At 40.5% G+C, this 288,358-nt stretch overlaps 10 protein-coding genes, 2 long non-coding RNA genes and 5 pseudogenes across 32 annotated transcripts; 11 read left to right on the top strand and 6 right to left on the bottom strand.

The window, feature by feature from the left end:
- The first annotated feature begins 53,644 nt into the window (after positions 1-53,644).
- IFNE (interferon epsilon) lies at positions 53,645-85,369 on the top strand. Its single transcript, XM_060155169.1, is given in 8 exon segments — positions 53,645-53,840; positions 53,843-54,181; positions 54,184-54,267; positions 64,354-64,839; positions 66,009-66,040; positions 73,517-73,618; positions 80,956-83,592; positions 83,812-85,369. Coding segments are annotated over 3 exon segments (576 nt in total). The 3' UTR covers positions 54,225-54,267; positions 64,354-64,839; positions 66,009-66,040; positions 73,517-73,618; positions 80,956-83,592; positions 83,812-85,369.
- LOC132523693 (interferon omega-1-like) lies at positions 80,827-81,501 on the bottom strand. The gene has a single exon (XM_060155173.1). It carries the CDS (start codon positions 81,412-81,414, stop codon positions 80,827-80,829), a length of 588 nt encoding a protein of 195 aa, XP_060011156.1. The 5' UTR covers positions 81,415-81,501.
- An 8,132-nt stretch (positions 85,370-93,501) lies between the features above and the next one.
- Positions 93,502-94,071, bottom strand: LOC132523686 (interferon alpha-1-like). Its single transcript, XM_060155170.1, has one exon. It carries the CDS (start codon positions 94,069-94,071, stop codon positions 93,502-93,504), a length of 570 nt encoding a protein of 189 aa, XP_060011153.1.
- Positions 94,072-98,963: 4,892 nt separating this feature from the next.
- On the bottom strand, positions 98,964-99,458 carry LOC132522931 (interferon alpha-13-like; annotated as a pseudogene).
- Positions 99,459-99,708: 250 nt separating this feature from the next.
- LOC132523695 (uncharacterized) lies at positions 99,709-164,091 on the top strand. 3 transcript variants are annotated; one of them, XR_009541612.1, is made up of 4 exons: positions 99,709-100,110; positions 148,426-148,511; positions 155,192-155,268; positions 163,022-164,091. It is a non-coding gene; the product is annotated as an uncharacterized LOC132523695 (long non-coding RNA). The 3 variants fall into 3 exon arrangements; XR_009541614.1 differs by lacking the exon at positions 99,709-100,110 and adding an exon at positions 135,893-136,257; XR_009541613.1 differs by lacking the exon at positions 99,709-100,110 and adding an exon at positions 140,781-140,961.
- LOC132522930 (interferon alpha-1-like) lies at positions 126,551-127,096 on the bottom strand. Its single transcript, XM_060153494.1, has one exon. The coding sequence runs from the start codon at positions 127,094-127,096 to the stop codon at positions 126,551-126,553; it is 546 nt and encodes a 181-aa protein (XP_060009477.1).
- LOC132523690 (NADH dehydrogenase [ubiquinone] 1 alpha subcomplex subunit 1-like) lies at positions 129,289-129,983 on the top strand (annotated as a pseudogene).
- On the bottom strand, positions 135,171-135,681 carry LOC132523094 (interferon alpha-H-like; annotated as a pseudogene).
- A 552-nt stretch (positions 164,092-164,643) lies between the features above and the next one.
- Positions 164,644-218,203, top strand: KLHL9 (kelch like family member 9). 19 transcript variants are annotated; one of them, XR_009541610.1, is made up of 7 exons: positions 164,644-164,947; positions 170,216-170,300; positions 171,634-171,765; positions 177,036-177,081; positions 179,300-179,346; positions 180,751-180,840; positions 193,882-195,092. XR_009541610.1 is itself a non-coding variant. In XM_060155163.1 (7 exons), the coding sequence occupies exon 1, from the start codon at positions 165,182-165,184 to the stop codon at positions 167,033-167,035; it is 1,854 nt and encodes a 617-aa protein (XP_060011146.1). In that variant the 5' UTR covers positions 164,956-165,181; the 3' UTR covers positions 167,036-167,137; positions 170,216-170,300; positions 177,036-177,081; positions 177,932-177,978; positions 179,300-179,346; positions 180,751-180,840; positions 193,882-195,092. The 19 variants fall into 19 exon arrangements, 15 of the variants coding, with proteins under 15 accessions (XP_060011146.1, XP_060011148.1, XP_060011145.1 ...); XM_060155163.1 differs by lacking the exons at positions 164,644-164,947; positions 171,634-171,765 and adding exons at positions 164,956-167,137; positions 177,932-177,978; XM_060155165.1 differs by lacking the exon at positions 164,644-164,947 and adding an exon at positions 164,956-167,137.
- LOC132523694 (uncharacterized) lies at positions 169,619-196,153 on the bottom strand. Its single transcript, XR_009541611.1, has 4 exons — positions 196,059-196,153; positions 193,569-194,438; positions 190,581-190,677; positions 169,619-170,120 (listed from the first exon to the last, which is right to left on the bottom strand). It is a non-coding gene; the product is annotated as an uncharacterized LOC132523694 (long non-coding RNA).
- LOC132522645 (interferon alpha-3-like) lies at positions 196,574-198,007 on the top strand (annotated as a pseudogene).
- Positions 206,762-220,655, top strand: LOC132522644 (uncharacterized). Its single transcript, XM_060153210.1, is given in 5 exon segments — positions 206,762-206,882; positions 209,631-209,864; positions 218,715-219,025; positions 219,187-219,676; positions 219,679-220,655. Coding segments are annotated over 5 exon segments (1,440 nt in total). The 3' UTR covers positions 219,963-220,655.
- Positions 220,656-239,869: 19,214 nt separating this feature from the next.
- On the top strand, positions 239,870-241,298 carry LOC132523689 (interferon alpha-3-like; annotated as a pseudogene).
- Positions 241,299-249,276: 7,978 nt separating this feature from the next.
- On the top strand, positions 249,277-249,843 carry LOC132523687 (interferon alpha-1-like). Its single transcript, XM_060155171.1, has one exon. The coding sequence runs from the start codon at positions 249,277-249,279 to the stop codon at positions 249,841-249,843; it is 567 nt and encodes a 188-aa protein (XP_060011154.1).
- Positions 249,844-259,650: 9,807 nt separating this feature from the next.
- Positions 259,651-260,334, top strand: LOC132523684 (interferon omega-1-like). Its single transcript, XM_060155167.1, has one exon. The coding sequence runs from the start codon at positions 259,651-259,653 to the stop codon at positions 260,332-260,334; it is 684 nt and encodes a 227-aa protein (XP_060011150.1).
- A 16,193-nt stretch (positions 260,335-276,527) lies between these two features.
- Positions 276,528-277,073, top strand: LOC132523688 (interferon alpha-3-like). The gene has a single exon (XM_060155172.1). The coding sequence runs from the start codon at positions 276,528-276,530 to the stop codon at positions 277,071-277,073; it is 546 nt and encodes a 181-aa protein (XP_060011155.1).
- Positions 277,074-287,334: 10,261 nt separating this feature from the next.
- LOC132523680 (interferon omega-1-like) lies at positions 287,335-288,018 on the top strand. The gene has a single exon (XM_060155149.1). It carries the CDS (start codon positions 287,335-287,337, stop codon positions 288,016-288,018), a length of 684 nt encoding a protein of 227 aa, XP_060011132.1.
- Positions 288,019-288,358: the final 340 nt, after the last annotated feature.

Genomic DNA, 288,358 nt, shown 5'->3' with positions numbered 1-288,358 from the left:
ACTTTTCTTTATTATCACACCTGACCTTTTGTGTTGGTACAAAGCCTATTGGCTTGTGAGGATTGAAGAAAATCTGTCAGAGCCAGCCATAATTAAGGCATGAGTTGAGATGAGAGTTCGTGTAACTGAACCCACTAGAGGAAAAATAAAGGAATGAGGTGAAAATGGGGCTTTGCTGGTTCTGGAGTAAAGGTCTGAGCCCAGGCAGAGAGCAGCAGAGGAAGGGACCTGTGTTCCAGTGCTGAATCTTTAGTGTTGACTTGTGGCTTTAGACAAGTCACCTGGGCTGTCAGTGTGTAAACTGAGGGCACACTTCAGGCTGCCTAAGAGTCTCTAAAGTGTGGCTCGCGCGCTCTCTCTCTCTCTCTCTCTCTCTCTCTCTCTCTCTCTTTCTCTCTTTCTCTCTCTCTCTCTCTCTCTCTCTCTCCCTCTCCCCCTCTCCCTCCCCCTCCCTCCCTCCCCTCTGCTTCCATATCCAGGTTAGCACTACTTGGACCTCAGCTTTTCCTTTAGCACTATTCTCCATTCCCCTCAGCCTCTTCCATTGTTCTGTATGACGGTAAAGGAGGTAGGGGCTTGTTAGTATTTATTTTGTAGAGGTTAAAGATCCTGCACTCCTGAACAGGATAATTGCAGAGGCCCCTTTTCAGTCTAACATTTTGCAGTGTCTGAAATTCAACACAGGGACACAGGAAAAGAGCTAAAGGAGAGGGCTAAAGAGTGGACTGAGTCAGTTTGCAGGCTGAACAAAACAGGGATTAAAACACAGAGAAACAAAGGGAACTTTAATAGCAAAAAAAAGATTTGTCAAAATGAGCTCAGAGGTCAAAACAGAAATGTTAAGGACAAAGTCAGACGAATTAAATTTACGTGAGAAGAAAGTAAAAATGTAAAAAACAAATTTGATGATGGAAAAATGACTTGTAAATAGTAAAAGCAATTAAAACTCTTTTTTTCATCAGAATTCCTCTTTTGAGACCCATTGGAGCAGAGTGGTTATATTCCAGAAAAGCAAACCTTTTATGTGCATGGGGAAAGAGGTTAAGAGGAGGATGATGTAAAACAACATTCTGAGACACCACCAAATCCAAATCCAAGCATTTTGAAAGGGGTTTTTGACAAAAGAAATTCTAAAGCAGTTTGAAAGTACGAAGTCATTTTCTTTTTGTGTCTGAAATGGAAAACAGGAACTACACAAGTTGATAGTCACCCGAAATTTAAAGCATTTACAGAAAAAGCCAAAACAGACAAGTTTATCATAAGAAATATTTCAAAAAATCTTTGGAATCCAAAAGCTAGAAACAATATGACAAACACAAAAGAACTTACAAAAATAATAGCAAATGCTGAATTCTGTTTGTGTCAGAGAAAACCAATATAGTTGCTGGAACCTGTGGCATTCTAGAAAATGACACTAGTTTATGCATAATCATGTATGAGAGTGAACTGCGAGGAAATGAGTGAATGTTGCTGATCAGTTACCTACTCAATCTAGCAGTAACTTTGTTAAGTAGGTTGCTGTGGATAGAAGAGTCTTAACATAAGTTTTTGTTTTAAGTTTCCCTCCCCCACCCCAACATTATAGATACCACCCAGGAGGAATGGACTGGGTTTGGAATGTTGGGAACCCTGTGTTTGAGTCCCAGCTCAGCATTTAACTTCTGGCTGTGTGATTTGGACAGGTCTTTTAAAAGCTCTCTGCCTCACTTTCCACATTTGTTAAATGGGGTTAATGCTAGTCTAATACCTTCTTCACAGGGCTCTGATGAGAATCAAATGAGCTCATGTATTTTGTAAGTATACCTGGATGATTTACTGTAACAGAGAGAGATCTTTTTGAAATTACTTCCAGTGAGAAGAAGAAATTAATGTGATGAGTTACTTTTTTGTTCTTTTCTATCACCAAAGTTCTTGAGACTTCAGGATATCACCCAAATGTAGGGCTTCTTAACCTGGAGTCCATGGATCACAAGAGGGCCCATAGATAGAATTCAGGGGATTGTGAGCTTGGATGCAAAAATGTTTTTATTTGTTTGCATTTTATTTGCATTAACCTCTAATCAAAACTTAGCATTTCTATCAGTTATGAATGGAGGCAAAAAATTACAGTAGTATTTTAGCAGGACCTGTGACTTTATCACCAGTAGAAATCACAGATACTTTTGTATCACACTACAGTTGTTGCCGACATCTAGAAATACTGTTTGTGTATGACACAGCTTTAACATAATGGTAGTTACTAGATACATTGCTAGATCTTGTTATTAATATGTTAATAAAGAATCACATATATATTATTGTATTAAAATGTGTGTTTTAATATTTAGCTATTTCACTATACTTGGTTTCCTTTGTAGTCTGGTTTATTTTTATGCATTTCATCTGAGAAGGGATCCATAGATGCAAAAAAAAGATAGGGATTTTTGAGGTTATTATTCTGCCAGAGGGCCTATGGGTTTCACCAGATGCTGGTATTGAGAAGGATTACCTGTACACTGGCTGCTTAGATAGGCATGGCTGAAAGTGAGAAATTCTAGTTATGCAAATTAAAGTAGCTTAAAGTTATAATATAATGACACAGTGCCCTGGACAATACAAAGCACAGATCTCTTCTCCCAGTGCCACCTCTGTCATGCATGGCGGATTCAGGCCAGACCATACAAATGCACTCAGAGGGGTGAAGATCACAGGGAATGACAAGCTGCATTCATATCCTCCAGCTTAGTTACCTTCCTGACAGCTGTAGATGATACCCAAACAGCAGGCAGTAAGAATGTTCATCTGGAAACCCAAACAAGAAAATAGATGTTTATATTTCTTTTTTAAGGTTTATCTTGTGTTTTTGCCATTGTGCATTTGACTTACCAAAAAATAGCAATAAGTAAGATTACTCTTCTTTGTGGGTCTTTGTTTAAACCTCTGTCAGAGCCCTCACTGGATTCCTGATATATGTGCATCTTTCTCCCCAAATAGAGTTTTAGTTCCTTGAGGTAGCAATCCTGTCTTGTCATGTTCTCTGCCAATTTTATTTAGCGCCTAACAAGAAGTAACTGAGTAGATTATACTGGTGTGCATTTTGCGTAGTTGAGACTCTTTTTTTTGGTCTCCATATTCTTCTCTGCTAGCCCCACTTTCTGCTTAAAACGTAGGCTGCATTTGCAGAAACAACAGCGATACATAAGCTAGCATTTATTGTGACATCATACTCATCTTGATTTCCCAACATTGAATATTTGAGCTTCTTTAATAATAGGAATTTGGCAAACATTATTGTCCTGAGTTTTGTCACAGCTCTTGATTTTGCTTGACCATGCTGTCCTTGTTATCTGATAATGCACGACTTTGAGGTCTGCTAGAGATATTCAATATGCAGGAGAGTCAGAGCCTTTCAGAACTGGAAGGGCCCAAATTCTCTTTTTCATTGGTGATCCCTGAGGCCAAGAAAGGTCAAGGGACTTATCGAGGCTTCAGAGTGGGTAAGTGGTAGACTCAAGAGCTGAATCCTGTCTGTAGATTCTCAATTCACTATCCTTTCACCACTCAAGCCTTTCCTTAAAATGTGTTCAATATTGCAAGATTCTGCATAGGATTCTTTATTCAGATCAGTTGTGAAAATTCTGCATGCCATATATTTTGGTTTATTAAAGATTCTGAGAAATTCTGTAATATAGAGACTTGTCCGATTTTAAGCCACCATTTTCCAGCTTTATTTGATCATAGAATCCTTTTTTTGCCCCCAGAATCCACCTAATAAGGTGTCGTACTTTGGGGAATCCTGCCCTGCACAGTGATGAGTTTTGATGATAGTGAAGATGGCCACGGTGGTGGTGGTGGTGATAACAACATTTGCTGAGTACTTACTGTGCCACAGGCACTGTTCTAAATGCTTTGCATAGTAAGACTCTAATCCTCACAACAACCCCATGAAACTACAACTCCATTTTACAGATGAGGAGACTGAGGCCAGAGAGACAGCTGGAGTATAGTATCAATAGTTGTGTTGCTCAGATAACAGTGTCACCTGTAAACCAGGGTTTCTCAACCTTGGCACTGTTGACATTTTGACCATATTATCTGTTGTTGTGGGAGGCTGTCCTGTGCACTGTAGAATGTTTAGCAGCATCCTTGGCCTTTTCCCAGATGTGTCAACCAAAAATGTTTCCAGACATTGCCAAATGTCCCCTAAATTGCTTCTGGTTAGGAACCACTGTTGTAAACTTATAGCAGAAATTACTTTTTCAAACGACCTTCTTGGTAACTTTTACAGTGACTCATGATCATGATTGGGCAAATTACATATTGTAGATTTTGTGACTATATCAAGCTGTGTACACTTGTTTGGGGGTGGGTGTGAGTTAAACTTGACCCATGCTGCTCTCTTCTACTCCGTTTCCTTACACAGCTTCTGGTGAGAACCTAAAGGCTAAAATTGTGATTCTGCCTGTAACTTCTTTTAACTGCCCTACACACCCCCAAATCATATATTGTTTCCATTTTATACTTCCCCTTGGACTTGACCCACAGAAACACACACACACACACACATGCACACATGCACACACACACACATACACACACACACAGAGTCTTGTTTTTCCTCTGTGTAATAGAGGACTTAACACATTTGAATTACTCTGCAGTAAGAATTTATGTCTGAGCCAAGATTAACAGCTGCCAAGAAAAACATACCCAGCAGTGAAACACTCACAAAGATTTGGTGAAGAAAAAATAATGTTATATGCTGAAGTACATTACTAAGGTATTGGGTTTTATTTTTGCAGTGTGATAACCTGTTAAATTCACACACTTCAAATGGATTCAAGGCTTCTGGTCATTGTTTCTTTGTAACTTAGTATGCCGTTTTCACGAGTAGCTGAGGTATAATAAAAAGAGCAGTGACATTAATCATCAGAGAAATGCAAGTCAAAACTACAATGAGAGGGCTTCCCTGGTGGCGCAATGGTTGAGAGTCCGCCTGCCAATGCAGGGGACACGGGTTCGTGCCCCGGTATGGGAGGATCCCACATGCCGCGGAGCAGCTAGGCCCGTGAGCCATGGCCGCTGAGCCTGCGCATCCGGAGCCTGTGCTCCGCAATGGGAGAGGCCACAGCAGTGAGAGGCCCACGTACCGGAAAAAAAAAAAAAAAAAAACTACAATGAGATATCATCTCACACCCAGAATGGCCATCATCAAAAAATCTAGAAACAATAAATGCTGGAGAGGGTGTGGAGAAAAGGAAACAGTCTTGCACTGTTGGTGGGAATGTAAATTGATACAGCCACGATGGAGAACAGTATGGAGGTTCCTTAAAGAACTACAAATAGAACTACCATATGACCCAGCAATCCCACTACTGGGCATATACCCTGAGAAAACCATAATTCAAAAAGAGTCATGTACCAGTATGTTCATTGCAGCTCTATTTACAATAGCCAGGACACAGAAGCAACCTAAGTGTCCATCAACAGATGAATGGATAAAGAAGATGTGGTACATATATACAATGGAATATTACTCAGCCATAAAAAGAAACAAAATTGAGTTATTTGTAGTGACGTGGATGGACCTAGAGTCTGTCATACAGAGTGAAGTAAGTCAGAAAGAGAAAAACAAATACTGTATGCTAACACATATATATGGAATCTAAGAAAAAAAAAAAGGTCATGAAGAACCTAGGGGTAAGATGGGAATAAAGACACAGACCTACTAGAGAATGGACTTGAGGATATGGGGAGGGGGAAGGGTAAGCTGTGACAAAGTAAGAGAGTGGCATGGACATATATACACTACCAAACGTAAAATAGATAGCTAGTGGGAAGCAGCCGCATAGCACAGGGAGATCAGCTCAGTGGTTTGTGACCATCTAGGGGGTGGGAGGGAGGGAGACGCAAGAGGGAAGAGATATGGGAACATATGTATATGTATAACTGATTCACTTTGTTATAAAGCAGAAACTAACACACCATTGTAAAGCAATTATACTCCAGTAAAGATGTTAAAAAAAAAAAAAAAGCAGTGAAATACCTAGATTTAAATACTGTCTTTACCAAACACTTACTGTGTGACCTCACCTCTTTTTTTAAGGGTTTTTTAAGGGTTTTGTTCTCCACCATTAAGATGGGGTAAAGCTATGAAACTGCTCATATTATTGAAAGGTTGAAGTGAGAGCATAGATACACCGATATCCAGCCCAGGTCCAGGTGTGTCGGTTTTTCTTCTTCCTTCCAGGACCAGTTTATCAAGGAACTCTACCATGGTTTTCAACTTCATAATCCTTTTTGGTAATTCTTTCAATGTAAACCAATTGTTTTTGAAGGTAATAGAGATAACATCAAGTAGCCTAGTGCACTTTCATTACAGGATGGGGTTTGGAAAGAAGGGAGAGTACGTACAGTAGTTAAGCCATTGAATCATGGAAACTTCACATTTAAAGATATAACAAGGTAGCCAAGAGAAGGAGAGAAAGGATTCACAGAGGAAGTTTCAGAGCCAAAGCTTACCCTCTAATCCTAGTGACTGTTTACTGATTCATCTTTGTAATGGATATTTGAGTACCTACTGTGTGCCAGACAAAAGGAAGCACTAGGGATATAAAGAGAGCAAATAACAAAAAGAGCTATTCTACCTCTGTACCCTGTCCCCTTGGAAATAAGATAGTGACCGTCCTAATTCCAGTTGATATTTGCTGCCTAGAACACCAGTTTGGAAAGAGTCCTGAGGCTTGACTGAACTCATTGGAATGAATGCTGTGATCCATTAATATTGTCTGCCTTGGACAAAATAAAGACAGTGGCAGCACAGAATTTGACAGTCCTCTGGCAGAGGGGTTTTTAAAGTGTGGGTCTGACCCATTAGCGTATCATGAAATCAATTATGTGCGTCACCATAAGCATTATTTAAGAAAGGAAATAGTGAAATAACAAAGTCATTGCACATAGTGATTATAAGTATTGCTTTGTAAAACTTTTGTTTTTGTTATATATGTATTGTGTAACAGGTCATGACGTAAAATGCATTTCCTACAATGGGTCTCATAAAAATGTGATTCTAGTGGTTTCATGAACACCTACTCCTTTTTCTCTATGTTCATACTGGTTTTATTTTTCTGAAATTACATAATCTGTTTGATAATTTATGCCTGATTAATCAAAAACAGAACAACTCATACGTTCTAGGAGTCGTTCTTCAACGCATGGTATGTTTCCCTTTGAGTGTACTTGTTAGACTCTTTGTATTTTGTCTGAGGTGGTTAATAATTTTACTTGTAGGGCTTCCCTGGTGGCGCAGTGGTTGAGAGTCCGCCTGCCGATGCAGGGGACACGGGTTCGTGCCCCAGTCCGGGAAGATCCCACATGCCACGGAGCGGCTGGGCCCATGAGCCATGGCCACTGGGCCTGCGCGTCCGGAGCCTGTGCTCTGCAATGGGAAAGGCCACAACATTGGGAGGCCCGCGTACCACAAAAAAAAAAAAAAAAAAAAAAAAAAAAATTCTACTTGTAGTCAGTTCTGGTGGGAAGCAAAATAGCCAAGTAGTTAGAAGCATAGGCCCTCCTAGAGTGAAGCTTCCTTTGTAATGTAGATCATGCCGCTTCAGAGCTGTGTGACCTGGAGAAGCTACTTAAAACTTGAATTCTGTGACTATCACACATCATATTTATTTTTTACACACGTGCAGAAGATGTTTCAGAATTCTTTGGTTACTACTTAGGGCAACGCAGATATCTGCTCTCCTATATTGCACGGCCATATCATCATATCGCATGGCAAGAATTTGTAGAAACAGCATCAGAATTAAACAGGAAAAGTAAAAATGCTGCTACATATCATATATTGGGAACGTGTCCACCATGAATGATAATGAGCTACCAACACCATTATAGTACTTCAACCACCATCTGTTGGTTCTATTTAATTTCAGAAGTGTAGGGAGAAAAGTGAAAGTCTGTAATAACGATAAGAGTATGTAGAAGGAGAGTATTTGGAAACCATGAAGGAAAAGGGTGGGGAACAAGGGGGTAAGAAGCAGGCTAATCTGTGAAAGACCACACTTTGCCCCGATTCCAATACTGGTTTCAAGCATAAAATCATCACTTGAAAGCCCCACAGTGATTCTTTTATAATAAGGGAAAACCCCACTGCATGGCTTGCCTGACTACTCCTTGGACAAGAATTAGATATTTTAAACGTGCTTTTAAAATAATTTAATTGGAAGCACCTTGAGTTTGGAGCAAGACAGGTTTGAATCCTGTTTTTGCCATTCTCCAGCTCTTTGGCTCTCGGCAGATCACTTCACCCTCTGGAACCTCAATTCTATTTCATATGAAATGGATGTAATACCATATTTCATAGGGTGATGATCAAGATTAACTGAGAGCGACTATGTAAAATCCCTAGCACATGGTGAGTAGCCAAAAAAAGTTCTCCCCAACCTCCTACCCTTTCAGAAAAAGTCAGATTTGGGTGTATTTTTATAGCATAAGCAATTTCCATGTGAATACATAGAAATTACAGACAAGAACAATGTTTGAGAACATAAAGCAAAATGTTCCAAAAGAACCTTTAGTTGCAAAGTAATTAAGCCTTTGACACCCTACTTCTGTACCTGTGACTGCCTTCTTTGTCATGAAGCCAGGAACAGGAAAAAGAGTGCACCGAGGCCATCCCCTCCATAGCCTGGCTTACTCTCTGTTGCATCTCATACCACACATTAGATGAGCAAATTATGTATCATGCACATTTAATGTGAATTTGTTATTTCTTGTAGGTTAAGAGGTCTCACAGATGACTTGTTTTTACTTCTGTGAATTGGTTAAATAAGGCAATTAGACTATCCAGTCTAGTCCAATAAAGGTTCCATCCAAGCTTTCACATCCTAAGATTCTATGGTTCTTCCTTTAATTGAATCATATAGTCTGCAATATCCCTGTTAACTTTTCTTCTAGTCTATATCTTCAAGACTTTTCAGCTTCCAGTTGGCTTGAATGGTAACTATACCTATGATTAGAACGTTAGCAAAAGTAGCTATGCTGTCCTTGACTCTTCAATCCCCACCTCCTAAAAACCCTTTTTTTAATATCTCAGTAATTTCTGACAGGAGCACTTCCTTTTCAAGAAGTAATCTACCAAGCGACAAGCCATACGTGCCTTTGAGCACAAAGAGATGATATATTTGTCAAAACAAGCACTGTTATGCTTGCATTGTATAAAACCTCCTGTGAATGGGCACTTTAAAAAGTGAGCGTTCATTCAGCTTCCTGGGAAGGACCAACCTAGAGCTGACTTTGTTTGCCAGCGCAAAATATGCTACACCATGATTTTTCTCACCATTCCAAGAGTTTTCTGCCCTCCATCCATGAATGACTTTGGTGTGTATTTTATTTTCTGCTGGCTCCTCTGTAGATTGGTATTAACTTGTCAAACCTTTCATAGCTTTACTGGATTTTTTATATGAAAATGTTCTGCTTGGTTAGTTACTAGCTTAAAAAACATGGGGATCTAACTTCATGAGAAGGTTTTGAAATTACCACCCTGCATATTGTGGAACACTTCATCACCACAGGTGACATTCTAATAGCTACCAATGGAGGAAGAAAACAAATGTTATTCCAGTAACACACAAGACAGCTATTTTATTGTCTTCCTGGACTTGGGAATATTTTTATTAATTAATTTCAAATCTGCAATGTTTTATACTATTGAAATTTATAAATTAGTTTAATTTTACTTTTTATGAGTTGCTAATTCAGAAGCATGATGATATGAAATTTTTACAGATTTCTTGGCAGAATACTACAATTATGAGTCCTAAAGGAGTAAATGCTTTTTAAAATTTTATTCACTTCACCAGCTTCTCTCAGATCGTTACAGGCAATGTGCTTTTCTTTCAATTTTGGTTATAATTTTAGGAAATGCCTGCTAGGTACAGATAAAAGCTAAATAAAAGCTAATAAATGCTAATATGCAAAAACAACATTATTTTCTAAATAGACCTAAGAATTTAAAATGTTTTAAGTTTCTTGAAACCTGTTGACCATCCTTTAAAATCTTTTTATTTATTTATTTATTTATTTATGGCTGTGTTGGGTCTTGGTTGCTGTGCACAGGCTTTCCCCAGTTGCGGCGAGCAGGGGCTACTCCTTGTTGCGGTGCATGGGTTTCTCATTGCGGTGGCCTCCCCCGTTGAGGAGCATGGGCTCTAGGCGCGCAGGCTTCAGTAGTTGTGGCATGTGGGCTCAGTAGTTGTGGCTCGCAGTCTCTAGAGCGCAGGCTCAGTAGTTGTGGCACACGGGCTTAGTTGCTCTGCGGCATGTGGGATCCTCCCGGACCAGGGCTCGAACCTGTGGCCCCTGCATTTTCAGGCAGATTCTTAACCACTGTGCCACCAGGGAAGTCCCCATCCTTTAAAATCTTTAAAAAAAAAATGTTTGACACTCACCATCAAAGTGAGAGAAAATTTAAACAATTCAGTTTTTGCTTTTGCCAGTGGTCATTTTATACTAATCAAGTTAGTAAGTTGGAAGGCTCTCATGGATTTGACATGCTGAATGCAGTGAGCCATTTTCTCTAGAAGCCAAGCCTCCTAAGTAATTTTCTATAGACTGGCTGATGTGCTCAGTCTCAACAGTGCTTCCCACTTCCTCTGTCAAGTGCCCCCGGCCTCCATAAACCACCACCATGTACTCAACTTGATAAATGTAGTGTGTACAGACACACACACACAGACACAGGTTGTATGAAGGCCACACTGTGCAAAGGCTTCATAAGCAGAGGTACTGGCGGGAGGGCAGGCATCTAATCTCAGCCTCACCACAGTTTATAACTTCCTACAAGGAAATCAATGGGTTCTTCTAGATTCTTAGATTTAGGTTCCCACTATTGGATCCACTAGAGTTTGTCTTTTGAGAGATCATCCTTTTTAAAGTCTATTTAAAGTGTTAAAAATTTAATTATATCATTTATCAAATTTCCATGCCAGTCTGAATCATGGTATTTGATGTAATACATAGAGAAAATAGGCTGAATTCTAATACTTGGTTATTTGGGGTAACACAGATGTAATGCTAAGGCTAGGTGGAGGGGTCTGCATGGAAGATATAGTGGTGTGCGGACTTCTCATTGCGGTGGCTTCTCTTGTTGCAGAGCACGGGCTCTAGGCATGTGGGCTTCAGTAGTTGTGGCTCGCAGGCTCTAGAGCATAGGCTCAGTCAGTAGTTGTGGTGCACGGGCTTAGTTACTCCGCAGCATGTGAGATCTTCTTGGACCAGGGATCAAACCCGTGTCTCTTGCATTGGCAGGTGGATTCTTAACCACTGTGCCAGCAGGGAAGTCCCCAGAATAGTGCTTTTAAATGTGCTTTGTGCCTAAAAGTTGTGGAGAGCAAAATGTGGTATGGAAAGTGCATTTTTTTTGGCCTGACTTTGAATTTACTTGAAAGAAAATACAGGCTACATGCTTATATCTGCACCGCCTCCTCACTTCGAGGGATATTGAAGCATGGATTAAAAAAAAATAATAAAGATGCACCAAAAAATTATAGAATGGTAGCTCCCTGTGATTTTATTTTTAAAAATAATTATTACTCTTGACACACTTTATCTTCAAAGTGCTTGGCGAATATTAATTAACTTTCTCAAAGTTTAAAGGGACTCAAGTCAGCTTGCTTTTTTGTAGAATATCCCATTGAAGTCAGGTGGTATAAGGTTGAGCTATAATAGAATTAAAAGGTTCTTAATTGGATGCCTGGGCTTCAAAGACCAGAGATCTAAGTGGAGTAAAGCAACAAACATCTAAGAAAGTAATTTGGTTTGTGCTGAAGAAAAACTGAATTTACTGTCTTGGCCAAATAAATTTATGCCCAAATGAAATCCCTTAATGGCGAGAGATGGACTGGGCTTAACTTGATTTCTTGATTTCTGTAGAGTGACGCTTGACCTGATATCTACATTAAACATTTGTAGATTTTGGCCCACATAGGCATATTATTAAATAATTACTTTTTGCATACTTAGGAAGTAGCAAAAATTAATAACCCCAGAATTAACCCATTCTAATAAAAATAAGTGGCCTAAAATAGTTAATATTGGAAAATATTTTCAAAACGACAAATACAAGTATTTATCAATAGTTTTGAGAAATTCTACCAGATCCAGAGCCCAGAACATCCTGTAATTTTAAAAGAATTTAATTCCTATGTTGAATTCCTTAAAGATTTGCTTTCATTGAAGGTTTCACGTTTAAGGTGATTATTCCAGCATGGCACATGTTATTTTCTGATTACTTGCTCCCTAAACTGCTTACATTTATGACATGTCCCATTTGAACTTGCCCCCTACACACACACACACACACACACACACACACACACACACACACACACTCTATGGACAGGTATCAGCAGTGAATTAATTCTTGTTACGATGAGGAAGTGCTCTGGTGGGTAAATCCAAAACCCTGGACACCATAAATTCATCTTAATCCTTTGCATGTAATGAGAGCAAGTGATAGAATACAATATAAAAACAAGGGAAAAAAGATTGCATATAAACATAAGAATAATATAAAGAAAGTAACTACCCGTGAAGGTGTAATTCCAGAGATGTCTAAAATAGCCCTTACTTCTGTGGGCCTTAGTTTTCTTATTTGTAATATGGTCTCAGTTTGGGGGGAAAAAAAAAACAGAACTAGCCTAATCCTTGATATATAGTATGTTTTTCATAAATGCTTACTCCATGCCCCTCAAAGTCAAGATCCTTACAAGTTTCTATTTTAGGAGAAAGAGAGCAGAACTAATTCCATTTAGTTGCTGGCTGTTTCATGCCTGAGATCATTTGCATGGACTGTTCTCTCCTAGGAAAGTTCCATCCTGCCTTATCTGCTTTTTGAACCATTGTTAGTCTTCACAGTCCTGCTCAGTCATTAGTTCCTCTGTGAAACTCTTCATGACCTCCTTCCAAACAAAAGTCATCTCTTTCCCTGTATTTTAAAATCTTTAGCTGTTTCTGTTCTTGCCTGTGTTAGAGTGATGTGTTATTTTTCAGTCTGTCCACCTTCTCCACTTGGTTGTTAGCTCACCGGTGCCGAACTGCGTCAGTTCTTTAATCTGGTCTACAAAGCTTAAGCAATAAGTCTTAACTGAGAGGGGATGAAGTGAAAATGCTCACCAAAATCTCCAAAAGGGCTTTACGATTCAGTTTAAAATGTATTGTAGCAACTTCTTTTTTTTACTGTACTCCGTTTTTTCTTTAAGTTTTTCTGTTTGTTTCCTATCATAAATCATTCTGCAATGAACAGCATTATATACAGGATTCACTAACCTTCAGCTGGTTTGGCTATACTTGCTAAAATACTGGAATATTTACATACTGACTGGAAAGTAGTCACTACCCCAACGATCCTGAGTCCCCTCTCTCTACCCCTCCTAGACTCCTCATGATCTAATTTAATGCCTGGTGTGGCACAGTAGCAGGCCTCTAGGACACAAGTGACACTCATTCTGATCAGTCCTGACTCTGGTATATCTCTTCAAAATAGTTAATGATACCCCTGAATCTTTGCATACATCTCTCATTATTTCTTGAAAAATCTAAAAGTGAAAATCTTTGGCCAACAAATATGTCAGGAGCCTATCAGGAAACAGATCACTCAAATTAGGATAATTCTTTTTGGGTTCAATAAAGGAACTATTTAAAACAGAGGGGGCAGAGTAAGAAGGGCTTCTAAGAACAGAGATGGTTTGCACTCCTAGACAAGAAGGTGAGGGGTGGGAATAACTGGAACCTGCAAGAGGGCCACTTTGAGTGGACCTATGACTTTGGGCTGAGGGGCACAGCCCCACAGGGAGCAAGCCCAGGGAATTTATATTCCAGTTTCCCTCTCTTTCCTCTGATCTCCTATCAGGACTCCTCAGTGCTGTCACCAGCAGGAAGTCAGAGGACTGGGGAATTGTTTATATAGTCTGTCACAGGTCTGCCTCCCAGGGCAGAGAGCAGGGTGGAGAGCTGATTTGGAGAGGTAAACCCAGAAGACAGCTGGAACACGTATAGTCTCTTTATTCCACAGTGAAAATTTGTCTCCAGAAAAAGTGATGTTTTAGGGCCTCAAATGTAGGCTATAATCTGGGCATGAGTTGATTACATTTACTTTACAGATAATCTGAATTGACTCATAAAAGAGTGCAATCTGGTGCAATGGTGGGAGGGGAAAATCACAGAGATATTGTGTACCTGGGAGATGCTGGGAGAGGGAAGGCCAGTGAGGCTGGGGGAGCATCTTGGATAAACTCCTCCTGCCCACAGAGTTGATCTGTGGGGAAGAGTGGGTGTAGGACCACAGAGAATAGAAGCATCACTGTGACTATCTTAAATTCTTTTTTATTCTTAACTTATGCTGGGCCAGTAAGCCAATTCCTCGTATTTATGTTACCCGGGATGTTGTAAAATTACCTCAGAAGAGACCTTAGAGGACATGTGGATCAGCCGTGTTCATGCTGTTCTTAGCCACAGAATCCTGCAGAAGCAAAACATAGAAAACAGACAAAACAGCTGTGGTAAGACTGGTGAATCTTCCACTCTGCCTTCTCCTCCAATTCTGCACTCCAGGGGACTTAGAGGATTTGCCTAAAGTCACACAGCTTGCCCAGGACTTAACAATCTCTGGCTATTGGCTCCATCCTCATGTACCTACAGATAGAGCTTTCTCTGGTCATTATCAATTCATCATGGAGGCTTCCCCTCATTTTTTCTCCACTCAACATTATTGGTTCACCAGCTTGTTAAGCTGACCATGATGTAACCATCCATCTGTCTTAAAGCCTTCTATCTGTGGTTCTCTACCCTGCTTGCACATGATAATCATGTGGGGAGCTTTTATAAACATGCCAATGCTCAGGCCCCATTTCTAGAGATTCTGATTTATTCACTGTGCTGTGAGGTCCAGGAGTAAGTAAAAGGATTCTAGTGAACTTCAAGGGCTTGAGAACCCTGTTGTGCTGGAAACTCTGAAAGCACTAGAATTCCCAGAAAGGAGAAGAGTTTGCTTAGCTCCAACCCCAGGCTGTAGTTTGTACCCTCAAGAGTTTCACCTTAACCCCCAGGTGATCATGAAATGTGGAGGAAGTGAAAAGTTAGTTTCTTATCTGGAAGAAGATTGGAATCTGACCTTCTGATGTGGAAGTTGGGACAAAATTGCTCATCATTATGCTGCTTTTAAGACATTTTGTAAGTCAAAAATAAACTGAGTAGAAAAACTCGATAGAGAAGCAAATATCTGTGCTTTCAAAATGTGATTGCAGATAAAGAGTTGTACTTTCCCAGGATTTATCCATTGATATTCCATTATACACTTTTAACTGGTTACCATATATGAAAAATAAATGTAGTTCTTAACATTTAAGTTTACTGGGGAAAATATACATTTTAATTAGAGTGCTTGTGTTTTTAATGTTTCTGAAATGGATCAGTAGAATCACCTTAAGTTACAGAGTAAATTTTTTATTTTTACATCTTTATTGGAGTATAATTGCTTTACAATGGTGTGTTAGTTTCTGCTTTATAACAGAGTGACTCAGTTATACATATACATATGTTCCCATATCTCCTCCCTCTTGCGTCTCCCTCCCTCCCATCCTCCCTATCCCACCCCTCTAGGTGGTCACAAAGCACCAAGCTGATCTCCCTGTGCTATGCGGCTGCTTCCCAATAGATATCTATTTTACGTTTGGTAGTGTATATATGTCCATGCCACTCTCTTACTTTGTCACAGCTTACCCTTCCCACTCCCTGTATCCTCAAGTCCATTCTCTAGTAGGTCTGTGTCTTTATTCCCGTCTTACCCCTAGGTTCTTCATGACCTTTTTTTTTCTTAGATTCCATATATATGTGTTAGCATACGGTATTTGTTTTTCTCTTTCTGACTTGCTTCACTCTGTATGACAGACTCTGGGTCCATCCACGTCACTACAAATAACTCAATGTTGTTTCTTTTTATGGCTGAGTAATATTCCATTGTATATATGTGCCACATCTTCTTTATCCATTCATCCGATGATGGACACTTAGGTTGCTTCCATCTCCTGGCTATTGTAAATAGTGCTGCAATGAACATTTTGGTACATGACTCTTTTTGAATTATGGTTTTCTCAGGGTATATGCCCAGTAGTGGGATTGCTGGGTCATATGGTAGTTCTATTTGTAGTTTTTTAAGGAACCTCCATACTGTTCTCCATAGTGGCTGTACCAATTCATATTTCCACCAGCATTGCAAGAGTGTTCCCTTTTTCCACACCCTCTCCAGCATTTATTGTTTCTAGATTTTTTGATGATGGCCATTCTGACTGGTGTGAGATGATATCTCATTGTAGTTTTGATTTACATTTCTCATGATTAATGATGTTGAGCATTCTTTCATGTGTTTGTTGGAAGTCTGTATATCTTCTTTGGAGAAGTGTCTATTTAGGTCTTCTGCCCATTTTTGGATTGGGTTGTTTGTTTTTTTGTTATTGAGCTGCATGAGCTGCTTATAAATTTTGGAGATTAATCCTTTGTCAGTCGCTTCATTTGCAAATGTTTTCTCCCATTCTGAGGGTTGTCTTTTGGTCTTGTTTATGGTTTCCTTTGCTGTGCAAAAGCTTTGAAGTTTCATTAGGTCCCATTTGTTTATTTTTGTTTTTATTTCCATTTATCTCAGAGGTGGGTCAAAAAGGATCTTGCTGTGATGTATGTCATAGAGTGTTCTACCTATGTTTTCCTCTAAGAGTTTGATAGTTTCTGGCCTTACGTTTAGCTCTTTAATCCATTTTGAGCTTATTTTTGTGTATGGTGTTAGGGAGTGATCTAATCTCATACTTTTACATGTACCTGTCCAGTTTTCCCAGCACCACTTATTGAAGAGGCTGTCCTTTCTCCACTGTACATTCTTGCCTCCTTTATCAAAGATAAGGTGACCATATGTGCGTGGGTTTATCTCTGGGCTTTCTGTCCTGTTCCATTGATCTATATTTCTGTTTTTGTGCCAGTACCATACTGTCTTGATTACTGTCGCTTTATATTATAGTCTGAAGTCAGGGAGCCTGATTCCTCCAGCTCCGTTTTTCATTCTCAAGATTGCTTTGGCTATTCGGGGTCTTTTGGGTTTCCATACAAATTGTGAAATTTTTTGTTCTAGTTCTGTGAAAAATGCCATTGGTAGTTTGATAGGGACTGCACTGAATCTGTAAGATTGCTTTGGGTAGTAGAGTGATTTATACAATGTTGATTCTTCCAATCCAAGAACATGGTATATCTCTCCATCTATTTGTATCATCTTTAATTTCTTTCATCAGTGTCTTATAATTTTCTGCATATAGGTCTTTTGTCTCCTTCGGTAGGTTTATTCCTAGATATTTTATTCTTTTTGTTGCAGTTGTAAATGGGAGTGTTTCCTTAATTTCACTTTCAGATTTTCCATCATTAGTGATAGGAATGCCAGAGATTTCTGTGCATTAATTTTGTATCCTGCTACTTTACCAAATTCATTGATTAGCTCTAGTAGTTTTCTGGTAGCATCTTTAGGATTCTCTATGTATAGTATCATGTCACCTGCAAACAGTGACAGCTTTACTTCTTCTTTTCTGATTTGGATTCCTTTTATTTCCTTTTCTTCTCTGATTGCTGTGGCTAAAACTTCCAAAACTGTGTTGAATAAGAGTGGTGAGAGTGGGCAACCTTGTCTTGTTCCTGATCTTAGTGGGAATGATTTCAGTTTTTCACCATTGAGGACGATGTTGGCTGTGGGTTTGTCATATATGGCCTTTATTATGTTGAGGAAAGTTCCCTCTATGCCTACTTTCTGCAGGGTTTTTATCATAAATGGGTGTTGAATTTTGTCAAAAGCTTTCTCTGCATCTATTGAGATGATCATAAGGTTTTTCTCCTTCAATTTGTTAATATGGTGTATCACATTGATTGACTTGCATATATTGAAGAATCCTTGCATTCTTGGAATAAAGCCCACTTGATCATGGTGTATGATCCTTTTAATGTGCTGTTGGATTCTGTTTGCTAGTATTTTGTTGAGGATTTTTGCATCTATGTTCATCAGGGATATTGGCCTGTAGTTTTCTTTCTTTGTGACATCCTTGTCTGGTTTTGGTATCAGGGTGATGGTGGCCTCGTAGAATGAGTTTGGGAGTGTTCCTCCCTCTGCTATATTTTGGAAGAGTTTGAGAAGGATAGATGTTAGCTCTTCTCTAAATGTTTGATAGAATTCGCCTGTGAAACTCTGTGGTCCTGGGCTTTTGTTTGTTGGAAGATTTTTAATCACAGTTTCAATTTCAGTGCTTGTGATTGGTCTGTTCATATTTTCTATTTCTTCCTGATTCAGTCTTGGCAGGTTGTGCCTTTCTAAGAATTTGTCCATTTCTTCCAGGTTGTCCATTTTATTGTCATAGAATTGCTTGTAGTAATGTCTCATGATCTTTTGTATTTCTGCAGTGTCAGTTGTTACTTCTTCTTTTTCATTTCTAATTCTATTGATTTGAGTCTTCTCCCTTTTTTTCTTGATGAGTCTGGCTAATGGTTTATCAATTTTGTTTATCTTCTCAAAGAACCAGCTTTTAGTTTTATTGATCTTTGCTATCGCTCCTTCATTTCTTTTTAGTTTTTTTCTGATCTGATCTTTATGGTTTCTTTCCTTCTGCTAACTTTGGGGTTTCAGAGTAAATTTTTAGTAGGATTTCTAAGGCATAATTTAAATAGAATAGTATTTCTAGAAATATACATTTCTCTCTTTCAATAAATATGAAGTTTAAATGTGAAACTCTATAATTTATTATATGAAGACATTTTCATTATTCACTACATAATATTTTAAATGAAGCATAATGAGTTGTGTTTTTTTGTTTTACATTTTCTTTTTACTAACTTTCTTTTGAAATCCATGTGTCCCTGGGTCTGTTCTAACCATCCCATTGTGTTTGAAAAGTGCCTTGTCTCCTATTTGCTTCTTCTCAGAACAATCCAGCCTAATTCTTTGTTTCAGGTCTTTAAAATGTCATCGTCCTTGCAGTAGCAGATACTTTGCAATAAGTAAATGGAATAGTTTGCATTTTCTTCTGGATATCAAACATGATAGAACCAAAGTTGAAATTATCTAGTTAAAGCATTCTCCATTCCTTTTTAAGTATTTTATCTTGCTAAAATCCCAGCACAAGTTATGTCTGTAGGAGAGAAAGCTAATTGTAAATTAATAAGGCAAAGACTCTTCTTATAATTGTCTTAAAAGTGTAACGTGTTTATTTGCCTTAGAACGCTACATACTAATTAATGACTGTCATCAGGAAATAAAATTTTGATTTTGTGTTTCTTGCATTTTTGAGTGAATTTTCTCAGGTTGACGTCAGTAATCAAGACGTAGGTCTTTTAGTGAAATATAATTCCTGTCAATATTAGCAGAAACATAATTAGGAATATGTAAATGGATCTTCATTGTAATAAAAGATAAACATATTTGTAGTAATATATACCCAGTCCTATGAAAAACAAAAATCTCAAGGGCAGGGGCTTCCTCACTATCTGGGGGGATAAGCACTTTTTCCTGTGGTTGTATCAGATTACCAAAAGCTGGCAGGAAGAGTAGCATAAAAGGCTAGTGATGACAGTTTAAGTATGATGTTGCTTCTGTGGCCCAGAGGGCAGCCTCTTCATTGCACTGCCAAGTTCATTACTGTTTGGACTTGCCTCCTCCTCACTGAAGCTGGTCTTGTGTCTTTGGTTCTCCCGGTTTTCTTTTGTTCTCCATTTTTTCTCTTTTTTTCCTTGAGCTTATTTGAGTTTTTTGTAAGCATTTACTAGGAAGATGATTTATACACTTTAATAAGTATTTCCAGAGCAGCTCGAGTTGTTTAGAGGAAATATCTAAAAATACACACATTTACTCTGATTCTTGTTTAACATCTATTAATATTTATCTTCCCTTGGCAGGTATTAAAATGAAAATTTTAGCCCTAGACAAGAACTTGGAGATATATTTAGTGAAAGGGTAGCACAGCTGGAAAAGGTACAAAGGAAAAGCTGGTATTTTGTTCTTAAACAAAGAAGAACTCCTTTTCATGAATCAGAGTTGTGTTATAAAGCATCAATTTTGCACATTCTCTATAAAGAGAATAAAATAGAAATGATGGTGTGACCTTGCAGGACTTTTGGGAGGATTGGAAATAGTCCAGTAACGTATATGAAAGCCTAGCATGGTATCCGCACAGAGTAGAAACAAATGGTAAGCATTGTTGTTGCTGTCACTGCTTTTCTCTCCTACAGGCCATCCACCTCGCCACCTCCTACCCCAGGTTACTTGCGGCCTGTGCACTGTGACCTTTACTCCAGTCTCCTTGACGTAGTCAGGCCATATTCCTTCCTAAAGTCCCCTTCTGGAATCCAGCTCTTCTTGGAGCCTTGGTAATCTCTGGGTCTGAAAACTGCCCCATCATCATTAGCGGTTTAGGGCATTGGATTTTAATTTGAGCAAAAGTATACACGGATTGGGCCCAGTTTGTCAATGTGCCTTCCAGTAGCACCAAAATTACCTGCAAGGGACAATTAAAAAACAAAATAAAACAAAAAAACAACCTCCAGTAAATATAACTTAGCATTCCTCAGTCTGTTCCTTTGTTAGAATAGGGCATTTAACAGCAGCAGCAGCAGCAGCAGCAACAGCAGCAAGACACTACCTGAGCGGTCTTGAAGATGAATTCTGGTTTTCTAGGGAGACCAAGGGGCGTGTTAGGAGGGGGTTAATAGGCTTTAGGGAACAACACTTGCAAAGGGCTGGAGACTTAGCATTCTAAGGCTAAGCATTCTCCACCACTTACAGGTGATGGAGATATTTGAGAGCCTTTGGTTTTTGGATTACTTGGACGATTCCCCTGTAATGTGTTCTTTATGTCTGAATTTGGTGCTAGTTGGCTCACAGGTAAACATCTAGCATGTTTTATATTTTTATTATGTTTAGACGGTGTCCAAAAGATTACTGATAAAGAAGAAGATTGAGTCCTTTATAGGTTTGCTGTGAATCAACTTGGTGGATAATTTTTTGAGTTCAGAATGCTTCCTTTTGGATGGATCCTTTTGGAATCATGAAGCAGAAAAATCATTTAGAAGAATATTTCAGGGACAGAAGAAATGGTGTGAACACAGTGGATCTGGGGGTGGATCTGGCATGCTATGGAGATGGTGAGATGAATCTAGCTGCAAAGGGAGAGCCATGTTGTTAAGTAGGAAATAAAGCTGGTGAAGCTAGAATTCAGTATGCGAGCACAGATAAAGTGTATGGGGGAAGACATGCTGATTCTGCCTGTAACATTTACTAGCAATGTGATTATTAACTAGTTACTTAACCTTTCTGAGGTTTAGTTTCCTCATGCACAAAATGGAGATAATTTTCCTCAACAACTCTTCAGTTTGGAGTTGGGATTTAATCACAGAATAGATGTAAAGTGTTTGACACTTAATAAATTCTAAATTCATCCTCCCTTTGGTTAAGGCTTTGGAGGATCTAGGATATGAATTTAATGGGAAACTCAACCATTATAAAGATTTTTTATTGAAGTATAGTTGATTTACAATAGTATATTAGTTTCAGGTGTACAGCATAGTGATTCAATATTTTTATAAGATTTTGTTTTTTAAGGTATGCACTATACCAGATCTTCAAGGGTGATGGCTATCCAGTGGTTAAAGGGTCCCCTTGGCTGGGCTTTCAGAGGTATCATATATTACTGGTAAGTCACTCACGTCATGTGTGACTCACAACAGCTCTACCTTCTCTACATTTTCACACATGAAAATATTGCTCACCCACCATCAGAATGCTCTGGTCTCTTTCTAGAAGTGTTGATAGGTTTGCATCGTTCTATCCCCAGTCTCTCATAACCCCTTTAAGGCCAACAGCACACAATCTTAGGTAACTAGCTAGGATTGGGGTGGCAGTCCATGGCCATGAAATCAAGAGAAAATAGAATGACTCATACTCAAATGAAGTAATGACCCTATTGTAAAATAAACATTTTAATTTAATAAAGGACATGTTTTAAGGGCTTGATTAAGAACTAAAATCTTTAGGAAAAGATGCCAGTTACCAAATCAAGCCAATGCTTTTACACTGGTATAGACCACAGTATGGTGGCAATAGCAGTATTCAAAAGGATAATTGAATCATGACCTTAAACAATTAGATTTTTTAAAATAATTGCATTAAATGAAATTCTAGGAATATGGAGTTTAAGATGAATGAAAGGGAGCAAAGTAAGAGTGCATACTTTGTGTTTATGGAGCGCTGTAAAGTCTAGTTCAATTTTTAGGTCCATGGAAAGTTAGTTAAGCAGGAAAGGATTCACCCTTAGTCTCTAAAACTGATTTCAAATGTGTCACATACACTCTTTTCTTCCTTAAGCTTAATTTCCTTTAAAGGTTTAATATAGTTCAAGAAGTTTCCACAGCAGGGTTGTATTTTGTCCTCTAACCAAGACCCAGCATGGCTTTCCTTCAGATCACTTTGGCCACATAAGGCAGATGAACTTTTCTAGTGCAACAGGTTACAATTTACTGTTCAAGGAACATCAATCTTGAAGTAAATTGATACCACAGATTCTTTAAATTGAATTTCCAGATGGTGGCTTTATACTGGGATTAACTCAAGATCTCTCTAATTAGGAGTCTACATTTTTAAAATATTTGTCCTCTTTCAGAGTTCCCTATTTCAGTGAAAGTCACCGCTGCCCATCCAGGAGCACAGACCAGAAAACTGGGTTTTTTTCTTGGTTCTTCTATTTCCTTAAGCCCTCAAGCAAGTTTTTTCTATTGTGCCTCCCAAATATATCTAGAATCTGTGTTCTTTTTTCTTCTAATCCAAGCTGACACCATCTCTGACTGGACAACCTTCGTGGCTGCCAGCTGGTCTCTGTTAATCCGTTCTGGCCCCTTTGTCCATTCTACTACTAAAGAGCAGCCAGAGTCATCTTGCCACATCACAAGTCTTAAAAATAAAGAGATAAAAAGTGTTGAAACTTAGGAAAAAAATTGTGTTTTTAAAAACACAAAGCTTCTCATGTTGCTTCCTTACAGCTCTTTGACAGCTTCCCATTGATTTGATAAAATAACCCAAATCCTTACTATTCTCTTATTCAACAAATACTGACTGACCTTTCTGCTGAAGGCCTTGTATCACGTTGTGTCCTGGGGATGCAGAGATAAATGAGACTTGCCTCCTATCCTCAAGGAACCCACCATCTAGCAAAACAGTAGTTGATCAAAGTTTACTCATTTATTAATATTCACTGAAATCCTACAATTTACCAGCAGAGTGCTGGAAGGAACTTGGGTGTCTGTTGACTTCGCTATGACTTTAGTGAAATGGATGGCTTGAACAAACATGGCCTACACTGCTCTCAGGATAATTTTGACCCTGTCCGCCTAAATCCAGAGCACATAGTCTTAATCATTATTTATGTCACTTATTGTCAAGTAATAATGCTGCATAGCAAACAACCAGAAAAAAAATCCAAAGGAGTTCGGTGAAAGTGTTTATTTGCTTACACGTTGGGGTGGTCAGCTAAGCAGCTCTGTTCATCTTGGTTAGGCATGCTCATGTGTCAGGGCAGGCTATTGACTGATCTAGGCTGGCCTTGGCTAGGACGACCGGGGAGACTTTGCACTATGTGTCTTATTTTTCAGTAGAGTAGTCTAGGTGTGTTCTCATAGTGATGGCTAAGGCTCAGGAAAGAGCAGGCAAGCACAGTCTCACAGTGCTTTTTAAGCTCTGCTTGTATCCTGTCTTGCTAACGTAACAAGTTGACTAAAGTGAATTACACAGCTAATAACTCCAGAGTCAGAATGGGTACTGCAAAGTTACATGGCCAGAATGCAAATACAGGGAGAATTGAGACCGTAAATTGTAATCCATCACAATGCTATGTTTTCTCTTAATACACTTTGTGCATAACTGATCATAGGACTTACCAAAGTAAGTTGAGACATATAATGTGTTAAGGGTTTACCCCTCCCCCAACTTGGGTAACTCACTATGGACGGAGACCTGTCTTCAGCACAATGTTTGGCATATAATAGATGCCAACAAATGTTAAAGTAATGGAATTATTGGTAGGTTAACTTTCGTCTGTTTACTTGAGATAATTAAGAGGGTAATAATACCCACTGCAACCACCTTTCTGAGGGTTAAAAAGGGGAAAAAATGTAGAAGTACATACCATTTTCTCAAGAGAATTGGTTCTTCCCACCCACCTTCCTTTCTCACTGGCTTTACATGAATTTGGGAAAATGATTTAATCTTGGCCTATTTTATGCAGGAAGTTGTAGGATAGTGATCCCCCTATTAAAACCATCTTCTGTATCTTCTCATTAAAAATTAATTTTGTATAATACTCATCTCCTAAAGAAGTCAGGTCCCCTTGAAGGCTTAAGCCTTTGAACCATTTGCAGTTTGTCTTAAATTCCTATAATGAAGGGATAGATTTCTTCTTTCTCATTCCCACAGAGAACTTATGCAAAGAGGAAAGGCAGTTTAGAATGGATAGAGGACTGTAATTTGGGGGAATGGAGTTCTTTGAGGGAGAACAAGCCTGGTAGGTGCCACAGTATATGTGTGTGTGGGGAGGTGGACATTGGACCGGCAGAGGGGAGTATGAGATATTCCAACAGGAAAGCCAGGGGCTAATGGGGAGGGCAAGGAATAAAAACCCAACCCTTTCTGCCAGTTTATCTTTAATTTTGTGGTTGCAGCATGGGGGTTGTTTTTGATGCCTGATACAGATAGTTGTGTTTTATTAATATTTCTAAATTAAAATGTATAATATATATTTATATAGTCTTATTTTTTCCATATGGTTTATATAATTATATATAATTAAATATATATAACTCTATAAATAAATATATATATATAATTATATATATGTATAACTATACCCCTTTCTTTCTTGCAGTCCCCCAGATGCAGGGCAGACACACATCTGGCTTCTATCAGTTGGGGAGTAGCTTTAAGCACATCCTGTCAAATTGTCTGTTCCCAAAAGCAATACCAACACATTCAGTGAATGTTATTTTTTCCCCACAGTTATGTTCTTGATTGGACCACAAATTTTTCCATAATACTGTACTTGAAAAATAGGACATTCTAGCTCTTTATACATAATCAGCCCCCTACCTCCAGCCACTTTTAGAAAACTTGTCTTTTAATGAAGTGTTAAGTAGATTGTATTCCAGCTCTGAAAAAAAAGTAGATTGTATTCCAGCTCTAGTTACACCATTTTTCTTTTTTTCTGTGATTGAGTTGTTCTCATTCTTTATATCTGTGTACTAACTGGGGCTGGTATAGCTAACTGCCTCCTGTCCCACTCATGTCTGGGACATGCTGGATTTGCTGCCAGAATGGTTATAAATCAGTTATTCACAAAATGAAATCAGATTATTCATTTTAAATGAATTTAAAGTTAGTTAAAATAGTTTGAAAGTTCTATAATTTAAACTTTATTTTGTTAATTTTACTACAAAAAGGTTTAGTAGGTTTGAGATGTTTTTAAAAATTATTTTTAGGGCTTCCCTGGTCACACAGGGGTTGAGAGTCTGCCTGCCAATGCAGGGGACACGGGTTCGTGCCCCGGCCCGGGAAGATCCCACATGCCGCGGAGCAGCTGGGCCCGTGAGCCATGGCCGCTGAGCCTGCGTGTCCGGAGCCTGTGCTCTGCAACAGGAGAGGCCACAACAGTGAGAGGCCCACGTACCGCAAAAAAGAAGAAAAAAAAATATTTTTATTCTTCTTTTAGGAAAAAATTATAAATAGGCGTTGCATTCTCTCCAGGGCATTTCATTGACAGTATTTTTCAAAGTTTAACCTTACTGCCAAAGGCTATAATCAGGTACCCATAATATTTTTTTGCTTTCCAGTTGTAACATAATTCATGGTTAGGCCGTATTTTTGCAAGAAATTTGTCTGAGGTGTATGTGGTGAGGAGGTGCATTTTACCAGTGTCTGATGGAAGCCATCTTCCCTGAATACATCAGAGAAATTAACAAAAGGACCCAAGTTTTAACAGCAACAACTTCTTTAATAGGGGAAGGGCATGATCTTGTTCTAGACTTTTAATTTATAAATTGAACAATTATTTGATAACTTACAAAAGTAAGTTTCATCTTATTTTTTAAAAATGCAAGTAAATAAGGAAGAGGAACATGGGGCAGGTTATTGCATTATCCTAGCTTTTCCCTTTAAGTGATCTTCATTTAAAATAGCCTGTATGACTTCTCAGGTATCTGCTGTATCTACTGCATCTGACTGGTAAATCAGATAGTTGCTAGCATTCAGTTTTCTTTTGCTTATGCAAAATGGATCTGAAAAAGTCACAAGGAATTATTGTTTTCAAATATGTAGTCTCTTCCTTCCAGAATGATGGCAATCTACATCTTCCTCTCAATTATGAATATTAGGAATATTTTAAAAAGACTAAACTTTTGGAAGAAATTTGATTTAATTAAATCTTCTTAATTCAGTGGTGCATTTTGTAACCTAAGCTGTATTGTATTTACCATTAATTTTGAACTAATGTTCTGTACTTGATGAACCAAAAATGAACCAAAAATTCCTAAATACCTTTACATTAATAGATCTTGATCAAGTTGAATTGTACTCTAGGAAGTCAATTAGTACCTCTTCCACCAGTTCTCTAGCTCCAGGACAATGTTTACAGGGTCTTGTGCAATAGAACCCTCATTACCTCCTGTCCTCCCACTAGAAATGTGTGCCGCATAGTGCACATGTATAAGTGAATGTGTCTGTATATGCCTAGCTCCAGGCTTAGGGAACAGTGAACTTTTGTTTCTGGCAAATGCAATTGATATTAGTCAAGTTTAAGTGAAAGTGATTCTTTCTTATCTGTACCTTGGTAGCACTATGCAGGGAAATGTTTTATGTTTATGTGGGTATATCTTAGGTTCATTTTTTTGTAAGTAATATTTGTTAGTATTTTTATTAGAAATGTATATAAAGAGGAAAACAAAAATAATTTATAATCCTGTCATCCAATTACTTTTAAAATAATAAACCATTATTTAAAATAATAAATCACTCATGTACCCTTCAAGAAAAAATTTATATGTGCACCCCAGGATATGTGTATGATTATACATACTTTTTCACTGACACAAAAGTTCTCATACACCGTGTCATTATTCTTATGCCATAATACTTTGTAAGAATGACAAAGTACTTTATTGTGAGACTATATCATAACTTATAATCATAATTTAGCCAATATCAATCATACTGATGGACATTCAGGTTGTTTCTAGTTCTTTGGCTATTACAAACAGTGTTTCAGTGAACATCTTTGGACATGATACTGGTGCTTTTGCAAATGTTCTTGTGGATTAAGTTCCCAGCTGGGAGTTAACTGGCTCAAAGGGGCACTATTTTTAAGAGCACATAAAGCAGTGAACTACACATTGCAGGGTGACAGTTCGTTATTGTTTGAGTACATCTGAGTGGCAGAAATTGACCAAGAGAGTTATTAGAGTAAAAATAAAACTGTACTGAGAGTCACTGGGATGTACCGTGGACTGTGAATATAGTGCTAATAACCTATAATTAACTGTCATCAACTTCAGACTTTACTGACTTAAAATTTTTGTCAGCATTTTCCCTCCGTCGTTTCACAAGCAGTCAGTAAACATTCTCAGGACTCATTTTAGATCAAAGGCCATGAAAAAAAGAAACTAGCCACAACCTTCCTGTGCCTAACTACATCTTCAGAATTGGATGCTCTAAGAAGATTGTGTTGTAATGTTCAGAAACCAGTTTGCATTTTCAATTAATGAGTGTGTTTTCCCTCCCTCAGGTGGAAGGGAAGATTCTGGAAAAGTAAAACATCGAAGAGGCATGGTGCTGCCCCTGTAACTTGGAACTGGAGAGGAGGCAAGATGCTGGCATAGCTGTTGAACTGAGAGCCTGCTATGCCAGCATACTGCCACCTCTCTTGTCTGACAGCAGCCATCGCCACCTGCGTGCCGCTCCTCCACGCACTGCTCCGGATGTGTACCCTTTCTTGGATGTGGGTTTCCATTACATGGCACCTCTCACCTCCCTGACCTCTCCTGCCATACTCTGAGTCACTTCATTTTAGCCGCACTGCCTTTCTGGCTGATCCTTGAACACATCCAGGATGTTCCTGCCTCTTTCTCTTCATTTGGGTCTTAGCAAGAACATCACCTCCTCAGGGAAGCCTTCCTTGACCACTCTTTAAAACAGCTGTCACATACCATAGTCACCCTTCATGCCTGTACCCTGCCATATGTTTTCAAAACATTGGTCACCATCTGAAACACATGTGTTGGCTTGTTGAGTATCTTGATCTCCCTCGTTAGAATGTAAGCCCCTTGGAAGGTAGGGACCTTGTGTCTTGATCAACCACAGTATCCCCAGAGCCTGACACATAGTAGTCCCTTAGTGCATATTTTTGAGACTCCACCCTGATTTTATTATGCTGGAGAGATGTCAGTCTCTTCCCATTTTGAATGGTTTTGGTAAAACCGTTCTGGGCCTGCAAACCTAACTCTTTAAAACAGTCCCAACATACAGTCAGTCCTCTGTATTCAGACTGAAATTTGATCCAAAGTTTGGTGAGCATGCAGATGCAGAGAGCCAGCTATACTACACCATTTTATATAAGGGACTTGAGCATCCGTGGATTTTGGTATCCATGGGGACTCTTGGAATCAATCCCCCACATATACCAAGGGATGACTATATAGATCATTGGGTCCGCAGACTCATGGAGCTCAGCAAATCATGGTGAGAAAAGCATGGGTTTCAGAATAAAACTTATGTTCGAATCTCACCACCGGTATTACCTATGGTGTGTTCTCGGACAGTCATTTAACCTTTGAGCTACAGTTTTCTCAAGTGCAAAATGAGGATACTACTACTAAACCCTCAGGATTCTTGAGACTAAGAAATGAGATATTTTAGCCAGATAATTCTTACTTTGTGTCTAAGTTAGTGTCTTAAATTTCTGAGGTATGTGTAGTAGTAGTAGACACCCAACAAATTTTATTTTACTACCAAGGAAAAAAAGTTAACTTTTCTTTAGCTAGAAACAGGTAATCAGCCATGGAATGTGTGGAACTGCGTTGCCAGAACTATAGCACATGTGGAATTCTTTGTTAAGACACAGAGATCTCAAAAGGCCAAGGAATTAATTGTCCAATATCTCAAATTCTTCTCTCTGGGTTAGTTCTTACTCCTCTGTCTTCTTTTATTTCTAGAGTTGCTCGTTGTCTGTAGATCTCTTTTAAAAGCAACTTTTACAGATTCACTTTACAGAATCAAAATATTTAACAAATACTGTTTGCTGATCATGTTTTTTAAGCATTGAAGTTTTAGTGAAACGTTTTGCTTTTAATAAACTAAATTTTATTTTAATTTTGATGCTTTTCCAAGAAATAACAGTCACTACTCATGACTTATTTATTTTTTTATAAATTTATTTATTTTTGGCTGCGTTGGGTCTTCATTGCTGTGCGTGGGCTTTCTCTAGTTGTGGCGAGCAGGGGCTACTCTTCTTTGTGGTGTGTGGCCTTTTTGTTGCAATGGCTTTTCTTGTGGAGCATGGGCTCTAGGCACGCTGGCTTCAGTAGTTGTGGTACGTGGGCTCAGTAGTTGTGGCTCGCGGGCTCTAGAGCACAGGCTCGGTAGTTGTGGCGCACGGACTTAGTTGCTCTGTGGCTTGTGGGGTCTTCCGGGACCAGGGCTTGAGCCTGTGTCCCCTGCACTGGCAGGTGGATTCTTAACCACTGCGCCACCAGGAAAGCCCATGACCCATTTATTGTTGCTCATGGTATTATAACATCCAGAAACTGTGTATTATACATTTTTGTCTTGCCTCAGAGTATTATTAATCTGAACTGTGAATTTAACAAAAATACATAGCACAAAGTATGGCAGTTTTAGTCTACAAGTCTTATAAAAGTTCCATTGATACCTGAGGATGATTAGTTTAGAGACATCATTTAAAATTCAGTATGGTAAGTACCTTAAGCAATATTATGCTGCTTTCCTAATCTGAAGTTCTACAGATTTATCATCTCAATCTTGATGGTTTGTGTATTCATCACCTTGTTTTATTCTTTGAATTCTTGAAGTTATCAGCCAGAAATAAATGCATAGAACACCAGCCCTGAAGGGTCATTATGTAAGCTATTATTGCCCATGAAAACTTCTAAGAACCCACACAATAGCTGTAGCTAAAAACAGAGATCCACATCACCTTATTCATTCTTTATCTTGCTAGTAAAGAAAATCTGTGCAGAGTCAATAGGCTGGGACATTCAGTCTATTCTAGGAACTGCTGTTATTTAATACTTTTTTAACCTATAACTTTGTTCTAAAAACTTGTTTCGTGAGTTTGTTTGGGCTGCTTCTGCCTTTTTCAGACTTCCATTTTATCCTCATCTACATCCATTGAGAGAGATATCCACTGCCCCTTGACCTCAGTACCACTGATGGCTGGATCCATAATGGAAATGAACCCTGAGGTCACTTCAATCAATCCTCCACATCTTAATGCGTTTTACAGTAATTTGCTAAACACCTGAACCTTCTTTTTTATTTTAAGTGATCATGGGGGCAAAAACAAAACTTGGCATATAGAAACATCAAAATGAGAGGCTAAGAAATTAGTATTCTAAAGTATCCAATAACTCCTCTAAGTCAGTGGTTTTTAAACTTTAGTGTTGCATTATCAGTCAACTGGAGAGCTTGTTAAAAATGAAGATCCGAAACCATCCCCTAGACATTTTTATTTAATAAGTCTTGATTGAGACTCAGGAATCTTCATTTTTAACAAGCACCTTATTTTGATGCAGTTTAATAATGCACTTTGAGAACACTTGTCTTATATCCTAAGTCACAGGGCAGATTTTTAAAAATCATATACAATACCCAATATGGAACTTGGGCATGGTTTTGAAAGCAGCCTGCTTTCCCACTGCATCTGTGCTTATGGAAAACTGGAACAGTGTTTTGTAATTGTGCTTCATATTCTGAGGTTTCTTATATAAACAGGCTATATAACTACACACAGGAGCACCATGGGCTGCTGATGTGCTTCTGCGGAGTTGTTTTTAACTTCAATTATCTTTTCTCCACTGGTTCACATTACAGTTTCCAAGATGTTTTCTTTTCTTTTCTGATTGACTTGATATTGACCAAAATCCTTTACCTCTAAATATACATTCTTCTGTAAGATTTCTGTTAAATTGCAAATGATATATGAGCTCCTCAAGGCTAGAGACTAAGTCTGATTGTGCAGAAGGGGAATTTTCAACATTTATAGGACTCCTACAGTGATAAATCTTTCTATAAACTAAAGGGTTACATCTTAATTGATCTATTTCTTAAGTTTAGACTTTTGTGGATTTTTTTTTTAATTGGGACATCTTTTCCTCTCTGAGACAGTATGGGGTAATAGAAAGAGCTTCAGAATGAAATGCAAAAAGACCTACGTTCTAGTCCGAGTCCTGTCATTTTCTAACTGTGTACATGAATTCGGACAGATCATTTAATCTGTTACCTTATTTGTAAATTGGGGGTAATAGTAGGAGAGACTATATGATATATTAGAAAATAGGAAAACACAGCTGTGAAAATTAAGCATGTAGGCAAACTGGAAGGCAATCTACAGAAAGAAAATAGTTGGACATTTTCAGTAGTAATTTAAACTTCTTTCAGTGTTTTGTTGCTTTATGTTGTTATTGTCTAATTTTAAAATTATTTAAAAATTATGACTCCCGGGTAAAAGGCAGAACTTTGTTCTCATTTAGCCTCAATCACTTATTTCCTAACTAACTCCAGTCAAAAGAGAAGGAAGGTGATATTTTAGTTAGTTTTATCTTGAAGAAAGGTCCAGCTTCTCTTATCCTATTTTAAGCCTAGAAATAGCTTATAGGACTTAAAATAATGATAATTCTGTGAACCATATACCTTTCTCTATCTCATTGGCTTATTATGAGGTTCAAATTATGAAACTGCTTCAAAAATGGTAAGAAGTTATATGAAGTCCTAAGATACTGTTTATAAATTCTTTCCAACCCACCCTTTCTCCCTTTATCCCTACAAAAGTTTGCCTTTGAAGTGATTGAAATTTTAACAAAAATGAAACATGTTATTCTAAAGCTGGCTATAAAGTTTTAATTCGTAGGGTTCTCATTATTTATCAGTATACCTGTAGCAGCTAAACTGACTACAGAGGATTGTATGTTAGGCCCATCTTCTTTCAGTTCTGCTCATCTGGGAATGCGGAGGCAAAAAAGTGAGAAGCTTAGAGCATCCACTACAATGAATTTCCTGTTCCATCCACACGTGTGACGAAACAAGCCAAAGTACTACTTTTAGTTTCACTGAAACTTAGATGATGTTTTTATTCCCATATAAATATTTTACATGTTTATTTAATATATATTAGAAAAACTACACAGAGTTTCCTTTTGAAAGTAAATTTGTTTTAAAAGTTAATTAAATAAAATGTTACATTTATGGTAAGTGCATATGACAAATGTTGTGGAATTGCTGCCCAGGTAGTGGGAAACGGGAGTTTGGGTGAGCAAGAGCCTGCTCTGGGAGCAACAGGTGAGAACTTTATGGATCTGGTGAGATGTTTCCTAAAGTCTCTTCAATGGATAGTCCAAACAGAGAAGTTCATGTATTATTCATAAATGAAGAAAATTTTAGTTTTGAGTGTTAATGGACTTTGCCTGTGCATTGCATATATGGTCATATACTTAGTTGCTGTCAGAAACTACTAATACTTCCCTGATGTAAAGATAATATATCTTATGTCTTTGAAAGCAAAGCCCAGTTGGTAAATGATAAGAAAGTCCATTTAAGTTGATTTGCCAGTTGAGCAAGTATTTGAGGCTAGGTGTGTGTTCTGTTTTTGGAGATAAGAGGGTCCTCAGTGCCCAAAAGTGGCAGTTTCCATTGACAGAGCAGGCACATCACCTGCGTATATGCAATAAAGCCAGATGCCCTTTCTAATAGCCTAGAGAGCTTTCAGAGTCTCAGATCAGAAAATAGCACTGAGAGATTTGCCTTACAATGCCTATGTAATGCCATGAGAACTGCAAATTAGAAAATGTCAGCAAAGATAATTTGCTAAGTTTGGAATTAAAAATCTAGAAGTCCAAAAAGATGTGTACTGAGGAGATCATCAAGCATGTATGAGGAAACAGAACCGGGATGGCATTACAGGACGATGATGTAGTTACTGGGAAGCAGGCCACCTTCATAGTTTGCATATTTTGGAAATATGTTCTATCTAATTGTGTAACTTTGCTGAAAAATGAGTGACTTGACTTGCTGATTCTGAATTAATTACCTGGCTGTTAAAAGAATTTCTAGAAGAGCACTCAAAATTTCTGTAACCAATAATGGTATCTGCCCATGTTTTCTCATCTGCCTTTTCACTTGCAAATCTTTCCTGATTTCTAAAACTGTGTAAGGGACCCATATACTGGACTTTAGAGACTGGTCATAAAAAATAGGTTGACTCCATTGCTGGATTGTGGGGAGAGAGGGAGGAGAGAGGAGGTTATTTGGGAAGATCAAGGTCTAATCTTAGAAGAATCAGCACTTGAGAATGAAAAAGAGGTAAAAACAAAGGTAAAAATGTAACTGGTGACAAGGCCACAAACTGAAAAATTAGGGGAAAACCCACCTTTTTTTAAACCATTTTTTAAATTGAAGTATAGTTAATTTACAATGTTGTGTTAGTTTCAGGTGTACAGCAAAGTGATTCAGTTATATGTGTGTGTATATATACATATATATGTATATATATCAGTTTCATATACATATATCTCTATTCTTTTTCAGATTCTTTTCCATCATAGGTTATTATAAGATATTGAATACAGTTTCCTGTGCTATACAGTAGGTCCTTGTTGTTTATCTATTTTATATATAGTGGTGTGTATCTGATAATCCCAAACTCCTCATTGATCTCTCACCCACCCCCCACTATCCCCTTTGGTAACCAAATTTGTTTTCTGTGTCTGTGAGTATTTCTGGAAAACCCTTTAACCTTTTAAAATTAAAATGATTAGAGTCTGTAGATGAATACTTACCCTAAATTTAATGACTCTGCATCACTACCTTCACTGAATATAAAAGCTCTATCAGTTTTTTTGAGAATTACAGAAGTCTTCTACCCAACTTTCTGTGTCATGGCCTCGATTTTTTCAGTTATTTATTCACCATTTAGTATTTATTAAGCACACACCATGTACCAGATACATAGTCAGTCCTGTCCCATGGCTTGGAGTATTAAGGAAAGAGATAAGCCATTGCAAGTTTGATTATGATAGGGAAGTACTTTTTTGCATATGGAAACATAACAAGGGAACCTAATTTAGACAGGAAATGGTGAAGTAATCTCATTCCAATGAAGAGGTGTTTTAAGTTTGGTTAGATCCTCCTAAGAGTGCTTTGTGAGGGGAGAGTGCATGTCTTCTTACTTCTTCATGGTACCTAGTGCAAAACCTTATGCATATAATACATTTGATGAATCTCTGTCATGATGGTTATCAATTGTTGTATAATGTACAAAGTACTTGCAACGGATCAGCTTTTATTAATTCATAAAACACACACAAAACGCTGCAGTTGCTGCGGTCCCTTTGCTCAGTGAGAGCTCATTTCCTTGCTCAGGCATTCCAGTAGTGCTTTATTATATAAGCTACTGCTGTGGTTAAACTCTAATGATTTCAAGGATCCAGTTACCTCAAACAGGAGGGGTCCAGTGTAAGAATTCATGACTGGAACTAGAAGATGTCAAGAATCAAAGCAGCTATAACGGAATACTCTTTTCTCCACCCATCATTTCCTATATATCTATTGCTCACTGCTTCCCTGCTCCCTCTGAGAGTACTCCATTTTCTTTTTCAGTACACTTTTCTATTCTTACTCATTTTTCTCTTTCTCATAGCTTTGGCTTAGGAGGGGCTCTTATATGAGTGCCACCACCTGCTTTTATGGACTGTCTGCATCACAACCTTTCAGCTTCACTTCCCACTGTTAATTGTAACAGACTCTCCATGTGTCCCAGTTCTGATTCCCAGGAGTGAGAAGCTGACAGGCTCAGTTCTCCTTTTGTACCAGACCATGTCATAGGGTTCTGGCAGAGACAGTCCTTGGGTCATGTACCACCTCTGGCCCAGTCACCTCTAAACAAACAAACGTGGCTACCTAGGTCATAGAAATTGTAGGCAGGGCTCTATTCATAAGGGGTGTAAGGAGTATCTGCTTATACTCACCAGGTGCCATCACTGAATATCATTAATATATTTACATATGCTTAAAAGTTTAGAATTATTTTCCTACTATCGTATATCCTAATCATACTTCCAGAAACACTAAAATAATTTTGATTATAAAACATCATAACCCCAATTTTTGGTTTTCCTTTCTTCTGTTTCTCCTCTATATCATAATGAACTTTGTCCTTTGAACCATTCATTTATAGGACTTTCTCATACACTTGCAAGATTTAAGTATGCTGATATTTCAGAAAGTCCTAAACCTTAGAGATTTCTTGTCTCTCCTCTTCCTCATCTTTTCATAATATAGCCCACATAAATTCCCAAGTTTTGGTGTTTGCCTTCCCTTTTACCATCCTTTATCACTGCTTTCAAGAATTTTAGATAAACACTGGAGTACGTGTGAGACTGGGTCTCTTCATGTTCTACTTTAGACCAGTTCTTTTAACACTTAACTAAAAAATGAATTTAATGTTCAGTGATTGGCTGAGTGAATGAGTTAGAGAAATCATGAGAAAAAAGAAGGCCTTTCTAGATTAAAGAAATCAAGTCTAATATCTTGTGAAATTTCCAAAACCTTTCAACCTTGATTTAATTCTGAGGTTATATAATACCGAGTATCTCAGTGACATGCCTATAGCATAAATAGCCCGTTTCTTCTTTAATCTCATCTATACATTTCTTGATGTACTGAAAACATCCTTTTATTGTTGTAGCCAGAATCAGAGTTAAGCATTCCTTTAATTTTTTAAAACATTAATGGACTGAGTTTTTTTAAATAGTAATCAAGCAATGTGCTGATATGCAAAGTCTTCTATGGTATTTCTCTTGCCTTTAGCTAATATTTGTAATTCCTTGTTAATGTGTTTTAGTATGAGGGTTTATTCTCTAGTTCCTCTTAAAAGATGGCAAAATTACAAGAGAATCTAAATGCTAACAACTTACTCTTTCTCTCGGGAAGGCCAAGAGGAGTGATAATTTAGAAAAACAGTGATGTAGAAATCAAAACCAATCTCTAAGGAATCAAATGAGGAGTATCTAGATTTCACTGTTATTATTGATAGGCACTCAGTAAATATTTGTTAAGATGACTGACAGTTTTCATTGTTTAAATAAATAAATTTTATGGTTATTTCAAACCCTTACTGTCCAGGTTTTAAAGGAGTAACAAGTACTTAAAAATCAAGTTCCCTTTAGGAGGAATATAAAGAGTAATTAATGACAGCACTGCCTTCCGGAAAGTCTCAAAATTAACTGTGTAGCACTTGCTGAAACTTCATCCTTTGAAAAGACTGCCAGAGATATCGATGTTGCCTTATGTGCAGTGCCCTTCTTTTTCACAGACCACAGCCAGTGTCCTCATTTTTGTCTGAGTCACAGAAGGATGCCCAGGCTCCTTTCTCTTTATTTATTTAAGCTTAAATTTACTTACCTGCCAATAGATCAGTGGTCTTAGTCTATTGTTTTCTGATGTCTTTAAAGGGAAAGAACATGTAGGAGTCATGGTGTTATTAAAAGAACACCATGAATTATTGCTATGGCAACCTTAATTATATATTATGGACAAATCAGAAGCTACCTTGAGAAGTCAAGATAAATCATTGCCCACATTAATGGTTTAAGACCAAATTATGAGGAAAATGCTTACAATTTAGAAAGCTCTGTCCATTAACTTACTCTATATGCATTGGGAAATGCTTGCCATTATTTGAGTTTAGCAGTAGATCATCCAGCTTCAACTTGCAAAATCTTGGTTCCATTCCATCCGAGAACCAGTGGTCTTAGTTATTTACCTCTTGATAATTTAAAAAATAATAAATCAGCCTAATATGAAGGCTAATTTAAAATGTTTAGACTTTCAGAAAATTGACTGCTTTTCTTGTTTAGAAAAGTGGTGGTGCCTGTACTGATCTCAATAAATTACAAACTGCTTTGTACCTATTGCCCATCTTAATGCCCTTGGTTTCCTACCTCACTCCTCTCCCACCATACATATCTGTACTTTTTCTTTTCACATCAGTGTGATTAGTGTGATTACTAATAGTGTGATTTGCTAATTATGGCTGAATAGACTTGAATTAGGGATGTAAAAGTTCAATTTTACTAAAATCTAAAATGAAGCACTATAATGTTTAGGCTCATACCCTCCTTTAAAATAAAGCACTGTCCTTAAACTGTTTTGGATGGTAACGTGAAAGTACAAAGAATGTGGCCATGAGCTGTGAGGCAAAATTATACATCTTTTTAAAGGCCCATGTGATGAATATAAAATGATGGGTCTCCTTGGTCTCTGAAATTCTCACAAATAACCTTAAAGTCTTGTAGTAGTACAATACTTTGTATTCAACACTCAATCCCAAATAACAGCTGACTGGCAACATTTCATAGTGTCCATTTTCCCCCTTCTGTGATACAAGGTGTTTTCTTTTAAAATGCTATTTTCTGCCTTGTACGTAAATATTATGCATACTGATGGATAAAGAAAAACAATTCTGAGGTCCTCAGAAACTGATGTAACTAAACCTTCTTGAAAGTATCAGTACACCACCAGCAGGGGAGTCAGTTCATTTCAGGGTGATCTTAATCTTGTTCTGACCTTCAGGATAGGTGAGATGAGTAGGAAGAAGCTCCATTTATATTCCCAAAGCTAGTGAATGGTTTCATTATATGACCTGACTGTATTCGCTACCCAGTCACAGTGACAAAGAGGACATTTGTTTCTGCATCTAAGGACTTTTTACAAAACCTTTATTTCTGCCCCAAAGAGGAGAACTGCCACCACAAAGGATGCTTATCAAAGACACTGTCATTATTCCAGCTTGCTCCACCCATGCCCCAGTTGCTACCTGCTGTTGGGTATGTGTTACCATTTCTAAGCCATCTTCTCTTGAATTTCCAGAGGGCCCACTCTGGGCATCAGTCTCCCTGTTTTACATCTTTAGAATGACCTTCCTCATCTTGCATTCACACATGACCCAAGGCAGCACAGATTAGGCTTCCTGACTTCCTAGGTTAGTCGGAGTGAAGTTCGACACTGATAGATGGGGTCAAACTTAGGTGCCTACAGAAAGTTAATCATGAAGATAAATGGACCCAATGTTAATATTTATTAAGCCCGGAAAAATTGAAATTGAATTTAAGTAAATCTGTTCAGTGCTTCTCCCTCCGTGTTCCAGGCATAGATTTTCAGCCTTCATAAAGAACTTTGCAAATCTACTACTACACCTTTAATAAGATTTTTAAGCAGCAGTATTTTGTCTTCATTTTTAGTTCATTTATTTAGAAGAGCACATTGTTTGAGACAACACATCTTAGCCCACAAAGAATATTTGTACCTGGAATTCAAGTGAACTTGGGTTCTTGGCATGGCAGCCTGTAGAGATCACTTGGATACCCTCCCGGCTCACTGGGCTTTTGATAATACTCTCACCAATGTGAGAATTTCCTGGCACCACGTTAGGCCACAGCCTCTGTACTAGTCATCCTTCCAGTCCTATGCCAGGAGAAATGTGTGACTAGGTAGTCAGACTATGTTTTTCAGCAAACTCATTAATCTCTGGGCCAGGTCAGGCACCGGTCTTCATATCTGCTTTCTGGTGGTTATACAAGGTAGCAGTATTGATTTTAGACAACTCTGTCTCTTGATAGTTGCTTAGAGCCTTGAAAAATGTAGGCTAGGTTAAGAAGGCAAAGGGCAAAGTTTCCAGCTCTTTAATATTTTATAGTCTCCTGGTTTATTTTTCTCTTTGCTCTACCAAGAAGTGAAGCCAACCAAGTTCTTCTCAAAACTCAGAGATTAATGAACCCCAAATGTGACAAAGCTCTGTGAGGTTACAATGACTTCTCTTGTGTTTGTCTCTTTTAATCCCTCAAATGTTGATTCAGGAAAGGAAGAAGTGATAAGCCTAAACTGAGAGAGTTGACATCAGAGGCCAGTGGTATGGAATCTTAGTTCAATTTCCATCTGAGGAGGATTTCATAATATCAGATAAAATAAATAGGAATTGAAGGGAAAAAAGGACTCCCGAAGGGCAAGAAACAAATAAATATTAAATTACTAATACTAGGCAATTTATATATGTTACCTTATTTAACCGTTATAACTACAAGGTTATTATTAGCATGCCAGTTTTACAAAAATGGAGACTTAGTAAGGTTAACTAACTCTCTAAGTACTGTACATCTAGTATGCTGGGTTCCAGAGCCAGTACTATCTGAGGGTAAAACAGACTCTGAAATACGTCATTTTGTTCCAAGGGAAAATGAGAACATTCATTACAATGTGAAGTTGACTGGCACATTTCCTAAAATATGTATTTTGGCAGATCCTTTTCAATGATGATTTCCATCTAGAATTCCTGTAAACTTTTTTTTAGGTCAAAAGAGTAATATCCATTAAGGCTTTGTATGCTATTCTGGGAGAAATATGTTCACGCACATCATCTGGCCCACTAGCTTTAAAAGTGGCTAGAAGCCTGGTGCAGAATCCTTGGCATCCAGGACCACCCCCTTCCACACACACAGATAGACACATACGTGCACACACATCTATAGCTTTTCCTGAGCCTGATGCAGGCCTTCTAGTCATTGATATTTAGTTTCTTGAGCCCATGTAAGAATTTCAGCGTTCTCCCCTACCAGCTATTGAAAAAGTTATATGCCTATGTGCCAAGTGGAGTGATAAGTATCCTCTCACTTTATCTTAATTGTTGCTATATATTGCTGTGTATTGGTCCTTTCTTTCCCAAATTTACAAATGAGTCAGTGAATTCAGTGTTCATGGATTTGTTCATGGATTTGAGTTCACCTAGCTCAATAACAGAGGTAGAATTTGAGCCTATGTCTGTCTTGTTTCTAAAATTCTTTTCTTCATTATGCGAACTTTACATTTGTCCCTCTAATCACAATCCCTCTGCATGAATGATATTCCTGCCTTTGTTGTTATCTGTGGCTTTTTATAGGGCACTATAAAATGAGAAGCACCATGAGAAAATCATAATACCTTGGAGTCATGTGGAAGTGACTTTGAGTTCTATTTATGACCTGACCGTCTCTGTTGTGTCTTTGTTGTTTGGTTGTGAATCCCATAGTGGCATATTCAGATAAGTGTATTTTTCAAATCTTGACTTTCTCTTTGGCTTATTTGTTTATTTTGTTTTCCATTTCTCTTCTCATTGTGTTTATGTTTGTTTTCCTCTATGTCCTTAAGCATATGGAGCATAATGTTAATATCTTTGCTAGTTCCATTATTTCTCAGTCTAATTCATTAACTCATTCTCCTAAGTATGGGTCACATTTTCCTATTTCCTCATATGTGCAGTAGTTTTTAATTGAATGCCAGACATTGTGATTTTATGTTTCATTGTGCTGGATTTTGATGTATTTCTTTTAAGAGTTTTGTATTTTGCTCTGCCAGGCAGTCATATATATATATATATTTTTTTGGCAGTCATATTGATTGTGGATTAGTTTGGTTTTTTCCAATCTTGTTCTTAAGCACTTTTGACAGGTCTAGAGCAGTCTTTACTTTAGGACTAATTTAGTTCCACATTTAAGAGTGGCTCTTTAAGGGCTCTTTATGGAATGCCCTATGTATTCTCCCATGTGCCTGATGGGAACCTGAATGACTGCTATATATTGCTATGTATTGGGCCTTTCTTTCCCAAATTTACAAATGAGTCAATGAATTCAGTGTTCATGGAATTCAGTGTTCATCAGCTCTGTGCTCTTTAACCTAAAAGTCCATGATACTTACTTTCTTCTTCTGAAGATTATACTTGTTGTGCCTTGTAGGATTTCACCTAACATGTACACACATTAGTATCCACCAAAGGCTCAAGAGTACACCTCTGAAATTCTAGATAGTTCCACCCTTTTGGGTTCTCTTCCCTGCAAATTCTAGCTGTGTCAGCTCTACAAACTCTGATCTCTCTTTCTTTAACTCAGATTGTCCAGGGAGGTTTCTTCTCCCGGCAGCCTAGTCTAGAAATTGCCTCCAAGCAGAAAGCCTCATTTGTTTCCCATCTCTCAGGGATCACAGTCTTCCACTGCCTATTATCCAGTGACTAAAAATCGTTGTTGCCTGTATTCTGTCTTGTTTTCTAGTTGTTTACAGTGGGAGGGTAATTCTTGACCCTGTTACTCCCTTATAAGCTGAAGTATAAGTCCATGTAGTTGGAAATGTTATTTAATTCTCTAAATCAAAGGTGTTTTTTTCTTTTCATTTTTTAAGTGGAGATAATAAGACCTACCTCTCAAGCGTATTATAAACATTAGAATTTTATCTTTTAAAAATATATATGTTCTTTTTCAGATATTTTCCATTATATGTTATTACAGGATATTGAGTATAGAGTTCCCTGTGCTATACATTAGGTCCTTGTTGTTTACCTATTTTATATATAGTACTGTGTATGTATTAATCCCAAACTCCTAAAAAAAGATTAGAAATAATATTAATGTATTTTCTTAACAATGTACAACATTTGTATTTAATATGTCTTCATCTAAGCTTCCTTGTTTATACAGTGGGGTTAATAATAATACTTCATAGAGTAATTGTGTGGATTAAATGAATTAATATGATATTTGCAGTTTGCCTAGAACAATGCCTTGCACAAAGTAAGAGGTATAAGTGTTAGTTAAATAAATAATTTTGGACAGTTGTGGAGGTGTTGTTTACTACCAGAAAGGAAGTAATCTTACCATTAATCAACAGTGAACACACTTGGCATTCAGAGAAAATACAAACCATTTCTTAACCTTTCCCATTGAAATACTTTTCAGTCTGTAGCAACCATCTCAGATGGTTGTCCAGGGTGCCATCTCTTTCATTGGCCCCTTCATCTTCCCTTTGTCTAAACCTCTCTTCCCTACCCTGCCTAATTTCCTGGCTCACTCCTAGCCACATGATGAAATATCCTCAAGATCATGCCTCATACTTGCCTTTTTAAAACTTTCATCTTTGAAGAGCTTTGGATACCTTTTACTGTTCATCTTAGAAAAGCTTAGGTCTTTTAATTTGTCAGAACATATATAAGACAAATTTTTCTCTTGTTATGTAGACCACTTCTCATAATTTTGATGTGTTATATAATGCTAAGAGACTCTCTGTTACTTTACACTATTTTACCAAGAATCCTGCTGAGAGGGAGAGGAAGGAGGTAAAGCTTTGTGAAAAGTGTCTCATAGATAGTATATATTCAGTAAGCAGTGGCTATTATTTGGATATTTCCATGTGAATGGATACACAAGTAACATTGTTATCTAACCAGGTATTCAAACTAGAGAAAATATGATCAGAGGGGTTTAGGAGGACTATACTGCTCCTGAACTTGATCATTTAGGTATAATCCAGACTCACCTGTTACCAATTCCAGGGTCCAATACTTCTACTACTCTCTTACTAATATCTTGGAATTATTTCATTGTCATTCAGTTGAATACCACCTGGCAAAGCCCCAACCCTGGGTGGACTGTGGACCTTCTCTGCTTCTGCTCAAAGCAAGGTAAATTGATGCCATTATTAACTTAGGTTCACCAATGTACCCAACAAGGTGTAATAGTCAACTAATAGGATGTGTGTATGTACACAGAGGCATAAGGAGGCTGGCAGATCCAAAATCTGCAGAGTGGGCTGACAGTCATGAGACCTGGAGACAAGCTGATGATACATATCGAGTCACTGTGGAATTCCTTCTTGCTTGGAGGGGGGTCAATCTTTTGTTTTATTTTGTTTTATTCAGACCTCCAACTGATTGGATAAGGCCCATCCACAGTATGGAGGACAGTCTGCTTTACTCAGAGTCCTTTGATTTAAATGTAAATATCATCCAGAAACACCCTCATAGAAACATCCAGGATAATGTTTGACCAAATATCTGAATACTGTGGCCTAGCCAAGTTGACACACAAAATTTATTATCACACCAGGTCAATATTACTCTCCTACCTGATCAGCCATCTCTTCCTCACATTTTTTGCTATCACAACCCTAAATCTTGTCCCTTCTCTTCAAACCTAGGACACTTCTCCCTCTTCTGTTGAATTAAAAACACTTATTCATCCAATTTTTATTGAATCCCTACTATTCCAAGCTAGGAATATAATGTGCTAGGCTGTGTGATTTCAATGTGAGCAAAACAAAGACTTGGCTACTGTCTTCTTAGGAGAGAGAGAAATTAATAGTCACAAATCTTATAGACTATGATGAAAACAATGAATGGGGATATAAGAGGATGCAGAGAGGCACGTCAGTAGGTGAAGAGGGGTTGGAGACAAGAAGGGCTTTGAGGGCAGAGGAAACAGCATGTGCCAAGGCAAATGCTGATCTCAAAGATGGCTCTTCAGGTGATCTAACCTCCTACTTCACCAAGAAAATAAATAGAAACCATCAGAATGAAACTCTCAACTTCCTCATCCACACCTGCACACCAACCAGCATCAATGCCTATTCTTTCCTCTTTCCTTCCTGCTAAAGACCAAGCCTGCCATGAATTTTCTCTCTCTCTCTCTCTCTCTCTCTCTCTCTGTCTCTCTCTCTCTCTGTCTCTGTCTCTGTCTCTCTCTCTCTCTCTCTCTCTTCTGGCTTCTTGCAGCCAATGGGTAGTCTTTCTCACCTTAAATCAAAATTTATAAACTAACAGGACCTTTCAAGATTGAACATCCTACTCCTGCTTCCACTCTATTTTTCTCCTCCCTGGAGTGATCAAATTTTTGTTGGCATTGCCTACATTGTTTTTCCATTTCTTCTTAAAAGCGTTGAAATCTGGCTTCTACCGAGACTACCCTATTGAAAATTCTGTTTATCAGAGTCACTAATGACTTCCATGGCATTAACTCCAACATATGCTTTCAAGTACTTTATTTTGCTTATCCAGTCAGCAGCACTGGACACTGTTAGACTACCCTTTTTTCCTGAAAAATGGTTTTCCTTCTACTGATCTAGGCGCTCTTTATTTCCCTTGTGGTGTCCTCTTCTACTCATTCCTTAAGTACTGGTGATCCTCAGGGTTGATCTTCAGGCTGCTTGCTCTTCTCATTCTGTATACAGAAGTTGTATAACAAAGAGGTGAATAAATGGAAAGAAAAGATGCTCCCAACTGATCTTATTCTGATGTACTTCTGTTTTACGTTGTGCTACATAATTTGATTATATTTCACTGTTTCTCCCTTCTCACCCTTCCTAATCAATCCAATTAAACCACATTCCAGTAATCTTTATCTCTGGCTCAGTGAACAGGTCTAAAGCAGTAATAAGAAGATAATAAGCAATCAATAAAAATGTGTTGAATGAATTAGTATCATGAGGACCAGTAAATGTTGTATAAGTGCTTCTAGAGCATGCACCCACTCGGTCCTTCTTTCTTTGGATTAATCAACATTTACTGAAAAACCATTGATGGAAGATAGGCTTCATCTTATTTCCAGCTGTGATTGATTAATAGGGGTCTGCTTGGAGAGCTATGTTGAGAGCCAGTTACCTAGGGATCAGTGTGAAAGAGTGCTGTAATCTATTGATATTAATACTGTTGTGCCTAATACAAATAACATACTACTATTAATTGAGCACAGACCATGTGATAAGCACATTAATTGGATTATCTCAGTTAGATCTCACAACAGCTCCATGGGATACCATGACTTTACATTAATGTAACTGAGACACAGAAATGTTAAAACTTGCTCAAGACCAACCAGCAAACAAATGATAGAGTTGGGATTTAAATCTAATATATCACACTTTAGATTCCATGGGCTTAAGCATCATGCTATATATATTCATAATGGGGAATGGTGGCCTTTTTTTCCCTGAATTTTTGCCATTCTTGGCCTAAATTAAACTATGAAGAGGGGAAGAAAGAATAGTATAGGTGATGATAGTATGTAAAAAGAAGGATACTCTGCCCTATGAGGCCTCAGTTACCACATCTCAAAAATGGGTTATTGCACTTAAAAAAATACAAACAACACAAACTTTTTTTTTCCTTTTGATATCTCAAAAGTTACCAATACAGAGGAGAGAACCTTAGTTTTGGAATTATTTCAGAGTAAGTTGCCAATCTGATGCTCTAATACTCTCAAATACTTTAATGTGTACTTCCTACAAACAAGAACATTTCTCCCATATAACCACAATACCATCATCAAAACTGAGAAATCAACATTGTTACATTAGTACCATATAATACTCAGCCTTCATATTTAGATTTGTACAGATGTACTAATAATATTGTTAATTGCAAATGGACAGTGTTCAGAATCACACTATGTATTGAGTTGGCATATCCTTTAGTCTCACTGAGCATCCAGCAACTCACCAATTCAGGTTTTCCCACCCAGCACTGCTTCCCACAGTGGTTTCCTCTTCTGAGTCTCTGCTCCAGTAAACTCTTACTCCCTGTATTCTCCTCTCTCTCTCTCTCTCTGAATTGTGGGACAGAAGTTTGCCCTGTGTCTTCCCCTCTTTTATGGATCCTAAAAGAGTTATTGATTTCTTGGTCTGTTCAACTTTTTACTTGTTAAGACAGAGTGACTACTTCCATGCTCCTTACACACAGAACTGGAAACTGGAAGTCCCTTTAGTCTCTTTTATTCTGAAACAGTTCTTTGGTCTTTTGTTGACTTTCACAACCTTGAAATATTCAGGGCAGTTGTTTTGTAGAATGTTCCTCAGTTGGGTTTAAGTAATGGTGCTTCATGATTAAAGTTATTTACACTTGGCAGTAAGAGCACAAAAGAGATGGTTGTGTTTTTAGAGTTGCATCTTATCTGGTCATCCATGATTTCAGTTTGTCCCATTTTGAGGTTCACTTTGATCCCTTGAATGAGGTTATGGCTGCTGGGCTTTTCCACTGTAAAGTTACTCTTTCACTCTTTAAAACTAATTAAGTTATTTAGGTAATTATGTGAGGTAATAGATATATTAATTAGCTTGACTATAGTAGTCATTTCATGATGCACATGTATATCAAAACATCACATTGTATACCTTAAATATATACAACCTGTACAAATAAATAACAAAATTTTACTTTGAAACTTTGTCCATAAGAAACTTTGCTCTCCTCACCCAACTCAGGCTGTGACTCTTCACAGCAGCTGCCCATCCCACCCACTGCAGATACTCTACTCATTCTTCTCAGGCTCCAACGTCTCATGCCAGGTTATCTCTTCATGTGGGTGCCTGACCCATCCTCTTTGAACTCTGGCATCCTACCATGGGATCTGGACCACCATGAGTCCCTGCCCCTTCCAGCACAATGCTTACTTTTTCCTACCCATCTTTTGGCTTTAGAACTAGTTTTTCAGGAAGGGAAAGGGAAGCAGAGATTACATACTATTTAAGATCACTTCCAACTCCAGCATTCTGTGATAGATAAATTAGTATGGTTAATTTAATTTGCAAGTTTATGCTTAGAAAATGGGGATAGAGGTTTGTTGAAATCATTGGGACAAATGACCATGCCTGAAATAATCACTGAGGCCGGGTCACAGTGGGGCACTGAGTATTTTGGACTAGGGCTGGATGTATCACACTGAGGAGTCTGGCCAGAAGCACAAGATCCAAGAGTAGGCAGAGAAGTCAGGATATGTTTACCTATAATCCCCAGAGAAGAGAGCAGTGATGACAGTGGATATCCAGAAAGCAGTAAGTGTCCATCAGAGTAATCAAAGCAAAAAAAGAAAAATATTTAACACTAACCAGTAAGTATCTTAGTATGAGTTAGAGTGATTAGTAAGCTTATGCATTATGGGAACAATTCAGTTGGTCAAAGCAATAACATGTTGACTACACATTATTAGACTACTAGATGCCATGAACCTTTTGATTTCTTTTGCTAATGGTGCAAGCTGATTCCAGGCTATAAGTAATTGATCTTATACTGCCATCCTTTGGTTGAGTTTTAAATGCCTTCCATACTAACAAACTATTTTGGCATATTTTTAGCACACAGAGGTAATCAGGATTCTAATTACAGCACTAATTTTTTTAGATTAATAGTAAATAAATTATGGGAAAAGTGAATAAATAGAAATATACTTTCAGCTAATAAACTTAGAAGTCACTGACAAAGCCCATTTTTGTCACAACTAAACTTGCCAATTATAGCATGAAAGTGTCATATGCAATACATAATTGAATGGGCACAGTTGTGTTCCAGTAAAACTTTATTTATGAAAACGGGTAGTGAACTGGATTTGGCTCATGGGTTGTAGTTTGCTAACTTCCGATTTAGATCATTAATGTTGAGAGAACTTTCACTTCCAGACATGTTGAGAGACTAGATTCACCCTCCCACTTTAAACAACTAAAATATGAAAGAAAACGTATTAAACAATAGGTTTCAGACATTGGGTAACAGGAAGCATAGGATAATGATCCTTGAGAAAAAGAAAATAAATATAGTTAGCCCTATTACTGCTCCTGCTTACTGTGTGGAGAAAATTTCTAGGAGCACAAGGAGGAGGAGGAAACCCAAACAGATCAGTGATCTCACTGAGTTGATAGTCAAAGTTTGGAGTTCAGAGAGGTAGTTAGATATTGCAGGGCAAAATATTAGAGAGAAAAGAGATAGAGACAAATACTGAGATATAAAGATACAGAGATCTGTAGAAGGGACTGCTGGAGTCTGTAGCTAATTTGTGATGTGTGAATTAACCAAGACTGGGGAAAAAGACCCAGAAAGGAACAGGCCAGCTATCCCCAGGGCTGACACAGGGCTGGGAATATTTCATTTTCTACTGACCAAATTGCAAAGACTTCCTAATACAGGGAACATTGAGGAGAGTCCTTACAAGGGTATTCTCTTGGTAGTGGAATAACATTGCCCTAGACTATAAAGTCTGATCCATCCACCCTAGCAAAGCTTAAAAGCAAGGCCCCAAGAAATCAAACAGATTCCAAGTAAATTAACTATGTCTTAAACAAAGCCCAACCATATATATAGGACTTAGCAAATTCAGTACCCAGTAAAGTAAAACTTAGAATGTTCAGAATCCAACCAAAAGCTACCAGGCATGCAAAGAAGCAAGAAAATAGGACCCATAAGCAGTAGAAAAAATAATCAAGAAACCAGACCCAGAAATGACACAGATAGAATTAGCAGACAAGGAGGTTAAAAGGCCTATTATAAAAATACCCCATAAGCTCAAGAAGGTAGAAGAAAAGATGAACATAATGAAGGAAGAAATGAAAGATGTCAGAAAGGAACAAATTGAACTTCTAGAGATGAAAAATGTAATACCTAGAATGATAAATATATTGGGTGGGATTAACATTAGATAAGATATTAGGATATAAGATAAGATATAAGATATTATTCAATCAACTTGAAGATATAGCCGTAGAACTATCAAAAATAAAAGAGAAAAAGACTAAAATAAATGAACAAAACATCAGTGGCCTGTGTGAAAATATTGAATGGTCCTGACATATCTACAATAGAGTCCCAGAAAAAGATGAAAAATGTTGGAAAAAATGTCTGAAACTTTTCTGATTCTGATGAAAATTATAAAAACACAGATTCAAGAAACTCCTAGTAGAAGATACAGGAAGAAAATCACACCAAGGCATATCATAATCAAATTGCTGAAAAATGATGATAGAGAGAAAAATTTTAAAAGCTGTCAGAGAAAAAGGAGACACATTATGCACAAGGGGATAAAATTAAGAATGACAGCAGTCTTCCCTTCAGAAATCATGTAAGCCAAAAGACAGGAGGAAAATAACACCAGACAGAAATTTAGATCTACAAAAAAAGAATGAAGATCACCAGTAGCTATGTGGTAAATATATGATGATGGTAGATATGGTTGGTTAAATGGTAACTATGTGAATAAATATAGAAGACAGATTTCCAGAATCTCTTTACAATATAATTGACTATTTAAAAGACAAATATAATATCAATGCATTAGAGGTTTAAAATATGTGAAAATGTCTGACAACAATAGTACAAGGATGAAAGGGAAAAGATAGAAATATGTTGTTGTAATATCCTTACAATATACTTTGTGTTATATAATATTGTTTGAAAGTAAACTGTAATATGCTAAATAAAAATATATACTTTAAACCCTGGAGAAGCTATTATAAAAATAAAACAAAATGGTGTAGCTAATAAACTCATGGTAGAAATAAAGTGGAATTACTTTTTAAAAATAAATCTAAAAGAAGGAAAAAAGGAAAAAGAACATGCAGGCAATTAGAAAACAAATAGCAAAATGGTAGATGTAAACCCAGACATATTGATAATCACATTAAATGGAAATGGCCCAAACACTCTAATAAAAAGCAAAGATTGTTAGATTGGATAAAAAGCAAGGTCCAACTATATGCCATATGGAAGAAACTCACTTTCAATATGAAAAAACCATGTATAGGTTAAAAGTAAAAAGATACAACAAGATACACCTTGCAAACACTAATCAAAAGAAAGCATGAGTATATAATATGAGACAAAGTTGATTTCAGAATAAGGAATATTACCAGGGACAAAGAGGGACATTTCAAAATAAAATTCATCAAGTGGACAGTGATGTGATGTACCTAACAGCAGAGTTTAAAGATATATGAAGCAAAAACTGATAGAACTGAAAAGGAGATAGACAAATCCAAAATTATAGTTGGAGATTTCAAGGCATCTCTCTTGATAGTTGATAGAACAAATGATAGAAAGAGCATAGAAAATGTCAACAACGCTATCAACCAAGTTGACCTAATTACAATTTATAGAGCAGTTCAGCCAACAAAAGCAGAAAATAATTCTTTTGAGTTCACATGGTACAAGTCACCAAGATAGAACATATTCTGAGCCATAAAATAAGTCTCAATAAATTTAAATTTCTTTGACTACAACAGATTCAAATTAGAAATCAATAACAATGATATCTGGAAAATCCTCCAGCATTTGGAAATCAACACAATTTTACATTATTATAGTCAATTGGATGAAAATGATGTGAAAGTCTTGATTGCAGATTAGAGATTGTTCTCATTTATCCTTACAGTGTTTTCCTGAAGTTCTGCATTAAAGATTTATAGATATATGTTGAGATCAGGTCAAAAATCTGTTGTCTAGATAGAGAATCAGAATGTTATCAAAACAGATGTTATTCCTTTTGTATATTATAAATAACCATAGGTCTTTGTTGAGAGAGAGAGAGAAACAGAGACACAGATAGAGAAAGAAGGGGCAGAGAAGGAAGAGGAGAAGAAGGAGGAGAAAGAGGAGAAGAGGGAGAAGAAGAAATTTCAAAAACACTAGTGGAGTTGCTGCCACATTAAAAATTATTCAGATATAGTGAGATCAGACCCTTCCAGATACCCAGAGCAACTCAGCTTATCTTCAAAAGAGCCACAAGAAGATAAAAATGTTGAACTTTTAATTCCTATCTTCTGTTCTATCTGTAAAAATATTTTACCATAACTATCTGTGAATCCCCAGGAAGAATGTGACTGATGAAGTCATTTGTTAAGTGGAAGTAAAATAATATGTATTAGTTATTTATCATAGTTTAGACACCATACTAGATTTTTATTTATAATCTTATTATCTGCTGATCCTCAAAAATGTTTATAAATTAGAGATGAAAACACTGAGTGAGAAAGGAATTAAGTAACTTGCACAAAGTCACACAGCCAGCAGATGGTAGAGAGAATATTCCATTCCAGGTCTTTGTGATCAAAATCCAAATTCCGTAATTCCGATGATAATATATAACAGATTTCCTTCTTTTTCCCTAGCCTTTTCTTAAGCAATTGGCTTCTCTAGCAGCCAGTGGGAAAGAACAGAGCCCTTAGTTCACTGAATCACTTTATAAAGTTACTGGTTGCCCTAGGAGATGTGAAAACATGAAAGAAGTATTTGTCATTCTGATGGACACCATGGTCCCAAGCAGAGGAACACTATGTACAGATGTCAAATAACCAGTAAGTCTAGTGGAATTACTAGGTAATTTTTGATCCTGTGAAAAGTTTAAAAACTTTTCAAAGAGGACATGCTTTACAGAACAATATCCAATACAAGCTGTGCATAGCTTAGATGTTATGTTTGTAGTCATGGGCCCCAGGTTTAACATGACATAACCTACCTTTGAACAGAGTTAATACTCTGTCCAATTTGGTGTGAAGTTTTCTTTTCTTTCCAACTCCCACTCCCTGACATCAGTTTAAAGCCTATTTACCTTGTTAGCTCAGATAAGAGATTTCTGTAATTTGACTCTCATGGACCTGGATCTGAAAGTTCAAATTCCACAGCACCCAAAATGTTAGAAATCTTTTGATCGATGTAGTTGAACTTTTGTACAGGAAAAGATTCCTCCATGGAGCATGTTGACTCAGTTTATTTCAGCTTATTAATACCAGACCGACTAAGTGACACCAGCATATAGCTGAGCTGGTAGATAATGAGACCACACATGTTTACAGTCTCTTTTCAACACTTGTGATCTCACCCAACTACCTGCAGAGAAATGGTCAAATATAAGTTGTAACATCTTGTATTACTTTGTGGTAGAGCGCATCGTCACTCCAAGTCAACACAGGTTTATTAAGCTCCTATTATAGTTGTATAGACAGTAAAAAAGATGAGTGTTTATTCCACTCTATTAAGAGGTTTTAATGTTGGAAGGTTGTAAGACAGGTAAATAAATAACCATATATAAGGCAGACCAAGAAAAGTGGCTTAAAAGGTGCAAAGTGCTGTGAGGATCCAGAGAAGAGATTAAAGCTCCTTGGGGAGAGATCTAGGCCCTAAAGGAGAAGTTGTCCTTAGTCCTTGGACAGACAGGTACTGGGAGTGAAGGAGGCAACAAGTGATGTTTCAGAGAGAGAAAATATCATTAATACACACACACATACACACAAGTCTAGCTATATTAAGGGAATAGTGCATCATTAACTTTATTTGGAATTCAGGTTCCCTCATACTACATTTTGAGCAATCTTATCTAAGATCGGAAAGGTTGATTGGGGGTTTATTCTGGAGGACTTAGATATGGAACTGGGAATTTGTAATTCAAGAAGCATTACTGATGTAAACTAGTCACATTGATTTACCATAGTTATTGGTACCCTAGGGAATATAGACTAACCAACTGCTCCCAAACTCTTTTCATGTATAATTTTTATCATTTATAATGGTTACATAGCATTTCATTATGTGGACTTACCAACATTTATTTAACCATTCCCCTATTGTTGGACCTATAGGCTGTCTCTAATATTCTGCAATTGCAATAATTTTTTAATGACCTTCTTTTGCTAATATTTTCCCTTTTATATTACTTCCATAGGCTAGAATCTTAGATGTTAAACCGCTTGGATGAGACACAAAACAATTTAAGATTGCTGATACATAATCTTAAGATTAATTTGCTCAAGGATTTGTGCAAATTTACAGTTCTACTTGAGGTTTTAAATTTAGTAGTGTTAAAAAGGTCTCCTTTTTAACACTACTAAAAGGTCTCCTTTTTAACACTACTAAAATGTGTTTAAAATGGAGTTACTTGTGCCAAGCCCCATGTCAGTAAACCAAGACTTAATATTTAATTTAATTGCTGTTTCAACAGCCCAGGAATGTAACCTTTAACCAGTCAACCTAGAATTACCTGGTTAGCGCTAGTGAGGTAATCTGCCATATAGGCCCCTCCATTCCCCTTAGGAAGGCAACCTTGCCTGAGACAATACATTTTTTGCTAATAATTTTCTTTTTTCTGCCCCCTTTCTACCTTTAAAAACCTTTCCTTTTCTACAGCTTGGTGGAGCCAGTTTGACCTTTAATTTTACTCAAATTTTTGTTATTTAATTTTTGCCCCTGAGTGCCTTACAGGTGCTTCTAAGCCTCTGATACATATAACTCCATGAAACACTACTACTTTAAGAAGAAACATTTACTCTCAATAAAAGAACTTTAATAAGCTTGATCAAATGACTAAATATTTAGAAAGCATATTGTGTTGAGTGAAACTTTGTGTGTAATAATGAGAGTAATAGAAGATCATTTTGGATGACTGGTCTGTGATTGCCTCAAGGAACACATACAAAGAAAACAAATTCTTCTGATTACTTCCTCAAACAGCCAACACAATGGGGAGGAAATGTCCCATGAACAGTATGAAAAGGGAACCAGAAAGCCTAACATGTAAACTTTGAGAAATGACAGCATTAGAAACAAAACTGCAAAAGAGATCCCCTTCCAGAATAATCTGAGATGCATGAAAGACATATAGTCACTAGAGTTGGAGCCTTATCAAGTCTGTACAGAGGTGAGTGGAGTATTTGACCTTCACCATGATTAACAAGCCTTTCTTTGACATTGTGCTGGTGCTGTTGGCTTCTTCCTCTGTCTGCTCCCGAGAGCTGAAACTGGTTCTTTTCCAACAAAAGAGAGTGAACAGAGAGAGTTTAAAACTCTTGAATAAATTGCAGACCTCTTCAATTCAGCAGTGTCTACCACACAGGAAAAACTTCCTGCTTCCCCAGAAGTCTATAATCCTCACCAGTACCAGAAAGGACAAGCACTGACCATTCTTCATGAGATGCTTCAGCAGATCTTCAACCTCTTCAGGGCAATTATTGCTCTGAATGGTTGGGAGGAAAGCCACATGGAGAAGCTCCTCATTGAACTTCATCAACAGCTGAAATACCTAGAAGCGCTCATGAGACGGCAAGCAGAGCAGAAAAGAGACACCTTGGGCAGTGAGAACCTTAGATTACAGGTTAAAATATATTTCCAAAGGATACGTGATTACCTGGAAAACCAGGACTATAGCACCTGTACCTGGACCATTGTCCAAGTAGAAATCAACCGATGTCTGTTCTTTGTGTTCCAATCACAGGAAAGCTGAGCAAACAAGGAATGGAAACTTGAACCATGTGGAGGAAGAGCCAACGGCAGGCTTTAAAAGCATAGGGTAGGTGGAGGGGTGGTAGGATTTCTCCAGACACTATTATTTCTTTTTGTTTTAAAATGGTAGTATTGCTTTGGTTTTGTGTGTATATATATATATTGTTTAATTTTGTTTTATATTTTTATATATAAATATATATATTGTTTAATTTTATTTATATATATATATATTGGTCTGTGCTTTAAGATGATGCACATTGACTACAAGTGTTTTTATTTTGTAATGTCACTTTGTATTTTCTATCCATCTGAAATTTTTATGAGTTGAAATGAGCCATTAATATTTCATAATTGTTCTTCAAATGGGTATATTTTCATAAAAGTTGGCCAAGTAGATATAATGATATATGTCTCCACTATAATACTTTCCTTATCATAGAATATCCATCCTAGTGATTTCTTTATTTGCCGGAAATTGGTAGGAGCAATGAGAAATACTAGGAATAATTTGTATTGCAAGATCTGAAAATATCATCACACACTGAATATTTGTTACAGGTGACACAGTAGAAGTAAAGCCAAAGGACATGAGCAAGCAGTTTGCAGAGGAAAACATAAATGCATGAAAAGAGGTTCAACCTCATGCACAATAATAAAAAATAGAAATTAAAAGTGACTAACGTGCCATTTATAACCTATCAGATAGATGAAACTGCCGAGTTCGGTTTTAAAAACACTCTTATGGAGACTTTGGGGAGGGATGCTCTTATAATTTGCCAGAGTCCTGGAAATTGACATGATCACTGTGGAGGCAAGTTGGTGAAATCTATTAAAATTACAGATGCATATAGTCTTTTATCTATCAAGTGCAGGTCTGAAATGTGTCCTATAAAAATACTTGCATCCATGTGAAATGACTTACATACAGTATTATTCATTGCAATGTTATATATAATATCAAAAGACAGAAAATCACCCAGATCCTTCGATTAGAGATAGTTAAGTCATATTCACACAAAGGAAAACTATTCAGCTGGAGGAAAGAATTGGGTGCTCTTCCTATACTGAAAAAAAAAAAAAAAAGCAAGATGCAGACTGTATATATAAAATGCTACATTTGAGATTAAAATGTAAAACACATTTTATATTTGACCTTACTTAGGTATGACTAAATAAAGAATATACAAGGAATAAATTACAGTGATGATAACCTGTATTTGGTGGAGTGGGGTAGGGAGAGAAACTAAGGGAGGAGAACAGGGTGGAAGAGGATTTACAGCATATTTTTGTATTTTAATTTTTAGCCATTTGAATGTTACAAATTAAAATGATAAAATATATCTAACAAGTCGCAGTAATCAGAAATATACATGGAGGAGTCTTGTTGGTGAAAGGAAGTGTTTGGTGAAGGTTAGAAGAAACAGGACTGAGCCAGCCTGCCCTTGGGGTGGCCCGGGGGAGGGCTAGACGGGAGGAGAGCTGGATAGAAGGGTGCTCATGCCAAACAAGAGGAGATGCTGGTGATGAAGGGATTCCAGCTCTTCCACCCAGGAGCTCCCCAAAATCGTCATGGAACAAATGTGAGGCCAGAGAAACTGAAGGTCACTGAGGCTTGTTAACTTTCCCACAGTCACAGCAACTTTTGCCCAACGTGAGAAGCATAGCTGTGGCCCCAAAATCTGGTGCTCATTCTACTACTTTATGTCATGTTCTGCTTCAGATTCATTGTATAATTCTAGTTAAAAGTTATCACTGGCTGTAAAAGCTTGCTGAGGAACATATTCCATTTCAGTTTAATTAATGTAAGTATATTAACTATTGGCCAGTGCTTCCAGATTTGGGTTGAAAGGAACGAGGAGGAACCGAATAGGATCCTGAGACTGAGGCAGGGTCAGCTGCAGTAGTGGAAGAGAGTGAGGAAGCAGAGGCTGGGCAGTCAGGAGGAAGTCTTTGTTGGCTTCACATTTTCAGCCCACGGGTTTGACCTGCTTACCTTCACGTTCACGCAGAGGTAGGGAAGTGGAGAAAGGAGAAGTATTTATCACACTCAGCTGTGTTTACAGGTTATTTGCTTCTCATGTCTTCAATTTTTGTTGTTTTCTTTAAACCAGGAACCTTTCAGAACCAAATCCATCATTTAGCATGTTATTCAGTTCTCTAGTTAATCTCGCAAGGTAATTTCTGTTATTCTTTCCTCAGGTGAGGAGAACAAGACTTTAAAAGTCAAGTACGTAACTTGCTCAAAGTAACGCAGCAAGCCACAGAGCTAGCAAATGCCAGAGCAAAATTTCCTCCCAAGTCTGCGCGCCTTGAAAGCCTGCGTTGTATTCTAGTCACCACAAACCTGAACAGCATTGTGCAATATCACTGGGAAATATAATGATGACAGTCATGATAATAATTTGCTCCTGGCTTTCCTTATTCAAGTTCGCGTACTCTCACAGTCTTGAATTACAGAAAGGATATTTTCTCTCCCGGACGTTTTTTTCTTCAGAACTAAGGTAAACAGAATGGAGAAGCTGCCAAGTGGAAACTTACAGCAGATGATAATCATATTTAGACGCTAGAACCAATACTTTACATGCTAATGTTTCCCCAAACATTTAGCTTAAGTTGACATCCTGCTTGTATAACTGTTTTAACTGCATAATACAGACTAAAACTTGCTTGCTTTTAAATATATGTACCCTTTTAAAACTTTAAAACCAGAGTTCTAAGCTTGGAGATATTGAGGAAGAGAAATACTTGAAAAGACTAGATGCCCTGCTAGTAATGCATGGGTGAGCTCAGAGTAAAGGCAAGTTCATTTGTACTCGCAGGCTGAGTTATCTGAATTATCATTGTTACATCTACATGTCCTGAGCTAAATAGATTACTAAATCAAAAAAACGAGTTACTAAATAACAAGTACAGTATCGTATTTTTTCCAAATAAAATATGCATGAAAAATGTCTGAAAAGAAATGCATTGAAATGTTCACAGCGGTGCCATCTGGGTGATAGAATTTCCATTCTCTTATACTTTTCAGATTAAATACTTCTGTTATGAATATGGATTCATTTTGGAACCAGGAAAAATAAAATAATTTTATTTTTGAAATTTAAGAAAAGAACAAATAGGGAATTCCCTGTCCGTCCAGTGGTAAGGACTCCACACTTCCACTGCAGGGGGCATGGGTTCAATCCCTGGTCTAAGATCCCACATGCCGCATGGGGTGGCCAGAATATAAATAAATACATAAATACAAATATTTTTCAAAAGAACAAATATGGCCTCTTGTAGACATTTGGCTTAGTATGCTTATCATGTGCAGTAAATTAAGCCCCACCTCCAGCACATCAGGGTCATCTGGAGGGCTTGTTAAAGCACAGATCACATGACTCCACCCCCACTGTTTCTGATCTAATAGGTCTGTGGTGGGGACTAAGTCCCGCATTTGTAACAATTCCTAGATGAAGTTGATGCTGTTGGTCTTGTGACTACACAGTATTAACCACATCCCTATTTCTTGATAACCAAGGTAGACTTTTAACAGATGAAAGCATGGTCTCCTTGAGGTTACTGATCTCATATTTTCCCACAGTACCTGGAGAGAAATGGGCATCCTATAGATAAGAGGTAGTTGGTAAGGATAGTTTTTTCTGTCACTGCCTTTTCACAGCAGCAGATTAAATGGCTTTTCTCCCTCTTAAAGAAGCTGTAATATCCCAGTTACACCCCATAACAATAACTGCCTTTTAAGGAAAATGATCCAAACCAAGTTTCTTTCTGTAAGAGTTTCTGTTTCTCATGCCTGTGGTTAAGTGAAATCAAAACTACAACTCTAGGGGCTTCCCTGGTGGCGCAGTGGTTGAGAGTCCGTCTGCCGATGCAGGGGACGCGGGTTCGTGCCCCGGTCCAGGAGGATCCCACATGCCGCAGAGTGGCTGGGCCCGTGAGCCATGGCCACTGAGCCTGCGCATCCAGAGCCTGTGCTCCGCAGCGGGAGAGGCCACAACAGTGAGAGGCCCGCGTACTGCAAAAAAACTACAACTATATAATTGATTGGAAAAAGAATATGTTGTGGACACAAAGGAAACCACACTTCTGAAAGATAGAGGATTCCCGGGTGAAAGATGACAGGTGATTCAATAATCTCTATTGAGACGTATAGATGTTTGGTAAATAAAGAGATTTGGGGTTCATTCCTGGAATTACTTTTGGCATTTAGCCCAAGTTTTCTCCCCTTTCCTGGGGTCTGCCTGTATTCAATGACTGGTCGATGTAGAGGTATAAAGACTCATACCCCTCACTCCACCTCAGAAGGGTCATCCCAGCTTCAGAGCTCCTCACTGTAATTGGCCAAGGCCACTTTGTGACTGCACTGCAACTCAACATTCTCTGTCTCAATCCTCCTGGCTTCTCTTCCCTTAAGTGTTGATCCCATAGTACTCCCTAGTAAACTTCTTGTATGGTAATTTTTGTCTCAAAGTCTGCTTTCTCAGCACCTGAACTCCAATGCATAGCATATAGAACTTCCCTTTAGGGCCATAGAAAACCCAAACTCACATTCTGTTTCTTTGGCCTGGTACATATCCTTTTTCTAATATGTGTTAATAGCTCATTCTTGCTATTTATGACTCACTTAAAAATTTTCCCTTCACTGAAAGCCCTTACAGTCAGATTTCTCTGAATCTATTTGTGCCCCTGCAGATCACAACTCTTACCATGTCACAAACTACATTGTACTATAATCAATTACTTCTCTTTCTTTCAGCTAAAGTGTGAACTACTTCACGGTAGGCAAATGACTTCTTAAGTCTTTACCTGAGCACATAACAGGGACAATCTAAATATTGAATGAATGAAGAAATTTTAAATGTATTTAAAAAAAAAGAAGGGATATGTCAGTACCATATTGTCACGGACAGCTGTATATGTGAGGAGACTGTCTAGAGATGAGAAGGTCTTGTTTACCTGTGTCTGCCAAGGGGTAAGGTTTTTTTTGTTTTTCAGTTTCTCTACTTTTCCTGGATGGGATATTTGGATAAGCTATTTCTTGGAGTAAAAAGTGAAGTATCTATCTTTCTCTGATGAAAGAGTGGTTTTTAACCTTGTATATTAAGGGCATAATAAAATAATGTCATGGTATGTAGGGCCGGAGCCTCTCTTCTGATTGTTCTGGTCTTCTTAGACAGTCCTTTTCTGAATTCACCCTTCCTGGGCCTTTGATCCCTGTCAGCCTGGTGATGGTTAGTTGTGCTTTCAACTGCCAAGTAGTATAGAAACCACTGGTACCAACTTAAAATTTTTGTTCAGTTTATAGAAAGCTTAATATGTTGGAAAAATTATGAAGACAATACATGGAAATGGTGTAAATGGCTTAATTTTTCTTCACTGAAGGTGGAGATGTGTACCTCTTAGCAACAGTGGAGCAAGTTTGAATAGAACAAAAGGCAGGTTCCCTTGACCCATAAATCATGTAACTTTTTCTGTGTAAGAGAGCTAAGTGCACATTGTTTTAGTGAAATTTATTCCAAGTTAAGTTTCAGTATAAGCCTTGTACTAAATAAGGTATAGATCCCTGGGGGAAATTTAATTATTCTAAATAACAGAGATTCATTTGGGTTCATGTTAGATGAACAAGGTTGTTATCAATCTGATCAAAACAGAGTTAATTTGAGAGCATTAAGAACTGAATTCTAGCTGGTGTATTATTCAATATAACAGACATTTTTAAAGTAACATCTCCTAATCTGTTATCACTCCTTGGGAGGGAGGGACAAGTGGAGGAGAAAAAGGCTGGATGGAGCTGGGAAGGAAATAAGCATATTTCCAGAGCAGATTGTGCTATTACAGGAAAAATACCTTGAAGTCCCCACTTTTGTCTAGTAGAGGGGTAGGGGAAAGAGGACACACTTTCTGTGGCTGGGATAGTGTTCAGGAGCTGAAATAAATAAAATAACAGAAATGTCCCCCAAATGCCTCTAGCTAAGTGGATTTCTACCATGGATTGAAATTAGAAGGGCAAAGAGATGAGTTTGGACATATCAGGGATTCCGTTGTAGCATTCTACAGGGAAATTGTCTCAGAAGATACCAGATCAAGGGTCCCGGGGAAAAAGGATGTTAGAATTTCCATCAGTAGGTTCATGCTGTAAGTTCTAGGCACGAAGTTCCCTGGAGCACTTGGGGTCATATCTGAGGCCTTGAACATCAAAAACCACATGTGGCATTATATACACATGGGGTAGAGTGTAAGATTCCAGAGGAAAGATTTCTTTCCCAAAGCATTTCTCTCAGATTGTCATGTGGTGTCTTGTGCAACTAATGCCTGACATATTAAAAATAAACAAAAAGTCAAATGAAAACAAAAAACACTAACTGTCCTTCTCTTTCACAGCATTCAGGGGTGTGGTTATAAGGGTTGGGCCACCGGAGATCCTAGTGTCAAACCCCATGGCTTTGTCAAAGCTGACCTTCTACTCCCAAGCAGAATTAGTGTGATTGGACCAGGTTGTGGTCCTCAGGATGTGTTCTTCTTAGAAGCTCCCTTGTCATCTCATGCAAATGGAACCCTGTGAGCCCACTCTAAGACCCCTGACACAAGCCACACTGGTATGAATCCAAGGACAACACTAGTTAAGCTCAAGCTAGGCATCTTCAGTACATAAGGAAAAAATGTAAAATATAGTACATTTATTATATAAATATATTTAGGCAATTCAGATGATCATATCATATCCTGAATAAACATTGAGTAAACTGTGAAACCCATACCTAGTAACGTATTTTTGAAGAAATAGATACACCCCTACCAGAGTACTAGCTCTGCTTGAGCCTCAGCTCTCCCTGAGCTGGGCTCAGACTCGGGGGTATAATAATCTACGCAAGAAGGAGACCTCACAGCTTCTGCACCAAAAGAGAATCTTGCTTCTCTTATGCCTGGAGAATAGGAAGGACCATATTCCCTCAGGAGCTGATGGAAGATAGTCAGCCATGGACAAAAGACCAGGCCACTGTGTCCTCTGTGAGTAGCACCAGCAGATATTCAGCCTTGAGGCACAGCAGATCTCATGCTATTTGGGATAAGACCTGGATGGAAAAATTCCTCACTGGACTTCACCAGCAGGTGGACAGCTGGAGATGTATCAGGGGCAGGAGAGAGAGGAAGGAGGGGCTCCTCCTGAGCAGTGAGGAGCCAAGATTGGAAGGTTAGAGGGCCTTCCAAGGAGTAAGCCTCTAAATGAAAGTAAGTGAATATAGCCTCTGGGAGGATATCAGGGTGGAAATCAGGAGGGGCTTCCTATCCATTAAAAAACTTGCTAAAAAATTAAGGAAATAAGGAAAATAAAAGAATAAAGGAGACCCTGGGTCTCTCCATATGGGGGTGAATGTTGACTCTTTCTGGTACCTACACAAGCAATATGGTTTGGTACCCCAGGGTTAAGAAGGGTAACTTACTGTTGCAATGCTATTGAGGATAACAGGGATCTGTTCTCAAGAGTAGAGATCAGGCCATAGAAACTGGGGTCCATGCCATGTCCTCTGAAGAGAAGGGGACCAGGATCCCACCTTCCACGATGACTGCCAGAATTACCTTAAGCACCCTGAGCAGTGCCATTCAATGGAAGCTGTGAGTGAGAATCATCTGTAGACCTCCTTGCCCTTCTCCCTCATCAGCTCCAAGTCCTCATTTTATTTATTTATTTAAATGTATGATACAAGCTATATACAAATTCATATACATTGAAATGTTAACAAGAGCAAAGTAAAAAACAAATGAGTATTTACAACCTCTCTCCCTCAGGTACCCTCTAAGAAAGATTGTACATCTCCTTGCTTGGTTTTTGGTCTTTTGCTCTGCTGCGTTATGTGTATTTATAAAGTATAGAAAGGGATGCAGAAATTGTCCCAGAAAAAATATAGAGCAATTTTCATAATATAAAGGAAGAAAACAATTGGGAGACAGATAGAAGAATGGATCCAGAAAAGCAGTGGCAGGAATCAAAAAATGGGCAAATTTCCATGTAGTCAGAGAAGATTTGAAGAGAGGGTCTCCAGGGATTTAGAAAGAGAGGAAAAGGGAAAATATCTTAAGGGTTCTGCAGTGCAGGGGCTGGAGAAATAGGGTACAGAATGCGGTAAGCAGAATCCAGAAGGAAGAGCCTGGAAAAGATGGATTTTAAGAAGTTTTGTTCTGGGTTTTGAGTCCCAAAACGATCTGAATTGCATTTTCATATGACTTTGCAAAAAACATATTTTTTTGTTGAGACGTATGTAACTTTTTATTTAAAGAGAAAGAAAATGTTTTTAATTGGAATTTTTAAAGTTGGTACTGGCACAAAAATAAACAAAACTGCTTAAGATTCCTTGCATACTCATGTATGTATGAGAACTGATAATTGAATAATGGTTGTTTTTAAACTAAATGGGGAAAGCTTGACTGATGCAATAAATATTGTTGGGAAAATAGGATATCTGGGAAAAAAATTAGATTCCAAATCTCCCACAGTACACAAAATGAAATTTGATGTATACAGAATAAGAGGCAAGAAGAGGGTTGGCTCTGAAGGCAGATCACCTGGGTTTCAATACCAGCTTTGCCATACACTGCTTTATGGCCATGAGCATGTTACTCTGCATCTCTGTGTCTCAGGTCATCCAGCTGTTAAGTTAGTATAATAAATCGCTGAATGGTTATGGTTATAAATATATGAAACAAAAACAAACCTATTAAATACTAAAAGAAATGTGTATATAAAAAGTTTTTAAATTTTCAGATAGGAAAGCTCTTCCTGAGTGATGTGAAACACAAGGCTAAAAGGAAATGAGCAACGCATTTTAATACATGAATTAAAAACAAAAGTCTCTCCAATACAGAACTATCAAGAAAATTTAAAGACGTGAAAAAAATCTTAAAACATGCAATAGAATAATAATATTTTCAATATAAAAAGAGCTCAAAAAAGTTTAACCCAATAGCAACATGAGCAAGAAATATTGAGGTAATTTTCAAAAGCAGTAATAGCTACAAGTAGATAATATACATGTGCCAAATAATCAGCCTTCCTAGTGATCATGGATTTTTCATATAAATGAAAAATATAATAAAGAACAAGATAGCTTGGTGATGGTTGTGGTAAGAGCCCACACCTATACACAGTAGAAACATAAAATTTTTAAAAAATCAGTAATTTAGTAAAAATTACCAAAATTTTTGAACCATTGGACTCACCAAATGCGGTTCTAGGTACTTATATTACAGAAATATTCTGTCCATACCCCTGCCCAAATATGAATACGAATTTATTTATAGCAGCCCTATTTATATAAAAGGGAATTGTAGTCAAATTAATGTGCTATTATAGAGGATTGGTTAAGTAAACATTGATCCCCTCATATTATGGAATACTAGTTACACAGCAATTAAATTCATTTAGGTAAAGAACAGTCACCTAAATCCAAACTTGTTCATAACATATTGAATGATGTTGAATGAAAAAGCTAATTAAGGAATAAGAATGATTACACTGGGGAAAACTGATGTCTCATTATTCCTAGAGAGGGATTTGATGGAATGGAGGGTAGAAATGAGATCTTTAAACTCCATTTTAACTTTTGGGACCTAGGTATCTTTCCCTTTTTTTTTTTTTTCTTAGCTATGTGTTTAAAATTGACTCTTTTAAATTGTGTCCAGTATTTCTGTTTTTCTGAAAAGAAGGGGGCTTATCTTAGCTCAGTATCCCAAAGTTGGTACTGGAAGATGACTCCTGACTTTGTATCACCAGGGACAGTATGGAGGAACCACTTCACTGGACTCTGTTAAAAGGTGAAGGTGGAACAGACAGAATTTGGATAAAAATGTTTTCCTGATAATGTATAAATAAGAAAATTTTAATATGTTTCTCATTTAATGAATAAAACCATTGATATAGCTTTAAATAAGAGTAAGTAACTGACTCCTGAATGCTGATTTTTTTCTTTACTATATGGTTTTTCATAGTTTATGGATGAATAAAGTATATCCTGATTGTTTCCTCCAGCACTATTCTAGATCTTGGATCTATGTTTCTGCACCTCTTGGTATTAACTTATTTTCTCTTTAGAGCAAATATTTTCACTAAAAAGGATGTCTCTAACTCAATATCTTGCTTCAAACTTACCTTTAGCACTTCCAGCAATTGTTGAATAAGTTCCAGAAGAAATTTCTCTACATGTATCTATTCCAATCAGAAGGGATGCTCTTGGATGAAATTAACACGAAGGAAGAACTTCTGGGATGCAAGTTAGGGAAGAAAGACATTGAGAAAAGGACTTCTGGTAAAGAATTAGCCAAGATCTCTTACCTGCAGGAAGTATGAACCTACAACAAAACTCTACAAACTCAGAAGGATCCTGCAGCAATCCAAAAGACCATTGTGATGTTGCCAGACTAACCAGATTTAAAAAAACTCAGAAGATTATGAACTTACTTGCATCTCTAGCTTATTTACATCTGTAGCTTTCTTGCAAATTTTTAAAAGACGTGTTTCAGTATCAACAAGAAAATGAGAAAGTATCTTCACACTTTGTGAAACTGTACTTCACAGAGGAAGATATCCAAACCATCGATAAACTTGAAAAAAAGTGATCAACATCGTGACTGCTCATGGGAGGTAAGTTAAAGCCAGAATCTCACCACAACACACACACCAGAACAGCTAAAACTAAAAATATTAAATTAAAAAATTTAAAATACTGACATGACAATTGTTGACGGGAGTATAAATTATTAAAACTTGTGAAAAGTGTTTGGTAGATTCTATAAAGATAAGAATGTATGTACCCTGTGAAAAAGCCACTCCACTACTGGGCATATATCCAATAGAAATTATTGCTTAGATCCACCAAAAGAAATGTCCAAGTATGCTCACAGAAGCCGTAATCATAGTAGCCCCTACACATGCCAAAGAAAGCAAAAGTACATTAATACTAAAGTGACACATATATTTTGATCTATTCAAAAAACATAGTACATAACAATGAAAACAATGAATTATTGATACACAAAACCAATATGGATGATTTCACAGACATAGCATTGAGTGAAAAAGCTAGATATAAATAAAGTACCTGAAGTGTATTTTCATTTATAAGAAGTTCAGAAATTGGCAAAACCAATCCATGGTGATAGAGGACTCAGAGTGGTTAGACTTATGGTGGAGTGTTCATTAATAGGGCTCAAAGGTAGTCTTACTTTTACCTTAAGGAACTGTATTTTCTACTTACTATAATAATTTTGCTTCCTTTTGTTTGCTTCATATTTATCGTTATTATTCCACCACAATATTAAATATTATTAATATTAAATTAAAGGGAGGTAGGCATTGTTGTCTTTTACCTAATTTTTAGGAAGAATACAGGCATATCTTCTTTATTGTGCTTTGTAGATACTGCGTTTTTTACAAATGGAAGATTTGTGACAACCCAGTGTTGAGCAAGTCTATCAGCACCATTTTTCCAACTTTGTGTCTCTGTGTCACATTTTGGTAATTCTCACAATATTTCAAACTTTTTCATTATTATTATATTTGTTATGGTGATTCATGATCAGTGATCTTTGATGTTACTATTGCACAAATTATGACTCACTGAAGGCTCAGATGATGATTAGCATTTTTAGCAATAAAGTATTTTTTAATTTAGGTATGTGCATCATTTTTTTAGACATAAAATGTTATTGTACACTTAATAGACTACAGTATAATATAAACATAACTTAGATGCACTGGGAAAGCAAAAAATTTGTGTGACTCACTTTATTGCAATATTGGCTTTATTGCAGTGGTCTGAAACTGAACCTGCAAGATCTCTGAGGTATGCCTGTATTCCAGTTTATCATTTCTCCTGTTTATAAAGAAAGCTGCTTGATACTATTCTCATGTTTCTGTTTATTTCTCATCAGTTTGGAATTTTTAAAGATGATGCATATAATTTCTTTTTCTTACAAATATCACATCAAAATATTTGAGATGAAAGTTTATTTTTCTCATCATACTGATGAATAGATTGTTTTGAATTGTTCCCAGGAGTTGGATCAAAAATCCATGTTAGTGGTTGCCTTATCAATTATGGTAACCAACTTAGAAAAACATTGTACAAAAATCTTCCAAGTGCCATTGTATTAAAAAATTAAATATATTTACAAAAATCTAGAATAAGTAAATAATGTAAAAATGAAGAGGAAGAGGTAAGCTTTAAAATGGCTATGTCAGCCTGTGTTGTTATATACTACGTAATCTGGCCATATCAGGCATCCAATATAATTTAAGGGAAGTTCTGGAATTTTTTCCATTCTGATTTTAATAACATATCTTTGTCCTCTGGTTTCTCTTTGCTAAGAAGTATATTTGAATGGCTGAGTACTGTTAAAAAAAATAAGTCTTGTGTTCATTAAGGATGAACATAATATGGTGTTACGTTAACTAACCAAATGCACTAAGACATATGAATACCTGGACTTAATTTATTTGCTTACTGTTGACACGGTAAGCAAGTGCCTTCTGTGACTAATGTTATTCTGCCCTCTACTGGTTCAAATTGAAATCCCCAATTTAGATACATTCCAGGAAAACAGCTTTAAGGTAGAATTTTAATGAAATTTTCCACTTAACAAGAAAACAAACAAAGGAGATTGGTTCAAGATGGCGGAGTAGAAGGGTGTGCGCTCACCTTCTCTTGTAAGAGCACCAAAATCACAGCTAACGGCTGAACAACCATCAACAGGAAGATACCCCACATCCAAAGACAAAGGAGAAGCTGCAATGAGACAGTAGGAGGGGCACAGTCACTATAAAATCAAATCCCATACCCGATGGGTGGGTGACCCACAAATTGGAGAACAATTATACCACAGAAGTTCTCCCACTGGAGTGAAGGTTCTGAGCCCCTCATCAGGATTCCCAACTTGGGAGTCTGGCAAGGGGACTAGGAGTCCCCAGGGAATCTGACTTTGAAGGTCAGTGGGATTTGACTGCAGAACTTCCACAGGACTTGGGGAAACAGAGACTCCACTCTTGGAGGGCACACACAAAGTTTTGTGTGCACCAGGACCAAGGGAAAGGAACAGTGACCCCATAGGAGACTGAATCAAACCTACCTGCTAGTGTTGGAGGGTCTCCTGCAGAGGCAGCAGGCGGCTGTGGCTCATTGCAGGGACAAGGACACTGGCAGCAGCAGTTCTGGGAAGTACCCATTGGCATGAGCCCTCCCAGAGGCCACCACTAGCTCCACCATATAGCCTGTAGGCTCCAGTGATGGGTCACCTCAGGCCAAAGAACTAACAGGGAGGGAAAACAGCCCCACCCATCAGCAGACAAGTGGATTAAAGTTTTACTGAGCATAGCCCTGCCCACCAGAGCAAGACCCAGCTATACCCACCACCAGTCCCTCCCATAAGGAAGCTTGCACAAGCCTCTTGGATAGTCTCAACCACCAGAGGGCAGACAGCAGAAGCAAGAAGAACTACAATCCTGCAACCTGTAGAACAAAAACAACAATCACAGAAAGTTAGAAAAAATGAAAAGGCAAAGGATTATGTCCCAGATGAAGGAACAAGGTAAAACCCCAGAAAAACAACTAAATGAAGTGGAGATGGGCAACTATCCAGAAAAGGAATTCAGAAGAATGATAGTGAAGATAATCCAGCATTTTGGAAAAAGAATGGAGGCAGTGATTGAGAAGAGGCAGGAAATGTTTAACAGAGACCTAGAAGAACTAAAGAACAGAGATGAACTGAAATGAAAAATACACTAGAAGGAATCAATAGCAGAATACCTGAGGCAGAAGAAAGGGTAAATGACCTGGAAGACAGAATGGTGGAAATCACTGCCATGGAACAGAGTAAAGAAAAAAGAATGAAAAGAAATGAAGACAGCCTAAGAGACCTCTAGGACAACATTAAATGCAACAACATTCTCATTGTAGGAGTCCCAGAAGGAGAAGAGAGAAAGGACCTGAGAAAATATTTGAAGAGATAATAGCTGAACTCCTCCCTAACATGGGAAAGGAAACAGTCAACCAAGTCCGGGAAGTGCAGAGATTCCCAGGCATGATAAACCCAAGGAAGAACATGCCAAGACACACAGTAATCAAACTGATAAAAATTAAAGACAAAAAATACTGAAAGCAGCAAGGGAAGAACAACAAATAACATACAAGGGAACTCCCATAAGGTTATCAGTTAATTTCTCAGCAAAAACTCTGCAAACCATAAAGGAGTGGCACCATATATTTAAAGTGATGAAAGGGAAGAACCTACAACCAAGAATACTCTACCCAGCAAGGCTCTCATTCAGATTTGATGGAGAAATCTAAAGCTTTACAGACAAGCAAAAGCTAAGAGAATTCAGTACCACCAGACCAGCTTTGCAACAAATAGTAAAGGAACTTCTCAAGGCAGGAAACACAAGAGAAGAAAAAGACCTATGAGAACAAACCCAAAACAATTAGAAAATGGTAATAGGAACATATGTATCAATAATTACCTTAAATGTAGATGGATTAAATGCTCCAACCAAAAGACATAGACTGGCTGAGTGGATACACAAAGAAAATCTGTATATATGCTGTCTACAAGAGACCCACCTCAGACCTAGAGACACAAACAGACTGAAAGTGAGGAGGTGGAAGAAGGCATTCCATGCAAATGGAAATCAAAGGAAAGGTGGAGTAGCTATGCTCATTTCAGACGAAATAGACTTTAAAATAAAGACTGCTATAAGAGACAAAGAAGGACACTACATAATGATCAAGGGATCAATCCAAGAAGACGATATAACAATTGTAAATATATATGCATCCAGCATAGGAACACCTCAATATATAAGGCAAGTACTAACATCTATAAAGGGAGAAATCGGCAGTAGCACAATAATAGTGGGGGACTGTAACACCCCACTTTCATCAATGGACAAATCATCCAGACAGAAAATCAAAAGGAAACACAGGCCTTAAATGACACATTAGACCAGATGGACTTAATTGATATTTATAGAGCATTCCATCCAAAAGCAGCAGAATACACATTCTTCTCAAGTGCACATGGAACACTCTCCACATGCTGGGCCACAAGGTGAGCCTCAGTAAATTTAAGAAAATTGAAATCATGTCAAGCATCTTTTCTGATCACAACACTATGAGGTTAGAAATAAACTACAAGAAAAAAAACTATAAAAAACACAAACACATGGAGGCTAAACAATATGCTACTAAACAACCAATGGATCACTGAAGAAATTGAAGAGGAAATCATAAATACCTAGAGATGAATGAAAATGGAAGCACAATGATCCAAAACCTATGGGATGCAGCAAAAGCGTTCTAAGAAGGAAGTTTATAGCAATACAGGCTTACTTCAGGAAATAAGAAGAATCTCAAATAACAACCTCAACTTACACCTAAAGCAACTAGAGAAAGAAGAACAAACAAAACCTAAAGTTAGTAGAAGGAAAGAAATCATAAAGATCAGAACAGAAATAAATGAAATAGAGACAAAGAAAACAATAACACAGATCAATGAAATGAAAAGCTGGTTCTTTGAAAAAATAAACAAAATTGATAAACCTTTAACCAGACTCATCAAGAAAAAAAGGGAGAGGACTAAAATCAATAAAATTAGAAATGAAAAAGGAGAAGTTACAACTGATACCACAGAAATACAAAGGATCATAAGAGAATAATACAAGCAATTGTATACCAATAAAATGGACAACCTGGAAGAAATGGACAAATTTTTAGAAAGGTACAGTCTCCCAAGACTGAACCAGGAAGAAATAAAAACTATGAACAGACCAATCACAAGCACTGAAATTGAACCTGTGATTTTGGGGTTTTTTTTTTTTTTTTTTTTTTGCAGTATGCGGGCCTCTCACTGTTGTGGCCTCTCCCGTTGCAGAGCACAGGCTCCGGACGCACAGGCTCAGCAGCCATGGCTCACGGGCCCAGCCGCTCCGCGGCATGTGGGATCTTCCCGGACCGGGGCAGGAACCCGTGTCCCCTGCATCGGCAGGCGGACTCTCAACCACTGCGCCACCAGGGAAGCCCTGAACCTGTGATTTTAAAACTCCCCGCAAACAGAAGTACCGGACCTGATGGCTTCACAGGCAAATTCTATCAAACATTTAGAGGAGAACTAACACCTACCCTTCTGAAACTGTTCCAAAAATTTGCAGAGGAAGGAAAACTCCCAAACTCATTCTATGAGGCCACCATCATCCTGATACCAAAACCAGACAAAGATACCACAAAAAAAAGAAAATTACAGGGCAATATCACTGATTGACATAGATGCAAAACCCCTCAACAAAATACTAGCAGTCTGAATCCAATAATACATTAAAAGGATCATACACCATGATCAAGTGGGATTTATCCCAGGGATGCAAGGATTCTTCAATATTCTCAAATCAATAAGTGTGATACCCCACATCAACAAATTGAAGAATAAAAACCATGTGATCATCTCAATAGATGCAGGAAAATCTTTTGACAAAATTCAGCACCAATTTATGATAAGAACTCTCCAGAAAGTGGGCATAGAGGGAATCTACCTCAACATAATAAAGGCCATATATGACAAACCTACAGCCAACATCATACTCAATGGTGAAAAGCTGAAAGCATTTCCTGTAAGATCAGGAGCAAAACAAGGATGTCCACTCTCGCCACTTTTATTCAACATAGTTTTGAAAGTCCTAGCTGTGGCAGTCAGAGAAGAAAGAGAAATAAAAAGAAAGAGAAATAAAACTCTTAATATTCTAAGTGCTTTGTATACACTATTTCCTTTAGACACTAGGCTTTTTGCTGCTGTAGCCGAATAGCTTTCAACACACACACAAGAACAAAGGCACATGCGTGAACCACCCCCCTACCCTCTGACACACACACACATGTACAGGCACCCATGTGTGAATTATACAGACTGGCTTCTAGACCAGCTAACCCAAATTCTCCAGATACTCATGCCTGTTTCTGCCCAGGTTACTTGTTGACCATCTGAATAGTCAGGTGGCACTGACTGCATTCCCCCACTCTCCAGCCATTATCTCTGCAGGATGTTCTCCTGTACTAAGCATTTTCCACTTGGGATGGATGTGGCTATAAACACATGTACTTTTCTATGGTGCTTTCTAAACTGCAGCTTGCCTGCACATATTTTCATCTTTCTTTTATAGATATAACCAAAGGCATAAGTTTGGATAAGAGGCAATATCAGAACAGAATCAATATACCGTGGATGAGAGCTCCCCAGGTCTGTGACTCAAGCACTGCTGTTTTATTTTTGCAGTCTCCATTCCTAGTTCTTGTCTATAAAAGCATGTCCAGCTCTTTATTGGTCCATATCCTCAAATTTGTTATGATAAAAGTATGGACTTAGCATTCTTTGACTATGTCAGGTGCCTGCAGATTCTCCCTCATCCCAAGAACTTAATATGTCCATTGGTCCTGAACAAAGATGCTTCACTGAGATTCAGCCCCAAAATCAGCCTGGGAAGTATAGGTATTCTTGTTTCCAGTGTAGGTCTCACATAGGAAAACATCAACTCCATTGCAGTTTCTGTGTGCATTGATTTAGATTTAAAAATTGAACACATGAGCACATAACTTTTGAGAAATTGCATGTATGTTTACAAAATAAAGTTTTATACATTGTAATGAGAACATTTTGTTCTATAAATAACATGTAGAAAATAAGTATGTGATAAATTTAAAGCTGTCAGCCTTATGATCATTGAATATAATTCATATTTCTCTGCTTTTAAGGTCACCATTGTTGATTCTAGGCTTCAGTTTTCAGTTGGTAAAGGAACTTCTAAAATGCATGAAAACCTGAACTTTGTAAGGATCATTTTGTCACCGTTTTGTGAAAGCTTAGTTTTCTTCCTTTTTTTCTTTAATTTCTTTTACAAGTTCGTTAATGAAGAGAAAGCACCTGTTGATTCCTACTGCGACAGTTTGTTAAACATGGGGTCTGTATTCTTCCCCCTTTAGGGAAAGGTTCATTCCTTGAAAGTAACTCTTCTTATCCAGTCTTGAATCCTCACTTCTAGCAAGTTCTCTTCTAAATCTCTCTCTTGTCCCAAACACATCTCCAGCTGTTCTGCTGCTGCTGATGTCCAATGTGGAATTTCTCCAAGAGAGTCTCATCCCAAACATCCTGGGCCCTTTGTACTGAAGATGCTACAGAGAAATCTCAGGGAAGACAGCATGATGTGGACTCCTTGAAACTGCCCAGCATCCCCTGGATCTCAGAGATCAGTCAGATGTGTTTTCCAGAAATAACAGATGGGAAGCACTTGCTTTTTGTTGGAGAAACACTAAGATGTGCCTCTTGTCCAGACCATGACCTGAGTCACCTCACAACTTGAGCAAAATTGGGGGCAGAAGAATGGAAGTTCTTTAAATTCTTTAAATTTTTTTCTGTAAAGTATTTTGCACTGATTTGATAGACTTTTACAGGCAGGTTCCCAAGGAAAATGTGCATGTGTAAATGTCAAATAAAGATGTGAAAAGATGCTCAACATTATTAGTCACCAGGGAGATACAAATTAAAAGCACAATTAAATACCGCTTCCTATTTATGGAAGTGGCTAAAATTAAAAAGATTGTCCATAACTGGTACAGAGGATGTGACATCACTGGAATTCTCCATTGCTGGTGGAAATATCAAATGGTACAACCACTTTGGAAAATGGTTTGGCAGTTTCCTAAAATGTAAAACCTATACCTTTCATATGATACAGCTGTTCTACTCTTAGATATTTACCTGAGAGAAATGAAAGTACATGTCCTCATAAAGACTTATACATGAATGTTCTGAGCAGCTTTATTCCTATTTAAAAACCCTGGGGAAAAAAATGTCCATCAACAAGTGAAACAATGAATTATCATAGATCCATAAAATGGAAGATTATTCAGCAATAAAAACAATCAGCTATTGAAACATGGTAAAATATGGATGAATCTTAAAATGTTGAAGCCGAATGAAAAGAAAAAGAGCACATACTGTGTTATTCCATTTACATGAACTTGTAGGAAATGCAAACTTGTCTTTAGGGACAGAAAGGGCTGACTGGCAGGGTGAGAGGTGAGGTTGGAAAGGGAAAGGGATTACAAAGGTACATGAAGAAACCTTTGGAGGGTGACTGGCATCTTCATTATCTTAATTGTGATGGCTTTATGGATGTATATATAAATATCAAAACATGATTTAGATTTATATTCTCTGCAGGTAGGAGATCTTTGCTATGTCTGTACCAGAAGACCTTGTTCAATGTTTTTTTCTTCCATAAGGCACGTTCCAGCAGACCCTCCCTGCTATTTTCTGCCAAGAGTGTACCTAAGGATTGGAATAGAGACCCATGAAGGATTTCTCAGCTGATGGAACAGCTAAAGGTAAATTTGGAGCAGGATACTGAATCAAAAGAGTCCTTTTGGTGCAAGCTCTGGCTCTATAGAGGAAACAAACCACTACCAAGAGGAGCAGAAACATAGCTCTAAGACCTAGAAGAGTCTGGAGAAAAAAGCCAAGAGGTGCTTTTTATTCATTCATACTAAGAAAACTCAAATGTTGAAGAAATAAACTTCCAAGATTGAAAACATTACCTTTGTATAAAATTATCTCAAAGTTTTTATTAAATGAGAAACATCACTAGCATTCTCTTCTTTCTGTATTGGTAGACAACTCTGACTGCTATCTAAAGTTTTAAGTGGTCAATGCTGTCTGCTCTACTTCTGCCTTTTAAAGAGTCCAGTCAACCATTTTCCCCCATGTTTTCTCCTGGTGATACAAAGACAGTGCTCTTTTTTCAGTATCAAACGTGTGGGATACTAAGCTAAGATGGACACCCCTTGCTTCAGTCTAATAGAAATGTTGGAAACAATATTAAAAAATCAATTCTAAGTATATAGCTTATTTTTTTAAGTAAACAAAAAGCAATCTATAGGTTCCAGAAAACAAAAGGAAGTCAAATGATCTTATCTCTACCCTTTATTTCCTAAAATCCTAATCTTTAAGAATAACTAGATATCAATTTTCACCAATGTGTTTACTCTTATCCCTTAACTTGCTTTTTCACTCGAGAAGACACTCAGAATATCATGAACATCCTTGGATGCTGGTGAGTATTGGTCCACCTTAGTTAAGTTAATGTGGCTGCACAGTATTCTGTGAAGGAATCCTGATTTACTTAACCATTCATCTGTACTGTCACACATTAAGTTGATTTCAATTACCGTTCATATAAATAATGCTACACAATGAGCAAATTTGAGTATTCACTTAGTATTTCTGTAAGATAGACACATACTGCTATATTTGCTGGGTCTGATGCTTTAGAATTTTTGATAGATGTTACTAAACTAATGATCAATAGTGTTTGAAATTTTTACACTTCTACCAACTCTGTGTAACTGCACTTTTACCCCAGCTACCACCAAGCAATCTTTTTGTTGTTGCTGTTCATCAAATTTTTCATTTGAAATTTCATTTACAAAATCTGTGATCACTAGGAGACTGATTATTTAGCATATGTATGTTACCCACTCAGTTATTTCTGCTTCTGTAAATCGCCTCTTTATATTCTTTTGCCCAGATTTTTTTTGGATTCCTAAACTTTCTTGAGCTCTTCCTATTAGTAAAAATGTTAATGCTCTATTATACGTTATAAGGTTTTTCAATACCATGTGTTTTAAATTTTTATGATGCTTTGCTGAACAGACTTTTTAAAAATTAATGTGTTAAAATGCATTGCTCTATTCCTTTACGTTGCTGTATCTCAAACCTTTGCATCTGTTAACAAAACAGGCTGATGTAGTTTCTTTCATTATTCTGATTTTTATAGAGAAGAAAACAGAGCCATGGAGAGATTAATAACGTTCCCAAGGTCCTGGCCTCATTTTAGAATCCAGGCCCTCTGAATGCACAGCTTGAGCTCTTTACCAATTTTGGGAATATCCAAGTCCACAAGGATGAGAAAGACAGCCGGGAATCTGAGCATTCTTTCTCCAGGACAATCTTAAATAGATAAATAATGATAAGTTCTTTCTCCCCAATTCCCATTTGTCCCAGTCATAATAGGCACCATTCCCTTGTGACAGACTTTTTATGGTACCATTAATTTGGTCATCACTTTCCTTATACCTGTTACAAACCAGCCTTGTCATCCTCAGAACATTTCTGTGTTTGACTAGCAGAGTTATCTAAAAACTGAATTTGGGTGATGTATACATGTTGTGTTATATGAAGTATTAATTTTCTGCCTTTATTGAATTTCCAATCAGGCTCTGATTTCCAGGCTCTGATTGCCTCCTTCCACAGCCAGCCATTCTGCAACTTGTCTGAAAATACAGCTGGAGGCAGAAAACCATAAATGTAGACAGAAAACCATAAACCAGTCCATGGCCTGGGGGTTGCGGACCCCTGCTCTAGATCTATCCATGTTGTTGCAAATGGCAGGAATTGTTTTTCTTTTTATGACTAATATTCCATCATGTGTGTATACCGTATTTTCTTTTTTCAAATATGAATGGACACTTAGGTTGCTTCCATATCTTGACTATTATAAATAATACTGCAGTGAACATTGAAGTGCATAGATCTTTCCAAATTAGGGTTTTTCTTTCCTTCTGGTAAATACCCAGGAGTGAAATTGCTGGATCATATGGCAGTTATATTTTTAATGTTTTGGAAAACATCCAGACTGTTTTCCATAGTGGCTGCACCAATTTACAATCCCATCAACAGTGCACAAGGGTCCCCTTTTCTCAATATCCTCGCCAACACTTGTTATGTGTTGTCCTTTTAATAGTAGCCATTCTGACAGGTGTAAGGTGGTGTCTAATTGTGTTTTTCAACTGCATTTCCCTGATGATTAATGGTGTTGAAGATCTTTTCATGTGTCTGTTAGCCATCTGTATATTTTCATTAGAAAAATGTCTATTCATATCCTTTGCCTATTTTTAATCAGGTTGTTTGTTTTATTGATGTTGAGTTGTATATGTCCTTTGTATATTTTGCATTTTTTTCCTGTTGAATATATTGTTTGCAAGTATTTTCTCCCATTCAGCCGATGGCCTTTTCATTTTGTTGATAGTTTCCTTCACTGTGCAAAAGCTTTTTAGGTTGATGTAGTCCCATTTGTTTATTTTTGCTTTTATTTCCCTTGCCTGGGAGACGGATCCAAAAAAAATATTGCTGTGTCAAAGAGCATACTGCTTATGTTTTCTTCTAGGAGTTTTATTGTTTCAGGTCTTACACTTAAGTCTATAATCCATTTGAAGTTTATTTTTGTATATAGTGTGAGGAAATAGTTGTTTCATTCTTTTACATATAGCTGTGTAGTTCTCCCAACCATTTATTGAAGAGACTGTGTTTTCCCCATTGTAATATTCGTGTGTTTTTTTGTCATAGATTAGTTGATCATGTAAGTGTGGCCTCTTAAACTATCCTTTTTTTTTTTTTTTGCGGTACACGGGCCTCTCACTGTTGTGGCCTCTCCCGTTTTGGGGCACAGGCTCCGGACGCGCATGCCCAGCGGCATGTGGGATCTTCCTGGACCGGGGCACGAACCCGTGTCCCCTGCATCGGCAGGCGGACTCTTAACCACTGTGCCACCAGGGAAGCCCTATCCTCATTTTTTAAAATTCTTTTTTCTGTTTAGCTTGGGTGATTTCCACTGCTCTGGGTTCCAGTTCACAGATCCATTCCTCTGTATCATCTGATCTACTGTTGATTCTTTCTAGTGTATTTTTTATTTCATTTATTGTATATTTCAGCTCTGTTTGGTTCTTCTTTATATTTTCTAAGCCTTTGTTAAAATTCTCACTGTGTTGATGTTTCCTTCTCCTGAGTTTGCTGAGCATCTTTATGATCATTACTTTGAACTCTTATTGGGTAGATTCCTTATCTCCACTTCAGTTCTTTTTCTGAGGTTTTGGCTCGTTCTTTTGTTTGGAATATGTTCCTCTGTCTCCTCATTTTACCTAATTCTCTGTGTTTATTTCTACATATTAGGTAGATCAGCTATAGTTCTGGATATTAGAGAAGTGATCTTATGCAGGAGATGTCCTAGGGGGCCCAGCAGCATACTCTCCTCTGATCACCAGGCTCTGTGCTCTAGGGGTGCCCCCTGTGTGGGCTGTGTGGGCCCTTCTGTTTTGGTGGGGCTGACTACTGTGGACACACTGGTAAGTGGCTGGCCCCTGGCCCAGTTGGCTGCCAGGCCCTGCCTTGTGTGGTGGCTGCTGGCCCGCTGGTAGGTGGGGCCTGGTCCCAGGGCAGCTGGTTGTGGGGCGGGGAGTGGCAGTTCAAATTCTTGAGGGGCTGCTGGCTCCTACAAGTATTTCATAGTTCTTGATGCTTTGTTTATTGAGCAATTGAGCATTACATGACTGGTGCATTATTCTTCTAGTGGAATCAGAACTTAAACGCACCTAAACATTGATGCAGTGAGCTCCTGGGTTCTTGACCAGCTTGTTTCATGTAGACATGTGGGCAGTGTTGGTGCTTGCACCTACTTCTATTTACTGCATTTCTGTGCATTCCTGGATATCAGGAGCACCTTGACCTCTGCAGAGGAGGGCTTGGCAGATGGAGAGGGTTGAGTCGTGGCCATGTTCCTACTCTCACTCCAGCAGCCAGCAAATCTCAGCTACCTCTCACTGACAATGCACTGTGATCCCCTGCAGAAGCTCATGGCCACCATAGCTGCAACCCTGTCTTCCCTCATCCTTTCCCCAGTTGACCACATGTGTCTTGAACTGCTAAAGTCCAGAGCCTGGGCAGGACCTGTGCGCGGTTGGCTGGCAGCACAGTGCTGGCAGCAGCTCAGTCATCCCTAGCTCTGCTTTGCCAACCCAGCTTCTTGTTTCTCCAATAATTTGGAACGTACAAGTTACTAACTTCTGAATATTAAACAGGATATGACTGCAAGAGATTTTCAGGGCAAGGTGATAGTACAGAACTAGCTAGGACAAGTTTTTCACATTAAATATAACAATGTAACAAAATGAACAAAAAGTAAAATTATACGTATATATGTATACCAACTGGCCAAATGGGTGGGTCAACACTACATCCTATATTGTGAGGTATGTATGACTCCTTAAGTTTCATACTATGGATTTCTGTCATCATTTCTTAAATTTGAATTTATTCAATCCTTAAACTCTCTCTTGCTCTCTGTTCTTTTTTTCCTGGCTAATGTTATAACTCTTCCCATATATTACTTAGTAATTGTTCTTAGCCTTAAGTTTTGGGACAAAGATTCTCTGATACCATTTCTTTCATTCATTTTTATTGGATGTCTCTTCTTTGTTATAATTAGCCATTTGGGGATCCACAAATGTTTGTGATTCTCATTAAGCCAATGCGCTTAACCTTAGAACAATTCTAAAACTAGTCAGGAAATACTGCAAGCAATAATATTTAAAAGCCGAAAGGAATTCTTGACCTTGGTTTGCTACCTCAACCAGAAGTATTAAATGAGTTTTAAAGTAGCTGTAGTAAAACAAGTGTAGCAATGAGTAAAGTTCAGTAATCATATTAATAAAGCAAAGAAAATCTCAAAAATAGTTGTATTATCAGAATTAATTAGATTTATGCTAAAGATGTACCTATTGTTAATAAGGAAAGAAATAATATTTCAATAAAATGTTCTAGAAAAATTGCCTTGCACTCTAACAGAAAGCAATTTAGATTCTCATATCATAGATCAAAAAAGGAAAAAAACTGCCAATGAAATACTGAATTTAATGTAAAAACAGGTGGACAAGAAAGGGCACTGAATACATGTAAACTCAAAAGAGGAATGAATGTGACTAGGGAGAGCCTTGGTTCTATGTCCTAAACAGCCCTTGGAGAAATATACAAGGAACTGTCCAGGTCTTTGTACACAGGAAAAATTAAAAACAAGTGTCCATCAAAAGAATATGGCTATAATTTATAGAAAATGTATGTGTCAATGATTAGAGATATAAAATGATAAATAATGTAAATTACCAATATAAAATTAAAGGAAGTGGCAGATAAAAGAAAATGACGCTTGATTGTAAAAGTTGATTGAAAAAAGAAATTAAATTAGCAAGCAAATGAGTTACCATTGAAATTCACTACAAAGTGATATGAATTAGAACAATGCTAAATTATTTTTTAGCCAAATAAGCAATGTATTAAATATCTAAGCAATTGTTTAAATCAAATAAGTTAGATATTAAAAATGTTCTTCTGTTTTGTGGCAATTCACCCATTCTTTGAAAATGATTCTCGAAAAACATGAAGAAAAATGTGCATGGGCATGTTAAGCCACAGTCTCCTCCACGTACTATCTTATTTTACTTCTCCACTTCACAAACAAAATTGTGAAGGTAATTGTCTATACACAATGCCCCTAATTCTCTTTCTTGTGTTTGCTTTAACCTACTCCCATCGAGTTTCTGTCTCATTAATTCTACTAAACCAGATCCTGCTAAGATCGCAGTAGCCTTTGTTTACAGGTCTGCTGGGATAGTTCAGTCCTCACCTGCCCTACAAGCGCCCCTCCTTCTTTTAAACACACTTCTTCCCTTCAGTTTTCTCTCCCCTGTTCATCCTTGTGTCCTTCTAACTGCACTGCCACTCTGCCTTAGTGCCTGTTGCAGACTCTCCTCTGTTCAACCTTTAATGCTGAGGGTCTGCAGGATTAGGTTTAGGTCCTCTTCTCGTTGTCCATTCTGTTTATAAGTGACCACATCCATCCCCATGCCCTTATTACCAGATACACAATAACTTCAAATTAATACCTCCCCCTTGGCATTTTTTTTTGACTCAAGACCCATATTTCCAGCTGTCAATAAGACTCTGCACTTATATGTCTTCCAGGCAGCTTAGAAAGGATATACTGTATAATATTATTTTTCCTTTCCAGGATCATTTGTACCTAAAACTTCCAGTGTGAGAAAATTATTTTTCTTTACTTCTCTTTGCAGTGTTCAATATACTTGAAATAAAATGAACAATAATACTGTTTTATGTCCTCTTCCCTGTAAGACTGAGAGTTTCAACACAGTAAAAACTGCATGTGCTTTATTCGCTTGTATTTCTTGATAGCAATTACACTCTGTCATTTAGGTACTCAATTTATATGTATAATCTGAATGGAATGAAGAGTAAATGTTACCATCCATTCTTCAATATCATTTACCAAATGAGTGTTTGAATTTAGAGTAAACAAACTCAAATTTTCTTTGTTAAGAGTTTAATAAATAAAACAAAGTGCAAACTTAATAACATGAAATGAAAAACATGTTTTAAAATTTTTATTACAATGTACAGATGAAATGTAATTTTATAAATTCTAAATATTATAAATATGAGAGATGCAAGAAGGAATAGATAAATAAACAATAAATAAATAAATAATATCAGGGCAGTCATCACTTAGGGACTGATGACCCTGTAGCTGAATACTTTTATATATACTTGCTTATTACTTGCTTATTACTACTGACAAGTAATGGCTGAATTAATGCAATAAATTTTGTGGCTAAAGCAGAAATAAGTCTTTTGAAATGACCAAAGATGAATGTGCAAGGGTGATGTGGCATCTTAGTCAATGAGAATCATTTCAAGGTGACCCCAGGTCTCCATCCATAATTCTTATCCTTTCTTGCAAGTTGGTTGATGAAGACAAGGATCTCATGATTTCCACTCTGACATTTTCCCAGGCACAGTCACTGTATTTCTTCTCTTTCAGGTAGAGATGGATTCCCTGGAAGTACCTCTTCACGGCCAGTGTAGGGCCCGTCACTCCCAGGGCAGTTTCTTCATCTCCCATCACCTGCACCAAGCAGGCGTCCAGGTCCTCCAGCTGCTGATGGAGTCCAGTGCGGAGTTTGTCCAGGAGGGAGGTGTCCCAGGCGGCAGGGGAGCGCTCTGTGTGGAAGAGGCGGAAGACCTGCTGGAGCATCTCGTGGAGGACAGAGGTGGCCTGGGCCTTCGGGAGCTGGCTGCCATCCACCATGTCCTGGGGGAAACCGAAGTCTTTTCTGTCCTTCAGACAGAAGCGAGGGGAGATTCTCCGCATCTGGCCCAGAAGCATGAAGTTCTTCCTGCTAATCCGCACGTGGTTCTGAGACAGGTCGCAGCCCAGAGATCCACCAGGGCCATAGCTGAACATCACCAGGGCGGTCAGTAGAGAGAGCACGAAGGCCATGGGGCAAATGAGGCTGCTGCTGGCCTGGCTGAGACGGGTGTCTGGGGGAGCCTTGGGGGTAGGTTCTCTGATGACATTCTTTCTAAGTATGGCTTTTAAATAGGGAAGACAGTTTCCATTTTCTGAAAATTTCTCTCTACTTTCACTTCCAATTTGTGTTTTCATTTAGATATTTTCTTTTGACCTAAGACGATGTAATCAATCTAAACTCTTAATTTACAATAGAAGTTTAAGTTTCCCAGTAAACTTTGGATGTGTCAATCCAAAAGAATATCAATTAAATGAGAAACTAATTAAAGGCTGAAGTATATGTAGGTATGTAAAGATTCATGCACATACTTATGTACACATTTTATTTTATTATTTTTTTCTTTGTACAATTTATTTTTTTATTTTGGCTGCGTTGGGTCTTCGTTGCTGTGCATGGGCTTTCTCTAGTTGCAGCGAGGGGGGCTACTTTTCATTGTAGTACATGGGCTTCTCACTGCAGTATCTTCTCTTGTTGCAGAGCACGGGCTCTTGGCATGTGGGCTTCAGTAGTTGTGGCATGCTGGCCCAGTAGTTGTGGCTCGTGGGCTTAGTTGCTCCATGGCATGTGGGATCTTCCTGGACCAGGGCTCGAACCCGTGTCCCCTGCATTGGCAGGCAGGTTCTTAACCACTGTGTCACCAGGGAAGTCCCTGTACACATTTCAGTATGTATAAATATTGCTCTTCTCTGTGTTAGGAACAAAATTTGTCCTTGACTCTGGACTACATTTTTACCATCCTTACTTTATACATAGGAAGTTGGAGTCCCTCATCCCTATAGGTTTCTGTATTTTGTTAAGTAATTACCAGACCATGCATGGTAAAATAAGCTGTTTAGAACCAAAGACTGGTTTTGTTTTCTGTTTTATTCAGAGCAGAGGCTTATGATTACTAGTGAATGAGCTTCTCAGGTGTTTCTCTTCTTCCTAGAATGCATTCATTCAAGTTCCGGAGGGTATTCTTCACTGGGGCCACAAGGTCAGGACTAATATACTAGATATCGCCCTTTCTTTCCACCATTTTCTTACAGCAGACCTATAGTGCTCCACAGGCTGGGCCAATACCCTCAGCAGGAATCCTGGTTCTTTTCTGGTGAATGTAGGTATGCAGATTTTAATTCCAAGATAATTAGTTGTATTTTCCAGCACCGCCTCACTCACAAGGTAGTTATCACATCTAGTAGCACTTTCCTGGAATGACAGAGTATCCTCAACCCAGACTCTCTGGGGCTGACTCCCTGAGGGCAGGCTCACCACATCCCGAGGAGTTCAGAATTCTACTGTGGAGGGGCTTGTTTCTTTGTTTGCAAAATAATTCATCTTCCAGGACCTGCACCCTTGTCCCTGGAGTGTTCGTGTTAAGGACCCTCTTTCTCAGTGGGGACCTCCTCCTCTCCTTACCTGTGTCCCCAGGTATCAAAAGTATGACCAGCCCGCAGATGCTGAAAGCAAAAGTTTGTTTTGTCTAAGTAGGTGGAGGAATTATTCAATTGCAATTGTTTCACCTTTAGTAGACAAGTTTTATTTTGCCAGTACAGCTTTTGTTGTTCAACTCTTTTAAACTGTTGAACTTTGTTACGCTCAGAATTTCTGAGTTGGCTATAGGGAATTCAGTGATGATGCTGTCTCTCATTAGAAGTTTATGTCATAGAAACTAGTGACCTTCAGTTGTTCATTCAGTCTGCGTATTTCTACTGGGCTTATTTGTTTGTCCATCTCTGCCTCGTGCTCAGAACGTAGAGCAGTGAGGCCCAGATTATGTCAGAGAGAAATAGCCTGGTTTCCTTTACTTATTCACAATGTTTTGTTTTAAATTTAAATAACAACCAAAAAAATTTAGGAACTTATTTTTTACATAGTGATTTACTGGCCATAGTTACTTTCCATTTCATCCTGAGGTTAATAAAATGGGAAGTAAAAGAATGGCAAAGGGGTTTCACCTTATTTTCTATGATTTTCAAGACTTGAGATTTTTTTGTTTCTCATTTCAACTTTCCTAGAGAGCAAAACTTGAGAGCTGTTTGTGGGCAAAAATAAAACAAAGGTAATTCTGAATGTCATAAAAGTGAAAAAAGAGAAGTGACGTTTCTGCTGACAAAATGGCAAAGTGTAAGTTAAACCTAAAAAAAGCATCAACCAGGGCTTCCCTGGTGGTGCAGTGGTTGAGAGTCCACCTGCCAATGCAGGGGACACGGGTTTGTGGCCCAGTCTGGGAAGATCCCACATGCCGCGGAGCGGCTGGGCCCGTGAGCCATGGCCGCTGAGCCTGCGCGTCCAGAGCCTGTGCTCCACAACGGGAGAGGCCACAGCAGTGAGAGGCCCGCGTACCGCAAAAAAAAAAAAAAAAAGCATCAACCAAAGAATAGAAGGAATCATCGTATTTGCAAGATGTTAAGCAGCCACAAAGAGCCAAGTGAGTCCAAAAAATGTCCATGTTGTCCTGCCCTGAAATGGGCTCCCAAAGTGGTGAAGGAAGATAGAAAGACAAAGGACGAAAATTATTTAACATGTAAATTAGAGAGCCCTCTCATCGGTCAATTGGTTACGAAGTCTGTAACCTAAAGCAGAGATTTGAGAGATCTAGGCTAAATTGAAGCCCTTCCCTGCTACCTGAGCAATTCACACACACACATACACACACACATGCATGCACGCATGCTCACTTCCTGGTTAACTTTGCCAATTACAATATTGGATTACCTTAATAGTTCTCAATTCTATGCAAATAGACTGTCAGTTGGCAACAGTTGTATTCTCTGAAATTCCTTTATGTATGTCTGTGTTCACTCTTACTACTGAGTCAATGTGGAAGGGATGCAAGTGCAGTCATTATTCAAAGGGACATTGAGAATTTTCTCCCAACTGTAAAGTCAAGCAACACGATCTCATACTGGGAATGGATTTGAAAAACTGACAACATACTCTTAAGAAAGAGTTAATGCACCTTCAAACAGGAGCTATTTCCTCTGATTCCCCTTGCATTTCCACACCCAGAATGGCAGGCTCTAAGCCTCCAAGAGTCCTACAGTATGTAAAGCGAATAATGATTCAGGAGGCTTGGCCAGCTGAGCAGCCTGGAGGCAAGGAACACATTCTGACCCTTCTCTCCACACAGCTGCCTTAGCCCAAAGACATGTCCTGCCTGAAGCTGGGAGTATTTTCCCTCTCTAAGATGCAAAGCTAAGGAAGCAGGCTTAGCCAAGTTATTGGTGTCAGTTCTTTCCAGGAAAGAGCCTCTTTTAGCTCCGAAGAAAATGCTAGTGGAAGAAGACAGACTTCTGCCTAGAACAGAAAGAATCCTGCTCTGCAGACTTGGTCAATGTCCTAGTCCATCTTGGCCAGTAAGTGGCACTCTTCTTCCATAAGTGTTTTAACAGCCTCCAGAGTAAAATGGATCCTGCTTTCCAGTTCATTTTTGCTACAGCTGCTGTCACAATATTGTAACAAGAACATCCCCTCATTCCCAAAAATATTCATCAGAAGAAAAACAATAACCTCTTATATAGGAGTTTCTGAAAAGTCCAGAACTTTCACTCAACTTTTGCTTTGTACTCTTAAGGGGAAATTGGTGGCCAGAACCACAAAGGAACAGGACACAGCTGTATGAATGGCTGGTGCAGGAAAAGGAGGAGTGAATGAGGGGAGCATACTGCGAATTTCTACATTGGAGAGGAAGTACAGGCATACTTTGCTTTATCGCACTTCACAGATAATTGCACTTTTTACTAATTGACAGTTTATGACAGCCCTACGTCAAGCAAGTCTATCGGTGCCATTTTCTAACAGCTTTTGCATACTCCATGTCTCTGTGTCACATCACCTTAATTTTCAGGAGTGTTCAAACCTTCACCGGCAGAAAAATTCTGACTTGCTGAAGGCCCAGATGACCATTAGTAGTTTATAACAATAAAGTATTTTTAAAATTAACGTATGTATGTATGTGTGGTCAGGCCACTCAAGATGGCTGCTCTCTTGCTCTCTGTACATCCCCTGCCCCACCAGTGCCTGCGTCTTCACCTACACCCTATGCACATGACTGACCTCCTTCTGTACTTGCACCAGGCCCCAGCTAGTTAGTTATCTTATCAAAGGGGCGGTGAGGGGCGTGCCCCTCTAATGGTTTCCCTGGTAACTAATGAGCCCACCTGATGTCAATTCCCCTAGAACTGGCAATCTCCCCTTTGTTAGGGGAACCACTGACCAAAACTGCCCACCCTGGCCAGGCAAGACAGTAGCCACCTGCATAAGTTATCTTACAACAGCAGGTCCTGGTAAGGAACGTGGAACTAACAAGCTACCACCAACCAGAAGATTTCCGGAAAGGTCAAAAAGAGAGAGGAAACGCCAGTCCATATGTCCTACCGACCTCCCAGAATCCTTCTTACTGGAATCCCTCTTGGCTGAACGATAGGTGCGCCACCAGGAAGGACCCTGAGTCAGAATGATTGCTCAGAGACAACCCGGAAACTAACCCCATTACCATAAAACCTGAGACTGTGAGCCACGTGGCAGTTCTCCTGGGTTCCCTTACCCTGCTGCTCTCCTTCCGAGCACCCCTCCCCAATAAAGTCTCTTGCTTTGTCAGCACATGTGTCTCCTTGGACAATTCACTTACAAGTGTTAGACAAGAGCCCACTCTCAGGCCCTGGAAGGGGTCCCCCTTCCTGCAACACCTTCCCCCCCCAGGATCGAAGACTGCCACCAAGTCTGGCCCACTGCGCACCGCACACGGTGGGGTGTCACTCCAGGACCTTGCTTCAGACGTGTAAGCTCCCCCGTCCATTAAACCATTGATGTCTCTGTTGCTGACTCTGGGCTCTTCAATCTTGAAGCTGGGCAAGCACAGGACTTGCAGGCCTGTGAGGTGCAGTCCAACAATTGGCGGAGCAGCCAGGAGCCCGAGGAAACTGCCATGAGCACAGAGATGTTGGAAAATACAGGAAGGGTAATGGAAAGTTGCAGAGGCTGTCCACTAGCATGCAGGGCCCGAAAATTGCAGGGGTAATCGTGTGGTGGCTCTCTACTAGTTTGTGGTGGCTGTCCTTGGTTAATGGGGGCTGCCAAGAGATATGGAGAACAATGGTCTCTAATGGCTCCGCTATTGTATCAAAGTGAGCCTTTTGTAATTGGTTAAGCCAGATTTCTAGAAGGAATTGGTATTTCTCTTATGCCTTTGAGATGTAAATGATCTACCTGGGCTCTCTGGAACTTAATCTTATGTGATCTCTAAGAGTAAAGGAGAAAGAAGAGCTTTTAGGTAAACTCTGTAGAAACAAACTATGTTTGGGGAATGTCTATATAAAATAGTCTCTCCAGATTTTGGTAACTTGAAACTAAACGAAGTTAAATGAAGAGAATTCATTGACTATCTGGGTCATTTCAAATAGGATAAAATATTGAAACATTAATTGCTGGGCAGGCCTAAGATTATCTACCCTTGCCTTCTTAGGAGAGAAAGACTAAAGTGTAAGTTTCCAATCAGGAAATGTACAATTACTTGCTTCTTGGTTTTTGCGAGAGATTAAGGTTTTTAAGGGTTAAGATTATAATCGGTTATAATTCTAGTTATTGTAACCAAGTTTATTTATGGATTACATTGTAATCAGGTCCTTAACCATGGCTTTTTAAGTCTTCTGTCATTTATAGACAGTGTTTGTTGTACTCTGATGTGTTTGCAAAAGTGCTTCATCTTCAAGAAGATTCATAGGAAGGACTTTTTGACAATAACAGGTCTCTGATAAATGTCAGATTATACCGCTGAACAGGGTAAGAAATTAAGGTATCCTAATGGAAAACCTGATGGCTTCATAAAAAGAAAACAAAAAGATTGGTTGCTGAGTGAACTGGTGAATATGGTTATAATTTTTATGGGTTTTGTCTGGAAAGTTACTGGTATTTATCTGTGTTTTCCAGATAGAAGGAAGCCCTTTCCCTCAAGTTGGTTATGATTTACAGCAATTTTGGTAAACTACACCTGTGGGTAGAATTAAAACATTTTTCTTTTCTCTCTGCCTGGTCCCTCCAGAAATTGGAGACTCGGGTTCTGAGCAGACTTATCAGGTGAATGGGAAAGACTGTCTCCGGGCATGTGCAAGAATCTCAATATTTTGGGGACTAAGAAATCCACTGAGGCAGAGCCTGATGGCAGGCCTTGGGCATGACTTTCCTGGCCTTGAGAAGCCTGTTGGGAATTCAGTCTGAGACTCCTTCTGAGGAGTTCTACCTCAGCCAGTTTGGAGGAGCCTATATGATCAATTGACCAGACTTGTTTTGCAGACAAATTAGTCTTGATTTGTGGAGATGAGGGTAATTTTAGAGAGAAAAATATATGTTTCAGTGGATGTTAAATTCTAGTTTTGCTAATTGAGGTCTAGATTTATTGTGGTGGTCTGGAACTGAACCTACAATACTCTGAGCTACGCCTGTAAGTAACTGTGGTATGTATGAAAATAAAAGAATGTGATTCAGAAAAGCAAGGAGGGGAGGGCAAAAGGAGCCAGATATCAAAATCTGCAAATTAATACTATACATATTTCACTTCAGTTTAGAAAACTAACTTCTCTTCCAGATGTTTATGCAGGCCGCCATTTTGGAACTGAAAATACACATCAGTTACCTTTGATGTGAAGAGTGACTATATTTCAGTCTTCTCCAGAACACTTCACAGAATTCCATTTCTCAGACTGTCATGTTTTTGCAGGTGTTGAGAAAGAGGTGGGAGACTTCACTATTCTGATAGATATCTATATGAAAAAATAAGAAAATAGTTACCATATTTAAGCCCTAACTCTGTGGAAAATAGCCTACTAAGTGTTTTAAAATGTGTTAGTTTAGTACAGTAATTCGTAGAATATTTTCACCTTATTGTACCTTTGATAAAACTGAGGCTCAGAGAAGTTAGGTGAATTTTCTAGGATCACACATAATTGCTGGCAGAGTCAAGAGTCACTACAGAACCCTATATTGCATATTATAGGCAATTGAAAAAGTTTCATGTTTTAGAATTCTATTCAGTTTTAAAATATACTTTGATCCCAAAATTAAATAAACGTCTTGCTCCCTTGTTCTCTTTTTATTGGTGCATACTATTTTATTTCTTTTTTGCTGGTTTCCACCTATTCTTTACCTTAGATATTGTGGAAGAGAACTTCCTTGATCCAGTTTCAGTCTTCCATCTTATGAAGGAATTGTCCCAGGCTATTATACTCATTGCAATTTGGTTATCTGTGCATCCCCAGGAGCCTGTGATTTTCATAAAATTGATGCTCCACATTGAGGAGGAAATATAAATTTAATCAGGAAGAATGCAAATAATGTTAAAGAATAGAAGAATTCTTAGCATACCTATCTCTTCTAGAAAATGAAATGAGATTATAGTAGTAATACTAAAAACTGTGATAAAGGGAGAAATTAGGTAAACAGATTATTAAATTTCAATTCTGAAATTGAATTATCAGTATTAATTAGATTTAAGGTAAAAGATATATCTGATGTTAACATGATGGAAAAACATTTCAATAAATGCTTCTAGGGTGATTAGTTAGCAATCTAGGAAGAAATCAAAATAAAATCTCATCTCATACCATATGTGATAGTAAAATCTTGATGGAATGGAGAATTGACAGTAAGATTAGATTTAAAAAGGAGAGAGGAGGCCCACAGTAACCTTGTAAGCTCATGAGAAATAGCTAACCTATTAAAAAAAGTTGGTTATTTTTTAATATATACAAAATTTTAACTTCAGATGAAACAGGACATGGCTACAGAGACTTGCCTGGCAAGATGCCTGAATGAAGCCTGATCTCAGAATTTCCTCACCCAGAAACCAACAAAATAAGGAAAATTAAGTAAAATGTACAAAATACATAAGCAGCCATCAAAGAATGGAAGAGGAATAATATTTGAAAAGTGTTAAGACATGAATTAGGGAGGAACAATGGAATAGCTCATTTTATATGTCAGCTTGGCTAGACCATGGTACCCAGATACTTGGTCAAACACTATTCTAGATGTTTCTGTGAAGGTAGGTTTTACATGAGATTATAGGAATTTGACATTTAAGTCAGTAGACTTTAAGTAAAACATATTACCTTCCATATTACAGGTGGGCCTCATCCAATCAATTGAAGGCCTTAATAGAAAAAGACTGACCCTCCCAGGAATAAGAAGGAATTCTGCCAGATACTGCCTTTGGACTTGAACAGCAACTCTTCCCTGGGTTTCCAGCTTGCAGCCTACCCTGCAGATTTTGGACTTGCCAAGCCTCTACAATCACCTAAGCAAATTCCTTAAAATATCAATCTCTCTCTTTCTCTGGTTCCCGCTGGTTCTGTTTCTGGAAAACCCTGACCAATACAGGCTGGGAAGCCAAATGTTTCCAAGCCTTCTCCATCTGCTGAATGTTTCCATCTGCCCCTCCTCCAGAGGGGAGAACAAGATAGCAAAGGACAAAAGTCTGTTGAAATTTTACTAAGGCCCTGGCCAACGCCAAGTTGGAGAACAGCAAATCCAAATGTTGAGTGAGTAACCTCAGGAAAAGATTGGAGACACACACACAGTTGCAGGCCCTCCCTGCTACCTTAGCAATTTACACATACTCCCCAGTGAAATACCTCAGTGAAGATATTGATTACAGAAATTCCTCTCAACTTATACCAAAATTGATACATTTGAATTTTAAAAAATGTCACTAAGCTCTCAGATACTATTCATTCACACTTCTTAGTTTCTCTCTTTTGCTACCTAGGCAGAATTTTTACTACTGAGTACAATAGATGTCAAGATTGTTATTCAAAGTGGCAATGAGAATAGTTTTCTATTTAATAATAGTTGAAGTCTCATATTTGGAATAAATCTGTGAAACTAAAATTTTATTTTTGACAGTTGTTTAATGCATTATAAACCTGAGGTTTTCCTCGTTATCATTGAATTCCATGTCCAGGTTGGCAGCTCTGCCTGTTTTGTTGTATGTGGAAGGAGTAATTCAAAGGGAGGCTCTGGTCTGCATAGTGGGCTGTAGGAAGGGAACACATTTTTGTCCCTTTGCCTGATCCCAAAGAGTCCATGCCCTGCCTGAAGCCAGAGACTGGAGGCTCTTTCTCTTTGTAACAGAGAGTAAAGAAACAAGTTTATGACAGCATTAGAATTAACTGGTGCCAAGAAGAAGCCTTTTTGTAGCATGAAGGGACATCCCCAGTAAGTGGTAGGATTTCTGCATAGATCAGAGGCCTGCCCTCCAGTCTTGGTCGCTGCACTTAGCGACCTGAGGGCTGTCTTCCCTGAGAGGAGCTTCATCTTCCCACCCATAAGCTGGATCTTGCTTTGTTTCCTTTTAGCTACAGCTACCATTACATCATAACTCAGCTGAAATTAAGGAAAGCCTCTCTTGCAGATGTTTCTGCAAAACCTAGAAGTTTTATTTAACTTTTGCTTTCTACTTGTGTTGTTCTGCTTTTTAGGAAACCATTAAGCTGAAAAAACAGCAGAAGGGAGTTGTGTGAATGGTGAAGAGTTTAAGTGAATAAGAAGGATGGTGTGGGAATTTCTACCTTGGAGGGAAAGGAAATATTGTGATATGGGAGTGTATCCTGGAAGGATGAGAGGGAGGGAATGTGCCAGGTGCCAGAACCATTAGATAGATAGCATGTTCTTCTGCCATTTATCTAAATATTTATTCCCGTCTCTCAGATATCAATACAAGCCACCATTTCATCTCTGAATGTAAACAAGACACTTCTTTGAAATGAGGGACGAAATGACAATTTTTCAACCTTCTCTAAAATTCACGACAGAATTCTGTTTTTTTAGGCTGCCTTCTTTGGAGGTCAGTTACTGAAAAGTAGGTCACAGTTCCTGAGAATTTTATAGAAAGAGACATATAATATTCTCATATACAACTGTCTGAAGGAAAACGGGAAAAAACCTAGTATATTTTAATTCCTTACTCTAATATATGATGCTAAATGCTTTAAAAAGCATGAGTTCATTTAATATGCATAAAAAATCTATAAATATTTTGAACCCATTTTATTTATAGAAAAACTGAGGCTTAGGTTAAGTGGGTTTCGCGACATAACACGTGTACAAGCAGAATGGAATTTCAATGAAAAATTTTTTATTGTGAGTTATGGGTGATTTTTTGAGCTTTGTATTCTGGATTTCTGTTATCATTGTTAAATCTGTTTTTTACTCCTGAATTATACACAACACTCTCTTGCTCTATGGATTTCCATGGTTCATGTTATATTTTCAGATGGTTTTGACTATTTTTTTTCCTTTACCTTAAGTATTGAGAAAGAGGTTGCCTGATCCAGTTTCCCACTTTCCTTTTTTGAAGGAAGTCTGTCAGTCTTTATGTTCAGTATAATCTTTGTTATTTTGGAATCCACAGAAGATTGTGATATTCATAAAATTAGGAAAAATTACCAAGTAGTAATATAAAAGAATTCTTTTCGTATCTAGCTCTAATATAAAATGAAATGTGTGTAAAGTTGCTGTAGTAACCAGTGTCACAATGATGAAAGTTAAGTAATGTAACTAATAAAGCCAATAATTCCAGGAAACATTACATTATCAGTAGTAATTAGATTTTTTGATGAGGGATTGAATTAGTTATCGATTCCTGCCTAATGAATTTTTTTAAATGATGAGCAGCTTACTGATATACAAAGTAGTATTAACTTAGATAAATTATCATTGTAAGTAATTAAGTCATGATTTAAAGTAAATACAATATTAAACACATTAATATGATTTGCCAGTACATCGATTACATAAAATCATATAGAAAAAAGATATACTACGTAAAAAGGAAAACTCTGCACAGAAAAACTAACCAACATTATTTACCAGATCCCATACTATTTCCTTCTCTACCTCAGAGTCACTAACGTCTCTGATTTACGCTTCTACCTACTCCATTGTGGTTTCCACTTATTCACTCCACCAAGCCAAATCTCATTAAGGTTGCCAATGCCATCTATATTCCTGATGTGGTATGTAGTTTCAATCCACATCTTCCATGAATCCACTGATTTCTTCTAAGCACCTCATTTTCTTAAATACACTCTTACCACTGTTCTGTTATTGTCCTTGTAATGTATGGCCATTCCACCTCTGTTTCCTTTGTGGCTCTTCTCTCCCCTCCCTTTAAAGGTGAAAGATCCTCAGAATCAATTTTAAGTCTTTTTCTCACTCTTCACTATCTCCCCACACAACTGCCTCCATTTCCGGCTTTCATTTGCCAGATAAGGTATCTCCAGCTACAGCATTCCTTTTAAATTATAAACTCACATATCCAACTTACAAATGACATTTGCACTTAAATGTCTTCCAGTCAACTAGAGAGGGTATCTACTGCTTTTATTTTTATTTCCTGACATTCTCCACTCTTGCTTCTGGTGAGAGAATTCATTTGTTTTTTCTTCTTCTCATTATAGCATTAAGTATGATTATTATTTTTAGATTTCTTTCCCTTCAAAAATCAAAGAAACAAGAGGGCAGGAGCTGTATTTGTTGTGTTCACCTTTATATCCTGAGGGCAACATCCAACCTGGCTTACAGAAAGTCAGTTGTTACTTTTAATTTGAATATAATGTTATGGGTAAATGAATTGTGACATCCATTTCTTTAATCAAGTTGCACAATCAGGCTTGGGGTTTCTTTTTAAAGAATAAACAAATACAAGAAGTTTTCTATAATAAAAATTTAATAAACAAGACAAAATAAACTAATTATAAAGAACATATTTTATTATATTACACAATTTAAGGTACACAAAATATTATAAAAATAATTTAAATCTTATAAATAGTTAAATAAATAAATATTAAAATAGATAAATATTTAAGTACATAAATAAATATATCAGCATGGGCATCTGTGAGGGACTAGTACCTGTAGAGTAGAACATCATGTTGCTTAATATTCCTGAAAACATTTGACAAATTAATTTAATTCAGGGCATGATGAGAGCAGAAATGAAAGTCTTTGACATGGCAGCACAGGTGGAAGTGTGGTCTCATTAGTGAGAATCATTTCCGTGTTGAACCAGGTGTGTGTCATTCCTTCCTCCTGAGTCTTTCTTGCAAGTTTGTTGATGAAGAGAAGGATCTCATGACTTCTGCTCTGACAATCTCCCAGGCACAAGGGCTGTACTTCTTCTCTTGCAGATAGACAGTGATTCTGTGGAAGTATTTCCTCACAGCCAGGATGGAGTCCTCCTTCAGCAGGGGAGTCCCTCCCAGCCCCGCCTCCTGCATCAGACAGGCTTGCAGGTCAGTGAGCTGCTGATAAAGTGCAGTGCAGAACTTGTCCAGGAGGGTCTCATCCCAAGCGGCAGCCGAGCCCTCTGTGCTGAAGAGCTGGAAGGTCTGCTGGATCATCTCATGGACGACAGCGATGGCTTGAGCCTTCTGGAACTGGTTGCCTCCAAACGCCTCCTGGGGGAATCCAAAGTCATTTCTGTCCTTCAGGCAGGAGAAGGGGGAGATTCTCCTCATCTGTCGCAGGAGCATCAGGGCCCTGGTGTTAGCCAGGCTGTGGGTCTGAGGCAGGTCGCAGCCCAGAGAGCAGTTGGAGTTGCAGCTGAGCAGCACCAGGGCCAGGAGTAAGTACAAGGTTGGGGCCATCGGGGACCCTGCAGATGCTGCTGGCCTGGCTGAGGTGGGGACTCTGTGAACCCTGCTCTCTAGGTTCTCTGAAGACCTTCCTTCAGGCCTGGGTCTTAAATGGGAGCGAATTGGTTTCCATTTTCTGAATGTTCCCTCTTACTTTCTACTTCTGTTTTTGCTTTTCATTTTGCACTCTCCAAATGGGTTAGGACAACATTTCTCAACCTTTTTTTCATTATTGCCTCTCTTTCCTCTGCCCACAGAGCCTTTTTAGATAGTTTTTTCCTAATTGCCCCCAGCATGAAATTTTGATACCACAGATATACTGTGTATCTATTTTTGTACTCCATGTGTATCTTTACTTTATACATAGAAAAAGAAAGTGAAAATCTTACTCTTTCTATTCAGTGCAGGGTTAAGAATATGTAAAATTTTAAGCTGTAATTTAAATTAAAAGCTATTGAATTTTAATTTAACTTTATAACTAAGTTTTCAAAGTGATTTTAATGTAATATATTTACTTATATAAGTAGGAATGTATCAAATTATATATTCAAATAAAATTTAGATACCTTATAATAATACCAGTGTACAGACATACTTAAAAATCATTCAAAGCTGCTCAAAATCATAGCAAAACTAAATTATTTCTTTAATATTTATTTTTAGGTACTTAACTTTTAATTTTGCTTCATATCAGAAAATAATTTTTAATTACACTGACTGCTAGATATTCATCTAGGTATTGTGAACATTTTTTTCTGTTTATCACTTGTCATAATTATGGATGTGTTGAACAACTTTAGTAGAATTAAATAATAAAATATCATATTTTTTGTATTTTACTTACAAATACAATTTACGACTTATATTTAATTTCCCGATCCCAAATCACGCTGACCCTCAAACATAAGCAACATCCACAAGACAGCCAGTGGCTGCTCATAAGTATGTAAAGGCCACCTCTCACAATATGACTTTGAGATCAAGAAAATGATGGCGAGAAAGTCCTCCAATGAACCATCAAGTCACCTTAGGTCGTAACACTGATTTGTATACAGTGTGTTTACCTTCCCTGAAGTCAATGTCAATACTTCTCTTATGTATGATACACACAAAAATATCCCAAAGACAAAAATGAATACAAAGGAATAAGGTTTTGTAGTATCTGGTTGAGTTTTGGAGTGCCACAAACCATTGTAATAGCAAGATTTTCATACTCCTAAAAACTATGTTTGCACCCATGGAAACAGTATCATCCCCAGTGAGAAAGCATGATTTAGCAATCATCACCAATTTGAATCTTTCTCTGTATTTTTGCATTAAATTTCAAATTTCCCAAAGACTGTCAAAGGTTCCAATCCAAGTCTATTCAAACAAAAGGAAACCATCTCTGTAATTAATTGAGAACTGGATAAATGTTGATTGGGATCATGGAAATAATTCACTTTCAACTCTGATCATGAATTCTTTTATTTTGCAGTGGATGTTCTGTGGCCTCAGCCCTCTCCAATTCTGATCTTTCAATAAATAATAGGTATGTGACCATCTTTGGCAAATCAGCTCTGTAGGAACTGAACTCTGTCATATTCTCTGTGGTATTCTCGGCACCAGGCCCAGTGTAATCACGCAACAGGTACTTTTAACTAAAGCAGTTTCTCAGATGTTCTCCTCCCACTGGAAGGCAGTTACGAATGACCAAGCTATTTTCCTTTATCACAGTCGTATTTGCTGGGCTTATAATAGACAGTGGCTAGTATTCCCACTCTACTCCTACTGGTATCAGTCATGCCTACTGAGTTTGTTGCTAAAAGCACTAGGATTCTCTTTCCTTCAAGGTGCCTATGGCTCTGGGGATTCAAGTTGTAAGAGCAGCACAATTTTCAGCCTTTGCCCGGCACTCTTTTAAACTCAGGAGGTTGGCCTTGTCGCTAATTTGTCCTCTACTAGGTCATGACAGAAAATAACCAGCTTGATGTCACATACAGAGCCATGTATCTGAACTCAAAGTCTCCCTGATTCACACAGGTCACAGCAACCAGACAATTAACCACGTTACTCTTCGGTGGATCTTTACGGATGTGGCAATGACTACCTATATCCTGAGATTCTTTGGAAACTCCTCACAAAGACTGATGAATGATCCTTTTCCTCCTGTGTCTTCATTCCCTTTCAAGGGACGATGGGGTCCATTTCAGTTTGATTTCCAAATTTTGACACATAATAATTAAAGCATTACTGCAGGTTGGAAATCAAGAGTTTGGATTCTGAGTCCTTGGCCTACACTTTTGGCCAGATAAATTGCTCATTCTTCTTTATTTACTCAGCATGAATATATTCTCTCTTCTAGATACCAAGCATGTAGCTTTCAATGACCTTTCTGGTTTGAATATTTCAGTCCCCACAAAATTATTAGTTTGAAGTCCTAACCCCAAAGTGATTGTATCAGGTGGCGGACCCTTTGGGACTTTATTAGGGTGTGGGGATGGAGGCCTCACAAATGGAATTATAGAAGAGGTCTTGATAAATGCCTCCCTCTCCTGCCCTGTGATGAAACAAGGAGAACTCTGCAGTGTGAGACCTGAAGCAGGCTCTCACCAGAACTGGACCACGTGGGCACCCAGATCTTAGATTTCCAAACTCTAGAACTGTGAGCAGTACATTTCTGCTCTTTAGAAACTACCCAGTCTATACTATTTTGTTGAAGAAGCCCAAATATTAATACATGACCTGATCTAGTATCCTCGGAATACCTCCCAGAAGTCTTTAAAATACCTAAATGGAGAGACACCATCTTACCCAACCCCATTTCCTAGACAGCTAGTCCAGTCCCTGTCATTTCAGGAGCTCGATCCATACTCATGATGATAATAATAATAGGAGAAGAAATAATACCAACATATATTAGATAGGTATGATGTGAGAGGACAATAATCTACAGAGAATTTGTAAATTCTTTATGGTTCTACAAGGGAAGTGATAATGGAATATTGTGTGAGATATTTTTTGAAGATCGTCTGCAGGAATGTTTTCTTCAAGTTTGTATTTCCAGTATTTAGAAGATCAGGATGAGAATCACAGGCTTGGACACAAATGGAAGACTCGTTCTCCACTTTTTCTTCAGTTATCCTCAAGTACTTGCAAGGAGCTGCCTGATCATACTTTTCTTGTCTCCCTCAGGAAATAAGGAAACAACTTGTAATGTGTCTACACTTGTGGATATTTTCCTTGTAGGCTATGCCTTTGGGCATCAACTTGAATGCTTCTTTCAAATAGTCTATGATGCTGTGAACTCTGAGTGACATCCGTGTTATCTTCTCCAAGCTGAACTTGTGGAATAAGAATTTGAGTCTGATTGCAGTTTTTTTTTCCTTCTCTTTATTCCAGCCAATGAACAATAAAAATACATGAAATCATAATATCACTAAGTCTGAGAATAAACATCAAAACTTGACTGTTTTATTTCTTTTAAGGCAGAACTAGGGGATGAGATTTTTTATTTTTTTATTTATTTAAAAAAACTTTTTATTTTATATGGGAGTATATTTGATTAACAATGCTGTGCTAGCCTCAGGTGTACAGCAAAGTGATTCAGCCACACACATACATGCGTCCATTCTTTCTCAAACTCTCCTCCCATCTAGGTTGCCACATAATATTGAGCAGAGTACATACACAGTATGTTCCTGTTGGCCTCCATCCCAAATATGGCAGTGTGTACATGTCAATCCCAAACTCCCCAACTATCCCTCCCCCTCCCTCTTCCCCCCAGGTAACCATAAGTTTGTCTCTAAGTCTGTGAGTCTGTTTCTGTTTTGTAAGTAAGTTCATTTGTATATCATTCTTGTTTAGATTCCCCATACAAGAGATATCATATATTTCTCTTTCTCTGAGGGTCAGATTTTTTTTATACATCTTTATTGGAGTATAATTGCTTTACAATGTTGTGTTAGTTTATGCTGTACAACAAAGTGAATCAGCTATATGTATACATATATCCCCATATCCCCTCCCTCTTGTGCTTCCCTCCCACCCAGATTGTTTCTTAATGAAGTGTGTGCAAGCAAGAACATTACTTGTTCCCCTCCACCCCACCCAGAACTTCATTAGGACAAATAGTATAAAGATGAAAAGTGGACTTATGCACTGAACTTGTTTCCTTGACCATTAATCATCCAGTAGTTTCCCAACTTCTTTGCAATTAGTTTCCCACGAGGATAAATCCAGGCCATGTAATATGAGCAGAAGAAGTGCTCTTGCCTTGTATAGCCCTGGCCCTTGAAAACATCCCATGTGATCCACCAGACTTTTTACCTTTACCACCGAGTGGAGTAGACTCAAGTACTACAGGCAAATTTGGAGTCACCTGTTGATGATGGAAAAATCCTCAAAACAGGGGGTACCCATGTCTCCGAATCACTCTTTGGAGGAGAGCAAACCAGAACATCCATGTGATCAGGAATGCCTGCATTGTGCTCTTATACCAGGGAAACATAACATTCTATTATGATCAAATTCCTGACAGCTTTCTGTTTACCTGTTACAGCAGCCAGCATTAAGTTAACTGACAAATATCTCTAACACCACACCATCTGAAAAACCTTTCTATAAAAAAAGAAACTTCATATGTTGAAAATAGCAAATACCAGCCCAAAACTTAAAGTGATCTTTTAAATTACATTATGAAATTATACAAGAAATAATGTGTATAATGTACAATTATTTATACAAGAAAAAATGTCTACACATTTTTTTAAAATCAAGTTTTTCATTTCAGACATTTTTCAACTTGTGGAGAAACGTAAGTTGAGATTGCTTTGGAGCACTCAGCAAACACTAATGTAATTGAATTAAAAAGCGTCACAAGTATAAAAAATATTCTGTATTTGTTGACATTTCTTTGAGGATTCTTACATGAGGGAAAGGCACTTTTCAATTTCCACTCTGACAACCTCCCGGGCACAGGGGCTGTATTCCTTTGCCTTCAGGTAGACATGGATTCCATGGAAATACTTCCGGGCAGCAAGTCCCAAATCAGGACAATCTAGATTGTCTTCTTCCATCTGCTTTAGTCAGTCCAGCCTCTCTGATCAAGGCTAGGGAAGGGTTTATCGAGGAGGGTGTTGTTCCAAGCAGCACGGCTGTCCTCTGTGTTTAAGAGTTGGAGGATCTGCTTGAGCATCAGATAGTGGTAACAGGAGCCTTGAATCATCTGGATTTGAGTGATACTCTCTTTAAACTTTTTAAATTCGCCAAGCAAATTTGAAGTCGGCTCTGTCCTTTAGGGACCACTGAGAGGGGATCCTTTGCATCTGTTCCAACTGTTGGAAGACTTCCTTGTTGTCCTGACTATGGCTCCTAGGCAAGTTCCAGCCAAGAGGGCAAGCAGGGATGGAGCAGAGCATCACCCTGCTACTAGCAAAAGAACTGGGCCATTGAGAATTTGAGTGATTCACTAGACGGCCGCCAGGGGGCGCGCGGGAACCTCTAAACAATTAGCTGGAAGATTCCTTCCCGCTAAACAATTAGCTGGAAGGTTCCTTCCCTGGAACTGTGGACAGCGTCCTTCCCTAGGCGGCCGGTAGAGGGCGCAGGGTTTATTTGGGAAACGCCGACTATTGAGTTTGCTGTCTGCAGCTGTCTACTGCAGCTCGAGAGCCAGGGCGAAACGTAGTCACTGAGGCTACTTTAATAATCAGCATAGTGCGCGAAAAACCTTCGTTTTCTCGGTGCTGAGTGTTGAAGAGGAAGCCTTGTCGCGGCCTCGCCAGAGACATTTTTGTCTGGTTGAGAACCGGAACCTTGCATTTTCGGGGCTTCCCCTGAGTTTTGCGCTTTATTTTCTCACAGAAACTTGAGCGAGGCAATTTTGGGGGAAAGAAGCCGTTTTCCGAGCGGTCTGAGGCGGGGAATCAGAGCGATTCCCAGCCTCAGAGAAAGGGGAGCCGATTTTTCAGATTGGGGCTCGTTTCTGGCGCGAGACAGCGAAGGCCCAGAGAAAGGGGAACGCGGCGGCGGCGATGGGACGACAGGACGGTGTTGGGGACGCCCTGAAGGGTGAGTCGGAGCGCGGCCACCACCGGGGCCGAGGACGCGGGAGCTGAGCGACCCTGTAGATGGCTCTGAGACTTTCAAGGGTCTTTCAAGGATACAGCGTTAAAGTGAGGGAGAAAGTATTGAATATCTGAAAAGTAGGAATATTAAAAAACACAGCATTTTACTTTTTATATTTTAAAATTAATGTTATATTTAAATTAATTCATATTATATTTAATTTAAATTAAATATTTTAAATGTTTCATGCTTTTACAATATATTTATATTAAAATATTTTAAATAGTAAGTATAGAATATTAAAATATATTTTAATATTAAAACGTGGGTTATTAAACTTTATTTAAACTATATTTTCGTTATACTAAAACAAGTATTTAATATAGTTTTAGTTTTCTATATTTAATGGAAGCAAAATCAGTGATATTTTCAAGATTACTTCTTCACTTGTTTGTAATTGAGGGAATTACCATGTTTGACAATTTCTAATGACCCCGTGATAGTCTTAACTGATTTGTTGGTTTTTTTTTAAAGAAAATGTTGGGGGTAGGAGTTTATTAATTAATTTATTTATTTTTGCTGTGTTGCGTCTTCGTTTCTGTGCGAGGGCTTTCTCTAGTTGTGGCAAGCGGGGGCCACTCTTCGTCGCGGTGCGCGGGCCTCTCACTGTCGCGGCCTCTCTTGTTGCGGAGCACAGGCTCCAGATGCGCAGGCTCAGTGGCCATGGCTCACGGGACTAGTTGCTCCACGGCATGTGGGATCCTCCTAGACCAGGGCTCAAACCCGTGTCTCCTGCATTGGCAGGCAGATTCTTAACCACTGCGCCACCAGGCAAGCCCCTTAACTGATTTTTAACTCATGTTCCTGAAATGTCTTTCCCAAGAGCTCACTTTGACTATATGGTTAGAAAGAAGAGTTGCTGTGTACAAGCAACTGAGGACATTTAGCAGGTCAGACTTTTTCATTTTCTTTAGTAAGAATTTTATAAACTAAATGGAATTTGCCCAAATTTCAGTTGCATCATGAAGGCTTACTTTGTAAGACTTTCAGGGAACTGCAAATGAAGGGTGATTTCATTTGTTTATTTAAATTTAAAATTTTGGTATTTTGTTCCTCGTGCATGTTTTGGTATTAATTTTCATTTTAAAATATTACATTGAAACATTCTTTATCTTGATGACTTAGATTTGGTGCCTCTTTAACATTCCGTGTTTAAGGGAAGTACTAGCTTACTTTACCCTAACACTGACCCAGGAAATAGCTTTTGAATTAGAGTATTGTGCTGTTCCATGGCTGAAAATCTAGGACTGTTTCATTTCTCATCACCCTCTCATCCATAAATATATTTCTTACCATTTTCCTGGTCTCTACAATATTTTAATGTCTTTTTTTTAAGGAAGAAAAAAACCCTTTTACTGCCTTCATCTGATTTCCTCTCCCCCCACCCCCTTGCTTATGGTAACCACAAATCTGATCTCTTTTTTTAATAGGGTTTTTTTAAAAACATCTTTATTGGAGTATAATTGCTTTACAATGGTGTGTTAGTTTCTGCTTTATAACAAAGTGAATCAGCTATACATAGACATATATCCCCATATCTCCTCCCTCTTGCATCTCCCTCCCACCCTCCCTATCCCACCCCTTTAGGTGGTCACAAAGCACCGACCTGATCTCCCTGTGCTATGTGGCTGCTTCCCACTAGCTATCTATTTTACATTTGGTAGTGTATATATGTCCATGCCACTCTCTCGCTTTGTCACAGCTTACCCTTCCCCCTCCCCATGTCCTCAAGTCCATTCTCTACGTCTGCGTCTTTATTCCTGTTCTGCCCCTAGGTTCTTCAGAAGCATTTTTTTTTTTTTTTAGATTCCATATATATGTGTTAACATACAATATTTGTTTTTCTCTTTCTGACTTACTTCACTCTGTATGACAGACGCTAGGTCCATCCACCTCACTACAAATAACTCAATTTCGTTTCTTTTATGGCTGAGTAATATTCCACTGTATATATGTGCCACATCTTCTTTATCCATTCATCTGTCGATGGACACTTAGGTTGCTTCCATGTCCTGGCTATTGTAAACAGTGCTGCAGTGAACATTGTGGTACATGACTCTTTTTGAATTATGGTTTTCTCAGGGTATATGCCCAGTAGTGGGATTGCTGGGTCATATGGTAGTTCTATTTTTACTTTTTTAAGGAATCTCCATAGTGACTGTATCAATTTACATTCCCACCAACAGTGCAAGAGGGTTCCCTTTTCTCCACACCCTCTCCAGAATTTATTGTTTGTAGATTTTTTGATGCTGTCCATTCTGACCCATGTGAGGTGATACCTCATTGTAGTTTTGACTTACATTTCTCTAATAATTAGTGATGTTGAGCATCCTTTCATGTATTTGTTGGCAATCTGTATATCTGCTTTGGAGAAATGTCTATTTAGGTCTTCTGCCCATTTTTGGATTCGGTTGTTTGCTTTTTTGATACTGAGCTGCATGAGCTGATTGTATATTTTGTAGATTAATCCTTTGTCAGTTGCTTCATTTGCAAATATTTTCTCCCATTCTGAGGGTTGTCCTTTTGTCTTGTTTATGATTTCCTTTGCTGTGCAAAAGCTTTTAAGTTTCATTAGGTCCCATTTGTTTATTTTTGATGTTATTTCCCTTTCTCTAGGAGATGGGTCAAAAGCATCTTGCTGTGATTTATGTCATAGAGTGTTCTGCCTATGTTTTCCTCTAAGAGTTTGATAGTGTCTGGCCTTACATTTAGGTCTTTAATCCATTTTGAGTTTATTTTTGTGTATGGTGTTACGGAGTGTTCTAATTTCATTCTTTTGCATGTTGCTGTCCAGTTTTCCCAGCACCACTTATTAAAGTGGCTGTCTTTTCTCCATTGTATATTCTTGCCTTCTTTATCAAAGATAAGGTGACCATATGTGTGTGGGTTTATTTCCGGGCTTTCTATCCTGTTCCATTGATCTATATTTCTGTTTTTGTGCCAGTACCATACTGTCTTGATTACTGTAGCTTTGTAGTATAGTCTGAAATCAGGGAGCCTGATTCCTCCAGCTCCATTTTTCTTTCTCAAGATTGCTTTGGCTCTTCGGGGTCTTTTGTGTTTCCATACAAATTGTGAAATTTTTTGTTCTAGTTTTGTGAAAAATGCCATTGGTAGTTTGATAGGGGTTGCATTGAATCTGTACATTGCTTTGGGTAGTATAGTCATTTTCACAATGTTGATTCTTCCAATCCAAGAACATGGTATATCTTTCCATATGTTTGTATCATCTTTAATTTCTTTCATCAGTGTCTGATAGTTTTCTGCATACAGGTCTTTTGTCTCCTTAGAAAGGTTTATTCCTAGGTATTTTATTCTTTTTGTTCCAGTGGAAAATGGGAGTGTTTCCTTAATTTCTCTTTCAGATTTTTCACCATTAGTGTATAGGATTGCAAGAGATTTCTGTGCATTAATTTTGTATCCTGCAACTTTACCAAATTCATTAATTAGCTCTAGTACTTTTCTGGTAGCATCTTTAGGATTCTCTCTATATAGTATCACGTCATCTGCAAACAGTGACAGTTTTACTTCTTCTTTTCCGAATTGGATTCCTTTTCTTTCTTTTTCTTCTCTGATTTCTGTGGCTAAAACTTCCAAAGCTATGTTGAATAATAGTGGTGAGAGTGGGCAACCTTGTCTTGTTCCTGATATTAGAGGATATGGTTTCAGTTTTTCACCATTGAGTACGACGTTGTCTGTGGGTTTGTCATCTATGGCCTTTATTATGTTGAGGTAAGTTCCCTCTATGCCTACTTTTTTGGAGTGTTTTCATCATAATTGGGTGTTGAATTTTGTCGAAAGCTTTTTCTGCATCTGTTGAGATGATCATGTAGTTTTTATCCTTCAATTTGTTAATATGGTTTATTGCAATTGATTGATTTGCATGTATTGAAGAATCCTTGCATTCCTGGGGTAAATCCCACTTGGTCATGGTGTATGATCCTTTTAATGTGCTGTTGGATTCTCTTTGCTAGTATTTTGTTGAGAATATTTGCGTCTATGTTCATCAGTGATATTAGCCTGTAGTTTTCTTTTTTTGTGACATCTTTGTCTGGTTTTGGTATCAGGGAGATGGTGGCCTTGTAGAATGAGTTTGGGAGTGTTCCTCCCTCTGCTATGTTTTGGAAGAGTTTGAGAAGGATAGGTGTTAGCTCTTCTCTAAATGTTTGATAGAATTCGCCTGTGAAACTCTCTGGTACTGGGCTTTTGTTTGTTGGAAGATTTTAAATCACAGTTTCAATTTCAGTGCTTGTGATTGGTCTGTTCATATTTTCTATTTTTTCCTGGTTCAGTCTCGGAAGGTTGTGCTTTTCTAAGAATTTGTCCATTTCTTCCAGGTTGTCCATTTTTTGGGCATATAGTTGCTTGTAGTAATCAATCATGATCTTTTGTATTTCTGCAGTGTCAGTTGTTACGTCTCCTTTTTCATTTCTAATTCTATTGATTTGAGTCTTTTCCCTTTTTTTTCTTGATGAGTCTGGCTAATGGTTTATCAATTTTGTTTATCTTCTCAAAGAACCAGCTTTTAGTTTTATTTACCTTTGCTATTATTTTCTTCATTTCTTTTTCATTTATTTCTGAACTGATCTTTGTGATTTCTTTCCTTCTGCTAACTTTGGGGTTTTTTTTTGCTCTTCCTTCTCTAATTGCTTTAGGTGTAAGGTTAGGTTGTTTATTTGAGATTTTTCTTGTTCCTTGAGGTAGGATTGTATTGCTGTAATTTCCCTTTTTGAACTGCTTTTGCTGCATCCCATTGGTTTTGGGTCATCATGTTTTCATTGTCATTTGTTTCTAGGTATTTTTTGATTTCCTCTTTGATTTCTTCAGTGATCTCTTGGTTATTTAGTAGTGTATTGTTTAGCCTCTTTGTGTTTGTATATTTTACAGTTTTTTTCCTGTAATTGATATCTAGTCTTATGCTGTTGTGGTCGGAAAAGATACTTGATGTGATTTCAATTTTTTAAAATTTACCAAGGCTTGATTTGTGACCGAAGATATGACCTATCCTGGAGAATGTTCCATGAGCAATTGAGAAGAAAGTGTATTCTGTTTTTCTGGGTTGCAATGTCCTGTAAATATCAACTAAGTTCATCTTGTTTAATGTGTCATTTAAACCTTGTGTTTCCTTATTTATTTCATTTTACATGATCTGTCCATTGGTGAAAGTGGGGTGTTAAAGTCTCCTACTATGATTGTGTTACTGTTGATTTCCCCTTTTATGGCTGTTAACATTTGCCTTATGTATTGAGGTGCTCCTATGTTGGGTGCATTAATATTTACAATTGTTATATCTTCTTGAATCGATCCCTTGATCATTATGTAGTGTCCTTCTTTGTCTCTTCTAATAGTCTTTTTTTAAACTAAAGTCTGTTTTGTCTGATATGAGAATTGCTACTCCAGCTTTCTTTTGATTTCCATTTACATGGAATATCTTTTTCCATCCCCTCACTTTCAGTCTGTATGTGTCCCTAGGTCTGAAGTGGGTCTCTTGTAGACAGCATATATATGGGTCTTGTTCTTATATCCATTCAGCCTGTCTATGTGTTTTGGTTGGAGCATTTAATCCATTTACATTTAAGGTAATTATCGATATGTATGTTCTTACTACCATTTTTAAAATTGTTTTTGATTTGTTATTGTGGTCTTTTCCTTCTCTGTGTTTCCTGCCTAAAGAAGTTCCTTTAGCATTTGTTGTAAAGCTGGTTTGGTGGTGCTGAATTCTCTCAGCTTTTGCTTGTCTGTAAAGGTTTTAATTTCTACGTCGAATCTGAATGAGATCCTTGCTGGGTGGAGTAATCTTCGTTGTAGGTTTTTCCTTTTCATCACTTTAAATATGTCCTGCCACACCCTTCTGGCTTGCAGAGTTTCTGAAAGATCAGCTGTTAACCTTATGGGGATTCCCTTATATGTTATTTGTTGCTTTTCCTTTGCTGCTTTTAATATTTTTTCTTTAATATTTAATTTTTGATAGTTTGATTAATATGTGTCTTGGCGTGTTTCTCCTTGGATTTATCCTGTATGGGACTCTCTGTGCCTCCTGGGCCTGATTGACTATTTTCTTTCTCCTATTAGGGAAGTTTTCAACTATAATCTTTTCAAATATTTTCTCAGTACCTTTCTTTTACTCTTCTTCTTCTGGGACCCCTATAATTCTAATGTTGGTGCATTTAATGTTGTCCCAGCAGTCTCTGAGACTGTCCTCAATTCTTTTCATTCTTTTTTCTTTATTCTGCTCTGCGGTAGTTATTTCCATTATTTTGTCTTCCAGGTCACTTATCCGTTCTTCTGTCTCAGTTATTCTGCTATTGAGTCCTTGTAGAAAATTTTAAATTTCATTTATTGTGTTGTTCATCATTGTTTGTTTGCTCTTTAGTTCTTCTAGCTCTTATTAAACGTTTCTTGTGTTTTCTCCATTCTATTTCCAAGATTTTGGATCATCTTTACTATCATTATCTGAATTCTTTTTCAGGTAGACTGCCTATTTCCTTTTCATTTGTTTGATCTGGTGGATTTTTACCTTTCTCCTTCATCTGCTGTGTATTTCTCTGTCTTCTCATTTTGCTTAACTTACTGTGTTTGTGGTCTCCTTTTCACAGGCTGCAGGTTTGTAGTTCCAGTTGTTTTGGGGGTCTGCCCCCAGTGGGTGAGGTTGGTTCAGTATGTTGTTTAGGTTTCCTGGTGGAGGGGACTAGTGCCTGTGTTCTGGTGCATGAGGTTGGATCTCGTGTTTCTTGTAGGCAGGACTGCATCCGGTGGTGTGTTTTGGGTATCTGTGAACTTATTATGATTTTAGGCAGCCTCTCTGCTAAGGGGTGTGGTTGTGTTCCTGTCTTGCTAGTTGTTTAGCATGGGGTGTCCTTCACTGGAGCTTGCTGGTCATTGAGTGGAGCTGGGTCTTAGCGTTGAGACGGAGATCTCTCGGAGAGCTCTCGCTGACTGATATTACATGTGGCCAGGAGGTCTCTAGTGGTCCAATGTCCTGAATTCGGCTCTCCCACCTCAGAGACTCAGGCCTGACACCCGGCCAGAGCGCCAAGACCCTGTCAGCCACTGCTCAGAAGAAAAGGGAGAAAAGAAAAAGAAAGAAAGAAAAAATAATAAAATAAATAAAGTTATTAAAATAAACAAATTTTAAAAAGTAATAAAATAAAAGAAGAGAGCAACTAAACCAATAAACAAATCCACCAATGATAATAAGCGCTAAAAACTATGCTAAAAAATAATTGACAGACAGAACCCTAGGACAAATGTTAAAAGCAAATGTATACAGACAAAATCACACAAAGAAGTATACACATTCACAAAAAGAGAAAAAGGAAAAAAAAAAATATATATATTAAAAAAAGGAAGAGCACAACTAAATCAATAAGCAAATCTACCAATGATAATAAGCTGTAAATACTAAACTAAGATAAACATTAAAGTAGAAACAAATTAGACACAGAAAGGAAACCCCATTTCTACAGTTGCTCCCAAAGTCTACCACCTCAGTTTTGGGGTGATTTGTTGTTTATTCAGGTATTCCACAGATGCAGGGTACATCAAGTTGATTGTGTAGATTTAATCCACTGCTCCTGAGGCTGCTGGGAAAAAATTTCCCTTTCCCTTCTTTGTTCACACAGCTCCTGGGGTTCAGCTTTGGATTTGGCCCCACCTCTGTGTGTAGGTTGCCCTCTGGCATCTGTTCTTTACCCGGACAGGAGGGGGTTAAAGGAACAGCTGATTTGGGGGCTCTGGCTCACTCAGGCCAGGGGGAGGGAGAGGTACGGAATGTGGGGCAAACCTGTAGCAGCAGAGGCCAGTGTGACGTTGCAACAGCCTGAGGTGCACCATGTCTCCTCCTGGGGAAGTTGTCCCTGGACCCCAGGACCCTGGCAGTGGTGGGCTACACAGGCTCCCGGGAGGGGAGGTGTGGATAGTGACCTGTGCTCGCACACAGGCTTCTTGGGGGCTGCAGCAGCAGCATTAGCATTTCATGCCCGTCTCTGGTGTCCACGCTGATAGCCGCAGCTCATGCCCATCTCTGGAGCTTGTTTAGGCAGTGTGCTGAATCCCCTGTCCTCACGCACCCTGAAACAGTTGTCTCTTGACTCTTAGGCAGATCCAGACTTTTTCCTGGACTCCCTCCTGGCTAGCTGTGGCACACTAGCCCCCTTCAGTCTGTGTTCACGCAGCCAACCCCAGTCCTCTCCCTGGGATCCCATCTCCGTACCCTGAGCCTCAGCTCCCAGCCCCCACCTGCCCCGGCGGTTGTGCAGACAAGCCTCTCAGGCTGGTGAGTGCTGGTCAGCACCAATCCTTTGTGCGGGAATCTCTCCACTTTGCCCTCTGCACCCCTGTTGCTGCGCTGTCCTCTGTGGCTCCAAAGCTTCCCCTCTGCCCACCCGCGCCCCCCGGCTCCGCCAGTGAAGCGACTTCCTAGTGTGTGGAAACTTTTCCTCCTCCACAGCTCCCTCCCAGAGGTGCAGGTGCTGTCCTTATTCTTTTTTCTCTGTTTTTACATTTTTCTTTTGCCCTACCCAGGTACGTGGGGAGTTTCTTGCCTTTTGGGAAGTCTGAGGTCTTCTGCCAGCGTTCAGTAGGTGTTCTGTAGGAGTTGTTCCACATGTAGATGTATTTTTTGATATATTCGTGGGGAGGAAGGTGATCTTACTCCTCTGACATCTTGAAGGTCCTCTCTCTATTTGTTTGTTTTTAAAGTATAACTTAATCTGTTTCTTTCTTTTTTTTTTGTGGTACGCGGGCTTCTCACTGTTGTGGCCTCTCCCGTTGCGGAGCACAGGTTCCAGACGCACAGGCTCAGCGGCCATGGCTCACGGGCCCAGTCAGTCCGCAGCACGTGGGATCTTCCCGGACTGGGGCACGAACCCATGTCCCCTGCATCGGCAGGCGGACTCTCAACCACTGTGCCACCAGGGAAGCCCTAATCTGTTTCTTAAACATTAACATCAAAGGTGGTCTGAAACAAAATCAAGATGAGGAAAAGGACTGTTTATCTCATTTATACTATTCACAGAGCAGTGAATAGTATTTTTTGGTCAGAAAACTTTCTTAGATGCTGGTTGTCTCCAAAGAGCTTCAGGTGCTGTAGGGTTTCTCTTCTTAATGTACCAGGTACTGCTCTAAGGGTGGAAACGTGGGCTCTGCTCCTTTACAGTTCCACAGGCAATCCCTCAACTACAGTTTGCATTTGGGGGTCTCAAGATGCAGACCCCTGACAGTGTTAAGGGACCTGTAGTCAGAGCTTCTCTTGGCTGGGCCAAGGGTGGACTATACAGGTTACTATTTGTTATATTAATACAAAAGGCTGCTATCATTCAGTCTGTTCAAATTCTCAGCCTGTAATTTGCAGGTTATATCAGCTGGAGCTTTTCTCTTTAACTTATGCTTTCTCAGAGAAAGCATGTCTAATGGTTTTTTTAATTCAGCTTCAGCATTTGCAGGCTCGAGAAACTAAAGTGAAATATATTGTAGAATCATGGAATTTAAACTTCAACAAATAAGTAGTGAATATGTCTTCCATTTGTTGGTACTGTGGTGGGTGCCAGGTACAATGAAAAGAGTAGATGCGTTGCCTGCTGTCACAGAGCTTGCAGTCTGGTGGGGATATGGGTAACTAGGCATTCAATTAAAGCAATGCTAATGCTGTGACAGGGAAAGTACAGGTTCTTGGGAGCATGTGGACTTGCATGGATCAGGGAAAGCTTCTGCAAGAGCAGTTGGTAAGCTGGCATCCCAGGGGTCTGCAGGAGTTTGCCAGGTAATTGCATCATGGTCAATTTTGGACATGTTGTGGAGAGATAGTCTAGGGAAGCAGGTAGATATAAGGGTTTGGAGCTAATGACATTTGTTTGGAGATGTGACCCTAGGGAAAGACATGCATATGGAGGTCACAATCATAGAGAGGACATTTGGAACTATTTGGGAGGTTGAGAGTGTATGTGCAGAGAGGATGAAGTGTGGGACTAGCACAGAATTTTGAGGAACACCAATTCCCTAAGATGAGAGGGAGCAGTCAACAAAGGAAGGAGAGGAGGAGGGGCAGAAAAGCAGAGGGTGGTGGTGACATGGAGACTGGATGAGCATCAGACCTTAAGATGGAGGGCGTGGTAACAAGTGTCCGATGCTTCTGAGATGTCAGCTGAGGCTGCCTGACAGCGATCTCTGATCTCAGTAACATGTATTGATAGTTTATTATAAACTTTGGCTGAGCAGTTTTATTAGAACAGGGAGGTTGAAGCCAAATTATGGCAATTGGAGGAAGGAGGTGCATGTGAAGAAGTAGAGGCAAATATTGCAGAGAACTTTTGTGTATGAACAGAATGACAGAAGCAAGATAATACTTACAGGTGGTCATGTTTAGGATGAAGAAGATGAAAATTAAGCACATTTAATGTTGATCAAAACTAGCCTTTGGGCTTCCCTGGTGGCGCAGTGGTTGAAAGTCTGCCTGCCGATGCAGGGGACACGGGTTTGTGCCCCGGTCCAGGAAGATCCCACATGCCGCGGAATGGCTGGGCCCGTGAGCCATGGCCGCTGAGCCTGTGCGTCCGGAGCCTGTGCTCCGCAACGGGAGAGGCCACAACAGTGAGAGGCCCGCGTACCGCAAAAAAAAACAAAACTAGTCTTTGAAAAGGAAGATGTTGATACAGCAGAGAGAGGAAGTAACTGATAAAGCATAAGCATCTTATTGTACTAAGGCCTTCTCTGCTTTGCATCAAGGGAATCTCTCCCAAAAGCTAAACCTCCTGAAATTATCCCTCTGTGTGGTGTCACAGAGTTTTTTCATCCCGGGGCAGTGAACGATGGGGAGGCTTGGGATGAGTAAGAGATACTTTCTTTTATTAAGATATAAGTTCCAAATGTGAGAATGGAAGTGGAAAGGGAGATGCACCAAACGTACATCTCTCTTCTCAGGCAGATGTATTTTATGCAGCATGGTTGTCAGTCTTGACAGTGTTAAAAATCTGCTTAATGAAAAATGTAAATAGACTTTGATAACTTTTTAAATGAATTAACTTCCAAATGATTAAAAAATACAACTATTTGGCTTAGGAGAAATGGAATTTACCTAATCTTATCTGTAAGAACTTACACATAATTGGGGGACAGGATTTAATATTAGCGTCATGTAATAGTAAACTCACACAACAAATTAAGAGAGATTTTTTCTTTGATACCTGTGACAGTTACATATAGATTAAATCTTTATATGGTTGAACATTTATATTAATTTTAATCATATTCAGAAATATATTGTACTAAGAAACAGATCTTCAGTTCAATATATTACAAAGTATAAACTTTTTTTAACGTTTAAATGTTAATGAGTCTGCATTCATCAGGATATCCTTTCTTTATTAATATGCATAGTACATATTACACATCCACTTTTGTTTTTTGGGTTTTTGTAAATGTATTTATTTACTTTTGGCTGTGTTGGGTCTTTGCTGCTGCGTGCGGGCTTTCTCTAGTTGCGGCGAGCGGGGGCTACTCTTAGTTGTGATATGTGGGCTTCTCATTGTGGTGGCTTCTCTTGTTGCAGAGCATGGGCTCTAGGTGTGCAGGCTTCAGTAGTTGTGGCATGCGGGCTCAGTAGTTGTGGCTCACAGGCTCTACAGCACAGGCTTAGTAGTTGTGGCTCATGGGCTTGGTTGCTCCATGGCATCTGGGATCTTTCCGGACCAGGGATTGAACATGTGTCCCCTGCATTGTCAGACGGACTCTTAACCACTGTGCCACCAGGGAAGTCCCTACACACCCACTTTTGGATTAAAGTGTATGTGGGTTTACTAGTAAAAGAGGTAAATTGCCAACTGCCTTAAGAATATTTTTCCCTGAGTGTATTAAATGTAAATGTGATAATGCCTTCTTACTGGCCTATTAAAGAATAACAGGAAAATAGATGAAGATAAGTTAGGTCCTAGAATCAAGTAGGTTAATTTTCTTTACAACAAGTTGAGAGGGGGATCAAGATGGTGGAGGAGTAGGAAGCAGAGTTCAACGTCCTCCACAGGAACATTAAAAATACATCTACAAGTGGAACAATTCACACAAAACAGCTACTGAGCGCTGACAGAAGACCTCAGATATCTGAAAAGACCGGGTAGGACAAGAGGAAAAAGCAAAAGAAAGAATCAGGATGGGGCCTGCGCCCCGGGGAGGGAGCTGTGAAGGAGGAAAGATTCCTGAACCTTGGGAAGGCTCCTCATCAGCGGAGAAACTAGACTGGATGGAGGGGGGAGTTTTGGAGCCTAAAAAGGGTAGAGCAGCAACTGGTTTGTGGAAGGCAAAACAGAGAGTAACCTCCTCAGAGAGTCGGCACCGCCACCCTGTGCTCCCCAACCTGAGATACTCCTCTGTTGGTGAGGGTGGGAGTCGGGTGCTGAAGCTCACACTACAAAGCTCAGTCTCAGGGAGAGGACCAGGATTAGGTGCGGAAACAGCCTGAACAGTTCAGGCTGTGGCAACTGAGGGTGTATTAGGAAGAAGCCTGGGCCCTCCAGAGAGGCAAGGCACCATTATTGGGAGAGGCATGAGGAGAGGGGCAGGACCACCATAAAATCTCCTTTCCCTGTGAGCACTCCCAGGCAACAGGACTCCACCTACAGGAGCTCTGGGAATGGGAGCGAATTTCTGCCACCATCTTGGGCTGCAGAGGCTGGCACTGGCTGCCTCTTCCAGGCCCTGCCCCTGCTGACCTGGAAGGGCGCAGACAGTTCCCCAAACTAGAAATTCTGCCAGTGGGTCGCAGGGCCCTCTCCACTGACCCAGAATGGTGCAGACAGATTCCCCTACTGGGAGTTTTGCCAGCGGGCCACAGAACCTGTCCCCACTGACAGACAGATCCAGCCACTGGGAATTCTGCCAGTGGGCCCAGGACCTGCCTGCTGTCCTGGAAGGGCACGGATAGTTTTCGTGACCGGGAAATCTATCAGTGGGTGCCAGAACCCACCTAACTGTCCTGGGAGGGGACAGATAGCTTTCCCTGCTAGGAGAGCTGTCAGTGGGCGCCCGGACCTGCCCCACTGTCCCAGCAAGGTGTAGAAAGCTTCCACAACTGGGAAATCCATCAGTGGGTGCTGGAACCCACCCTGCTGTCCCAGGAGGGCATGGAGAGCTCTCCCTACTAGGAAATCTGTCAGTGGGTGCTGGGACCTGCCCCACTGCCCTGGGAGGGTGCAGATAACTCCCCCCACTAGGAAATTCATCAGCAGGTGCCAGGATCTGTCCTGCCATCCCGGGAGCACGCAGAAACCTCTCACTACTAGGAAATCTGCCAGTGGGTGCCGGGACTCACCCTGCTGTCCCAGGAGGGCATAGATAGCTCCTCTCACTAGGAAATTAGCCCAGAGGAGGGACTGAAACCACAGCTGAGCCCCAGGGCTATGTGACTAATGAATAAGAGCTGAAATCTCTCCTCGTGGCTGTGTGAACTGCAGAGTTACACTTCCACTACCAGCTTCCTAAATTCAGCGCCTGCAAAACAGCTGAAAGGACAAGTGCTCCTACAGCTGGGATAGGTCTGGAGTTAGCAGCTGTGGGCTCTGTGGGCATGTACACGTTGGGGGTAGGAGCAGACCAGAGTTCAAGCTGCCTCCATAGCTCCCACAGCGGGTCCAGGTGCATGACCACTATAGTACTGGGACCTAACCTCAGTGGACCTGCTCCAGTGGACAGGTGAAACCAATGCCTAAGAGTCACCAGGGCCAAGTTCTGGCATACTCACGGTTAAGGCGGGACCGAGAGCGGTGCCAACAACAATATACTTTGTGAGCCTGCACAACAGGCAAAAGGGGACACAACAGAGCACATTCACAGATAAACAGCTCCAAAGGAGGAAAACTCAGTGGCTTCCCTCCAAGTGGGAGTACTCCAGTCCCACCTACCTCATACCACAGATCAGAATCACAGCTAAGAAACAGATCTGGGGACCTCTACTACAACAACTAGGGAGCAGACCTCACCCCTGACAAGGCAGTGACAACCACAAAGCAAAGAGGAGGCCTGCTCCATATCTAGGGCAGGATCTGATCACCACAACACCAATCAAACCCCCATCAAGGGGATAACAGCACAAGCCTCTGGACCAAACTCACCCACCAGGGGGCAGACTCCAGAAGCAAGAGGAACTGCAGTCCTGCAACCTGTGGAAAGGGGACCACAACACAGTAAGTTTGACAGAATGAGGCGACAAAGAAATATGTTGCAGATGAAGGAGCAAGATAAAAACAAGAACAACTAAATGAAGAAGAGATAAGCAATCTATCTGAAAAAGAATTCAGAGTCATGATAGTAAAGATGATCCAAAATCTCTGAAACAGAATGGAGGCACGGATCAAGAACATAAAAGAAAAGTTTAACAAAGACATAGAAGAACTAAATAACATACAAACAGAGATGAACAAGACAATTACCAAAATGAAAAATACACTAGAAGGAATCAATAGCAGAATAATTGAGGCAGAAGAACAGATAAGTGACCTGGAAGAAAGAATGGTGGTAATCTCTGCCACAGAGCAGAAGATATTCCATGCTAATGGAAATCAAAAGAAAGCTGGAGTAGCAATACTCATGTCAGATAGAATAGACTTTAAAATAAAGACTCTTACAAGAGACAAGGAAGGACACTACATAATGATCAATGGATCAATCCAAGAAGAAGATATAACAATTATAAGTATTTATGCACCCAACATAGGAGCACCTCAATACATAAGGCAAATGTTAACAGCCAAAAAAGGGGAAGTTGACAGTAACACAATAATGGTGGGGGACTTTAACACCCCCCTTCACCAATGGAAAGATCATCCAGACAGAAAATTAGTAAGGAAACACAAGCCTTAAGTAACACATTAGACCAGATAGAATTAATTTTTATTGGACATTCCATCTGAAAGCAGCAGAATACACTTTCTTCTCAAGTGCTCATGGACCATTCTCCAGGATAGACCACATCTTGGGTCATAAATCAAGCCTTGGTAAATTTAAGAAAATTGAAATCATATCAAGCATCTTTTCTGACCACAATGCTATGAGATTAGAAATAAATTACAGGGGGAACCCTCCTACACTGCTGGTGGGAATGTAAATTGATACAACCACTGTGGAAAACAGTATGTAGGTTCCTAAAAAAACTAAAAATAGAACTACCATATGAGCCAGCAATCCCACTACTGGGCATATACCCTGAGAAAACCATAATTCAAAAAGAGACATGCACCACAATGTTCATTGCAGCACTGTTTACACTAGCCAGGACATGGAACCAACCTAAATGTCCATCGACAGATGAATGGATAAAGAAGATGTGGCACATATATACAATGGAATATTACTCAGCTATAAAAAGAAATGAAATTGAGTTATTTGTAGTGAGGTGGAGGGACCTAGAGTCTGTCATACAGAGTGAAGTAAGTCAGAAAGAGAAAAACAAATACTGTATGCTAACGCATATATATGGAATCTAAAAAAGAAAAATGGTACTGATGAACCTAGTTGCAGGGCAGGAATAGAGGTAGACATAGAGAATGGACTTGATGACACAGGGTGGGAGGGTGAAGCTGGGGCGAAGTGAGAGTAGCATCAACGTATATACACTACTGAATATAAAATAGGTGGCTGGTGGGAAACAGCAGCATAGCACAGGGAGATTGGCTTGGTGCTTTGCTATGACCTAGAGGGGTAGGATAGGGAGGATGGGAGGGAGGCTCAAGAGGGAGGGGATATGGGGACATGTGTATGCATATGGCTGAAATGCTTTGTTGTGCAACAGAAACTAACATGGTATTGTGAAGCAATTATACTCCAATAAAGATGTATTTAAAAAAAGAAAGAAAAATCAGTTACAGGAAAAAAGCAGTAAAAAACACGAACACATGGAGGCTAAACAATACACTACTAAATAACCGATGGATCATTTCTTTTCCTCTTTGAAGAAATCAAAGAGGAAATCAAAAAATACCTAGAAACAAATGATAATGAAAACATGATGACCCAAAACCAATGGGATGAAGCAAAAGCAGTTCTAAGAGGGAAGTTTATAGCAATACAGTCCCACATCAAGAAATAAGAAATATCTCACATAAACAACCTAACCTTACACCTAAAGCAACTAGAGAAAGAAGAACAAACAAAACCCAAAGCTAGTAGAAGGAAAGATCAGAACAGAAATAAATGAAATAGAAATGAAGGAAACAATAGCAAAGATCAATGAAACTAAAAGCTGGTTCTTAGAGAAGATAAACAAAATTGATAAACCTTTAGCAAGACTCATCAAGAAAAAAAGGGAGAGGACTCAAATCAGTAAAATTAGAAATGAAAAAGAAGTTGCAACTGACACTGCAGGAAGACAAAGGATCATAAGAGAATACTACAAACAGCTATATGCCAATAATATGGACAACCTGGAAGAAATGGATAAATTCTTAGAAAGGTACAACCTTCTAAGACTGAACCAGGAAGAAATAGAAAATGTGAACAGACCAATCACAAGTAATGAAATTGAAACTGTGATTAAAAATCTTTCAACAGGGACTTTCCTGGCGGCACAGTGGTTAAGGATCAGCCTGCCAATGCAGAGGACATGAGTTTGATCCCTGGTCCTGGCAGATTCCACATGCTGTGGAACAACTAAGCTGGTGTGCCACAACTACTGAGCCCGTGCACCATGACTGCTGAAGACCGCACACCCTAGAGCTCGTGTGCTGCAACTACTGAAGCCTGCGTACTCTACAGCCTGCATGCTGCAACTACTGAAGCCTGCGTGCCTAGAGCCTGTGCTCTGTAACAGGAGAAACCACTGCAATGAGAAGCCCGCGTACCTCAAGGCAGAGGAGCCCCCACTTGCTGCAACTAGAGAAAGCCCATGCACAGCAACAAAGACCCAATGCAGCCAAAAAAAATAAACAAACAAACAAAAAAATCTTCCAACAAACAAAAGTCTAAGACCAGATGGCTTCACAGGTGAATTCTATCAAACATTTAGAGAAGAGCTAACGCCTATCCTTCTCAAACTCTCCCAAAAAATCACAGAGGAAGGAACACTCCCAAGCTCATTCTATGAGGCCATTATCACCTTGATACCAAAACCAGACAAAGATATCACAAAAAAAGAAACTTACAGGCCAATATCACTGATGAACATAGACACAAAAATCCTCAACAAAATACTAGCAAACAGAACCCAACAACAAATTTAAAGGTTCATACACCATGATCAAGTGGGATTTATCCCAGGGATGCAAAAAGATTCTTCAGTATACACAAATCAATCAATGTGATATATCATATTAACAAATTAAAGAATAAAAACCATATGATCATCTAAAGAGATGAAGAAAAAGCTTTTGGCAAAATTCAACACCCATTTATGATAAAACTCTCCAGAAAGTGGGCATAGAGGGAACCTACCTCAACATAATAAAGGCCATATATGACAAACCCACAGCAAACATCATTCTCAATGGTGAAAAACTGAAAGCATTTCCTTTCAGATCAGGAATAAGGCAAGGATATCCACTCTTGCCACTGTTATTCCACATAGTTTTAGAAGTCCTAGCCACAGCAATCAGAGAAGAAAAAGAAATAAAAGGAATACAAATTGGAAAAGAAGAACCATATTCCCCAACACCATACACAAAAGTAAACTCAAAATTGATCAAAGACCTAAATGTAAGGCCAGACACTGTAGAACTCTGAGGAAAACATAGGCAGAATACTCTTCAACATAAATCGCAGCAAGATCTTTTTTGATCCACCTCCTAGAGTAATGAAAATTAAAACAAAAATAAGCAAATGGGATCTAAGTAAACTTAAAAGCTTTTGCATAGCAAAGGAAAACATAAACAAAACAAAAACCCCTCAGAGTGGGAGAAAATATTTGCAAACGAAGCAACCAACAAGGGATTAATCTCCAAAATATACAAACAGCTCATGCAGCTCAGTGTATCAAAAACAAAAAACAAAACAACCCAATCAAAAAGTGGGAGGAAGATCTAAATAGACATTTCTCCAAAAAACACATACAGATGCCCAACAAACACATGAAAAGATGCTCAACATCATTAATTATTGGAGAAATGCAAATCAAAACTACAATGAGGTATCACATCACACTGGTCACAATGGCCATCATCAAAACATCTACAAACAATAAATGCTGGAGAGGATATGGAGAAAAGGGAACCCTCCTACACTGTTGGTAGGAATGTAAATTGGTACAGCCACTATGGAGAACAGTATGGAGGTTCCATAAAAAACTAAAAATATAACTACCATACATATGACCCAGCAATCCCACTCCTAGGCATATACCCAGAGAAAACCATAATTCCAAAAGATACATGCACCCCAATGTTCATTGCATCACTATTTACAATAACCAGGACATGGAAGCAACCTAAATGTCCATCAACAGAGGAATGGGTAAAGGAGATGTGGTACACATATACAATGGAATATTTACTCAGCCATAAAAAGGAACAAAATAGTGTCATTTGCAGAGGCGTGGATAGACCTAGAGACTGTCATACCGAGTGAAGTAAGTCAGGAGAAAAATATCGTATAATATTGCTTATACGTGGAATCTAGAAAAATGGTACAGATGAACTTATTTGCAAAGCCGAAATAGAGACACAAACTTATGGATACCCAGGGGGGAAGGGGAAGGGGTAAATTGGGAGATTGGGATCGACATATACACACTACTATGTGTAAAATAGATAACTAATGAGAACCTACTGTATAGTACAGGAAACTCTACTCAATGCTCTGTGGTGACCTTAATGGGAAGGAAATCTAAAAAAGAGGGGATATAATGTATACATATAAATGATTCCCTTTGCTGTACAGCAGAAACTAACAAAACATTGTAAAGCAACTATACTCCAATAAAAATTAATTTAAAAAAACAAGTTGAGAACTTCCCTGGTGGTGCTGTGGTTAAGAATCTGCCTGCCAATGCAGGGGACACGGGTTCAATCCCTGGTCTGGGAAGATCCCTCATGCCATGGAGTAACTAAGTCCATGCACCACAACTACTGAGCCTGTGCTCTAGAGCCTGCAAGCCACAACTCCTGAGCCCACATGCCACAACTACTGAAGCCTGCGCTCCTAGAGCCCGTGCTCCACAACGAGAGAAGCCACCAAAGACCCAATGCAGCCAAAAATAAATAATAAATAAATAAATAAATAAATTTATTTCTAAAAAGTTGAAAGGAAAACTGAGATTATGAAAAATATTTTGACTCTCAAGGTATTGAGCATCACTGACTTTCACTGGTAAATGAAGTTCAGCAAATTGGCAAATTTCATTGCCCCTTTTTCTGACTGTTTACTGATTAAAGGAATGGTTGCTGCAAATATTTACACCAAGACATAGTTAGGGAACAGTTGGTTAAGTGGCCTCCAAAATATTTTCAAAAACTAGAATAAGAATAATTTTACAAATTTATTTGGGATTATGCCTTGGAAGGAACCAAACACCAGTGTACTCTTTCTTGTAGCCTCAGTGTACTTCTTGCCATTTCCTTTCTCTCATTAATACTCATATCTTTTAGATGGGCCATGGTTCCTGTCTCTCTTTGATTAACCTTCTATGATTTTTAACCTGTGAGCACAGATATCAGTTCTTCTTTTCAAGAAAGGGATTGAGAATAACTGTACGTGACAATTTCATCTCAGTCATGTATGATTTAAACTTGAACTATTTAGGCACAACCTCAGCTAGTGTATTCTAGGAGCTAACTGAATGATGCTGTGTGTCTTAGTTCAGGCTGTTCTAACAAGGTACCAGAGACTGGGTGGCTTATAAAGGGCAGAAATTTATTTTCACAGTTCCAGAGCCTGGAAGTCTGAGATCAGCATGCCAGCAAGGTTGAGTTCTGATGAGAGTCCTCTTCTGGGTTGCACACTGCCAGCTTCTCTTTGTATCCTCACATGTTGGAGAGCAGAGAGAGGAAGCAAGCTGTCTTGTGAGTCTCATGAAGGCATTAATTCCATTCATGAGGGCTCCAGCCTCCTAACTTCATCTAACCCTAATGACCTCCCAAACACCCCCACTTCCTAATACCATCACATTGAGGGTTAGAGTTTCCATGTATGAATTTTGGGTACATACAAACATTCAGTCTGGTGATAAGATCCCAAGGTATTGTGGTTATGGCAGGTATTGTGGTCATTAGAATATTTTTCATTCCCAACATTTATTTGAGGATAAAGAACACATTCCTTGTTGCTGCCTTCATTTACTATGGCACATTCATCCTGAATTGATTACTAATTAAGTGTTACAATGCTACTGTGAACAAGATCACCAAGGACCTACCAGACAGATTCCACGGACTTTAGTCTTTATCAAAAATGATGATGATACCAGCTACAAATTCCTTTGCTTTTTCTGAGGGATTCATTTAATCCTTCCAACATAGTTGAAACTGACTTGTTAATATTCTCATTTCCAAAGAGCCACCTGCTAAGGGTTTATATAAATAAAACAATCTAATAAGTAAATGGCAAATCCAGGTTTCAAAACCTAATATGTCAGATTCCAAACTCCACCTCCCTATCGTGCAAATCACATGTATTGAACCATCACTTATTTTCTGGAAAGCCCTATACTTTACTTCTAACACACTAATGTTCACTTGTCTCAAACCTCGCTGTTACAAATTCTCTATGTTTTCAGTAATTTATCATCCACTTCCAATGTGGAGATGAGTTGGCCAAATAACAAATATTCTGATTATTTTATACAACAAATAAAATGAAATTATCAACTGGCAATTACTTCTGAGATCCTAGTGATCAATAAAATTAATAATTCTAATAATTATAAAATAAACACATTTAATTATCCCCGGTGATTCATGTAGATTGCTCCATTATTTCTCACCATAAATTTATGAGATGCGTGATAGACAAGACCCTTGAGAGTTATGGCCCCTGCACCAGATAGTGATTGAATTACAAACATTTCAGGGAGTCCTCTGTGGAAAACACAGAGCTAATGGCTCTGTGGATTCAAGGTAACAAAAACCTATCTTATGCTACCAACTTACATGAATATGGGAAATGATTGGAGGAAGAAATTAAGATGACATTCACTAATGGGTAAAATGTGGGGGAACAGAGCAGAGCATCACCAGTGCCATCAGCAGAGAGACCAGAAGTCCAGAAGTTCAGCACTTCACCTGGACCACAGTGAAACTAAGTGCATGCCCTCAACTCAGCAATGTGCTCAGAGCTCCAAAAGATGGGTTTTATTTACTGCCTGATTCACAGCACAGGCTGATTACTATGAGTCCATGAGCTTCTCCCATGTTTCCTTTCCTTCTAGAACATGTTCCTTCATGTCTATGTGGTTATGCTGCAGGGGTACCACAAGGTCAGGACTATTATAGACCTTGCCCTTTCTTTCTGCCATTTTCTTACTGGAGACCTATAGTCCTCCACAGGCTGGTCCAGCATCCCCAGGAATACTGGTTCTTTTCAGGAGAATATGGGTGTGGAGGTCCTAATTCCAAGAGAATTGTATTTTCTCAGCAACACCTCACTCACAAGGGAGAGATCACATCTAGTCACACCCTCTCCTCTAGAGTGACAGAGTCCCCTTCCTAACCTGGACTCCCTGCCTGAGGGCACGCTCACCACATCCCTGCCCCTCAAGAAAAGCTGAAGTCACAGCCCTCCTGCTGTGTGTTATTTTCAGTGGACAGCTTTGGCGAACAAGGAAGGGACCCAGAACAGACTTCTTTCCTTCACCTCAACTCTATGAGGATATGGAGCATTGGTACCAGTAGCGCCTCTTGTGCCCATCCACCTTCCTGGAGAGTCCAGATGAATCTGGGTGAGTGTCTCCTGGTTCTTGAATCTCCCAATTCTTGGTTGATGATCCTGAGTTTTATTTGGCAGTATATACCAGATACCTGCCCCTCAATTGAAGGATCCTCGGGGGGAGTGCCCCCAACTGAAAGAAACTTCAGAGCCTGTTTGAAAGACACTGGGAATAAAGTGCCCCCCTCCCCATTTGAAAGATACTGAGATAGCCCAGGTGAAAGATACCAGGATTTGCTCAGTTGAAAGACACAGAGCCTTCTGGGCTGACTGGTTAGGTAGGAGGCTGACCTGACATCTTTCCTCAATTCAGCTACCCTAACAGAATTGGTCAGGATAAGAGTGAAGATATCACATAATAGCTTTGCTCCTAAGAAGAGGGACTTCTTCTTCAATGCTTTCTGAAGATCGTTCTTCCCTGGTTGACTCCTAAGTGCACTGACTGCTCCATCTCTGTGCCCTTTCCAGGCTTTTCTTCTCTGTCTCAGTCATAAAAGTTGAAGGTTTTCAGAAGCTTTAGGTCATCTTCTCATTCTACCCGTCTACTCCTAAGGAAGGACATCTGTTACCATGTCCTGATTTCCAAATAGGCAACAAACAGTTGCAAATTAATATATCCAGGATGTACATTGTTGTAGTTTCCAGATCCACATGTTCATCTATCAATGGGAAGTCTGCTTTTAGATGTTTCTTGGGCACTTTATAGACTACATCTGTTTTTCCCCTTCTTGACATCCCTCCCTTCTGTTTCTGGTGAGAGAATCCCTTGTCCTCTACTTATCGTTGTAACATGAGACATAATTGAAATTCATTGATTATGATTACTATTTTTTCATCTCTTTCTTTTCCAAACTGAAAGCTCCAAAGGAAGAGGCTTTTTATTTTTTCAACTTTTGTATTCAACTTTGTATTCTCAGAACGATCACATAATCTGACATAGAAATATGAAGTTTTAAAACATAACTGACTGGAAAAAATGAATGAGCTAGGTGAATTCATCATAGTTTTTCAATATTGGTTGCATATTTAAGCTATTTCTTTTTTAAGAATAAACAAATCCAAGATGTCTTCTGGGGAAGAATTTCATCAACTAAAGAAGAAAGTAATTTGAGAAAAGATGAAGTTGAATATACTTTGTTACATTTGAGTATATTATGAATGTGAACATGGTATCATATGAACAAAACTATTTTAAACACCATACATAGTATGACTGAGATAAAGTAGATAACTACTACATGAATACATTAGACACCTTAGCATATTAATCACTGTCACTTTAAATTCCTGTCCTGATAATTCCAAAATCTACTATATCTGAGTCTAGGTCTGATGCTTGCTCCTTCTCTTCAAACTGTGTTATTCACCTTTTGGTAAGACTTGTAAATTTCAATTGAAAGTTGGACGTGATGTACTAGGTAAAAGTAACTGATGTAATCTGGCCTTTAGAATGAGGTTTTATATTTATCTTGCTAGGAGTTGGGATGTGTTTACCGTTTGCCATAGCTGTAGAAGTCAGAAGCGAAAACTTCCTCTTTTGTCGATGATTTTTTTTCTCCCCTGTTGTCATGTGGTTTCCCTAGAGAATTCTTATATAAAATCATACACGTGCAGTTCTTTTCTGTTGTAATCCCCTGTTATACAGGGATCCTGTTGATGTGATGGTAGGTATGGGGAGGGGAAGTGTTCTATAATCCTATGATTAGGTCTCAGTCTTTTAGTGAGCCTGTGCCCCTGGGCTGTGACTGTCAAAATTTCAGATGTTTCAAAAAGTGGATTCAGTTCTTTCAAATGAGGAAAGTCTTTTTGTTAAAGTCAAACTTAATGTAAATAATGTTCTTTCTAAGAATGGCATTTTAATTATGACCTGGTCTCTGTTTTTGCCCTCTTTGTTTTATACGTCAGCCACGCTGCCTTATCCTTCTGGATTGGTCTTCTTGAAAATCATTCCTTAGACCTACTCAATAAGTAACCACCATGGGAGAAAGGTCTACGTCTTGTTCACTATTGTATCATCATTAGCACAGAGTACATAATAATTACAAAAGGTATAAATAGTAACAAATAATATTTTCAGATATTCCATTAGACCTCTCTTCAGAAGCTTCTGCTGACCTCCCAAAAGAACCTTATATTAAAGCAATTAATAGGCATCATTAGATTATTTAGTACATTTCTACTGAGCCTCTTGGTTCATTACTCTCCATCTCACAGTGAAGATGCCAAGCAGTGAAGATGTATGGCATATGATGCTAGGTAAAATTAGACTTCTTTGCTTTCCTGATTTGAGTCTTTATAATTGTATAAATTCTTTCTCATTTAGTATTATTCTGGGCAATGGTTGTCTTGCTGCTTCTGAATTATTTTGTTTCATCTTGAAACAGAAACCAAAATAGAGAAGTAAAAATAGAAACATAAAGGGGCCATACCATTATTTTCCATAATTTTCGTTACACATTTTTGATTTTCTTTCTCCATTCACCTTTCATAGAAAGCTGTCATTGCATTGGATGCACTGAGGCAAAAGGAAAACAAATGCAACTCTGACTATGATGAGAGTGAAAGAAGTAAAGTGACTCCCCAGGTGAAACAATGACAATGGGAGTTCTTCTCTTCTCTTATTACCCTCCACCTACTCCAGTATGGGTTCTGCTGATTAATCCCACCAAATCAGCTCTCAGTAAGGTCAGTGCCATCTGTTTCCCATGTAGTGGATGATTTCAATCTACAGAGCAGCTTAGTGACATTCAACATCCTATTAATCAAACTGATGGTAAATCATTGTAAGTAATTAAATATGTCATGATTTATAGTATATCAAATATTAAACATGTTGATGTGAGTTGTCAATACATCAAATCCATGGAGTCTCTTCAGAGACAAAAATATTTCAAAAAAGGGAAAACCACGCCAAGAAAAAATAAACCACTTCCATTCTAGGTCCCACCCTATTTCTCTCCTCCACTTCCTAAGGAAAACCTCTCAAACCAATTTTCTATACAAACTGTCATTCCCTTCTCTTATTCATCCTTCCACCTTCTCCATGATGGTTTCTGCTGATTAATTCTACCAAACAGGCTCTCACTAAGGTCGCCAGTGCCACCTATTTTCCAATGTAAGGGACAACTTCCATCCATACTTTTTACAAACGCATTGAGTCTTCTAAGCAGTCTCAGTTTGTAAACATGGTCTTATCACCGTCCTCTCTCCTCTGTTATCATATGGCCACTCCACCTCTGCTTCCTTTGTGGTGTTCCCTCCCTTTTAAGGTTGGAAGTCATAGGACTCATTTTATTTCTTTTTAAAAATTTATTTATTTAGGCTGCATTGGGTCTTTGTTGCTGCGTGCAGGCTTTTCTCTAGTTGCGGCGAGGGGGGGCTACTCTTTGTTGCGGTGCGCAGGCTTCTCACTGCTGTGGCTTCTCATTGCAGAGCACGGACTCTAGGCATGCAGGCTTCAGTAGTTGTGGCTCATGGGCTCTAGAGTGCAGGCTCAGTAGTTGTGGCGCATGGGCTTAGTTGCTCTGCAGCATGTGGGATCTTCCCGGACCAGGGCTTGAACCTGTGTCCCTTGTGTTGGCAGACAGATTCTTAACTACTGCACCACCAGGGAAGCCCCATAGGACTCAATTTAAGTCCTTTTCTCATTCTATACTCTCTTCTCATTTGACCTCTTCTGTTCCTATGCCTTCCAATTAATGGAATTGCTTGTAAATTGCAAACTCAAATATCCAACAGACATTTGTAGTTAGATGTCTACCAGCCAACTACAGAGAATATGTACAACTTTTGTGTTTATATCCTCACATGGACTGATGTACCTTCTGCAGAGAGAAGTCAATTTTTTACCTTCTCATTATAGCAGTAAATCTAACTGATATTAATTTCTAACATTAATTAGTATTAATTTTAAATATAATAAATATTATTTATACTGTCTTTAGGTTATTTTCCCTACAAAAATCAAAGATACAAGAGAGCATGAGCTGTATTTGTTGTGTTTACCTCTATATCTGGAGGGATACAACCTGGCTTAGGGGAAGTCTATTTTACTTCTAACTTGAATATAATACTGATGGGTAAATGAATTGTACCATCAATTGTTTAATCAGATTGCACATTCAGCCTTGGTTTTCTTTTTTAAAGATGAAACTAATACCAGAAGTTTTCTATAGAAAGAATTTAATGAACAAAGAAAATAATAAATTGACTAAATACAAAGAATGTATTTTTTCTCTGAAACTACAGTGTAAATGTGCACATAATATTATATGAACAAAAATAATTGTAATCTTTATAAATAGTTAAATAAATAAATATTTAAATAGATAGATCAGCATGGGCATCTGTGAGGAACAAGTGCCTGTAGAGTAGAACATCATGTTGCTTAATATTCCTGAAAACATTTGACAAATTAATTCAATTCAGGGCATGATGAGAGCAGAAATGAGTCTTTGACATGGCAGCACAGGTGGAAGTGTGGTCTCATTAGTGAGAATCATTTCCGTGTTGAACCAGGTGTGTGTCGTTCCTTCCTCCTGAATCTTTCTTACAAGTTTGTTGATGAAGAGAAGGATCTCATGACTTCTGCTCTGACAATCTCCCAGGCACAAGGGCTGTACTTCTTCTCTTGCAGATAGACAGTGATTCTGTGGAAGTATTTCCTCACAGCCAGGATGGAGTCCTCCTTCAGCAGGGGAGTCCCTCCCAGCCCCGCCTCCTGCATCACACAGGCTTGCAGGTCAGTGAGCTGCTGATAAAGTGCAGTGCAGAACTTGTCCAGGAGGGTCTCATCCCAAGCGGCAGCCGAGCCCTCTGTGCTGAAGAGCTGGAAGGTCTGCTGGATCATCTCATGGACGACAGCGATGGCTTGAGCCTTCTGGAACTGGTTGCCTCCAAACGCCTCCTGGGGGAATCCAAAGTCATTTCTGTCCTTCAGGCAGGAGAAGGGGGAGATTCTCCTCATCTGTTGCAGGAGCATCAGGGCCCTGGTGTTAGCCAGGCTGTGGGTCTGAGGCAGGTCGCAGCCCAGAGAGCAGTTGGAGTTGCAGCTGAGCAGCACCAGGGCCAGGAGTAAGTACAAGGTTGGGGCCATCGGGGACCCTGCAGATGCTGCTGGCCTGGCTGAGGTGGGGACTCTGTGAACCTTGCTCTCTAGGTTCTCTGAAGACCTTCCTTCAGGCCTGGGTCTTAAATGGGAACCCATTCGTTTCCATTTTCTAAACGTTAATTTCTACTTCTGTTTTTGATTTTCACTTTGCACTCTCCAAATGGGTTATGGCAACATTTCTCAACCATTATTTTTTCCATTATTGCCTCCTCTTCCCCTGCCCACAGAGCCTTCTTAGATAGCTTTTTCCTAATTGCCCCCCCATGAAAGTTTGAAAACACATAGGTACTGAGTATTTATATACTCCATGAATATCTGCATACATAGAAAAAGAAAGTGAAAATTTTACTGGTTTTATTCAATGCAGGGTTAAGAATGAAAAAAATTTGAGCTAAACATTATATTTAAAAGTTGAGAACTAGGGACTTCCCTGGTGGTCCAGTGGTTAAGAATCCACGCTTCCACTGCAGGGGGCACGGATTTGATCCCTGGTCGGGGAACTAAGATCCCACATGCTACGCAGTGTGGCCAAAAAGAAAAAATAAAAAGTTATTGACTACTAATTTAACTTTATAACTAAGTTTGCAGAGTAACTTTTTTTTAGTCAAAAGATATATTTGAAGAAGCTTACTGATTTTCTAAATTAAGCTCTATATTATAAACATTTTCTCATGCCATTAAAAATTACTCAGGGACTTCTCCGGTGGCGCAGTGGTTAAGAATCTGCCTGCCAATGCAGGGACACGGGTTCGAGCCCTGGTCTGAGAATATCGCACATGCCGCGGAGCAGCTAAGCCTGTGTGCCACAACTACTGAGCCTGTGGTCTGGAGCCCATGAACCACAACTGCTGAACCCCGTGCGCCTAGAACCCATACTCCGCAACAAGAGAAACCACTGCAATGAGAAGCTTGGGCACCGCAACAAAGAGTAGCCCCCGCTCGCCGCAACTAGAGAAAGCCCAGACGCAGCAACAAAGACTCAATGCAGCCAAAAATAAATAAATAAATTTATTTTTTTAAAAAAAGACAGATTTAGATAAAAGACAACTTAAAAAAAAAAAAAAAAGGAATCCGCCTGCCAATTCAGGGGACACGAGTTCAAGCCCTGGTCCAGGAAGATCCCACATGCTGCAGAACAACTAAGCCCGTGCACCACAACTACTGAGCCTGTGTGCCACAACTACTGAAGCCCGTGCGCCTGGAGCCCGTGCTCCACAACAAGAGAAGCCACCACACCACAACGAAAAGTAGCCCCCGCTCGCCGCAACTAGAGAAAGCCCGTGCATAGCAACGAAGACCCAATGCAGCCAAAAATAAATAAATAAATAAACTTAAAAATATTACTCAAATAGAACATCTACAATGACTGTATAATGTTCTAGTGTATGGATGTAGCCTTGCTTAACATTTTACTTTTTTTAGATGAAGAATATTTCAAAATTTCATAATTACCAATCATGTTGGGAGAATGTCGTTGGGTATAAAATTGTACCCGATTTGACAAAGTATAATTACGAAATCAAAAGACATCACCTTTTTTAAAGTTCTTGAGACCTAAAACTAATTTGTTTTCCAAGGAGTTGCTGAAATTTATGCTAGGACTGTGGTAATGTCCATTTTATTGCTCACTTGCTAATCTTTTTTCCAGTTAAATAAAAATTTGATACTGGTTTTACTTTGAATTTGTATAGGGTATTTGATATAGAGTGAAATTTACCTAATTATGCAGAGTAACTTTTAATGTAATATATTTCCTTATATAAATAGTAATATATCAAATTATAATTTCAAATAAAAATTTATATAAATATTTCATAATAGTACCAATGTATAGATATATTTTAAATAAAATCATCAGAACTGCTAAAACCACTGAAAATTTAAATTATTTACTTAGCATTTATTTTTAGGTAATTAACTATTAATTTTGATTCATATCGTAAAATTTTTAACTTCACTAGCTGCTAGGTATTCATCTAGATATTGTCAACAGTTTTCTGTTTAGAAATAGGCATAATTAGTGATGTGCTAAATAACTTTAGTAGAATTAAATAATAAAATATAACCTATTCGTGCTTAATTCCCAAAGCCCAAATTACACCAAGGCTCAAACATAAGCAGCATCCGCAAGACAGCCAATGGCAGCTCATAAGTAAGTAAAGGACACTTCTCACATTATGACTCTGAGATCAAGCAAATGATGGCGAGAAAGTCCTGTAATGAACAGTTAAGTCACCATAGGTTGTAGCACTGATCCTGCGTGACATTTGTTTATATTTCATGAACTCAGTGTCAATGCTTCTCACATCATATACAAGAAAACCTGAAGAGCAAAATGAATACAAAGGAATAAGACTTTGTTGGATAAGGTTGACCTTTGAACACCAAAGCCATTATAATGGCTGAGATTTGTTCATACCCCAGAAAACTAATGTTTGCACCCATGGGAGCATCCCCAATGAGAATGCGTAATTTAGGCAACATGAAAAATTGAATGAAATTGAATGAAAAATTGTCGTGATGTGGTTCGAGATTCTCCCCAGAATCGCAGTCATGGCTGCGTGCTTGTTCATCCCGGGAATGGCCACTGCACGCATCCACAGGTTCACTAACGGGGGCAAGGAAAAAAGGGTTGCCCATTATTCATAACAGTGGAATTTGATGGAAAGAAATAGGCGCATCTCTGCAGTTAATCGTTACTATGTGTCAAAGGGTTTGGAGAACATTGATTAAGGAAGCATTTTCCTGATTGATGAAAAATAACTCAGTTATGCTTGTCTACCCCTGCTAGAAGGTTATGCAGTGTATTGTGTAGCATGCAGTGTATCTTGTAGTGTGTAATAAAAATAAAACAAAAAAGTAAAAAAAAAAATTGAATCATTCTCCATATTTTTTCATTAATGTTCAAATTTCCCTAAGGACCTCCAGAAGTTCCAATCCAAGTCTGTTCTTTTAAACGGAATGAATACATCTTTGTATTTGACTCATAACTGGATAAATATTATTATCATGGAAAGAATTAACTTTCATCTCCCATCTTGAATTCTTTTATTTTGCATAGGAAGTCATGTGGCCTCAGCCCTCTATATTCCTGCTCTTTACATGGTAGTATGTGATAATCTTTGGCAAATTAGCTCATTAGTAACTGGACTCTATCCATTCCCTGTATTATCCCTGGCAGCAAGCCCAGTGTAATCATGCAAGTAATTTTTTTTTAATAGACTCATCTATGTATTTTATTTTATTTTCATTGAAGTATAGTTGATTCCAATGTTTGTTAGTTTTTCTGGTGTATAGCAAAGCGATTCAGATATATATATATTCTTTTTCAGATTCTTTTCCATTATAGTTTACTAGAAGATATTGAACATAATTTCCTGTGTTATACAGTAGGACCTTATTGTTTTTCTATTTTATATATAGTAGTTTGTACCTGCTAATCTCAAACTCCATTTATCCGTCTCCCCCATTTCCTTTTGGTAACCATAAGTTTGTTTTCTATGTCTGTGAATCAGTATCTGTTTTGTAAATAAGTTCATTTGTATCATTTTTTGATTCCACATATAAGTGATATCATGTGATATTTGTCTTTGTCTTACTTCACTTAGTATGATAATCTCTAGGTCCATCCATGTTGTTGCAAATGGCATTATTTCATCCTTTTATATGGCTGAGTAGTATTCCATTGTATATTTATATACCACATCTTCTCTTTCCATTCATCTGTCGATGAACATTCAGGTTCTTTCCATGTCTTGGCTATTGTGAATAGTTCTGCTATAAACATTGAAGTGCATGTATCTTTTCGAAATAGAGTTTTCTCCAGATATATGCCCAGGAGTGGGATTGCTGGATCATATGGTAACGCTAGTTTTCTTTTTTTAAGGAACATCCATCCTGTTTTCCATAGTGGCTGCACCAATTTACATTCCCATCAACAGTGTAGGAGGATTCCCTTTTCTCCAAATCCTCTCCAACATTTATTGTTTGTAGACTTTTTGATGATGGCCATTGTGACTGGTGTGAGGTGATACTTCATTGTAGTTTTGATTTGCATTTCTCTAATAATGAGCAATGTTGACATCTTTTCATGAGCTTATTGACCATCTGTATGTCTTCTTTGGAGAAATGTCTATTCAGGTCTTCAGCCCATATTTTGATTGGGTTGTTTATTTCTATGTTATTGAGTTGTATAAGTTGTTTGTATATTTTTGTTTGTATAATTAAGGCCTTGTCAGTTGCATAGCTAGCAAATATTTCCTGCCACTCCATAGCTTGTCTTTTCATTTTGTTAATGGTTTCCTTTGCTATGCAGAAGCTTATAGTTTGATTAGGTCCCATTTGTTTATCTTTGCTTTTATTTCTATGCCTTGGGAAACTGACTTAAGAAAATATGGCTATAATTTATGTCAGAGAATATTTTGCCTATATTTTCTTCTAGGAGTTTTATGGTGTCACGTCTTGTATTTAAGTCTTTAAGCCATTTTGAGTTTATGTTTGTGTATGGTGTGAGGAAGTATTCTAACTTAATTGATTTAATTATGGCTGTCCAGCTTCCCCAAAACCACTTGCTGAAGAGACTGTCTTTTCTCCATTGTACATTCTTGCCCCCTTTGTCAAAGATTCATTGACTGTAGGTGTGTGGGTTTATTTCTGGGCTCTGTATTCTGTTCCACTGATCCATATGTCTGGTTTTGTGCCAATACCATGCCGTTTTGACTTCTCTAGCTTTGTAGCATTGTCTGAAGTCTGGAAGGGTTATACCTCCAGCTTTGTTCTTTCTCCTAAGGATTGCTTTGGCAATTCTGGGTCTTTTGTGGTTCCGTATAGATTTTAGGATTATTTGTTCTAGTTCTGTGAAAGATGTCATGGGTAATTTGATAGGGATCGCACTGAATTTGTAGATTGCTTTGTGTAGTATGGCCATTAATTCTTCCCATCCAGGCCCATAGGATAACTATCCATTCCTTTGAATCATCTTCAGTTTCCTTTATCAATGTTGTATAGTTCTTGGTTATAAGTCTTTCACCTCCTTGGTCAGGTTTATTCTTAAGTATTTTATTATTTTTTTGATGAGATTTTAAAAGGGATTGTATTTTTACTTTTTCCTTTGATATTTCATCATTAGTGTAAAGAAATGCAACAGATTTCTGTATGTTAATCTTGTATTCTGTTACCTTGCTTAATTAATTCATAAGTTCTAGTAGTTTTTGACTCAAGTAATTTTACTAAAACACTTTCTGAGATTTTCTCCTCCTCCTGGCAGACATTTATGAATGACCAATCTATTTTGCATCCTCACAGCCATATTTACTGGGATTATAACAGACAATGGCTAACATTTTCACTCTACTCCTGCTGATATCAATAATGCCTACTGAGTTTATTGCTAAAATCACTTGGATTCTCTTTCCTTTAAGGTGCATGTGGCTGGGGATTCAAGTTGCAAGATCAGCACAATTTTCAGCCTGTGCCCAGAACTATATTAAACATACAAGGATGGCCTTGTCTCTAATTTGTCCACTAGTATGTCACAATAGAAAATAACTAGACTGGTGTCATATACAGAGCCAAGGATCTAAACTCAAACTCTCTCTGATCCTCATAGCTCACAGCAACCAGACATTTACCACATTACTCTTTCGTGGATCTTTACTAATGTGATAATTACTACCTTTATCCTGAGATTTTTTGGAGACTCCTTACAAAAAATGATGAATATTTTCATCCTGTGTTTTCATTCCATCCCATGAGACAGTGGGCTCCTTTTCAGTTTGATTTCCAATATTTGACATATAATAATTAAAGCATTATGGCAGGTTGTAAATCAAGAGTTTGGATTCTGAGTCCTTCGTCTACTCTTTTTGCCTGCTAACCTGCTCATTCTGCTCAGTATGACTATATTCTTATTTCTAGATGCGTGTAACCTTTAAAGACCTTTAAATTCATATATTGATGTCCTAACCACCAAAGTGGTGATATCAGGTGGCGGACCCTTTGGGACATGATTATGCTGTGAAGATGGAGACCTCACAAATGGAATTAGGGCCGTTATAAAACAGGTCAAGATAAATCCCTCCCTCTTCTGCCCTGTGCTGATACAAGGAGAACTCTGCAGTGTGAGACCTGAAGCAGCCTCTCACCAGAACTGGACCACACTGACACCCAGATCTTGGATTTCCAGACTCTAGAACTGTGAGCAGTACATTTCTGCTCTTTACAAACTACCCAGTCTATGCTCTTTTGTTGAAGAAGTCCAAATAGTAAGACATGACCTGACCTATTGTATCCTCAGAATACCTCCCAGAAGTCTATAAAATACTTAAAGGGAGAGACACCATCTTACCCAACCCCGTTTCCTAGACAGCTAGTCCAGTCCCTGTCATTTCAGGAGCTCAATCAATATTCATGTAACATCAATCCACAATAATGGTAATGATAGGAGAAATAATTATACCAACATATATTAGATAGATATGATGTGAGAAGACAATAATCTAAAGATACTTTAAAAGTTCTTCATGGTTCTACAGAGGAAGTGATAATGGAATATTGTGTGAGTTTTTTTTTGTTTTTTGGGGTTTTTTTTTTTGGCTGTGTTGGGTCTTCGTTGCTGCGTGCGGGCTTTCTCTAGTTGCGGCGAGTGGGAGCTACTCCTCATTGCAGTGCACAGGCTTCTCATTGCAGTGGCTTCTCTTGTTGCAGAGCACGGGCTCTAGGTGCGCGGGCTTCAGTAGTTGTGGCACGTGGGCTCAGTAGTTGTGGCTCGTGGGCTCTAGAGCACAGGCTCAGTAGTTGTGGCGCACAGGCTTAGTTGCTCCATGGCACGTGGGATCTTCCCGGACCAGGGCTTGAGCCCGTGTCCCCTGCATTGGCAGACGGATTCTTAACAACTGTGCCACCAGGAAAGCTTGTGTGAGGTATTTTTTTAAAGATTGTTTGCAGGAATATTTTCTTCAAGTTTGCATTTCTAATATTTGGAAGATCTGGTGAGTGGAAGACTCACTCTTCACTCAGTGATTCTCAAGTACTTGCAAGGAGCTGACTGATCATTCTTTTCTTGTCTCCCTCAGGAAATAAGGAAACAACTTGTAATGTGTCTACACTTGTGGATATTTTCCTCATAGGCCATGCCTTTGGGCATCAACTTGAATGTTTCTTTCAAATAGTCTATGATGCTGTGAACTCTGAGTCACATCCATATCATCTTCCCCAAGCTGAAACTGTGGAATAAGAATTTTTTGTCAGATTGTTTTTAATGAAGTGTGTGCAAGCAAGAACATTAGTTGTTCCCCTCCACCCCACCCAGAACTTCACTAGGACAAATAGTGTAAAGATGAAAAGTGGTCTCATGCCCTGAACTTGTCTCCTCATCCATTAGTCATCCAATAATTTCCCAACTTCTTTGCAATTAGATTACCATGAGGATAAATCCAGGCCACACAATATGAGCAGAAGTGCTCTTGCCCTGTATAGTGCTGGCCCTTGAAAACATCCACGCGGTCCGCCAGACTTTTTCCCTTTACCACTGAGTGGAATAGATTCAAGTACTACAGACAAATTTGGAGTCACCTGTTGATGGAAAAATCCACACAACAGTGGGTACCCATGTCCTCGAATCACTCTTTGGAGCAGAGCCAACCAGAATATTCACCTGATCAGGAAGGCCTGCATTGTGCCCTTAAAAGAAGAAAAGATACATTTCTATTATGATCAAATTCCTGACAGTTTGCTGTTTACCTGTTACAGCAGCCAGCATTAAGTTAACTGACAAATACCTTTAACAACATACTATCCCAAAAACTTTACACAAAAAGAAAATAAACTTCATAGGTTGAAAATAGCAATACCCCCAAAAAACCTAAACAGGCCTTTTATTATTATGAAATTGTTTATTTAAGAAAAGAGATTGTGTTCTTCTGTCTAAATATATTTTTGTAAAAGTATGATTTTCATTTCAGACATTTATCAGCTTGTGAGGAAATATGAGTCAAGATTGCTTTGGAACACTAAGCAAACACTAATCTGATTAGAGAGTGTCACAAATATAATTTTCATTTTATTTGTTGACATTTCTTTGAGGATTCTTACATGAAGGAAAGGACCTTTCAGTTTCCACTCTGACAACCTCCCAGGCACAGGGGCTGTATTCCTTTGCCTTCAGGTAGAGATGGATTCCGTGGAAATACTCCTGGGCAGCAAGTCCCAAACCGAGACAATCTAGATTGCCTTTTTTCAGCTGCTCCAGTCGGTCCAGCCTCTGATCAAGGTTAGAGAGAAGTTTATCGAGGAGGGTGTTGTTCCAAGCAGCATGGCTGCCCTCCGTGGTGAAGAGGTTGAAGTTCTGTTGGAGCATCAGTTGACAATAAACGGGTGCCTTGAGTCGTCTGGATTTGGGTGATACTCTCTCTTTTCCAAGGAACTTTGAAGTCGGTTCTGTCCTCTAGGCACGACTGAAAGGGGATCCTCTTCATCTGTCTTAAATATATGAAGATTTCTTTGTTGCCAAGAGAGCAAGCAGGGATGGAGCAGAGCATCACTCCTGTCACTAGCAAATAGATCTGGGCCATTGAGAATTTCAGTGAGCCACAGGGCAGCGGGCGGGCACTGCTAAACAATCAGCAAAAGGTTCCTTCCCTGGGTCCTGGGACAGCGCGCTTCTCTAGGCGGCCGCAAGAGGGCGCAGGATGTCTTTTTTAAATCGATTTTGTTAGGGAAACGCCGATTTCTGAGAGTCTGCAGTTTTCAGCGGGTCTGGCAGCTCGAGAGAAAAGGCGTTGAAGCCTCAGAGACCAACTTTGTGCTGCTTTAATAGTGAGAGAAAAACATTCATTTCGGAAGCCCAGAGGGCTGAGGAAGGAACTTTGTCGCGGCCGCGCCAGCGACATTTTTGTCTGGTTGGAAGCTGGAACCTTGTATTTTCGGGGCTGCCCCTGAGTTTTGTGCTTTATTTTCGCACAGAAACTTGAGCGAGTCCATTTTGAAGAAAGAAGCCGTTTTCTGAGGTTTGAAGCTGGGAATCAGAGCGAGCTGGGGCCGATTTTACAGATTCGGGCTCGTTTCTGGCGCTGTGCTGCGACGGCCCAGAGAAAGGGGAACGCGGCGGCGGCGATGGGACGCCCGGACAGGGTGGGGACGCCCTGGGGGTGAGTCGGAGCGCGGGCACCACCGGGGCCGAGGACGCGGGAGCTGAGCGCCTCTGTAGATGCTCTGGGACTTCATGGTGTCTTTCAAGGATACAGCGTTAACGTGGGGGAGGAAGTACTGAATAACTAAAAAGTGGAAATATTTTAAAACTCACAGCATTTTATTTTGAAAATTTTAAATTTAATTTATATTTAATTTATATTATGTGTAACTTAAATATTTTTTAATTTTTTATATTTTGAAATATTTAATGAAAATATTTTAAATATTAGATATAGGATATTAAAATATATATGAGTATCAAAACACAGCATTTTATTAAACTCTATTTAAACTATAATTTATACTAAAACAAGAATATAATTTTACTCTCTTAGCAAATGGAAGCAAACTCATTAATATATTCAAGGTCACTTCTATACTTGACAATTTCTCGTGACTCTGTGACAGTCTTAAATAATTTTTATTTAACCCGGGTTTCTGAAACACCTCTCCCAGGAACCCATCTTGATTGCATTGTAGAAAGAAAAGGGCAGTGGTTAAGACTCTGTGCTTCTAATGCAAGGCATGTGGGTTCGATCCCTGGTGGGGGAACTAAGATCCCGCATGGAGTGTGGCGCACCCAAAAAAGAAGAAAGAAAGAGAGAGAAAAAAAAGAAAGAAAGAAAGAAGGAAGGAAGGAAAGAAAGAAAGAAGGAAGGAAAGAGGGAGGAAGGAAGGAAGGAAGGAACAAAGAAGAGTTAGTGTGCTGTACAAAGCATTGAGGACATTTACCAGGTCTGATCTTTTCATTTTCTTTGGTAAGAATTTCATAGATTAAAGGAAAATTGCCCAGATTTCATTGGCAACGTGAAACCTTCCTTTGTAAGACACTCACAGTCATGCAAATGCAGGGTCATTTCTTGTCTTTATTTAAAATTTTGATATTTTGTTCAGCAGGCATGTTTTGTCATTTTCATTTTTAAATATTGAATTAAAATATTATTTATCTTGACATCTTAGATTTGGTGCCTTCCTACATTCCATGCTTAAAGAAAGTCCTTTTCACTTAACCCTAAAACTAACCTAGGAAATAGCTTTTGAAGTACTGTTGAGAAAGTACTTCCCTGGATGAAAGTATAGGTGAAAGTCCTGTCACCCTCTCCCCCATCTACATTTTATAACCAATTTCCTGGTCTCTTTAAGGTTTAAAACAATCTTTGTCTTAAAATAATATCACCAGAGGTGGTCTGAGACTAACTAAGGATGAGGTACTATTCATTTATACTATTCACAGAGCAGTCATTTTTCGTGTGTGTGTGAGACAATTTTCCTAGATGCTGGTTCTCTGCAAAATTATTCAAGGGCTGTTAAGATTTCTTTCCATAATGTACCAGGCACCTCTCTAAGACTGCTTCACAGTCCTGTGGGCAATCCCTCTCCTAGAGTTTGCATTTGGGGGACTCAACATGCAGACCATATATATACATTTTAACCATTTTCCTTCTCTCTAAATCTTCTTTTTAAAAATCTGTGTCTCTTTACTTTTTAAGAAAAAAAATACTTCAGACTGCCTTCATCTGATTTCCTATCTCCCCAACCCCTGCCCTTTGGTAACCACAAATCTGATTTCTTTTTCTATGAGTTTGTTTTTGAAGTATAATTTAATCTGTGTCTTAAAAATTAGCATCAGAGGTGGTCTGAAACTAACTCAGAATGAGGAAAGGGACTGCTTATCTCATTTACAGTATTCACAGAGCAGCTATATTTTATCAGACAACTTTCATAGATGCTGGTTCTCTGCAAAGAGCTTCAATTACTGTAAGATTTCTCTCCATAATGTACTAGGTACTGCTCTAAGGGTGGAAACTTGGGCTCTGCTCCTTCATGGTCCTGCAGGCAATCCTCCTAGAGTTTGCACTTGGGGCCTCAACGTGCAGACCCCTGACAGTGTTAAGGGACCTGCAGTCAGAGCTTCTCTTGGCTGGGCCGAGGGTGGACTATACAGGTTACTATTTGATGTATTAATACAAAAGGCTGCTATCATTCACTCTGTTTGGATTCTCAGCCTGTAACTTGCAGACTTTATTTTATTTGATCTATGCAATGTCCTGTGTGACCACTACTAAAGTTTACTCAATTTTTTAAAAGAGGAAGTGAAAGTCTGATGTCATTTAAATTCAGGAGCCACAGACCTTTGACAGAGTGGAGCCTTCTGCTGCTCCCAGGCCCTCCTCTTCATCAGCTCTGAGCACTGGCCCTCAGCTGCACTGAGCACGTGCTGCTTTCTGCATCCTAATCCTGCCTCTAAAGTCTGTCCTCCCTGCTCCCTGGAGGGCAGTCACCATCCCTGCCTTACTTTCCTGGAATCCACATTGCCAAGCACATTGTCACATATATGTGCAGTCAGAACATTTTTGGTGACAGAATAAAGAGGTCTGTATGAATTAACCCTTGTTGTTCAGTATTATGCCACCATTATCTGCAGACTATGTCAGAAAACGAGAGCTATAGTTCTGTAAATAATTGTGGAAGAATTCAAATCTTATGTATTAGACCCTTAAAAAAGAAATGCAGAGAGGTGTGGCTAGATATATTTTGGTACAATTTAAGAAATGTCAAAATAGAGTACAGGGTCAAACGTCTAAGTTCTCTTATTAGACTTAAAAAACGGAGTTAGACTGAGCCTCAGGTTTTTATTTCAACCTGAGTTGACTCACTTAGATGACTACATCCTGTTGGATTGAGTCTTCTGTCATTTTCCATGAATATATTTAATTTCCAGTGTAATAATACAAAAAAAGCATTGAAGATATGACATTCTCTGATGCCCAAAATAGAAGAGAATTTTTTTTAAAGTGAGGAAACAAAATTGAGATAAGTACAGAAAATGACAATTCTGGCCTAATTAAGAATCTAATTTGTGGGAAGATTTTCAGCACAGCTGGATAAAGGCCGCCACAGCCAGACATCTGCAGCATCACCAAGCTCACCAGAGGCCTGCCAGCCTCTTCACTGATGACACCGAGGATGATGTTCTCCAGCCCTGTAAAATGTGATGGATGGAGCTGATCATCACCATTGCCATCCTCTGAGAGACCAAGAATCCGCAAATTCAGCGTTTCAGTGAAACAGCGCCAGGGCTACAGCTCAACAACGCGCAAAGCTCTTTTCCCTGCGCCGCAGCGGCCAGGAGCGGCGCCCGAACTCGCCGTAAGGGACCGACCGACACCGCCCACCCAGTGGGACCCGCCTCCCAGTCCAGTACCGCGGACTCGGGCGCTGCATACACGGGGAGAACACGGCCGTTGCCGTGGGCAGGAGCCCAGGCCCGGGCGAGGCTCCGCCGGGGCGCAGGGAGCGAGTGGGGCCGCGAGAGCAGTGAGTAAACTTTCCTTGATGCTGCCCTCACTCTTTACGACACATTAATCCTGAATTGATTACTAATTAAATGTTACTGTGAACATAATTACCAAGGACCTACCAGACAAATCACACAGACTTTTAGTCTTTTTCAAAAATGATGATGACAGAAACTACAAATTCCGTAGCTCTTATAAGGGACTCACTTAATCTTTCCAACATAGTTGGTGAGTGTTAATATTCTCATTTCCAAAGAGCCACCTGCTAAGGCTTTATGTGAATAAAACAATCTGATAAGTAAATGGCAAATCCAGGTTTCAAAACCTAATATGTCAGATTCCAAACTCCACTTCCCTATCCACACCAAAGACACCTGTGCAAACTGCATGTGTTGAACCATCCCTTATTTTCTGGAAAGCCCTATACTTTTCTTGTAACATATTGATATTCCTTTGTTGTCTCATACCTCGCTGTTACAAATTTCCTATATTTTCATTAATTTTTGTCCACCTACAAATTTCTAGATGAGTTGAACAAATTGCAAAGTATCCTGATTATTTTACATAATAAGCAAAGTAAAACTTTCAACTGGTAATTATTTCTGAGAGTCTAAATGTGATCAACAAAATTAATAATTCTAATAATTATAAAATAATCATATTTAATTGTCCAAGATGATTCATATATATTGTTAAATTAATTCTCACCATAAATTTATGAGCTGCATGTAGACAAGACCCTTGAGAGTTTTGACCCCTGCACCAGATTGGATTACAAACATTTCAAGGAGTCCTCTGTAGACGCCACCAAAGCTCTGGTGGATTCAGGCAACAAATACTTAACTCTACCAACTTACATGGATATGGGAAATGATTGGAAGAATATAAGACGATGTATACTAACGGGTAAAATGTGAGGGATGGAGCAGAGCATCCCCACGGCCATCAGCAGCGAGATCAGGAGTCCAGAAATTCAGCGCTTCACCTGGACCACCGTGAAAGGGAGCTCAGGTCCTCCGCGAGGCAAAGCCCTCAAAGCTGCCTTCGCTGCGCCGGAGCGGCCGGGAGGGGGCGCCCGAACTCGCCCCAAAGGACCGACGGGCACCGCCCACCCAGCGGGACCAGCCTCCGGGTCTAGCTCCGCGAACTCCCGCGCAGTGCGCACGGGAAGAACCCGGGCGTCGACGTCTGCAGGAGCCCCGGCCCAGGAAAGACGCCGCCGGGGCCCAGGGAGCTCGTGGGGCCGCGAGAGCAGAGAGGAAACTTCCTTTTCGGGCCTGACTGCGGAGGGGAGCTTTGCCGCGGCTTCGCACAGAGCCTTTCATTTCTGCGCCTGCCCCTGCGTCCATCCTTCCCTTCCTGGTAGGAGCTTTTAGCCAGACCGGTTGACGCCGGTGCCCATTTATGCAGGGATTGACGGCTCGAAATCAGAGCATGTCGTGGTATGTTTTCAGATTTCAGTACTGTTTCTGGGAAGAAAGTCGAATTCAGGGAAAGGAGAAACGCATCTACAATCTGGACACGAATTTTATTACAATGATTTAATTAAATTCTAATGGTTCATTCCTTTTTTTTTTCATTTTAACATCTTTATTGGAGTATAATTGCTTTACAATGGTATGTTAGTTTCAGCTTCACAACAAAATGAATCAGTTATATATATACATATGTTCCCATATCTCTTCCCGCTTACGTCTCCCTCCCTCCCACCCTCCCTATCCCACCCCTCCAGGCGGTCACAAAGCACCGAGCTGATCTCCCTGTGCTATGCGGCTGCTTCCCACTAGCTATCTACCTTACGTTTGGTAGTGTATATATGTCCATGCCTCTCTCTCGCTTTGTCACAGTTTACCCTTCCCCATCCCCATAGCCTCAAGTCCATTCTCTAGTAAGTCTGTGTCTTTATTCCTGTTTCACCCCTAGGTTTTTCATGACATTTTTTTCCTTAAATTCCATATATATATGTTAGCGTACGGTATTTGTCTCTCTCTTTCTGACTTACTTCACTCTGTATGACAGACTCTTGGTCTATCCACCTCATTACAAATAGCTCAATTTTGTTTCTTTTTATGGCTGAGTAATATTCCATTGTATATATGTGCCACATCTTCTTTATCCATTCATCTGATGATGGACACTTAGGTTGTTTCCATCTCTGGGCTATTGTAAATAGAGCTGCAATGAACATTTTGGTACATGACTCTTTTTGAATTATGGTTTTCTCAGGGTATATGCCCAGTAGTGGGATTGCTGGGTCATATGGTAGTTCTATTTGTAGTTTTTTAAGGAACCTCCATACTGTTCTCCACAGTGGGGGTATCAATTTACATTCCCACCAACAGTGTAAGAGGGTTCCCTTTTCTCCACACCCTCTCCAGCATTTATTGTTTCTAGATTTTTTGATGATGGCCATTCTGACTGGTGTGAGATGATATCTCATTGTAGTTTTGATTTGCTTTTCTCTAATGATTAGTGATGTTGAGCATTCTTTCATGTGTTTGTTGGAAGTCTGTATATCTTCTTTGGAGAAATGTCTATTTAGGTCTTCTGCCCATTTTTGGATTGGGTTGTTTGTTTTTTTGTTATTAAGCTGCATGAGCTGCTTATAAATTTTGGAGAGTAATCCTTTGTCATTTGCTTCATTTGCAAATATTTTCTCCCATTCTGAGGGTTGTCTTTTGGTCTTCTTTATGGTTTCCTTTGCTGCACAAAAGCTTTTAAGTTTCATTAGGTCCCATTTGTTTGTTTTTATTTCCATTTCTCTAGGAGGTGGGTCAAAAAGGACCTTGCTGTGATTTATGTCATAGAGTGTCCTGCCTATGTTTTCCTCTAAGAGTTTGATAGTTTCTGGCCTTACGTTTAGGTCTTTAATCCATTTTGAGCTTATTTTTGTGTATGGTGTTAGGGAGTGATCTAATCTCATATTTTTACATGTACCTGTCCAGTTTTCCCAGCACCACTTATTGAAGAGGCTGTCCTTTCTCCACTGTACATTCCTGCCTCCTTTATCAAAGATAAGGTGACCATAGGTGCGTGGGTTTATCTCTGGGCTTTCTATCCTGTTCCATTGATCTATATTTCTGTTTTTGTGCCAGTACCATACTGTCTTGATTACTGTAGCTTTGTAGTATAGTCTGAAGTCAGGCAGCCTGATTCCTCCAGCTCCGTTTTTCATTCTCAAGATTGCTTTGGCTCTTCGGGGTCTTTTGGGTTTCCATACAAATTGTGTAATTTTTTGTTCTAGTTCTGTGAAAAATGCCAGTGGTAGTTTGATAGGGATTGCATTGAATCTGTAGATTGCTTTGGGTAGTATAGTCATTTTCACAATGTTGATTCTTCCAATCCAAGAACATGGTATATCTCTCCATCTATTTGTATCATCTTTAATTTCTTTCATCAGTGTCTTATAATTTTCTGCATACAGGTCTTTTGTCTGCTTAGGTAGGTTTATTCCTAGATATTTTATTCTTTTTGTTGCAATGGTAAATGGGAGTGTTTTCTTGATTTCACTTTCAGATTTTTCATCCTTAGTGTATAGGAATGCCAGAGATTTCTGTGCATTAATTTTGTATCCTGCTACTTTACCAAATTCATTGATTAGCTCTAGTAGTTTTCTGGTAGCATCTTTAGGATTCTGTATGTATAGTATCATGTCATCTGCAAAAAGTGACAGCTTTACTTCTTCTTTTCCGATTTGGATTCCTTTTATTTCCTTTTCTTCTCTGATTGCTGTGGCTAAAACTTCCAAAACTATGTTGAATAAGAGTGGTGAGAGTGGGCAACCTTGTCTTGTTCCTGATCTTAGTGGAAATGCTTTCAGTTTTTCACCATTGAGTATGATGTTGGCTGTGGGTTTGTCATATATGGCCTTTATTATGTTGAGGAAAGTTCCCTCTATGCCTACTTTCTGCAGGGTTTTTATCATAAATGGGTGTTGAATTTTGTCAAAAGCTTTCTCTGCATCTATTGAGATGATCATAAGGTTTTTCTCCTTCAATTTGTTAATATGGTGTATCACGTTGATTGATTTGCGTATATTGAAGAATCCTTGCATTCCTGGCATAAACCCCACTTGATCATGGTGTATGATCCATTTAATGTGCTGTTGGATTCTGTTTGCTAGTATTTTGTTGAGGATTTTTGCATCTATGTTCATCAGTGATATTGGCCTGTAGTTTTCTTTCTTCGTGACATCCTTGTCTGGTTTTGGTATCAGGGTGATGGTGGCCTTGTAGAATGAGTTTGGGAGTGTTCCTCCCTCTGCTATATTTTGGAAGAGTTTGAGAAGGATAGGTGATAGCTCTTCTCTAAATGTTTGACAGAATTCGCCTGTGAAGCCATCTGGTCCTGGGCTTTTGCTTGTTGGAAGATTTTTAATCACAGTTTCAATTTCAGTGCTTGTGATTGGTCTGTTCATATTTTCTATTTCTTCCTGATTCAGTCTTGGCAGGTTGTGCCTTTCTAAGAATTTGTCCATTTCTTCCAGGTTGTCCATTTTATTGGCATAGAGTTGCTTGTAGTAATCTCTCATGATCTTTTGTATTTCTGCAGTGTCAGTTGTTACTTCTCCTTTTTCATTTCTAATTCTATTGATTTGAGTCTTCTCCCTTTCTTCCTTGATGAGTCTGGCTAATGGTTTATCAATTTTGTTTATCCTTTCAAAGAACCAGCTTTTAGTTTTATTGATCTTTGCTATCGTTTCCTTCAGTTCTTTTTCATTTATTTCTGATCTGATTTTTATGATTTCTTTCCTTCTGCTAACTTTGGGGTTTTTTTGTTCTTCTTTCTCTAATTGCTTTAGGTGCAAAGTTAGGTTGTTTATTCAAGATGTTTCCTGTTTCTTAAGGTAGGATTGTATTGCTATAGACTTCCCTCTTAAAACTGCTTTTGCTGCATCCCATAGATTTTGAGTCGTTGTGTCTCCATTGTCATTTGTTTCTAGGTATTTTTTGATTTCCTCTTTGATTTCTTCAGTGATCACTTCGTTATTAAGTAGTGTATTGTTTAGCCTCCATGTGTTTGTATTTTTTATAGATCTTTTCCTGTAATTGATATCTAGTCTCATAGCGTTGTGGTCGGAAAAGATACTTGATACAATTTCAATTTTCTTAAATTTACCAAGGCTTGATTTGTGACCCAAGATATGATCTATCCTGGAGAATGTTCCATGAGCACTTGAGAAAAATGTGTATTCTGTTGTTTTTGGATGGAATGTCCTATAAATATCAATGAAGTCCATCTTGTTTAATGTATCATTTAAAGCTTGTGTTTCCTTATTTATTTTCATTTTGGATGATCTGTCCATTGGTGAAAGTGGGGTGTTAAAGTCCCCTACTATGAATGTGTTACTGTCAATTTCCCCTTTTATGGCTGTTAGTATTTGCCTTATGTATTGAGGTGCTCCTATGTTGGGTGCATAAATATTTACAATTGTTATATCTTCTTGGATCGATCCCTTGATCATTATGTAGTGTCCTTCTTTGTCTCTTCTAATAATCTTTATTTTAAAGTCTATTTTGTCTGATATGAGAATTGCTACTCCAGCTTTCTTTTGGTTTCCATTTGCATGAAATACCTTTTTCCATCCCCTTACTTTCAGTCTGTATGTGTCTCTAGGTCTGAAGTGGGTCTCTTGTAGACAGCAAATATATGCATCTTGTTTTTGTATCCATTCAGCTAATCTGTGTCTTTTGGTGGGAGCATTTAGTCCATTTACATTTAAGGTAATTATCGATATGTGTGTTCCCATTCCCATTTTCTTAATTGTTTTGGGTTCGTTATTGTAGGTGTTTTCCTTCTTTTGTGTTTCTTGCCTAGAGAAGTTCCTTTAGCAGTTGTTGTAGAGCTGGTTTGGTGATGCTGAACTCTCAGCTTTTGCTTGTCTGTAAAGGTTTTAATTTCTCCATCAAATCTGAATGAGATCCTTGCTGGGTAGAGTAATCTTGGTTGCAGGTTTTTCTCCTTCAACACTTTCAATATGTCCTGCCACTCCCTTCTGGCTTGCAGAGTTTCTGCTGAAAGATCAGCTGTTAACCTTATGGGGATTCCCTTGTGTTATTTGTTGTTTTTCCCTTGCTGCTTTTAATATGCTTTCTTTGTATTTAATTTTTGACAGTTTGATTAATATGTGTCTTGGTGTATTTCTCCTTGGATTTATCCTGTATGGGACTCTCTGGGCTTCCTGGACTTGATTAACTATTTCCTTTCCCATATTAGGGAAGTTTTCAATTATAATCTCTTCAAATATTTTCTCAGTCCCTTTCTTTTTCTTTTCTTCTTCTGGAACTCCTATAATTCTAATGTTGGTGCGTTTAATGTTGTCCCAGAGGTCTCTGAGACTGTCCTCAGTTCTTTTCATTCTTTTTTCTTTATTCTGCTCTGCATTAGTTATTTCCACTATTTTATCTTCTAGGTCACTTATCCGTTCTTCTGCCTCAGTTATTCTGCTATTGATCCCATCTAGAGTATTTTTCATTTCATTTATTGTGTTGTTCATCATTGTTTGTTTCATCTTTAGTTCTTCTAGGTCCTTGTTAACTGTTTCTTGCATTTTGTCTATTCTATTTCCAAGATTTTGGATCATCTTTACTATCATTATTCTGAATTCTTTTTCAGGTAGACTGCCTATTTCCTCTTCATTTGTTAGGTCCGGTGGGTTTTTATCTTGCTCCTTCATCTGCTGTGTGTTTTTCTGTCTTTTCATTTTGCTAGATAAGCAAAATGTGTTTGGGGTCTCCTTTTTGCAGGCTGCAGGTTTGTAGTTCCCGTTGTTTTTGGTGTCTGTCCCCAGTGGCTAAGGTTGGTTCAGTGGGTTGTGTAGGCTTCCTGGTGGAGGGAACTACTGCCTGTGTTCTGGTGGATGAGGCTGGATCTTGTCTTTCTGGTGGGCAGGTCCACGTCTGGTAGTGTGTTTTGGGGTGTCTGTGAACTTATTATGATTTTAGGTAGCCTCTCTGCTAATGGGTGGGGTTGTGTTCCTGTCTTGCTAGTTGTTTGGCATAGGATGTCCAGCACTGTAGCTTGCTGGTGGTTGAGTGAAGCTGGGTGCTGGTGTTGAGATGGAGATCTCTGGGAGATTTTCGTCATTTGATATTATGTGCAGCTGGGAGGTCTCTTGTGGACTAGTGTCCTGAAGTTGGCTCTCCCACCTCAGAGGCACAGCACTAACTCCTGGCTGCAGCACCAAGAGCCTTTCATCCACACGGCTCCTTAATTTGGGATGATTCGTTGTTTATTCATGTATTCCACAGATGCAGGGTACATCAAGTTGATTGTGGAGCTTTAATCCGCTGCTTCTGAGGCTGCTGGGAGAGATTTCCCTTTCTCTTCTTTGTTCTCACAGCTCCCAGGGGCTCAGCTTTGGATTTGGCCCCACCTCTGCGTGTAGGTCGCCGGAGGGCGTCTGTTCTTTGTTCAGACAGGACAGGGTTAAAGGAGCCGCTGATTCGGAGGCTCTGGCTCACTCAGGCCGGGGGTAGGGAGGATCACGGAGTGTGGGGCGGGCCTGCGGCGGCAGAGGCCGGCGTGACGTTGCCAGCCTGAGGTGTGCTGTGCGTTCTCCCGGGGGAGTTGTTCCTGGATCCCGGGACCCTGGCAGTGGCGGGCTGCACAGGCTCCCTGGAAGGAGGGTGTGGATAGTGACCTGTGTTCGCACACAGGCTTCTTGGTGGCGGCAGCAGCGGCCTTAGCGTCTCATGTCTGTCTCTGGGGTCCGCACTTCTAGCCGCGGCTCGCGCCCGTCTCTGGAGCTCCCTTAAGCAGCGCTCTTAATCCCCTCTCCTCGCACACCAGGAAACAAAGAGGGAAGAAAAAGTCTCTTGCCTCTTCGGCAGGTCCAGACTTTTCCCCGGACTCCCTCCCGGCTAGCCGCGGTGCACTAACGCCCTGCAGGCTGTGTTCACGCTGCCAACCCCAGTCCTCTCCCGGCGCTCCGACCAAGCCGGAGCCTCAGCTCCCAGCCCCGCCCGCCCCGGCGGGCGAGCAGACAAGCTTCTCGGTTGGTGAGTGCCGGTCGGCCCCGATCCTCTGCGCTGGAATCTCTCCGCTTTGCCCTCCGCACCCCTGTTGCTGTGCTCTCCCCCGCGGCTCCGAAGTTCCCCCACTCCGCCACCCGCAGTCTCCGCCCGCGAAGGGGCTTCCTAGTGTGTGGACACTTTTCCTCCTTCACAGCTCCCTCCCGCTGGTGCAGGACCCGTCCCTATCCTTTTGTCTCTGTTTATTTTTTTTCTTTTGCCCTAACCAGGTACGTGGGGGGTTCCTTGCCTTTTGGGAGGTCTGAGGTCTTCTGCCAGCGTTCAGTAGGTGCTCCGCAGGAGTTGTTCTACGCGTAGATGTATTTCTGGTGTATCTGTGGGGAGGAAGGTGATCTCCGCCAATGGTTCATTTCTTATACAACGTTATAGTAGTTTAAAAGTATTGAAAAGTGGGTGTATTAAAACTCAGATTACTGTAGCTGTAAACATTTTACTTATACCAAAACCACAATTTGTTAAAATGTACTGGGCTTTTGAAAGCAAATTCAACAATAATTTTGTCAGAATTACTTCTTATCTCATTTTCAATTGAGAGAATTACCATCTTAATTTAATTTTAGCTTACTGAAACAGTTATTGAGAAACAGCATATAAATTTCTGATTTATATTAATTATTTTCTCCATCTCATCCCTAATGCATTTCCAAATTATAGGGGATATTCTTCCTGTCCCACAGTTTGAAAATAAGATTCTGTGGCAGGCCAATATTTTGATATTTCTTCTTTGATTGACAACAATGATAACCACCTTGTTGGCACATTTTTATGGGGCTACCTCTTTCTCTTTTGACAGAGTCAAAATTTTCATCAAGTGCTTCTGTATGTATTGAGACTGAAAAGTGACCAAAACTTTTCACTATAAAAGCTTCAGTATCACAGGTAAGCACATCACACCCTGTTTTAGCAGTGTTGTCTGAAAGGTGTCCAGATATTTAGCAAGTAAGTACATTTAGGTTTCTTTGGTCACAAATGTATAGAATGCATGGCATTTGTCAAACTTTAACTTTGTGCTAGAAGCCCTCCTCCCTCCCCCACTTGTACAACTCTTAAGCTTTTGTAATTGTGGTGCCAGATTTTGTCTTCATTTATAATTTTTGTATGTTCATCAAGGGTTTTTTATCATTAATTCTAATTTTTTAAAACATTGCAATAATATATTACTTTTCCATATTACTAAGTCACTTGGCACCCCTTCTCTATTTGTATCTGAGGCAAGTTTCAAGCTTGCGTAAATCTAATCCCTACACTGGAAAGAGTTTTTGAAATGAAGTGTTGTGATTTTCCTTGGGTGAAAATTATGTCTGAAAATCAGGGAACATCCCTTTCCCCATCCCTCACTTTATTGTTTTTTTTACAAGTTATCTTTGTCTTTATAACATTGTTTTACCTATACCTTAAACACTGTCACCAGAGGTAGTCTGAAACTAAGTGAAATGAGAGTCGCGATTATTTATATCATTTATTTATACATTTCACAGAGTAGCTATGATCTGCCAAACAACTTGCTAAGATTCAGGTGCTCTAGAGAGAGCTTCAGGTGTGCTGTGTGATTTCTCCTCTGTGCTAGGGACAGACTTAGCAACGTAGCCTGGGCTCTGCTCCTTCGCATTTCTGCAGACAACCCTTTGTCCGGGAGTTCCCATTTGGGAGGTGCTAACTTCTCTGATCCTTAAGTTTAAAAACACCTGAAAAAATTGTCAAGTAGTCAGTTAAACTATGTCACACCCCAAATACAAAATTAGGTCAGTCTATGTTAACTGCCCTGGAAAGATTTCCATGATAAATATTATATAGAAATAAACTGTACAGTGATGTCTTTGATATAATTATATAAAAGCATATCCAAAAAGAGCATTGGTCCTGTAGAGAGTTTGAGATACCAACCCCTCAACTTTAGTGAAAAGGGGCCACTTTGAGGTCTCACTGAGGCAGTCTTGATATTTCTAAGGCACTGGGACTCTGGGGGGCTCTGGACAGTGTTATTTGCCAAGTCCATGTGGCAACTCTAACAAGGCCAGGCCTTAAATTTGTATAAAGTGCTTACCTGTTTGTTCTGTTCTTCATGACTATGTTATTAAAATATATGAATATTCTCCAGTTAGTAGATGAGATTTGGGGATTAAATATGCAGTTTTCTGTATTAAATATCATAATCGTTACTACCACTGTTATCTTCATGGAGCTGCAGCAGAGAAGGGAGGTCCTGACTCCAGCAGGCCCAGACCACGAGCAGCCCTTGGAAGACATTCTGAGGCCGAGGCTGTGCCTAGGGGATCTGAGGTTCCAAGCTTCTCCTGGCTGGAGCAGCCTCAGAGGCCCCCAGAGCTGAGGCCTGCCCGCTGAACACTGATAGAGGAGCTGGCAGAAGAGTCCCTTTGGCAGGGGCACTGCAGGGTTCCCAACATGTCCAGAAAGCTGTGCTAGAACCTCACATGTGAGGCTAAATCTCCAGCTCTTGTCTTCCAGAAGCCACAGGGGCAGAGCAAGTTTCCTGAGGTGAAACCTGTGGTGGCTCCCAATAGACAGCCTAAGCGGGGCATCCCTCAGACTCCTGTCCTTTCTGGTGGCTCTGTCCTAGGACATGCTGTGGGTGCCCTCTCTCCAGCTAGCTCTCTCATTTCTCATTCATTTCCCAAATGGCTCTTGAGTACCAACTAAATCCTAAGCCCCTAAGGCTAGTGATAGAGCAGCGAATACCTGTTCTGGAAGAAAATAGATAATTAAGCCAAAAGTCACAACATAGACTAAAATGTATGCCTGGGGGAGTAAAGGCACCTTTCCCAACTGTAAAAGTCCAAGAAGGATTATCCCCTGGGAAACTTTTTTCACTATAACAGGAAGGAAGGAGGAAGGGTGGCAAATGTTTTAGAGTTTGGTAACAAAAAGTTCTCTTCTAATGGCTTTTATGTCCTCTGTGAAGTGGCATCCAGCACATCTGCTGAGGTTGGGGGACAGAATTAAGCCCATAACATCTATGGGGAGAGAGAGAGAGAGAGAGAGAGAGAGAGAGAGAGAGAGAGAGAGAGAGATAAGACCAGAGGCTGTTGAGGGAGAAGGAGAAACCGTCAGGACCAATGAACTGTAATTCCTTGACAAATTGGCCAGTGGAGGACAATTTGGAAACTGAAGGTGGAGGTCAGAGGGTGGAATGCTAGACTGTATTGCTTTATTACTTCAGAGTGCAGAGCAGCTCCTAGTGAAAAGCGAAGATCTGTGAATCAGGTGTAACTTGTCATATGACCCATGGCCAGTCATTGGCACTTCTGAGCCACTACCTCTCTGGATGAGTAGTCTTTGTCTATGGGAGCATAAGGAAGGTCACCGTCTTTAGAGTCACCTTCTAACTCTACAGAAATAGAGTTCTCTGGTCCTGGACTTTCTACTTGTGTGGTTACTCATCCTATCTGAACTTCAAGTTAGGAGAATCACATTTTTTAAATGAGTGAGCAGTGTTATTAATTATATAATAAAAAGCAGATAGTAATTTTCCCCAGGCTTTACTTGCTCTGTAAGTGTGGACTTATCTGTAGGAGATAAAGGTTGATTCTCAGGGCCTGGATATGGGAGCCAAGGCAGCTGAAAAACTGGTGTGGCTACATTGACCCCAACCTCCTCTCTCCTCCAGGTGCAAATGGCAAAACAGGTGGCTCAGTGGCTCCTTTCTCTATTTCATGGGGACTCCTCCTTTTGCGTGACTCCACTTCTTTGTGGCTCTTCTTTTTCAGCCATCACTCCACTCTGCCCTTTATTTATTTTTAAAATTTATTTATTTATTTTTGGCTGTGTTGGGTCTTTGTTGCTGCTCACGGGCTTTCTCTAGTTGTGGAGAGCTGGAACTACTCTTCGTTGCGGTGCACGGGCTTCTCTTGTTGCGGAGCACAGGCTCTAGTTACGTGCGCTTCAGTAGTTGTGGCATGCGGGCTCAGTAGTTGTGGCTCACGGGCTCTAGAGCGCAGGCTCAGTAGTTGTGGTACACGGTATTAGTTGCTCTACAGCACGTGGGATCTTCCTGGACCAGGACTCGAACCCGTGTTCCCTGCATCGGCAGGCAGATTCTTAACCACCGTGCCACGAGGGAAGCACCACAGGGAAGCCCCACTCTGCCCTTTAATGGCATTAACCAAAGCCATTTGGATGTGGAGGGATACGGAAAGTCTTTAGAGTGTTTGGCCACCTTGGCTTCAATGGGCTGAGTAGTGGTCCAAAGTGAGCCCAGAAAAACTGCACCCTTGTCATAAATTGCAGAACCACCTGTGGTGCATGCACTTTGTGTATCCTGAAGAAGATATCCCATGACTGTAACTAACGACCACAGAGGACACCTCAACCCTGATAGGCCACCTGCTTGCATTGAGTACAAGATCCTGCACAATGTCAGAAAGAATGGCTGAAAGGAAGGCCAAAAAGGAGTTTGGCAGGCCTCAGAACATCCCTGAAGGCATCATTGTTTTCGTGCTCAAAGACAAGCTCTCCCTCTCCACTACTTGTCCCAAGGACACACATACACACACTCTTGCCAGGATGGCACCAAGTCCATCTTACTTTGTCAGTGTTCTAGTAAGTCACCAGCAGGTGGCGCTCGAGTCAAGTAGTTGGGGAGTGAGGCAGGGAGTGGGAGTAGCTTGATTAGTGATTAGTGATAGACACTCCTGTGCCTTCCCACCCACTGGGTCATTCTTTCCTCTCTGTTAGTTTCCCTCCTTTCCACACATTCAATCCTGATCTTTTCCTCATTGTCTCCTCATTCTTCCGCAGGCCCTGTGTGGCCGCACTGTGAACAGTCCCATCATTGAGGGCCATTTGACCCACATGCCTTGCACTGATGTCATTGAGTCAGGCAACATGCAGTCTCAGTGAGGAGTTAAATCCCTGTGCAGGGTGACCAGCCAGCAGGGAGAATTTATTTATTTTTAGTTCAACCTTTGTTTCAAAACAGATGAATATCACAGCTATAGCAGATGTTTAAGTAGCACCTACCGTAGTATTAGGCCTTAGCATGTCCATCTCAGTATCCAAGCACAGCAACATCCCTGTCCTCCACCCAGTTCTGCATCCACTGTACAATGGATACTTTTCTAATATCTAAAAAAGCCACTTTTAAGAGGGAACTTATCCTATTTCTGAACCCCTTCAGAGCTGGACTGCCTGGAGGGCAGAAGGTGGGGTGACCCAGCTCACGGGTCCATTTTCAGGTCCCTAGCTTTGAATCCAGTTCCCCTCCAGTGGCTAGAGAGTGATGGGAGTGTTACTTGAACGTACATGGAGATTTCCTCCCCAAGCCTGGACACAGTGTATTCTCCTTCCCCTCCAGCTCTGCTGAGGCCTTTCACGGCTCTCCCTTCCCTTTAGCCACCTCCTGTCGGGAGGGGCAAGAGCAGAGGACTCATCTTGCTTTAGCAGCACCAACAGACCCTGGGTCCACAGTGCCCCACAGTCAGAGAGTTGTGGTGACTACACACATCCGTGCCCTTGTACCACCCACTCAGGGCTTCCTACCGCCCCTCTGGGATGGAGGTAGGAAAGAAAGGCAGGTAATCTGTGAACACTTTTCACAGGAGCAGGGAGGTGAGCCAACACCCACGGCAGCCTTGAGAGCTCCAATCCCTGCCAACACCACTTCCCAAAACACAGAGCCAGGGGTTCTGTGTCCCCTACTGGCATGTCCTCCTACATTCCATCCAGCGCAGGTCACATGGGGAGAGGAGAGGAGTTGTGGTGTGATCAGCTGTATGTTTTCCTTAAGGTTGAGAAGGGAGTAAGGGCGCCCAGCACTGCAGCTTTCATCAGGAAGGGTGTAGGATCTTTGGTGCAGATGGAATCTATGGCCCACCATAGATTCATGGTCATAGATTTTTTTTTTTCCTCACACTTCTGAACTCAGGGGCTCACTGCTCCAAAATCTTGAGTTCCACTTTCGGGATTTGTGAAGTTTATTTTCTCTTACTATTCCTAGATGCTTAGTGGGGAATCTTTGGCCCCGTGAGGCATGTATAACCTGATTCCCTCCATGCCATTACTACATAATGCTCAGGGTAATGAGGAAGCAAAGGAGAGGACTGACGGGTCCAGATACTGTGCTGTGGTCTTTGTTACAATTTCTCACTTTTATAAGCATTGAATAATTGCTGAGTAGTTACTTGTTTTTCCAATAAGAGTATTATGGAAAAAGTAATGAATTTTTAAAGTGGGTCATCTTCACAAATACAAATGAAGGAAACCAGGATGGTGGTGTGTCAGCAACGCCATCATCAACTTCTCTCCCTAACCTTTGTCTCATTTTATAAGCCAAAGCCCGCTCTCAAAAGCTGAAGGGACCCCTTCCTTTCCCTAAATCCAAGCTCATAGCATATTCTATTTCCCTCTGAACACAACAGAGACAGATGGCACCATCCTCCTTTAGGAAAAAAACAAGCATATATGGGGGAATAATAATTATCCTTGCTGACGAGAAATAGAGACCATCCTTACCAGAGGATGTGATATAGGAGCTAACTGATGTTCTCTAAATGTAATAAAACATCTTTGGGAGGGTAAGTTTCCTCTAAGGAGATTATTGAAGAGCAATATCGGGCTAATTGGAAGTGTCACCCCCCCTCCCCCCATAGACAAAGCCTAGGGCAGAGTTAAGGACATCCAGGGACCTGGCATCCTGGCCCAGGCCAGGGGATACAGACTCCCTGGGAAGCATTCAAATGCAGATCAGTTAGAGGGGGTGAAGCGTAGTACTCGCTTCCACATAGCGCTTTGCAGGTGGTTTCACAGTATTCTTTGAGTTTTATCCACTTTCTTGTAGCTCAGAAAGGTGTGGAGAGGCATGAGGGTCAAGAAGGGAGGGGACTTGCTCAAGGGCCACAGCTGGTAAGGAGCAGAGTCAGATGTGAGCACAAGACAGATTGGGGACCATTATTTTCTTCTCCATTTCACAGACAGCAGGAGATAACTGAGGCTGGGTGGGTTGTATAAGTTAGAGTCCCTTCCCTCCAGTGGGTCCTGCTCACCCCTTTGCAGGTGGTTGGCGCTAAACCTGTATGAAGTCCTAGACTGGCCTTGACTCGGCACTGAATATTTAGAGGCTACTTGAACCCTGAGACTCCTCAAGGGAACCTGAGATCTTACTGTACTCATGCTGGTGATAGATTAGCTACTTACCCAGGCAGATAATGTAATAGGATGAGAGGAGAATTAGAAGTGAGACTTAGGGTGATCAGGGCAGGGGCTGTCTGTGAACCCAGGTTCTAGAAGGGGTGACTTGCTGTTTCTGTGACCCAAACAAAACTCAACTTTCAACAAATATGTGGAATCCCAGAGACTGTCCACCCATATTTTTAAGTGGAGTCCCCAGGATTATGGAGATAGAAGCCCTCGGTATTTCACCTTCCACCCCGCTTGGAAAAAATGTTGAGCACACACCTCCAATGTATTTATTTTATTGATAATATACCTAGGTGTTACAGTTATAAAATACTGTGCATATTATACAGTATACATTTGTAATAGAAAAATTTAAATGGATAATCTATGCTAAAACATTTTAAAATTGTATCTTTTTATTATTAAAGGGACATCATGACGTCCTCAAAAAGTACACACACACTTCTAAGAAGATGTGACAATCTGCACTGATATGAGCTGCAAGGTAATTATTCCAGGAATACTGTGATAGCTCACAGAATTCAAGTAGAAGTTAAACAATAAAGCCTGAGAAGAGGTAAGAACTGTATAAACTCCAGCAACCTTAGAACATTCTCATTCATGTGACTCCGCTCCTGAGTCTCAGGTTCTGGCTTTCTTTAGTCAGATTCTTAAGATTAGCTTTCTGATTGGCTCACACTGGCTTTATCATTCATAGCTTCTAGGTCCGGATATCAGGGCTGGAGGGCAGTTCTTAGGGAAGGGCTGTGAAGACAGATAACGTGTCCTCCTACATTCCATCCTTGGTTTCCCAGTATCTACATGTTTCCCATTCACAGGGAAGGTGCCCAATCCAGTTACCCCATCTGCTACTATAATGCCCTCAGGTAGAGACAACAAATATCACATCCATAAACTGCTTATAATAAACATCAGAGGGCCACTGTTTTCAGAGTATACTTTGTCCATCACACTCTTGTTAGACATTTTTGCAAATTATGGACCCAGCTGAAAGTTTGAGTATGACCATACAAAAGAAGAAAAAGGAAGAGAGAAAACAACAAAGCAAACAAACAAAAAAAACCCCAAAACTTCTTTTTAAAAAAGACATTTATAATAGACATCTGATGCACCATTCACAGCTCCCTTTAAGACCTGAGAACTTACTCCCTTTAGCTGCTGATAGAGCTTCATGCTGACAGCATGCAGGTCTTCTCTGGAAACTGCTCTTGGCTAAAGTGACTCATTTAGCCCAAAGTTATTTCCCCCTCCTGGGTCAGGCTGCATCCAATTACCTGTCAATGTGGGGATATAAAGGCCTGGCCCCTTCTCTCTACCTCCACAGGGTCATCCCAGAGTCAGAGCTCCCTTGGGATTGGCTAAAGCCCTGCTGTGACTGCACTGCAGCTCAACTTCTGCTCAGATTCTCTTTGCCACAATGACTGATCCACGAATTCTCCAGTAAACTCCTTGCATGCTTATCTCTGTCTCAGAGTCTGCTTTCCCAGGTATCTGACCTACAATAGCATAATATATGAGATCTTCTATTTTAACCCCCCAGACATTAAAAATAATGAATGAACCCTGCTCATATGGCTCTGCTAAGAAATTAAGCTATTTTTTAAATTTTTTAGCCTTTCCACTCTTCTCAGATGGACCATTTGGATCAGCTACTTCTTGGAGTAAAAAATGAAGTATTTCTCTTTCTCTGATGAAAAGTTAGTTTATATCATTAGACAGTAAGGGCACAATAACATAATGATCAGATATATAGGGCAGAAGACCAGGTGGGGTTTCTCTTCTGATTGATTGTTCTGGTCTACTTAGACAACCATTTCTGAATACACCCTTTTTTTTTGACTTTGGTCCCAGTCAAGTTTGTGGGGCTGCTTGTGTCTTCAACTCACGGATAATATAGGCACCACTGGCACTACCTTAAGTGGCTACAATGGGACACATTTTAACTTATTAAAAACAGAATCTTTTGAAAAGTATACAAAAGAAATACATGTATAAGGTGTATATGATTCAATTTATGGTCTTATAAAGTGTAGCACTCTTTCCACTGGTCTAATCCAAGATCACTTGTCTTTTCATTGGGTAGCATGGAAGCTCACTGGACTAGTCTTTCTATGATGAACAGTATTAAATTTTTGTAGCAGTTTTCCTCATTTTTTTTGTATTGTGTACTTGAAACATTGCAGGTTGGCAGAAGACAGCCAGCATGTAGCAAGTGTATTTAAGGTTAAATATAACCAGTATGCGGGGAATCAGCCAAAAGGCAAAAACAGTTCACGAGTCTACCTTCAGTACAAGAAGAATCCAGTTTCTTAGACATGTGGAAGTTTTTAGGCAGCAAAGGTAAAAGTGTGTACCTCTTGGAAAGCATGTAGTGAAGTTTGGGTAGAACAAATGGCATGGATGGTCGGTGTACTTGGGCCCTCACACCTGCTTGAAGGCTGCAGGATGTGACACTCAGCCCTTACCTTTCTTTGGGGGAGGAGGGAAATTCCATCACAGGAATTTCTATCTTTGGACTCTGTTGGTCCTTGAGTTCCTCCATGGGTGGACTGTCTTTTGTTTCCTTAATTCATGCATAAGCCTCAGTTTCTTCTCTAGGATCTGACCAGTATCTGACTTGTTCTTCTGAGTTTCACTACCCACTTGATCCATAAACACTGCTCTAATTTCTAGTAGGTTTAGGCTGTCAGCAGAGGCTGACATCACTATGGATTTGTGCTGTGGATCTTCCTGTACCTTCTCAGTTTTCTGTGGATGAAGCATCTGACACAAACATTTCATCCGGTTTTTAAAGTTATTCTTTCATGGAACCTGTAGCACAAACTGAGGAGACCTGCTCACAGGGATCTCTGCTAATTCCCTGTCCTGGGCAAGGTAACTAATCTGTAATGTGGAAGGACCCAAATTCCTGCATGCCCTCTTTAATACTGTCCTTCTAAGAGTCTCCTAGGGTATTCTCCATCCTCAGTAGATTATAGATTCTTGTCCTATTTGCGATCCTTCCCACTCTGAGGGACTAATTCTGCAAGCCTATGAGAAGAATTAGAGCAGGCCCCTCTCATGGTCATCTGGCCTTCCTTTGCCACAGGTGAGGGGGAAGGGAAAGAGCTATCCAGGCTGGCGACTGAATTTCTTTTCCCTAATCTGCTTGAGGGTTTCTTCCGAGGAGCTTTGCAACCTTGGCCATGGAGTTAGTCTTTGAAACATGGGTGACGGAAGAGGGAAAGATGGACTTGGGAAGTGTAAAATGATCCTTGAGTATTGTGGCATCCAGTGATAAAAAGGGATTTGGAGGCTGGCATGGAGCAGGACTGCGACCTTTTACTACTGTGTCAGGAGTAGAAGGGGCTGTTGCAGTCCTTATGCAAAGTTACAATGAACGTATTTTTCTAATGATAAAGTTAAAAGGTCCGTTATAAAAAATGAATTTGTGAAACTGGGAATTTACTGTTAATAGAGAAATTTAGTGCACCCTCAAATATGAGATTGTACTCAGATATACTGTTGTGGTTTTTACCCTGAGATTTTCAGGGCCTACCCACCTGCCAGTGTCAGTATGTGGATCAGATCATTAATCAGGAGCCCTGGGTCTGCCCAGCAGGTTGGAGGAAGGAACCTCCTTTTGGCTCCTTTTTCTCTCACCATACCTGCTCCTAGATCAAAGGAGCCATGCCCTGTCTGAAGTTGAAGACTTGTTCTCTTCGTAACAAAGACTATGGCAAGAGGCTTATTCCAATATTAGGGTCAGTTCCTGCCAGGAAAGAACCTCTGATCAGCTCTGGAGGAAAATTCCCTAAAAGGAGCACATCTGCACAGGCCAGAAGACTGCCAGACTTGGTCTCTGGCCCTGTTACACTTGACCAGCAGGGGCTTCTTTTCCTGGGAGGCCTTTGTAGCCCACCCAGTTACTGGACCCTGCTTTCTGCTTCCTTTGAACTATGTGGGCCCTCATGTTTCAAAAGTATTCAACATAAAAAAGGAAGACTTCTCTTATATGTGTTCCTATAAAATCTGAAAATATCATTCAACTTTTACTTTCTATTTGTGTTCCTCTGGGAAAACTTAAACCAGAAATCACAACAGAACCGGAGGTAGCTGTGCAAGTAGGAGAGGGCAGTGCAAGGAAAGGGAGTGAAGGAGGAGGGCTCCCTGGAAATTTCAGCCCTGAAGGAGAAGGAAAGTACTGTGAAATGGAAGCCAAAGAATAGATCCAGGAAAGCAGGGAGAGGTGCCAGGCGCCAGAATCAGCAAAAGAATACAGTATATTTTTCCCATTCCAGCCTAGGAGATTCCCTTCAATTTCAGATATTGATTTAAGCCATTGTGCTGACTGAATATAAATCAAACATGTCTTTGATATGATCATACCTATCTTTCACTCTTCTAGGTTCTCACCAATTCAGTTGACTTTGTCAGTCAGCTATCAAGAGTGAGATGGTATAGTTTCAAACCAGTTTATAGAAAAAGACACGTAATATTCTCATTTAGGTTTATATGGAGAAAATGAAGAAAAGAGTTACCACTTATGGTTAACCCCGAGGAAGGAGCCATTCTAAAGAGCTTTTTATTTTCGGTTGCACTGCCTCGGCATGTGGGATCTTGGGATCCAACCTGCGCCCGCTACAGTAGAAGCTCAGAGTCTTAACCACTGGACCGCCAGGGAAGTCCCTCTAAGAGCTTTAAAATGTATTTACATCAGCTCTACAAATATTTTTCATTCCATTTTCCATTTGAGAAAACCGAGACTCAGGGAAGTTGAGTTGCCTCCGAGCAGAATAAGGGTTCCATGCAGAACCTCACATAGTACATTGTGAGTTATGAGTGATTCTTTAAGCAATATGTTGGATTTCTGTGCGTTTTTTTAAATCTAATTATTTTTACTTGCAGAATTATTCTTTTTCTTTTTCCCTGAGCTTCTCTTTTTGGTGGCTACATTTTTACTTTCTGATGATTTTAATCTATTTTTTGTTCTTTACCTTAGATTTTTGTGGAAGAGAAATTCTCCTATCCAGTTTCATTTTTCCATCTGATGAAGAAAATTCCTCAGAATTTTATATCCACTGCAATGTGGTTATTATTTTTTAAAAATAAATTTATTTATTTATTTAGGGCTGCATTGGGTCTTCGTTGCTGCGTGCGGGCTTTCTCTAGTTGCGGCGAGCGGGGGCTACTCTTCGTTGCGGTGTGCGGGCTTCTCCTTGAGGTGGCTTCTCTTATTGCAGAGCGCAGGTTCTAGGCACATGGGCTTCAGTAGTTGTGGCACACGGGCTCTAGAGTGCAGGCTCAGTAGTTGTGGCGCACGGACGGGCTTAGTTGGTCCACGGCATGCGGGATCTTCCCGGACCAGGGATCGAACCCGTGTCCCCTGCATTGGCAGGCAGATTCTTAAGTATGGTTATTTTTGAGTCCACAAAATTTCATGATTTTTATAAACCCAATGCTGACTTCTGTAGAACAATTCAAAAGTTAATTAAGAAAGATCACCAAGCAAAAATATCAAAGTGTAGAAGAGGAAAAATTCTTACATATATAGCTTTACCAGAAAATGAACTGTATTATAAAGCAGCAACAGTATAAATACAGTGATAGTAAGGAGTTAGGTGAGCAGAGTAATAAAGAAAATAAATCCCAGGAGAGTTACCTGGTGGTCCAGTGGTTAGGACTCCAAGCTTTCACTCCTGTGGCCCGGGTTCAATCCCTGGTCAGGGAACTAAGATCCTGCAAGCCACATTGGTGCAGCAAAAAAAAAAAAAAGAAATCCCAAAAATTGTTATATAATCTGTAGTAATTAAGTAAAGGCTATCTTAGACGTTAATATGGAAGAAAAAAAGTTTCAGTAAATGGTAACAGGATAAATGCCTGGCAACGTAGACAGAAATCAATTTAGATTCTCATCTCGTATTATAGATGAAAAAAAAATCCTAATATACTATAAAAAATAAATGTGAAAGATTTAAAACATAAAAGGGAATTGATAATCCATACGATCAATAGAGGAATGAAAATGGGAGAGGATTGGTTCTACATGTTCAACATTCTGGCATTAGCAGAAAATATAAATAAAATAAGCTATTATTTGTAAACATAAAATTGACAAATAGTTGCATCATAGGAATATAGCTACCATCTGCATAAATGGTTTATATGTACTTTTAAGACTTAAGGATACATAAAGACAATTCACAAGGACAGTACGAAACTAGTTAATGTCGTAAACTGAAACACAAATAAAAGAACTAAAAATAGCAAACAAAGCATATGAAAAGGCATTCCAGCCTACTAGTATTTAGAAATGATTTAACAATGATGCTTGACATTTTAGGCTGTTATGTAAGCAGTTATTTAAAAAAATAAAATACTGATTTTTATGTGCTTTGTGCTACTACATACATTTCTTGAAATCTGTCCCCAAAAAATGTTTGTAAAAATTTTTTTAAATTATATCCAGTAATATAAACACACACTTTTATTCTCCAGGCGCTACCCTAGTTCTCTTCTTCTTTTCACAGATAAACTTCTCAAAAGAAGTTTCTATTCATTCTGTCTCCAAAACCTTTTCTCTTATTTAACCTTAGTCAGTATATTCCAGTCCGGATTCTGTGGAATTAACTTTGCCAAACCAGCCCTCATTTTCCCTGAATATAAGATATCATGTTTTAAATGTATTTCTTCCTTGAAACGTCCTCTCATCACCACTGTCTCCTGGTTGTCCTGCTGTTGTGTTGCATACCATTCCAGTGTGCTTTTCAGGCTCCTTATTCTCTTCTATTCATTAAAATATGAAGGTCCCTAAGGTTTAGTTTTTGGTTCTCCTATTCTCTATTTCTAAAAGACCTCACTCCTTCCTGGGCCTTCAGAGACAAGGATAACCCAGCTTCTAGGTTAACACTTCTAGCCATAGCACTCTGAAAGTTCTAGAACTGTACATCCAGCGTCAAGTCTTAGAATCTCTGCATCCTCCAGTTTCTGGTGACAGAAGCCACTTTTCTTTTGCCTATGGTGTTAGTATATAATGTAGTTGAAATGAATTAATTGATTGATTAATAGTTTTATGTTTCCTTCTGGCAAAAAGGGAAGTTTCAAGAGGGCCGGCACTTCATTTTCTTTCTTCACTTTTTTTTTTTTTTTGCGGTACGCGGGCCTCTCACTGTTGTGGCCTCTCCCATTGCGGAGCACAGGCTCCGGACGCGCAGGCTCAGCGGCCATGGCTCACGGGCCCAGCGGCTCCGCAGCATGTGGGATCTTCCCGGACCGGGGCACGAACCCGTGTCCCCTGCATCGGCAGGCGGACTCTCAACCACTGCGCCACCAGGGAATTGAGGTTGCAAAATCAGTCTTGGTATTACTTTCTTAAAAATAAACAAATGCAAAAAGATTTGAAAGTAAAACTTTAAATAACTTAAAAATATAAAGATGAACACTTGTGTAATTAGCACAAATACAAGCAAAAATACTGAAATATAGTAAAATAGATATTTAAGTACATAAGTACATTAATAAGGTTATCTGTGATGGTCTGGTGCCCCCTATGAACTAGATGCTTTTACTTATAGTTGCTTAATACTACCAATAAATGTTTTGACAAATTTAATCCGTTTATTTTATGATGAAGGCAGAAAAAAACAAGTGTTTTTAAATTACTAAACATGTGGGAGTACAATGAGTTGTATCTGTCCATAATTGTTTCTTTAAGAGCATACCTCTAGTTCCTTAGTCGGAGGAGAGCTTAAACAAGCTTTATTTGGGAACGCTCCCGGGCGAGGTTCACTGGTCCGAGAGAAAGGGGCCAGAGAAGTCGCGCCCGGGCGAGGGTTTGGGCAGAATTTATAGGGGAAGAAGGGAAAGGGGTGTGGTGAATCCGGGAGGGCGCAGGGTATTCGTTATTTGGTGGTCTTTTCGGGTATCGTGGCAATATCCGGTGCCGGTCGCATCAGTCTTGGGGCCATTAGTCCCACCCCTCGAAAGGCGGGAAGGCTGGGCAGGGTGGAAAGTCTCCAGGTCAGTTCCTGGAACTGGGTGGTCTGGAAAGTCTCCAGGTCAGTTTCTGGAACTGGGTGGTCCGGAAAGTTTCGGTCTGATGCAACCTGTGAGTCTGATTGCGTTCCCCTGCCTCGGGCCAGCTGGCCTTACACTTAGCCCTTAATCGTTCTTGCAAGCTTGATAATAAAGACAAGGATTTCATGATTTCTTGCTCTGACAACTACCGAGGTGTAGCAGCTCTGTTCTTTCTTTTCCAGAGAAAAATTGTTTCCTTGGAAGTGCTTTTTCACAGCCATTATGGAGTCTTCACAGCTCAGGGGAGTCCTTCCATCCCCAACTACTGCAACAAGCCGGTCTCCAGGACTTGCCAATGCTGATGAAGTCCAGTGAACAACTTCTCCAGGCCAGTCTCATTCCAACCACCCGCTTATGCTGAACAGTTTGAAGATTTGCTGAAGCATCTGATGGAGGAGAGCAGTGATTTGAGCCTTCTGGACCTTGCTGCCATCTACCAGAAACAACAGAAGACCATTGGAACCAGCTAAATGTCCATCGGTAGGGGACTAATCAAATAATGTAGGACACACCCATTCAATGGGAAGCAGTACAGCTATTTAAAAAGATAAAGCAGTTATCTATATATGAATGAGAAGATCTCCAAGTTAAAAAAGATAGATGCAGAACAGTGAGTATAGTATGCTATCTTTTATATTAAAAAAGGGGAAGAATGTAATAAAATAATGTACCTATATTCTCATCAGTTGACATATGCATAAAGAAACTGGAAGGATTTAAAAGACAGTAATAACTTCAAACTGTGGAAAAGGTTGGAAGCAGTTGTGTCAAAGTATACATTTATTCATATGCCCAAATTCCAATTTACTAGTAATTTCAAAAATGTAAGTTAGCAAAATATCCATAAAGGGAAAAGATCAGTAGCAGGGAAATACACACTCAAACATTGCTGGTGACAGTATTTTGGAAAAAAAAAAATTGTCTTCAATCAGCATTCTGCCCTTAGGATTTATCCAAAAACAGGTAAAGTTTTGTGCTCAGATTTTATAAAACAGTGGAGAACAAGAAAGTATATATTCAGGAACAAATGATGGGCAAGGGAACTATAGTATGTGTAGTTATCAGACAATTGTGTATCCATTTAAAAATTTGTGAGTAGAAAACAAAAGCACGAAAAATTTACTGATGATGGAATTCCATTGAGTGGCAAAAATTCAGGCTAAATTACTTACATAGCATAGTCACAATTTGGTATTTTAAAAGAGGCAAATGACATGTTTTAAATGATTAAAATTTGAAACTATGAACCAAAGTTATAACTGAAGTGTCTATTAAATTGTGTGGGCTAAGTTTTTTTTCTTTTTTGGGCTGCGTGGCTCGTGGGATCTTGGTTTCCGGATCAGGGATTGAACCCGGGCCACAGCAGTGAAAGCGCCGAGTCCTAACCATTAGACCACCAGGGCATTCCCCTGTGGGATAAGAATTTTAAAGTTTTTTTTATAGAGAAAAAACTTTAAGCATTTTCCCCCATGCTGCCTTTCAATTTCTACAAAAGCCGCATTTCATTGTCACTCAGAAGTAACAAAAGGAAGAAGCCAGGAAGTGTAAATCTCAAAGTATGCATTTAGGGGGACAGCTCAGCTGCCGTGAAAGGTTTAGGTCAAGCATAATATACATGCACCCATTCCAGCCCATTTAATGCCACATACAAAGTACCCCAAGAGGCCCCGCGGGCCCATCCTGCACAGCCCCGCCTTGCCCAAACCCCGCCCTTCCAGTCCCCCGCCCACTTCCTCTCATCCCCCACACGACCGCCCACTGGCGAGGTCAGGCGGCCGCGCAGCCGCAGTAGCTGCCACGGCCGCTCCTAGCCCGGGGGATCCTGGGAGCAGGCCTTTCCGGAAGGACCGGTTCGGCGTCGGGGCCTCGGCCCGTGTTGCAGCCCAGTGTTCCAGGCCCTTGCTCCACGACGGGCCCGTAGCCGCGGCGACGCTCTAAGGACAGCGGAGGGCGCGGCGGGCCGCTCGCTGAGGTGCCCGGCTTCGCCGCCGAGCGAACCCCGGGGCCGCAGGACGTGGCGGCACCTCCCCCTTGGCCCGGAGCGGAACTGCGGGAGGAGCGGCAACGCAGGCCGGACGCGGTGAACCGGGTCACTAAACTGCCTTCAGGTGATGAATTATCTACATAATAATCAGATTTGAGGTCCACAGCCCTCTGTGGTCCTGCTATAGAACAATTTTCAGAGAGTGACTGGTGTGTTCTGAGGTGTGCCACAGTGACTGTTTGCCCTTGATAAGGAAAGCAAGCTCTCTTGCTCTTGGGACATCCTCGTTTCCTTTAAAGCTTTCAGGTCATAACCGCTTTGGCCGGCATACATCTTTGTGCAAGAGGAAGGCTTTCACATGAAAGTGTCTCTTGGTAACGGTGAAATGGGCGTCTCCGCCCATTTACAGCCTTGCAAGGCAGGAACCACACGTTTTTTTACCAGCAATACTCACAGTTCGGTGGTTTTGCAAGGCTTTGATCAGCTTAGAATAGAAGGATTGCTTTGTGACGTGACCCTGGTACCAGGTGATGGAGATGAAATCTTCCCTGTTCATAGAGCTATGATGGCGTCTGCTAGTGATTATTTCAAGGCTATGTTCACAGGTGGAATGAAAGAACAAGATTTAATGTGCATTAAGCTTCATGGGGTGAACAAAGTTGGTCTGAAGAAAATAATTGATTTTATTTATACTGCAAAACTTTCTCTTAATATGGACACTCTTCAGGACACACTTGAAGCAGCCAGCTTTTTACAAATTTTACCTGTTTTAGACTTCTGTAAAGTGTTTCTTATTTCAGGAGTCTCTTTAGATAACTGTGTTGAAGTTGGACGAATTGCTAACACCTACAATCTTATAGAGGTAGATAAATATGTCAATAATTTCATCCTGAAGAATTTTCCTGCATTATTGAGTACTGGGGAGTTTCTAAAACTCCCTTTTGAACGGCTTGCCTTTGTGCTTTCTAGCAATAGTCTTAAGCACTGTACTGAACTTGAGCTTTTCAAGGCTGCCTGTCGCTGGCTAAGGTTGGAAGACCCTCGGATGGATTATGCTGCAAAATTAATGAAGAATATTCGATTTCCACTGATGACACCACAGGATCTCATCAATTATGTGCAGACAGTAGATTTCATGAGAACAGACAATACCTGTGTGAATTTGCTTTTGGAAGCTAGCAATTACCAAATGATGCCATATATGCAGCCAGTGATGCAGTCAGATAGAACTGCCATTAGATCTGACTCAACCCATTTGGTTACATTAGGAGGAGTTTTGAGGCAGCAGCTGGTTGTCAGTAAAGAATTACGGATGTATGATGAAAGGGCGCAAGAGTGGAGATCTTTAGCCCCAATGGATGCTCCTCGTTACCAGCATGGCATTGCTGTCATTGGAAACTTTCTTTATGTAGTTGGTGGTCAAAGTAATTATGATACAAAAGGAAAAACTGCCGTTGATACAGTTTTCAGATTTGACCCTCGGTATAATAAGTGGATGCAGGTTGCTTCGTTAAATGAAAAGCGCACATTTTTCCACTTGAGTGCTCTCAAAGGACATTTGTATGCCGTTGGTGGGCGAAGTGCAGCTGGTGAGCTGGCCACAGTAGAATGTTACAATCCAAGAATGAATGAGTGGAGCTATGTTGCAAAAATGAGTGAACCCCACTATGGCCATGCTGGAACAGTGTATGGAGGCTTAATGTATATTTCAGGAGGAATTACTCATGATACTTTCCAAAACGAGCTCATGTGTTTTGACCCTGATACAGACAAATGGACACAGAAGGCTCCAATGACTACAGTCAGAGGTCTGCATTGCATGTGTACAGTTGGAGACAAGCTCTATGTCATTGGTGGCAATCACTTCAGAGGAACAAGTGATTATGATGATGTTCTAAGCTGTGAATACTATTCACCGACCCTTGACCAGTGGACACCAATTGCTGCCATGTTAAGAGGTCAGAGTGATGTCGGAGTTGCCGTCTTTGAAAATAAAATCTATGTCGTAGGTGGATATTCTTGGAATAATCGTTGTATGGTAGAAATTGTCCAGAAATATGACCCAGAAAAGGATGAGTGGCATAAAGTTTTTGACCTTCCAGAGTCACTTGGTGGCATTCGAGCTTGTACTCTCACAGTTTTTCCACCTGAAGAAAACCCTGGGTCACCTTCCAGAGAATCACCTCTTTCAGCACCTTCAGATCATTCTTAGGACCAAGGTGTAAAATACCTTTGCAGTGCATCATGGATGATCCCATATTTCCCCTTCAGTTGTATCTTCTTACATTGATTGGTACAGTTATTAGATAAAAAGGTAATTGATGTTATTTGTATTGCTTGGCTTAGTATGTTTATCAAATGGTTAACAAATGTATTCTGAAAATGTATTCAACATAGCCATTTTAACAAATGTAAAAAGATAAGTAGAAAAATGTTTGTTAGATGTCTTTTTGTGGTGGTGTGTAAGTCAAAGTGTAGGTGATTGTAGTAAATGTATAATTATATTCATTATGCTTCAAAGTTGAAAGTTTTCATCTTTGACTACAAAACATCAAAGGGAGGCTGCCTGCTCTAACCTAAAATAATAAACAAATAAGGTCTCCAAGCCTTATTAGCTGCCTCCCTTTTTTCATAGAGTTTTTGACATAGCTGCCAACTCACCAGATTGTGTGGGTACATTCAGAATATGTGACGATTCTTAGGCAGACCAGAGAAATAATAAATTCAAAAATATTAACTCAAAAAATAGTACAACCCTAAGTCAGGATTTCATATCTTTCTGGGGAGAGGGAGAGAGAAAATACACACACACACACACACACACACACAATGTATATGCATGCATACACATAATTTTTAAATCAATTGGCACTTTAGCTATAGTGAAATTGTTTTTAAATTTAAGTTCTTTTCTGCCTAGCAGCTATTTCTATTCAAACGGGAATTCAGTACTAGAGAATAAATGTCTGTGTTGTCTTACTGAATTGAGGTAGATAAGAACTACAACATTAAATTGACAACCAAATTTGTCATTTGACTGAATTGTTACTACAGATGAAACTTGTTACTTTTTCTGCTTGTATATTGTTTTCTGTAGAGTTGCCTTTATACAGGTTATTTAGCAAAGTTCAAGTCTCAGAGAATTGCTTCTTCTCAGTAACTTTAGGCTCCGCTACATTCCACCTTTTTGTTCAGTAATATTTATGAACAAGACAAAGAAAAACACACTGATCAAAGCTATAGGTTTTAAAGTTCAGTCTCCCAACTTAGTCATTCTAACACGACTGTTTGATTTGAGGTGGTTGCCCTGGTGCTGCTCCAGCCCATGTGCATCCTGAGCTTTGTGTGATCTGCCTCAAGGCTGTAATCTGAGCAAGCAGAAGATATACTGTTTGGCATCAGGTCAGAAAAATGTCTTTTTGGCTATGTCTAAAGGACAGGACCAACTTCAGATTCCCTAAGAAGCCAGCTGTAGAAAGCCTAGGACACTGCTGTCTTGCATGCAGTACTAAAGTAGATCTTCAGCCTCTTCAATACCAAGGGCATCCCTACTGGTTCAGAACCACATGGGGAGATCTTAATGGGACCTTATCCGCAAATGGAATCATAAGAGTCCTCCGAAGTGAGTGATTCTGAAGAATCTGAAGAGTTACTTCCCTGGAATAATTGTCTACCTGAAGAAAAAATTTACATGTATACATTTACATACATATGTTTATATTTATATCCCTATACTTGGGAGATTGTCATAGTGTAAATCAGGAACAACCTTCTCTTTATTGACAACCTCATAATAAAACTCAGGAACCAAGACAAAAGGAATTGGCTTCAAGGGATCTGAACCTCACTGCCCATACAGGTATTGATTCATTTTAATGCTTTTATGATTTCTGCATTGGCAGAAAATTTCATACTTCCTATTTTTTTTAAATGATTCAATTTTTTATTACTAAAAATAGCACATTTGAGAACATTTAGGAAATAGAAAAAGTAGAAATTGCTAATAACTTTGTACATTGAATAAGCAAGAAATAGCATCCCAATTATTTCCTTAATTATTAATGAAGTTAAATATTTGTGTTTTTTGAGTAGCTGTGTTCCTCTTTAATCGAATGTTAATATCCTTTGCCCTTGTAATACCTATTGGAGTTGCTTCCTTTTTCATATCCAGTTATAGGATCTCTTTATATAATAAATATAATTTAACTGGCATTTGCTTGCATTGACTTTTTTTCTCACTCTGTTAGAGGTTTACAGAGGCAGGGCCGTTTAGTTAATTTTTGAGATCAAATTTGTCCATCTTTTTGCATTTTGACCTTTTGGGTATAATTTTGCTATGGTTCCTTTATTTTTTACATCATTTTGATGTATTACTTTTTTGGTGCTAATTCTGACGTGCTGAGATGGTATTGCCCCATGTCTGCTCTGCATAAGCTTTTCTCTTTCCCTTGTTGAGAAAAGGTCTCTGCCTTCTATTACATTTGACTGTGTTGCTTTGTAATTAACTAAATATTGTTCAGCCAGGTAAGTTAACTGCTCCACCTTTACCCCCTGCCTCCAGCCTCACACATCCCACCCCTCATTCTTTTACTGTATAACTTTCTGCAATTGACAGGACTCTTGATAATCATAAAACAGCTGACTGGTGTTATGCTAATTAAATCTAATTAAATCTGGAATTCCTTCCTTACAGATAAAGAAATTTGAGGTGACTAAAATGATTGGAAAGATATCTTTATTTTACAAGCTGATAGTTTTTTTTACAGAACATTTAGAAAAATATTTAAAAGAGGATAAAAGCTGCAAGCATGTAAAGCATTCTGTTAACATTTTATTTCTTGTTTTAGTTTTTCTGATAGTTTCAAAAATAAGCTTTTGTTAAGTTTCCTGATTATAAAAATAATTCCTATTACAGTAAGTACAGGAAAATGAAAGTGAACAGAGGGTGTAAATTATCAGTGATTCCACATGTCAAAAGTAACATGTTAATACTAGGTATATTATGAATTTATATATGTACAGACATTTGTCAAATACTTTGCAAATATGTCAGAACTTAAGCTAAAATCTGGATGATAAAAGGAAGTAAGTTCAGTTTCCAAAGGCACACACTACTTTCATTATGGCTTTCTCCAAGTTTTCTAAAATCTGTATGTATTAGAAAATAATATGTAAGGTGCTTTTTTCCTAATTATCAAATGCATGTGCATTAAGAAAAACATTCCATTTTAAAACCAGATAAAAATCCATATTTAATTTTTTTCCCACTTGTCAAGAGTAGTATTTCTGTAGATTACCTGCAAAGCAAACATATTTAATCATGTTCAAATTTTTCTGGTTTGTAATTAAAATTATCTTGTTCTGATTATAAAGACAAAATATACTCCTACAGAAAATTTCATTCAAAACTACAGAAGCATACTATCAGAAGTAAAACCAACGTTCTATCTGCAGCTCAACGATTGAAAGACCTTAGGGTAAGTTAACCTAAGCTTCATTTTCTCATTTGTCTATGGGATTGGTGGTGGGCATTAATAATTGTTATCTATATCAGAATTGGAAGGAGATAATATTATAAAGTGATTAGCATAAAACATACACAGAGAAGCATTTAGTAAGATATTTGTTACTGTCATTGTATTGCATAATTTTTTACTTTAGTTTTGTCTTAATGATTTTCACAAGTTCTTTTATTTGAAAGTGTTAAATGTCTATACAGTATTTCACCCATGAATGTGCCTTCATATTTTTTTTCCATTTCCCTATGGTTATATGTTTAAATATCTACCCCCAATTTTTTATCATAAATTAAGCAAATTTAATATTCTTTCAAAAAATTTTCTCTCTTATTACCCTGTGATAAGTTCTAAGTAAAATCTGAGTCAAATAGTGTAGGCTTTTTTAGGCTTTTGAAAAATATTTCCAGGATTGTGTGACTATGCGTTTCCACCAGAATATGTTTAGTGACTATTTCAAAGGCAATCTTGGCAGTTCCAGTTATCTTACTGTTTGGATTTATATTTCTTTAATTATTGGAAACACTGAATTTTTTGCTTATTGAGCATGTGCATTTTTTCATATGTGAATGATTTGTTCCTGTCTATTATTTTAAGTATCCTATTAGCTACAAAGACTTTTTTCCTCAATTTATGTCATTTTGGGGGGGGCTGGGCTATTCAATTTTTAAAAATTCAGATATAATGATATTTGTTTCAGGCATACAACATAATGATTCTATCTATGTATATATTATGAAATGATAAGTCTAATTAACTTCCATTACCACACATAGTTAATACAATTTTTTTCTTGTGATGAGAACGTTTAAGATCTACTCTTAGCAACTTTCAAATATACAATACAGTATTATTGATAGTCACCATGCTGAACATTATATCCCCAGGACTTATTTGTACCTTTTGACCACCTTGACACATTCAGTTTAATAGTCAAATATGTCTGTCTTTTATTGCATTTTGACCTTTTGGTGATAATTTTTTTTACATAGTACTGATGTCACGTTCCTTGTCCTCTATTGCTTTGTCAGTGCTTATTCTTAACGTGCTAAGGTAGCATTTACTGCTTGTCTCTTGTTCAGATAGCTTTTCTTTTTTCTGGTTGAAATGAAGATGAATTTTTAAAATAAATTTATGAAAATTCCTTTTATATTAAGACTATTTATCTTTACAGCAAGTATTTTCCCATGTTTCTTTGAGTGCATGTCTTAACATACAAGGTATTTTTTTTTTTTTTTTTTTTTGCGGTACGTGGGCCTCTCACTGCTGTGGCCTCTCCCGTTGTGGAGCACAGGCTCAGCGGCCATGGCTCATGGGCCTAGCCACTCTGCGGCACGTGGGATCTTCCCAGACCGGGGCACGAACCCGTGTCCCCTGCATCGGCAGGCGGACTCCCAACCACTGCACCACCAGGGAAGCCCCCAAGGTATTTTTTGTAATGTAGTGAAATTAGTTTTTCCTTTGTCATTTTTTTAATGCTGTCTTGCACAACTTCCCCCCATCATGTGAAGGTGTAATTACCCTGGTATTTTATGTTATTGTTATGGATACAGCTTTTTACTAGTATTCTGTTTCCAAGTTATTATCCACTTGTTCCATCACAACTTTTTGAATAATCTTTACTTTCTCACTGAATTTTTATGCTTTGTAAACATCATGTAATAAAGGTCTTATTTATAATATGGGCAAACTAGGGTCTTTTTCTTCAGTTATAATGATATTTTATTCAAGTTGTCCTTGGCATGTAGATTGCTGTTTTGAATGGGGTTTTGTTTTCACATTATATTTCAAACTATTGCAGTAGTAGGAAATACATGAATTTACCATGTTTTTGTTATTACTCTCATTGATTCTTAACATTTTGAGGGGATTTTGGGGGATTCTCTTTTTTTACCTTAGAGAGTCATGTTATCTGCATAGTATAAAAACCTTGTTTCATATTATTTGTATCATAATTTAAAGCATTGGTTAATACTTCCAGCAGATTATAGTTGTAACACGAGGCATTGTGCCTTGTAGGTAATTTTAATAGGGATAATTCTAGAATTAGAATTTTAAATTCCTTTGTTAAAGAGAGGTATTCTTTATTTTCTTTTAATTAAAAACAATTTTTTTTATTGGGGTATAGTTGCTTTACAATGTTGTTAGTTTCCACCGTACAGTGGAGTTCCCTGTGTTATGTATATAGCAGGTTCTTATTAGTTATCTATTTTATACATATTAGTGTATATATGTCAAGCCCCATCTCCCAATTCATCCCCTCCCACCCCATCCCCCACTTTTCCCTCTTGGTGTCCATATGTTTGTTCTCTGTATCTGTCTCTATTTCTGCCTTGCAAACCAACTCATCTGTGCCATTTTTCTAGATTCCACATACATGTGTTAATTTTTGGCTGTGTTGTGTCTTTGTTGCTGTGCATGGGCTTTCTCTAGTTGTGGCGAGCAGGGGCTGCTCTTCATTGTGGACTCAGTAGTTGCAGCGCGTGGGCTCTAGAGTGCAGGCTTGGTAGTTGTGGTGCACGGGCTTAGTTGCTCTGTGGCATGTGGGATCTTACCGGACCGGGGATCAAACCCGTGTCCCCTGCATTGGCAGGCAGATTCTTAAACACTGCACCACCAGGGAAATTTCCATACTTTTAAAAATGAATGTTTTGGAATTTCTCCCCCGATTTTGATACCTAATCTGTGTTGCTAGTATCCATTTTTAAGCATATATTTGAATGGCAGAATGATGGTTGAAAAAAGACTTAGATATTCACTAAAGATGATTGCATACACTACAGAACTGCTTATGTTGTGGTCCTTAACCAAATGCACTAATAATAGATAGTTCCTCTATTTTCTTGGTAACAGTCTCTGAACAACTACTTTCTAGGGGTTGATGTTATTCTGCCACCTACTGGTTGTAAGTCAAAATCCTTAGTTAGATGGATTACAAAAAATGTAGGCTTTTTAAAAAAACAGTAATGACAAAAACCAGCAGAAGTTTTTATTGTGTATGTGAAAGTTCTGTCTTCAGGTGATACTCAAATAAATGAATACAAAATCCCTATGGTAACTCTTAGTGTATAGAGAGGGCCAGATATTCAGAGAAAAAAAATTTTTCCTGTGGTTCCATTAAAGAAATTTTTTAAATTGAAATACAGTTGATGTGCAATATTATATAAGGTGTACAGTATAGTGATTTATAGTTTTAAATGTTATACTCAATTTAGTTGTTATAAAATATTGGCTATATTCCCTGTGTTGTACAATATATCCTTGTAGCTTACTTTATACGTAATAGTTTGTACCTCATAATCTCCTATCCCTTGTATTGCCCCTTCCCCCTTCCCTCTCCCCACTGGTAACCATTAGTTTGTTTTCTATATATGTGAGTCTGCTTGTGTTATATTCTCTAGTTTGTTGTGGTTTTTAGATTCCACACGTAAGTAATACAGTATTTGTCTTTGTCTGACTTATTTCATTTAGTGTAATACCGTCCAAGTCCATCCATGTTGCTACCAATGGCAAAATTTCATTCTTTTTTTTGGCTGAGAGGTATTCCATTGTATATAGATACCACGTCTTTATCCATTTACTTCTGTATATTGGCAGTTGTAAAGCTGCTATGAACATTGGGGTGCATGTATCTTTTTAAATTATTTGGTTGCATCTTAGTTGCAGCATGTGGGATTTTCGTTGCGGCATGTGGGATCTTTGTTGTGGCATGTGGGATCTTTCATTGCAGCGCATGGAATCTTTCATTGCAGCGCACGGGCTCTTCATTGCGGCGCGCAGGCTCCAGAGCATGCGGGCTCAGTAGTTGTGGCGTGTGGGCTCTAGAGTGCATGGGCTCAGTAGTTGCGGCATGCAGGCTTAGTTGCCCTGTGGCATGTGGGATCTTAATTCCCTGACCAGGGATCAAACCCATGTCCCCTGCATTGGAAGGTGGATTCTTAACTACTGGACCACCAGTGAAGTCCCACACGTATCTTTTTGAATCGGTGTTTTTGTTTTTTCCGATATGTGTTGCTGGGTCATGTGGTAGTTCTATTTGTAGTTTTTTGAGAAACCTCCGTACTGTTCTCCACAGTGGCTGCACCAATCTACATTCCCACCAACAGTGTACAAGGGTTCCATTTTCTCCACAGCCTCACCAACATTTGTTATTTGTGTTCTTTTTGATGATAGCCATTCTGACAGGGGTGAGGTGACATTTCATTGTGGCTTTGATTTGCATTTCCCTGATGATTAGCAATGTTGAACATCTTTTCCTGTGCCTCTTAGCCATCTGCATTTCCTCTTTGGGAAAATATCTGTTCAGTTCTTCCCATTTTTAATCAGGCTGTTAATTTTTTGATGTTAAGTTGTATGAGCTGTTTATATATGTTAGATATTAACACCTTATAGGTCATATCATTTGCAAATATCTTCTCCCAATCAATAAATTATCTTTTCATTTTGTTGGTGGTTTCCTTTGCTGTGCAAAATCTTCTCAATTAGGTCACATTTGTTTATTTTTGCTTTTATTTACTTTGTTTTAGGAGACAGATCAAAAAAAAGATTGCTACAATTTATGTCAAAGGGTGTTCTGCCTATGTTTTCCTCTAGGAGTTCTGTGGTATCCAATCTTACATTTAGGTCTTTTTTTTTTTTTTTTTTTTGCAGTACACGGGCGTCTCACTGTTGTGGCCTCTCCTGTTGCGGATCACAGGCTCAGCGGCCATGGCTCACAGGCCCAACTGCTCCACGGCATGTGGGATCTTCCCGGACCGGGGCACAAACCCGCGTCCCCTGCATCAGCAGGCAGACTCTAAACCACTGCGCCACCAGGGAAGCCCCTTACATTTAGCTCTTTAATCCACTTTGAGTTTATTTTTGTATATGGTGTTAGAGGATGTTCTAATTTCATGCTTTTACATGTAGCTGTCCAGTTTTCCCAGCACCACTTATTGAAGAGACTGCCTTTTCTCTATTGTATATTCTTGCCTCCTTTGTCATAGATTAACTGACCATAAATACATCAGTTTATTTCTGGGCTCTATATTTTTCCATTGATCTATGTGTCTGTTTTTGTGCCAGTACATACTGCCTTGATTATTGTAGCTTTGTAATATACCCTGAAGTCAGAGAACATTATTCTTCTAGCTCTATTCTTCTTTCTCAAGATTGTTTTGGCTATTTGGGGTCTTTTGTGTTTCCATACAAATTTTAAAATTATTTGTTCTAGGTTGATGAAAAATGCTCTTGGTATTTTGATAGAGATTGCTTTGAATTGTAGATTGCCTTTGGTAGTTTGGTCATTCTAACTATATTAATTCTTCCAGTCCAAGAACACGGTATTTCTTTCCATCTGTGATGTCTTCAATTTCTTTCATAAGTGTCTTACAGTTTCTGAGTACAGGTCTTTTACCTCCTTAGCTAGGTTTATTCCTAGGTATTTTATTTGTTTTGGTATGATGGTGAATGGGATTGTTTACTTAATTTATTGTTCTGATAGTTCGTTGTTAGTATACAGAAATGTAAGAGATTTCTGTATATTAATTTTGTATCCTGCAACTTTACCGAATTCACTGACTAGCTCTAGTAGTTTTCTGATGGCATCTTTAGGATTTTCTGTGAATAGTATCATGTCATCTGCCAATAGTGACAGTTTTTCTTCTTTTCCAATTCAGATTCCTTTTATTTCTTTTTCCTTTCTGGACTTTTCTAGGACTTCCAAGACTATGTTGAATAAAAGTGGCAAGAGTGGGCATCCTTGTCTTGTTCCTGATCTTAGAGGAAATGCGTTCAACTTCTCACTGAATATGTTAGCTGTGGGCTTGTCATATATAGCCTCTATTACCTTATGTTCCCTTTATGTCCACTTTCTAGAGTTTTATCATAAATGGATGTTGAATTTTGTCAAAAGCTTTTTCTGCATCTACTGAGATGATCATATGGTTTTTATTCTTCAGTTTTAATGTGCTGTATCATGTATCACATTGATTTGTGGATATTGAAAAGTCCTTGCATCCCTGGGATAAATCCTACTTGACCATGATATATGATCCTTTTACTGTATTGTTGGATTCAGTTTGCTAATATTTTTTTGAGTATTTTTGCAACTATCTTCATCAGTGATACTGGCCTGTAATTTTGTGTGTGTGTGTGGTATCTTTGGTTTTGGTTTCAGGGTGATGCTGGCCTCATAAAATGAGTATGGAAGTGTTCCTTCCTCTGCAATTTTTGGGACTAATTTGAGGACAGGTGTTAATCCTTCTTTAAATGTTTGGTACAGTTCACCTGTGAAGCCATCTGGTCCTGGACTTTGTTGGGGGTTTTTCAAATTATTGATTCAGTATCACTATTGGTAATTGGTCTGTTCACATTTTCTATTTCTTCCTGATTTGGTCTTGGGAGATGGTACCTTTCTAAGATTTGTCCATTTTACTGGCATATAGTTTTGTAGTAGTCTTTTAGGATCCTTTGTATTTCTGTGATCTGGGTTGTAACGTCCCCTTTTTCATTTCTGAGTTTATTGATTTGGGCCCTCTCCCCTTTTTTCTTGATGAGCCTAGCTAAAGTTTTTCAATTTTATTTATCTTTTCAAAGAACCAACTCAGTTTCATTGAGTTTCAGTTCAACTGAGTTTCATTTGTTTTTTAGTCTGTATTTCTGCTCTGATCTTTCTTTTCTTCTACTAACTTTGGGTTTTGTTTGTTTTTTCTCTAGTTCCTTTAGGTGTAAAGAAAGATTGAGACTTTCCTAGTTTCCTGAGGTAAGTTTGTATCACTATAAACTTTCCTCTTAGAACTGCTTTTGCTACGTCTTGTAGATTTTGGATTGCATTGTTTTCATTTTCAGTTGCCTTTAAGTATTTTTTGATTTCCTCTTTGATTTCTGCAGTGATCCATTGGTTGTTTAGCAGCATATTGTTTAGCCTCCACGTGTTTGTGTTTTTTTGCACAAAACACAACTTTGTAGTTGACCTGTAGTCTCATAGTGTTGTGGTCAGAAAAGATGCGTGATATGATTTCAGTTTTAAATTTACTGAGGTTTATTTTGTGCCCTAGCATGTGATCTATACTGGAGAATGGTCCACGTGCACTTGAACGTGTATTCTGCTACTTTCGAATGGAATCCTCTCTATATATATCAATTAAGCCCATCTGCTCTAATATGTCACTTAAGACCAGTGTTTCCTTATTGATTTTCTGTCTGGATGATCTGTCCATTGATGTAAATGGGGTTTTAAAGTCCCCTACTATTATTGTGTTACCATCAACTTCTTTTATGTCTGTTAATGTGTGTCATACATGTATATAGGTGCTCCTATGTTGGATGCATATATAGTTACAATTATAATTTATTCTTGGATTGATCCCTTGATCATTATGTAGTGTCCTTTGTCCCTTGTGACAGTCTGTTTTAAAGTCTATTTTGTCTGATAAGTATTGCTACTATGGCTTTCTTTTGACTTCCATTTGTGTGGAATACCTTTATCCATCCTCTCACCTTCACTCTGTGTCTCTAAATCTGTAGTCTCCTGTAGGCAGTGTGTGTGTGTGTATATACACACACACACACACACACACACACACACCTGCCTTATTCTTGTGTCCCTTCAGCCACTCTGTGTCTTCTGATTGGAGCATTTAGTCCATTTGCATTTAAGGTAATTATCAACATGATATTCTTATTGCCATTTTGTTAATTGTTTAGGGGTTGTTTTTGTAGGTCTTTTTTCCCCTTTTCTTTTGTTCTCATGATTTGATGGCTATCTTTAATGTTGTTTGGTTTTCCTTTGTGTGTGCATTATAGATTTTTGGTTTTTGGTTCCCATGAGGTTTTTATATAGCAATCTGTATATCACACACACACACACACACACACACACACACACACAGGATTAAGTTGCTGGTCTCTTAATTTCAAATGCATTGTACTTTCCTCCCCTCACAATTACTGATTTTGATATATTTTACATATAATTGTTTTGTGTATCCCCTAACTGCTTATTGTGGATATAGACGATTTGATTACTTTTGTCTTTTAAGCTTCCTACTAGCTTTGTGCTTGGATGATTTCCTACCTTTACTGTATGTTTGCCTTTACTGGTGAGCTTTTCATTCCATAATTTTGTTTCTAGTTGTCACTTTTTTTTTTGCCTAGAAAAGTTCCTTTATCATTTGTAAAGCTGGTTTGGTGGTGCTGTACTCTTTTAGCTTTTGCCTGTACATGAAGCTTTTGATTTTGCCACCAAATCTGAAGGAGAGCCTTGCTAGATAGAGTATTCTTGGCTGGATACACCCTCCTCAAGTACCATAGCAAAGGTTTTTCCTCTAGAGCCTTGCTAGATATTCTTGGCTGCAAACACCCTCCTCAAGTACCATAGCAAAGGTTTTTCCCTTTCATAATTTTAAATATATTGTGCCACTCCCTTCTGGCTTGCAGAGTTTCTGCCGAAAAATCACTTGATAGTCTTATGGGGATTCCCTTGTATGTTTGTTGCTTTTCTTTTGCTGCTTTTAATATTCTCTTTAATTTTTCTCATTTTAATTACAATGTGTCTTGGTGTGTTCCTCTTGGGGTTAATCCTCTATGGGACTCTGTGCTTCCTGGACTTGGGTGACTGTTTCCTTTCCCAGGTTAGGGAAGTTTTCAAGTATTATGTCTTCAAATGTGTTTTCAGCTCCTTTCCCCCTCTCTCTTCTCATTCTAGGACCCCTATAATGCAAATATTAGTGTGCTTATTGTAGTCCCAGAGGTATCTGTAACTGTCCTCATTTCTTTTCATTCTTTCTTTCCAGTGGCAGTGATTTACATGACTGTCTTCCAGCTCACTGATTCATTTCTCTGTATCATTTAGTCTGCTGTTGATTCCTTCATATATATTTTTCATTTCAGTAATTGTATTCTTCATATCTGTTTGGTGGTTCTGTATATTTTCTAACTCTGTTAAAAACGTCTAACTTCTCGCTCCATTCTTCTCCCAGGTTCTTTGATCATCTGTACCATCATTACCCTGAATTCTTCTCCTCAGGTAAGTTGTGTATCTCCACTTCCTTCTTCCTTCGTCTGGAACATGTTCCTCAGCAACCTCATTTTGTCTGTTTCCTGACCTTGGAGAAGGGGCCTTCTGTAGGAGATGTCTTATGCGTCCCAGCAGTGCACTCCCATCTCACTTCCCATGCTATATGCTCTAGGCATTTCCCCCATGAGGATTGTGTGGGTCTTTCTGTTGTAGTGGGCTGACTATGTGGGAGGTCTGGTAGGCTTCGTTAGCCCGCAGTGTGGTTGGTTGCCAGGCCCTGCCTGGTGCAGAGGCTGCCAGCTGCTGGTTAGTGGGGCCTTGTCACTGGGAAGCTGACTGCAAGACCCCAGGGGGGACACAGGGCTAGTGCTGGCTCACTGGTAGGTGGAGCCAAGGTCCAGAAGACTCTGGGGCTGTTGCCTGCCCATGTCCCAAGGTTAGTGCTGGACTACTGGCAGGCAGAGCCAGGTCCTGGAGTCTGGCTGCAGGGCCCAGGGATCACACAGCTGGTGTCAGATCACTAGTGGGGGTTGGGGGAGGTGGTTCCTGACACAGTTGGGTACAGGGTCCAGGGTGTCCCCAAGCTTGTTTTGGCCTGCTAGTGGGCAAGGCTGGGGACCAGCTTATCCCAGGGCAGGGTGTAGCTAGCTGTGGGTAGACTGGGTCCATTGGCTGGAGAACTGTGGTTTTGAATCGGTGTCTGCCTCCCTAATGGGTAAGGCTGGTCTGGAGCACAAGTGCTTGCCCACTGGTGGGTGGAGCCATGTCTAGAGGCCTCTGTGGGCTTTGGAGGTCCTTATACAGCCTGTCTGCTGTGTTCCCACCTAGTAAGTTGCTTGGGCTGAGGTGTCCCAGCACTGGCATCTACAGGCTGTTGGGTGGGGTCAGGTCTTGGCACTGATGAGCTAGAGAGAGGATCCCACAACAGTGCTTGCCCGCACCAGTGTCCACGTGGTAGAGAGAGCTCCCAAGTATGGCTGCTGCCAGTGCCCATGTACCCAGGGTGAGCTGCAGCCCCCCGGCCCCCCACTGCCACCTCTCTCAGACTCTCCAGGACCAGCAGGTAGGTCTGGCCCAGGCTTCTGTCAATTTACTGCTTTTTCCCTGGGTCCCACTGCAGGGAGATTCTGTGCCCTTTAAAAGGGGAGTCAATGTTGTGAGCCTCAACTGGTGGGGAAATAAAGCCCCACTGACCTTCAAAGCCAAATGCTCTGGGGGCTCGACTTCTTGGTGCAGGACCCCCTGGCTGGGGAGCCCAACATGGGGCTCAGAAGTTACTCCTAGGAGAGAACCTCTGCAATACAACTCTTCTCCAGTTTGTGGGTCTCCCATCCCGGGGGGTATGGGACATGGTTATATCTAAGTCTGCCCCTCCTACCCATTCTCATCGTGGTTCCTTTTTTATGTCTTTAGTTTTAGAAGATCTCTTCTGGTTGGTTCTGGTCTTTTTCATTGATGGTTGTTCTGCAAGTACTTGTGATTTTGGTGTGCTCATGAGAGGAGGTAAGCTCAGGGTCTTTCTACTCCACCATCTTGGCCAAAGAGAGTATCTTTGATACAACACAAAAACACAGATTTAAATATCTTTGACCTTTATCTTATTGATAAATTCATATAATTTGAGTTTTATAAAAAATCTGCACCATTTCATCTGGATTCTAAGCATTCACACCGACTACTATGTGGTTTTTTTAATGGATTGTAAACTAAAGAGCTTCAGCTTACAAAGTATCACACTAACAGAGTAAATCTTTTCAGTGGCAGAAAGAATTTAATGTGCAAATATCCAGGTATAAGTAAACTTGATTAACTTATAATATTCTGAGAACTTTTATATATTGGTTTGCCCATGCAGATGCTAGGATCAGATCACTGCTCTACCCACAAAGCTTTCATCCACCCCAGACAACAACACATACATAGCACACGTGTGTGATACAGAGTGGCTTCTGGACCAGCTGATCCAAATTCTTTTTAGTACCATCCCTGGGTTCCAAGAAAGCCTATTTCTTGGCTAGGGAACTACCCATTTCCTCTATCTCCAAAACACTGTCTCAGAGCAGAATATTCTCATACTGAGTATTCTTTCTCCCAGGATGGATATGATTGAAAACAGGTGACCTCTTAATTATGCCTCCTGAAGCCTGTCAAAATGCACTTTCTATAACCTTCCTTGTTCCTTCTGTTCTATTTAATACAGTATTAGAACAAGATGAATATAAAGCTGCTGATGGCAGTTAAGGTCTGTTACCTGAGCTCAGATGTTTCATTGTGTATACAGCCCTTTCCCAATTTTAAGTTCATGCAGTATTCTAGCTCTTTATTGGCCCATCTTCCAGGAGGCTGTGACTATAGAGGTAGAGGTTTATCATTTTTTGCGTCGTTTCACCTAAGAGCCCATCAGCAGAGTCTATATTTGTGAATGGAGGGCAAGTCTAATTTCTACTGACTGAACTTTTATCTTAGTTCGGAAGGATACTTTATCACTTAGAAGCCAACACATTCCAGCCAGGAATTAGTGATCCATAAAAACAACTCATTTCTTCCTACTAGGCAGAGTGTTTGGTTATTAATCCCTCCATCCTTCTCCAGATAACACAGATTTCACAAACCTTCTATGCATCTTATGTATACAGGCCCACTCAAAGGCATCACTTAAGCTCAGAGAATGGGGAAAGAGGGTTTTCTAACTTTCCAGTCTGACTGACTCTCCATTAATGAGCTAACCTGTGCCCTCAACTTTTCCTACTTCATCCTATAAGGGGAGTGGGTTATGGATTCCACTTACATTGTCCACTTAGTTTACTTCTCCATCTTCCATATCTGCATTTCTCATTCACCCCTACCACTTACCTCATAGTACACTTACCAGCCATGTGCAACACGTTCCTGGCTATCATTTGGGAGGAATACTGCTGTGTGTAGACCAAGCTCAAGGAGATGCCTCTAGTTAGCCCCCAAACTCAGTGTCCAGAAATGGGTTTTTACATATCCTGCTGGGTGCTTGCAGCTGGTCAGAGCTCCCAGTGGACAACCTGCTGATGTGGACTACCTACTGGGGCACAGTAGAGAAGCCCCATCAAGATCTAGGTAGCGATCAGGATTATAACTTTGAGAATGACCTAAGTCTGCTGAAGCATTGGTTGTGTGCAGAGGCAGGAGCCGCAAGGGGACTTCGTTCAGGACAGTGGTAGAACTGGGGTCATCTCGTTACTGCTACTAACCAGTCTCGAACTACAATCAAGTCACTAGCTGGATGTTTTGTTAAAACATCATTAAAACTGATTATTCTCCTATCCATAATCTCACTTCCCTGGGTTACTTACTATATCAGTGATGTTGCTGGACCAACACCATTCTATTTGGAGAGATGTGCAGATGACTGAAGATGGTGGTATCAGGCACAAGAAAAATGCATAACCTGCCACTCCAATGCTCTATCCCTGCATAGAAAGAGTGGTTAATTTTTCTCTAGTATCCTTTACTGTCACCATCCCACTGCTGGCTTTCAGAAGAGCATGGTCAAAAGAAAAATCTCAACAGTACTACAATTTAACTCTTAATAGCCTTTGTCCATCCCATAGGAATGACTTTACACCCCAGACCTTACCTCTACCACAGTCTCAACAGTTCTCTTCTACTCAAGGTGACCTATAAAAACGGCTTTTATTAATACCCAGAATATAATGCTGAGAAACACTGTTCTCTCACATCATAGACTATTATCTATTTTCTCATACATCTCTAATCATCATCTTAAAGGATCTGAGCCATGTGGTCACTTTGATACAACAGAGCAGCAACCTGATTCCCAAACCAGATGCAAAGCTTCATACAGTGGGTTTTCATACGCTGCATTCCTCATTTATCCTGGCATTATATTTTCCAAAGAAAAACAGGAATGGGATTCTCCTTAGTTCCCTTGCGTGGGGGAACACAAGGTGATCTTCCTAACATTTCTAAAGAAATGTGGCCAACAACACAACCCTCTCAGCTTTAGAGTGACTGTAAGAAAGCAGCAAGGGGCTTCCCTGGTGGCGCAGTGGTTGAGAATCTGCCTGCCAATGCAGGGGACACGGGTTCGAACCCTGGTCTGGGAAGATCCCACATGCCACGGAGCAACTAGGCCCGTGAGCCACAACTACTGAGCCTGCGCGTCTGGAGCCTGTGCTCCGCAACAAGAGAGGCCGCGACAGTGAGAGGCCCGCGCACCGCGATGAAGAGTGGCCCCCGCTCGCCGCAACTAGAGAAAGCCCTCACACAGAAACGAAGACCCAACACAGCCAAAAGTACATTAAAAAAATAAAATAATTAAAAAAAAAAAAAGGCAGCAAGGACTACCCAAGCTCCACTGTGTTCCTAGAACCTTTAGAAAAAACACTAGTTCACATGAGCTCAAACATTTCAATCCTGAACTGATACCCTCTTCCCTGAGTTCCTTAGAATCAGGTAAACCAAGCTCAAAGCATGTACAAATCCCCTTACCCCTCCTTCCTACTGAGCCTCATCATGGTTCTTCATGGTGAGTACTCTCACTTGCTGCAAGTTAGGACACCTGACTTGGGTTAACTATAGAGCTGATCCTGGGGTGTCTAGCTGGGCTTCATTACAACTCCAGGAAAGAAAGTCATGTGAGAGCATCCAGAGAGAACTAGCAGTCTTTCAACTGTGCTCTTAGTGGTCAGAGAGAAGAGAATTTGGTGTTAATTTTTTTGGACGCTACTAATTTTTTTGGAGGGTGAGGGTGGAATATGCTCCCTTTTACTTTATGCATATAAGTAATGTTTTTAACTGTTCAAAAAATATCTGAAAGATTTGAGAAAAGCTCTGTTTCCTTCAACTAATGTGACAAGAAAAAAGGTCCAGAGATTTAGGTCTGTCCATAATATTCTCATAGCTATAGTGTAGACATATTGTACATTAAAAACTCAGCATTGTTGTGACCACCTAGAGGGGTGGGATACGGACGGTGAGAGGGAGACTCAAGAGGGAGGAGATATGGGGATATATGTATATGTGTAGCTGATTCATTTTGTTATACAGCAGAAACTAACACAACATTGTAAAGCAATTATACTCCAATAAAGATGTTGAAAAAAAGAAATACTGGCATCAAAGCATAAAAAAATTAAAAAAACCTCAGCAATGTGAACACATCTTGTACCCAAGTCCCTTGAAATAAGATTATCAAAAGCACTGATTCTGAAGACTTCCTGGAAGATAAAAACATATTTCATAGTCTTCGCTCTAAGAGCAGAACGCACAACTTAAAACCATATAGCTAGAGAAATAGAGCGAGACTCTGACAGATTTTATCTTCCAAGGACAGCAACAATGCTGTCTCCCACCCCATGTGTGCCTTGAAAACTATGCCATTTCTCACCAACTTGAGGTTGGTCTACTTCATCCCTCTTTAAATAATGGAAAGGCTTGTATTGGGCTGCACCCCGAAGGCCTCCAAGCCCCGTGGCTGCCCAGCCTGAAGACCTAAGAAAGAGCCCACAGACAGTGGAAACATCAATGTCTTACTGGACAGGGAATCTTAAGAAAAAGGTCCTGCAGCGACACCCCGTGGACAGCAAGCAAGACGTGGCAGCAATCTTACCTATTTGAGGGAAGCTACTATTATACAGGCAATTTTTATCAGATTGGCTCATCAGTTACCAAGGAAACCAGTAGCAGAGGCCCTTCCATCACAACCCCTCAGGTTAATGACCAACATCAGAGCAGATACTGATATTTCCCTTTTATGAGCTAGCAGGTGGAGCCGTTTTGGCCTAAGCATTAGACCAATCACTAGGTGGGCCCGGGGCCCGGGGCGAGCAGGCTGGTGGGCGTGGGGTGTGAGGGAAGTGGGGGCTGGTCTAGCGGGGGATGCACGAAGAGCAAGAGAACAGCCGTCCTGAGTGTCCTGACCACACACCCCACCCCTACGCACCCTACACGACCCTTATGATCTCCATCCGCCCCTCTTCTGAGACACCCCCGGGGTCAGGTACATAGCGGCGCACCGCAACCAGATACCACAAATGCAATACACACAACAGCTGCTAAGAAGTGTCAAGAGTAAGCTAGGCCCTTGGCACACAGGGCAGGAAGAAGGCAAGTCTTCAGTTGCCCCCCCTATGGCGGCATGAGCCAGATGGATTTCCCATGGCATCTCGCTGCACACCCAGCCATCAGACTCATTTTGCAGCCTGGCCACCACGGTGGCCCAGTCCACAAGCTGATTCCCTGCCCTCAGCCTAGCGAGGAAGTCTAGCAATACAATACAGGGAGGTCGTGACCAGTAAGCAAAATACAAGCCTTAACAGCATTCTGAGATAACAACACCCCTACCTGTGGTTTCTGTCCTGGCCTGCAGTACCATACCGCCTGTCCACCCTCAGTCCCCACAGCCGGCGCCAAATAATGGAGCCTTTCAATTAGCAAGGCATCAGCAGGGTTGGAAGGCAGGTGGAAATACCAGCACTTATCTTTACCAGGCCATTCCTGAACTGCATAGCCAAGAAAGTGGGATTCCTTGGTTGATATCGATGTCTATGGTGAGAAAGGAAGACAAGAAAGAGTACAGCCATTTTGAAAAAAAGACCAGACAACGGTCTTGGGCAAAACAGATCTTGCAAGCTAGAGAACAAAGGCCAAGGGGTCCTGAGTCCTGAGGGTGGGATCAGAGAGGGGGACAACATCCTCCCAGGAATAAAAGATGATCTCTGTTACATTAACGAGTATACCTAGTTGCCACAAGGGAAGAAGCTCAACTACAGATTTCAACCTTACCTGTTCCGGGGCTCTCTTGCAGAAGCTCCTCACGCACTCCTTTCCCCTCCCAGAAGCGTTCCGTAACCTGAGCGCCACCATGGAGCCTCCTGCTGCTGAACCAAGATGTGTAACGATCTCTGGAAATTGTCAGGGATCATGACACAAACCCTCCCCTTTGTTATAAAAGCAACTGGCCTCTTCCACTCAGGAAGCTGCTTCTTTTCCTCCGCCCCCCACCCCAGCCTTCTCCCTTGTGCACAAGCTCTTTTTTTTTTTTTTTTTTTTTTTTTTTACGGGACACGGGCCTCTCACTGCTGTAGCCTCTCCCGCTGCAGAGCACAGGCTCCGGGCCTGCAGGCCCGCCGGCCATGGCCCGCGGGCCCAGCCGCTCCATGGCATGTGGGATCCTCCCGGACCGGGGCACGAACCCGTGTCCCCTGCATCGGCAGGCGGACTCTCAACCACTGCGCCACCAAGGAAGCCCAAGCTGTCTCTTTTAATAAAAATCTTTGCTTGCCTAAGAGTCTTGTGGAAGTAGTATCATTTCTGTGGTACTGCTGCCCAAGAATCTGGAAAGGGCCCGGTAACAATGGGAGTCCTGTTTCTTTCCCACAGCTGTCCTAGATCCTGAAGAGTGGTCCTTTGCGTTGCTCTACGCATCATGGAAGCCTTCTGTAACGGCTTCCACCTGTTGTAAGACACTGCAAACTGCATAGAACTGTTGTTCCAACGCACTACATCACGGCTCCGCCCCCTTCCACAGCTGGGCCCAGAAGCGCCAGGGTATTAGTACTTTGCCATCGCCAAAGGCCCAAACCACACCCTGCCGGGAAAGTGGCCACACCCAATTCACAAGCCTGTCCTCAGTTAATATCCCTGAAGCCTGTGGCTTTTAACTGTTTAGGGGTTTGGGGTTGGGGGTACGCTCCTTTAACCAAACAGATAACCCCCAAACCATCGGATAGGAAACCCAGGTCCTCGCGTTTTGCCTTCACCAGCCAGTCCCGGGCAGTCAGATCGGCCACAAGCACAGGGCTGCTAGTTTTAAACTGCAAGGAGCCTCTGAGGTTAACAGGATATCATCAGCATAAGGGTCGAGAAAGACATGCCTCATGGTAGACAGCTGCCACAGGTCCCACTTGCCAGTGGATGGCCACCTTGGGATCATCCCCCCTCCCTACCCCGTTATCCGTCATTATTTCCCGACATCTCAGCACTCACCGGAGTATCCTCGGCCTCTGGGTTCTTGGCTGGCTCGCCAACTGTTGAGCTGCACCCTGCAGGCCTGCAAGCCTTATAGCTGCCCAATCTCCAGACCCAAGAAAGAGCCCAGAGGCAGTGGCAGAGACATCAGTGGTCTACTGGACAGGGGTCTTACGTGTCTGTATTAAAAGGTCCTCAAAGAACACCCAGCCGTGAAACGCAATCGGCCGGCAGCCATGTTTGCCACTCCTCCCGGACACAGGAGACTACCATTTGTAGGGAGAACTGACCTCAGGTTCGCTCATCAGTTACCAAGGACACCAGCAGCTGGGGCAGGTCTCTCACAACCCCTCAGGTTAATGACCATCACCACCACAGATATTTCCCTTTTATGAACTAGCAGGTCGAGCTGTTTTGGCCTAAGCTTTAGAACAATCACTTGGTGGGGAAGGGGGCAAACACGTTGGTGTGAGCGGGGTGTGAGTGAAGCAGGGACTGGTCTAGCACGGGATGCACGAAGAGCAAGCGAACAGCCATCTTGAATTGACTAACCATACAGAGTGTCAATGTTTTACAAAAAAATTTGTTGGAAATAATATTCTATGACTTCCAAAGGTAGGTTAGGGTTTATCGAGCCTGGCGGTGCACACATTTGAGGCCAGATAATTCTTTGCTGTGGCTGCTGTGCTGTGGGAACTGTAGGGTGTTTAGCAGCATCCCTGGCCTCTATCCATTACATGCCAGTATCAGCCCTCATCACCAGTTGTAACAACTGAAAACGTCTCCAGACATTGCCAAACGTGCCCTCGGGGACAACACTGCCCTCAGAACCAATGGATTAGGTCATAATAGCTTGCTTACTGGGCCACTCACTTCTGAGCCCAAGGCGCCTTTTAAAAAGTTCAACTACACTGAGTCTACCACGCTCACAGAAAAACCAGACCACAAGGAGAGTCACCGTGAGGTGCTTCTGTACCCAGTACCAGCTGAGGTCCCAGCTGAGACTCATTCGCATCAGACAGGCAAGTGAAAGTGCCTACCACATGCCAGGTCAATCCCAGCCACCCAGTGGAGTGTGCTCCTGACGCCCTAGAGATGGTGAAACAGAGGCCAGCCCTTCCTTCCGTGCCCTGTGGGAATCCCTGGCTCACAGAATCTGTGAGATGAGACATTGATTATTTTGGGTGATAGATTTTGGAGTCATTTGTTTCAAAGCTATAGTACTGGGGCCATTGTTTGTTTGTATTGTGAGTGGAGGTCTACAACAATAAACAAACAAGCCCTATTTATCAGATCAGATTGAGTATGAGTGTAAAATCCTTTAAGACTTCAGAAAGATCTAGGTGGTGTCTCAGAGAGTCTTTCAGACAAACAAAGGGCCTTCTGAGGATCCTAGGGAATGCCTCACAGATTCTCTCCATTAAGTGACAGGGCTCTAAAACACCAACTTGCTGTCTCACTGGAGACTCATGGGTAGCCCAAGGTGAAAAAGGGTATATATCTGAAGAGATTTGTGGGTGTGCCTCTTATCCAATGGCATTCATTATAAACCGATATACAGCAAACCAGTAAATGGTTACAGTAATTATATCAGCTTAGACTGAAAGTAATAGCATACACAATAAAGAGGGCTTCAGATCCTCAAACTTTTCCAGAAAGGAAGCAGGATGAGAAGTCTACACGATGTAAAACATAAGCACTTCTTGTGGGAAAGGAAGGATAACTTAAAAGGCAGAGCCAAGAAGCCAGAAAGGAGAAAAATCAGCCTTGGAGAATAACTCCCAGAGACTTAGAACTGAGCCCTAATCTGAACATTGACACCACCTGCCCTAATAGGGAGCCGAATTACAATAGGCCCGTGACTGCTATGTGCTTTCTGCTTTACCCCATTTTGAATGGGACTATTACAGTATCTTATGCCTGCCTCACCATTGCATGTTGGGAGTAAAGGAACAAATAACCTCTCTATTTAGATTACAGGGCTTCACATTGAGAAGAATGGCACTCAAGGAGCAGTGCTAGAGGAACTGTGCCTGAGGAACTCCATCCACACCTTGATCTGATGGAGATGGTGAAACTCTGGACCTGGATTTTTGCCATAATAAGATGAGACTTTGGAAGGTTTTGAGAAGTGATGAATGTATTTTACATGTGAAAGGATGTGACATTTTATGGACTGTAGCAGATTGTATTTTTAAAAGATGGCAGCAACATTTCCCTCATTTCACATATTTTTCTGGAATGTTGAAAATCCTCCAGTAAGAGATATATTGTCTAATTCCTCTCTCCTTGAATCTGAATGGGTTTGTGACATCTACAATACGTAAAAATGATACTGTGATTTCTGAGGCGTGGTCATAAAAGGTAATGCTGCTTCTGCCTTGCTGACCGAGCCTTCATACGAGAAGTGCTATCACTCTGAGTATCACTCTGAATATCACTCTTAGCTACTGCGCCACCAGGGAAGTCCGAGCAGATTACATTTAAAAGAAATATCTTCCTTCTGACCTTTTCAAAAATAACAGGAAAATAAATAATATATAACTTAGACCTTCGAATCAAGTGGGGTCTTTTTCTTCATTAACAACTTGACAGGAAACTCAGGGATTAAGGGAAAATATTTTGGCTCTTGAGATACAGAACTTCACAGACTTTCACTGGTCACTAAGTTCAGCAAGTGGTTATTTTCACTGCCCTCATTAAGACTGGTTATTGATTAAAGGAACTGTTGATGCAAATACTTAGACCAGTCCATGCTTAGGGTACCACTGGTTCAATGGCCTTCAAATTTAAAAAAAAAAAAAGAATAAGTGAGACTTCCCTGGTGCTCCAGTGGGTAAGACTCTACACCCCCAATGCAGGGGGCCTGGGTTTCATCCCTGGTCGGGGAGCTAGATCCTGCCTGCATGCCACAACTAAGAATCCATATGCCACTACTAAGAAGTCCACATGCCGCAACTAAAGGATCCCGCATGTCGCAGCAAAGATCCTGTGCCACAACTAAGACCCAGTGCAGCCAAAATAAATAAACAAATATTAACATATATACATATATGTATATCAGTGTTCAAACCTAGATACTGGTATCCCTGAGGGTACATGATTATTATCCAGGGGCATGCAAGCACATAGATTTTAAGAACACATTTTTTACATCCTCAGCATCGATAAACATCCTTGATGAAACTGATCAGCCAGAGAAGAGAGATGGAAGTTTGGCCCATCGCCATTCTCACATTTAGACTTTACATCACTTTGTAAAATAAAGTCCTTCTTACCCATTCCAAGCCTCAGCCTGGCGCACTGCCTCAGGGTGCAAAACCTCTGTGACACCAGAGGGACAATTCCAGAAGGCTTAGTTCTTCAGAATGATTCCTTTGATAGAAAAGCAGAGGGGACTTTAATAAGATGTTTATGCTTTATCAGTTACATCCTCTCTCCTGTATCAACATCTTTCTTTTTATTGGCTAGTTCTGATCAACGTTAAATGTGCTTAATTTTCATTTTATCCTAAACATGACTACTGCTCAGCCCTATGACCACTTGTTAGTATTATTTTGCTTCTGTCATTCTGTTCACACCCAAACTTCAACGTTCTCTGGATTATCTGTCCCTATTTCTTCACATGCACCTCCTTCCTCCAATTGCCATAATTTGGATTCAACCTCCCTGTTCTAATAAAACTGCTCAGCCAAAGTTTATAATAAACTATCAATACATGTTACTGAGATCAGAGATTGCTGTCAGGCAGCCTCAGCTGACATCTCAGAAGCATCGGACACTTGTTACCACGCCCTCCATCTTAAGGTCTGACGCTCATCTGGTCTCCGTGTCACCACCATCCTCTGCTTTTCTGCCCTTCCTCCTCTCCTTCCTTTGTTGACTGCTCCCTCTCATCTTAGGGAATTGGTGTTCCTCAAAATTCCATGCTAGTCCCACACTTCATCCTCTCTGCACATACACTCTCAACCTCCCAAATAGTTCCAAATGTCCTCTCTATGACTGTGACCTCCATATGCATGTCTTTCCCCAGAATCTTATCTCCAAACATTAGATCCATATTTCTACATGCTAGAATATCTAGAATATCTCCACTTCACGTGTTCAAAATTGAATACATATTTTCCAAACTTTCTCGCCCTTCTATGTTCCTTGTGTGAATGGGCCCCAATCATTCTGCAGCCCAAGATAGAGACATGGACATTATCATTGAGTTCTCAACTTCCTCAAAGCCCATAGCCAATAAATCATCACAGATTCTTCTTCTGACATCATACTCATGGCCACCCATCATCTGTACAACAGCCTTCCTACATGAAGGGATATGCCTACCTTATGAATCCTATTTCTTTCATTGCAGTTGTTTTAAAATATAGTCACAGACTGTCTCATACTCTTCCCTGTCCCTTCCCTTGACTATGTGCTTGATGTAGCAACTTCCCTCTAATCAATACACAACACAGGTTGAAGTGATGGTGTGTAACTTATAAGACTCTGTCATAAAACAATTTACTGCCTTCTCCACTTCTAGTTTTCATCACTCACTTTGGTAGAAGCCAGCTGTTGTGAGGACACATCACAGAGCTTAGTGGAGGGGCTCAGGTGACTGTGATGAGGAACTGAGGCTTCCTGCCAGTGGTCATGTGAATGACCCATGTTAGAAGCAGATCCTCCAACCCAAGTCAAGCCTTCAGGTGACTGCAGGCCAGCTGACATCCTGACCGCCACCTCATGAGAGACCCTGAGCCCACTGAAAGCGCTCTCAAATTCTTGATTCATAAAAACTGTTAGGTAATAGACTAGTGGTTAACGCCACTAAATTTTTAGGTTACTAATTATGCATCAATAGAACACTAATTTACCAATGTAGGAGACCCAATGCAAATTTCTAGCCTCCTTTGCAGATAGAATGCAGGCACTTGAATAAGACTTTGCCAATCTGAAGCACCTGTGTGACATTTTGATCCAGAGTGAAAAATGAGAAGATATAGGCTCTGTGTGGTGATTCCATGTTTGCTGGCTGAAGCAGTGGTTTCCCATGGTGGCAAGTTCAAGTTTCCAGGAAAGAAATGGCATCAAAACATGGCACTTCCTTTCAGTTCCTACTGGGATATCGGCAAAAACATAAACAGAATTGACGAAACTATTTATATGCCTTTTGGATTTTAAGGGTGACTGAAGGTTTAAGGGCACTTTGCACCTCTTTAAAAGCAAAAGAGTGAAGTAAGCCAGAAAGAGAAAAACAAATATCGTATATTAACGCATATATGTGGAATCTAGAAAAATGGTACAGAGGAACCTATTTGCAGGGCAGGAATAGAGACGTAGACATAGAGAACAGATGTGTGTACATGGTGGAGGGGGAAGGGGAGGGTGGGATAAACTGGGGGATTAGGATTGATGTATATACACTACCAAGTGTAAAACAGATAGCTAGGGGGAACCTGCTGTTTGGCACAGGGAGCTCAGCTCGGTGCTCTGTGATGACCTAGGTGGGATGGGGATGGGTGGGAGGGAGGTCCAAGAGGGAGGGGATATTTGTAGACATATACCTGATTCACTTCATTGTACAGCAGAAACTAACACAACATTTTAAAGCAATTATACTCCAATAAAAATATAAGAAAATAAAAGCAAAAGTAAGATTCAGCGGATTTCCCTGGCAGTCCAGCAGTTAAGACTGTGGTTCCACTGCAGCGGGCATGGGTGTGATCCCTGCTCAGGGAACTAAGATCCCACATGCCGCGCACGGCCAAAAAAAAAAAAAGTTAAGACTGAGCACTTAATATATAAAGCAGCCCCACAAAGCAAAATAAAACAAAAGGCAAAGCTTGTCATACTATAACATAAATAGTAAAATTTGCAAATATAGCAATTATCCTAAGATAATAAATACTAATTCTTACAAATTAAAATGAAATTTCTTTCTATTCAAAACTACAGTTTCTTATTATTGATAAAAATCTGCCAAAATGACTCAATATATTTTTTAACGGAAGCAGACAGAAAAGCCTTTGAACTGAGTAAATATTTACAAGATTGAGGCCACTAATAAGTGCAGTCAGCCCTCCAAATACATGGGTTCAACCACTACAGGTTGAAAATATTTGAAAAAAAAGTTCCAGAAAGTTCCAAAAAACAAAGCTTGAATCTGCCACGTGCCAGCAACTATTTATAGCATTTACATTGTATTAGGTATTATAAGTAATCTACAGGTGATTTAAAGTATATGGGAGATGTATGTAGGTTACATACAAATACTATACCAGCTTATATAAGGAACTTGAAGATCCAAGGTATCCGTGGAGGTCCGGGAACCTCTCCCCTTCGGGTACTGAGGGAGGACTGTAGATGAGACATACTGTGGAAGCTTAAGTCTCCTTTTCAACTTCCTGAGTTTTCTGATGAGCTTATTAATACAAAGAAAGCATTTACTGATTTTCATGTCTTAACTTCCAGTATGACAATGTCCCAGGCACAGCAGTTGTGAACTTTGCTTCTCAGATCGACCCTGGTACTTTGTGTTTATTTTGGGTTTTTTTTTTTTTGTCCTTTTTTGTTGTTTTTGGCCACGTCCAGCAGCTTGTGGGATCAGGGACTGAATCCGAGGCACAGCAGTGAAGGCGCCGAGTCCAAACCACTGGAGCACCAGGGAATTCCCTGAGGCTGGTACTTTGGAAGGAGTTCTTCAAAGTCTGGCTGGAGTCCTCATTGCTCAGAAAGTCTTTCCATCTCATTTTCTGCACCAAACAGGTCTCCAACAATTCTAGCTGCTGATCAGTCCAATGAGGATTATCATCCCTCTCTGCTGAAAAAGTTGAAGATCTGCTAGATTACTGCATGGAGAAAGAGGTGGCCTGAGCTATTTGCAACTGGCTGCTCCTGGAGGAACCTGAAAACATTCTTGTCCTTCAGGCAGGAAAACAATGGAAAGATTCTTCCATTAGGTGCAGAACTTGTGAGGGTCTCCTGCTTTGGCAGGCCAAGGTTCGGGGCTGGTCACAGCTAGGGGTGCAGACAGGGCTGGAGAACATCATCCTGGGTGTCCTCAGTGAGGAGGGTGGCAGGCCCCGGTGAGCCTGGTGATGCAGGTGTCTGGCTGTGGGAGCCTGTATCCAGCTGCTCTGACTACCTGCCTGCAAATGAGATTCTTAAATAGTACAAGGTTCTCAATTCTGTACTCATGCCAATGTTGTTTCCACTTTTTCCAATTTCTCTCCAATTTATCGGCAACAGATAATGTCGCAACTTCAATGCCTTTTTTGTGTATTACACTGGAAATTAAACACATTCATGGAAAAGGACAGAGTATAAATCCAATAGGATGTACTCATCCAAATGAGACCCAAGGTTGAAATAAAATCTGAGTCTCAATCTGTGTCTTTTTAAATTCTAATAAGAGTACTTAGACATTTGACATTTTACTGTACGTTCATGCTTTGTAATGCACCAAAATACAACTAGCCTCGCCTCTCTCCATTTCCCATTTAAAGGGGCTAAGACATTAGATTTGAATTCTTCCACATGACTTTATAGGAGTCATAGATCATGTTTCCAGACATAGTCTATGGATAAGAGTGGCATAAATGTTAACACTATGGTCTAATTCATACCATTCTCTTCCTTCTGTCACCAAAAGTGTGCTCACCACATATATATGTGACACTGTGCTTGGCAATATGGATTCCAGAAAAGTAAGGCAGGGATGGTGACTGCCCTCCAGGGAGCAGGGAAGACAGACTTTAGAGGCAGGATTAGGATGAGGGAAGCACCATGTGCTCAGTGCAGCTGAGGGCCAGTGCTCAGAGCTGATGAAGAGGAGGGCCTGGGAGCAGCAAAAGGCTCCACTCTGACAAAATCTGGGGCTCCTGAATTTAATTGACATCAGACTTTAATTTCCTCTTCTAAAAAACTGAGACAACTCAAGTAGTTGTCACACAGGCAAATGTAAAGATTAAATGAAGTTTGCAAATTATAGTCTGAGAATCTGAATTTAGTGAACATAGCTGCCTTTAGCATTAATGTGACATATAGTAACTTGCAGAGTCCATGATCAGCCCCGCCAAGAGAGGCTTTGACTGCCGCTCCCTTAACGCTGTCAGGGGTCTGCGTGTTGAGGCCCCAAATGCAAACTGCAGGAGAGGGGTTGCCTTCTGGACTGCGAAGGAGCAAAGCCCAAGTTTCCAGGCCTAGAGCAGTGTCTGGTACATTAAGGAGAGAAATCCTACAGCACTTGAAACATTTGCAGAGAACCAGCATCGAGGAGAAATGGCTGCTCTGTGAATAGTATAAATGAGATAAACGGTCCCTTCCCTCATCCTCAGTCTCAGGCCACCTCTGGTGATATTATTTTAAGACAAAGGTGTTTTTAAATGTTATGGGGACCAGGAAATGGGTTTTAAAATGTAGATGGGGCAGAGGGTAACAAGAAATGGGACATTCCTATATTTTTAGCTATGGAAGATCACAACATTACTTCGAAATCTATTTCCTGGCTATTTGGGTAAAGAAAGGGAGGGCTTCCCTCAAGCATGGAATGTAAGAAGGCACCAAATCAAAGTGATCAAGATAAATCATAGTTTAACGCAATATATAAAAATGAAAACACCACAACATACATGCTGAAGAAAATGTCAAAATTTTAAATAAAGACAGAAATGACCCTGCATTTGGATGACGCTGACAGTCTTACAGAGGAAGGCTTCACATTGCCAGTGAAATTTGGGTAATTTCTGTTTAGTCTATAAAATTCTTACCAGAGAAAATGAGAAGATCAGACCTGGTAAATGTCCTGAGCTTCTTGTCCAGGACACTAATAACTCTTCTTTCTACACTACAGTCAAGCTGGAGTCCTGGGAAAGGGGTTTCAGAAACTCAAGTTAAATAAAAATTATTTAAGACTTCATAGAGTCACAAGAAATTGTCAAACACTGCAGTTCTCTCAAACAAGTAAGGAAGTAGTCTTGAAAATATTAATGAGTTTGCTTCCATTAAAGCTAGGAAAGTAAAATTATATTAAATTCTTGTTTTAGTATAAAGAAACTATAGTTTAGTTTAATAAAATGCTGTTTTAATACCCATATATTTTAATATCCTACCTTCAAGATTTAAATATTTTCAGAAAATATCTTAAAATATAAAAACTTCTAAAATATTTAATTTTAATCACGCAATGTAAGTTTAATTTAAAAATATAAAAAATAAAATGCTGTGAGTTTTTTTTTTTTTTTTCTGCGGTACCGGGCCTCTCACTGTTGTGGCCTCTCCCGTTGCGGAGCACGGGGTCCGGACGCGCAGGCCCAGCGGCCATGGCCCACGGGCCCAGCTGCTCCGAGGCATGTGGGATCCTCCCGGACCGGGGCACGAACCCGTGTCCCCTGCATTGGCAGGCGGACTCTCAACCCCTGCGCCACCAGGGAAGCCCCCTGTGAGTTTTTTAATGTTCCTACCTTTCAGTTATTCAGTACATCCTCCCCCACATTAACGCTGTATCCTTCAAAGACACCATGAAGTCCCAGAGCATCTACAGGGGCGCTCAGCTCCCGCGTCCTCGGCCCCGGTGGTGGCCGCGCTCCGACTCACCCCCAGGGCGTCCCCAACACCGTCCGGGCGTCTCATCGCGGCCGCCGCGTTCCCCTTGCTCTGAGCCGTGGCAGCATAGCGCCAGAAACGATTCCGAATCTGTAAAATCGGCCCCAACTCGCTTCCCAGCTTCAAACCCCTCAGAAAACGGCTTCTTTCTCAAAAATGGCCTCGCTCAAGTTTCTGTGCGAAAATAAAGCACAAAACTCAGGGGAAAGCCCGAAAACGCAAGGTTCCAGCTTCCAACCAGACAAAATTGTCGCTGGCGCGGCCGCGACAAGCCTCCCACTGGAGAACTCAGCATCGCGAAGACAAGTTTTTTTCTCACTATTAAATCAGTATAAAGTTGCTCCGTGAGGATGCAACTCAACCTTCTCTCGGGCTGCCCAAACCGCGGAAACTGCAAACTCTCATAAGTGAGCCTTTCCCTAGCCGAACCCATCAAAAGACATCCGGCGCCCATTAGCCGCCGCCTAGAGAAGTGCACTGTTCCGGGGTCCAGGTAAGGAACCTTCCCGCTAATTATTTAGTGGTGCCCGCGCGCCCCCTCGCGGCCATCTCGTGAACCACTGAAATTCTCAATGGCCCAGATCTATTTGCTAGTGGCAGGAGTGATACTCTGCTCCATCCCTGCTCGCCCTCTTGGCTGGAACTTGCCTTGGATCCAGAGCCTGCAGAACACGGAACTCTTCATACTTTTGAGACAGATGAAGAAGATCCCGTTTCAGTCATGCCTAGAGGACAGAACCGACTTCAAATTTCCTTGGAAAACAGGGAATATCACAGAAATCCTGACGACTCAAGGCACCGGCTACCACCATCTGACGCTCCAGCAGATGGTAACTTCTTCAACAAGGAGGAAAGCCAAGCTGCTTGGAACAACACCCTACTCCATAAACTACCCTCTAGCCTTGATCACACCTTGGAACTACTGCATAAGCCAGTGGAAAATGACAATCTGGACTGTCCATATTTGGGAATTGTTGTCCGGAAATATTTCCAAAGAATCCATCTCTATCTGAAGGAAAAGGAATACAGCCCCTGTGTCTGGGAGGTTATCAGAGGAGAAATAAAGTGTTCCTTTCTCTCATGTAATAATTCTCCAATTACTGTCAACAAATAAAGAAGAAAGGTACACCTGTGACACTTCTACTCAAATGATTGTCTGTTTAGTCCTCTAAGATACGTCCACTCATATTTCTGCACATGCTGAAAAATATCTGAAGTGTCACGAGTTTACAAAAATATATTTACAAAGAAGAACACAATCTATTTTCTTATACAAGTAATTTTACAATGTGCTTTGTAAAATCTGTGTAACTTCTTGGAGGGTATTTGGATTTCCAACTATGACGTTTATTTTAAAATGGAAAGGTTGTTAGCATAGTATGCTGTTCAAGACATTTGTCAGTTAATTTCATGCTAGCTGCTGTCACAGAGAAACAGAAAGATGTCAGTAATTGGGTCAGCATAGAAATTTATCTTTCCATCCTTAAGAGAAAAATGCAGGCATTCCTAATCAGATGAATTTTCTAGCTGGCCTCCTCTAAACAGTGATGTAGGGACATGGGTGCCCTCTATTGTGTGGCGTTGCTCTATTCAACGTGTGATTTCCGATTTGTGGTGTGTGAGTCTATTCCACTCAGTGGTAAAGGAAAAAGTATGGGGATTACATGGGATGTTTTCAAGGGCCAAGACAGTATAGGGCAATATCACCTCTGCTCACATTAGTTGGTCTGAATCTATTACCATGGGAATCTAAGTGCAAATAAGTTATTGGGTGACTAATGGAAGAGGAGACAAGTTCAACGAATAAGACTACTTTTCATTTTTATACTATTTGTACTAATGACATTCTAGAGAAAAGAAACCAAAACAATGTTCTTGCTTCCACCCACATTATAAAAAAAAGTTGACTTGGGGTCTGACTACACAATTTCAACTTAGGTATGATGACATGGATATCACTCATCAGAGTTCACAGCGTGATTGACTCTTTGAAAGAAGCATTCAAGTTCATTCCCAAAGGCACAGACTAACAAGGAAAATATCCGAAAGTGTAGACACAAGTTGTTTCCTTTTTGCTTGAGAGAGACAAGAAAAGTAGGGCCACGTAGCTCCTTGAAAGTACTTGAGGAATACTGAACTAAATAAAAGTGGAGAGTGTGTCTTCCATTCATGTCCAGGCCCGTGATTCTCATCCTTATCTGCTAAATACTGAAAATGCTAACTTGAAGAAAATAGTGCTGCCAAGTCTTTTAAAAAATACCTCACACAATATTCCATTGTAACTTCCCTTGTAGAACCATAAAGAATTTTAAAGTATGTGTAGATTATTGTCCTTTCACATCATATCTATCAAATATATCTATCAAATATATGATTGAGCTCCTGAAATGATAGGGACTGGACTAGCTGTCTAGGAAACGGCGGTTGGGTAAGACGGTGTCTCTCCCTTTAGGTATTTTACACACTCCTGGAAGGTATTCTGAGGATACAATAGGTCAGGACATGTCTTACTATTTGGGCATCTTCAACAAAATAGCATAGACTGGGTAGTTTGTAAAGTATTCACAGTTCCATAGTCTGGAAATCCAAGATCTGGGTGTCAGCGTGGTCCAGTTCTGCTGAAAGCCTGCTTCCAGGTCACACACTGTCCACTTCTCCTTGGCAGAGACTGGGGGATTTATCTGAGACCTCTTTTAAAAGGGCACTAATTCCAATTGTGAGGCCTCCATCCTCATGACCTAATCACCTCCCAAAGGGCCCACCACCTAACACCATCACTTTGGGGATTAGGACTTTAATGAATCTTGTGGGGTACCAAACCTTAAGAACATAAAGGTCTTTAAAGGCTACATACCTGTCATTTAGAAGTAAGAATATATTCATGCTGAGTAAATAAAGATGAAAGGGCAGGTTAGCAGAAAAAAAGAGCAGACCAAGGACTCAGAATCCAAACTCATGGTTTTGGACCTGAAGTCATGCTTTAGTTATTACCGGCCAAATTTTGGAAATCAAACTGAAAGGAGCCCACTCTCCCATGGAACGGAACGAAGATACAGGATGCAACAGATCACTCATCATTCTTTGTGAAGAGTCTCCAAAGGTTCTCAGGAGAAACGTAGTAATTGCCACATCAATAAAGATCCACTAAGGAGTAATATGTGTCTGGTTACTGTGAGCTGTAAGATTCAGGGAGAGTCTGAGTTCAGATAGGTGGCTCTGTATATGACACCAGGCTAGTTCTTTTCTATTATAACCTAGCAGCGGGCAAATTAGAGATGAGGCCATCCTCATGAGTTTAATATAGTGCCAGGCACAGGCTGAAAATTGTGCTGCAACTTGAATGCCCAGAACCATATGCACCTTAAAGGAAACACAATCCTAGTGGTTTTAGCAATGAACTCAGTAGGCATGACTGATACCAGTAAGGGAAGAGTGGAAATATGAGCCATTTCGATTATAATCCCAGCAAATATGGCCCTGATGAAGCAAAACAGCTTGGTCATTTGCAAATGCCTTCCAGTAGGAGGAGAAAATCTAAGAAACTGCTTTAGTTAAAACTACCTGTTGAGTGATTACACTGGGCCTGGTGCCCATGATACCGCAGAGAAGAAGACAGAGTCCAGTTACTGCAGAGCTGATTTGCCAAAGATGGTCACATACCTATTGTTTGAAGATGGGAATGTAGAGGGCTGAAGCAACATAACTTCCACTGCAAAATAAAAAGTATTAAAGATTGGAGCTGAAAGTTAATTCTTTCCATGACATAATATTTATTCGGTTCTAAATTAATTATGAAGATGGTTTCCTTTGGTTTGAAAAGGATATACTTGGATTGGCACCTCTAAAAGTCCTTAAGGAAATTTGAAATTTAATGCAAAAATAGAGAGAAAGGTTTAAGTTGATGATGACTGCTAAATCATGCATTCTCATTGGGGATGCTAACTGCTTCCATGGGCACAAACATTAGTTGTTAGGGGTATGACAAATTTTGCTATTACAATGCTGTGGCACTCCAAAGCTTAACCCTATACAACAAAATCTTATTCCTTAGTATTCATTTTTGTCTTTGGGTTTTCTTGTGTATCATAAATACAAGAAGCCTTGACACTGAGTTCATGGAAGATAAACAAACTGCATACATGATCAGTGCTCCACACTATGGTGACTTGATGGCTCACCGGAGGACTTTCTCTCCATCATTTGCTTGATCTCAAAGTAATATTGTGAGAGGTGGCCTTCACTTACTTCTGAGCTCCCATTGGCTGTCTTGTGGATGTTGTTTATGTTTGAGTCTCAGTATGATTTGCGCTATGGGAATTAAATACAAATAGAAAATTGTATTTGTATATTAAATACAAAAAAGGTTATATTTTATCATTTAATTCTACTGAACCTGTTCAACACATCCACAATTACAGCAAGTGCTTAACAGAAAAAAATGTTTACAATATCTAGATGAATATCTAGCAGCAGTGAAATTAAAAATCATTTTCTGAAAAAATTTTATTGTAGGATATGAAGCAAAATTAAAAGTTAAGTATCTAAAAAAAAATATTAAGAAAATAATTTTTTTTTTTTTTTTTGCGGTACATGGGCCTCTAGCTGTTGTGGCCTCTCCCGTTGTGGAGTACAGGCTCTGGACGCGCAGGCTCAGTGGCCATGGCTTACAGGCCCAGCCACTCCGCGGCATGTGGGATCTTCTGGGACCGGGGCATGAACCCGTGTCCCCTGCATCGGCACGTGGACTCTCAACCACTGCGCCACCAGGGAAGCCCAAGAAAATAATTTTAAAATTTCAATGATTTTGAGCAGTTTTGAATGATTTTTAAGTATATCTATACCTTGGTAGTACTATAAAGTTTATAAATTTTATTTGAATATGTAGTTTCCTACACTCCTGTTTATATAAGTAAATATAGTAATTAAAAGTCACTCTGAAAACTTAGTTGTAAAGTTAAATTAAGATTCAATAGCTTATCAATCAGTGTGATACACCACATCAACAAGTTGAAGAATAAAAAGCATATGATTATCTCAATAGATACAGAAAAATCTTTTGACAAAATTCAACACCCATTTATGAAGAAAACTCTCCAGAAAGTGGGCATAGATGGAACCTACCTCAACATAATAAAGACCATATACAACAAACCCACAGCAAATATCATTCTCAATGGTGAAAAACTGAAAGCATTTCCTCTAAGATCAGGAATAAGACAAGGAGGTCCACTCTCACCACTATTATTCAAAATAAACCTGGAAGTCCTAGCCACAGCAATCAGAGAAGAATAAGAAATAAAAGGAATCCAAATTAGAAAAGAAGTAAAACCATCACTGTTTGCAGATGACATGATATTATACAGAGAAAATCCTAAAGATGCTACTAGAAAACTACTAGAGCTCATCAATGAATTTGGTCAAGTTGCAGGATACAAACTTAATACACAGAAATCTCTTGCATTCCTATACACTAACAATGAAAGATTAGAAAGAGAAATCAAGAAAACAATCCTATTTACCATCAGATCAAAAACAATAAAACACCTAGGAATAAACCTACGTAAGGAGGCAGAAGATTTGTACTCAGAAAACTATAAGACACTGATGAAAGATATCAAAGATGACCCAAACAGGATTTCCCTGGTGGTGCATTGGTTAAGAATCCGCCTACCAATGCAGGGGACATGGGTTCGAGCCATGGTCCGGGAAGATCCCACGTGCCGTGGAGCAACTAAGCCCATGTGCCACAACTACTGAGCCCGCATGCCACAACTACTGAAGCCCGTGTGCTAGAGCCCGTGCTCTGCACTAACAGAAGCCACCGCAATGAGAAGCCCACACACTGCACCGAAGAGTCACCCCCACTCGCCATAACTAGAGAAAGCCCTTGCACAGAAACAAAGACCCAACATACATACACACACACACACACACACACACACACACAAAAGGCAGCAAGGACTCCCCAAGCTCCACTGTGTTCCTAGAACCTCTAGAAAAAACACTAGTTCACATGACTCAAACATTTTAATCCTGAGCTGATACCCTCTTCCCTGAGTTCCTTAGAATCAGGTACCCAACCTCAAACCATGTACAAATCCCCTTACCCCTCCTTCCTACTGAGCCTCATCACGGTTCTTCATGGTGAGTACTCTCACTTGCTGCAAGTTAGGACACCTGACTTGGGTTAACTATAGAGCTGATCCTGGGGCGTCTAGCTGGGCTTCATTACAACTCCAGGAAAGAAAGTCACGTGAGAGCATCCAGAGAGAACTAGCACAGTCTTCCAACTGTGCTCTTAGTGGTCAGAGAGAAGAGACTTTGGTGTTAATTTTTTTGGAGGCTACTAATTTTTTTGGAGGGTGAGGGTGGAACATGCTTTTACTTTATGCATATAAGTAATGCTTTTAACTGTTCAAAAAATATCTGAAAGATTTGAGAAAAGCTCTGTTTCCTTCAACTAATGTGACAAGAAAAAAGGTCCAGAGATTTAGGTCTGTCCATAATATTCTCATAGCTATACTGTAGACATATTGTACATTAGAAACTCAGCATTGTTGTGACCACCTAGAGGGGTGGGATACGGAGGGTGGGAGGGAGACTCAAGAGGGAGGAGATATGGGGATATATGTATATGTGTAGCTGATTCATTTTGTTATACAGCAGAAACTAACACAACATTGTAAAGCAATTATACTCCAATAAAGATGTTAAAAAAAAAGAAATACTGGCATCAAAGCATAAAAAAGGTAAATAAAAAAAACCTCAGCAATGTGAACACATCTTGTACCCAAGTCCCTTGAAATAAGATTATCAAAAGCACTGATTCTGAAGACTTCCTGGAAGATAAAAACATATTTCATAGTCTTCACTCTAAGAGCAGAATGCACAACTTAAAACCGCACAGCAAGAGAAATAGAGCGAGACGCTGACAGATTTTATCTTCCAAGGACAGCTACAATGCTGACTCCCACCCCAGGTGTGCCTTGAAAACTATGCCATTTCTCACCAACTTGAGGTTGGTCTACTTCATCCCTCTTTAAATATGGAAAGGCTTGTATTGGGCTGCACCCCGAAGGCCTCCAAGCCCCGTGGCTGCCCAGCCTAAAGACCTAAGAAAGAGCCCACAGACAGTGGAAACATCAATGTCTTACTGGACAGGGAATCTTAAGAAAAAGGTCCTGCAGCGTCACCCCGTGGACAGCAAGCAAGACGTGGCAGCAATCTTACCTATTTGAGGGAAGCTACTATTATACAGCCAATTTGCATCAGATTGGCTCATCAGTTACCAAGGAAACCAGTAGCAGGGGCCCTTCCATCACAACCCCTCAGGTTAATGACCAACATCAGAGCAGATACTGATATTTCCCTTTTATGAGCTAGCAGGTGGAGCCGTTTTGGCCTAAGCATTAGAACAATCACTAGGCGGGCCCGGGGCGAGCAGGCTGGTGGGCGTGGGGTGTGAGGGAAGTGGGGGCTGGTCAAGTGGGGGATGCACGAGAGCAAGAGAACAGCCGTCCTGAGTGTCCTACCACACACCCCACCCCTACACACCCTACACGACCCTTAAAATCTCCGTCCAGCCCTCTTCCGAGACACCCCCGGGGTCAGGTACATATCGGTGCACCGCAACCAGATACCACAAATGCAATACACACAACAGCTGCTAAGAAGTGTCAAGAGTAAGCTAGGCCCTTGGCACACAGGGCAGGAAGAAGGCAAGAGTCTTCAGTTGCCCCCCCTATGGCGGCATGAGCCAGGTGGATTTCCCATGGCATCTCGCTGCACACCCAGCCATCAGACTCATTTTGCAGCCTGGCCACCACGGTGGCCCAGTCCACAAGCTGATTCCCTGCCCTCAGGCTAGCAAGGAAGTCTAGCAATACAATACAGGGAGGTCGTGACCAGTAAGCAAAATACAAGCCTTAACAGCATTCTGAGATAACACCACCCCTACCTGTGGTTTCTGTCCTGGCCTGCAGTACCATACCGCCTGTCCACCCTCAGTCCCCAAAGCCGGCGCCAAATAATGGAGCCTTTCAATTAGCAAGGCATCAGCAGGGTTGGAAGGCAGGTGGAAATACCAGCACTTATCTTTACCAGGCCATTCCTTAACTGCATGGCCAAGAAAGTGGGATTCCTTGGTTGATATCGATGTCTATGGTAAGAAAGGAAGACAAGAAAGAGTACAGCCATTTTGAAAAAAAGACCACACAACGGTCTTGGGCAAATCAGGTCTTGCAAGCTAGAGAACAAAGGCCAAGGGGTCCTGAGTCCTGGGGGTGGGATCAGAGAGGGGGACAACAGCCTCCCAGGAATAAAAGATGATCTCTGTTACATTAATGAGTATACCTAGTTGCCACAAGGGTAGAAGCTCAAGTGCAGATTTCAACCTTACCTGTTCCGGGGCTCTCTTGCAGAAACTCCTCACGCACTCCTTTCCCCTCCCAGAAGCGTTCCCTAACCTGAGCGCCACCATGGAGCCTCCTGCTGCTGAACCAAGATGTGTGACGATCTCTGGAAATTGTCAGGGATCATGAGACAAACCCTCCCCTTTGTTATAAAAGCAACTGGCCTCTTCCGCTCAGGAAGCTACTTTTTTTCCTCCGCCCCCCACCCCAGCCTTCTCCCTTGTGCACAAGCTGTCTCTTTTAATAAAAATCTTTGCTTGCCTAAGAGTCTTGTGGAAGTGGTATCATTTCTGTGGTACTGCTGCCCAAGAATCTGGAAACGGCCCGGTAACAATGGGAGTCCTGTTTCTCTCCCACAGCTGTTCTAGGTCCTGAAGAGTGGTCCTTTGCGTTGCTCTACGCATCACGGAAGCCTTCTGTAACGGCTTCCACCTGTTGTAAGACACTGCAGACTGCATAGAACTGTCGTTCCAACGCACTGCATCATGGCTCTGTCCCCTTCCACAGCTGGGCCCAGGAACACCTGGGTATTAGTACTTTGCCATCACCAAAGGCCCAAACCACACCCTGCCGGGGAAGTAGCCACACCCAATTCACAAGCCTGTCCTCAGTTAATATCCCTGAAGCCTGTGGCTTTTAACTGTTTAGGGGTTTGGGGTTGGGGGTACGCTCCTTTACCCAAACAGATAACTCCCAAAGTATCTGATAGGAAACCCAGGTCCTCGCGTTTTGCCTTCGCCAGCCAGTCCCGGGAAGTCAGATCGCCAACAAGCACAGGGCGGCTACTCTTAAACTGCAAAGAGCCTCTGAGGTTAACAGGATATCATCAGCATAAGGGTCGAGAAAGACATGCCTCATGGTAGACAGCTGCCACAGGTCCCACTTGCCAGTGGATGGCCACCTTGGGATCATCCCCCCTCCCTACCCCGTTATCCATCAGTATTTCCCGACATCTCAGCACTCACCGGAGTATCCTCGGCCTCTGGGTTCTTGGCTGGCTCGCCAACTGTTGAGCTGCACCCTGCAGGCCTGCAAGCCTTATAGCTGCCCAATATCCAGACCGAAGAAAGAGCCCAGAGGCAGTGGCAGAGACATCAGTGGTCTACTGGACAGGGGTCTTACATGTCTGTATTAAAAGGTCCTCAAAGAACACCCAGCCGTGAAACGCAATCGGCCGGCAGCCATGTTTGCCACTCCTCCCGGACACAGGAGACTACCATTTCTAGGGAGAACTGACCTCAGGTTCGCTCATCAGTTACCAAGGACACCAGCAGCTGGGGCAGGTCTCTCACAAGCCCTCAGGTTAATGACCATCACCACCACAGATATTTCCCTTTTATGAACTAGCAGGTCGAGCTGTTTTGGCCTAAGCTTTAGAACAATCACGTGGTGGGGCAGGGCGCAAGCATGTTGGTGTGAGCGGGGTGTGAGTGAAGCAGGGACTGGTCTAGCACGGGATGCACAAAGAGCAAGAGAACAGCCGTCCTGAGTGTCCTGACCACACACTCCACCCCTACGCACCCTACACGACCCTTATCATCTCCGTCCGGCCCTCTTCCGAGACACCCCCGGGGTCAGGTACATAGCGGCGCACCGCAACCAGATACCACAAATGCAATACACACAACAGCTGCTAAGAAGTGTCAAGAGTAAGCTAGGCCCTTGGCACACAGGGCAGGAAGATGGCAAGAGTCTTCAGTTGCCCCCCCTATGGCGGCATGAGCCAGGTGGATTTCCCATGGCATCTCGCTGCACACCCAGCCATCAGACTCATTTTGCAGCCTGGCCACCACGGTGGCCCAGTCCACAAGCTGATTCCCTGCCCTCAGGCTAGCGAGGAAGTCTAGCAATACAATACAGGGAGGTCGTGACCAGTAAGCAAAATACAAGCCTTAACAGCATTCTGAGATAACACCACCCCTACCTGTGGTTTCTGTCCTGGCCTGCAGTACCATACCGCCTGTCCACCCTCAGTCCCCACAGCCGGTGCCAAATAATGGAGCCTTTCAATTAGCAAGGCATCAGCAGGGTTGGAAGGCAGGTGGAAATACCAGCACTTATCTTTACCAGGCCATTCCTTAACTGCATGGCCAAGAAAGTGGGATTCCTTGGTTGATATCGATGTCTATGGTGAGAAAGGAAGACAAGAAAGAGTATAGCCATTATGAAAAAAAGACCACACAACGGTCTTGGGCAAAACAGGTCTTGCAAGCTAGAGAACAAAGGCAAAGGGGTCCTGAGTGCTGGAGGTGGGATAAGAGAGGGGGGGAACAGCCTCCCAGGAATAAATGATCTCTTACATTAACGAGTATACCTAGTTGCCACAAGGGAACAAGGTCAACTGCAGATTTCAACCTTACCTGTTCCGGGGCTCTCTTGCAGAAGCTCCTCACGCACTCCTTTCCCCTCCCAGAAGCGTTCCCTAACCTGAGCGCCACCATGGAGCCTCCTGCTGCTGAACGAAGATGTGTGACAATCTCTGGAAATTGTCAGGGATCATGAGACAAACCCTCCCCTTTGTTATAAAAGCAACTCGCCCCTTCCTCTCAGAAAGCTACTTTGTTTCCTCCGCCCCACACCCCAGCCTTCTCCCTTGTGCACACGCTGTCTCTTTTTTTTTCTTTTTTTTACGGTACACGGGCCTCTCACTGCTGTGGCCTCTCCCGCTGCGGACCACAGGCTCCAGGCCCGCAGGCCCAGCGGCCATGGCCCACGGGCCCAGCCGCTCCATGGCACGTGGGATCCTCCCGGACCGGGGCACAAACCCGTGTCCCCTGCATCGGCAGGTGGACTCTCAACCACTGTGCCACCAGGGAAGCCCAAGCTGTCTCTTTTAATAAAAATTTTTGTTTGCCTAAGAGTCTTGTGGAAGTGGTATCATTTCTGTGGTACTGCTGCCCAAGAATCTGGAAAGGGCCTGGTAATAATGGGAGTCCTGTTTCTCACCCACAGCTCTTCTAGGTCCTGAAGAGTGGTACTTTGCGTTGCTCTACGCATCATGGAAGCCTTCTGTAACGGCTTCCACCTGTTGTAAGACACTGCAGACTGCATAGGACTGTCCTTCCAACTCACTGCATCATGGCTCCGCCTCCTTCCACAGCTGGGCCCAGAAGCGCCAGGGTATTAGTACTTTGCCATGGCCAAAGGCCCAAACCACACCCTGCCGGGGAAGTAGCCACACCCAATTCACAAGCCTGTCCTCAGTTAATATTCCTGAAGCCTGTGGCTTTTAACTGTTTAGGGGTTTGGGGTTGGGGGTACGCTGCTTTACCCAAACAGATAACCCCCAAACTATCTGATAGGAAACCCAGGTCCTCGCGTTTTGCCTTCACCAGCCAGTCCCGGGCAGTCAGATCGGCCACAAGCACAGGGCTGCTAGTTTTAAACTGCAAGGAGCCTCTGAGGTTAACAGGATATCATCAGCATAAGGGTCGAGAAAGACATGCCTCATGGTAGACAGCTGCCACAGGTCCCACTTGCCAGTGGATGGCCACCTTGGGATCATCCCCCCTCCCTACCCCGTTATCCGTCATTATTTCCCGACATCTCAGCACTCACCGGAGTATCCTCGGCCTCTGGGTTCTTGGCTGGCTCGCCAACTGTTGAGCTGCACCCTGCAGGCCTGCAAGCCTTATAGCTGCCCAATCTCCAGGCCCAAGAAAGAGCCCAGAGACGGTGGCAGAGACATCAGTGGTCTACTGGACAGGGGTCTTACGTGTCTGTATTAAAAGGTCCTCAAAGAACACCCAGCCGTGAAACGCAATCGGCCGGCAGCCATGTTTGCCACTCCTCCCGGACACAGGAGACTACCATTTGTAGGGAGAACTGACCTCAGGTTCGCTCATCAGTTACCAAGGACACCAGCAGCTGGGGCAGGTCTCTCACAACCCCTCAGGTTAATGACCATCACCACCACAGATATTTCCCTTTTATGAACTAGCAGGTCGAGCTGTTTTGGCCTAAGCTTTAGAACAATCACTTGGTGGGGAAGGGGGCAAACACGTTGGTGTGAGCGGGGTGTGAGTGAAGCAGGGACTGGTCTAGCACGGGATGCACGAAGAGCAAGAGAACAGCCATCTTGAATTGACTAACCATACAGAGTGTCAATGTTTTACAAAAAAATTTGTTGGAAATAATATTCTGACTTCCAAAGGTAGGTTAGGGTTTATCGAGCCTGGCGGTGCACACATTTGAGGCCAGATAATTCTTTGCTGTGGCTGCTGTGCTGTGGGAACTGTAGGGTGTTTAGCAGCATCCCTGGCCTCTATCCATTACATGCCAGTATCAGCCCTCATCACCAGTTGTAACAACTGAAAACGTCTCCAGACATTGCCAAACGTGCCCTCGGGGACAACACTGCCCTCAGAACCAATGGATTAGGTCATAATAGCTTGCTTACTGGGCCACTCACTTCTGAGCCCAAGGCGCCTTTTAAAAAGTTCAACTACACTGAGTCTACCACGCTCACAGAAAAACCAGACCACGAGGAGAGTCACCGTGAGGTGCTTCTGTACCCAGTACCAGCTGAGGTCCCAGCTGAGACTCATTCGCATCAGACAGGCAAGTGAAAGTGCCTACCACATGCCAGGTCAATCCCAGCCACCCAGTGGAGTGTGCTCCTGACGCCCTAGAGATGGTGAAACAGAGGCCAGCCCTTCCTTCCGTGCCCTGTGGGAATCCCTGGCTCACAGAATCTGTGAGATGAGACACTGATTATTTTGGGTGATAGACTTTGGAGTCATTTGTTTCAAAGCTATAGTACTGCGGACATTATGTTAGTTTGTATTGTGAGTGGAGGGCTACAACAATAAACAAACAAGCCCTATTTATCAGATCAGATTGAGTATGAGTGTAAAATCCTTTAAGACTTCAGAAAGATCTAGGTGGTGTCTCAGAGAGTCTTTCAGACAAACAAAGGGCCTTCTGAGGATCCTAGGGAATGCCTCACAGATTCTCTCCATTAAGTGACAGGGCTCTAAAACACCAACTTGCTGTCTCACTGGAGACTCATGGGTAGCCCAAGGTGAAAAAGGGTATATATCTGAAGAGATTTGTGGGTGTGCCTCTTATCCAATGGCATTCATTATAAACGGATATACAGCAAACCCAGTAAATGGTTACAGTAATTATATCAGCTTAGACTGAAAGTAATAGCAGAGACAATAAAGAGGGCTTCAGATCCCCAAACTTTTCCAGAAAGGAAGCTGGATGAGAAGTCTACACGATGTAAAACATAAGCACTTCTTGTGGGAAAGGAAGGATAACTTAAAAGGCAGAGCCAAGAAGCCAGAAAGGAGAAAAATCAGCCTTGGAGAATAACTCCCAGAGACTTAGAACTGAGCCCTAATCTGAACATTGACACCACCTGCCCTAATAGGGAGCCGAATTACAATAGGCCGGTGACTGCTATGGGCTTTCTGCTTTACCCCATTTTGAACGGGACTATTATAGTATCTTATGCCTGCCTCACCATTGCATGTTGGGAGTAAAGGAACAAATAACCTCTCTATTTAGATTACAGGGCTTCACATTGAGAAGAATGGCACTCAAGGAGCAGTGCTAGAGGAACTGTGCCTGAGGAACTCCATCCACACCTTGATCTGACGGAGATGGTGAAACTCTGGACCTGGATTTTTGCCATAAGATGAGACTTTGGAAGGTTTTGAGAAGTGATGAATGTATTTTACATGTGAAAGGATGTGACGTTTTATGGACTGTAGCAGATTGTATTTTTAAAAGATGGCAGCAACATTTCCCTCATTTCACATATTTTTCTAGAATGTTGAAAATCCTCCAGTAAGAGATATATTGTCTAATTCGTCTCTCCTTGAATATGAATGGGTTTGTGACATCAACAATACGTAAAAATGATACTGTGATTTCTGAGGCGTGGTCCTAAAAGGTAATGCTGCTTCTGCCTTGCTGACTGAGCCTTCATACGAGAAGTGCTATCACTCTGAGTATCACTCTTAGCCACTGCGCCACCAGGGAAGTCCGAGCAGATTACATTTAAAAGAAATATCTTCCTTCTGACCTTTTCAAAGATAACAGGAAAATAAATAATATATAACTTAGACCTTCGAATCAAGTGGGATCTTTTTCTTAACAAGTTGTCAGGAAAACTCAGGGATTAAGGAAAAATATTTTGACTCTTGAGATACAGAACTTCACAGACTTTCACTGGTCATGAAGTTCAGCAAGCGGTTATTTTCACTGCCCTCATTAAGACTGGTTATTGATTAAAGGAACTGTTGATGCAAATACTTACACCAGTCCATGCTTAGGGTACCATTGGTTCAATGGCCTTCAAATTTAAAAAAAAAAAAGAATAAGTGGGACTTTCCTGGTGGTCCAGTGGGTAAGACTCTACACCCCCAATGCAGGGGGCCTGGGTTCGATCCCTGGTCAGGGAACTACATCCCGCATGCCATGCCGCAACTAAGAAATCTTCATGCAGCAACTAAAAGATCCCGCATGCCGTGACGAGGATCCCACATGCCACGACGAAGATACCACATGCCACAACTAAGACCCTGCGCAGCCAAAATAAATGAAAAAAAAAAAAGAAAATTGTTTAAAAAAACTATTTCGGACTGACCTCTAGAGGGGAAACAAGGTCTCAATTTCTTCCAAAACCACAAATTTGATTCTATTTGTTTGTGCTCCAAAGGAAAGAGATTCCAGGTGAGTAAGTGAAGAGCAGTGAAGCCACTGAATACTGGTATCCATTAATATATCAGTGTTCAGGGACTTCCCTGGTGGTCCAGTGGGTAAGACTCTGCACTCCCAATGCAGGGGGCCTGGGTTTCATCCCTGGTCGGGGAGCTAGATCCTGCATGCATGCCACAACTAAGCATCCACATGCCACTACTAAGAAGTCCACATGCCGCAACTAAAGGATCTCGCATGTCGCAGCAAAGATCCCGTGCCACAACTAAGACCCAGCGCAGCCAAAATAAATAAACAAATATTAAAAAAAAATATATATATATATATATATATATGTGTGTTCAAACCTAGATACTGGTATCCCTGAGGGTACATGATTACTATCCAGGGGCATGCAAGCACATTGATTTTAAGAACACATTTTTTACATCCTCAGCATCGATAAACATCCTTGATGAAACTGATCAGCCAGAGAAGAGAGATGGAAGTTTGGCCCATCGCCATTCTCACATTTAGACTTTACATCACTTTGTAAAATAAAGTCCTTCTTACCCATTCCAAGCCTCAGCCTGGCGCACTGCCTCAGGGTGCAAAACCTCTGTGACACCAGAGGGACAATTCCAGAAGGCTTAGTTCTTCAGAATGATTCCTTTGATAGAAAAGCAGAGGGGACTTTAATAAGATGTTTATGCTTTATCAGTTACATCCTCTCTCTCCTGTATCAACATCTTTCTTTTTATTGGCTAGTTCTGATCAACGTTAAATGTGCTTAATTTTCATTTTATCCTAAACATGACTACTGCTCAGCCCTATGACCGCTTTTTAGTATTATTTTGCTTCTGTCATTCTGTTCACACCCAAACTTCTTCAACGTTCTCTGGATTATCTGTCCCTATTTCTTCACATGCATCTCATTCCTCCAATTGCCATAATTTGGCTTCAACCTCCCTGTTCTAATAAAACTGCTCAGCCAAAGTTTATAATAAACTATCAATACATGTTACTGAGATCAGAGATCGCTGTCAGGCAGCCTCAGCTGACATCTCAGAAGCATCGGACACTTGTTACCACGCCCTCCATCTTAAGGTCTGACGCTCATCTGGTCTCCGTGTCACCACCATCCTCTGCTTTTCTGCCCCTCTTCCTCTCCTTCCTTTGTTGACTGCTCCCTCTCATCTTAGGGAATTGGTGTTCCTCAAAATTCCATGCTAGTCCCACACTTCATCCTCTCTGCACATACACTCTCAACCTCGCAAATAGTTCCAAATGTGGAACTGTGACCTTCATATGCATGTCTTTCCCTAGAATCTTATCTCCAAACATTAGATCCATATTTCTACATGCTAGAATATCTAGAATATCTCCAATATCTAGAATATCTCCAATTCTAGAATATCTAGAATACATATTTTTCAAACTTTCTCGCCCTTCTATGTTCCTTGTGTGAATGGGCCCCAATCATTCTGCAGCCCAAGATAGAGACATGGACATTATCATTGAGTTCTCAACTTCCTCAAAGCCCATAGCCAATAAATCATCACAGATTCTTCTTCTGACATCATACTCATGGCCACCCATCATCTGTACAACAGCCTTTCTACATGAAGGGATATGCCTACCTTATGAATCCTATTTCTTTCATTGCAGTTGTTTTAAAATATAGTCACAGACTGTCTCATACTCTTCCCTGTCCCTTCCCTTGACTATGTGCTTGATGTAGCAACTTCCCTCTAATCAATACACAACACAGGTTGAAGTGATGGTGTGTAACTTATAAGACTCTGTCATAAAACAATTTACTGCCTTCTCCACTTCTGGTTTTCATTACTCACTTTGGTAGAAGCCAGCTGTTGTGAGGACACATCACAGGGCTTAGTGGAGGGGCTCAGGTGACTGTGATGAGGAACTGAGGCTTCCTGCCAGTGGTCATGTGAATGACCCATGTTAGAAGCAGATCCTCCAACCCAAGTCAAGCCTTCAGGTGACTGCAGGCCAGCTGACATCCTGACCGCCACCTCATGAGAGACCCTGAGCCCACTGAAAGCACTCTCAAATTCTTGATTCATAAAAACTGTTAGGTAATAGACTAGTGGTTAACGCCACTATATTTATAGGTTATTCATTATGCATCAATAGAACACTAATTTACCAATGTAGGAGACCCAATGCAAATTTCTAGCCTCCTTTGCAGATAGAATGCAGGCACTTGAATAAGACTTTGCCAATCTGAAGCACCTGTGTGACATTTTGATCCAGAGTGAAAAATGAGAAGATATAGGCTCTGTGTGGCGATTCCATGTTTGCTGGCTGAAGTAATGGTTTCCCATGGTGGCAAGTTCAAGTTTCCAGGAAAGAAATGGCATCAAAACATGGCATTTCCTTTCAGTTCCTACTGGGATATCGGCAAAAACATAAACAGAATTAACGAAACTATTTATGTGCCTTTTGGATTTTAAGAGTGACTGAAGGTTTAAGGGCACTCTGTACCTCTTTAAAAGCAAAAGAGTGAAGTAAGCCGGAAAGAGATAAACAAATATCGTATATTAACGCATATATGTGGAATCTAGAAAAATGGTACAGGTGAACCTATTTGCAGGGCAGGAATAGAGACGCAGACATAGAGAACAGATGTATGGACATGGTGGAGGGGGAAGGGAAGGGTGGGATAAACTGGGGGATTAGGATTGATGTATATACACTACCATGTGTAAAACAGATAGCTAGGAGGACCCTGCTGTTTGGCACAGGGAGCTCAGCTTGGTGCTCAGTGATGACCTAGGTGGGATGGGGGAGGGGTGGGAGGGAGGTCCAAGAGGGAGGGGATATTTGTAGACATATATCTGATTCAATTCATTGTACAGCAGAAACTAACACAACATTTTAAAGCAATTATACTCCAATAAAAAAATAAGAAAATAAAAGCAAAAGTAAGATTCAGCGGACTTCCCTAGCGGTCCAGCAGTTAAGGCTGTGGTTCCACTGCAGCGGGCATGGGTGTGATCCCTGCTCAGGGAACTAAGATCCCAGGTGTTGTGCACGGCCAAAAAAAAAAAAGTTAAGACTCAGCACTTAAAATATAGATTAAATCACACCCACAAAGCAAAATAAAACAAAAGGCAAAGCTTGTCATATTATAACATAAATAGTAAAATTTGCAAATATAGCAATTATCCTAAGATAATAAATACTAATTATTGCAAATCAAAATGAAATTTCTTTCTATTCAAAACTACAGTTTCTTATTATTGATAAAAATCTGCCAAAATGACTCAATATATTTTTTAACGGAAGCGGACAAAAAAAGTCTTTGAACTGAGTAAATAGTTACAAGATTGAGGCCACTAATAAGTGCAGCCAGCCCTGCAAACACATGGGTTCAACCACTACAGGTTGAAAATACTTGAAGAAAAAATTCCAGAAAGTTCCAAAAAGCAAAGCTTGAATTTGCCACGTGCCAGCAACTATTTATAGCATTTACATTGTATTAGGTATTATAAGTAATCTAGAGGTGATTTAAAGTATATGGGAGATGTATGTAGGTTACATACAAATACTATACCATATCATATAAGGAACTCGAAGATCCACACGGTATCCGTGGAGGTCCGGGAACCTCTCCCCTTCGGGTACTGAGGGAGGACTGTAGATGAGACATACTGTGGAAGCTTAAGTCTCCTTTTCAACTTCCTGAGTTTTCTGATGAGCTTATTAAGACAAAGAAAGCATTTACTGATTTTCATGTCTAAACTTCCAGTATGACAACGTCCCAGGCACAGCAGTTGTGTACTTTGCTTCTCAGATCGACCCTGGTACTTTGCGTTTATTTTGGGGTTTTTTTTTCCTTTTTGTTGTTTTCGGCCAGGTCCAGCGGCTTGTGGGATCAGGGACTGCATCCGAGTCACAGCAGTGAAGGCGCCGAGTCCAAACCACTGGAGCACCAGGGAATTCCCTGAGCCTGGTACTTTGGAAGGAGTTCTTCAAAGTCTGGCTGGAGTCCTCATTGCTCAGAAAGTCTTTCCATCTCCATTTTCTGCACCAAACAGGTCTCCAACAATTCTAGCTGCTGATCAGTCCAATGAGGATTATCATCCCTCTCTGCTGAAAAAGTTGAAGATCTGCTAGATTACCGCATGGAGAAAGAGGTGGCCTGAGCTATTTGCAACTGGCTGCTCCTGGAGGAACCTGAAAACCTTCTTGTCCTTCAGGCAGGAAAACAAGAAAGATTCTTCCATTAGGTGCAGAACTTGTGAAGGTCTCCTGCTTTGGCAGGCCGTGGTTCGGGGCTGGTCACAGCTAAGGGTGCAGACAGGGCTGGAGAACGTCATCCTGGGTGTCCTCAGTGAGGAGGGTGGCAGGCCCCGGTGAGCCTGGTGATTCAGGTGTCTGGCTGTGGGAGCCTGTATCCAGCTGCTCTGAGTACCTGCCTGCAAATGAGATTCTTAAATAGTACAAGGTTGTCAATTCTGTACTTATGCCAATGTTGTTTCCAAGTTTTTCCAATTTCTATTCAATTTATCAGCAACAGATAATGTCCCAACTTCAACGCTTTTGTTTATTACGCTGGAAATGAAACACATTCATGGAAAAGGACAGAGTATAAATCCAATAGGGTGTACTCATCCAAATGAGACTCAAGATTGAAATAAAATCTGAGTCTCAATCTGTGTCTTTTAAAATTCTAATAAGAGTACTTAGACATTTGACATTTTACTGTATGTTCATGCTTTGTAATGCACCAAAATACAACTAGCCTCGCCTCTCTCCATGTCCCCTTTAAGGAGCTAGAACATTAGATTTGAATTCTTCCACATGACTTTATAGGAGTCACAGCTCATGTTTCGAGACATAGTCTACGGATAAGAGTGGCATAAATGTTAACACCAAGGGCTAATTCATACCATTCTCTTCCTTCTGTCACCAAAAGTGTGCTCAGCACATATATATGTGACAATGGGCTTGGCAATATGGATTCCAGAAAAGTAAGGCAGGGATGGTGACTGCCCTCCAGGGAGCAGGGAGGACAGACTTTAGAGGCAGGATTAGGATGAGGGAAGCACTATGTGCTCAGTGCAGCTGAGGGCCAGTGCTCAGAGCTGATGAAGAGGAGGGCCTGGGAGCAGCAGAAGGCTCCACTCTGACAAAAATCTGGGGCTCCTGAATTTAAATGACATCAGACTTTAATTTCCTCTTCTAAAAAACTGAGACAACTCAAGTAGTTGTCACACAGGCAAATGTAAAGATTAAATGAAGTTTGCAAATTATAGTCTGAGAATCTGAATTTAGTGAACATAGCTGCCTTTAGCATTAATGTGACATATAGTAACTTGTAGAGTCCATGATCAGCCCCGCCAAGAGAGGCTTTGACTGCCGCTCCCTTAACGCTGTCAGGGGTCTGCGTGTTGAGGCCCCAAATGCAAACTGCAGGAGAGGGGTTGCCTTCTGGACTGCGAAGGAGCAAAGCCCAAGTTTCCAGGCCTAGAGCAGTGTCTGGTACATTAAGGAGAGAAATCCTACAGCACTTGAAACATTTGCAGAGAACCAGCATCGAGGAGAAATGGCTGCTCTGTGAATAGTATAAATGAGATAAACGGTCCCTTCCCTCAGTCTCAGGCCACCTCTGGTGATATTATTTTAAGACAAAGGTGTTTTTAAATGTTATGGGGACCAGGAAATGGGTTATAAAATGTAGATGGGGCAGAGGGTGACGAGAAATGGGACATTCCTATATTTTTAGCTATGGAAGATCACAACATTACTTTGAAAGCTATTTCCTGGTTATTTGGGTAAAGAAAGGGAGGGCTTCCCTCAAGCATGGAATGTAAGAAGGCACCAAATCTAAGTGATCAAGATAAATCATATTTTAACGCAATATATAAAAATGAAAACACCACAACATACATGCTGAAGAAAATGTCAAAATTTTAAATAAAGACAGAAATGACCCTGCATTTGGATGACGCTGACAGTCTTACAGAGGAAGGCTTCACGTTGCCAGTGAAATTTGGGTAATTTCTGTTTAGTCTATAAAATTCTTACCAGAAAAAATGAGAAGATCAGACCTGGTAAATGTCCTCAGCTGCTTGTACAGGACACTAATAACTCTACTTTCTACACTACAGTCAAGCTGGAGTCCTGAGAAAGGGGTCTCAGAAACTCGAGTTAAATAAAAATTATTTAAGACTGTCAGAGTCACAAGAACTTGTCAAACACTGCAGTTCTCTCAAACAGGCAAAGAAGTCATCTTGAAAATATTAATGAGTTTGCTTCCACTAAAACTAGGAAAGTAAAATTATATTAAATTCTTGTTTTAGTATAAAGAAACTATAGTTTAAATAGTTTAATAAAATGCTGTTTTAATACCCATATATTATAATATCCTACCTTCAAGATTTAAATATTTTCAGAAAATATCTTAAAATATAAAAAATTCTAAAATATTTAATTTAAGTCAAGCAATATAAGTTTAATTTAAAAATATAAAAAATAAAATGCTGTGATTTTTTTTTTTTTTTCTTTCTGCGGTAGGCGGGCCTCTCACTGCTGTGGCCTCTCCCTTGCGGAGCAAAAGCTCCGGACGCGCAGGCCCTGCGGCCATGGCTCACAGGCCCTGCTGCTCCGCGGCATGTGGGATCCTCCCGGACCGGGCCACGAACCCGTGCGCCCTGCATCGGCAGGCGGACTCTCAACCCCTGCGCCACCAGGGAAGCCCCCTGTGAGTTTTTTAATGTTCCTACTTTTCAGTTATTCAGTACTTCCTCCCCCACGTTAACGCTGTATCCTTCAAAGACACCATGAAGTCCCAGAGCATCTACAGGGGCGCTCAGCTCCCGCGTCCTCGGCCCCGGTGGTGGCTGCGCTCCGACTCACCTCCAGGGCGTCCCCAACACCGTCCGGGCGTCCCATCGCCGCCGCCGCGTTCCCCTTGCTCTGAGCCGTGGCAGCATAGCGCCAGAAACGATTCCGAATCTGTAAAATCGGCCCCAACTCGCTTCCCAGCTTCAAACCGCTCAGAAAACGGCTTCTTTCCCAAAAATGGCGTCGCTCAAGTTTCTGTGCGAAAATAAAGCACAATACTCAGGGGAAAGCCCGAAAACGCAAGGTTCCAGCTTCCAACCAGACAAAATTGTCGCTGGCGCGGCCGCGACGTCTCCCACTGGAGAACTCAGCACCGCGAAGACAAAAGTTTTTTTCTCACTATTAAATCAGTATAAAGTTGCTCCGTGAGGATGCAACTCAACTTTCTCTCGCGCTGCCCAAACCGCGGAAACTGCAAACTCTCATAAGTCAGCCTTTCCCTAGCCGAACCCATCAAAAGACATCCGGCGCTCCGTCGCTGCCGCCTAGAGAAGCGCGCTGTCCCGGGTTCCAGGGAAGGAACCTTCCCGCTAATTATTTAGTGGTGCCCGCGCGCCCCTCGCGGCCAGCGGGTGAATCACTGAAATTCTCAAAGGCCCAGATCTATTTGTTAGTGGCAGGAGTGATACTCTGCTCCATCCCTGCTCGCCCTCTTGGCTGGAACTTGCCTTGGATCCAGAGCCTACAGAACAGGGAATTCTTCATACTTTTGAGACAGATGAAGAAGATCCCGTTTCAGTCATGCCTAGAGGACAGAACCGACTTCAAATTTCCTTGGAAAACAGGGAATATCACAGAAATCCTGACGACTCAAGGCACCGGCTACCACCATCTGACGCTCCAGCAGATGGTAACTTCTTCAACAAGGAGGAAAGCCAAGCTGCTTGGAACAACACCCTACTCCATAAACTACCCTCTAGCCTTGATCACACCTTGGAACTACTGCATAAGCCAGTGGAAAATGACAATCTGGACTGTCCATATTTGGGAATTGTTGTCCCGAAATATTTCCAAAGAATCCATCTCTATCTGAAGGAAAAGAAATACAGCCCCTGTGCCTGGGAGGTTATCAGAGGAGAAATTAAAGTGTTCCTTCTCTCATGTAATAATTCTCCAATTACTGTCAACAAATAAAGAAGAAAGGTACACCTGTGACACTTCTACTCAAATGATTATTGTCTGTTTAGTCCTCTAAGATACATCCACTCATGTTTCTGCACATGTTGAAAAATATCTGAAGTGTCACGAGTTTACAAAAATATATTTACAAAGAAGAACACAATCTATTTTCTTATACAAGTAATTTTACAATGTGCTTTCTAAAATCTGTGTAACTTCTTGGAGGGTATTTGGATTTCCAACTATGACGTTTATTTTAAAATGGAAAGGTTGTTAGCATAGTATGCTGTTCAAGACATTTGTCAGTTAATTTCATGCTAGCTGCTGTCACAGAGAAACAGAAAGATGTCAGTAATTGGGTCAGCATAGAAATTTATCTTTCCATCCTTAAGAGAAAAATGCAGGCATTCCTAATCAGATGAATTTTCTAGCTGGCCTCCTCTAAACAGTGATGTAGGGACATGGGTGCCCTCTATTGTGTGGCGTTGCTCTATTCAACGTGTGATTTCCGATTTGTGGTGTGTGAGTCTATTCCACTCAGTGGTAAAGGAAAAAGTATGGGGATTACATGGGATGTTTTCAAGGGCCAAGACAGTATAGGGCAATATCACCTCTGCCCACATTAGTTGGCCTGAATCTATTATCATGGGAATCTAAGTGCAAAGAAGTTATTGGGCGACTAATGGAAGAGGAGACAAGTTCAATGAATAAGACTACTTCTCAGTTTTATACTATTTGTACTAATGACATTCTAGAGAAAAGAAACCAAAACAATGTTCTTGCTTCCACCCACATTATAAAAAAAAGTTGACTTGGGGTCTGACTCCACAATTTCAACTTAGGTATGATGACATGGATGTCACTCATTAGAGTTCACAGCATGATTGACTCTTTGAAAGAAGCATTCAAGTTCATTCCCAAAGGCACAGACTAACAAGGAAAATATCCGAAAGTGTAGACACAAGTTGTTTCCTTTTTGCCTGAGAGAGACAAGAAAAGTAGGGCCACGTAGCTCCTTGAAAGTACTTGAGGAATACTGAACTAAAAGTGGAGAGTGTGTCTTCCATTCATGTCCAGGCCCGTGATTCTCATCCTTATCTTCTAAATACTGAAAATGCGAACTTGAAGAAAATAGTGCTGCAAAGTCTTTTAAAAAATACCTCACACAATATTCCATTGTAACTTCCCTTGTAGAACCACAAAGAATTTTAAAGTATGTGTAGATTATTGTCCTTTCACGTCATATCTATCAAATATATCTATCAAATATATGATTGAGCTCCTGAAATGATAGGGACTGGACTAGCTGCCTAGGAAACGGGGTTGGGTAAGACGGTGTCTCTCCCTTTAGGTATTTTACACACGCCTGGAAGGTATTCTGAGGATACAATAGGTCAGGACATGTCTTACTATTTGGGCATCTTCAACAAAATAGCATAGACTGGGTAGTTTGTAAAGAGCAGAAACTACTCACAGTTCCATAGTCTGGAAATCCAAGATCTGGGTGTCAGCGTGGTCCAGTTCTGCTGAAAGCCTGCTTCCAGGTCACACACTGTCCACTTCTCCTTGGCAGAGACTGGGGGATTTACCTGAGACCTCTTTTAAAAGGGCACTAATTCCAATTGTGAGGCCTCCATCCTCATGACCTAATCACCTCCCAAAGGGCCCACCACCTAACACCATCACTTTGGGGATTAGGACTTTAATGAATCTTGTGGGGTACCAAACCTTAAGAACATAAAGGTCTTTAAAGGCTACATACCTGTCATTTAGAAGTAAGAATATATTCATGCTGAGTAAATAAAGATGAAAGGGCAGGTTAGCAGAAAAAAAGAGCAGACCAAGGACTCAGAATCCAAACTCATGGTTTTGGACCTGAAGTCATGCTTTAGTTATTACTGGCCAAATTTTGGAAATCAAACTGAAAGGAGCCCACTCTCCCATGAAATGGAACGAAGATACAGGATGCAACAGATCAGTCATCATTCTTTGTGAAGAGTCTCCAAAGATTCTCAGGAGAAACGTAGTAATTGCCACATCAATAAAGATCCACTAAGGAGTAATATGTGTCTGGTTACTGTGAGCTGTGAGATTCAGGGAGAGTCTGAGTTCACATAGGTGGCTCTGTATATGACACCAGGCTAGTTCTTTTCTATTATAACCTAGCAGCGGGCAAATTAGAGATGAGGCCATCCTCATGAGTTTAATATAGTGCCAGGCAAAGGCTGAAAATTGTGCTGCAACTTGAATGCCCAGAACCATATGCACCTTAAAGGAAACATAATCCTAGTGGTTTTAGCAATAAACTCAGTAGGCATGACTGATACCAGTAAGGGAAGAGTGGAAATATGAGCCATTTCGATTATAATCCCAGCAAATATGGCCCTGATGAAGCAAAACAGCTTGGTCATTTGCAAATGCCTTCCAGTAGGGGGAGAAAATCTAAGAAACTGCTTTAGTTAAAACTACCTGTTGAGTGATTACACTGGGCCTGGTGCCCATGATACCGCAGAGAAGAAGACAGAGTCCAGTTACTACAGAGCCGATTTGCCAAAGATGGTCACATACCTATTGTTTGAAGATGGGAATGTAGAGGGCTGAAGCAACATAACTTCCACTGCAAAATAAAAAGTATTAAAGATTGGAGCTGAAAGTTAATTCTTTCCACGACATAATATTTATTCGGTTCTAAATTAATTATGAAGATGGTTTCCTTTGGTTTGAAAAGGATAGACTTGGATTGGCACCTCTAAAAGTCCTTAAGGAAATTTGAAATTTAATGCAAAAATAGAGAGAAAGATTCAAATTGATGATGACTGCTAAATCATGCATTCTCACTGGGGATGCTAACTGCTTCCATGGGTACAAACATTAGTTTTTAGGGGTATGACAAATTTTGCTATTACAATGCTGTGGCACTCCAAAGCTTAACCCTATACAACAAAATCTTATTCCTTAGTATTCATTTTTGTCTTTGGGTTTTCTTGTGTATCATAAATACAAGAAGCCTTGACACTGAGTTCATGGAAGATAAACAAACTGCATACATGATCAGTGCTCCACACTATGGTGACTTGATGGCTCATTGGAGGACTTTCTCTCCATCATTTGCTTGATCTCAAAGTAATATTGTGAGAGGTGGCCTTCACTTACTTCTGAGCTCCCATTGGCTGTCTTGTGGATGTTGCTTATGTTTGAGTCTCAGTATGATTTGCGCTATGGGAATTAAATACAAATAGAAAATTGTATTTGCATGTTAAATACAAAAAAGGTTATATTTTATCATTTAATTCTACCGAAGTTGTTCAACACATCCATAATTACAGCAAGTGCTTAACAGAAAAAAATGTTTACAATATCTAGATGAATATCTAGCAGCAGTGAAATTAAAAATTATTTTCTGAAAAAATTTTATTGTATGATATGAAACAAAATTAAAAGTTAAGTATCTAAAAATAAATACTAAGAAAATAATTTTTTTTTTTTTTGTGGTACACGGGCCTCTAGCTGTTGTAGCCTCTCCTGTTGCGGAGCACAGGCTCCAGACGCTCAGGCTCAGCGGCCATGGCTTACGGGCCCAGCCACTCCACGGCATGTGGGATCTTCTAGGACCGGGGCACGAACCCGTGTCCCCTGCATCGGCACGTGGACTCTCAACCACTGCGCCACCAGGGAAGCCCAAGAAAATAATTTTAAAATTTCAATGATTTTGAGCAGTTTTGAATGATTTTTAAGTATATCTATACCTTGGTAGTACTATAAAGTTTATAAATTTTATTTGAATATGTAGTTTGCTACATTCCTGTTTATATAAGTAAATATAGTAATTAAAAGTCACTCTGAAAACTTAGTTGTAAAGTTAAATTAAAATTCAATAGCTTATCAATCAGTGTGATACACCACATCAACAAGTTGAAGAATAAAAAGCATATGATTATCTCAATAGATACAGAAAAATCTTTTGACAAAATTCAACACCCATTTATGAAGAAAACTCTCCAGAAAGTGGGCATAGATGGAACCTACCTCAACATAATAAAGACCATATACAACAAACCCACAGCAAATATCACTCTCAATGGTGAAAAACTGAAAGCATTTCCTCTAAGATCAGGAACAAGACAAGGAGGTCCACTCTCACCACTATTATTCAACATAACCTTGGAAGTCCTAGCCACAGCAATCAGAGAAGAATAAGAAATAAAAGGAATCCAAATTGGAAAAGAAGTAAAACTGTCACTGTATGCAGATGACATGATACTATACAGAGAAAATCCTAAAGATGCTACTAGAAAACTACTAGAGCTCATCAATGAATTTGGTAAAGTTGCAGGATACAAACTTAATACACAGAAATCTCTTGCATTCGTATACACTAACAATGAAAGATAAGAGAAATCAAGAAAACAATCCCATTTACCGTCAGATCAAAAACACTAAAACAGCCAGGAATAAACCTACCTAAGGAGGCAGAAGATTTGTATTCAGAAAACTATAAGACGCTGATGAAAGAAATCAAAGATGACCCAAACAGGATTTCCCTGGTGGTGCATTGGTTAAGAATCCGTCTACCAATGCAGGGGACATGGGTTCGAGCCGTGGTCCGGGAAGATCCCACGTGCCGTGGAGCAACTAAGCCCATGTGCCACAACTACTGAGCCGACATGCCACAACTACTGAAGCCCGTGTGCTAGAGCCCGTGCTCTGCAGTGAGAAAAGCCACCGCAATGAGCCCACACACTGCACCGAAGAGTCGCCCCCGCTTGCCGTAACTAGAGAAAGCCCTTGCACAGAAACAAAGACCCAACACAGACCAAAAAAAAAAAAAAAAAAAAAAAGGCAGCAAGGACTCCCCAAGCTCCACTGTGTTCCTAGAACCTCTAGAAAAAACACTAGTTCACATGAACTCATGCATTTTAATCCTGAGCTGATACCCTCTTCCCTGAGTTCCTTAGAATCAGGTAACCCAAGCTCAAAGCATGTACAAATCCCCTTACCCCTCCTTCCTACTGAGCCTCATCATGGTTCTTCATGGTGAGTACTCTCACTTGCTGCAAGTTAGGACACCTGACTTGGGTTAACTATAGAGCTGATCCTGGGGCGTCTAGCTGGGCTTCATTACAACTCCAGGAAAGGAAGTCACGTGAGAGCATCCAGAGAGAACTAGCACAGTCTTCCAACTGTGCTCTTAGTGGTCAGAGAGAAGAGAATTTGGTGTTAATTTTTTTGGAGGCTACTAATTTTTTTGGAGGGTGAGGGTGGAACATGCTCCCTTTTACTTTATGCATATAAGTAATGTTTTTAACTGTTCAAAAAATATCTGAAAGATTTGAGAAAAGCTCTGTTTCCTTCAACTAATGTGACAGGAAAAAAGGTCCAGAGATTTAGGTCTGTCCATAATATTCTCATAGCTATAGTGTATACGTATTGTACATTAAAAACTCAGCATTGTTGTGACCACCTAGAGGGGTGGGATACGGAGGGTGGGAGGGAGACTCAAGAGGGAGGAGATATGGGGATATATGTATATGTGTAGCTGATTCATTTTGTTATACAGCAGAAACTAACACAACATTGTAAAGCAATTATACTCCAATAAAGATGTTAAAAAAAAGAAATACTGGCATCAAAGCATAAAAAAAGTAAATTAAAAAAACCTCAGCAATGTGAACACATCTTGTACCCAAGTCCCTTGAAATAAGATTATCAAAAGCACTGATTTTGAAGACTTCCTGGAAGATAAAAACATATTTCATAGTCTTCGCTCTAAGAGCAGAACGCACAACTTAAAACCATACAGCAAGAGAAATAGAGCGAGACTCTGACAGATTTTATCTTCCAAGGACAGCTACAATGCTGACTCCCACCCCAGGTGTGCCTTGAAAACTATGCCATTTCTCACCAACTTGAGGTTGGTCTACTTCATCTCTCTTTAAATATGGAAAGGCTTGTATTGGGCTGCACCCCGAAGGCCTCCAAGCCCCGTGGCTGCCCAGCCTGAAGACCTAAGAAAGAGCCCACAGACAGCGGAAACATTAATGCCTTACTGGACAGGGAATCTTAAGAAAAAGGTCCTGCAGCGACACCCCGTGGACAGCAAGCAAGACGTGGCAGCAATCTTACCTATCTGAGGGAAGCTACTATTATACAGGCAATTTTCATCAGATTGGCTCATCAGTTACCAAGGAAACCAGTAGCAGGGGCTCTTCCATCACAACCCCTCAGGTTAATGACCAACATCACAGCAGATACTGATATTTCCCTTTTATGAGCTAGCAGGTGGAGCCGTTTTGGCCTAAGCATTAGAACAATCACTAGGCGGGCCCGGGGCGAGCAGGCTGGTGGGCGTGGGGTGTGAGGAAGTGGGGGCTGGTCTAGCGGGGGATGCACGAAGAGCAAGAGAACAGCCGTCCTGAGTGTCCTGACCACACACCCCACCCCTACGCACCCTACACGACCCTTATCATCTCCATCCGCCCCTCTTCTGAGACACCCCCGGGGTCAGGTACATAGCGGCGCACCGCAACCAGATACCACAAATGCAATACACACAACAGCTGCTAAGAAGTGTCAAGAGTAAGCTAGGCCCTTGGCACACAGGGCAGGAAGAAGGCAAGAGTCTTCAGTTGCCCCCCCTATGGCGGCATGAGCCAGGTGGATTTCCCATGGCATCTCGCTGCACACCCAGCCATCAGACTCATTTTGCAGCCTGGCCACCACGGTGGCCCAGTCCACAAGCTGATTCCCTGCCCTCAGCCTAGCGAGGAAGTCTAGCAATACAATACAGGGAGGTCGTGACCAGTAAGCAAAATACAAGCCTTAACAGCATTCTGAGATAACACCACCCCTACCTGTGGTTTCTGTCCTGGCCTGCAGTACCATACCGCCTGTCCACCCTCAGTCCCCACAGCCGGTGCCAAATAATGGAGCCTTTCAATTAGCAAGGCATCAGCAGGGTTGGAAGGCAGGTGGAAATACCAGCACTTATCTTTACCAGGCCATTCCTGAACTGCATGGCCAAGAAAGTGGGATTCCTTGGTTGATACCGATGTCTATGGTGAGAAAGGAAGACAAGAAAGAGTACAGTCATTTTGAAAAAAAGACCAGACAACCGTCTTGGGCAAAACAGATCTTGCAAGCTAGAGAACAAAGGCCAAGGGGTCCTGAGTCCTGGGGGTGGGATCAGAGAGGGGGACAACATCCTCCCAGGAATAAAAGATGATCTCTGTTACATTAACGAGTATACCTAGTTGCCACAAGGGAAGAAGCTCAACTGCAGATTTCAACCTTACCTGTTCCGGGGCTCTCTTGCAGAAGCTCCTCACGCACTCCTTTCCCCTCCCAGAAGTGTTCCCTAACCTGAGCGCCACCATGGAGCCTCCTGCTGCTGAACGAAGATGTGTGACGATCTCTGGAAATTGTCAGGGATCATGAGACAAACCCTCTCCTTTGTTATAAAAGCAACTAGCCTTTCCCACTCAGGAAGCTGCTTTTTTCCCTCCGCCCCCCACCCCAGGCTTCTCCCTTGTGCACAAGCTGTCTCTTTTAATAAAAATCTTTGCTTGCCTAAGAGTCTTGTGGAAGTGGTATCATTTCTGTGGTACTGCTGCCCAAGAATCTGGAAAGGGCCTGGTAACAATGGGAGTCCTGTTTCTCTCCCACAGCTGTTCTAGGTCCTGAAGAGTGGTCCTCTGCGTTGCTCTACGCATCATGGAGGCCTTCTGTAACGGCTTCCACCTGTTGTAAGACACTGCAGACTGCACAGAACTGTCGTTCCAACGCACTGCATCACGGCTCCGCCCCCTTCCACAGCTGGGCCCAGGAGCACCAGGGTATTAGTATTTTGCCATCGCCAAAGGCCCAAACCACACCCTGCCGGGGAAGTGGCCACACCCAATTCACAAGCCTGTCCTCAGTTAATATCCCTGAAGCCTGTGGCTTTTAACTGTTTAGGGGTTTGGGGTTGGGGGTACGCTCCTTTACCCAAACAGATAACTCCCAAAGTATCTGATGGGAAACCCAGGTCCTCGCGTTTTGCCTTCACCAGCCAGTCCCGGGCAGTCAGATCGGCCACAAGCACAGGGCGGCTACTCTTAAACTGCAAAGAGCCTCTGAGGTTAACAGGATATCATCAGCATAAGGGTCGAGAAAGACATGCCTCATGGTAGACAGCTGCCACAGGTCCCACTTGCCAGTGGATGGCCACCTTGGGATCATCCCCCCTCCCTACCCCGTTATCCGTCATTATTTCCCGACATCTCAGCACTCACCGGAGTATCCTCGGCCTCTGGGCTTCTTGGCTGGCTCGCCAACTGTTGAGCTGCACCCTGCAGGCCTGCAAGCCTTATAGCTGCCCAATCTCCAGACCCAAGAAAGAGCCCAGAGACGGTGACAGACATCAGTGGTCTACTGGACAGGGGTCTTACGTGTCTGTATTAAAAGGTCCTCAAAGAACACCCAGCCGTGAAACGCAATCGGCCGGCAGCCATGTTTGCCACTCCTCCCGGAAACAGGAGACTACCATTTGTAGGGAGAACTGACCTCAGGTTCGCTCATCAGTTACCAAGGACACCAGCAGCTGGGGCAGGTCTCTCACAACCCCTCAGGTTAATGACCATCACCACCACAGATATTTCCCTTTTATGAACTAGCAGGTCGAGCTGTTTTGGCCTAAGCTTTAGAACAATCACTTGGTGGGGCAGGGCGCAAGCATGTTGGTGTGAGTGGGGTGTGAGTGAAGCAGGGACTGGTCTAGCACGGGATGCACAAAGAGCAAGAGAACAGCCGTCCTGAGTGTCCTGACCACACACCCCACCCCTACGCACCCTACACGACCCTTACAATCTCCGTCCGCCCCTCTTCCGAGACACCCCCGGGGTCAGGTACATAGCGGCGCACCGCAACCAGATACCACAAATGCAATACACACAACAGCTGCTAAGAAGTGTCAAGAGTAAGCTAGGCCCTTGGCACACAGGGCAGGAAGAAGGCAAGAGTCTTCAGTTGCCCCCCCTATGGCGGCATGAGCCAGATGGATTTCCCATGGCATCTCGCTGCACACCCAGCCATCAGACTCATTTTGCAGCCTAGCCACCACAGTGGCCCAGTCCACAAGCTGATTCCCTGCCCTCAGGCTAGCGAGGAAGTCTAGCAATACAATACAGGGAGGTCATGACCAGTAAGCAAAATACAAGCCTTAACAGCATTCTGAGATAACACCACCCCTACCTGTGGTTTCTGTCCTGGCCTGCAGTACCATACCGCCTGTCCACCCTCAGTCCCCACAGCCGGTGCCAAATAATGGAGCCTTTCAATTAGCAAGGCATCAGCAGGGTTGGAAGGCAGGTGGAAATACCAGCACTTATCTTTACCAGGCCATTCCTGAACTGCATGGCCAAGAAAGTGGGATTCCTTGGTTGATACCGATGTCTATGGTGAGAAAGGAAGACAAGAAAGAGTACAGTCATTTTGAAAAAAAGACCAGACAACCGTCTTGGGCAAAACAGATCTTGCAAGCTAGAGAACAAAGGCCAAGGGGTCCTGAGTCCTGGGGGTGGGATCAGAGAGGGGGACAACATCCTCCCAGGAATAAAAGATGATCTCTGTTACATTAACGAGTATACCTAGTTGCCACAAGGGAAGAAGCTCAACTGCAGATTTCAACCTTACCTGTTCTGGGGCTCTCTTGCAGAAGCTCCTCATGCACTCCTTTCCCCTCCCAGAAGCGTTCCCTAACCTGAGCGCCACCATGGAGCCTCCTGCTGCTGAACCAAGATGTGTAACGATCTCTGGAAATTGTCAGGGATCATGAGACAAACCCTCCCCTTTGTTATAAAAGCAACTGGCCTCTTCCACTCAGGAAGCTGCTTCTTTTCCTCCGCCCCCCACCCCAGGCTTCTCCCTTGTGCACAAGCTGTCTCTTTTAATAAAAATCTTTGCTTGCCTAAGAGTCTTGTGGAAGTGGTATCATTTCTGTGGTACTGCTGCCCAAGAATCTGGAAAGGGCCTGGTAACAATGGGAGTCCTGTTTCTCTCCCACAGCTGTTCTAGGTCCTGAAGAGTGGTCCTCTGCGTTGCTCTACGCATCATGGAGGCCTTCTGTAACGGCTTCCACCTGTTGTAAGACACTGCAGACTGCACAGAACTGTCGTTCCAACGCACTGCATCACGGCTCCGCCCCCTTCCACAGCTGGGCCCAGGAGCACCAGGGTATTAGTATTTTGCCATCGCCAAAGGCCCAAACCACACCCTGCCGGGGAAGTGGCCACACCCAATTCACAAGCCTGTCCTCAGTTAATATCCCTGAAGCCTGTGGCTTTTAACTGTTTAGGGGTTTGGGGTTGGGGGTACGCTCCTTTACCCAAACAGATAACTCCCAAAGTATCTGATGGGAAACCCAGGTCCTCGCGTTTTGCCTTCACCAGCCAGTCCCGGGCAGTCAGATCGGCCACAAGCACAGGGCTGCTAGTTTTAAACTGCAAGGAGCCTCTGAGGTTAACAGGATATCATCAGCATAAGGGTCGAGAAAGACATGCCTCATGGTAGACAGCTGCCACAGGTCCCACTTGCCAGTGGATGGCCACCTTGGGATCATCCCCCCTCCCTACCCCGTTATCCGTCATTATTTCCCGACATCTCAGCACTCACCGGAGTATCCTCGGCCTCTGGGTTCTTGGCTGGCTCGCCAACTGTTGAGCTGCACCCTGCAGGCCTGCAAGCCTTATAGCTGCCCAATCTCCAGACCCAAGAAAGAGCCCAGAGGCAGTGGCAGAGACATCAGTGGTCTACTGGACAGGGGTCTTACGTGTCTGTATTAAAAGGTCCTCAAAGAACACCCAGCCGTGAAACGCAATCGGCCGGCAGCCATGTTTGCCACTCCTCCCGGACACAGGAGACTACCATTTGTAGGGAGAACTGACCTCAGGTTCGCTCATCAGTTACCAAGGACACCAGCAGCTGGGGCAGGTCTCTCACAACCCCTCAGGTTAATGACCATCACCACCACAGATATTTCCCTTTTATGAACTAGCAGGTCGAGCTGTTTTGGCCTAAGCTTTAGAACAATCACTTGGTGGGGAAGGGGGCAAACACGTTGGTGTGAGCGGGGTGTGAGTGAAGCAGGGACTGGTCTAGCACGGGATGCACGAAGAGCAAGCGAACAGCCATCTTGAATTGACTAACCATACAGAGTGTCAATGTTTTACAAAAAAATTTGTTGGAAATAATATTCTATGACTTCCAAAGGTAGGTTAGGGTTTATCGAGCCTGGCGGTGCACACATTTGAGGCCAGATAATTCTTTGCTGTGGCTGCTGTGCTGTGGGAACTGTAGGGTGTTTAGCAGCATCCCTGGCCTCTATCCATTACATGCCAGTATCAGCCCTCATCACCAGTTGTAACAACTGAAAACGTCTCCAGACATTGCCAAACGTGCCCTCGGGGACAACACTGCCCTCAGAACCAATGGATTAGGTCATAATAGCTTGCTTACTGGGCCACTCACTTCTGAGCCCAAGGCGCCTTTTAAAAAGTTCAACTACACTGAGTCTACCACGCTCACAGAAAAACCAGACCACAAGGAGAGTCACCGTGAGGTGCTTCTGTACCCAGTACCAGCTGAGGTCCCAGCTGAGACTCATTCGCATCAGACAGGCAAGTGAAAGTGCCTACCACATGCCAGGTCAATCCCAGCCACCCAGTGGAGTGTGCTCCTGACGCCCTAGAGATGGTGAAACAGAGGCCAGCCCTTCCTTCCGTGCCCTGTGGGAATCCCTGGCTCACAGAATCTGTGAGATGAGACATTGATTATTTTGGGTGATAGATTTTGGAGTCATTTGTTTCAAAGCTATAGTACTGGGGCCATTGTTTGTTTGTATTGTGAGTGGAGGTCTACAACAATAAACAAACAAGCCCTATTTATCAGATCAGATTGAGTATGAGTGTAAAATCCTTTAAGACTTCAGAAAGATCTAGGTGGTGTCTCAGAGAGTCTTTCAGACAAACAAAGGGCCTTCTGAGGATCCTAGGGAATGCCTCACAGATTCTCTCCATTAAGTGACAGGGCTCTAAAACACCAACTTGCTGTCTCACTGGAGACTCATGGGTAGCCCAAGGTGAAAAAGGGTATATATCTGAAGAGATTTGTGGGTGTGCCTCTTATCCAATGGCATTCATTATAAACCGATATACAGCAAACCAGTAAATGGTTACAGTAATTATATCAGCTTAGACTGAAAGTAATAGCATACACAATAAAGAGGGCTTCAGATCCTCAAACTTTTCCAGAAAGGAAGCAGGATGAGAAGTCTACACGATGTAAAACATAAGCACTTCTTGTGGGAAAGGAAGGATAACTTAAAAGGCAGAGCCAAGAAGCCAGAAAGGAGAAAAATCAGCCTTGGAGAATAACTCCCAGAGACTTAGAACTGAGCCCTAATCTGAACATTGACACCACCTGCCCTAATAGGGAGCCGAATTACAATAGGCCCGTGACTGCTATGTGCTTTCTGCTTTACCCCATTTTGAATGGGACTATTACAGTATCTTATGCCTGCCTCACCATTGCATGTTGGGAGTAAAGGAACAAATAACCTCTCTATTTAGATTACAGGGCTTCACATTGAGAAGAATGGCACTCAAGGAGCAGTGCTAGAGGAACTGTGCCTGAGGAACTCCATCCACACCTTGATCTGATGGAGATGGTGAAACTCTGGACCTGGATTTTTGCCATAATAAGATGAGACTTTGGAAGGTTTTGAGAAGTGATGAATGTATTTTACATGTGAAAGGATGTGACATTTTATGGACTGTAGCAGATTGTATTTTTAAAAGATGGCAGCAACATTTCCCTCATTTCACATATTTTTCTGGAATGTTGAAAATCCTCCAGTAAGAGATATATTGTCTAATTCCTCTCTCCTTGAATCTGAATGGGTTTGTGACATCTACAATACGTAAAAATGATACTGTGATTTCTGAGGCGTGGTCATAAAAGGTAATGCTGCTTCTGCCTTGCTGACCGAGCCTTCATACGAGAAGTGCTATCACTCTGAGTATCACTCTGAATATCACTCTTAGCTACTGCGCCACCAGGGAAGTCCGAGCAGATTACATTTAAAAGAAATATCTTCCTTCTGACCTTTTCAAAAATAACAGGAAAATAAATAATATATAACTTAGACCTTCGAATCAAGTGGGGTCTTTTTCTTCATTAACAACTTGACAGGAAACTCAGGGATTAAGGGAAAATATTTTGGCTCTTGAGATACAGAACTTCACAGACTTTCACTGGTCACTAAGTTCAGCAAGTGGTTATTTTCACTGCCCTCATTAAGACTGGTTATTGATTAAAGGAACTGTTGATGCAAATACTTAGACCAGTCCATGCTTAGGGTACCACTGGTTCAATGGCCTTCAAATTTAAAAAAAAAAAAAGAATAAGTGAGACTTCCCTGGTGCTCCAGTGGGTAAGACTCTACACCCCCAATGCAGGGGGCCTGGGTTTGATCCCTGGTCGGGGAGCTAGATCCTGCCTGCATGCCACAACTAAGAATCCACATGCCACTACTAAGAAGTCCACATGCCGCAACTAAAGGATCCCGCATGTCGCAGCAAAGATCCTGTGCCACAACTAAGACCCAGTGCAGCCAAAATAAATAAACAAATATTAACATATATACATATATGTATATCAGTGTTCAAACCTAGATACTGGTATCCCTGAGGGTACATGATTATTATCCAGGGGCATGCAAGCACATAGATTTTAAGAACACATTTTTTACATCCTCAGCATCGATAAACATCCTTGATGAAACTGATCAGCCAGAGAAGAGAGATGGAAGTTTGGCCCATCGCCATTCTCACATTTAGACTTTACATCACTTTGTAAAATAAAGTCCTTCTTACCCATTCCAAGCCTCAGCCTGGCGCACTGCCTCAGGGTGCAAAACCTCTGTGACACCAGAGGGACAATTCCAGAAGGCTTAGTTCTTCAGAATGATTCCTTTGATAGAAAAGCAGAGGGGACTTTAATAAGATGTTTATGCTTTATCAGTTACATCCTCTCTCCTGTATCAACATCTTTCTTTTTATTGGCTAGTTCTGATCAACGTTAAATGTGCTTAATTTTCATTTTATCCTAAACATGACTACTGCTCAGCCCTATGACCACTTGTTAGTATTATTTTGCTTCTGTCATTCTGTTCACACCCAAACTTCAACGTTCTCTGGATTATCTGTCCCTATTTCTTCACATGCACCTCCTTCCTCCAATTGCCATAATTTGGCTTCAACCTCCCTGTTCTAATAAAACTGCTCAGCCAAAGTTTATAATAAACTATCAATACATGTTACTGAGATCAGAGATTGCTGTCAGGCAGCCTCAGCTGACATCTCAGAAGCATCGGACACTTGTTACCACGCCCTCCATCTTAAGGTCTGACGCTCATCTGGTCTCCGTGTCACCACCATCCTCTGCTTTTCTGCCCTTCCTCCTCTCCTTCCTTTGTTGACTGCTCCCTCTCATCTTAGGGAATTGGTGTTCCTCAAAATTCCATGCTAGTCCCACACTTCATCCTCTCTGCACATACACTCTCAACCTCCCAAATAGTTCCAAATGTCCTCTCTATGACTGTGACCTCCATATGCATGTCTTTCCCCAGAATCTTATCTCCAAACATTAGATCCATATTTCTACATGCTAGAATATCTAGAATATCTCCACTTCACGTGTTCAAAATTGAATACATATTTTCCAAACTTTCTCGCCCTTCTATGTTCCTTGTGTGAATGGGCCCCAATCATTCTGCAGCCCAAGATAGAGACATGGACATTATCATTGAGTTCTCAACTTCCTCAAAGCCCATAGCCAATAAATCATCACAGATTCTTCTTCTGACATCATACTCATGGCCACCCATCATCTGTACAACAGCCTTCCTACATGAAGGGATATGCCTACCTTATGAATCCTATTTCTTTCATTGCAGTTGTTTTAAAATATAGTCACAGACTGTCTCATACTCTTCCCTGTCCCTTCCCTTGACTATGTGCTTGATGTAGCAACTTCCCTCTAATCAATACACAACACAGGTTGAAGTGATGGTGTGTAACTTATAAGACTCTGTCATAAAACAATTTACTGCCTTCTCCACTTCTAGTTTTCATCACTCACTTTGGTAGAAGCCAGCTGTTGTGAGGACACATCACAGAGCTTAGTGGAGGGGCTCAGGTGACTGTGATGAGGAACTGAGGCTTCCTGCCAGTGGTCATGTGAATGACCCATGTTAGAAGCAGATCCTCCAACCCAAGTCAAGCCTTCAGGTGACTGCAGGCCAGCTGACATCCTGACCGCCACCTCATGAGAGACCCTGAGCCCACTGAAAGCGCTCTCAAATTCTTGATTCATAAAAACTGTTAGGTAATAGACTAGTGGTTAACGCCACTAAATTTTTAGGTTACTAATTATGCATCAATAGAACACTAATTTACCAATGTAGGAGACCCAATGCAAATTTCTAGCCTCCTTTGCAGATAGAATGCAGGCACTTGAATAAGACTTTGCCAATCTGAAGCACCTGTGTGACATTTTGATCCAGAGTGAAAAATGAGAAGATATAGGCTCTGTGTGGTGATTCCATGTTTGCTGGCTGAAGTAATGGTTTCCCATGGTGGCAAGTTCAAGTTTCCAGGAAAGAAATGTAATCAAAACATGGCACTTCCTTTCAGTTCCTACTGGGATATCGGCAAAAACATAAACAGAATTGACGAAACTATTTATATGCCTTTTGGATTTTAAGGGTGACTGAAGGTTTAAGGGCACTTTGCACCTCTTTAAAAGCAAAAGAGTGAAGTAAGCCAGAAAGAGAAAAACAAATATCGTATATTAACGCATATATGTGGAATCTAGAAAAATGGTACAGAGGAACCTATTTGCAGGGCAGGAATAGAGACGTAGACATAGAGAACAGATGTGTGTACATGGTGGAGGGGGAAGGGGAGGGTGGGATAAACTGGGGGATTAGGATTGATGTATATACACTACCAAGTGTAAAACAGATAGCTAGGGGGAACCTGCTGTTTGGCACAGGGAGCTCAGCTCGGTGCTCTGTGATGACCTAGGTGGGATGGGGATGGGTGGGAGGGAGGTCCAAGAGGGAGGGGATATTTGTAGACATATACCTGATTCACTTCATTGTACAGCAGAAACTAACACAACATTTTAAAGCAATTATACTCCAATAAAAATATAAGAAAATAAAAGCAAAAGTAAGATTCAGCGGATTTCCCTGGCAGTCCAGCAGTTAAGACTGTGGTTCCACTGAAGCGGGCATGGGTGTGATCCCTGCTCAGGGAACTAAGATCCCACATGCCGCGCACGGCCAAAAAAAAAAAAAGTTAAGACTGAGCACTTAATATATAAAGCAGCCCCACAAAGCAAAATAAAACAAAAGGCAAAGCTTGTCATACTATAACATAAATAGTAAAATTTGCAAATATAGCAATTATCCTAAGATAATAAATACTAATTCTTACAAATTAAAATGAAATTTCTTTCTATTCAAAACTACAGTTTCTTATTATTGATAAAAATCTGCCAAAATGACTCAATATATTTTTTAACGGAAGCAGACAGAAAAGCCTTTGAACTGAGTAAATATTTACAAGATTGAGGCCACTAATAAGTGCAGTCAGCCCTCCAAATACATGGGTTCAACCACTACAGGTTGAAAATATTTGAAAAAAAAGTTCCAGAAAGTTCCAAAAAACAAAGCTTGAATCTGCCATGTGCCAGCAACTATTTATAGCATTTACATTGTATTAGGTATTATAAGTAATCTACAGGTGATTTAAAGTATATGGGAGATGTATGTAGGTTACATGCAAATACTATACCAGCTTATATAAGGAACTTGAAGATCCAAGGTATCCGTGGAGGTCCGGGAACCTCTCCCCTTCGGGTACTGAGGGAGGACTGTAGATGAGACATACTGTGGAAGCTTAAGTCTCCTTTTCAACTTCCTGAGTTTTCTGATGAGCTTATTAATACAAAGAAAGCATTTACTGATTTTCATGTCTTAACTTCCAGTATGACAATGTCCCAGGCACAGCAGTTGTGAACTTTGCTTCTCAGATCGACCCTGGTACTTTGTGTTTATTTTGGGTTTTTTTTTTTTGTCCTTTTTTGTTGTTTTTGGCCACGTCCAGCAGCTTGTGGGATCAGGGACTGAATCCGAGTCACAGCAGTGAAGGCGCCGAGTCCAAACCACTGGAGCACCAGGGAATTCCCTGAGGCTGGTACTTTGGAAGGAGTTCTTCAAAGTCTGGCTGGAGTCCTCATTGCTCAGAAAGTCTTTCCATCTCATTTTCTGCACCAAACAGGTCTCCAACAATTCTAGCTGCTGATCAGTCCAATGAGGATTATCATCCCTCTCTGCTGAAAAAGTTGAAGATCTGCTAGATTACTGCATGGAGAAAGAGGTGGCCTGAGCTATTTGCAACTGGCTGCTCCTGGAGGAACCTGAAAACATTCTTGTCCTTCAGGCAGGAAAACAATGGAAAGATTCTTCCATTAGGTGCAGAACTTGTGAGGGTCTCCTGCTTTGGCAGGCCAAGGTTCGGGGCTGGTCACAGCTAGGGGTGCAGACAGGGCTGGAGAACATCATCCTGGGTGTCCTCAGTGAGGAGGGTGGCAGGCCCCGGTGAGCCTGGTGATGCAGGTGTCTGGCTGTGGGAGCCTGTATCCAGCTGCTCTGACTACCTGCCTGCAAATGAGATTCTTAAATAGTACAAGGTTCTCAATTCTGTACTCATGCCAATGTTGTTTCCACTTTTTCCAATTTCTCTCCAATTTATCGGCAACAGATAATGTCGCAACTTCAATGCCTTTTTTGTGTATTACACTGGAAATTAAACACATTCATGGAAAAGGACAGAGTATAAATCCAATAGGATGTACTCATCCAAATGAGACCCAAGGTTGAAATAAAATCTGAGTCTCAATCTGTGTCTTTTTAAATTCTAATAAGAGTACTTAGACATTTGACATTTTACTGTACGTTCATGCTTTGTAATGCACCAAAATACAACTAGCCTCGCCTCTCTCCATTTCCCATTTAAAGGGGCTAAGACATTAGATTTGAATTCTTCCACATGACTTTATAGGAGTCATAGATCATGTTTCCAGACATAGTCTATGGATAAGAGTGGCATAAATGTTAACACTATGGTCTAATTCATACCATTCTCTTCCTTCTGTCACCAAAAGTGTGCTCACCACATATATATGTGACACTGTGCTTGGCAATATGGATTCCAGAAAAGTAAGGCAGGGATGGTGACTGCCCTCCAGGGAGCAGGGAAGACAGACTTTAGAGGCAGGATTAGGATGAGGGAAGCACCATGTGCTCAGTGCAGCTGAGGGCCAGTGCTCAGAGCTGATGAAGAGGAGGGCCTGGGAGCAGCAAAAGGCTCCACTCTGACAAAATCTGGGGCTCCTGAATTTAATTGACATCAGACTTTAATTTCCTCTTCTAAAAAACTGAGACAACTCAAGTAGTTGTCACACAGGCAAATGTAAAGATTAAATGAAGTTTGCAAATTATAGTCTGAGAATCTGAATTTAGTGAACATAGCTGCCTTTAGCATTAATGTGACATATAGTAACTTGTAGAGTCCATGATCAGCCCCGCCAAGAGAGGCTTTGACTGCCGCTCCCTTAACGCTGTCAGGGGTCTGCGTGTTGAGGCCCCAAATGCAAACTGCAGGAGAGGGGTTGCCTTCTGGACTGCGAAGGAGCAAAGCCCAAGTTTCCAGGCCTAGAGCAGTGTCTGGTACATTAAGGAGAGAAATCCTACAGCACTTGAAACATTTGCAGAGAACCAGCATCGAGGAGAAATGGCTGCTCTGTGAATAGTATAAATGAGATAAACGGTCCCTTCCCTCATCCTCAGTCTCAGGCCACCTCTGGTGATATTATTTTAAGACAAAGGTGTTTTTAAATGTTATGGGGACCAGGAAATGGGTTATAAAATGTAGATGGGGCAGAGGGTAACAAGAAATGGGACATTCCTATATTTTTAGCTATGGAAGATCACAACATTACTTCGAAATCTATTTCCTGGCTATTTGGGTAAAGAAAGGGAGGGCTTCCCTCAAGCATGGAATGTAAGAAGGCACCAAATCTAAGTGATCAAGATAAATCATATTTTAACGCAATATATAAAAATGAAAACACCACAACATACATGCTGAAGAAAATGTCAAAATTTTAAATAAAGACAGAAATGACCCTGCATTTGGATGACGCTGACAGTCTTACAGAGGAAGGCTTCACATTGCCAGTGAAATTTGGGTAATTTCTGTTTAGTCTATAAAATTCTTACCAGAGAAAATGAGAAGATCAGACCTGGTAAATGTCCTGAGCTTCTTGTCCAGGACACTAATAACTCTTCTTTCTACACTACAGTCAAGCTGGAGTCCTGGGAAAGGGGTTTCAGAAACTCAAGTTAAATAAAAATTATTTAAGACTTCATAGAGTCACAAGAAATTGTCAAACACTGCAGTTCTCTCAAACAAGTAAGGAAGTAGTCTTGAAAATATTAATGAGTTTGCTTCCATTAAAGCTAGGAAAGTAAAATTATATTAAATTCTTGTTTTAGTATAAAGAAACTATAGTTTAGTTTAATAAAATGCTGTTTTAATACCCATATATTTTAATATCCTACCTTCAAGATTTAAATATTTTCAGAAAATATCTTAAAATATAAAAACTTCTAAAATATTTAATTTTAATCACGCAATGTAAGTTTAATTTAAAAATATAAAAAATAAAATGCTGTGAGTTTTTTTTTTTTTTTTCTGCGGTACCGGGCCTCTCACTGTTGTGGCCTCTCCCGTTGCGGAGCACGGGGTCCGGACGCGCAGGCCCAGCGGCCATGGCCCACGGGCCCAGCTGCTCCGAGGCATGTGGGATCCTCCCGGACCGGGGCACGAACCCGTGTCCCCTGCATTGGCAGGCGGACTCTCAACCCCTGCGCCACCAGGGAAGCCCCCTGTGAGTTTTTTAATGTTCCTACCTTTCAGTTATTCAGTACATCCTCCCCCACATTAACGCTGTATCCTTCAAAGACACCATGAAGTCCCAGAGCATCTACAGGGGCGCTCAGCTCCCGCGTCCTCGGCCCCGGTGGTGGCCGCGCTCCGACTCACCCCCAGGGCGTCCCCAACACCGTCCGGGCGTCTCATCGCGGCCGCCGCGTTCCCCTTGCTCTGAGCCGTGGCAGCATAGCGCCAGAAACGATTCCGAATCTGTAAAATCGGCCCCAACTCGCTTCCCAGCTTCAAACCCCTCAGAAAACGGCTTCTTTCTCAAAAATGGCCTCGCTCAAGTTTCTGTGCGAAAATAAAGCACAAAACTCAGGGGAAAGCCCGAAAACGCAAGGTTCCAGCTTCCAACCAGACAAAATTGTCGCTGGCGCGGCCGCGACAAGCCTCCCACTGGAGAACTCAGCATCGCGAAGACAAGTTTTTTTCTCACTATTAAATCAGTATAAAGTTGCTCCGTGAGGATGCAACTCAACCTTCTCTCGGGCTGCCCAAACCGCGGAAACTGCAAACTCTCATAAGTGAGCCTTTCCCTAGCCGAACCCATCAAAAGACATCCGGCGCCCATTAGCCGCCGCCTAGAGAAGTGCACTGTTCCGGGGTCCAGGTAAGGAACCTTCCCGCTAATTATTTAGTGGTGCCCGCGCGCCCCCTCGCGGCCATCTCGTGAACCACTGAAATTCTCAATGGCCCAGATCTATTTGCTAGTGGCAGGAGTGATACTCTGCTCCATCCCTGCTCGCCCTCTTGGCTGGAACTTGCCTTGGATCCAGAGCCTGCAGAACACGGAACTCTTCATACTTTTGAGACAGATGAAGAAGATCCCGTTTCAGTCATGCCTAGAGGACAGAACCGACTTCAAATTTCCTTGGAAAACAGGGAATATCACAGAAATCCTGACGACTCAAGGCACCGGCTACCACCATCTGACGCTCCAGCAGATGGTAACTTCTTCAACAAGGAGGAAAGCCAAGCTGCTTGGAACAACACCCTACTCCATAAACTACCCTCTAGCCTTGATCACACCTTGGAACTACTGCATAAGCCAGTGGAAAATGACAATCTGGACTGTCCATATTTGGGAATTGTTGTCCGGAAATATTTCCAAAGAATCCATCTCTATCTGAAGGAAAAGGAATACAGCCCCTGTGTCTGGGAGGTTATCAGAGGAGAAATAAAGTGTTCCTTTCTCTCATGTAATAATTCTCCAATTACTGTCAACAAATAAAGAAGAAAGGTACACCTGTGACACTTCTACTCAAATGATTGTCTGTTTAGTCCTCTAAGATACGTCCACTCATATTTCTGCACATGCTGAAAAATATCTGAAGTATCACGAGTTTACAAAAATATATTTACAAAGAAGAACACAATCTATTTTCTTATACAAGTAATTTTACAATGTGCTTTGTAAAATCTGTGTAACTTCTTGGAGGGTATTTGGATTTCCAACTATGACGTTTATTTTAAAATGGAAAGGTTGTTAGCATAGTATGCTGTTCAAGACATTTGTCAGTTAATTTCATGCTAGCTGCTGTCACAGAGAAACAGAAAGATGTCAGTAATTGGGTCAGCATAGAAATTTATCTTTCCATCCTTAAGAGAAAAATGCAGGCATTCCTAATCAGATGAATTTTCTAGCTGGCCTCCTCTAAACAGTGATGTAGGGACATGGGTGCCCTCTATTGTGTGGCGTTGCTCTATTCAACGTGTGATTTCCGATTTGTGGTGTGTGAGTCTATTCCACTCAGTGGTAAAGGAAAAAGTATGGGGATTACATGGGATGTTTTCAGGGCCAAGACAGTATAGGGCAATATCACCTTTGCTCACATTAGTTGGCCTGAATCTATTACCATGGGAATCTAAGTGCAAAGAAGTTGGGAAGTTATTGGGTGACTAATGGAAGAGGAGACAAGTTCAATGAATAAGACTACTTTTCTTTTTTATACTATTTGTACTAATGACATTCTAGAGAAAAGAAACCAAAACAATGTTCTTGCTTACACTCACATTATAAAAAAAAGTTGACTTGGGGTCTGACTACACAATTTCAACTTAGGTATGATGACATGGATGCACTCATCAGAGTTCACAGCGTAATTGACTCTTTGAAAGAAGCATTCAAGTTCATTCCCAAAGGCACAGACTAACAAGGAAAATATCCGAAAGTGTAGACACAAGTTGTTTCCTTTTTGCCTGAGAGAGACAAGAAAAGTAGGGCCACGTAGCTCCTTGAAAGTACTTGAGGAATACTGAACTAAATAAAAGTGGAGAGTGTGTCTTCCATTCATGTCCAGGCCCGTGATTCTCATCCTTATCTTCTAAATACTGAAAATGCTAACTTGAAGAAAATAGAGCTGCCAAGTCTTTTAAAAAATACCTCACACAATATTCCATTGTAACTTCCCTTGTAGAACCATAAAGAATTTTAAAGTATGTGTAGATTATTGTCCTTTCACGTCATATCTATCAAATATATCTATCAAATATATGATTGAGCTCCTGAAATGATAGGGACTGGACTAGCTGTCTAGGAAACGGCGGTTGGGTAAGACGGTGTCTCTCCCTTTAGGTATTTTACACACTCCTGGAAGGTATTCTGAGGATACAATAGGTCAGGACATGTCTTACTATTTGGGCATCTTCAACAAAATAGCATAGACTGGGTAGTTTGTAAAGAGCAGAGATTACTCACAGTTCCATAGTCTGGAAATCCAAGATCTGGGTGTCAGCGTGGTCCAGTTCTGCTGAAAGCCTGCTTCCAGGTCACACACTGTCCACTTCTCCTTGGCAGAGACTGGGGGATTTATCTGAGTCCTCTTTTAAAAGGGCACTAATTCCAATTGTGAGGCCTCCATCCTCATGACCTAATCACCTCCCAAAGGGCCCACCACCTAACACCATCACTTTGGGGATTAGGACTTTAATGAATCTTGTGGGGTACCAAACCTTAAGAACATAAAGGTCTTTAAAGGCTACATACCTGTCATTTAGAAGTAAGAATATATTCATGCTGAGTAAATAAAGATGAAAGGGCAGGTTAGCAGAAAAAAAGAGCAGACCAAGGACTCAGAATCCAAACTCATGGTTTTGGACCTGAAGTCATGCTTTAGTTATTACCGGCCAAATTTTGGAAATCAAACTGAAAGGAGCCCACTCTCCCATGGAACGGAACGAAGATACAGGATGCAACAGATCACTCATCATTCTTTGTGAAGAGTCTCCAAAGATTCTCAGGAGAAATGTAGTAATTGCCACATCAATAAAGATCCACTAAGGAGTAATATGTGTCTGGTTACTGTGAGCTGTAAGATTCAGGGAGAGTCTGAGTTCAGATAGGTGGCTCTGTATATGACACCAGGCTAGTTCTTTTCTATTATAACCTAGTAGAGGGCAAATTAGAGATGAGGCCATCCTCATGAGTTTAATATAGTGCCAGGCAAAGGCTGAAAATTGTGCTGCAACTTGAATGCCCAGAACCATATGCACCTTAAAGGAAACATAATCCTAGTGGTTTTAGCAATAAACTCAGTAGGCATGACTGATACCAGTAAGGGAAGAGTGGAAATATGAGCCATTTCGATTATAATCCCAGCAAATATGGCCCTGATGAAGCAAAACAGCTTGGTCATTTGCAAATGCCTTCCAGTAGGAGGAGAAAATCTAAGAAACTGCTTTAGTTAAAACTACCTGTTGAGTGATTACACTGGGCCTGGTGCCCATGATACCGCAGAGAAGAAGACAGAGTCCAGTTACTGCAGAGCTGATTTGCCAAAGATGGTCACATACCTATTGTTTGAAGATGGGAATGTAGAGGGCTGAAGCAACATAACTTCCACTGCAAAATAAAAAGTATTAAAGATTGGAGCTGAAAGTTAATTCTTTCCACGACATAATATTTATTCGGTTCTAAATTAATTATTTGGATGGTTTCCTTTGGTTTGAAAAGGATAGACTTGGATTGGCATCTCTGAAAATCCTTAGGGAAATTTGAAATTTAATGCAAAAATAGAGAGAAAGATTCAAATTGATGATGACTGCTAAACCATGCATTCTCATTGGGGATGCTAACTGCTTCCATGGGTACAAACATTAGTATTTAGGGGTATGACAAATTTTGCTATTACAATGCTGTGGCACTCCAAAGCTTAACCCTATACAACAAAATCTTATTCCTTAGTATTCATTTTTGTCTTTGGGTTTTCTTGTGTATCATACATACAAGAAGCATTGACACTGAGTTCATGGAAGATAAACAAACTGCATACACGATCAGTGCTCCACACTATGGTGACTTGATGGCTCATTGGAGGACTTTCTCTCCATCATTTGCTTGATCTCAAAGTAATACTGTAAGAGGTGGCCTTCACTTACTTCTGAGCTCCCATTGGCTGTCTTGTGGATGTTGCTTATGTTTGAGTCTCAGTATGATTTGCGCTATGGAAAATTAAATACAAATAGAAAATTGTATTTGCATATTAAATACAGAAAAGGTTATATTTTATCATTTAATTCTACTGAAGTTCTTTAACACATCCATAATTACAGCAAGTGCTTAACAGAAAAAGATGTTTACAATATCTAGATGAATATCTAGCAGCAGCGAAATTAAAAATTATTTTCTGAAAAAAAATTATTGTATGATATGAAGCAAAATTAAAAGTTAAGTACCTAAAAATAAACATTAAGAAAATAATTTCAAAATTTAAATGATTTTGAGCAGTTTTGAATGATTTTTAAGTATATCTATACCTTGGTAGTACTATAATGTTTATAAATTTATTTGAATATGTAATTTGCTACATTCCTGTTTATATAAGTTAATATAGTAATTAAAAGTCACTCTGAAAACTTAGTTGTAAAGTTAAATTAAAATTCAATAGTTTATCAATCAGTGTGATACGCCACATCAGCGAATTGAAGAATAAAAACCATATGATCATCTCAATAGATACAGAAAAATCTTTTGACAAAATTCAATACCGATTTATGAAGAAAACTCTCCAGAAAGTGGGCATAGATGGAACCTACCTCAACATAATAAAGACCATATACAACTGACCCACAGCAAACATCATTCTCAATGGTGAAAAACTGAAAGCCTTTCCTCTAAAATCAGGAACAAGACAACGATGTCCACTCCCACCACTATTATTCAACATAAACCTGGAAGTCCTAGCGACAGCAATCAGAGAAGAAAAAGAAATAAAAGGAATCCAAATTGGAAAAGAAGTAAAACTGTCACTGTATGCAGATGACATGATACCATACAGAGAAAATCCTAAAGATGCTACTAGAAAACTACTAGAGCTCATCAATGAATTTGGTAAAGTTGCAGGATACAAACTTAATACACAGAAATCTCTTGCATTCCTATATACTAACAATGAAAGATCAGAAAGAGAAATCAAGAAAACAATCCCATTTACCATCAGATCAAAAACAATAAAATACCTAGGAATAAACCTACGTAAGGAGGCAGAAGATTTGTACTCAGAAAACTATAAGACACTGATGACAGAAATCAAAGATGACCCCAACAGGACTTCCCTGGTGGTGCATTGGTTAAGAATCTGCCTACCAATGTAGGGGACAAGGGTTCGAGCCCTGGTCCAGGAAGATCTCACATGCCATGGAGCAACTAAGCCCATGCACCACAACTACTGAGCCCGCATGCCACAACTACCGAAGCCCGTGTGCCTAGAGCCCGTGCTCTGCAGTGAGAGAAGCCACCGCAATGAGAAGCCCACACACTGCACTGAAGAGTAGCCCCTGCTCGCTGCAACTACAGAAAGCCCGCATGCAGCAACCAAGACCCAATGCAGCCATAAATAAATAAATAAATAAATAAATAAATAAATAAATAAATATGACCCAAACAGATGGAGAGATGTATTGATACCATGTTCTTGGATTGGAAGAATCAATATTGTGCTAATGACTATACTACCCAAAGCAATCTACAGATTCAATGCAATCCCTATGAAATTGCCAATGGCATTTATCACAGAGTTAGAACAAAAAATTTTACAATTTATATGGAAACACAAAAGACCATGAAAAGCTAAGCAATACTGAGAAAGAAAAATGGAGCTGGAGGAATCAGGCTCCCTGACTTCAGATTGCACTACAAAGCTATAGTAATCAAAACCGTATGGTACTGGCCCCAAAACAGAAATATAGATCAATGGAACAGGATAGAAAGTCCAGAGTTAAACCCATGCACCTATGGTCACCTAATCTATGAAAAAGGAGGCAAGAATATACAATGGAGAAAAGATAGTCTCTTTAATAAGTGGTGCTGGGAAAATTGGACAGCTACATGTAAAAGAATGAAATTAGAACACTCCCTAACACCATACACAAAAAATAAACTCAAAATGGATTAGAGACCTAAATGTAAGACTGGACACTCTAAAACTCTTAGAGGAAAACATAGGCATAAGTCATAGCAAGATCCTTTTTGACCCACCTCCTAGAGAAATGGAAATAAAAACAGAAATAAACAAATGGGACCTAATTAAACTTAAAAGCTTTTACACAGCAAAGGAAATCATAAACGAAATGAAAAAATCACCCTCAGAATGGGAGAAAATATTTGTGAACGAGGCAACTGACAAGGGATTAATCTCCAAAATATACAAATAGCTCATGCAGCTCAATAACAAAAAAACAAACAACCCGATCAAAAAATGGGTGGAAGGAACTTCCCTGGTGGTGCAGTGGCTAAGAATCTGCCTGCCAATGCAGGGGACATGGGTTCAATCTCTGGTCTGGGAAGATCCCACATGTCGCAGAGCAACTAAGCCTGTGAGCCACAACTACTGAGCCTGCGTTCCACAACTACGAAAGCCTGTGCACCTATATCCCATGCTCCACAACAAGAGAAACCACTGCAATGAGAAGACCGCGCACTGCAACAAAGAATAGCCCCCACTCACTGCAACTAGAGAAAGCCAGCACACAGCAACAAAGACCCAACACAGCCAAAAAATAAATAAATTTTTATTTTAAAAAAGCTTTAAAAAAATGGGCAGAATATCTAAATAGACATTTCTCCAAAGAAGATATGCAGATGGCCAAAGAGCACATGATGCTCAGCATCACTAATTATTAGAGAAATGCAAATCAAAACTACAAAGAAGTATCACTTCACACTGGTCAGAATGGCCTTCATCAAAAAACCTACAATAAATGCTGGAGACAGTGTGGAGAAAAGGGAACCCTCTTGCACTGTTGGTGGGAATGTAAACTGATACAGCCACTAGGGGGAACAGTATGGAGGTTCCTTAAAAAACTAAAAATAGGGACTTCCCTGGTGGTCCAGCAGTTAAGACTCTGCACTCCCAATGCAGGAGGCCTGGGTTCAATCCCTGGTCAGGGAACTAGATCCTGCATGCCACAACTAAGAGTCTGCATGCCGCAACAAAAAGATCCCACATGTTGCAACTAAAGATCCCGCATGCTGCAACTAAGACCCGGCTCAGCCAAATAAATAAATAATTTTTAAAAACCCTAAAAATAGAACTACCATATGACCCAGCAATCCCACTCCTGGGCATATACCCGAAGAAAACCATAATTCAAAAAGATACATGCACCCCAATGTTCACAGCAGCACTATTTACAATAGCCAGGACCTGGAAGCAACCTAAATGTCCATCAACAGATGAATGGATAAAGATGTGGTACATATATACAGTGGAATATTAGCCATAAAAAGGAACAAAATTGTGCCATTGGCAGAGATGTGGATGGACCTAGAGACTGTCATACAGAGTGAAGTAAGTCAGAAAGAAAAAAACAAATATCGTATAATATTGCTCATATGTGGATCTAAAAAAATGGTACAGACGAACTTATCTGTAAAGCAGAAATAGACACACAGATACAGAGAACAAACTTATGGATACCAAGGAGGGAAAAAGGGGTAGGATGAATTGGGAGATTGGGATGGATATATATACACTACTATGTATAAAATAGATAAGTAATGAGAAACTACTGTATAGCACAGGGAACTCTACTCAGTGATCTGTGGTGACCTAAATGGGAAGGATACCCAAAAAAGAGAGGATATATGTATAACTGATTCACTTTGCTGTACAGCAGAAACTAACACAACACGGTAAAGCAACTATACTCCAATAAAAAGTAATTAAAAAATAGAGAAAAAAGGGAAGAAAAGATACATGCACCCCAATGTTCACTGCAGCACTATTTCCAATAGCCAGGACATGGAAGCAACCTAAATGTCCATTGACAGAGGAATGGATAAAGAAGATGTAGTACATATATATATAATGGAATATTATTTAGCCATAAAAAAGAACGAAATAATGCCATTTGCAGCAACATGGATGGACCCAGAGATGGTGATACTGAGTGAAATAAGTCAGACAGAGAAAGATAAATATCATATATCGCTTATACGTGGAATCTATAAAAAGGGTACAAATGAACTTATCTACAAAACAGAAACAGAGTGACAGATGAAGAAAACAAACTTATGGGTACCAGGGGGTAAGGGGGGGAGGGATAAACTGGGAGATTGGGATTGACATATACACACTACTATATACAAAATAGATAAATAATAAGGATCTACTCTGTAGCACAGGAAACTCTCCTCAATACTCTATAATGACCTATATGGGAAAAGAATCTAAAAAAGAGTGGATATACGTATATGTATAAATGATTCACTTTGCTGTACACCTGAAACTAACACAACACTTTAAACCAACTCTACTCTGACAAAAATTTTTTAAAACTTCAATAGCTTAAAAAAAAAATTCAATAGCTTTAAAACTTTTTGTCATTCTTAATCCTGCAGTGAATACAAAGAGTAAGCTTTGCACTTTTTATATGTACAGAGTAGAGATATCCATGGAGTACATAAATACATACACAGGACATATGTGTTATCAAAATTTAATGTTGCGGGGGCAATTAGGAAAACCTATCTAAGAAGGCTCTGTGGGCAGGGGAAGAGGAGGCAATAATGGAAAAAAATATTTGCGAAACACTGCCCTAACCCATTTGGAGAGTGCAAAATGAAAAGCAAAAACAGAAGTAGAAAGTCACAAGAAATATTCAGAAAATGGAAATGAATACATTCTTATTTAAGACCCAAGCCTGAAGGAAGGTCTTCAGAGAACCTAGAGAGCAGGGTTCACAGAGTCCCCACCTCTACCAGGCCGGCAGCATCTGCAGGGTCCCCGATGGCCCCAACCTTGTCCTTACTCCTGGCCCTGGTGCTGCTCAGCTGCAACTCCAACTGCTCTCTGGGCTGCGACCTGCCTCAGACCCACAGCCTGGCTAACAGGGCCCTGATGCTCCTGCAACAGATGAGGAGAATCTCCCCCTTCTCCTGCCTGAAGGACAGAAATGACTTTGGATTCCCCCAGGAGGCGTTTGGAGGCAACCAGTTCCAGAAGGCTCAAGCCATCGCTGTCGTCCATGAGATGATCCAGCAGACCTTCCAGCTCTTCAGCACAGAGGGCTCGGCTGCCGCTTGGGATGAGACCCTCCTGGACAAGTTCTGCACTGCACTTTATCAGCAGCTCACTGACCTGCAAGCCTGTCTGATGCAGGAGGCGGGGCTGGAAGGGACTCCCCTGCTGAAGGAGGACTCCATCCTGGCTGTGAGGAAATACTTCCACAGAATCACTGTCTATCTGCAAGAGAAGAAATACAGCCCTTGTGCCTGGGAGATTGTCAGAGCAGAAGTCATGAGATCCTTCTCTTCATCAACAAACTTGCAAGAAAGACTCAGGAGGAAGGAATGACACACACCTGGTTCAACACGGAAATGATTCTCAGTGACTAACAAGACCACACTTCCACCTGTGCTGCCATGTCAAAGACTCTCATTTCTGCTCTCATCATGCCCTGAATTGAATTAATTTGTCCAGTGTTTTCAGGAGTATTAAGCAACATGATGTTCTACTCTACAGGCACTCGTCCCTCATAGATGCCCATGTTGATCTATCTACTTACTTATCTACTTAAATATTTATTTATCTATTTTAATATTTATTTCACTATTTATAAAGATTTAAATTATTTTTATTTACATAATATTATGTGCATGTATACATTGTGGTTAAGAGAAAAAATATATACTTTGTATTAACTCAGTTTATGAGTTTTCTTTGTTCATTAAATTCTTACTATAGAAAACTTCATTTGTTTATTCTTTAAAAAAGAAACACCAAGCCTGAATGTGCAAAATGATTAAAGAATGTGTTACAATTCCTTGACCCTCATTACGATTCTCACATTAGAAATAAAAATAGACTAACTCTAGCCAGGTTTTGTGTTGCCCTCAGGACACAGACATGAACATAACTAATCCAATCTTGCTTTTTATAACTTTGATTTTTTTTTTAAGGAGAGTAATCTAAAAACAATAATTAATTCATAATTCAATTAAATTTTATTACTTATTTTAAAAATAGTTCTGATTTGTAGTAGAAATAAATATCAGTTAGGTTGAATGCTACAATGAGAGGGAGAAAAATGGAATTCCCCCAGTAGAAGGTGGATCAAGCCATGTGAGGATACAAAAATAAAAGCAGTAGATATTACCTATAGTTAACTAGTAGGCATTTCAGTGCAAATGTCCATTGGATACTGGAGATGGCAATTTACAAGCAATCCCATGAAGTGTAAAGCATGGAACTGAAGAAGTGATCAAATGCAAGCACAGTATAGAATGAGAAAAGGACTTAAAATTGAGTCCTATGACCTTAACCTTAAAAGGGAGGGAACACCACAAAGGAAGCAGACATGGAATGGCCATATGTTAACAAGAGAGAATGGTGAGAAGACCGTGTTTGAAAAGACTGAAACTGCTTAGAAGACTCAATGCATTCATGAAATCATAGATGGAAAATGCTCCCTACATTGGGAAAAGAGATGGCACTGGCCACTTAGTGAGAGCTTGTTTGCTAGACTTAATCAGCAGAAGGTGAAGAGAAGGTGGAAGGATGAGTTAAAGAAGGTAATGACAATATACATAGAAAACAGGTTTGAGATATTTGCCATCTGAATTGGAGGAGAGAAAGGAGGTCCTACGCAAGGCTGGGACCTAGAGTAGAAGGTGGCTCATTTTATTCTCTGCATGGTTTTCCCTTTCTGAAACATTTTTGCCTCAGAAGAAATTTCATGGATTTGATGTATTGTAACTCATAATCATATTTAATATTTTATTTACTTTAAAACATGACATATTTAATTATTCACAAGGATAATTTATCATCATTTTGATTAACATTATATTGATTGTCAGTAAGCTGCTCTGTAGATTGAAATCATCCACTACATGGGAAACAGATGGCACTGACCTTACTGAGAGCTGATTTGGTGGGATTAATCAGCAGAAACCATACTGGAGTAGGTGGAAGAGTGACAAGAGAAGAGAAGAACTCCCATTGTCATTGTTTTACCTGGGGGGTCACTTTACTTCTTTCACTCTCATCATAGTCAGGTTTGTATCTGTTTTCACTTTACTTCAGTGCATCAAATGCAATGACGCTTTCCAAGAAAGTTGAATGGAGAAGGAAATTAGTGATGTATTGAACATTATGGAAAATCATAATGTTTCCGTTTATCTTTCCGTTTTTACTTTCCTATTAAGCAACTAACCTCAAGTTGAAACAGGAAGTAATTCAGTAGTAGCAAGACAACCCTTGCCGAGAAAAATATGAACTGAAAAAGAATGTATAACATTACAAAGACTGACACCAGGAAAGCAAAGAAGGCTAACTTTATCTAGCATCCTAGGCCCTAAATTTTCACCACCCTACATCTTCATTGTGAGATGGAGAATGATGAACCAAGAGGCTCAGTAGAAATCTACTGAGTCATCTAATGATAGTTACTAATTATTTCAATATAAGGTTCTGATGCGAGGTCAACAGAAGCTTCTAATGGGAGGTCTGATGGAAAATCCAATACTCTGTTAATAATTGTTTGGAGTAACTGTTATGAACTCTGTGCTAATGATACAATGGTGAACAAGATGCAGATCTGTCTCCTATAGTGGTTATTTGCCAAACAGGTCTAATAAATCTATTTTCAAGAAAACCAATCCTGGGCTGCCCTGCTGATGCAGTGGTTAAGAATCTGCCTGCCAGTGCAGGGCACACGGTTCAAGCCCTGGTCCGGGAAGATCCCACATGCTGCGGAGCAACTAAGCCCGTATGCCACAACTACTGAGCCTGTGCTCTAGAGCCTGCGTGCCACAATTACTGAAGCCTGTGCACCTAGAGCCTGTTCTCCGCAACAAGAGAAGCCACCGCAATGAGAAGCCCACGCACCGCAAAGAAGAGTAGCCCCCGCTCGCCGCAACTAAAGAAAGCCCATGCGCAGCAACGAAGACCCAAGGCAACCAAACATAAAGAAATAAATCAATTAATTAAAAAAAAAAAGAAGACCAATCCTGAAGGATAAGCCAGCTTGGCCGATATGGAAAATAAAGACGGTAGAAACAGAGTCCAGGACTAGAAGTAAACAAGCCAACCTCTTAGCAAAATAAATGTAAATACTCATCTAATGGTCAATTTACCTCAGTTCCTTTTATCCTGTACATCATGTTCAACTTTTAAAGAAACTTACCATACTAAAAGGTGAAAAACACAGTTTGAAGTGATAGGGCAAATATCAGAAACAGACTCAGATACAGTAGAAATTTAGGAATTATCAGACCAGGAGGTCAAAATAACAGTGATTAAAGTGCGAAAGGCTCTAATGTATTCACCTATTTTATTCTTCTACTTTATCTCAGTCCAACTATGTATGGTACTTAAAATAGTTTTGCTTGTATAATATCACGTTCAACTTTATAATGTATTCAAATATAATAAAATATGCTTACCTTTATCTTTTTTCAAATTATTTTCTTGTTCAATTTATGAAAATCTTCCCCAGATGACAGCCTGGATTTGTTTATTCTTACAAAAAGAAATAGCTTAAATTCTCAAAGCATAGTGAAAAATGGATGATGATTTTTTTTTTTTTTTTTTTGCTGTGTTGGGTCTTCGTTGGTATGCACAGGCTTTCTCTAGTTACGGCGAGCGGGGGCTACCCTTCGTTGTGGTGCGCAGGCTTCTCATTGCAGTGGCTTCTCTTGTTGCGGAGCAAAGGCTCTCGGCACGCAGGCTTCAGCAGTTGCAGTGAGTGGGCTCCATAGTTGCGGTGCGCGGGTTCTAGGGTGCACAGGCTTCAGTAGTTGTGGCTCGCAGGCTCAGTATTTGTGCCTTGCGGGCTCTAGAACTCAGGTTCAGTAGCTGTGGCACACGGGTTTAGTTGCTCCACGGCATGTGGGATCTTCCTGGACCAGGGATCAAACCCGTGTCCCCTGTATTGGCAGGCAGATTCTTAACCACTGCGCCACCAGGGAAGTCCTGTATGATGAATTCTACTCATCATTCACTTGTTTCAGTAGGTTATATTTTACAACTTCATATTTCTATATCAGATATATAATAGTTCCACGAAAAAAGAGGTGATAAAAGCAAATGCCAAAGAGTTCTGTTTGGAAAAGAAAGAGATATAAAAACAGTAATCATGCTAAAATTATTTCAATTAAGTTTCCTGTTACAATGAGAGATAAAGGAAACGGGATTCTCTCACTAGCATCTGGAATGAGGCTTTTCAAGAAGGCAGATGTATTCTATAAAGTGCTCTACAAACATCTAAAGACAGATTTCCCATTGGTGGATGCATACGCAGATCTGGAATCTACAACAACGTATACATCACGGAGATATTAATTTGTGTTTGTTGCATATTTGAAAATCAAGATATGGTAAGGATGTCATTACTTATGAGTAGGATGTAGAATGAGAAGAGGACCTAAAGCTTATGAGGACCTTCAACTTTTAAGACTGAGAAAAAGAAGGAGAGGCTGCCAAGGACACAGAGATGGAGTAGCCAGTGCAGTTAGGAGTCAGCCAGGGAACAACGATCTTCAGGAAACACTGAAGAAGGAAACCAAGGGTTTGAGAATTAAACAGAATGAAATTTAAATAATTATTTATATGTGAGATAGGATTCTGCATTGAATGTAGATTCTGCCAGGACATATGTGTGATCCTGGAGAATCACGTAACTTCCCTGAGTCTCAGTTTCCTCAAATATAAAGTAAATGAAAATATTCCTAGAGTTGTTGTGGTATTACACAAACTGGAACATTAAAGAGCCTTTAGCAGAATATCATCCACTGAGTGAAGGCTAACAGGTAGTGCCTATCTTCTTATTTTTTCATACAGATCTAAATGGGAATAATGAATTCTCCTCTCCCTCTCTCTGTCACTGACTGCAAAACACTGACAGCCTAAAAAACAGAACTGGGAAAAACTGTTTCATCAATTGTATGTAATTTTATGCATAATAATATAATAATACATATCTATGCTACATACTTATGAATATATAGTATAAGGTATATGATATATATAAAATTCTATTTATCTATCTGCTGATTCTGATACATGGCATAACTCTCCTTCATCTCTGCTTTCCTGGATCCCATTCTTTCATTTTTCAAATACCATAATCATTTACTTTCTCCCAGTGTAGAAATCCAGTGTACTCTCCCCATTCACTCTGCATTAAGCTGTACTGCCCATTCATACCGCTGTTTCCTTCTCCATTAGGGTTTCTGGCTGTCAATTTCCCCTTAAGACTACAAAGCCACCAATGGAAAGCAGAAGCTGAGTGAAAGTTCCAGGTTTGTCAGAAACTCTCATATGACTCCACGCTCTCCGCCTGCCAAGCACTGCAGGTCCAGACTGTCCAGACTCCCAGAGAAACACAGTAAATAGATGGCACCCTGCCCAACACTGAACAGTGGTGGAGAATCCAGGAGCTCACCTGTGCCTCTATTTGCACACTTCCACGTGCTGACTGCACTAGGAGGAACTCACCTGGTTCAGGACTCTTATTTGCTCAAAAAGCCCAAAGCGCAGGAAACATGGAGTTGAAAGGCAGCAGCAGCTTGAGAACTTGGAAGGAGAACAGAGATGTTTAAAGCGTTCACTGGAACAGCGGCAGGTCCTCAGGACATGGAAGAACACAGATCAGCTGCACCGAGGCAAGTGTTCTCCAGAACATTCCTTTTCAGAGAAGAAAAGAATGAGGTGCATGCGATAGCACAGAGTTCTCCCATAAGGATGTGGCCACTAGCAGTGTCCCCAGCACTGATACCACAGCAGCCTGTGGAGTCTTGGAAGGGACGAGGGTTTCCTCAGTGCCAGCTGCAAACTTGTTTTGTCCTTAGGACCCAGCAAGTAGTCACAGAGCAGGGAAGGATATTCCTGGGGACAATGCAATCCAAGGAATTTCTTACATTCCACCATGATGTCTTTGCCCCTTTGAAAGACAAACAAAATAAAACATGCTTGAATAGAAGGGACACAGGCAGGGATTTTAATATATTTAGCAACAACTGGGGTAGAGCCTTTCCAGCAGGGCAGGTATCAGTAACATGCACACTGGAAGGTCACAATTTCTAAAAGCAACAAAGAGCTAAGTGGAAATTCATTTATTTAATTTAGGCACTTTGGAAAGAGGACACTGATGGATCAATCATCTTTCTATCCTTTCCAGTTGGTGCATACAGCACTGAGTAGGTACTTTTAAAGTCAGAAGGACATTTAAAGTACATTTAGAGGTTTGGGAAACTTCCTAAGGATTAGGGTCCTAACACAAGCAGAAACCATTCCTATATTACTGCTAAAAATATCATTTTATTAACAAATGATTTTTTAAATAATATTTTTATTTCAATTCTTCAGTATTATGATGTTTTAATGGGCTGAGGCTAGAAATTTAAATAAAGACAACTATACAAGGCCATGAGGGTGACTCTGGAGTTCAAGCCAGACTCTCCCTGCTAAGGAGCCCATTAAAAACCTTCACTGCTTCTGTCTAAGAAGCGCGTATGCTCTTTCATCTTGGTCATACCCATATCTTAACCAATAGTTGGAACAATAGAGTAGAGATCCTTCCCTGACTCTATCAGTAGACAAACGGATGTCCAGCCTGGACTGTAGGTGAGAAATGGAGGTGTCTTCATTGAGAATGAGAACAGGCTGACCTGAGGAGGTCTCCTGGGAAATCAGTGAGGTCCTTGTCGACTGAAAACAAACCACAACATGAGAGCTGAGAGTTCATTTTTTTGGGAGGACTTACTGAGGACTATAGCCTGGAGGACAGCCTTTCAGCTCTGACGAACTGCCCCAAGGACGTAAGGGGGACGTCAGTATATACTGGTGATTTTGGTTAGGGAGGTACATGCAATCAAGGACACATCTTGGTAGAAGTTTGCTGCTAGTTATGAGGAACAGATGTCTCTGTTAATGATTTTAGGGCTTTTTACATATGGAGAACATGCAAGAAATTGCGTTTATTAAATTTTCTTGGGAAATTATTTAACGACCTACTGACCTGTTCTGTCAGTTTTCCCAGAGCACAGCGTGCCTCGTTCTTCATCTCCACCCTGAACTCCTAACAGGGCATGCTGGGGTCAGGGACTACAGTGACTAGTGACTTCATTCTTGTAGAGCCGGATGGCGAGTGACTTTTTAGTTGTTATCCTGAAGAAGAAACGTCAGAGCTCATATGGATAGAAATCGTTAGGTGCTTTTACTTTGTTCTTAAACTCACAAGAAAACTCAATAGTTAAAAATACATAGATTCCAGAAGTCTGCTGTTCTTGGATTAATAAAGCTATTTACTATATTTCGTTGAAGAAATCACTCATAAAATCTTAGACTTGTTCCTTCAATTGGCAGAAAAATCCACTCCTTTCTAACTGTTTAATAAGGATTTTGCCTATTTTTGCTTAGAACTTAAAGTCAGCTCGGTTGACAGACCACACCCTGTGTAGCCCTCCAAAACAAGCGACAGCAATCCTTTGGCATCTGAAGTGGAATTAAGGGTCCTCTGTCATCTCGCTATCTTCCCTCTGATGATTTAGTTGGTTCCTAAATATCATGTTCCTTTCCACCCTTCACTTTCTTTAATGGGCTCTTTCAGACAAATCACAGAAAAGCCCCTCACTAAGGTTTGCCCTTGTATCTATGGTACGTTTGGAATAGTTCATCCGTCCAGATTGATATTTGTCTCCAGCTGTATAAGTGAGTGTGATCGAAATAGGGTTACTGAGAGGACCAAGTTAATAGAACTTAGAAAGTGGCTAGTTCCTTATAAGCAAGCAATAAAATTCGGTTGTTACTTTTTTTTTCAACATATTCCCTACATCTCTCAGCAAAGACTCTGTTTCTCCCTTTTTTTTCCTTAATATTTATTTATTTTGGCTGCACCAGGTCTTAGTTGCAACATGCGGGATCTTTTTTGAGGCATGCAGGATCTTTAGTTGTGGTATGTGGACTCTTAGTTGTGGCATGCATGTGGGATCTACTTCCCCAATCAGGGATTGAACCCGGGCCCCCTGCATTGGAAGCTCGGAGTCTTACCCACTGGACCATCAGGGAAGTCCCCAGTTGCTACTTTTATATGACGATTACTATCCAGATTAAGATCAGTATCATTTGGCATCATCTAATTCCCTTCCTTTTAATTCTAGTGTTCTCAAAGCACTCTTCTTATTACCTGAGTGGATTCATCAACTAGACAGATGCTCAGCAAGGCTGATCTCCACGATCCTGCCACAGAGGGTTAGTGTTCTAGCCATTGGGTTCTGGTTGCCAGTTGCTTGTGAGCTGATCGGTGTGACTTCTTCCCTCTTTCTTCAAAAATAATCACATATCGATTAAATGAAAGAAAAATCAGGTGCCTGGTCTTGCAAAGCTGAAGGCAGTCCGTTAACCCAGGACTTGGTCTTCTTTGAGTTTCTGGCAGAAGCAGCCATTTTCCAGACTTTCTGTTATTCATATTGGCTTTTATCCTGCCCCAACAATGCTGTATTAAATTTTGCTAACTTAGAATATGTCATTGTGTCTGTGGAAAATCACTTCCCTTCTTTCACATTCGTGAATTTCACCTTACATTAGTTTCCTTTTCACCCACAAAATAATTGTGGAATTTTACTTTCTAAGAAAGTAGCAATGAGAAACAAAAAATTTAAAGCATTGAAAATGATAGAGACCGCAGCCCCTCTGCCTTTTTTACTTCCCTGTATTGCTCTTACCTCACCATGAATTAGAACTAATTAGGAGCAGCAAGACAAATTTTGCCCAATAGGTCACTAAGTGAATATAATTTATAAAAAACTTTAAAACTTTAAATGTAGAATCGCACACAAGTAGAGGAAAGAAGGCGATTTCTCTCTGACCTAATCCTGGGCCTCGCTGCCCTGCATTCTCAGAGGGAGACAGAGACAGAGGAAGGGAGAAGCCCACTGGCATCAACTGACTGAATGAACAACTGAACCTCACTGGTTTCTGTGACATAAGCTTTAATGAGAGACAACACCATCGTTGAATTCTCTGCCCCCAGCTCAGAAATTCTGAATGTAACAAGTGTTCACTAGTTTTAGTAAAAGAGTTGAATAATAAAATTTGTATTTGGTAAAATAAAAATTATTTGTTTACTCAGGGTGAAATGATTAGAATTGGGTAATTCCTCCACCTCCTTAGAGAAAACACACTTTTGCTCTTAGCATCTGAGGGCTGCTGACACTTCTGATACGGGTCAGGAGAAGAGAAGGTCACCACTGAGGACTAGGGTCCTTCACACAAACACTCCAGGGGCAAGGGTGAGGGTCCTGGAAGATGAATTATTTTCCCAACAATAAACAAGTCCCTCCACAGAAAAGAGATTTTAAAGTCCTCAGGATGTGGTGAGCCTGCCCTCAGGGTGGGAGTCCAGGTTAGGAAGGGGACTCTGTCACTCTAGAGGAGAGGGTGTGACTAGATGTGATCTCTCCCTTGTGACTGAGGTGCTGCTGGGGAAATACAATTTTCTTGAAATTAGGACCTCAACACCCATATTCTCTGAAAAGAACCAGTAGTCCTGGTGGGAGTATTGGCCCAGCCTGTGGAGGACTAGGTCTCCAGTAAGAAAATGGTGGAAAGAAAGGGTACTAGTACTAACCTTGTGGTCCCCTGAAGCATAACTACATGGACCTGTATGAATGTGAAGGAAGAGAAACATTAAAAAGCTCATTCACTTATAATCATCAGCCTCTGCTATGAAACCCCTCTTTGGCTTCAAAGAGCTTAAATGCCAGAGGTGGTCTAGTAAATTCCTAAAAAAGTACAGAAACCATAGGGCTGAGGAAGCCTGCCTTTCTATATAAAGTAAGGCAGTAAAAATGGAGACTAAGGTCATGGCTAAAAATTTGTTCCTGGAACACAGAAAAGCAATATTTATGCGTGAGAAGGAGAGAGAGAATGTACTTACATACCTGTAGCATTTCTGACTTTAACACAAAGACATTTCTCATTTGATTAATAAATATCCATTTGGATGGGCACATCAGAAGTTATTGGGAAAAGTGCAAAATTAATAGTTTAGATTGATAACATCTTCTTAGACACTGAGAATACATAAATGAAACCCAAAAAAGGAAGTAAAAGTGACAGAAATGTTTAGAAAATGAAAATTACTGTGTTCCCTATTTAATGGCCTTGCTTAGAAAGAATGTCACCAGAGAACCTACCCCCAAGGCTCCCCCAGACGCCCGTCTCAGCCAGGCCAGCAGCAGCCTCATTTGCCCCATGGCCTTCGTGCTCTCTCTACTGACCGCCCTGGTGATGTTCAGCTACGGCCCTGGTGGATCTCTGGGCTGCGACCTGTCTCAGAACCATGTGTGGATTAGCAGGAAGAACTTCATGCTTCTGGGCCAGATGCGGAGAATCTCCCCTCGCTTCTGTCTGAAGGACAGAAAAGACTTCGGTTTCCCCCAGGACATGGTGGATGGCAGCCAGCTCCCGAAGGCCCAGGCCACCTCTGTCCTCCACGAGATGCTCCAGCAGGTCTTCCGCCTCTTCCACACAGAGCACTCCTCTGCCGCCTGGGACACCTCCCTCCTGGACAAACTCTGCACTGGACTCCATCAGCAGCTGGAGGACCTGGACGCCTGCTTGGTGCAGGCGATGGAAGATGAAGAAACTGCCCTGGGAGTCATGGGCCCTACACTGGCCGTGAAGAGGTACTTCCAGGGAATCCATCTCTACCTGAAAGAGAAGAAATACAGTGACTGTGCCTGGGAAATTGTCAGAGTGGAAATCATGAGATCCTTGTATTCATCAACCAACTTGCAAGAAAGGATAAGAATTATGGATGGAGACCTGGGGTCACCTTGAAATGATTCTCATTGACTAAGATGCCATATCACCCTTGCACATACGTGTTTGGTCATTTCAGAAGGCTCTTATTTCAACTTTAATCACAGAATTTATTGTATTAATTCAGCTGATACTTTGTCAGCAATAATACACAAGTATATGTTAAAATTATTAAGCCCTAAGGGCATCAGTCCTTAAGAGATGACTGCCCTGATGTTATTTATTCTTTACTTACTTATATTTATATATTTATTCTTGTATCTTATTTATATTTTAATGTAAAAGATATTTTTATGTGTACACTGCATTAAAATTTAGAAAATATATTCACCTATTTTACTAAATTTGCATTTTGTTTTATTTTTTTCAATTCTTATGAAAGAAAACATGAGTTTTTTTTTTATTCTGAAAACTAAATCCTTATTTTTTCTATATGAATCTATCTCTGAATAGTATTTGTCCATTTTGTCCTTTGAAATAGTCCTACCACTATCAGGAAATGCTTGTCAAAAGGTGGAATTCCATGGAATTGAGGGAAGTCCTGGAAATTATGGAGAATGGTTAGTCCTGATGTCATAGGTGTAACTGATTTATACCACCAGGAAAGAGTGGTCGGTGCAAATACCTGTGGGAAGGAGTCATCTCCTCGAGGGAAGCTGGTGACATATGGTGTTGACTGGCCAATCCTGGCACCTTCCTCCCACCTTCTCCCCAGTCCTGCTTTACTGAACCATTCATCCCTTATACGTACCTTCAGTCCCTCCAAATCACTGACTAGCTACACAGCTGCTCTGGTTCTGTGCAGGTTTCCAGCTTCAAGTTTTCTGTTAGAGTGAAAGCCACAGGAAGAGAGCACAAGTGAAAGGAGAGTTCTAGGATTTTCAAAACCTCTGTGAGAAGGAGCCAGGGTTCATGGCACTGGATCCCAGCTCTGCTATTAATAGCAGTGTGACCTTTACAAATAACACAAACACTAAGCTCCCTAGTTTTCTCATCTTTAATATGGGGACAATAGTAATATTTTTTCATAGGATTATTCTCAGGATTCAATGAGTGAATATACACAAGAGGCATAAAAGTGTGTCTGTCAGAAATAATCAGGACTGTTAGAGTCACAGAGTGGCTACCATCAGGGAGGAGAAGGAGAGCTGCTCTGAGGTAGCAACTGGAAGGCAACATAAGAAACATGCTAGGTCCTGGGCAAAATCTATTACTTTTAACTTGGGTGCTAGTTTCACAGTGTATTCAGTGTGTGAAATTTCCTTGTGCTGTATACTGAAGATACTTGCATTTTCTGTGTATTATACTTCTAAAAGATTTCCTGGGAATTAGTAAACCTTTTTTGAGAAAGAACGATCAGTAGAAGATACTTTGATCTACCTTAAAAGTGAGTAAAATGGAAACAACAGAGATCTCATATCAATGCAGATAGTCACATGCATTTTTCATTAATACTGTTTGTTGCTTTTTTAGTATGAGAAAGATAAAAAATAGCTTCTGAACTGGTTTTGGTTTTTGGTCTTTCAGCAGCAATGCAGAGGCAGGAAGAAGAAAGCAGGAGTTATGAAATGTAAAGTTTTGCTCTCCAATCCTGGGCTCTCCCAGGTTTAATCTTAGTCTCTTTTCCATAAAGTCCCAGGTCCATAATTGCTGGCAATGTCACATCCTAGAGCCGGTCCTTCCCAGGATTTAGTGCTTTCAGAGGAGAGACTTCTACAAGTGTCATGCAGGTGTCTTATACCCAAGTAAGCGTCTTTCTCTGAAGAAGGTGCCATCAGTCAATTTTATTGGTCAAAATACATACACATTGCAAATACATACCGCCAATTCTCCACGATAAAATGGCTATGTTGATCCATATTCAAGAGCATATAAGTTTATATGTGCTCCCACACATTATCCAAAACACAATCTTATCATTCTTTTTAGTTTTTGCCAACCTGATAGGTGACAGATAGCATCTAGTAGCAACCATTAGTTGTCCTTTTCCTAATTGATGGTCGCTGTTATCAGTCACAATCTAGTCAGGAAAACAGAAAAATTTCCTCCAGCCTTCTAGTCCATCTCTTGCAACTTGTATGGAAGAACTTTAGAAGAAAAAAATCTGCTGGCAAAGGAGAAATGCAGTCAAAAGAACTGGAGCCCCAGCATCACAGAGCAGAGTTGAGAAGGATAGCTGTGGAGCTGAGGCTTTAGCTTCAAGACCAGCACACTAAGATAGGTGACAGTGTCCACTGGAAATTCAAGTTTCCTCCATGAATTTCCTTTTTTTTAAAAAAAAATTTTATTCATTTATTTATTTATTTTTGGCTGCGTTGGGTCTCCGTTGCTGCACGTGGGCCTTCTCTAGTTGTGGCGAGCGGGGGCTATTCTTCGTTGCGGTGCGCGGGCTTCTCCTTGCAGTGGCTTCTCTTGTTGCAGAGCACGGGCTCTGGTGTGTGGGCTTCAGTAGTTGTGGCACATGGGCTCGGTAGTTGTGGCTCGTGGGCTCTAAAGGGCAGGCTCAGTAGTTGTGGTACACGGGCTTAGTTGCTCCGTGGCGTGTGGGATCTTCCCGGACCAGGCCTTGAACCTGTGTCCCCTGCACTGGCAGGCGGATTCTTAACCACTGCACCACCAGGGAAGTCCCCATGAGTTTCTTATCCATACACAATGCACCTACTGCTCCTGCATTGTCACTTTTTCACCTGTTTAAAGAAATTCATTATTCATTTTTTATACAAACTTTGTGTTATAAAAGTAGAAGACACATAGTCTGTCATGCCCTAAACTGGATCCCAGAAGCCACACTCACATTGTGCTCCTCCCATCTCACTGGCTGCCCATTCTGAGTTTCATTCGTGACACAAACGTTGGTGCCTTTCCTGTGTTCTGTGCCCAGAATTCTTTCCAGTTTAAACTCATGAAATAAGTCCTGATCTAATCTAGTTTCAGGGATTGAAAAACAATCGTGATACTCACGTCTTCCAAAGCTAAGTTCTGGAATGACATACCCAACTGCCTATTTGACAGCTGGTATCTAGTAATCATCTCACATTTATGTTATTCAAAATTAACTCTCCTTAAAAAATAAATAAATAAAATAATAACAAGAACCCATCCTTTCTCATTGTTCTCTAATCAATTAATGGCAATTCTGTATTTCCAGGTTCTCAGGTTAAAGTACATGACATCATTCTCCGCTCCTCTCTCACAACCAGTCTGAGTGCAATCAAAGTTTTACACCACTGAGGTTTTTCATCCAAGAACTTGGTAAAGCTCTGCATTCTGAACACAAGACTTCTCCAATCTACTGAATTATATTAATAGCTATGCTGTAATCATCCTTGAATTATTAAATTCTACTTATATGATTTATTAATCATTAACATGCCTATTTATTTTACTGATATTTTATTTGTTATGCATCCATAGTTGTTTTTTTAATCTGAATTTCTTTTCTTATTGAACCCATTTAAAATCCTTGAACCAGGAGTTTATTTTTCTTGAAAAAGAAGGTGGATGACTTTTCACTTTATCCCATGATGTGTTAAAAATATTTTAACATATTTATAGGTGTTTTCTGACAAAAATATTTTAACACATTTATTGGTGTTTTCTGACATGCTTGCTATTCTACCAGTTCTTTAAGATACTTCCCTGAAGAATCTGCCTGCTAATTCTAAAAGCTAAAGGCTGAAAGTGACACTAAGAAAGAGTGGGAAGGCCTTTAATTATTGTGAAAACTCCTCCCTGCACCTTTTCAGGTTATTTATCTCTGTAAATATTACCTTTAAATCCAGCCTACATTCCTCTGTCTCCCTTGCCTATTAAGATACTTACATGCACGTCACTCACATTTTATAAATCAAACATAATAAATCACATGTCAATATGTAGATATAAGCTAGAACCTTGATATTTGACTATTTGCAACGTGTCAAAGCTTCTCATCTAATCCCAGCACATCATTTATTTACCACCATAGACTGAGGTTTGGCTGAGATTTGAACATGGGGTTACAAACCCTACTGTAATGAGCCAGAGTTAATTAATTAAAATTGACTCCCCAAAATCCTACCATGGTTTCTACGTTTCATATAAGACATTTCAGCTTTTATTACTCTAATAATTTCCTATGCTCCTGTACTTTTCAAGATCAAGGTCTTGCCCTTTACTTTCAACCCCTCTCCCCACCCTTCCCTGTGCACATACTCACCCAAGGCCTTGTAACTGAGAGTCACTTAAATGCTTGTGATTTACTCCCCAGAGTAGAAGCACTTCTACACTTCTTATTCTCACCCAGTATCCTGCACAATGTTAGGGATATTACTGGTCCTCAGGGTTGTTAATAAAAGTGATAAATGTAATAAGCTTAACATAGTTGTGCCAGTAAAACTGTTTGAAAACTATAGTTTTCCTCCATTTTCTCTTGTGGGTTACTCTTGTCTTCTCAGGTGACCAGTAAATTTGTTAGCCAGGCATCTCCTTAGTCTTCCTTCAACCTCCTGCATGATTTAGAGCAACTGTTTCCTTTTTCCTATTGTACAGTTTTTCTCAGCTGTAAAATAGGGATAATGAGAATACTATACTCCATTGAACGTACCATCTTATGTTATATGCTCTATTTAATGAGAATACAACTCATAACTGTTATCATAACTGAGTACATTTTATAATCAGAGACATATACACATAGTTATGATAGTTGTTACTGTGACGGGTGTACACAAGGTGTAAAAACCATTATTTCATGCTCACCCAAAAGATGATTATGCCACATTTGTGCCTTGCTCAGCTCATAACCTGGTTATGCAAAAATTCTACCTCTGTGAATTAAAATAGGGTTATCTTTTTTAGCATTGTACAAAGCATACACACAAATTTTTAAATTCTACTCGCAAATGAAATATCCTCACGGCTGTACCAAACACTCGATTAAAAATACCTATGGATCTCTAGTGGGCATCAAAACAAAATGCAATCAGTGCATTGGCACAGAAGTTATGTATTTAGTAGAAAATATTAAGTTTAAATCTACACTATGCTGAAATTAAAAGCATCTTGATACAGATTACAAAGTTTTATGTAACGTGTCCATATGAGATGACATTCTGAAGAAGTTAATAAAATTCTACAATGAAAAACCGTGACTATAATAAAGCTGAATGTTTAATAGAAGACACTTGCTTAAAACAAATGAGAGGGGACTTCCCTGGTGGTGCAGTGGTTAAGAATCCGCCTGCCAATGCAGGAAACGTGGGTTTGATCTCTGGTCCGGGAAGATCCCACATGCAACGGAACAACTAAGTCCGTGCATGCACGGACTACTGAAGCTACTGAAGCCTGTGAGCCCTAGAGCCTGTGTGCCGCAATACTGAGCCCACGCACCACAACTACTGAAGCCTGCTAGATTTAGGGCCCGTGTGTGGCAACTACTGAGGCCACATGCTGCAATTACTGAAGCCTGTGCACCTAGCCGTGCTCTGCCAACAAAAGAAGCCACCACAATGAGAAGCCCGCTCGCTGCAACTAGAGAAAGCCTGTGCACAGCAAGAAGACCCAATGCAGCCAAAAACCAAAAAAGAAACAAACAAAAAAAACCCCAAGTAAAACAAATGAGAGGACCAAAAGATTCTGTAACTTTAGATTAATTATTAAAGACAGTTACTGGGTCATAAGAGATTGCCAAATACGGCCTTCTCTCAATTGAAATGAGATAAGCAAAGAAGTAATTCTGAAAATATTACTGATGATTTTGCTTCCATTGAAGCCAGGAACTTATACTAAAGTCTTCTTTTGGCATAAATAAAATATTTAGACAGTGTGAGTTTAATACTTCTAAATTTAAAAATATTTTTTCAACAACATAAACATTGGACGAGAAATTAACCATTTACATTAAAGGTTAATTAATTTCACATTTTCCCTTTCCCACGAGGCTCCTTTAAGTCTCAGCCTTGTCCCCAAGTCTTCCCACTGGACGGTCCCAATATCTAGTAGCTTCCCTTCCAGAATGTAGATGCGTTTACCCTTTCCCCGATTTCCTTTCTCCCTAGAAAAGGGTGTTAATCTGAACACATACCACGACATGCTCTGATTTCGAGCCGTCAATCCCTGCATAAATGGGCACCGGCGTCAACCGGTCTAGCTAAAAGCTCCTACCAGGAAGGGAAGGATGGACGCAGAGGCAGGTGCAGAAAATGAAGACTGCGAAGCCGCGGCAAAGCTCCCCTCCGCAGTCAGGCCCGAAAAGGAAGTTTCCTCTCTGCTCTCGTGGCCCCACGCGCTCCCTGGGCCCCGGTGGCGCCTTTCCTGGGCCGAGGCTCCTGCAGACGGCGACTCGCCGGTCCTTCCCGCGGGCGCTGCGCCGGAGTTCGCGGAGCTGAATCCGGAAGCGGGTCTCGCTGGGTGGGCGGTGCCCGTCGGTTCGTTGGGGCGAGTTCGGGCGCCCCCTCCCGGCCGCTGCGACGCAGCGAAGGCAGCTTTGAGGGCTTTGCCTCGCGGAGGACTTGAGCTCCCTTTCACGGTGGTCCAGGTGAAGCGCTGAATTTCTGGACTCCTGTCGCTGCTGATGGCCGTGGGGATGCTCTGCTCCATCCCTCACATTTTACCCGTTAGTATACATCGTCTTATATTCTTCCAATCATTTCCCATATTCATGTAAGTTGGTAGCGTTAAGTATTTGTTGCCTGAATCCACTAGAGCTATGGTGTTGTCTACAGAGGACTCCTTGAAATGTTTGTAATCCAATCTGGTGCAGGGGTCAAAACTCTCAAGGGTCTTGTCTAGCACGCAGCTCATAAATTTATGGTGAGAATTAACTGAACAATCTATATGAATCATCCTTGGACAATTAAATATGATTTTTTTAAAATTTTTTATTATAGTTGATTTACAATATAGTGTTAGTTTCAGGTGTAGAGCAAAGTGATTCAGTTATACACGTACATATGTTCATTCTTTTTCAGATTCTTATATAGGTTATTACAGAATATTGAGTAGAGTTCCCTGTGCTAAATATGATTATTTTAAAATAATTAGAATTATTAATTTTGTTGATCACATTTAAGGCTATCAGAAATAATTACCAGTTGATAATTTCATTTTGTTTATTATGTAAAATAATCAGGACACTTTGTAATTTGGTCAACGCATCTACAAATTTGTAGGTGGACGATAAACTTATGAAAATATAGAGAATTTGTAACAGCGAAGTATGAGATGACAAAGGAATATCAATGTTATGAGAAAAGTATAGGGCTTTCCCGAAAATAAGTTATGGTTCAATACATGCCGTTTGCACAGATGTCTAAGGTGTGGATAGGGAGGTGGACTTTGGAATATGACCTACTAGGTTGTGAAACATGGACTTACCATTTACTTATTAGATTGTTTTATACACATAAACTCTTAGCAGGTGACTCTTGGAAACGAGAATATTAGAATATTAACAACTCAGTTTCAACTATGTTGGAAAGATTAAGTGAGTCCTCTATAAGGGCTAAGGAATTTGTAGTTGCTGTCATCATCATTTTTGATAAAGACTGAAAGTCTGTAGAATTTGTCTGGCAGGTCCTTGGTAATCATGTTCACAGTAGCATTGTAACATTTAATTAATAATCAGTACAGGTTTTAATGTGCCATTAAAAGTAAGGGCAGCATCAAGGAAGGTGTTCTTTATCCTCAAATAAATGTCAAGATGAAATACATTCTAATGAATCCTTGCCATAAACACAATACCTTCAGATCTTCTTATCACCGCTTTACAGACTGAATGTGTGTGTGTATCCAAAATTCATATACGGAAACCCTACCCCTCAATGTGATGGTATTACGAGGTGGGATATTTAGGAGGTTATTAGGAGTAGATGAGGTTATGAGGGTGAACCCTCATGAATGGGATTAATGCTTTCATGAGACTCACAAGACAGTTTGCTTCCTCTCTTTGCTCTCCACCATGTGAGGATACAAAGAGAAGCTGGCAGTATGCAACCTAGAAGAGGGCTCTCACCAGAACTCAACCGCGCTGGCATGCTGATCTCAGACTTCCAGGCAACAGACTTTGACAAATAAAACTCTGCCATTTATAAGCCACCCAGTCTCTGGTACCTTTTTAGAGCAGCCTGAACTAAGATGCACGACATCAGTCATTTAGCTCATATAATACACTAGTTAGATTGTGTCTAAATAGTTCAAGTTCAAATCATACCTGACAGGGAGTATTGATGAGAGAAAGGAAACAGCAAGAAGTAAAATGAGGCTACAAGAAAGAATACGCTTTGTCTGGTTCCTCCCAAGGGATAATCCCAAATAAATATCTAAAATAATTTTTACTGTAATTTATTATTTGAAAAAAGTTTGGATTTTTAAAAAACCATTTAACCAATTGTTCCCTAACCATGGCTTGGTCTAAATATTTGCATCAACCATTCCTTTAATTAGTAACCAGTCAGAAAGGGGGCAGTGAAGTTAGCCAATTTGCTTAACTTCAAGTACCAGTGAAAGTCAGTGAACTTCAGTATCTTGAGAATCAAAATATTTTTTCTTTAATTCCTGAGTTTTCCTGTCAACTTGTTAATGAAGAAGAGAACCTACTTGTTTCCAGGTTCTGAATTATTTTTCTTTTATTTTCCTATTATCTTTGAATATGCCAGGAAAAAGATATTTTTAAAATTTAATCTGCTCAGGGACAAATATTAAGGCAGGAAGTCATTTTGCCTGGTTTCTTAGTAAACCGATATATAATTGAATCCAAAAGTGGATGTGTAATGTCTATCAGACAGGGGCTAATAAGTAAAGAAAGGATTTACTGGTGAATCCAAATTCATTAAATGTTTAAACATTTTTTGATTTTATACTTTGTAATATACTGGTTTGAAGATCTGTAGTACAATATATTTCTATACAAGTTTAAAATTATTATAAATGTTTAGACATATATAATATTTAATCAATATATGATTGTCATAAGTATCAAACAAAATGTTTCTCTGAGTTTATTAATTCATGGTGTTAATAATAAATCCTAGCTACCAATTATCCAAACGCTCTCATTGACATGACAAGGAAAATTTTGTTTTTCCTGTATCAAACAGCTGTATTTTAAAAAATTATTCAGAAGATAATATTTTTTAAAAGTGTTCAAATTTATTTAAATATTTCATTAAGCAGATTTTTAACACCATCATGCTTGGCATAGAACTGATTGGCCTGAGAAGAGAGATGGACATTTAGCCTATCTCCATTCCCACTTCCATTCTCACATTTAGACCACATATCACTTTATAAAAGAAAAAAGAAAGTACCTCTTACTCATCCCAAGCCTCACCACGGTTCACTGAACCAGGGTGAAAAACCTCTGTGAGAGCAAACAGAGGGAGAATTCCAGAAGGTTTAGCTTTTGGGAGAGATTCCCTTGATGCAAAGCAGAGAAGGCCTTAGTACAATAAGATGCTTATGCTTTATCAGTTACCTCCTCTCTCTGCTGTATCAACATTTTCCTTTTTACTGTCTAGTTTTGATCAATATTAATATGCTTAATTTTCATCTTCTTCATCCTAAATATGCCCATTTCTTAATAACCACCTGTAGGTTATTATCTTCCTTCTGTCATTCTGTTCACATCCAAACATCTTGAGCATTCTCTGCAATATCCGTCCCTAACTTCACATGCACCTCATTTTTCCAGTTGTTATAATAATTTGGCTTCAGCCTCCCTGTTCTCCCTGTTCTCCTGCTCAGCCAAGATTTATAATAAGCTACATGTTACTGAGATCAGAGATCACTGTCAGGCAGCCTCAGCTGACATCTCAGAAGCATTGGACACTTGTTACCACGCCCTCCATCTTAAGGTCTGACGCTCATCTGGTCTCCGTGTCACCACCACCCTCTGCTTTTCTGCCCCTCCTCCTCTCCTTCCTTTGTTGACTGCTCCCTCTCATCTTAGGGAATTGGTGTTCCTCAAAATTCCGTGCTAGTCCCACACTTCATCCTCTCTGCACATACACTCTCAACCTCCCAAATAGTTCCAAATGTCCTCTCTATGATTGTGACCTCCATATGCATGTCTTTCCCCAGGGTCACATCTCCAAACACTTGTTCCTCTCCAAGCACTTATATGTACCTGCTACCCTAGAATATTTCCACATAATATGTCCAAAATTGACCATTAGTTAATCACCTGGCTAACTCCTACAGACCCTTGAGATGCCGGCTCACCAACTGCTTCCTCTGGAAGCTTTCCTTGACCCATGCAATCCCACATGCTCCCAGTATCCTATTTTCTCCCTGTCACCGTATTAGCATTCCTTTAATTGAATCTCCACTGCTATAACCTGTCATAGTGCCTTATGCGTCTCCTTCACAGCCCTGAAAAGGGTTCCTACCTAATTTCTTACTGTTTAATGCCTGTCTTCTCTGACAGAATGCTCCACTAAGAAAGTAATATATTTCTTTTATTGACCAATATATTCACAAACACAAGAAAATTACTGGGAGCAGAGATACTTCAAAATATTTTCAAAATCAATGAAACAAACAAAACTATTGACATTCCTTTTGGATTTTAAGGCAGATTAAAGGTTTAAGGACACTTCCTATCTCTTTAAGAGTATAAGAAGACCTAACATTTAAAACACACCATTTGTGGTAAAGATGATCTTATTTGCAAAGCAGAAGTAGAGACACAGATGCAGAGAAAATGTATGGATACCAAGGGGGGAGGGGAGGTAGGAGGAATTGGGAGTTGGGATTGACATATATACACTATTGATACTATGTATAAAATAGATAACTAATGAGAACCTACTGTATAGCACAGGGAACTCTACTGGATGCTCTGTGGTAACCTAAAATGGGAAGGAAATCCAAAAAAGAGGGGCTATAAGTATATGTATAGCTGATTCACTTTGCTGTACAGTAGAAACTAACACAACATTGTAAAGCAACCATACTCCAATAAAAATTAATTTTAAAAAATTGAAAAATAAAACACACCATTTAAATACTGCTCAGCCACGAAAAACTATGAAATAATGCCATTTGCAGCAACATTGATGGAAGTAGAGATTATCATACTCAGTCAAGTAAGTCAGAAAGAGAAAGACAAACACCATAATGGTATCACTTATATGTAGAATCTAAAATATGACACAAATGAACTTATCTACAAAACAGAAACAGACTCAAAGACATAGAGACAGACTTGTGGTTGCCGAGGGGGAGGGTTGGATTGGCAGTTTGGGATTAGTGGATGCAAACTATTATATAGAGAATGGATAAACAACAGGTCCTACTGTGTAGCACAGGGAACTACATTCCATATCCTGTGATAAACCATAATGGAAAAGAATAAGAAAAAGTATGTATATATATTTATAACAGAATCAGGTTGCTGTTCAGTAGAAATTAACACAACACTGTAAATCAACTATACTTCAATAAAATAAATTTAAAAGTAAAATAAAATACACGATTTGCACCCAAAAGCAAAGCAGAACAAGACACAAAGGACCACATAATAATATGAAGAATAAATTTTGTAAGTAAAAAAATACCATAGAGAAATAAATTCTAATTATTACAAATAAAAACTCAAAACTATACTTTCCTCTTACTATTGTAAAACAATCTGCTGAGATGACTCAATGCAGTTAACAACTGAAGCAAAGAAAAAGTTCTGAACTCAGTGAATATTGACATGCTTGAGGCTACCTATAAGTAGATAAGATCCCATTGTGGAAGACTGGGTCCAAATCTCCTTTCCCACTCCTGGGTTCTCTCTGAGGTTGAACATACGAGGAAAGCACACACTGACTTTCACAGCTTCCAGTCTGATAGTGTCCCAGTCACAGCAGCTGTAGACTTTCTTTTCAGATCAAGCCTGGTCCTTTGGAAGGAGTACTTCAAAATCTGGCTGGAGTCCTCATTGCCCAACAGAGTCTTTTCCTCTCCATCTCCTGCACCAAACTGGTCTTTAGATCTTCCCAGTGGCGATCAAGCCTAATAGGAATTTCAGCTCTTTGGGCTGAAGAGACTGAAGATCTGCTGGATCATTTCATAAAGAATGAGGCAGCCTGAGCATTTTGGAACCAACTGTCATCCAGCTTGTCCTAAGGGAACCTGAAAACATTCTTGTCCTTCAGGCAGGAAAACAAGGAAGATTCTCCCCCTTAGGTGTAGAACTGTGAAGGTCTCCTGCTTTGGCCGTCCATGGTTTGGGGCTGGTCACAGCTAAGGGTGCAGACAGGGCTGGAGAACATCATCCTGGGTGTCCTCAGTGAGGAGGGTGGCAGGCCCCGGTAAGCCTGGTGATGCAGGTGTCTGGCTGTGGGAGCCTGTATCCAGCTGCTCTGACTACCTGCCTGCAAATGAGATTCTTAAATAGGCCAGGAATGTCATTTCTCTACTTATCCCACTGTTGTTTCCACGTTTTTGCAATTTGTCTTCCATTTATGGGCAACATAGAATGTCGCAACTTCAATTCCTTTATTACACTGGAAATTACACTCCTGGAACATGAAAGAGTATCAATCCAATGGATGTATTCATCTAAATGAGACCCAAGGTTGTAATAAAAACCTGAGTCTCAATCTATCTCTTTTTGAATTCTAATAAGAGTACTTAGAGATTTGATATTTTACTCTATTTTCACGCTTTGCAATGCACCAAAATACAACTAGCCTCGCCTCTCTCCATTTCTCCTTTAAGGGGTTAAGACATTAGATTTGAATTCCTCTACATGACTTTACAGGAGTCATAGCTCATGTTTTCAGACATAGTCTACGGATAAGAGTGGCATAAATGTTAACACCAAGGGCTAATTCATACCATTCTCTTCCTTCTGTCACCAAAAGTGTACTCACTGCATATATGTGTAACAATGTGCTTGGCAATGTGGATTGTTAGGAAAGTAAGGCAGGGATGGTGACTGCCCTCCAGGGAGCAGGGAGGACAGACACTAGAGGCAGGATTAGGATGAGGGAAGCACCACGTGCTCAGTGCAGCTGAGGGCCAGTGCTCAGAGCTGATGAAGAGGAGGGCCTGGGAGCAGCAGAAGGCTCCACTCTGACAAAAATCTGGGGCTCCTCAATTTAAATGACATCAGATTTTGATTTCCTCTTCTAAAAAACTGAGACAACTCAAGTAGTTGTCACACAGGCAAATGTAAAGATTAAATGAAGTTTGCAAATTATAGTCTGAGAATCTGAATTTAGTGAACATAGCTGCCTTTAGCATTAATGTGACATATAGTAACTTGTAGAGTCCATGATCAGCCCCACCAAGAGAGGCTTTGACTACCGCTCCCTTAACACTGTCAGGGGTCTGCGTGTTGAGGCCCCAAATGCAAACTCTAGGAGAGGGGTTGCCTGCAGGACTGTGAAGGAGCAAAGCCCAAGTTTCCAGGCCTAGAGCAGTGTCTGGTACATTAAGGAGAGAAATCCTACAGCACTTGAAACATTTGCAGAGAACCAGCATCGAGGAAAAATGGCTGCTCTGTATAAATGTATAGTATAAATGAGATAAACAGTTCCTTCCCTCATCCTCAGTTAGTCTCAGACCACCTCTGGTGATATTATTTTAAGACAAAGATGTTTTTAAAAGCTAGAGGGACTTCCCGGGTGGCGCAGTGGTTAAGAAACCGCCTGCCGACTCAGGGGACACGGGTTCAATCCCTGTCCGGAAAGATCCCATATGCTGTGGAGCAACTAAGCCCACGTGCCACAACTACTGAGCCCGCGCGCCTGGAGCCCGTGCTCCGCAACAAGAGAGGCCACCGCAATGAGAAGCCTGTGTACCGCAAGGAAGAGTAACCCCTGCTCGCCGCAACTAGAGAAAGCCCGCACACAGCAGTGAAGACCCAACGCAGCCAAAAATAAATAAATAAATAAATAAACGAAATAAAAAAATAAAAGTTATAGAGACCAGGATATAGGTTATAAAATGTAGATGGGGCAGAGGGTGATGAAAAATGGGACATTCCTATATTTTTAGCTATGGAAGGTCACAACGTTACTTCGAAAGCTATTTCCTGGCTATTTGGGTAAAGAAAGGGAGGGCTTCCCTCAAGCATGGAATGTAAGAAGGCACCAAATCTAAGTGATCAAGATAAATAATATTTTAACGCAATATATAAAAATGAAAACACCACAACATACATGCTGAAGAAAATAGCAAAATTTTAAATAAAGACAGAAATGACCCTGCATTTGGATGACGCTGACAGTCTTACAGAGGAAGGCTTCACGTTGCCAATGAAATTTGGGCAATTTCTGTTTAGTCTCTAAAATTCTTACCAAAGAAAATGAGAAGCTCAGACCTGGTCAATGTCCTCAACTGCTTGAACAGGACACTAACTCTTCTTTCTACACTACAGTCGAGCTGGGGTCCTGAGAAAGGTGTTTCAGAAACTCGAAATAAATAAAAATTATTTAAGACTGTCACGGAGTCACAAGAAATTGTCAAACACTGCAGTTCTCTCAAACAGGTAAAGAAGTAGTCTTGAAAATATTAATGAGTTTGCTTCCATTAAAGCTAAGAAAGTAAAATTATATTAAATTCTTGTTTTAGTATGAAGAAACTATAGTTTAAACAGTTTAATAAAATGCTGTGTTTTAACAACCATATATTTTAATACCCTACCTTCAATATTTAAAATATTTTCAGAAAATATATTAAAATGTAAAAATTTCTAAAATATTTAATTTAAATAAAACAATATAAATTTAATTTAAAAATATTAAAAAATACTGTGAGTTTTAAAATATTCCCACTTTTCAGTTATTCAGTACTTCCTCCCCCACTTTAACGCTGTATCCTTGAAAGACACCATGAAGTCCCAGAGCATCTACAGGCGCGCTCAGCTCCCGCGTCCTCAGCCCCGGTGGTGGCCGCTCTCCGACTCACCCCCAAGGCGTCCCCGACACTGTCCTGTCGTCCCATCGCCGCCGCGTTCCCCTCTCTCTGAGCCGTCGCAGCAGAGCGCCAGAAACGAGCCCGAATCTGTAAAATCGGCCCCAACTCGCTTCCCAGCTTCAAACCCCTCAGAAAACGGCTTCTTTCCCAAAAATGGCCTCGCTCAAGTTTCTGTGCGAAAATAAAGCACAAAACTCAGGGGAAGCCCAGAAAATGCAAGGTTCCGGGCTTGCTACCAGACAAAAATATCGCTGGAGAGGCCGCATTAAGGTTCCCTCTGCAGCACTCAGCACCGTGAAAATGAAGGGGGTTTTTCGCACTACTGTATCAGTATAAAATTGCTCCGTGAGAACCCGACCCAGTCCCTCTCGTGCTGCCCAAACCGCGGAACCTGCAACTCTCCGACGTGGGCGTTTCCCTAACACATCCGATCAAAAGACATCCTGTGCCCTCTTGCGACCGCGTAGAGAAGCGTGCTGTTCCCGGTTCCAGGGAAGGTTCTATGATATTTTATTGTTTAATTCTACTAAAGTTGTTCAACACATCCATAATTATGGCAAGTGATAAACAAAAAAAAATGTTGATAATATCTGATGACTATCTAGCAGCCAGTGAAATTAAAAATTATTTTCTGATATGAAGCAAAATTTAAATTACCGAAAAATAAATATTAAGAAAATAATTTAAGATTTTCAAAGATTTTGAGCAATTTTAAATTATTTTTAAGTATATCTATACTTTGGTATTATTATAAAGTATTTATATAAAATTTATATGGATATGTAATTTGATATATTACTATTTATATAAGTAAATATCCTACCTCAAAAATCATTCTGCAAACTTAGTCGTAAGTTATAACAAAATTCAATAGCTTTTCCACTTAATTTATAGCTTTCAATTTTATGTCATTCTTAACCCTGCATAGAATACAAACAGTAAGCTTTGCACTTTCTCTGTCTACATATAAAGTAAAGATACCCTAGAAGTACAAAACTAGACACACAGTATATCTTGTTATCAAAATTTCATGCTGGGGGCAATTAGGAAAAAACCTATCTAAAAAGGATCTGTGGGCAGGCGAAGAGGCAATAATGGGGAAAAAAAAGGTTGAGAAATGTTGTCCTAACCCATCTGGAGAGTGCAAAATGAAAAGCAAAAACAGAAGTAGAAAGTTAGAGGGAACATTCAGAAAATGGAAACCAATTCGCTCCCATTTAAGACCCAGGCCTGAAGGAAGGTCTTCAGAGAACCTAGAGAGCAGGGTTCACAGAGTCCCCACCTCAGCCAGGCCGGCAGCATCTGCAGGGTCCCCGATGGCCCCAACCGTGTCCTTACTCCTGGCCCTGGTGCTGCTCAGCTGCCACTCCAACTGCTCTCTGGGCTGCGACCTGCCTCAGACCCACAGCCTGGTTAACACGAGGGCCCTGATGCTCCTGCGACAGATGAGGAGAATCTCCCCCTTCTCCTGCCTGAAGGACAGAAATGACTTTGGATTCCCCCAGGAGGCGTTTGGAGGCAACCAGTTCCAGAAGGCTCAAGCCATCGCTGTCGTCCATGAGATGATCCAGCAGACCTTCCAGCTCTTCAGCACAGAGGGCTCGGCTGCCGCTTGGGATGAGACCCTCCTGGACAAGTTCTGCACTGCACTTTATCAGCAGCTCACTGACCTGCAAGCCTGTCTGATGCAGGAGGCGGGGCTGGAAGGGACTCCCCTGCTGAAGGAGGACTCCATCCTGGCTGTGAGGAAATACTTCCACAGAATCACTGTCTATCTGCAAGAGAAGAAGTACAGCCCTTGTGCCTGGGAGATTGTCAGAGCAGAAGTCATGAGATCCTTCTCTTCATCAACGAACTTGTAAGAAAGACTCAGGAGGAAGGAATGACACCCACCTGGTTCAACACCGAAATGATTCTCACTGCCTAACAAGACCACACTTCCACCTGTGCTGCCATGTCAAAGACTCTCATTTCTGCTCTCATCATGCCCTGAATTGAATCAATCTGTCACATGTTTTCAGGAATATTAAGCAACATCATTTTCAACTCTGCAGGCACTAATTCCTTACAGATGATTTATTTATCTATTTAAAAATTTATTTATTTAACTATTTATAAGGTTTTAACTTATTTTTTGTTTGTATAATATTATGTGCACGTTTAAATTGTGGTTAAGAGAAAAAACACTTTCTTTGTATTTAGTCTATTTATTTTTGTAAGAAAGACTCAGGAGGAAGGAATGACACACACCTGGTTCAACCTGAGAAATGATTCTCACTAACGAGACCACACTTCCACCTGTGCTGCCATGTCAAAGACTCTCATTTCTGCTCTCATCATGCCCTGAATTGAATCAATCTGTCACATGTTTTCAGGAATATTAAGCAACATGATGTTCTACTCTACAGGCACTCGTCCCTCATAGATGCCCATGCTGATCTATCTACTTACATATCTACTTAAACATTTATTTATCTATTTTAATATTTATTTCACTATTTATAAAGATTTAAATTATTTTTATTTACAAAATATTATGTGCATGTATACAATGTGGTTAAGAGAAGAAATATATACTTTGTATTAACTCAGTTTATGAGTTTTCTTTGTGCATTAAATTCTTACTAGAGAAAACTTCCTGTTTTGTTTTTTTTCTTTAAAAAAGAAACACCAAGGGGCTTCCCTGGTGGCGCAGTGGTTGAGAGTCCGCCTGCCGATGCAGGGGACACAGGTTCGTGCCCAGTCTGGGAAGATCCCACATGCCGCGGAGCGGCTGGGCCCGTGAGCCATGGCCGCTGAGCCTGCGCGTCCGGAGCCTGTGCCCCGCAATGGGAGAGGCCAAAACAGTGAGAGGCCCGTGTACCACTAAAAAAAAAAAAAAAAAAAAGAAAGAAACACCAAGCCTGAATGTGCAACCTGTTGAAAGAATGTATGTTACAATTCCTTGACCCATCATGACGATTTTCACGTAAGAAATAAAAATAGACTTCTTCTAGCCAGGTCGTGGGTTGCCCTCAGGCCCTAGAGGTGAACATAGCTAATCCAATTCTGCTTTGGGTAACTTTGATTTTTTTTTTAAAGGAAAGTAACCTAAAAACAATAATCAGGTAATACAGGGACTTCCTTGGTGGTACAGTGTTTAAGACTCTGCTCTCCCAATACAGGGGGCCCGGATTCCATCCCTGGTCAGGGAACTAGATCCTGCATGCCACAAGTAAGAGCCCACATGCCACAAACAACTAAAAGATCCCGAATGCTGCAACCAAAGATCCCGAATGTCGCGATGAAGATACTGCACGCAGCAATGAAGATGCCGTGTGCCACAACTAACACCTGGCACAGCCAAATAAATAAATAAATAAATTTTAAAAATCAGTTAACTCACAATTAAATTTAATTATTTTTAAAATAGTACTAATTTGTAGTAGAAATTAATATCGGTTAAATTTAGTGCTACGGTGAGAAGGTGGGAAAATGGAATTCCCCCAGCAGAAGGTGGATCATGTCATGCGAGGATATAGAAATTAAAGCAGTAGATATTACCTATAGTTAACTAGTAGACATTTCAGTGCAAATGTCCACTGGATACTGGAGATGGCAATTTAGAAGCAATTCCATGAAGTGTAAAGCATGGAACAGAAGAAGTGATCAAATAGGAGGAGAGTATCAAATGAGAAAAGGACTGAAAATTGAATCCTATGACCTTAACGTTAAAAGGGAGGGAAAGCAAGGGGAATGGCCATATGTTAACAGGACAAGAGAGAAAGGTGAGAAGACCATGTTTGAAAGACTGAAACTGCTTAGAAGATTCAATGCATTCATGAAAACGTAGATGGAAAGTTCTCCTACATTGGGAAAAGAGATGGCATTGGCCACTTAGTGACAGCTTGTTTGGTAGAATTAATCAGCAGAAACCATAGTGGAGAAGGTGGAAGGATGAATAAGAGAAAGGAATGACAATATACACAGAAAATAGGTTTGAGATATTTGCCGTCTGAATTGGAGGAGAGACATAGGGTGGAACCTAGAATGGATGTGGATTATTTTTTTTCTCTGCATTGTTTTCCTTTTTTGAACTATTTTTTGCTTCTGAAGAGATTTCATGGATTTGATGTACTGAAAACTCATATCAATGTTCAAGATTTGATTTACTTTAAATCTTGACATTTAATCACTTACAGTGATAATGTATCATTATTTTGATGAATATGATGTTGAATGTCAGTAAGCTGCTCTGCGCTTGAAACCATCCACTACAAGGGAAACAGATAGAACTGACCTTAGTGAGAGCTGATTTGCTGAAATTAATCAGCAGAACCCATTCTGGAGCAAGTGGAAGGGTAACAAGAGAAGAACTCCCATTGTCATTATTTCACCTGGGGAGTCACTTTACTTCTTTCACTCTCATCATAGTCAGATTTGCATTTGTTTTCCTTTTACCTAAGTACATCAAATGCGAGGACAGCTTTCCAAGAAAGTTGAATGGAGAAGCAAATCAATGATGTATTGCACATTATGGAAAATCATGGTATGGGCCCTTTATGTTTCCATTTTTGCTTCCCTCTTAAGATACTCAACTCAAGATGAAAAAGGAAGTAAATCAGTAGTAGCAAGACAAACCTTGCCCAGAAAAATACTAAATGAAAAAGAACGTATAACATTACAAAGACTCTGACACCAGGAAAGCAGAGAAGGCTAATTTTATCTAGCATCCTATGCCCTACATTTTCACCACCCTACGTCTTCACTGTGAGATGGAGAATGATGAACCAAGAGGCTCAGTAGAAATGTACTGAATCATCTAATGATGCTTAATAATTACTTCAATATAAGGCTCTGATGCGAGGTCAGTAGAAGCTTCTGATGGGAGGTCTAATGGAAAATCTAAGAATACTCTTCGTTAATAATTATTTGGAGTAATTATTATGAACTCTGTACTAATGATAAAATGGTGAACAAGATATAGACCTGTCACCTATGGTGGTTACTTGTCAAACAGGTCTAATAAATCTACTTTCAAGAAGACCAATCCCAAAGGATAAGCCAGCTTCGCTGATATGGAAAATAAAGAGGGCAGAAACAGAGCCCAGGACTTGAAGTAAACATAGCCAACCTCTAAGCAAGAGAATTGTAAATCCTCACCCTAAAGGCCAATTTACCTCAGTTCCTTTTACCCCATACATCATGTTCAACTTTCAACAGAAACTTACCATACTAAAAGGTGAAAAACACAGTTTGAAGAGACAGAGCAAGTATCAGAACTAGACTCATATACAGTAGAGATTTAGAAATGATCAGACCAGGAGTCAAAATGATAGTGATTAAAGTGCAAAGGGCTCTAATGTAGTCATCTATTTATTCTTCTACTTTATCTCAGTCATACTATGTATGGTATTTAAAATAGTTTTGTTCATATAATATCATGTTCACCTTTATAGTGTTTTCAATATAATAAAATATGCTTACCTCTATATTGTTTCAAATTATTTTCTTGTTTAATTTATGAAACTCTCCCCCAGATGACATCTTGGGTTTTTTTATTCTTACAAAAAGATGTAGCTTTAATTTGCAAGGCATACTGAAACATGGATGATAAATTCTACTCATCATTCTCATCATTCATTTATTTCAGTGGTTTATATTTTATTTTACTTTTTAAAATTTTATTTATTGTTCGCCGTGCTGGGTCTTTGTTGCTGTGCGCAGGCTTTCTCTAGTTTTGGCGAGCAGGGGCTACTCTTCGTTGTGATGCGCGGGCTTCTCATTGCGATGGCTTCTCTTGTTGTGGAGCACGGGCTCTAGGCGTGCGGGTTTCAGTAGTTGCTGCACGTGGGCTCAGTAGTTGTGGCTCGCGGGCTGTACAGCACAGGCTCAGTAGTTGTGGCCCACAAGCTTAGTGGCTCCGCGGCATGTGGGATCTTCCCGGACCAGGGATCGAACCCGTTTCCCCTGCAATGGCAGGCGGATTCTTAACCACTGCACCAGCAGGGAAGTTCCAGGTTATATTTTAAAACTTCATATTTCTATATCGGATATTTGATAGTTCTGAGAATACAGAGGTGAAAAAAGAGAATGCCAAACCTATTCTTCTGGAGAGTTCAGTTTGGAAGAGATAAAAGATATAAAAACAGTAATCATGCTAAATTATTTCAATTAAGTTTCCTATTACAATGACAGATAGGGAAAAGGGGATTCTCTCACCAGAATCTGGAATGAGGCATCTCAAGAAGGGGAGAAAGCACATGGACTCCATAAAGTGGCCAAGAAACATCTAAAGACAGACTTCCCATTGGAAGCAGCATATGTGGATGTCGTTCCTTAGGAGTAGAGTGTAGAACGAGATGACGACCGAAAGCTCATGAGGACCTTCAACTTTTAAGAGTGAGAAAGAGAAGGAGAGTCTGAAGAGGGCACAAAGCTGGAGTAGCCAGTGCACTTAGGAGTCAAGCAGGGAAAAATGATCTTCAGAAAGCACCAAAGAAGAAAACAAAGAGCTTGAGAATTACAGAGGATGGAAGTTAAATAATTATTTATATGTGATATGGGTTTCTGCATTGAGTCTAGATTCTGCCAGGACACACGTGTGATGCTGGGGAATCACTTAACTTCCCTGAGCCTCAGTTTCCTCAAATATAAAGTACGGAAAATATTCCTAGAGTTGTATTGAATATTAGACCAACCAGAACATTTAAGAGCACTTAGCAGAGTATCATCCACAGAGTGAGGGCTAAACAGGTAGTGTGTTGTTTCCTATATTTTTCATATAGGTCTAAATGGGAATAATGAATTCTCCTCCCCCTCTCTCTGTCACTGACTGCAGAACAATGACAGCCTAAAAAACAGAACTGGGAGAAAGTGTGTCATCAATTGTATGTAATTTTACATACAATAATATACATATATGGTACCTATATATGAATACATAGTATAAAATATACCATATATCTATCTGCTGATTCTGATGCATGGCACAATTCCCCTTCCCCTCTGTTTTCCTGGATCCCATTCTTTCACTAAAATATCACAATCATTCAGTTCCACCCAGTGTAGAAATCCATAGTGTACTTTCCCCATTCACTCTGCATTAAGCTGTACTGCCCATTCATACCGCTGTTTCCTTCTCCATTAGGGTTTCTGGCTGTCAATTTCCCCTTAAGACTACAAAGCCACCAATGGAAAGCAGAAGCTGAGTGAAAGTTCCAGGTTTGTCAGAAACTCTCATATGACTCCACGCTCTCCGCCTGCCAAGCACTGCAGGTCCAGACTGTCCAGACTCCCAGAGAAACACAGTAAATAGATGGCACCCTGCCCAACACTGAACAGTGGTGGAGAATCCAGGAGCTCACCTGTGCCTCTATTTGCACACTTCCACGTGCTGACTGCACTAGGAGGAACTCACCTGGTTCAGGACTCTTATTTGCTCAAAAAGCCCAAAGCGCAGGAAACATGGAGTTGAAAGGCAGCAGCAGCTTGAGAACTTGGAAGGAGAACAGAGATGTTTAAAGCGTTCACTGGAACAGCGGCAGGTCCTCAGGACATGGAAGAACACAGATCAGCTGCACCGAGGCAAGTGTTCTGCAGAACATTCCTTTTCAGAGAAGAAAAGAATGAGGTGCATGCGATAGCACAGAGTTCTCCCATAAGGATGTGGCCACTAGCAGTGTCCCCAGCACTGATACCACAGCAGCCTGTGGAGTCTTGGAAGGGACGAGGGTTTCCTCAGTGCCAGCTGCAAACTTGTTTTGTCCTTAGGACCCAGCAAGTAGTCACAGAGCAGGGAAGGATATTCCTGGGGACAATGCAATCCAAGGAATTTCTTACATTCCACCATGATGTCTTTGCCCCTTTGAAAGACAAACAAAATAAAACATGCTTGAATAGAAGGGACACAGGCAGGGATTTTAATCTATTTAGCAACAACTGGGGTAGAGCCTTTCCAGCAGGGCAGGTATCAGTAACATGCACACTGGAAGGTCACAATTTCTAAAAGCAACAAAGAGCTAAGTGGAAATTCATTTATTTAATTTAGGCACTTTGGAAAGAGGACACTGATGGATCAATCATCTTTCTATCCTTTCCAGTTGGTGCATACAGCACTGAGTAGGTACTTTTAAAGTCAGAAGGACATTTAAAGTACATTTAGAGGTTTGGGAAACTTCCTAAGGATTAGGGTCCTAACACAAGCAGAAACCATTCCTATATTACTGCTAAAAATATCATTTTATTAACAAATGATTTTTTAAATAATATTTTTATTTCAATTCTTCAGTATTATGATGTTTTAATGGGCTGAGGCTAGAAATTTAAATAAAGACAACTATACAAGGCCATGAGGGTGACTCTGGAGTTCAAGCCAGACTCTCCCTGCTAAGGAGCCCATTAAAAACCTTCACTGCTTCTGTCTAAGAAGCGCGTATGCTCTTCCGTCTTGGTCATACATAAGGCCTCTTCGGTACCCACATCTTAACCAACAGTTGGAACAATAAAGAGTAGAGATTCTTATTTGGACTCTATCAGTAAACAAATGGATGTCCAGCCTGGACTGTAGCTGAGAAATGGAGGTGTCTTCATTGAGATTGAGAACAGCAGGCTGACCTGAGGAGGTCTCCTGGGAAATCAGTGAGGTCCTTGTTGACTGGAAACAAACGACAACATAAGAGCTGGGAGTTCGGTTTTTTGGGAGGACTTACTGAGGACTATAGCCTGGAGGACAGCCTCTCAGTCAGCTCTGACGAACGGCTCCAAGGACAGAATGGGGATGTCAGTATATATGTGATTGTGGTGAAGAGGATACGTGCAATCAAGGACACATCTTGGGAGAAGGTTGCTGCTAGTCATGAGGAGCATTTGTCACTATTAATGCTTTTAGTGCTTTTCTAAGTATGAGAAGTTGCAAAAAATTGAATTGATAGAATTTTCTCAGGAAATTATCTAACTACCTGCAGGCCAATTCTGTCAGTTTTCCCAGAGCAGAGAGTGCCCCATTCCTGATCTCTACCCTGAACTCCTGTCAGGGCGTGTTGGGGTAAGGGACTGCTGTGGCTAATGACTTTATTCTTGTAGAACCAGATGGTGAGTGACTTTTTAGTTGTCATCCTGAAGGAGAAACGTCAGAGTTCACATGGCTAGAAATTGTTAGGTGTTTTTTTTTTTTTCTTAAACTCACAAGAAAACTCAAGCGTTAAAAATACGTAGATTCCAGGGGTCAGCTCTTCTAGGGTTAATAAAGTTATTTTACCATATTTCATTGAAGAAATCACTCACGAAATCTTACACTTGGCAGTGCGTGGCTTGTGTGATCTCAGTTCCCTCACCGGGGATTGAATCGGGGCCACGGCAGTGAGAGTGCCGGATCGCAACCACTAGGCCACTAGGAAACTTCCTTTTTTTTCAATAGGCAGAAAAATCTATTCCCTTCTAACTACTTAATAGTGATTTTGTCTATTTTGATTAGAACTTAAAGTCAGTTCAGTGGACTCAGACCACACCTCATGTAGCCCTACAAAACCACGGACAGTAACCCTTTGGCATCTTAAGTGGAATAAGGGTCCTTTGTCATCTCACTGTCCTCTGTCTGCTTATTTCGTTGGTTCCTAAATATCATGTTCATGTGCAGTCTTCACTTTCTTTAATGGGTGCTTTCAGACAAATCATTGTAAGCACCCTAAGGTTTGCCCTTGTATCTTGGGTACATTTGGAACAGTTCATTCGTCCAGATTTATATTTCTCTCCAGTTGTATAAGTGAATTGGATCCAATAGGGTTATTGAGAGTGTTGGGTTAATTTCTTTTTCTATTTTCTGGCTGTGCCATGGGACGTGCGAGATCTTAGTTCCCCGACCAGGGATCGAACCTGTGCCCCCAGAAGTGGAAGCTCGGTGTCTTAACTACTAGACTGCCAAGGAAGTCGCTAAATTTTAAAGAACTTAGAAAGTGGCTAGTCCATTAGTAGCAAGCAATAAAATTCAGTTCTTACTTTTTAATATCACGATTCCTATTAACCAGATAAGATCAGGATCTTTTGGAATCATCTAATTCCCTTCCTTTAATTCTAGTTTTCTTAAAGTACCCTTCTCATTGCCTGAATGCATTTATCACCTAGACGGATGCTCAGCAAGACGGATCTTGCTGATCCTCCCAGACAGGGTTAGTGTTCGAGCAACTGGGGTTCTGGTTGCCAGTCACTTGTGAGCTGGTGGGTGTGACTTCTTCCTTCTCTCCTCAAAACTGATCATTCATGGATTAAATGAAAGAAAAATGAGGGAGCTGGTCTTGCGAAGCTGAAGGCCGTCAACTGACCCAGGACTTGGTCTTTTCTGAGCTTCTGGCAGAAGCAACCATGTTCCTGTCTTTCTGTTTTTCACATTGGCCTCATCCTTCTCCTCTGACGTAGCCTCCTCTCCAACTGTGCTGCACTCAAGTTAGCTAAATTAGAATCCGGCATTGTGTCGGGGGAAATCACTTCCCTTCTTTCACATTCATGACATTCAGACTCACATTTGTTTTCTTTATGCCCACAAGACAGCTGTCGACTTTTACTTTCTAGGACAGTTGCAGTGATAAACAAAAAATCTAAAGTTTGAAAATGATAGAGACTGGAGCCCCTTTGCCTTTCTTTACCTCCCTTTATTGTTCTTACCTCATCATGAATTAGAACTAATGCAGGAGCAGCGAGACAAATCTTGTCCAATAAGTCACTAAGTGAATATAAGTTACAAAAACTTTAAATGAAAAATTACACACAAGTAAAGGAAAGAAGGTGATTTCTCTCTGACCTAATCCTGGGCCTCGCTGCCCTGCATTCTCAGAGGGAGACAGAGACAGAGGAAGGGAGAAGCCCACTGGCATCAACTGACTGAATGAACAACTGAACCTCACTGGTTTCTGTGACATAAGCTTTAACGAGAGACAACACCGTCGCTGAATTCTCTGCCCCCAGCTCAGAAACTTTGAGCATAACAAGCGTTGACTAGTTTTAGTAAAAGAGTTGAATAATAAAATTTGTATTTGGCAAAATAAAAATTATGTGTCTACTCAGGGTAAAATGATTAGAATTGGGTAACTCCTCCACCACCTTAGAGAAAACACACTTTTGCTCTCAGCATCTGAGGGCTGCTGACACTTCTGATACCTGAGGACATGGGTCAGGAGGGGAGGAGGTCACCACTGAGGACTAGGGTCCTTCACACAAACACTCCAGGGGCAAGGGTGAGGGTCCTGGAAGATGAATTATTTTCCCAACAAATAAACAAGCCCCTCCACAGATAGGAGATTGTAAAGTCCTCGGGATGTGGTGAGCCTGCCCTCAGGGTGGGAGTCCAGGTTAGGAAGGGGACTCTGTCACTCTAGAGGAGAGGGTGTGACTAGATGTGATCTCTCCCTTGTGACTGAGGTGCTGCTGGGGAAATACAATTGTCTTGGAATTAGGATCTCCACACCCATATTCTCCTGAAAAGAACCAGGATTCCTGGTGGGGGTACTGGCCCAGCCTGTGGAGGACTATAGGTCTCCAGTAAGAAAATGGTGGAAAGAAAGGACAATATCTATAATAGTCCTCACCTCGTGGTCCCCTGAAGCATGACCACATGGACGTGAAGGAACATGTTCTAGAAGGAAAGGAAACATGGGAGAAGCTCATGGACTCATAATAATCAGCCTCTTCTCTAAATCAAACACTAAACAAAACCCATCTTTTGTTTCAAAGAGCTTATGCCAGAGTGATCTGGTAAATCCCTAAGCAAATACAGAAAGCATACGGCTGAGAGAGCCTGCCTTCCTAGGTAAACTAAGAGGTAAAAATGGAACCTAAGATCAGGGCTAAAAATTTGTTCCTGGAACAGAGAAGACCAACATTTATGCATGAAAGAGATATAGAATGTGCGTATTTACAAACCTACATCACTTCTGACTTTAAGACGAAAACTTTTCTCATTTGATTAATAAATATCCATTTGGATGGGCACATCTGAAATTACTGGGAAAATTAAACTTCTTGCAAAATTAATAGTTTAGAATGATGACATCTTCATAGACCATACTGAGAAGATATAAGTGAAAATCAAAAAAAGGAAGTAAAAGTGTATAGAAATGTTTAGAAAATGAAAATTACTGTGTTCCCTATTTAATGGCCTTGCTTAGAAAGAATGTCATCACAGAACCTACCGCCAAGGTTCCCCCGGACGCCCGTCTCAGCCAGGCCGGCAGCAGCCTCATTTGCCCCATGGCCTTCGTGCTCTCTCTACTGACCGCCCTGGTGGTGTTCAGCTACGGCCCTGGTGGATCTCTGGGCTGCGACCTGTCTCAGAACCACGTGCGGATTAGCAGGAAGAACTTCATGCTTCTGGGCCAGATGCGGAGAATCCCCCCTCGCTTCTGTCTGAAGGACAGAAAAGACTTCGGTTTCCCCCAGGACATGGTGGATGGCAGCCAGCTCCCGAAGGCCCAGGCCACCTCTGTCCTCCACGAGATGCTCCAGCAGGTCTTCTGCCTCTTCCACACAGAGCGCTCCCCTGCCGCCTGGGACACCTCCCTCCTGGACAAACTCCGCACTGGACTCCATCAGCAGCTGGAGGACCTGGACGCCTGCTTGGTGCAGGCGATGGGAGATGAAGAAACTGCCCTGGGAGTGACGGGCCCTACACTGGCCGTGAAGAGGTACTTCCAGGGAATCCACCTCTACCTGAAAGAGAAGAAATACAGTGACTGTGCCTGGGAAATTGTCAGAGTGGAAATCATGAGATCCTTGTCTTCATCAACCAACTTGCAAGAAAGGATAAGAATTATGCATGGAGACCTGGGGTCACCTTGAAATGATTCTCATTGACTAAGATGCCCTATCACCCTTGCACACATGTCTTTAGTCATTTCAGAAGGCTCTTATTTCAACTTTAATCACAGAATTTATTGTATTAATTCAGCTACTACTTTGTCAGTAGTGATAAGCAAGTATATGTTAAAATTATTCAGCTTCAGGGCATCAGTCCCTAAGCAATGACTACCCTGTTATTTATTTATTCTGTTTATTTGTTTATTTATTTATTTATGTATCTTACTTTTATATTTTCATATCAATATATTTATACTTACATTGTATTAAAATTTAGAAAATATTCACCTTTCCATTTCATTAAATTTGCATTTTGTTTTAT

This window comes from Lagenorhynchus albirostris, chromosome 7 (genome assembly GCF_949774975.1).
Source record: "Lagenorhynchus albirostris chromosome 7, mLagAlb1.1, whole genome shotgun sequence".
In the NCBI taxonomy this organism is placed as follows: Eukaryota; Metazoa; Chordata; class Mammalia; order Artiodactyla; family Delphinidae; genus Lagenorhynchus; species Lagenorhynchus albirostris.
This window is presented reverse-complemented; position numbering and strand designations above follow the sequence as displayed.

Bases quoted from the DNA above. Each gene is read 5' to 3' on its own strand.
- LOC132523680 (XM_060155149.1), top strand. From the start codon at position 287,335: ATGGCCTTGCTTAGAAAGAATGTCATCACAGAACCTACCGCCAAGGTT.
- LOC132522930 (XM_060153494.1), bottom strand. From the start codon at position 127,096: ATGGCCCCAACCTTGTACTTACTCCTGGCCCTGGTGCTGCTCAGCTGC.
- LOC132523688 (XM_060155172.1), top strand. From the start codon at position 276,528: ATGGCCCCAACCGTGTCCTTACTCCTGGCCCTGGTGCTGCTCAGCTGC.
- LOC132523684 (XM_060155167.1), top strand. From the start codon at position 259,651: ATGGCCTTGCTTAGAAAGAATGTCACCAGAGAACCTACCCCCAAGGCT.
- LOC132523693 (XM_060155173.1), bottom strand. From the start codon at position 81,414: ATGGCCTTCGTGCTCTCTCTACTGACCGCCCTGGTGATGTTCAGCTAT.
- LOC132523687 (XM_060155171.1), top strand. From the start codon at position 249,277: ATGGCCCCAACCTTGTCCTTACTCCTGGCCCTGGTGCTGCTCAGCTGC.
- KLHL9 (XM_060155162.1), top strand. From the start codon at position 165,182: ATGAAAGTGTCTCTTGGTAACGGTGAAATGGGCGTCTCCGCCCATTTA.
- LOC132523686 (XM_060155170.1), bottom strand. From the start codon at position 94,071: ATGGCCCCAACCTTGTACTTACTCCTGGCCCTGGTGCTGCTCAGCTGC.